Source organism: Elgaria multicarinata, chromosome 4, assembly GCF_023053635.1.
Source record: "Elgaria multicarinata webbii isolate HBS135686 ecotype San Diego chromosome 4, rElgMul1.1.pri, whole genome shotgun sequence".
Classification (NCBI taxonomy): domain Eukaryota; kingdom Metazoa; phylum Chordata; class Lepidosauria; order Squamata; family Anguidae; genus Elgaria; species Elgaria multicarinata.
In genome coordinates, this window is record NC_086174.1 from 147,921,513 (window position 1) to 148,209,870 (window position 288,358).

The following is a 288,358-nucleotide window of genomic DNA, read 5'->3' on the forward strand; positions in this document are numbered from 1 at the left end:
ATCTCCCACAGCAGCCTGCTCTGTGTTTCCCTCACTGTCTGAGGGTCAAGGAGGATTTTTTTTTTTTTTACTGCTGCTAACTGCCACATGGGGGTGTTTTCGTCGGAGGGCCCAGTTGGGGAGAGAAGAATTAAACCTCCCCACACACTGCAGTTCCAATCCAGTTTGCAGGGAGTGTGTTTACTCTGAAATAAATAAATAATAGAAGGGGGGAGCAGCACACTAGTTAGTTAATGTAACGTGTAGTTTAACCCTGAAGTATAGCGAGTACTAACATGGGACCCCATTTTTTCACAGCCTATCACATTGTTTTGGGTCAGTTAAAGCTCCCAGACATATTGTAAATGGGAGGTTTCATGCAGAGCTCATTTTAGTTATTTTACAAGTCAGGCATGTTAGTTATTTGATTTGCCAGGTCTGATTTAGAAAGAAAACCTCACAGCCATCTTGTCCAATAGAACAATATTCCTAACCAATGCATTTCTTCTTCTTCTTCTTCTTCTTCTTCTTCTTCTTCTTCTTCTTCTTCTTCTTCTTCTTCTTCTTCTTCTTCTTCTTCCACAGAACTTTTAGAGGAGGATTCCTCAAAAGCAGAAGAATGGAGGAGCAAACTGAAGAGGGTAAGGAAGGATCTCCACCTCTTGCATCTGGGTTGCTTTCGGCTGGGTTTAACGTTGACATCAGAGAACAAAGCATAGAATTGGGAACTTCGTGGTTCTCTCTACATGATGGTCGATTTAATAAATTATTCTGGAAGTTATGCCCAGGATGGGGCCCATTAATGGCAGGGAAGCCATATTGATGTTACACCCAGGGCAGATAAAATGTTTGCTTGTCTTATGAGGCAAAACACATGGCAGGTGAAACTTCTGCCTTGCAAAACTATCCATCTTCATCAGTGGCAGCTCTGCTTTGATGGACTCCTGCATCTCCACAGCACTGTTATCTGAGGGGTTCCCCCCTTTGTGCCAGCATGGCATGGCCAAGGACTGCTGATCAGAATGTGGAGCTCTGAACTAGGCTTGCTGGGTAACAAGACCTGAGATGATAGAGAAGTGTCCCTGTGTAACTCATGCCCTCCTGGAGGCCTACTCTGACTAGAACCTGTGAAGTAGACTGTGGCATAGCCAGAACCTGTCAGCCTAAGCATGGTGGTAGTCGGGAATGACTATTTCAGTGTCAGGGATACAATGGCCATCCTCAGAGCACCTTGACCTGAGATTGGAATCCAAAATAAAAGAGAGGAACAGAAGATGACAGGGCGCAATGGAAAGGAATGCTGGATCAAGCCTGTTCGGACAGTGGGAGGGCTAGACATCCATGAATGGTGAAAGGCTTGATTTCTTTTCCAACAGCTTGGCGCCAGATCCCTTCACTACCACCAGGAGAAGGAATTATCTGGAATCCTCCACCAAGTATTCAGGGAGGAGGGAAAGACCTCAAGGGATTCTGCCCTGCCAAAGGTCAGTGGAAGCTGTCTAAAGTTTATGGTGACCAAGCTCACCGTAAAGCAAGGTGGAATAGTCCAGTTTGGAGATGTATTTCTAGATGCAGAGCCAGTATCTGCTTCTGTATTTTCTTTTTGATAATGAGGTTTGGTCCAGAGTGGCAGGGAGGTGTCTCTCTTTTTGTCTTTTTCTCTTCACAAATGAACAGGGGTACAGACTAGTGCTAATACAGCATGTTTAGTTCCCACATCAAACTATGACTAAGTTTAAGTGTGTGACATTGACATGACACGGAAATCTTGCTCATTCATTCCTGCCTCCCCGTCCCTCCCCTCCCCTCCTTCTGTTATCTCCCCTATGTCAAAATAAAGATTGTATATTGACCAAAACCTGCACTTTGTAAACTACCATGAAGATGTAATGGTGGTACAATAATAGTAATATCCAACTTTCTTTAGGGCAAGATGAAATCATGAGATAATGGAGTCTATCTACATTTGCTGTCCCAATAAATGCAATCTTTGCCACTCCTTCTTGCAGCTCTTCCTGTACCAATATTACGGGGCCATTCTCCATGCCTCAGGAGATCATGCCCTCGTGGAGGAATCTCTGAACAACCTCCTGCAGTCATTGCTGACGAAACCATCAGATAAGGAGGTGAGAGGAATACAGCTGTCAGGCTTGGAACCGTGATATTTATTTTTAGCTCTATTTAGCATAATCATGATTATTAAAGTGTTACATTGATACATGCATTGATACATAACGTTGATACATGCATTGTATTAATATTTTACAACGTGAAACCATCCTGCACTTTTAGCTTCTTGCCTTCCATCCTGGTATGATTTGAAAAGGCCCTCAAAGTGTTGCTACAGTGACCCTCTCGGATTGTGACTGTGTTTGCAGCAAGCGGGAATTTACATCCTTTGAGATCCCTCCCCCTTCGGCATCCAGGCACCTGATAAGAGGGAACTTACTTCACTGCCAATTAAATACTCCTCCTGCTTCCCCATGTGTGCACATTAGCAGTCCGCCCCTTAATCAGACCTGGGTATTTAATGCACTTCCCTACCTGCGCTACAAAGGAATATGTCTCTGAGCAGATCATAGGCTGAACAGAGCTTGGAAAGGAAACCAACTTCCCTCATACTTTGGAAAAGAGAATTTCTTGTTAGAATATGGGGAAGCATAGCAGGGGAGATCCACAGGCTTCTAGAGTGTTCTGTTTTCTCAGCCTTTGTGGGATGCACGATGAAATTATGAATGTGCGATGTCTCGAAGATATCGCGCATTGAACAGGGATCTATGACCCCCATTCACAATGGAGCTATAAATGGAGCCCCGTGTCCCTTTTCATTCTGTATTTCTTGCCCTGGAGTTGGAGAGCAGAAAGGAAGCACACCCTGGCTTCCAAAATCCGCCAGGCGACTGAGGGACACTGGGAGGCTGCCTCTCCTGCTTCCCAGGAATAACACCATGCCAAGGGGGAGACCAACCTGACCCATCCTTCAGCCAGAGAAGGAGCGGTTGCAGGGAATTCTCTCCTCCCTCCTTGCCAGAAAGACCACTCAGCTCCTACTGCCTGTAGCTCTGCAACTACAGTATCAACAGAGAGAATGCTCTAGTCCCATCCATTGGCCAAATAGCCACCAAATAGTATTTGAGCAAGAACCCCAGGGAGAGAACACCCGCTTGGCCCAATGTCCATTTAAATGCCACTGCTATAGCTCAGTGCTTTGTTCGGGCCTTGAAAAACAATCTCCCTCCTCTTTATGTTTTTCCTCTACTCCTTGTCTCTATTGTCTCTTTACTTTGCAACCTAATGGCAAGAACTGTCTCTCTTTTGAATTGTTGTGAGCCACTTTGGGAGACAATAATTTGAAAATACATCAGATAAATAATTTTCAGACTCTCAAGGAAATAGGAATCAACTGAATAACCCCTGATTCTTCCTAGGGCATTCTTTCTGCCATCGGGCTTATTGCGGCTCGCCATATGGAGTCCGTATTGAAAGTCCTGAAGAATTACGCTTCAGAGGAGGTCCTTTCAGCAGAACCTCATCAGGTATCATGTCAGGAAGATAATGCATTTGGGAAGAACTGTGAGCCAGCACACTAAGCATGTGTGAGAAGTTATGGTCTCTCCTCACTCACTGAACTGGGGCTCTGTACATCAGGGGTGGCCAGAAGATAGATCTCCAGATGTTTTTGACTTCAGTGTTTCATGGAGATCCATGTTCTGCTCACCCACCCCCAGCATAAATCGGGAGCTTCCAGGACAAACCTGACGACCAATCATGTATTATGACGGCCTGCCTGATGCTTGTTTATGTGGTCATAGCCAGGCAGGCAAACCAGCCAGCCTTTGGAGGGCTGTTTAGCAGGATGACTTGAAGGAGCTTCAAAGTGTGCAGGCACTGGGAAGTTCATTTGTGAATTGATGGAACATAGGGATATCCTGTTCGTGGTATTTGATCCCTGATGGCTTCTTCATACTTGCACATAATTGTTGATTAACATCACTATACAATTTGATTAGCTAGGGAAGTTCTAAGTAAAAAGTCACTTTTACCAGTTAAGGCTGAAATCCTATACTAGGGATGTATGAGAACTTCCTTCACCTGTGAAAATGTGAGGAAAGCACCCTGAATGCAAACTTGTGCATTCTTGAGCTTGCCATCACATTTGGAAGGGTGTATCCGTTTTGAAAAATGCACACTCTAACATGAGCATTTTTCAAAAAAGGACACATTTTTACACCATGGTTAATGTGGTATGGGGGCATTTGCATTCTTGCTTGAATAAGTGTACATTTTCCCTGTTCGGAAATGTGCACACACTTACGTGAAAATAACTTCCCTGAGGCTTACTTCCGAGTAGTCATGCATATCTGCACCGTAAGCTTTTCACATCTTCACATTACAAAATTTTGACAAGTTTCTTAATAGCACTAGAGGGACTTAAAAGATATTCTCTGTCTATTCCACTTAGGATAACATCCAGAACATACTGGTGGAGTCTATTGAAAAGATTGTTTCAACAGTAAGTGTCAATTTGAAGGGATGGTTGCCTGTTTGACTCAGCTTTTACAGTACCGAACGTATTTCGATAATCCTTATATTTTAAAGTTTGGGATACCATGAATTGCCATTAAATGTAACTAGAGGTGATGGCTTCTTAAGAGGAAGCCAAGGACTGGGGAGTGATATGAACTGTACAATAAGCGGGCAGTGCTGTGAAGTCGTTTTTCAAAACAGGCTCTTGGATTTGCACACCAAAAATCATTCCGACTCATTTCTGTACTAATCTGCAGGATACAAATCCATGGCTTGTTTTGTGTGTGGATTATCCAAAGGTGCACATGCATGCATTTGCTCTCCCCATCAGATAAAGCGACAGTGCACGTATTTGCCCACATGACGTGCCTTTTGAAACATGCACAATTTGGGGACAGATTTTTTTTAATTGATGGAACTTTAGCCCAGCTGCCCAAGAAAGTGCAGATTTCCAGTTACAACTGCATTCTGGAATGCGTTTTGGTCTGAGGGGTGTGCCAACTGGATAGGTCTGCAGTAAAATGGAGACCCAATTAAATTCTCATCTAGCCCTAATGGCCAGTGCAGTTGAACCCAAATGAGAACTAATGCTTTTTCCTTCATAACTCTTTCTCCAGGAAAGATACGGAAGCCTTTTCCAAGTTCGGCCCTTTAAGAACATGACTGAAGAACACCAGTCTTGAAGAGGGATTGATGACCTGCAATTATTTAGGCTGTCAATTCAACTGGGGCTTCTCTCTCTCTCTCTCTCTCTCTCTCTCTCTCTCTCTCCTTTGCTAGACTTACCGTTAAATCTGCAACTGAGGAGGGGAAAGCCCATGATGCAACTATCCAGACATCACGTGTGGTGAGCTCAAGAAGAGAGCAGTCACGTCTACCATTTTTTTTGTTTTCATGCGCACAGGTATTGGTTTTTTAAAAAAAATTAATTGATTTTCCTGCTCCCCCCACCCTGCCCCCGATGGGTGCAGCACTCCTGGGGAGCGCTGCACCCCGTGTGCGGCTCCCAGCTACCTGCGAGTAACTGCGCGGGGCCGGGGTCAATCCACAGAAACGGGCCACACCTTCCGCGGTGCTGGGCTCAGCTTGGGACTGTGGAGAAATCGGGCCCACAGGCCTTTGCTAGACCAGGCTATATCCCTGGCGTATAACCGGGATCACCCCTGTGTGTCCAGATGATGCACAGGGGATCTCAGGCTCCGGCAAGGATCAACCCTGCCTGGCCTCGGGATATAGCGCTACACTTTGGGACTGCTTTTTCCACGGTGCCGGGCTGAGCCTGGGACCGCAGAAGGTGTGGCCCGTTTCCGTGGCTTGACCCCGGCTCCACGCGGTTACTCGTGCGAGGCTGGGAGCCGCACACAGGGCGCAACACTCTCCAGGAGTGCTGCGCCTATCGGGGGCAGGGTGGGGGAGTGGGAAAATCAATTTAATTTCTAAAAATAAATTACCTGTGTGCACGAGCGTTCGTGCGCATCATCCCTTTAAGAAAACAAAAAAATGGCGGATGTGACAGCTCTCTTCTTGAGCTCGTCACGCGTGACGTCTGGACTAGCGCAACAGCCCGCGATAGTTGCATCGTGGTCAATCCCCTCCTCCGTCGCAGATTTAACGGTAGGTCTAGCAAAGGCCTCTGTCTCTCTCTCTCTCTCTCTCTCTCTCTCTCTCTCTGACACACGCCTGACTCCAAGCAGTAGCACAGCCTGTTTTTTGAAGTAATGACACAATGTACTGCATGTATGAAAAAAAATATTAACATATTGTACATTAAAAAATATAAAGGTTTTATTGACTTCAGCTTCATTCTGTTTCATTATTACTGTTGGATCCTGGATTGGATCTGGTTTTTCTTTTTCCACTATTTTTCCAATTACCTGGAGACCTGAAGAAAATGAGGAGTCAGCAGAACATGCAATTCCCTCAAATGTCAAGGTGTCAGCTGGACAGTTATTGAATTGAACACCACAGGAGTTAACAGAGGCTGGATCAGAGTTAGAAACGCAGCCAGAACAGAAAGAGGAGGCGGCATTTATCCCCCCTCGCTCTCAGAGAGCAAATAAAGGAGTCCCGCCAAAGCGGTTTGCCTCTGAAGCCTTTAATATAAGCTTTGAGCCGAATTCTTATGCAGATGTACAAAGATTCGGTTCTTTAGAAAGGCAGAAATGGCTAGAAGCCATGGAAAGTGAGTTGAGAAGCCTAAAAGACAATGAAGTTTTTCAAGAAACAGTTTTGCCTCCAGGGCAGAAGTCTGTAATGTGTCGATGGGTTTTTAAGCGCAAACAGTTAGAGACAGGGGAAGAAAAATTCAAAGCCCGACTTGTCGCAAGGGGTTTTAATCAAGTTAAGGAGGTAGACTATACCTCAACTGTAAAAGCAGAAACTTTAAGATTATTTTTAACTATTGCAGCAAAAGAAAAGTTAAAAATTAGGCAATATGATTTCCAAACTGCATACCTGAACGCCCCAATTCAGGAAAAAATATACATGAGAAAACCTGAAGGTTTTGAGTCAGATGACAACAAAGTTTGGTTCCTGAAGAAAGCAATTTATGGCCTTAGACAGAGTGCCAGGTGTTGGAATTCTGTCTAAAACACCACTTTGGTAAGTGAGATGGGATTTGAAAGGAGCTGTGTCTGTACACAAAGGGGAGTGGTCAGAATTATAAAGCTCTCATCGTTTTTGTTGATGATGTTTTGATTGCTTGTCCTAGTGATGCAGAGGTCCAGAAAGTTGCAAATCAGCTTGGAAGCAGGTATAATTTGAAATCCTTAGGTCCAGTGAAGAATTACCTAGGAGTAGAAGTTAAACTAGCAGAAGACGGAGGTTTTTTGCTCAGTCAGAAGCAAAAAATTCTAAAGCTGCTAGAGGATTTTGGAATGCAGGATTGCAAAGGGGTCAAAAGCCCCATGGAATTGGATATCCAGAAAAACCTGCAAGGAGAAAGTTTCAGTGATCCAAGCCTGTATCACTCTGTGGTGGGTATGTTATTGTATTTGGTAAGCTGGTCAAGGCCAGATCTGTCTGCTGCGGTTGCTATCTTAAGCAGGGGGGGATCCGCACGTCACTCCCAGAGCGCTTCTATGGGACCCCAGTGCACCCCGAAAACGATAGTCTGACTTCCCCGTAAAAGAAACGAGGAAGAGCCGTCCATGCCGCCGCCGCAGAGAGCTCTCCGCCGGTGAGGAGAGCTCGGCAAAAGAGCTCTCCTCTCGGCAAAAGCTCGGTGAGGAGAGCCTGCCTTCTTTTGCCGAGCTCTCCTCGTCAGCGGAGAGCTCTCCTCCTCCTCCTCGTCTTCGGCGGCATGGACGGCTCTTCCTCGTTTCTTTTACAGGGAAGTCAGACTATCGTTTTCGGGGTGCACTGGGGTCCCATAGAAGCGCTCTGGGAGCGACGTGCGGATCCCCCCCTGGTTCATTGCCAAGCCAACAGTGCCTGCTTGGCATGCAACCAAGAGAGTGTTAAGTACCTCAAAGGCACCTTAAATTACAGTTTGAAGTTATCTGCTAAGCCAAATAAAAAGCTCTTGAGTTATGTGGATTCGGATTGGGCAGGCTGTATAGAAGACCGGAAGTCAACGTCTGGAATTGTGCTAATGTTGGGAAAAGGACTAATCTCTTAGAAGTCCAGAAAGCAGGCTTTTGTCTCCAGATCTTCCTGCGAAGCAGAGTATGGGGCACTGTCAGAGTTGTGTGGAGAAATCACTTGGCTAATGCAATTAATAAAGGATTTCAAAATCCAAATTGAAACGCCAATCACAGTGTTCTGTGACTCCCAGGCATGTATTGCGTTGGCAAACGCAGACATGTTCAAGTCAAAATCCAAACACATTGCTATTAAGTACCAAAATGTGAAAGAACACGTAAGTAGTGGAACTCTGAAGTTGTGTTATTGTGAGTCACAAGAAAACTTTGCTGACATATTCACAAAACCTTTAGGAGCTACAAAACACAGGGAGATTTGTGAAACACTAGGTTTCAGGCAGGATGAAATGTAAACGTCTGTACAAGTGTTGTGTTGTCAAAACTAGGGGTGTGATCCGCTCCGATTAGGAGCGTAGAAGCAGTAGCGGATTGGCCTGCTCCGCCTTACCCAGAGGCGGAGTAGGAGCGGACCGCGGACCCCCTAGAAGCAAGGCGAAGAGAAGCGGCCATTTTTCGGAGCTCCGAGTTCAGGCGGAGCGCTCTGGTCGCCATCTTGAAAACATTTCACCATAGGATTGCATTGCGGCAAATAATCGCGCATAACTAGGTTGTTTTTGAAGCTATCGTTCTAGAAATTCTTGTGCTCAGAGAGTCGTGGATGGGGGTCATTTTGAGACCACTCTCACCTCTCTGCGTTGTCCAGGTCGCGTGCTATATTTTTGTGAAAATCGGGTCAACCGCACGGCTCAAATGGCGTTTTCGGCTTTTCGCCCATAGGATTGCATTGAGGGAAAGAATCGGGGATAACTGGGGGGGGTTTAAGCTATCGTTCTGAAAATTCTTGTGCACAGAGAGTCGTGGATGGGGGTCATTTTGAGACTACTCTCAACTTTCTGCGTGCTGTGGTTCACGTGCAATATTTTGTTAAAAATCGGGGTTTGTGTTTTTTTTTATTATTATTATTTTTTGGAAGCGATGACAGGCACATTCAACTCCCAATCCTGATGAGAATTGATCTCCTGAGAAAGCATCCTCCTCCAATCCCAGCGTTGGAGGGGGGACTAAGGCAGACCCACCCTCAGAACTTTCTGTTTTGTGTCTCTTTGTGGGTTGTCGTTCGTGGAGGGAACACTTAGTTAGTTAGTGCTCCTGCTTTGGACTTTGGAGATAGATTAGGATAGGTTTAGTTTGGCGTGTGTGTGTGTTTGTTTGCTTCTTTCTGACTTATAGCTTAGTTTGCCCTGTGTTTTCCCCTTACTTTGATTTAATATAAACTTTATTTTTAAATTTTGGAGTGTGTGTTTGGGTTGGTTGGGTTGGTTGCCCCCCCCCTTCCCTGTATTAAAGCCTGACTGTTCTGCTTTTGTGAAAGCTTTCTTTTGAAAGCATACACACACTTTTTGTCCCATTTCCCTACATTTATATTCTTAAACATATTTTATTATATTCTTTTACATAGTATATATTCTCATACATATTATATTAGTAGTATTCATATTTTGTTCTTCTTATAGTAGTGGTTGGTTCTTTTCCCCCCTCCCCTCTCTTAAATCCTGATTGTGTTTCCTTCTATCTTCTATATACCAAAATATACCAAAAAAAATTGATTCTCTTTTTCTTCTCTGTGTAACTTGGACGGTGTGCTGCTTTTGTGAAGGTCAACAGGCAGCCACAGATTGAGCATTTTGGGGAAAGCATACACACACCATTTCCCTATTCTTAAACATATTATTATTATATTCTTTTACATAGTCTTAGTAGTCTATTAGTATATATTCTCATACATATTATTAGTAGTATTCATATTTTGTTCTTCTTATAGTAGTGGTTGGTTCTTTTCCCCCCTCCCCTCTCTTAAATCCTGATTGTGTTTCCTTCTATCTTCTATATACCAAAATATACCAAAAAAATTTGATTCTCTTTTTCTTCTCTGTGTAACTTGGACGGAGTGTGCTGCTTTTGTGCAGCCACAGATTGAGCATTTTGGGGAAAGCATACACACACCATTTCCCTATTCTTAAACAAATTATTATTATATTCTTTTACATAGTCTTAGTAGTCTATTAGTATATATTCTCATACATATTATTAGTAGTATTCATATTTTGTTCTTCTTATAGTAGTGGTTGGTTCTTTTCCCCCCTCCCCTCTCTTAAATCCTGATTGTGTTTCCTTCTATCTTCTATATACCAAAATATACCAAAAAAATTTGATTCTCTTTTTCTTCTCTGTGTAACTTGGACGGAGTGTGCTGCTTTTGTGCAGCCACAGACTGAGCATTTTGGGGAAAGCATACACACACTTCTTGTCCCATTTCCCTACATTTATTAGTAATATTCTTAAACATATTATTATATTCTTTTACATATTCTTAGTAGTATATATATATATTAGTATATTCTCATACATATTAGTAGTAGTATAATATTTTATTCTTCTTGTCCCATTTCCCTACATTTAAACATATTATATTCTTCTTATACATATTCTTAGTAGTACCTTATACATAGTATTAGTAGTATTAATATTTTATTAGTCATCATGAAAAGAGGAAGCAGGCGTGCTGAAAGCAGCAAGGCTCAGGCTGGCAGCAGTAAGCAGGCTGCCTCTCCTCCTGTGAAAATCAAACGGGCAACTCCTTGGCTGACTGCTCCAAAACAGAAACAGGACAAGCAGCAGGCAGAGCCACTCTCTTCTGCAACTTGTGCCCGGCGTTCTCTTTTTGAGGGTGGGAATGGGAAAAGTGCCCGTTTGCAAGAGGCACGTGGCAGCAGTGCCATTAGAGGAGGAGGAGTATCCCCAACTCCTTCATTCTCCTTTCAGCCCACGAGCCCGCTGATGGACCTAGACGAGGTCCTCAGCACAGTGGAGGGGGGGAGGAGGAGGAGGCGGTGGGCCTCCAGGATGTGGGGGCTGAGGAGGAGCAGCAGCAGGCCGAGGCTCTCTCCCCAGTCTCATCCCACACCCCTGTTTCTGTGGCAACACCAGAGAGCTCAGGCGGGCAATTGGTGGTGTCACCACGGAAACGAAAGACAAGCATCGTGTGGGACCACTTTGAGTTGGGAGCGGATCCCCGCTTTGCTGTCTGTCGCCACTGCAAACTCAGCCTAAGCAGGGGTTCATCGACAGGGCATTATGGAACCAGCAGCATGAAGATGCATCTTAAGAGGCAGCACCAGTCGGTCTTGATGGGGAAAGAGGCGGGCAAGGCGACTGGTTCCAGGGGAAAGCCGAAGGCAGCTGCTGCTGCTGCTGCTGCTGCTGCTGGCACTTCCAGTCTCAGCTCTCCATCTCCCATCCCCACAAGGGTTAGGCAGGCAACCCTGCCGGAAATGGGGTGGGGGAAGTATGGAACCACAAGATGGCGTTTTCCAACGCCCTCCCAGATCACCACGTCAATCGGTGAGATGGTGGCGTTGGATGACCAGCCATTCAGCCTCGTCGACAACGCAGGCTTCAAGAGGCTGATGGCGCTTGTGGTGCCATACTATAAGCTGCCGTGTCGTACCACCCTGAGCAGGCGGGTGGTGCCTTCCCTGTACCGTTCCTGCAGGGAGTTAGTGCTGGGTCGTCTGTGCCAGGCAGAGGCACGGATGGTGCACTTCACCTCGGACATTTGGTCCAGCGAGGGCGGAGTGCACGCTTACCTGTCCCTGACGGCACACTGGTGGGCAGCCGTGGGGCAGGAAGGATCCAGCACTACAGGGACTGGCAAGGAGGGCTACTGCTGGGCCCTCCTCCACACGCAAGTGATGGACCAGTCCCACACGGCAGCGGAGATTACGGAGGCCATGAACCGCATGGTGGATGGGTGGCTAGCTGGGCAGAAGGTCACCCGCGGTTACATGGTCACGGACGGGGGAGCCAACATGGTGAAGGCGGTGCGCGACGGCAGATTCGAGGGCGTCCGCTGCATCGCGCACGTCTTGAACCTGGTGGTGAGGGATGGCCTTGGGATGGGCAGCAGCAAGCCCAACCTCGGTCCCCTGTCCGGGATCCGTAACCTCCTGGAGAGCTGCAGAAAGGTGGCAGGCCATTTCCACCACAGCGTCAAGGGCAGTCGCTTGCTGCGGGAGAAGCAGGAGGAGTTGAATCTCCCGCAGCACAGGCTAGTGCAGGATGTGGTGACACGCTGGAACTCCACCTACCTGATGCTGGAGCGGATGGTGGAGCAACAGCGTGCCATTCACGACTTGTTCAGGGTCAGGGACATGGGCGTCCACCACATGGGCAAGCAGCAGTGGGACGCCATGTCCCAGCTGGTGGTGGTCCTCAAGCCGTTCCTGAACGCCACCGAGACCCTGAGCAAAAGCTCTGCCCTCCTCAGCCAGGTGATCCCTGTATGCAGGCATCTCCAGAAACAGATGGGCGACTTTCTGGAGTACAGGGATCCCGTCACCGGCAGGCGCTTCGAGCCCGAGGTCCGCGAAGCGGTGACTAGGCTGAGGGACGGCGTGACACGGAGGCTGGAGCCCATCCAAACCGACAGGGTCCACATGTTGGCAGCCATGTGCGACCCTCGTGTGAAGGATGGGCTTTGTGGGCCAAATAGCAGGCAGCACTGGGTGGAAATGCTGGTGGGCGAAGTGCGGGCGGCATGGGCCAAGAGGGTGGGGCAGAGTGAGGCAGAGGAGCAGGCCACCCCTCCCCGCAGCAGCACCAGCAGCACCAGCAGCAGCCTCACGTGCATCCCTCCCAGCAGCAGCACAGGCGAGGGGTATTGGGAAGAGGCTCTGCACACCGTGTTTGGGCAGAGACCCTCCCCAGCCACCAGCCAGGATGATGCTGCAACCACCGTGCAGCGTTACCTGTCAGAGCCCATCGAGGACTCCTCCATGGACCCCCTGGCCTACTGGTCATCCCGTTTTCAGATTTGGCCGGACCTGTCGCGGGTGGCCATGGATCGACTCAGCTGCCCACCCACCAGTGTTCCAAGCGAGAGGGTGTTCTCTATGGCAGGCGACATAGTGACCCCTCACCGCTCTCGCTTGGAGCCGGACTTGGTGGAGCAGCTGGTCTTTCTGAAGGGCAATCTACCCCTGCTGGGATACCCCACCCTCAAGCCCTCGTGGGAGTGACAGGCAGGCTCCCTTTAATTCCACCCCTCCTTGGGTTGGCAGGCACACTACAGTTCAGGCAGGCTGGTTTTTTCTCTGTAGGCACTAGGCAGAGTTTGTCACCGTGCGTGTGTGTGACTGACTGTGAGGGCAAAGCACCGCACTTGAGTTCATTTCATTTCTGTGGCGTCCGGTACAGCTTAGTCAACTCATCCGGATAGTTTTCCACCCAGTTCCAAAAGACTCCATTTATTTATTTATTTAATTACATTTATATACCGCCCCACAGCCGAAGCTCTCTGGGCGGTTTACAACCGTTTGTCCACGATTGACTGCACATGTTTAGGTGAGGTGCAAGCAGGGGGCAAGGCAATGCCTGGCACCACCACCACTAGCCAGGCTGCCTCTCTCCAGCAGTCTACGGGTCGCCCTTTGGAGTGCCCTGGCAGTGGAAGACGTACTCCCTGATCCAGAAGTATGGTTTTGAGAAGTAAGCTGTCACTTGAACTCATGAGCCTCTGTGCAAAAGCTGTCATTGTGTGTGTGGTTGTGAGTGTTACTGCAGCTGCCTGTCTCGCTGCGAAAATGAAACAGGCAAGTCCTCGCCTTTGAGAAGCAACCTTTCACTTGAACTCATGGAAGTCATTGACTTCAGCACAGCCACTACGTAGAGGCTGTGGTCCTCTGGGTGACCCGATCAGTGTGCTGATTTTGAGAAGCAACCTTTCACTGAAACTCATTCACTTCCCCAATTGCGGCTGGTACTCCAACAGTCCACCGAACTCCCATAGCACAGCCACTTAGTGCATAGGGACAGTTTAAGTTTCCTCCTGAGAAGTGAGCACTCACTTCAACTCATGACAGCCATTGACTTCACCACAGCCACTTTGTGTGGGATGTTGTGGTCCTCCAGGATGTGGGTGAGGATTAGTAGCAGAAGCTGGTCCAGCTTCTCTCCCCGGTCTCGTCCCACCCCTCTTCCGCTGTAACCCTGTCTTTGAGAAGCAAGCTGTCACTTCAACTCATGGACTTCCCCTATGTGCGGGTGGTACTCCAGGCGTCCACCGATCGCCCATAGCACAGCCACTTAGTGTGTACAGACAGTTTAATTTTTCTGAGAAGTGAGCACTCACTTCAACTCATGACAGCCATTGACTTCACCACAGCCACTTTGTGTGGGATGCTGTGGTCCTCCAGGATGTGGGTGAGGATTAGTAGCAGAAGCTGGTCCAGCTTCTCTCCCCGGTCTCGTCCCACCCCTCTTCCGCTGTAACCCTGTCTTTGAGAAGCAAGCTGTCACTTCAACTCATGGACTTCCCCTCAGAGAAAAAGCTAAGCTCCAGCAGTCCACCGATCTCCCGTAGCACAGCCACTACGTTTCCTGAGAAGTGAGCTCTCACTTCAACTCGTCTTGTAGTGCGCCCGCCGAGTTGAGCACAGCCACTACAGTGGAGGCGCCTGCCCGCCTGCCTGGGAGCCGTCCTTGTGAGGTAGCTGGATCTGCTGGGACTGACTCCCCCGCAGATCTATGGCTTACTTGTGCAAGGTACCAGCTTTTCTGGGCCCGCCAACCCATGCCTGCCTGCCTGTCTGCCCGCCTCCCCCGGGGTGCTGCTGTGGTGGGGCATCTGCCAGGACTGACTCCTCGCCTGCTCTGCCCGCCTGGTGCCTGGGAGATGGGCTTTGCGGTTCGTGCCCAGCACCCTCCGGCACGCTTGCTCCCAGTCATCCTCCTCTGTGCCCCTCAAGGCGTAACTGCTGGCTTAGAAAGAAACAACCAGCCATCTTTGCCTCACTTGCTCCTTGCGCCCGCTTACGGGTTGGTTTGCTATGCGTTAGTGCTCAAGCCATCCTTGCGGCACTAGAATGCATGCTGCCTGCCTGCCTGCCTGCCTGCTTTCCCTCCCTTCTCCCCTTCCCGCCTTGCAGGGATGGTGGATGTGTCTTGCTTTGACTCAGGGGAGAAGTCCTTCCTGCGCTCACTTAGACTTTATCAAGTTCAATAATCCCTTTTTCAAATGTGCCAGAAGATTTAGGGTTATCTCGTGGCATGTTGGGATTGCCTTGGAACTGGCCCCATTGAGCTGTCTGCAATTGCAACTTTAAATCCCTGACATACTGGAGTGTCCGAATTTCAAAAGTTCCCCTAACATCAGGGGATGATGGGATTGCCTTGAAACTTGGTGTCCATGGGGACACATGGGTAAGCTGTCATGGGACCAAAGGATAGGTTTCTAACGTGCAAATTGACGAAGTTGTAGAATGGGACTTGATTTGGGGAGAGTTAAAAAGTTTAAGCCGTGCCAAAAATCAGGGGATGATGGGATTGCCTTGAGTGTGGGCGTCCCTGTGGACACATGGATAAGCTATCATGGTGCCGAGTTTGAGGTTTCTAACATGCAAATTGACGGAGCTATCCCAAGGGGTGTGAATTGGGTGCCCGATTTTCATAAATTCCCCAAAAATCAGGGGATGATGGGATTGCCTTGAAACTTGGCGTCCATGTGGACACGTGGATAAGCTATCATGGTGCTGACTTTGAGGTTTCTAACATGCAAATTGACGTAGTTGTAGAATGGGACAATTTGGGGTGAGTTAAGCCATGCCAAAAATCAGGGGATGATGGGATTTGCTTGCAACTTGGCGTGCATGTGGACACATGGATAAGCTATCATGGTGGTGAGTTTGAGGTTTCTAACATGCAAATTGACGGAGCTATCCCAAGGGGTGTGAATGGGGTGCCCGATTTTCATAAATTCCCCCAAAATCAGGGGATGATGGGATTGCCTTGAAACTTGGCGTGCATGTGGACACGTGGATAAGCTATCATGGTGCTGAGTTTGAGGTTTCTAACGTGCAAATTGACGGAGCTATCTAAAGGGATGTGAATTAGGGTTATGGGTGGTGCGTTAGAGGGTAGAGCCGCGCCAAAAATCAGGGGATGATGGGACTGCCTTGAGTCTGGGCGTCCATGTGGACACATGGATAAGCTGCCCTGGTGCCGAGTTTGAGGTTTCTAACATGCAAATTGACGGAGCTATCCCAAGGGGTGTGAATGGGGTGCCCAATTTTCAAAAATTCGCCAAAAATCAGGGGATGATGGGATTGCCTTGAAACTTGGCGTGTGTGTGTATACGCCCATGAGGTGTCATGGTGCCAAACGTGAGGTTTCTAACTTCAACGGAAAAAAAGTTGTTTACTTTTTTAGCTTTCAATGCAACCCTATGGGGGGGAAAAAACGGAGCTCCGATCCGGATCCGGAGCTCCGAGCGGAGCGGAGCGGAAGTGGGCGGAGCGGGGGCGGAGCGGAGCGACCCGCTCCGGAAAATGGCGGATCTGCAAGTGAAGCAGAGCGGGGGGTCCGTGCACACCCCTAGTAAAGACTGTTGCGTAAAAATCAAAAGAACGGGTGTTGGATCTTGAAGAAAATGAAGAGTCAGCAGAACGCGCAATTCCCTTAAATGTCAAGGTCTCAGCTGGACAGTTATTGAATTATTGTATGGAAGCATTTTCATCAATTAATCAATTAGTGATTGCATGTTTTCATGTTTCTTATTCTTCATCTTACCCCATCTTGATGTATGCTGATGTGTATTGATCGTCTGTGAGTATTTGTATATATGCTGCCATAACTAAATTATTTCAACTGTCAGTAAAGGGTTTGCTTTTAACTTACAAAGAATCCTTTGCCTCATCGAGTCTTTGCTGCATCCTAAACTGAGAGCCGCTGCTACTTCTGCTCAACTCTGGTTCAGAGTGTGATTTCCCAACAATTACGTATATTGGTTTTGGTATTTTCTTGTTTTGGTTTGCTATGCCTATTGGTTTTATATTTTTTAGGAATTATTATTATTTTTGCTCTGAACCACCTTGACAACTAAAGAATGAATGAAGGGATGCATACATTATATTTGCCCAGGAATGAATTGAAACAGCAACTACAGTTGCTTTAATTTGCTTAACAGCCCACTTCACATGCATATGGAAGAGGGATCCTTCCCATTTAACATAAAAAATAATTTAATTATTGCAGCTGATTTTCCATTTTAATTCTGTGTTCTCCTAAACTCTTAAGTTACTTTGAAGCTGTTGCTTTTATTTCAGCTGGGCTGAATATCACACCCTTCCCTTCCACAGGACCATTTGTCCCCTGCAGAAGGGGGGAAATGCCCTTAACTTGTGAGGGCAGGAGGGAATTAAATCAAATAACTTTCTGCAGTGCTTCCCATATAACTTTAGACACCATACTATTTCATTATCAAAACACGTGTTGGTTTAAGACCAGGGTTAAGGCTACCTCATGTTGCTCGAGTTTTGCTAGAGAAATCCTGGAAGGTGACCTCTTCCTGTTTGTTACTTCCCTCAGTAGCTGCAGGATGGGTTACTACCTCTGTTCTAGTCTGGACTAGAGTGTTACCTGTACCTTTAAGATACAGGTAGATAAAGACTAAACTAACACACCTGTCTGCAGAACTGGCCACCATTGAATCTGTTCAATAGAGTTGCTTGGGATTGAGGGTTGAGCTCCTTAATTAACATTTGGCTGTTAATTTTATCATGTTTCTGAAACTTTGTATTTGTTTTGCAGCCAAACTTCCTGGGGTGGGGAATTAATAAGATTCTGGGACAGAAAGATTACTTAAGGTGTTTCAACTTTCCCTTACTCCCACCACATTGCTTGTGAATTGCAGTGAGTCCTAACAGAAAAGTCTCTGAGCCTTATCTGTTGCTATTTGCCAATAACTTTGTCTTATGTATGTTTTTTGGTTTTCACAGATTATGTTGCTTTTCTGAAGAAGCCAAAACATGGCAAAACAGGACTGAAATGGGTGCATGTTATACTTTGCCTATCTTGTAGAAAACCTGTGTTCAATGCACGCTCTCATGTTCTCTCCGTCGCCCAGCTGTTAAACCTCATTGCTTTTTGCACTTTATTTACGTCTTCATTTCATACTGAGTGTCTAGCATGTTTTGTGTAGACTCGTTCAATTTACTATTTTCTGTTTAATTGCATCATTCCTATGTTATGGTTTGTCACGCATTATAATATTGTTTGTAGAGTTGTGTGCTCTTTAGCATTTATTTTTAATTGCAAATTCAACTGGTGCCCCCCTTTTATTGGACTGATGATTGGTTCTCAAGCCAGAAACGGGTGGGGGAGGAGGACACTGGAAACTCTGTGCTCCCTCCTTGGCGTGAGGATTACCAAGCGCAACCCTGCAGGAGGAAAACTGCAGGCTTTAGGGGCAACATGGTGTCAATGTGGTGCCGTCAAAGCAGCCCTCTTTTCTAGGAAGGAACTTTATTAGTAGTCTCTCCCAGGCAAGCTTTTTCATGTTACTGGGGCGGGGTTGGAAATGACCATGTGGGAGAAGCTCCTCTGCTCTTCTGACTTAAGGCCAGAAGAACAGTTCTTAAAATCTCAATCCTATGAGCTCTTACCTGGGAGTAAGACCTAGTAGGACTTACCTGGGAGGAATAGGCGTAGGACTGCACTGTTAAGTCCACTTCCTGGACATGGATTCTGCTGGTCAAATCATAGCAATGACCACCAAACGTTCATGGAGAAAGCTATCTACGCCCAATGCTGCCCTGTGCTATCCTCAGAAAAGTGGTAAGATGCTATTTTTTTTATTTTTTTATTTTGGATCCGTCAGTGTTTCTTCCTGTGTGACCTCAGGCTTAGGGATGGGAGAATGAGCTTTGCCCAAAGAATGTGCTCATGTTCCCATTTGGGGGTGTGAGTGGGGCACATTCTGATGTTTAGCAAACTGAAATGAAATTCTCATACGTCCCTTCTGTTGCTTTAAGGGCAGAGTTCAGCAAAGCCAAACGCCTCCAAGATTTTCACTTCTTGTCGGATAACTCTCTGTCATCCTGCTTGGATGCCCTGTTCTTTTCTAAGAACAAATTCAGTAGGGTGATGTGTTTTAGAAGGCCATCATCGGTGACTGAAATGTAAGATTTAAAAATGAGTGAGCAGCAGCCCTTGGGTCAGTGGTAGGGCTAGAAGGGGATTTATTCTTGTTCCTTCAGTTTTTACATGAGGAGTTCATTGGGCACCCATGATTGATCACTTACATTAGTTTGTGTATCCTTTGCATGATGCTGTTGTCATCCTCCAGGACCTTTCCCGTGCTTTGCAACCATTATCAAGGAGGGTGGGGTGGGGTCCTAACAAGAAAGCCTGGTGTTATTTAGAAATATTGGAATGAGAGACTTGTGTAATTGTGCAATTCCGCTTTACCATAGTGGAATCTAGTGGTTGTATAATGAAATGTAGTAGAAAGGCAGAGGAAGAAACTACCTGGAAAAAATCATGTGTAAAGAAGCTGATCTTAGTATCACAAAGAAACAAGAATGCCCATTGTCTCTTGCAGTGACTTCTTTAATCACATACAAGACTTTGAACATGTAGCGGCTGGTTCCTAGGTTGCTGCTCAAATCGGACTGCGATACTAGAGAAACGTTAGGGTTACAAAGGGGACGGTGTAAAAGCCGGAACGGAACAGGCCGGAACAGCCCCATTATATTAAAAAACCATACCAAAAACAGTGGCATGTGTTAGCAACACTTGAGAACAATATTTTAGGACTAAAACCATACCAATATTATATCACTATTAACCCCAGAACTCCCAAAACGACATCCGGAACAGAATGGGATGGCCTGAACGGCCACTAGGGAACGAGCGATATCAACCAAACTCACCAGACATGCATAACTAAATGGCAGGGATGCAATAAGCCCCAAAAGTTGCCCCGAAACCACGTTCAGATACCCGTTCCGGGCAAAAACGCATATTGCGCAAAACCGGCCATAACGGCAGCTTCCCAATGAGGTAAGTGAACCAAACTCACCAGATGCACATGACAAGGTGGGATAAATATAGAAAGCTCCAAAAGTTGCCCCCAAACCACGTTCAGACACCCGTTCCAGGCAAAAACGCGTATTGTGCAAAACGGGCTGTAACAGCAGCTTCCCAACGAGGAAAGTAAACCAAACTCACCAGATGCACATAACTAGGTGGGACAAATATAGAAAGCTCCAAACGTTGCCCCGAAACCACGTTCAGATACCCATTCCGGGCAAAAACGTGTACTGCGCAATACTGGGCGTAACGGCAGCTTCCCAATGAGGTAAGTGAACCAAACTCACCAGATGCACATGACAAGGTGGGATAAATATAGAAAGCTCCAAACGTTGCCCCGAAACCACGTTCAGATACCCATTCCGGGCAAAAACGTGTACTGCGCAAAACTGGGCGTAACGGCAGCTTCCCAATGATATAAGTGAACCAAACTCACCAGATGCACATGACAAGGTGGGACAAATATAGAAAGCTCCAAAAGTTGCCCCAAAACCACATTCAGATACCCGTTCCAGGCAAAAACACGTATTGTGCAAAATGGGCCATCCGATTAGAGGACTGGAAGTGGGGGGGGGGGCAGGATGCAAAGCTGTTCTCTCCACTTCTGCCTTGGTGATGCAGACCTAGGAGTGCTCTGCCAGGCTACAATTCAATACACTCTTACCTGGGAGTAAGTCCAGTGGAATGCCATAGGGCTTACTTCTGAGTAGACATGCCTAGACTTACTTAATTTGGATTTTTTATATCATTTTCTAAATGACCCATCCAGGCCAGATCTACACACATATATAAAATGTCATTTTTTGAGTCATTAAACGTATTGTTTTATTACAATTTTATACGTCCCCGGGCACATGTATTTATTAAAACGTTTCTGTTGTCCGTAGATATGTGCTGATCTGGGCCACTCAATGTATTTTTAATAGTTTTTTCTTCAAATCCCCCCCCCTCTGCGGTTTGCTCCTCCTGCTTCCTGTTTTCTTCCATTGCCCCTCCTCCGAGAGGGAGGGACGGACAGAGGGAGCCTCCAGCAGGGTTAGGGGATTACTTTCAAGTAAATCCCATTGATTTCAACTGTTTACATCACATGCTGGCTTCCCTTTGAGAAAAGCCCATTGAACAGAGAGAGTCTTACTTCGGAGTAAACACATATTGAACAATGCCCATACACATGCAAGGAGCCTCCAGCAGGGTTAGGGGATTTACTATAAAGCAAATCCCATTGATTTCAACTGTTTACATCACATGCTGGCTTCCCTTTGAGAAAAGCCCATTGAACAGAGAGAGTCTTACTTCGGAGTAAACACATGTTGAACAATGTCCATATACATGCAGTGAGCCTCCAGCAGGGTTAGGGGATTTACTATAAAGCAAATCCCATTGATTTGAACTGTTTTCATCACATGCAGTTCATGGAAAGGGGAAGGGAAGTTGTGGCTGCAAAGAGGAACACAAGGCAAGAAAGAGTTAAAACGGCTGCTTCCTTGGGTGGGAAACGCGGGAAACACCCCTGAGGAAGGTGATTGGCTAAAGGAAAGCATTTGAAAATAATGGAATGTTTTTAACGACACAATCGGCCACATTACAGAAAATACAGCTACTTATACGGGTATGATCAGAAAATATAACGACAGGAACAGTAAGTGATAAAACGATAAAAACCAAGCGTCATGTGGCGGGATGAGATGGAAAACGCAATTAAAAACATTTATAAGAGGTTTATTCTCTTCTGTGTAGATCCACTCCTAGTCTCTAATTTGTTGGCAGGCTAAAGCAAGGGTGGGGAATATATGGCCCTCTAGATGTTGTTGGACTGCAACTCCTACTCAGCTTAGCCACCATAGCCAATGGCGAGGGATGATAGGAGCTTCAGTCCAACAACAACTGGAGGGTCACATGTTCCCTACTCCTGGGCTAAGGGTGTGATCAAAAGCCAACGTAAGTGCAGTTAAGAAAAGAACCCCTGGAGATTTATAGTGGGCCTGTTCAGACAGCACGCTAAGCCTTGGTTAGGCCACTAACCCTTTGCAGCAAGTCATTAGCGAGAGTGTTTAAACCTTGGTTATGTAGCCACCATGATTAGGAATGGTTCACATGACATGGCAAGCCATGTTTAGCTCAAAAATGTTTAATCATCATGGTTTAGTGTGTTGTCTGAACAGGGCCAGTGTGTAAATCCTATGTCCCAACTGTCAACGCCTGGTTCTTAGCAATCACCTTGGCCTGAGGAGAGAAGATGGGACAACAAGTAAAGAACAAACTGAACAAGATGTTAATCATGTGGATGAACCTCACATGTTGGGGGTGTGTGGTGGTTGTGGGGTGCAGGGGATTTAACCCTTTGCTTCTTCTGTCATGATGTCAGATTGCCAACTATTTCTTAAACTATGCGTTAGTCGAACCTGTTGACACCAATCCTGATCTGTCAAGTTCCTTTGTTCAAACTTATAAAATAATCCCAAAGAGGTATTAAAAAGGTCTTAGACCATCCATGGAGGCGCTAACCTATCAAGATTCTGAACACAAACTGTACTGGGGAATTCTAAGGGAATTAAAGAATGGTTATTAGGGCTAGCCCCTTGGCATCAATCGGTTAGATGCTCCAGCAATATTCAGTTGATTGAGGCAGGAAATCCTTGACATTTTGCTCCCAAGGTTAATTTGAAATGGTCCAAGAAGCACACACATAGGTTTTTAATGGCAAGGGAATGAAGAATCTGGGTCAGTCCCTTGCCATTAATCTATTCCAAGGTGAAAATACTATTATGATACAAAAATGATGGCTGGGAATAGGAAACAGCAAGTATACTTGTAAACCACTTTTATGTAGCTTTCCATAAATCCAAGCAGTCAACAAGAGGTTTTACAGTGCTAGGAATAAAAGCATGTTAATGGGCAGAGTTATTAACACATACAATGTGATTCCTGCCATCGGGCTCATGGAGTGACATCAGTTGCTAAAATCTTGGAGGTAGTTTCCTAGCTTCCAAAATCATAGAAGCAGCTACAAACTGCAGCCAATAACCATGCACGTCCATCTTATACATGACTTTGAAATACGTGAGCACGTATTTGAGGGTGGCAGAGGCAACTTGACTGAGCAAGAAACATGGCAGTCAGCCTTGGTGTAACTGTTTGCAAGCCATTAGCTTTGTTTGTTTATAGGAGGGGTGGGGAACTTATTTCAAACTAAGAGCCAAATTCAGTTTTCATAGAATCATAGAATAGCAGAGTTGGAAGGGGCCTACATGGCCATCGAGTCCAACCCCCTGCTCAATGCAGGAATCCACCCTAAAGCATCCCTGACAGATGGTTGTCCAGCTGCTTCTTGAAGGCCTCTAGAGAAGCATTGGAGAAGTTCTCAGAAGCTGCATTCCAATGTTGGGTGGGGCCAAAGAGAAAAGGGGCGGGGCAATATTTTGGCTTAAAGTTCTTACTACCAGTAGCTGAGCATTACTGGGCAAAAGCCAGGGAACCACCTAATCAGTGGCAGGGGAAAAGGGGGTGCGGCCATCTGAGGAATCCTGGAGGGCTAGAGTGGGACCTGAGGTACCCCCCACAGTCTATAGAGTTACACTTGGAAAATTGTGGGCTATGGAGGAAGTAAAGGTGTGTGTCCTATGTGTGGATGTAGGACTAAATATATATATATATATATATATATATATATATATATATATATATATATATTTTTAAGAACATGGTGGGAAATAAAGAATTTCCTGTTGTGGAATATGATGGTTTCATCTGAACATTAAAAGGGCTGATCATCCAGATAGGGAGAGAATTTTTTAGGAAATATAAGTGCTAAGATGTTAATGGTTAGGTCAATTATTTTTAACTAATTTTTCAAGGTTAAATGAAACCATGCAGGACTTAGACATAATCCTTTACAAATACTTAAAGCCATGTTAATCTCCTTCCAAGTAGTTGCTGATCTGCTTTCCCAAACTGTGACTGTCATTAGGGCACATTTAAAAATTAAACTTGTATTTCCTTCACTATTCCCAAACCAATTAAGTTATCAATCATTTTATGCATAAAATTACGTATATCTCATTCTCTGTCCAATAATCCCCAGTTATTTCAGAGCAAGCTTCCTCCTCAAATCCTTCACTTTACATTTCACGAGCAAGTTCATCTCTCACAATCTGACTTAGGCTTTATGCCATCGTCTTCGCATTTCACCCCCAAACTTCAACTTCCTAGCCTTAAATTGTAATCACTAATTGCATTCTGAGGTAAACATTTAATTGATTCCAGTTGATGATTAAACTAGACATGGTGTTAGTTCTGGTTGTTGTTTTTCCTTACTAAACAGCAGCTGCAAAGAGGGAAGCACCTGGATCAGGACTGTAGTTCAAAGGGCAGCGAGGCTAACCCAATGCTCCCACCGCAACCCTGATTCAGCTAACCACACCTTTGCTGTGGCCATTTGCCTTGTGAGGAAAGCTGCCATTGGCATCAATGGCAGCTTCCTTCCTAGGGGAAATAGCAGCTATAGGCTTTATTTATTTGTGAAGTAAAACACAGTCTTAGAACACATACTATGACCACACAGAGAAAAATGAAAGTTCAAATCAAAGTCCTGGAGGGGAGCTACAGTACACTAGTCAAGTTAGAATGTGTCTTACCGTTTTTAAGTGTGCATTTGGTAGTATTTCACCATATGACGTTCAGTTTGTGATGTTTTATTATTGTCTGTTCTCTGGTTTTTATTTTGAACTTCTCTGAAATAAGTAATTCTATTTGGTATGATGTGGCCGATTTCATCGTATTAAATGGGTTTCCTGTAGTTATTAATTAGCCAATCACATTCCTGGGGGGCATGTTTATGTAATTTCCGCACCCAAAGTTGGAGCCATTTTTTTTAAGCCGCTTTTTTGCAGCCTTTTTTTAGTTTCAGTTTTGAGAGGCTGCTTCCTGGTTTGTTTGCCGGTGGAGAGAAGAGGAAGTGGGAGGGTTTACTTGGTGCAAAAATGTTTACTTGGTGTGAAAGTTGCAAACATCCTGGACTCATAGACTACAGGAAGATTTCTTGGTTGGATACTAGCCACAAACGAAGAATATGGTTAGGCAGATCCTGGAACATATTTAGATTGCTAGCTAAAAGGGGTTGAAGTCCAGGATCTCCAAGATAGCATTTTTAGAAATGCTACTTGTATGTACAGGGGTAGGTGGACAGGCAGAGCAGCAGGGTTTCAATACATGGATGTGTTGGCGGTATTGGAAGGGTTGTTAAGCATTGGGAAATGTTTGGGGACAATTCAAGCCAGGACAAAATAGGTGGGCTCACCTTAAAATGAAACACACCCAAACTGCTGATGCTTAACAGCAAATGTTAAACTGACTCTCGGGGTGAGAAACCTCTCCACTGGGATGACTCACTCTTTGTAAATGATGTTGCAAATGGGTCAGGACCAGTCTATCTGAAAGAGGTTTTTCTCCTATATGTTTTTGGCAAATTGCCCAGAGAGCTTCAGCTATGGGGCAGTATAGAAATGTAATAAATAATAAAATAATATGTTCCTGTCTAATTGTTAAGATCGTCTTCAGAGAAGACATCTACACTAGTCAAGTTAGAACGTGTCTTACCGTTTTTAAGTGTGCATTTGGTAGTATTTTGCCACATGACGTTCAGTTTGTGATGTTTTATTGTTGTCTGTTCTCCGGTTTTTATTTTGAACTTCTCTGAAATAAGTCGTTCTATTTGGTATGATGGGGCCAATTTCATCGTATTAAATGGGTTTCCTGTAATTCTTAATTAGCCAATCGCATTCCTGGGGGCATGTTTATGTAATTTCCGCCCCCAAAGTTGGAGCCATTTTTTTTTAAGCCGCTTTTTTGCAGCCTTTTTTTAGTTTCAGTTTTGAGAGGCTGCTTCCTGGTTTGTTTGCCAGTGGAGAGAAGAGGAAGTGGGAGGGGAAATTGGCACATGGGGGGAAGAAGAACAAATGGATTTGTTTTGTTAGTGTGGCCAAAAGGAATGCATTCCCATGGAAAGAGAAAAGTAAGTAAACGTTTTAAAAACTGCTACGTTTTAAATCGTTCAAAAACAAAACGTTCAATGACTGTAAAAACAATGTTTCATGTACTAGTGTAGATCCCTTCAGAGGCTTTTCTCTGGGCACCTCCACCCACAATGCTGTGATGGGTGGCTACCAAGGAAAGATCCTTTTATGTACTGTCCCCCACATCTGTAGAATGCCCGTCCTAGGGAGATCCACTGGACATCTTCACTGTACAGACACCAGGTTAAGACCTTTGTGACATGGCTAATTAAGCAGATCTTTATCAGTAAATTAACTCCTAAAACAAAGAAGGCTTAAAATCTCATGGAATTTTGGGTGGAAAAGTTTTTTGCTAATTAACAGTCAGGCTGGTCAACAAAAAGGAAAGGAAAGTGGGTTGATTTTTCTTTTGTTAGCCTTTATTATCTCTATATTTCTTATTAAAAGGAATAATTAGAATAATAACAGAATAATTAACAACAGTAACGATGGATCAAAAAGTGAAAACCTCCTTTTTTCCAACATGCTCTATAAAAGTTTTATTGCTCTTAAAGTTTAGGGTCTAGAAGTCCATAAGTGCAAAAGTTTCATCTGAAGTGGCACACATGATTCTATTGAAAAAGGTTTTTCTTTAATTCTTCTCGATCATTTGTTAAATCTTAATTTCATCAAAAAAGTCATTAGGTTCCTGGATTGTTATAATAACAACACATTGTCTCTATGATCTCAGAGGTGTTGTATTATTATGGTTTTGTTGTTTGGGATTATATATATATATATATATATATATATATATATATATATATATATAGGCACCATGTTATTTTTTCCCAGGTGCCACACTTAAAAACAACACCAACTTGGCTTCACAAACAAGCATGTTTTGAGAAAAAAACAGGAGGAAGGAAAAATGATGTGATTCATGATTAATTATAGCATCCATTTAATTTCCACCAAAGCCATCTTCCACTGGGTGATATAAATTAGAAGGGTGTGATTATCAATTATATTAATCCATCAATGCGAGATGTAACATCTTCTTCCTCCAGCAGGCATTTAATCTTTAAATCTGTTGCTTTGATTATTAACTTAGTATATTCAGTGTCTTTAATATTCTATTATGTTATTTTCAGTATTATATTCATTGTGTTGGCTGAATTGGCTCAAAGTGGGAAGTAGGGCAGAATTTGGCAATAAGCATATAGAAACGAATGGCAGGTATTTAAAGAGGACAAAAAGTGATATGGGGAAAAAACTGTCCACAAAAAGGACAGTTGGAGAGGGACACAATATACAGGTGCTTGTAAGTGAACGCCAGGAGCCTTAAGTCCTGCCTGCACTTAATACTAGGGGTGTGCACGGACCCCCCCGCTCCGCTTCTCTTCCAGATCCGCAATTTGCGGATCGGGCTGCTTCGCTCTGCCCCCGCTCCGCCTATGTCCGCTCCGCTCCGCTGTGGAGCTCCGGATCCGCATCTGAGCTCCGTTTCCCCCCCCCCATAGGCTTGCATTAAGCTAAAAAAGTATACAACTTTTTTTCTGTGAAAGTTAGAAACCTCAAGTTTGGCACCATGACACCTCATGGATGTATACACATGCACGCCAAGACTCAAGGCAATCCCATTATCCCCTGATTTTTGGGGAATTTATGAAAATCGGGCACCCCATTCACACGCCTTTCGATTAGGCATGTGCTCCGCTCCGATTAGAAGCGCAGAAGCAGGAGCGAAATGGCCTGCTCCGCCTTGCCCAGAGGTGGAGTAGAAGCAGACCGTGGACCCCTAGAAGCAAGGCGAAGAGAAGCGGCCATTTTCGGAGCGCTCCGGTTTCCGTGTTCCGCTTCTATCGCCATCTTGAAACATTTCGCCCATAGGATTGCATTGCGGAAAAGAATCGCAGATAACTGTGTTGTTTTTGAAGCTATCTTTCTAAAAATTCTTGTGCTTGGAGAGTCGTGGATGGGGGTCATTTTGAGACTCTCAGCTCTCTGCATGGTGCGGGTCACGCGCTAGAATTTTTTTAAAAACCGGCGGGAAAAATATCTTTTCCGAAGGGCTGAGGGGCAGAGTCAACTCCCGGTCATGATCACATGATCCCAAAGTTGGAGAAGGGGGATAGGCAAAACGGGTAACTTGGGATTCTGGGAACTTCTCTTAGTCTGAACGGACTTTTCCCAGTGTTTTTTAAAACAGTAGCCCCACCAAATGCACAAACACAACCTGTGAAATCATATACTAAGCCAATAATAAGAGATAGAAACACAGCACTGCTACCCACCCTAACTTTGGGGAACAACTGAAAAGATGTGGTGCAAGGGGATGAGCTCCCCTAGGGCATCCCATGTGGACGTGCCCCCACTCTCTCCTGTACTTGGAAGGCCATGAGAGCCTTCCAAAGAGAGTAACCCGATGGAGCAATGCCTATCATGAGTTGAAGTGACAGTTCCACTTTTCTCTTGTGGTGAAGCAATGGCTTTCATGAGTTGAACTGACAGCCTTGCTTCTTAAAAGACTGGTTGACCACCAGTCAAATTGGCAGCTGCTGCTTCCCCCTCCCCTGGGCTCGTCCCCCTATTGCTGGTAAAAGACAGATATAGCCTTTTTAAAAAAGTTCTTCTTGTTGTTTATTCAGCAACACTGCTGCTTTTAATTCCACCCCTCCTTTGTTTATTTATTTTTTTATTCCATTTTATATGCATTACTGGCTTATCCTTGGCTCACTTCCTTATGCCCCCAGAAATGTCTGCTGCCTGCCTGCCTGCCTTCCCTCTCTCCTCCCCTGCCCGCCTTGCAGGGATGTTGTGTGTGTCTGGCTTTGACTCAGGGGAGAAGTCCTTCCTGCGCTCACTTGGAGTTTTGGAAGTTCCAAATCTATTTTTCAAGTGTGGAAGAAGATTCATATAGGTTTATCTCTACTCCACAATTCATGGCATGTTGGGATTTCCTTTGAAATAGCCCCATTGAGATGTCTGCAGGTTTAAGCCCCGCCAAAAAACAGGGGATGATGGGACTGCCTTGTGTCTGGGTGAGCATCTGTATCCCTGGATAAGCTATCATGGTGGTGAGTTTGAGATTTCTAACGTTCAAATCAACGGAGCTATGGAAAGGGGTGTGAATGGGGTGTTGGATTTTAATAAATTCCCCAAAAATCAGGGGATGATGGGACTGCCTTGAGTCTTGGCGTCCATGTGTATCCCTGGATAAGCTGTCATGGTTGCAAGTTTGAGGTTTCTAACGTGCAAATTGACGGATCTATGGAAAGGGGTGTGAATGGGGTGCCCGATTTTCATAAATTCCCCCAAAATCAGGGGATGATGGGACTGCCTTGAGTCTTGGCATGCATGTGTATCCCTGGATAAGCTGTTATGGTGGGGAGTTTGAGGTTTCTAACATGCAAATTGACGGAGCTATGGAAAGGGGTGTGAATGGGGTGCCCGATTTTCATAAATTCCCCAAAAATCAGGGGATGATGGGACTGCCTTGAGTCTTGGCATGCATGTGTATCCCTGGATAAGCTGTCATGGTGGTGAGTTTGAGGTTTCTAACATGCAAATTGACGGAGCTATCGAAAGGGGTGTGAATGGGGTGCCCGATTTTCATAAATTCACCAAAAATCAGGGGATGATGGGACTGCCTTGAGTCTGGGCGTGCATCTGTATCCCTGGATAAGCTATCATGGTTGCGAGTTTGAGGTTTCTAACGTGCAAATTGACGGATCTATGGAAAGGGGTGTGAATGGGGTGCCCGATTTTCATAAATTCCCCAAAAATCAGGGGATGATGGGACTGCCTTGAGTCTGGGTGTGCATCTGTATCCCTGGATAAGCTGTCATGGTGGTGAGTTTGAGGTTTCTAACATGCAAATTGACAGAGCTATGGAAAGGGATGTGAATGGGGTGTTGGATTTTCATAAATTCCCCAAAAACCAGGGGATGATGGGACTGCCTTGAGTCTGGGCGTGCATCTGTATCCCTGGATAAGCTGTCATGGTTGCGAGTTTGAGGTTTCTAACATGCAAATTGACGGATCTATAGAAAGGGGTGTGAATGGGGTGCCCTATTTTCATAAATTCTCCCAAAATCAGGGGATGATGGGACTGCCTTGAGTCTTGGTGTGCATCTGTATTCCTGGATAAGCTGTCATGGTGGTGAGTTTGAGGTTTCTAACATGCAAATTGACGGAGAAATGGAAAGGGGTGTGAATGGGGTGTTGGATTTTCATAAATTCCCCAAAAATCAGGAGATGATGGGACTGCCTTGAGTCTTGGCGTGTGTGTGTATCCCTGGATAAACTATCATGGTGGCAAGTTTGAGGTTTTTAACGTGCAAATTGACGGAGCTATGGAAAGGGGTGTGAATGGGGTGTTGGATTTTCCTAAATTCCCCCCAAATCAGGGGATGATGGGACTGCCTTGAGTCTTGGCGTGCATGTGTATCCCTGGATAAGCTGTCATGGTGGTGAGTTTGAGGTTTCTTACGTGCAAATTGATGGAGCTATCGAAAGGGGTGTGAATGGGTGCCCGATTTTCATAAATTCCCCAAAATTCAGGGGATGATGGGATTGCCTTGAGTCTTGGCGTGCATGTGTATACCTCCATGAGGTGTCATGGTGCCAAACGTGAGGTTTCTAACTTTCACAGAAAAAAAGTTGTAGACTTTTTTGGATTTCAATGCAAGCCTATGGGGGGGGGGGAAAGCGGAGCTCCAATCCGGATCTGGAGCTCCGCAGCGGAGCGGAGCGGACTATAGGCATAGCAGGGCGGAGCGAAGCGGCCCGATCTGCAAATTGCGGATCTGGAAGAGAAGCGGATCGGGGGGTCCGTGCACACCCCTAGTAAGTACCAGACTGATGTTTAGTAGAGGCTAAAGGTTTTGCAAGCCTATGGGGGGAAACGGAGGTCCGATCTGGATCCGGAGCTCCGAGCGGAGCGGAGCGGACATGGGTGGAACGAGGGCGGAGCGAAGCGGGCCGATCCGAAAATCGCGGATCTGGAAGTGAAGCGGAGCGGGGGGTCCGTGCACACCCCTACTTTCGATAGCTCCGTCAATTTGCACGTTAGAAACCTCAAACTTGCCACCATGATAGCTTATCCAGGGATACACATGCACGCCAAGACTCAAGGCAGTCCCATCATCCCCTGATTTTTGGGGAATTTATGAAAATCGGGCACCCCATTTGCAGACGTGGACTGTTCTCTGACATTTGGACAGATAAAAAAAAGGGAAGTGGGCACACTCACAGATGCCATCTAGACCCACAATCATGCCAAGGTGCAAGGCAATCCATCATCCCCTGATTTTTGGCAGCGCTTAAACCTGCAGACAGCTCAATGGGGCCATTTCAAAGGAAATCCCAAGATGTCATGAATTGGGGAGTAGAGATCAACCTAAATATGAATCTTCTTCCACACTTGAAAAATGGATTTGGAACTTCCAAAAGTCTAATTGAACGCAGGAAGGACTTCTCCCCTGAGTCAAAGCCAGACACAAACCATCCCTGCGAGGCGGGCAGGGGAGGAGAGAGGGAAGGCAGGCAGGCAGCAGACATTTCTGGGGGCATAAGGAAGTGAGCCAAGGATAAGCCAGTAATGCATATAAAATGGAATAAATAAATACATAAATAAATAAACAAAGGAGGGGTGGAATTAAAAGCAGCAGTGTTGCTGAATAAACAACAAGAACTTTTTTAAAAAGGCTATATCTGTCTTTTACCAGTAAGAGGGTGTGTGTGGACATGCCCAAAGGGGGAAGCATCTGCCAATTTGACTGGTCTTGTCTAGGTACAAGTCTTTAAGAAGCAAACGCTCACTTCAACTCATGATAGGCATTGCTTCACTGGGTTACTCTTTGGAGGGCTCTGATGGCCCTCCAAGTACAGGAGAGTGAGGGCACGTCCACGTGCCCTAGGGGAGCTCATCCCCTTGCACCACATGTATTCAGTTGTTCCCCAAAGTTAGGGTGGGTAGCACTGCTGTGTGTTTCCTATCTGTTAGTATGATTTCAGGTTGTGTTTGTGCATTTGGTGGAGCTACTGTTTTAAAAAAACACTGGGAAAAGTCCGTTCAGACTAAGAAAGAGAAGTTCCCAGAATCCCAAGTTACCCGTTTTGCTTATCCCCTCCTTCAACTTTGGGATCATGTGATCATGACCGGGAGTTGACTCTGCCCCTCAGCAATCGAAAAGGTAATCTTTTTCCCGCTTTTACCCTACTTTTAAAAAAATTCTAGCAAGCGAACTGCACCACGCAGAGAGCTGTGAGTAGGCTCAAAATGACCCCCAGCCATGACTCTCTAAGCACAAGAAGTTTCAGAAAGATAGCTTCAAAAACAACAGTTATCCCCTTTTCTTTTCAACAATGCAATCCTATGGGCGAAATGTTTCAAAATAGCGATCGGATCGGTCCGCGGAAAGAGGATCGCTCCGAAAATGGGCGCTTCTCTTCGCCTTGCTTCTAGGGGTCCCCGGTCCGCTTCTACTCCGCCTCTGGGCAAGGCAGAGCAGGCCAATTCGCTTCTGATTCTCCGATTCTAATCGGAGCGGAGCACATGCCTACTTAATACCGTGGAGGGTTCTGCCAGCCTTCAGTAGCAAAGATGTGCTTTCTAAAGAAGGGGGGAGGTGATAGGAATCAGGGAGCAGCCATCACAGTTATACAGGGCAGGGGGAGGTATGGAGGTGGGTGGGGCAGTTATGCCTTAATGAGAGAGGTTACAGCAATAGAGTGCCCCCAAATTGGCCCCCAACTCAAAGGACCTGAATGGCCCTAGCAACAGACCTTCTGGGCTGAAATTGCTGCTGGTGAATGCCAGGTTGGTGAATGGTAAAACACCTGCTATCGATTTGATCCTGGATGAGCATGAAGACCTGGCTTGTATCACAGAGACCTGGTCGGATGAAACTGGGGGGCAGGGGGTGGTGGTAATCTCAGCTTTGCCCACCAGGGTTCTCTGTCCAGCAGCAGGCAAGACCTAGGGGGCAGGAAGGTGGGGTGGCAGTAGTCTATTGGGATTCCATCCCCCTGACCAGGTGCCCTATCCCACTATCTGCTGGGTTTGAGTGTATGTATCTGAAGGTGGTTACCCGGGACAGAATAGGGATTCTGTTGGTGTACCGTCCACCCCGCTGCTCAACAGTCTCCCTTCCTGAGCTAGCAGGGGTAGTCTCAGGGTTGGTGTTGGTGTCCCTTCGGCTTCTTGTGGCTCAGGACTTCATGCCTGCCACGACAACCATGGGTTTGTTCCAAATAGTATCTGGCCCCACCCATGCTGCTGGGCACACTCTGGACCTTGTTTTCTGTGTTGGACAGGGTGATATTGATCTGATAGTGGACAGATCACTACCTGGTGGGTTTTAGACTAGCTGGGTGGAGGGCCAATTAAGATGGTCCGCCCCAGGAGGCTGATGGATCCAAATGGTTTCCTGATGGCTCTTGAGGATTTTCCTGTTGCCTCAGCAGGAGATTCTGTCAAAGCCTCGGTCAATCTCTAGAATGGAGAAATGACCAGGGTGGTGAACAGGATCACTCCTGAGCATCCTCTCCCACAAAGTGGAACTACTCCACCCTCCTGGTTTTCTAGGGAGTTGGCGGCAATGAAATGAGATGGTGACTAGAGTGATGTTGATGGAAAATTCAGAGTGAAACCAATTGAAAATGGACTATTTGAAGGCCGCAAAACAGATAGCACAAAACCCTATTCTTCTCTATCACTAGTGTGTCTGCAAAGAACCAGCCAGTGGAGCTGTTTCAGGCGGTCAGGGGCCTTTTACACACAAGCCCTCAAGTGGGAAAATCTGACCTTTCGACAGCTGGTTGTGAACAAAATCACTCAGATCTGCTCTAATTTGGATGCTATACAGACCCATTGGATGTAACTTTGACCCCTGCTTGTTCAGTGTTACCGGATTCTTTTCACTTTGTGCAGCCCAAGGATGTGGACAGGATCCTTGGAGAGGTGAGAGCCATCATGTGTGTATTAGATCCTTGCCCTTCCTGGCTCATAAAAGCAGCCAGGGGGGGACTGGCCAAGTGGGTAAGTGGAGTGGTCAGTGCCTCCCTTCTTTAAGGCAGGGTTCCAGCCTACCTAAAGGAGGGTGTTTTCAGACCTTTGTTGAAAACGCCCTTCTTGAAACCACCATATTGGACAATTACCGACCAGTGTCTGGTATTCCATTTCTGGGTAAGGTATTAGAGTGTATTGGGGACTACCAGCTCCAGGGACTCTGGATGAGATGGATTATCTAGATCCATTTCAATCTGGCTTCAAACTTGGTTATGGGACAGAAACAGCTTTGGTCACCTTGGTGGATGATCTACGAGGGAACTGGACAGGGGAAGTGTGCCCCTGTTGGTTCTGCTGCACCTCTCAGCAGCTTTTGATACCATCAGTCATGGTATCCTTCTGGGTCGCATTGCTGGGATGGGACTTGGAGGCACCGTTTTACAGTGGCTCCATTCCTTCCTGTTGGAGCGGATCCAGAAGGTGGTTCTGGGGGACTGCAGTTTGACTCCTTGGGCATTGGCCTGTGGAGCTCCTCAGGGTTCCATTTTGTATCCCATGCTATTTAAATATATACACTAAATGGTTGGGAAGGGTCGTTCAGCGTTTTGGAGTTCAATGCCACCAGTATGGTGATGACACCCAACTCTACTTCTTTTTTCCACCTAAATCCAAGGAAGCTGTTTTGGTGCTGAACCGCTGTCTGTCAGCAGTAGTGGACTGGATGAGGGCAAATAAATTGAAACCTAATCCAGACAAGACAGAGGTGCTCTTGGTCAGTTGAAAGGCAGATCAGGAAATAAGGATCCAGCTTGTGCTGGATGGGGTTACGTTCCCCCTGAAGACACAGGTCCGCAGCTTGGGTGTACTTCTGGACTCAGCCCTGAGCCTGGATGCCCAGGTTTCAGAGGTGGACAGGACAGGATGATGGTCTAAATGTGGGTGTTCCTAGAGATGTCTGATCTAGCTACAGTGATACATCCTGTTTGGATTACTGTAGCACGCTCTACATGGGGCTGCCTTTGAAGAATGTTTAGAAAGAGCTGCAGCCAGACTGTTGACTGGGGCTGGTTATAGGGAGCATACACTTACTTTGTTACAAGATCTTCACTGGTTTCTGGCCTGTTTCAGGACACAATTCAAAGTGCTGGTTATGGACTATAAAACCCTATATAGCTCAGCTCCAGGTTATCTGAAAGACCGGATTCTCCCTTGTGAACCTGCCCGTGCTTTGAAATCTTCAGGGTCCCACCCCCATCGCAGGTATGCCTGGTTGGAATGCAGGAAAGGGCCTTCTTGGTGGCTGCTCCAAGGCTCTGGAACTCCCTTCTCAGGGAGGCTAGACTGGCTCCCTCCTTGCTACACTTCCGGAGGCAGGCAAAAGCTTCCTTGTTCTGGCAGGCCTTTGGAAATAGTCTGTACCTTTGTTAATGTGCTGGATTTCTTCGATTTGTTTTTAATCTTTTTAATCTTTTAAATGTTTTAATACCATAGATGATTTAATCGTATTTTTAACTTTTGTATACTTCTTTTTATATATCTTAATGGTATATGTTTTAATTTTGCAAAGCAACCTTGAGTCCCAGTATTGGGAAAATAATAATAATAATAATAATAACAGCAACCACCACCACCACCAAGATGGAGAAAACCAAATATTTGATACTATAAAGAACAAAAATAGTATAGATTTCTCTCCAGGCTTTCTGTTCACTTGAGTGCCAGTCTGCAGTATTTATATCTGGTATTGGGCTCTTGGGATAGATTAGGGATTCTCAATCAATCAATTACTTATTATAGTTGCATACCAGCAAAATCAATATAAAACATACAAAGGATAGATAAAAAGTGACATAAAAACAAAATACAGCTTTGTGAAGTTCCTTCCCTCAGGAGGATTGCAACGTTATTTTTCTAATTTGCTTTGAGGTCATAAGAAACTTAGAGACCCTTTCAGTAATATGGGAGGACACATCCCTTAAACAAATTAATACCAAAGTTGTGGGGTTACATCCAGAAAAGGCTGTGAATAATGGAAAGATTAGCTTCTTTCTGTATCCCTCATACAGGTTACAATGCAAAATGACATGTTCGACAGTTTCTATTGCTCCAGTACCACAGGGACATATCAATTCATTAACCGGGATTTTACTAAATCATCCTTCTAGTAGTGCTGATGGCAACACATTGAAGCGAGCCAGGGTAAATGCTCTTCTATACTTTGGAATGGTTAACGCATACAGATATGAAGCTGCAGTGAGTCTGTAGTTATTGAAGTTATTATAGATCAACGGATGTGAGAGCGATCTGGCTGCGACATCTGTCACCCCATTGATCGCCAGAGTTGATTCAGCTGATTAGGGATTCTCCTAGAGTGCAATCCACATTGTTGCCCATCAGTCTTCCTACTTGAGCTGACTGAGGTGGTCTTGGATTTGCTGTTCAGGACTCTCAGAATGGTTGCTATGGGAGATTTAATGTCCATGATGGAGTAACCTTATTTATAGCCGCTTTCACAGCCATGATGGCAATGATGGGGTTGTTCCAACATGTCATCAACCCAACACATGTAGCAGGTCACACTCTAGAGTTGTATTTTTTGACAGGACAGGATGATGGTCTAAATGTGGGTGTTCGCAACTACTCCATTGTCAAACCACTGTCTGTAGTGTTTATTCCCCTCTATAGGCATGGGGGACTGATCAGTACAGTCCACCCTTGGAGGCTAATGGATTCTGGATTTTCAAGATTCTGTGGCTGTGGGTGGTTTTTCCAAATAGGTGCTCCTGTCAAAGCCTAGTCACTCTATGGAATATAGAGAATGGTACAGGTGGAGGACACCATCATTCCTAAGCATCCTTGTTATGGGACTGGGAGGGGAGGATGTATTTCCCCCCTGGAGGACCTCTTCCTTACAAGGGTTTCCCAGTAAAAAGACTTCTTATAGGCTTGCATCAATCATGATGAACCTCCTGACACACCTTAGTCTGCCCCAGCTGGTTGGAGAGTTTCTGACCCCTATTGCCATTCAGCCAACCCTATGAAAAAATAAAGAGAGGTGTTTTTCTTTCTTTCCTGAGAACACCGAAAGAAACCCTTTTTTAAAATCTCAAAAATGCAAGCAGTAGCTTTGTAACCATGCGGACTTTTGTGTGTGGGAGAGTTTAGTGAGAAATCCCTTTTAAAACAATGCAGCCAAAATGTCCAAATGTAAAAAAAGAAAGTATTTTAGCCTCAAGCGCATAGCCTTAATAGGAGATGGCAGAAAGCTAGAAACCTTCTGGCAGTGCGTAATATGAATTTGAAGTTTAATTTGCTTATTTTACTTCAAATATGTTCATATACTCCCCCCCCCAAAAAAAATTTATGCTTTAAGAAATAAGCCATTAATAAAGGGGAAGGGTTGAAAAGAAGCCAAAACTGTATTAAATAGGAATATGCCTGTAAAATATCCATTGTTGTGGTTATTTATTTATTGCTATTCATTTTTTAAATTAAATTTCTGTACTGCCCAACAGCCAAAGCAAAAGTAAGCCAGGATTTCGGGGTGTGTGTGTGTTTATAGTTGATGAGCAGCATGCTTTTGCACGTTTCTGGACAATACATGTGAAGCAGGAACCCTGGCATATCTCTGCCCTAAGTGACAAAGCCATAGTTTGTTGTTGGCTTATGACTCTGTCTTGCCAAGGGAGACAAGCCACTTTCCAGTTCACACAAAATGATAAATATACCGCAGGCAAAAGGTCTGTGATTCGTTTAGCCGCTCCTGCTTGCTGTGGGAGTGATCAGGCAGCATTGCTGAGCATGCTAGTAGTAAATAACAGGGGTGGATTAATGTGCTAAGGGTGTGCAATGTGCAAGCCACAGCACACCGTCTCAAGGGGGTGGAGAGGGCACCCACTAGTTCAGACCCCCAGCTTTCAAATTAATTTTAGAAAGAAAGTCTCCAGCCCTTGTAGAATTAGAGATATGAGACCAAATGTTTAAGCACACTTCTGTCGAATCATTTTGTGAGAAATTAGCCTGCTGACACCTTTCAGTGTTTTGCCAATGAGTGAAATCAACAGCTGTGACTGACATTTGGCTAGCATGCATGAAGTGTAGTGACCCCCTAGTCTGCAGAAGGGACTTCCAGATTAATGGCGAACCCATTTGGGGGTTCTGTCCTTGAGGAATAAGGATGACTGCCCGTAGAAAACAATGGAGAAATCCAGAACGTTCGTGTAGCTGTGTTTGGGCAGTAGTATTTCTAGTCCAAAACAATACTAGTATTCATGCTCTTTCAGGCTCAGAACTTATTTTATACTTTTTGTTTTTTTGTTGCACTTGTAACCATTTTTAAAAAACCACCCTGCCAATGCAAATAATGTCTGCCACGAGATGTCCATATTGTGTGTGTGTGTGTGTGTGTGTGTGTGTGTGTGTGATGGCACCGTCGCTGTGTATAGGTTCCTGCAAAATGGTCCATTGTTGTTATGCTAGGAGAGAGAAGTGTGTGACACCACTGCAGTGTAATGTGTGGAGTTATCTGGCCTGATGGTTAGGGAAATCCAGGTGTGTGTGTGTGTGTACGTGTGAAGTTAAGGGGTGGGAGACTGTTTGCACAAAGTTTAGTAACAGTGCAATCTTTTACATAACTACTCAGAGAAGTCCCATTCAGCTGCAATTCTATACACACTTATTGAACACAATAGGACCCTGCCCCCAAAAGAAGACGTATGTAGGATTGTGCTGTAAGTCTGCGATCCTATACACCTACCTGGGAGTAAATTCCACTGAACATAGAGGTAATTACTTCTGAGTAGAAATATATATATATATAGGGTTGTGCTGTTAGTAATATTTGAGATGATCAAGCAGAAGATGACAACAGATGGATGGGGCATATGAAAAAAGGTTATTTTTCAAATTTTGAATTGCAGTCTTCAGGCTCGCTCCACAGAGTCTTTATAAGATAAATTCTCAAGAGGATTACTGGATGCATCTTGCCTGTGGGGCACATGAATGCAGATTGTGTGCACACGTTAAGAAAGCATACAGTGCATGGTTGGCTGCATGCTAGGAAGGCGTATTTTGAACCATTAGTAGTATAATGTAAGTCAATCATGCTTTCTAGAATATAGTTAGGAATATTGGGAACTCTAGTCCAAAACATCTAGTGGGCACCAGATTGGGTAAGGCTGAGAGGTTGCGATGGGCCCAAGGTTATCACATGTATGTGGAGGCATTTTGGGTCCTTTGCAGGCAACAAAAAGAGAGCCCTGGTTCTATGTGTCTGTTGCTGTCCTGTCTGAAAGCAGCAGCAAGTTAATCTGTGTTTCTTGAATGTACACTTGTGAGAGAGTATCTACATGTGTTTATCTTTCCTGAATCTGTGTGCTGTATGCTTTAAAACAGAAAGCTTTGCATTTGAATCCTCTACCATGGGCAAGGCATTAGATTTTTGCTTCCAGATAATTGTAGAACTTTCCTACTAAAATATGGATGGGAAAATGTTCTTGCATTGTTGTACGTAAGATAACTTTCTTTGATTCTCTGTGTGAATGTACATGCGCATGCCCAACTGCCGGGTGTAGTTTCAGCGAGCAAAGAAGGGCACTCATGAATACTGCTAGCGCCTGGGCCCAGCATGGCCTTGATCCACCAGGGTTTCTCTGGACCTGATTGAAGCCCACAATCTGAAGTCCACAAAGGTATTGAGATCAGTGGTAGGAGAGATGTGGCTCTTCAGTTGTTGGATGGCAATTCCCATTACTCTTAAGATAGTCACGGGTAAAGTATGATGGAAGTTGCAGTCTACTTATTTATTTATTTATTTATTTATTATTTTATTTCATTTCTATACCGCCCAATAGCTGAAGCTCTCTGGGCGGCTTACAACAACATCTCGCGAGTCTCATGTTTTCCGTCCCTGATTTCGTATATTTACTTTGATCTCCCCCTTTTTCCTTTTCTTTTGTGGCTTCATCCTAACAGAAGATGTTCCGGAAACTGGCCTAGATAGCACAATTTTCAAAAAGTAGGTTTGTATCAAACCTCTCTGAACAAAACTCCAGCATTAATATAGGTATCAAATAAAGGTCTATGAAGATTTCACATGAAGACCAGAATTCCTCCCTCCCCCAAATCAATAAAAGCAAGATTAACTTCTCCCAAAATGTAAAGCCCAATAGCCTAGTTGGTATTGGCTAATACCAAAAATTCTTTAAGGCTCTGTTTTGATGAATAGGAAAATCCTTTTTGTACTCTATGAAACAGAGTTCACAAATGACATTAACAGTACCTTGAAGTTAGTTACGATCAGTGGTTTGTTTTTTAAATCTTTATTATGTACAGAATATGTACATGCCTCCATTGTAGGTCACAATATTTTTTCCATTTGTACTTCTACAAAATATATACTACTGCCTCTATACATGTGCAATTCTACATAAGCCCTGAGTAAATTTTAAAGCACATTAAAATAATTTTTATTTTTGCAACTAAGGCTCAGTTACACCTTTCTGGATTTTTGTTTTTTAAAAAATAAGATTCCATGCTGAATGTCTTTTAAGTGTAGCCACAAGTACTGCATGATGCATAATATACAGTAACAATCCATGTAATTAGAAAATGTAAAAACAACAACCTGATCTCACATTTTTCAATAGTGGTTGCTTCCTTTTCCTTGAAGTAAGTGGCAAATGATTCTTTACATCAGGGTAATCAGGTGTGGAAGACATCTGGGATTTTAATTCCTCTGCAGTATATATTTTTTAAACGTTCAAATTTACGGTAATATGCAGAATATGACAATGGCATGAACAAATCCATAAAGTGCAGTTCTTAGGATGCACATATAGCAACGGTGCATTAATTTAATATTTTAAAATTGTAACAGAACAAAAATAGGAAACTTACTTTAGAATAAGCTTGTTTGCCTGTTTAGAGCATAATCAAAGTACTTGGAAATAGTAATAGGAGGCTGTAACAAATTGCTGGAGAACATGGGCAAAGAAGAACTCCAGCTGTTAGGTGGATCCAAATAGCATGAGAAATTTGTATCTTCTCAAATCAACATGCAGTAGCAAACTGTTTCCATATTCTATACCAGAAAATGAACCAGGTTCTAGACAGAACTGTTAAAAGGCAGCTGTTTAAAAGCCAGTATTTCTGGTGAAAATTTTCCAGGGATGCAAAACAATCATTATTATTATTATTATTATTATTATTATTATTATTATTATTATTATCTAAGAGTGTAGAGCAGAAAGGAAGACAAGGCTGTGAGTTTATTCTTCCAATAAGTAGCGAGGTTTCCAATCGTTAACTGGTGCCATGGCTGCTGTAGTCAAATACACCTTTTTTGAAGAACGACGAGAATTCACAAATGTCATGTTTTGACAGGGTCAGGCCGTCTTTATTTACATGCAGTGGGGAAGACGGAGAGCTGAGCATGGCGCCAAAGAAGCTTTTGAGGTATTTCTGAGGAGGAAAACGAAGCCAGGACCACAACAGTTACATGGAGAACGGATGACTTTGTTTACAGAAGCATTTAAAGAAGGAGAAAACCACTAGAAAATTAGGAAATATACCAATGGAAATATAAACACTTTTTAACATGTGAAATGGATGCCAACTCTAAAGAAGCCAGGACCCAAAGAACTGTGCAAGTATTTCCATGAGGCTAAGGATTTTTTTTTCTTAAAAAGTGAGGGGCATTTGAAATGCAGTTCGTGACATGGGATGACGGTAAGCTGCACAATGAAAATAAGCCATACATTCTACTGGGCTAGCACAGACATCTTGTATAAGCCTAAACAGGTCTTTTGATACTTTTATTAGCTAGCACCTTTGCTTGATGGATAAGGGCCAAACTAGATATATCATGGAAGATCTGTGATTAGGACTCCCCACATTTTACAAGGGAGGGAATAGTTGTGAAGAGGCACAAATAATATTGGGACCCCGATAGCTGTATGTTTCCTACCATGAGGGAAAGAGAAGACTGAGTAAGGCTTTAAATCAAGAAAATGGTGGAGGGGAAAAAGGCTACTCCTGTGATCCCAGCATGGCAGTCCTAATCCCATTTGTTCTCACTGCATGATTTAACCACCCCGCCCAAACTTTTGTTACCCAAAGTACATATTATAATCTTTATTAAATAAGAAATAGCAAATAATAGATTATTTCTTGGGAAAAGGAATGTAACATATTATTACTTGAAATACTTAAAATAAAGTGAATATCATTAAATTCAAGCTTTCTGAAAGTCAGAACTTTGATAAGCCGTTAACTTAACGAACTTAATCATGTCCCAGACTGATTGTTTTCCAATGAATATGTTTTTCTGAATATGTTTTTTCTGGCCACTGTGCAAATATAGTAACTAAGTATAGATCTTTGCAAGACTACTCTAATTAAAAAAATTCAATTAACAAAAATTAAAATCCAAAGAGAGTTGAAATATATTCCCAGAGTGTAACTAGAATTATTTCCCAAATTTTCTTGCCACAAGAAATACAAGAAATGGCTTCTTTTTTTTTTTTGCTATGACAACACCAACTTTTTCAGAAGTTGTAACTTTTCCAAGGGAAAATGCCACCAAAAGGCCATTTTATATATATGTTTTAAAAATCTTGTAATCATGAAGACATTGAAAAATGCATTCTTTTGAAAATAGAAAAGACTGTTATCGACTTTTTATATCCTGATTTTATTTCAATGTATAAGATTTCTGAGTGTCTAAATCCACAACGATCCAATAAATCATAGAGATAGTTTTTTTCTTGATTGAAAATGCAATTTTCTCAAAATCAATATTGTATTGAATATATAGCAGTTTTGTTTTTGAATAAATATATAAACTGTCTCAGCTATTAATACTGATAGTTGGCTATTCACCTATGATCATTGGGATTTATTCTAAAGATAACGTATTGTCCATGCATAATGAGTTGTACTATTCTAACCTATATTTGTATTAGTTTTTCAAGTATCCATCTGCTCTAAAAGCCTTAACATAGCTTGAAAGTTTAAACAACTAATGCAATTGCCATTTTCTCTTTGAACTTATTCCAAATTTCTATTAATGTATTGATGATATAATAGTATACAAATATGCTCTTCTGCTTGATAAAACCACATATCTCAGTCCATAGAATCAAAGGAAATACTTGTTTTCTTCTTTAGAAAACTATTGTAATAATAAATTAAGGGCAGTATCCAATACAGCTACTCAGCCCCTGCCATTTCTGTTGCACTCACAGGACCCACCGCTTGGGACACTGGGGAATTTGCCATTCTATAAGTAACCCCAAGCAGAAATGCTTGTTTCTAAAACATGAGTGGTCAGCAGCTCTGCTGATCTGCTCATTTCAGGTTGCTTCAGGACCACTAGGTTCTCAATGAGCTAGCAATAGGACCTGCTACCGTGCAGGTAGTATTGGATACTGCTTTAAGTATATTAGCCCAACCACCTTTTTTCTTATGTTCATATGCAAAACTTTGATTTGATTTTCACTCCCCCACCCCCCAGAATAAAACTGGAAACAACATAACAGAAGACAGCTTTGTCTAGTACTTCTGGAAACAGTAACCTCTTCAGAAAATGTTGATGCTCAAAAGAGGCACTTGGGGTTGAGTTTTTTCAGTTTTGAAAATTAGGACCAAAATTAAATACCTGTATTATGTATGTATGTATTTTAAGACCATTCCAGTCTGTCAAATACTTTTTGACACAAGAAAATGATCAAGTATATTAACTTCCTTAATATACTTGATTATATACTAGATGTTAAAGAAATGACTGGGCACGAAACTTGATTGATCTAGATGTATGGTTTCTCAGTAACGATGTATGGTTTCTCAGTAATGTTACATAATCTTGCAATGAAGTTTTTATTATTGTAGTTAAGGAGGGATATAGATTTATAGGACTATACACAAGTTTTGCTATTAATATAACATCCCATTCCATTACTGGGAAATTTTCCAAGTCAAATTTCTTTTGTTTATTGCATCTTGTTCACAGCAAACAAATTTGCAAACTTCTTATAGCATTCAGAAATGAACCCATATATACCTTTGTGTCTTACTTTCAACTTTTTATTCAATTGTATAACCTAATCTCTACTAATCTTACTATCCACATTTCCTCTCATCTTCTGAGGCAAGCATGGTCAGTTTTAAAGATTGAAGAAAAGACTAATAGCCATCTAGTCTGGGTTTTGTATATAAAGACTTGTATTCAACAATTTGACATATACAAAGATTTGTATTATTTCTTTAGCAGAGTTAACATCCTATCTGATTTCTTTATTAGCGGAATACAATTTTTCTTGTCTTGATTCTATCGTCTGTCTTCCAAAATTATCACCCTATCCATATCACCATAAATATTTTTGTTGGGTGAATAATATACTTCTGCGGATTTTAGAGATTTCTGAAACTGTTAGTTTCTTTACGGCAAACCCACAACTGCTAGTAATTTAAAAACAACAACAACGTGACATCTAGTTTTGCCCTAAAACAATCTCCTATGTTATTCTCTAGGTGCTTCAATACTGCTTCGTTTGCCAGCGCTTTGGAAACTTCAGTGAGATGAAAAGTGATTATGGACTGCAGCAGGTACAATAACCAGATTTATTCTATCTGAATTGTACTAACTAAACTTACAAGAACTTCAGAAATCTTCTCCTCTGTGATGACAAAGACTTGCATTGTATACTCGTCGAAGCCTCCCACTTGTTCCCGTGATCCGATTCCCTCTTGCGGCTTTATTAATCTTATCCCCACTATCCTCCCGTCCTTGCTTCACATCATTAATTCTTCTCTGTCCTCTGGTTCATTTCCTTCTGCTTTCAAACATGCTACAGTCTCTCCCATTCTCAAAAAACCCACTCTTGATCGACTATCCCTGTCTAACTACCGACCTGTCTCTCTCTTGCCCTTTGTCTCAAAGATCCTGGAACGTCTGGTCTACTCTCGTAGTCTTGACTTTCTCTCTAATAACTCTGCTCTGGATCCCTTTCAATCTGGCTTCCGTCATTTGCATTCCTCTGAAACAGTCCTTACCAAGATCACCAATGATCTTCTTACTGCCAAGTCTAAAGGCCATTATTCCGTCCTTATTCTCCTTGATCTAACCGCAGCCTTTGACACGGTTGATCACGATCTTCTCTTAGATTCCCTCCATGACCTTGGACTCTGTGGCTCTGTCTATAACTGGTTCGCCTCCTATCTAGAGGGTCGCTCTTTCAGCGTGTCGGCTAACGGCAGCTCGTCCTCCTCTTTTCCCCTTTCAGTTGGGGTTCCGCAAGGCTCGGTGCTTGGCCCGTTGTTGTTCTCTCTATACATGCTGCCCTTGGGTAAGCTTATTCAATCTCACGGCCTCCAATATCACCTGTATGCCGATGATACACAATTATATCTCTCATCTCCGGAACTTTCTCCAGATGTTCACGATCGTATCTCGGCATGTCTTTCAGATATCTCAGCCTGGCTGCTTCATCGTCGTTTGAAACTTAACATGGCAAAGACTGAATTGCTTGTTTTTCCTCCTAAACCTTCTCCTCACCTCTCATTCTCTCTTACTGTCAACGATGTCACGCTTACTCCGGTCAAGGAAGCTCGTAGCCTTGGCTTTATATTTGACTCCTCGCTCTCCTTTACTCCTCACATCGAGGCAGTAGCTAAATCCTGTCGTTTCTTCCTGTATAATATTGCCAGGATTCGACCATTTTTGTCTGTCTCTTCTGCCAAGACTCTCGTTCACGCACTGGTTATCTCTCGGTTGGACTACTGCAACCTTCTTCTCTCTGGCCTTCCTTCGTCTCACATCAGTCCGCTGGTCTCTGTCCACCACTCTGCCGCTAAGATCATCTTCTTGGCCCGCCGCTATGACCATGTCACTCCACTTCTGAAATCTCTTCATTGGCTTCCAATTCACTCCAGAATCCACTATAAACTTCTCCTGCTGACCTTCAAAGCTCTTCACGGTCTAGCTCCTGCCTATCTCTCCTCTCTCATCTCACACTATCGCCCCGCTCGTGCTCTCCGCTCCTCTGATGCCATGCTTCTCGCCTGCCCAAGGACCTCCACTTCCCTTACTCGGCTTCGTCCTTTTTCTTCTGCTGCCCCTTACGCCTGGAACGCTCTTCCAGAACACTTGAGAACTACAAACTCATAAAACTCAGCTAAAAACTTTTCTTTTCCCTATAGCCTTCAAATATTGAGTTTGTTCTGACTCTATACTGTTAGCTTCACCCTACCCGGTGCCTGTTTACACTTCCCTCTGCCTGTTTGCATTCTCCTTCCCTCTTTATTGTTTACTACAACTTATTAGATTGTAAGCCTATGCGGCAGGGTCTTGCTATTTACTGTGTTATCTGTACAGCACCATGTACATTGATGGTGCTATATAAATAAATAATAATAATAATAAATAATAATACCTTCCTCTTTATCATCACTATGCTACAAGGTGATTTTCTGCATTTCAGAAAGCATGGAGGTTTTTATGCTTGTGTTTTAACATCTGAAGAAGGAACTTGCACATCTCCCCTCAAGATAGATACATAAACTCAGCTCATATGTCTTACTATGGGAAGATGTTTGATTCTACTATGTAAAGGGATGATTGTAAACAATAGATATACCATAGATATACAGAGTACAATGAGAAATTAGGATGTTTACTGTAGAAGATGTGTGCTGATGGGAGTAATTGCTGTATGGAGTTCGTCTAATTTTAATTTTTTATGTAATAATGTGTGATAATATGTGTTTGGCTAAAACCCATTTAGGGTAGCCATGAATAAAATTTGTATTTGTATTTTGTATAGGTTATATCAGATGTACAAATTAGCAAGGCCTTTGTATATCCTCTTCCTTGTAGTGTTTGAAGCTGCTCTTGGGAAAATTCAGTATAAACTAAGAGTAATAGAATGCAAAGAAATTCTCAGTTCTAAACTGGTAAAAATCAATGTATTTTGGGAAAGTATATTAATTTATAGAGATGTGAACCCCCCCCCCAAAAAAAACATTTTCCTCTGATTTCCCCCCCAAGGATCTTCCCCCCCCCCCCGAAAAATTGAAAAAATTGAACAGCTTTGGATTATGAAATATTTTCTTTTAGAATTTAAGGGAAAGTATTTATATATTGTTATGCAGCTTTTACCCTCACTGCAAATGATTTCTAAAAAATATGTAATAATAACACTTTTATAAAAAGACCAGAGATGTAAATTGTCTGGAAATAATAAAGCCATTGGGGAAAATGTTTTCTTTTAATCCTCTAGTATGTGTGTGTGTGTGTTTTAAAAAATCTAGCATAGTTATTTCTTTCATTCCTTATTAAAATTATTGATCTAAAGTATATTTTACTGTTAGAAATTTATGCATAATTTCTCGAGCAGAGACACCATTGTGCATTCTTGACAGTTTGGGTTTTGTTCTATAGAGTCCTGTGTTTCTGATGTTGTAGCAGTCATCTAATATAATTCTAATCTATTCAGACAATAATTGTAAATTTACTGAGCTTACTTTTAAAAGTTTTAAAATATAATGATCATTTTATGAGCAAACCAAGTTATACATCCAATAACTTTAGGAACAGAAAGGCTGACTTAGGTTTCTAATGCAGCCCCCCCCTCAACCTGGTGCCCTACTTATGTTTTGGCCCAGCATTCCTGACCATGGGCCATGCAGCCAGAGGCTTATGGGAGCTGAAGTCCAAAGTATTTGGAGGGCACCAGGTTGGAAAAGGCTGTTTTAAAGCCACAATGTGACTTTAGAGCTGTAAAGAGCACTAAAAATAACCAAGTATTGCTTATTTTACATTTTTCTCCAACATTTCTAGTTTTTTTCTGTAAAAAATTGGAACCCCCCCCCCCCCGGTCTCAAAATGTCCCCAAATTTTACATCTCTATTAGTTTACAAAAGTCAATGACATATAAATTGTAACTGACAAACTGTTATGTCACAAAGATAATTTATGCCAAACATACCAAACATTTGCTGAAAACATGATATCTCAGGGAGATAATGAAAACACATGAAGTGTCCAAATGTATTGTGGCAATAAAACATATGTGGGGAATAACATCTGATGGAGTCTAAATCAAAAGCAAAGATTTAATGTAAGCAACTGTAAGGGAAATCTTATGTACAGTAAAAGAATCAAGTCTTGCTTAGTTACAAACTGGATAATGATAACAGCCTCGCTGTATCGCCATGACATTGCACACTAATCATGGACTCAAGGGGGGAAATAATCTATTTAGTACAATATTCTTTGAAAAGTGTACAGTTCAGAGAGCGACATGGAGCATCTAATTTATTTTAAGAAGCATCTCCCCAATAAAATACAGCTCCCATTTTAGGAGTAGTGTCTTTATATAAACATAACTGTCTTCTCTAGTGTTCTCTAGCTAGTGTTCTCTAGCTTCTCTAGCTAATGTTCTGAGAAATTAATTATGCTAATACTTCGCAATGCATAGATTACAAAAAAAAGTTGGCACGTAAGCTTTTTTTTTTTTGGCATTTTATATTGATGTCGCCCCAATGGTTAGATTAACATTCATACCAACACTTAAAAAAAGAAGATGCAGGAAGAAGTTCCTTTAAAATGAATGCCAACAGACAAGGAGTAATTTAAATCAGGGAACAGATGTTGTGTCAGCTTTAGTCATAATTAGTTTACAAAGCAAGGTCTCTCTCTCTCTCTCTCTCTCTCTCTCTCACACACACACACACACCACTCTCAATAAGGGGACGAAAATTAATTTTGGATGCAGTGGACAAGTTGTGGGAATAGGACACTTTGTTGCCCCTACAAAAGTCACTCTAGCTGGTTTGGAAGTTCAGAACGCCTGCAGAATGTATAAAGATCCCAGAAGATGAAAAGAGTTCTTTACTACAGACTATGTACACATTATATTAAAGGCCATTTTGGAGAGGACAATGCTCGCACCAACCTTATGCGTACACTTTTTAAAAAAGCTAAGTAATTCTATTAAGAAGTAGCTTGTTCTCATATTCAAATCTGGGGCATGAACAATTCAGCTTAGCAACTGAACCTATACTTCTGGTTTATCTCTCCCCCGACAAATTAGAAGAAGAACCCATAATTGGTTCTAGGGTTGTTTCTTTGGCTTGTCAGAGAAGAGACATGCCAGAGGTCTGGGTTCAGACATAACGGTAATCAATCCAGGAACGGAGTGTTTCTGACTTGATCAGCTGTTCCCACTGCAAGCATAGTATACAAATTATTATAAATAAGAAGTAAACCCAACAGCCCAATCTTATATGTGCTGACTCAAAAATAAACCTGACTGAACATGTTTATAGGATTGCAGCCTAACTAGCAGGTTGCTCAACTTTGCATTATGTTGGTTTATTTGACTTTGGACTTCGTTCTAACTTCCCTAACCTGCAATACTATGTTTTAAAGTATATATTCATCCTTCTCATTCTCTGTCAGAGCTAGGATGAACAGATAAAAAGGAGAGAAATCTTCTATTTTAATAGAGGGCAACTACAGGAATACAAATATCGAAAGTAAAAGAACCCTTCCTCCGCTAAGCCTGGTCATTATCTCTCCGTTTTCTTTCTTTGTCCGCCCCACTCCTTTTCCTCATATTACAAAACATTAAAATACGGTAATGCTAATGGTATGACCCACCTACAGTCTGGGAGCAACTTATTGCCCAGCAGTTGAAGGCCAATTTCTTAGAAAATATGCACCAAGATTTTAAATTAGTTTCCGGGCGAAGTATAAAGTGTTGGTTATCACCTTTAAAGCCCTACATGGTTTGGGATCAGGCTACCTGCGGGATCGCCTTCTCCCGTACAATCCGCCCCGCACACTCAGGTCCTCTGGGAAGAATTTACTCCCACCAACAAAAACAAGGCTGACAACTATTACCCAGAGGACGTTTTTTTCTGCCTCACCCAGTTTGTGGAATGGCTTGCCGGGAGAAATTCGCCAACTTAACAGTCTTCTGGAATTTAAGAAAGCCATAAATACTGATCTCTTCCAGCAGGCCTCTTCCAGCAGGCTGAATTTTAAGATGCCTTTTTAAATAATGTGCTGCTTTTAATAACGTATTTGTTTTAAATGTTTTAATTAGTTATATGTATTTTATGGTGTTTTTATTTGTGTTGTACCCCACCTCGATCCAGAGGGAGAGGCGGGTAACAAATAAATAAATAAATAAATACATCATCATCATCATCATTATATTTTTATTATTTTATTTATTACATTTTTATACCGCCCAATAGCCGAAGCTCTCTTATATGATTATTATATACTGTCTTGTAAGATTACTCTTGATTATCTTTACATATAGGCTACTTCTTTTAAAAAAACTGTTTTGTAGTTATCTATGATGAAAAGACGTCACATTGGAATGTACACAGATCATCAGGTCTGTGAGAAAGTAATTGAATTAGTTATCAATAATTGGCTTTTCTTCAATACATTGGACATGCACCTTTAAGTTTTACTTGTTTTTACTTGTTTGCGTGGTGCTGCCCTTATGTTTTGCTTCAAACTCTCTTTCTCCGGGGGGGGGGGGGCACACAGCATCTTACTGGCACAAGACTGTGGACAGTTTTGCAAAAAGGTTTTTATTACTGAACATATAAGGAAATGGTGAAAGGAAGGGCTTCACTTCAAACTTCTTTCGAGGCTCTAAGCATGTTGCTACCGCACAGAACTCTGACCCAAGATTTGAAAAAGTGATGGCACTGCCCTTTCGGTTTGTCCTACATTGTTATGCCCTTTAGACAGGCTAAATGGATCTATACTGTGCAAGCTATGCTTAGTTCACCTTCAAAGCTTCAACTTTCCCATTCCAAACTTCAGAGAGGAAGAAGAAAAGTGTGAAGAAGCCTGCTAAAATTTAGATCTGCTTCCCAAAACTCGAGCAACTTTGCTCAAGTTTTAATTAGGGCAGGTGTGGAACTGTAGCCATTTAAATCTTATTAGAAATTATTTTAATAGGGACGTTTTCTATAACTGGCCTAGAGTTCATGCGGTATGCAATACATCAGCAGTGAAATGTCATGTTAATGTTTTCTGCACCATCTCCCAACGCAAGGTTTCAGGTTTTCATGCTACGCAACATAAATCTTAAGTTTAATTTAAAGTTATTAAAATTATTAAAATTTAATAGCTTTTGGCAATTCAAGAGGCACTATTATTGCTCTTCTGATTGTGACATATTAACAAGGAATGCAGTTCACTCACACTGTTCTCATCATCTATTGCAAGTGGTGACGAACTGTGAAGCGAACAGCAGAGCTTAACTAAAAAGTTTTCTTTTTTTGTCATTACTATTAATATGAACAATGTTTTAAAGCTTGTGCACTGCAAACTACTATGAAGAAAAGGAGTCTGCGTTTGCATCATTTTAGCTTACAAGAGCAAGTAAATCTGAGGCTCTATTAATTCTCCCCCCTACAGTTTACAGAAAGTTGCGAAATAAAATCCAACAATTCTTGGCTTCGATCCATCCCCTCCTTACTTTAACTATGTACGCACACTGAAGTCTGAATTTCAAAAGAATGTCAAAGGGCTTCATGAAATCATTTCTTCAATATCATGGGAAGGTAGCTAGGCTACCTTTCTTCCCAGAATGCGTCTGCGATGTGAGATGGCAGTGCCCAGAGCTTTGCTGCTGCAAAACCAGCACCTTTTACAAATAAAAATAATACACTCTTCTCACCCAAAATGACATGAAGTGATCTGTGCCACACCTCGTTTTCCCATTTTGGGATTTGCAGAATGAATTTGTAGAAATACCAGCCCTACCTGTATCTCAGCCTTCCCCAAACTGGAGCCCTCCAGATGTTTTGGACTACAACTCTCAGGATTCCTGACCATTGGCCATGCTGGCTGTGGCTGATGTGAGTTGAAGTCCAAAACTTCTAGGGGGCACCAGTTTGGGGGAACTGTAGGTGGTTATGATCTGGTGGTATGTAGTGTTGACAACATGAACTACATGATGGAAAGTCTTTGATTTAAATTTAAACTCCACCATAGTCTCTTGAAATCTTTGCCTGGTATGGGTGTCTTCCAATAAGACTGTGGATCAGAATGTAGATCAGAAACAAAGCTCTATGAGGAGAGATTGAAAGAACTGGGGATGTTTAGCCTGGAGAAGAGAAGAGAAGAGAAGATGATAACACTCTTCAAATACTTGAAAGGTTGTCACACAGAGGAGGGCCAAGGTCTCTTCTCAATCATCCCAGAGTGCAGGACACGGAATAATGCGCTCAAACTACAGGAAGCCAGATTCCAGCTGGACATCAGGAAAAACTTCCTGACTGTTAGAGCAGTATGTCAATGGAACCAATTACCTAAGGAGGTCGTGGGCTCTCCCACACTAGAGGCATTCAAGAGGCAGCTGGAAAACCATCTGTCTGGTATGCTTTAGGGTGGATTCCTGCATTGAGCAGGGGGTTGGACTTGATGGCCTTATAGGACTTATTGGACTTCTGTGATCCTATCAGAAGATTGCATTTTCAGCAAGTGTTATGTAAGGCAGAGATGATCAGATTTTTCTGGCTTGTGGGATCTACTTTGTAATTTACTAAAACCCCAAAGAACTACTAAGCAGAGCCATTTGCAAAAGGCATGCATTTAGAATTAAAGAATGGGGTTCCTCTGAACACTTTCTGAGCCTAGAAGTTGTTTTCAATACCTGAACTGAACTGAGTCTGAGCTCACAGTCCTTTCACACAAAAGTCAATTTCTGGTTACTCTAAATGTTCTTCTTTTCAGCAACCTAATTCAGCTGAGGAAACTCATTTTGTTGTTATTGTTCAAAAGTTTGGAATCTGACCGCCCCCCCTCCTGCTCCTCCACTGCAAATTACCCAGAGATTTACCAGTAGATCCTGTTCTGCCTTCTGACCTCCCCTGATGTAAGGGAAATTGCTTTGAACCGGGGTGAAGCCATTGTCTGCAATTTGCATAGCTAAGAGTTTGCTATTCTCACACTATGGGAATCAAAACATAACATTAACCTGCAGTGTCTATTGCAATGGTCTCCATTTATTAGAGGATTTTCCAGTGAAGCTCGATTGGCATGAACACATTTTATTGAATTACACTGAACCTCATCAATCAAATTAACTGTCCTAGCCAGTCAAGTTCAACCTGCAATAATTATCTGCAATAATGCATCCTACTGCACTTTAATAAATGAAATTCATTTAGAATCCATAGGACTTAATATTCCTTATAATGTCTACACATTAAAGCTTATGGTCTTTGCTGTCAATGGTGGAAAACACTGTTTAGACTGTCAGAGGCAAGAAAACCTATGATTTACAGTTTCTACAGCTCTGCGAATCTGCTTTTTGGACGTAGAAGACCATATTAAAAAGATCAAAATAGGCCTAGCTAGTGAAGGAAATCAATCTTTTCTTCTGAGCACTAGTTAAAACAAGTCCTGTCAAAATCTGTTCACAGAAAACAACAAAGGAATTGAATTTACTACGCAGCTTTGGGTCAGCAGTGACAGGATGTCATTTGCTGGAGCGGCCCTGGCAAACAGCTAGCCCAAGTGTGTGACATGCATCACCCTCAACTTCCCTTGGTGAAATCAAAAACTGAGGGGTGATTGATAAGGTTGCTCCGAAAAGGGACAAGACCGAAGTGCATCGTGCGTCCTTGCCTGAGCATTCCCTTTATTGATACACTTGAGCACTGAATGTTGTTGAGAACCCCTGTTTGAAAGCTTATACAGGTACTGTATAGCCAGCCAGTGAGCAGGCAAGCAGAAATGAAGAATTTGTCCTGATCTGACAGCGAAGGAGATTCGATTCGGTTAAAATGGAAAACATTTTTTTTAAAGGCACCAACATTAGTTATTTCTTCCTCCTTTCTGACTAAGATGAAAACTATCTTTGGCCATGTGGAAATGTTTGGTATATAAATTATAGTGTGTCACCTTTTAAAGGGTTAAAAATAAATGATTAAGATGCAAGATTAAATATAGCAATTTACGAACCTTCTAAAAATCAAACTGGAAGAGAAGAGAGAGAGAGAGAGATGCCAACACAGGCCTACACTCAAACTGGAAGAACCAAGATAATAATAAGTTGCCTTAAAGCAATTCTTGCAAAGCTGCAGCATCTGAATCCCAAACAATTTTCTTAATAATTCTTTTTGAACTGACATATAACTAGTAGCTTTGACAGCTCTCCCTAATTGAGCACAGTTGCATAAAATTCTACCAGAAAAATCTTAATGTTTCAGTTGCTACTATTTTTAGCAGCATTCCCCCCTCTCTATTTAAATAGATAGAAGGGCCAGCTCTATAGAATTCAAATAACTATGGGCAGTATTCAATGCTTGCGCAACAGAGATTTAGTACTTTTGGGGGAAAGCCCCCAAATGAGCAGAAATGCTTGTTTCTATAACAGGTCAAGTCCTTATGCAAGCCCTGCCAGCCTGCCGTATTCCAGAAATAAGCGTTTCAACCAAGAAACACTAAATCTCCATTGTGAAAGAAGCTTACTGTCATGTATAGCCCTACTGCTCCTGTGTTGGGAGCAGGTGATACAGGTAATCAATCAGAAACAGATTCAGACTCAGAAGACACAGAGCCAGACACCAGACAGTTAGAGCCAGTGGGGGAGGAGGTTCACACGGGAGAGGCTTCAGCTGGCAATCTGCCCCCTCCAGAGTCTATCTCTTCAAGGCCAAATTCTATGCTTTCAGCGGACAGGGAGTCAACTTCCGGGAGTGAGCATTCAGAAACCTTACTTAATGCTAAGAATTGCCGGAAACTAAAACGTTCAAGCAAGGTTAGCGGCAAAGAGACAGTCGGATAGATTGCATGAGAATTCCACGCATCAACCACCTTGAAGTGATAGACATTTGAAAAGCCTTTTCTTTTCTCTAAATGGACAATTGTCTTGCTTAGTTTGCATAGTTTTTGCTTAAGGAGGAGTTTCACAGAAGGTGCCCAGTTTGGATTACAGAAGTGTTTATTGCTTGCACTGAAAATTAATATAGGCCAATAAATAAATAAAACTTGTGAGCTTGAAAACCAACTTAAAAGCCCAAATCCAGAGAACAATAGTTGTATTTAATTGCCGCTGAAATCAATTGGATAGAATTGTCACAACTAATTTAAGTCCCATTGATTTCTTTCGGATTTAACACATGAATAATTTCCTTTAGACTAGGCCCTAAATCTCTAACATTTCTTCTCCTGTACAATCTGACCCGCACACTCAGGTCTTCTGGGGAGAACTTACTTCAGTCAGCCAAAACTAGGCTGACAACTGGTACCCAGAGGACATTTTCTTCTGTCGCCCCCAGACTGTGGAATGGCCTGCCGGAGGAGATTCGTAAACTTAACTCTTTCTCTGAATTCAAGACAGCTTTAAAGACTAGCCTTTTCCAGCAGGCTTACCCAGATGAATGTGAAATCAAGAATTTTTAAGATGTGTTGATTTGTTGTACTAATGTTGTTCTCCGCCTCTATCCAAAGGGAGAAGCGGGTAAGAAATAAAATTATCATAATCATATTAGAGATCATTCCTAGAATCTATGTTCCCATGTAAGAAGCCTATGGAGTTACCTGATATGTGTAAAACAATAAAACTGCCCTTTAAACAGGCCTTTATACATTTAATAAACAGCATATAGGATACTTGTGGTCCCAAGCCTTACACGGCTTGGGACAACAATACCTGACGGAACGCCTCTCCCGACGTGAATATACCCGGTCACTACGTTCAACATCTAAGGTCCTCCTCTGAGTGCCTATTATTATTATTATTTATTTATTTATTTATTTATTTATTTATTTATTTATATAGCACCATCAATGTACATGGTGCTGTACAGAGTAAAACAGTAAATAGCAAGACCCTGCCGCATAGGCTTACATTCTAATAAAATCATAATAAAACAATAAGGAGGGGAAGAGAATGCAAACAGGCACAGGGTAGGGTAAACAGGCACTGGGTAGGGTAAAACTAACAGTATAAAGTCAGAACAAAATCAAGTTTTAAAAGCTTTAGGAAAAAGAAAAGTTTTTAGCTGAGCAGAAAAGTTTTTAGCTGACCTACTCTGAGAGAGGCTCAGAGTGTGGCAATGAGAGACAGGGCCTTTTCGGTGGTGGCCCCCAGACTATGGAACGATCTCCCTGACGAGGCTCGCCTGGCGCCAACGCTGCTATTTTTCCGGTGCCAGGTTAAGACTTCCCTCTTTGCCCAGGCATATAGCGGCACATCTTAATTACCCACATGTTTAGTTTTTAACGGCTTTTAATGCTTTATGTGTGTATGTTCTGTGTTTTAGAATTTTAAATTTTGTATACTCGTTTTTATCTTAATCTTTTAGAATTTCTGTAAACCGCCGAGAGTGGCTATGGGGGTGGTATATAAGTGTAAAAAATAAATAAATAAATAAATAAATAAATAAATAAATAATAAGGTAGGGTGACCATATGAAAAGGAGGACAGGGCTCCTGTATCTTTAACAGTTGTATTGAAAAAGGAATTTCAGCAGGTGTCAATTGTATATATGGAGAACCTGGTGAAATTTCCTCTTCATCACAACAGTTAAAACTGCAGGTGCCCTGACCTCTTTTAAATCTGGTCACTCTAGTATAGCTCCTGCACCTTTAACTGTTGTGATGAGGGAATTTCACCAGGTTCTCCATATATACAAATGACACCTGCTGAAATTCCAACAACTGTTAAAGATACAGGAGCCCTGTCCTCCTTTTCATATGGTCAGCCTAAATAAGGTCAACACCTGACCTGACTCCTCACCATTTCTGCTGGTGTCAAACAGCATAGCTCAAAAAAGGTTGAAGAGGCATTACAACATGGACAGGACTGGAGGAGACTTAACTATGTACTATACCGAGACATTCTGATTAATAACTTGTGCAACATGTCGGCAAAATCCTGCATGTCTGATAAGGCATCAAATGTAGTGAGTTGCTTTAATAGCAGCATATGTAGATAGACGTGTTCCACTTGTCTCATACAGGATGCTGCAGCCATTGGGTGCAAGCTATGTAAACAACCAGCAGCCCTAACTTCCTGTATAACCATGGATGATTATTTTAAAAAGATTGATTCTTGATAAAAGGTTTGGGGTGACTGCTTAAACTGCTGATTTGTTAAAGCAAAGTGCATTCAGCTGTGACAAAATTTCACACAGATGAAGTAAATAAAACATCTTGATGCTTAGCAAGTAATTTTTTACTTTGCATGAGGAGTAATTTTAATATTAAATGTTGGCATCCTTTGCTTCCCCCCCCCCCCCCGCTTTAAATACACACACTCTGCCAGGGTTTTAAAAACAGACAAATAATGACAGCATTTCCCTATTTATAGTTATCAAATGGCATGAATGGATAAACAACATTATCTTCTATTCATTAACTTTAATCAACAAAATTCTTGGCTGTGTCAGTCAAGGCAGATTTAATCAAGCAAGCCTGGCTCTAAAGTTAAAATTGCAGTACTTAAACTGCTGAACAATTAATTTAGAGTTTTACTGTGCAACAGTAGACCAGTACATTGACAAAATAAACCAGAGAGTTAGGGTTAATTCACACTGAGGTGATAAACTTATGACTAGATGCTGTCACTTTAAACTGTAGGTGGGGGTTTGCATCTCAGACACTGATTTACCACCTCAGTGAGAACTAAGTTCAAAAGCCATGGGCTTTTAAACCTTCTGCTTCATGGTTTTGTCAAACTACTGTGAAGAGTAACAGTAGTGACTGTTTTCTGCCAGGAAACTTCTTAGTCATTGGGCATTCTTAACTGCTTTTGAGTTTCTAATTGGTAATATTTGGCCCACATGCTTATGGCTCAGAAGGTAATTTTTCAAAGCTGGATTGAGTGTGATGGAAAAGTTCATGCTGTGCTATGGAACTGGGAAAAGACTGTGTTTTCTTTGCCCTATAGCGTATGCACACTAAGGAAATTGGGACAAGCCAAGTTCGGGAGGGTGAGACAGTGCTTTCTGTTCCTGTTTAGAGCTCTACACAGTTCGAAGCTGGAGATGTTGCACGGACTATCTGATGTAAGAGACTTCACAGAATACTAAAATAAAAGAACTGTTAGAGGTAAGAAGCCTTGGTTTTATGGTGGTTGGTTTCTGAATACACATCTCCTCCAACCACAAGCCCACGAATTGGACAGGTTCATACCCATCAAAGATTCTCTCCAGGTGGTTGTTGAGGAAAGGTATTCGAACACAAGTTTCTGCGAAGAAGCTGCCATTTGGAAATCCTTTAGTTAGTTACACATGCATTCCATGACTGGAAGCAGTTTGTTCCCAATACAGAAGCAAACAGTGTCTCAGTATGGTAGCCTCCAAACTGGTTTCTAGACATGAATTACATTTGCTAGACTCACGTGCCTGTTTCTAAACTACCTGGAAGGTTTGTACCATACTGCTATGCACCACTGGAGTCAGTGATTATGTGAGAAGTTTCCTTGATCAAAGCAATAAACATTTAATGATAGATGTCATTTTCTTGCTTCCCAATTGAATGTGGATATTTAGTCCATGATAAAGCTGAACAGTAGATAATTTTAGTACCACAAGGAGCCTTGCTGCTTGACCACAAAACAGTGGTAAAATTTTACAGCCAGCCACCCGGTGCGAATGGCCTTTTGCCCTATCCCTCTAGGTGACATGCAGAGACAGTACCTCAGCTGGTGCCTGCTGATTCAACAAAGACGACTTGTATTGACCTCAGAGTGATGTGATAGTCTGGCTATGGAATAAAATTACTTTATACGTGAAATGAAGATACTGACTGGAATGCTAGATATAAACTTAGTTCATTTGCTTGACTTCAGAATGTAAAATGGAGAAGGCTACTTGGACTAGCTGGAGGTTTGGCGTAACATCTCCTTTCAAAAAGTTGTGGAGTATCTTGCTCAGAAACAGGCCTTAATAAAATAAGAATGGGTAACCGCATATCAGTACTGAGGACAGAATAATTACTTCAGAACCTTATCTAGATTTTTAAAGGCAACAATAGATCTAGTACTAATCAATAACTAATTAAACATTTCTCTCTCTCTCTCTGACACACAATGTTGATGTGCATCTTAACATTTGATTATCCACATTTAGTTGCTCACTCATAATAATAATAATCTTGCAAATACATTTTCTCCCCAGTCTACACAATGAACTATAGAGAGAAGGAACATTCATGTTGCTCTCATAGTGGGCTGCTCTCCTTGCCTAGGGAAGCATGCCAGTGTTTTCTCTGCAATCTCTAGAGGAGAGAAAAAAGAGGCTCCTCCCTCACTTCCCAGCTTCAACAAAATGAGCACACGCACACACAACACACAAATTCTCTTAACACAGAGACATGTTCCTATGCCATTCAGACGTTTGTGTATACATCCCAGTCTTTCCTACCACTTGGTACTCTACTTCTCATCAAGTGGTAAAGACCCAGATGATGAGTCCTGCCCAATTCCCCAGTCACATGGGATCAGACCACAGGGGAGCAGTTTCTATGCCACTGGATGTATGAGGAGCTACTGTGTCTGCTCCCAAACGGAGTACAGATGCTTTCTCTTTCTGTGGCAAAACACTGTATGTGACCTAGAGTATAGATGCAGTAGTTACAGCATTCTGTTATGGGATTTTGTCATATTGTCCAAAGGATTATTATTATTATTTTTGCTCACCAGAGTAACAAGGGAACCAGACAAATGCCTAATTTCAAGGCTGACAGAACATAATTGTGGAACTTTGTTACGCTTCTGATTTGCTATTCTTCCACTATTTTCTATCCAAAATGTCTACGAGTATTTGGAATATGCTTTCTATAGACCTTATTAGTATAAACAAATCTATTATCCCTCATAGAATGGAGTTCCTTTCACTAGCTCTCTCAATCACTTTACAGTCCTCCAAGAATGTCTGTTAAGATCTCTACATGCATAAGGAAGTTTGTATAACTTCCTTATATAGTTATCTTTATTTAACTGAAGACGTTAGTTCACCTTTTCACCATGGAACTACAGAAACGTAAGTAAAACTATAAACCACACAAAACCACACACCACACTAGAGCACACAAATATACTTTTACATAGCTCTTTGGAACACTTGATATTTCACTGAAGTGTTCAGTTTCTTACGTTGTCCAGGCCCTCTCAGGAAAAGTAAGGCCCAGAATGAAATAATATAGTTTACAGGTTTTACAAAACTGATCTATGAAGTCAGGCAGGTCAAAACTATGGCCCTGCAATGCCAGAACTTAACATCAGTTGATGCAATCATGATAGCATGTTCTCCCAGCAGCAACGTCAAAATTTCAAGAATACTATTTGTAACAAAAGCTAACATAGAAAAACTAATGACCACTCCCAACTCCACTGTCACATTAATGTGCACAGGCAATGCCCAAAAAACAGAATCATAAAATCATAGAATAGCAGAGTTGGAAGGGGCCTACAAGGCCATCGAGTCCAACCCCCTGCTCAATGCAGGAATCCACCCTAAAGCATCCCTAACAGATGGTTGTCCAGCTGCCTCTTGCATGCCTCTAGTGTGGGAGAGCCCACAACCTCCCTAGGTAACTGATTCCATTGTCGTACTGCTCTAACAGTCAGGAAGTTTTTCTTGATGTCCAGCTGGAATCTGGCTTCCTTTAACTTGAGACCGTTATTCCGTGTCCTGCACTCTGGGAGGATCGAGAAGAGATCCTGGCCCTCTTCTGTGTGACAACCTTTTAAGTATTTGAAGAGTGCATCAAAGGCAGTGGCAGTGCATCAAAGAGCCCATGCATCAAAGGCAGTGGCAGTACTCAGGGAAGAAGAACACTGAACCATTCAGATATTTCCCTTCCCCCAACCTGCCTGGTGCTCCAGGGAGACGATACAAACCCTTAAGCCTGTTGTAATTGCCACCAGAAAGGGCATCTCAGAACAAGCAGACACAACTTGGTGAGCTGCTGCCATCTAGTGGTGGCCCCTCCCTCTCCCAACTGCCACCAGGAAGATGTCTGAGGAAACATCTAACACTGAGGAAACAGGAGAAGAAACAAATTAAGGGTGAACTCAAAAGAAGAAGAGAAACTGCATAAGAAAAGAGGAACATGCCAGCAAAGAACAGGTTGGTCTAGAACAGCGGTTCTCAATCTGTGGGTCGGGACCCCTTTAGGGGTCGAATGACCCTTTCACAGGGGTCGCCTAAGACCATCAGAAAACACATATTTCCGATGGTCTTAGGAAACTATATTGACTGAACTATGTCATGTATCATCTTTTGTATTATTAAAGCTATTGTTATGTATTATTTTCATTAGCAAACCATCCCATGACAATGGATCGTGTAGAGAAGAATGAAAATAATTTTATGGTTGGGGGTCACCACAACATGAGGAACTGTATTAAAGGGTCACGGCATTAGGAAGGTTGAGAACCACTGGTCTAGAACAATAATAGATGGAGTGCAAACCCGATTACCACTGGTTCTGGGACATGTATATTCTTATCTTTCTGGGCTACTGAATCAATGATCACCACCATGTTTCATAGAATCATAGAATAGCAGAGTTGGAAGGGGCCTACAAGGCCATCGAGTCCAACCCTCTGCTCAATGCAGGAATCCACCCTTAAAGCATCCCTGACAGATGCTTGTCCAGCTGCCTCTTGAAGGCCTCTAGTGTGGGAGAGCCCACAACCTCCCTAGGTAACTGATTCCATTGTCGCACTGCTCTAACAGTCAGGAAGTTTTTCCTGATGTCCAGCTGGAATCTGGCTTCCTTTAACTTGAGTCCATTATTCCGTGTCCTGCACTCTGGGAGGATCGAGAAGAGATCCTGGCCCTCCTCTGTGTGACAACCTTTTAAGTATTTGAAGAGTGCTATCATGTCTCCCCTCAATCTTCTCTTCTCCAGGCTAAACATGCCCAGTTCTTTCAGTCTCTCTTCATAGGGCTTTGTTTCCAGACCCCTGATCATCCTGGTTGCCCTCCTCTGAATTTCTTCCCAATTCCTTTCCTGCATCTTGTGTCTTTTTAGTAGCCCTGTGCAAGCCTCTGATTCGGCTTCGGATCTCTGAAGACTCAGTGGCCATTTCATGATGAATCCTCCAACGTCCGTAGGACTCTGCTTTGTGGGAAGAGCCTACAATGCCCAGCCTGCCTGGGAGGGAGGGATTTACCTGGACCAGGAATGGCAGGCACTCGGGGCCTCACTGCTGTAATCTTCTGCACAATCGCCCACCTGGCCGTGTCATCCAGGATGCACAAGTCCCTGGAGGGGTCACCACATGTTCTGTGAGCGCCCCATAGTCACCTGCTTTCCTTGACAGCTGCCCATTTCTGATAAAGGCTTGAAAGCCTGCCGTTCCTGGGCCTGGTCCCTCCCTCCCAGGCAGTGCAGGCTAGACGTTGTAGGCTCTTTCCACAAGGCAGAGTCCTAGGACTGTGCACTAAAATTGAGGTTTCATCATGAAATGGCCGCCGAGGCTTCGGAGATTCAAAGCCGAATCTGTGGCTTGTACAGCCCTACTTTTCAGATTGTAAACCTGAGGGCAGGGACTGTTTAATTACTGATTTTTGTAAACTGCTCTGGGAGCCTTTTAACTGGCTTGGAACTCTTTAAATAAACAAATAAAGGGATACTGTGCTAGCGAATCCATTGTCATAGGTAATACGAAGTGTGTGTCATACCCGCCCACACACACCTTCACTGATATCAGCCTACTCAGTTTTTAAGAGCTTCAAGTGAGGCCCTTCATTCAACACTGCCATCTTCAGAGGCACGTTATTATTATTATTATTATTAATTTATTTATATAGCACCATCAATGTACATGGTGCTGTACAGAGTAAAACAGTAAATAGCAAGACCCTGCCGCATAGGCTTACATTCTAATAAAACAATAAGGAGGGGAAGAGAATGCGAACAGGCACAGGGTAGGGTAAACAGGCACTGGGTGAGCCTTCTTGGTGGGCCTTCTTGGTGGCTGCTCGCAGGCTGTGGAACTTCCTCCCAAGAGAGGCTCCTTTTATGCTGTCCTTGTGCCAGCAGGCGGAGATGTTTTTATTCAAGCAGGACTTTGACATGTATCTGTTAGGTTAGATGCTGTTTTTGTTCTGTTGTTTCTGTGTTTTTATTGTGTTTTAAGTCATTGCTTTATAATTGTGTAATCAAGTTTTATGTATGATTGTAACCACCTTCGATGCCATTTTTGGGGGTAGAAAGATGAGGTACAAATAAAATAATTAAATAATAGGGCTAAATTCCCTCCTATGGAATTTCCTGCTCTGGAGGTCAGGCAGGTTCCAAACTTGTACTCCTTTCGGCACCTCCTGAAAACATCTTTATTCCAGGAAGCCTTTCCTTAATATGCAGCCTTGAGTCTCTGTATTTGCTTTCTTTTAAAAATTGTTTTAAGTGTTTTATTCTGTTTTTATTTTCATTTTATCTTGTACACCACTCCGAAATTTTTCAATGGGGAGCGGTATATAAATATTCTAAATAAATAAATAAAAGAAAGAAATTGAAAGTCTTGTTTATTTTGAACATTTTCAATGGGATTAAGAAGAACAGCCCTCGTTCCGTAATATTTTTTGATGACTGCTTTGAATGGGTTCATCTAATTAGGAAGTATTCTCCTTAGTGGCCCTCAATGACATTGTCACATTAGCCCTCCTCTTTTGTTTGGATTCACACACAGAACATGGAAAAAGAGTGGAAATACACCAGCTTGCTCTATCTCTCACCCAAACAGCATCCAACCCAACAGATCAACGTATATGCCAAAGGCCTGACTGAATAAAAACACGAGTGGTCAAAGATGGGAATGAGACTTCCTGATCATATTCAACCATCTCTACATATACTCTCGTAGGTTATAAAAACTCAACTCTGGCCACCCAAGAGTGGCTATCAGGGGCAGAGCTAGCTGGCACAGTGTCATTCGTTCTACATGTAGAGCCAAATGTGAGAAGCTAGCTATAGCCAAAACCTATTTGGCTACATAGTGTCACAATGGCATCTAGTTCAATCCTCAATCAGGTAGAATTGTCCTTTTGACTCATTCAGGTATCAGAATGGTGTAGATGCCAGAAAACAGGGTTAAAAAGGTGAACACAATCACAATTAAGGTTTTATTTCTAGAAATATTTCTGCATCTTCCCAAAAGTCCTGCTTTTAATTGAAACAGTAGAATGTCTTGCGCAGCCCTAACTACTATGAATCTGACAGTCTCATCCTTTTTAGCTTCTCATATTCACTTATGAATGTGGGATCAAATCAAAGAGTTCCTAATCAAAATAAGTGACTTTCATAGAATCATAGAATAGCAGAGTTGGAAGGGGCCTACAAGGCCATCGAGTCCAACCCCCTGCTCAATGCAGGAATCCACCCTAAAGCATCCCTGACAGATGGTTGTCCAATGGTTTCATTGCCATATAGAACACAAGAATGAAAAAATATACTTCTTTGTGAAGATGACCTCTCTGGCTTCTTTGCTGCGTTAATTAGATGGCACTAAAACTAGCTCACTGAAAAAGGAAGGTGCACCAGTTCATGGCACAAAGCAAGCCCATTGTAGCTATTTGGTAGCTGACTGGAGAAAAGTATGGCATATATACTTTTATACATATAAGTTCAAGTCCGACCAGGGGAGATGTTGATATAACCTTCACAATGCAAAGCTTAATTCACTGGAAGAGTACATATTATGAATTCAGAAGGCATTTCCAGCTAGAAGAATTTTACAAATCAGAGCACCCTGCTGAGACCTTGGAAATTCACTGCTAGTCACAATAAACAATACTAGGTTAGATGGACCAATAGTGTGTCTTTATAAGGCAGCTTCATATAAGGTACTCCTAGTTAGGATGTTCCATTCCATTCCACTTCCCTCTTAGTTTTTCATTTCCCACTCCCAGTCAGATGGCCGCTGGATACGCTCATTTCTCTGTTCTAAATACTCATCTCATGTATAACCCCTCTTAGCCTTGTAATGAACATACTTCTATGAACTCCAAAGATGCTGCCTAACAAGACCAGAATTGTATTATCTATATGCCTCATTACTTTATGATCTACTGCTGCCATCTCCTGTGTTAAATGAATCAGCAGCATTTACCAATAGGTTATTTAATTTCTACCACATGGAAATGATTCCTATTGGTCAAGCAGACAGAAATGTATAAATATGCCTGCATAAAGCTGTTGTAAAAAATTCTATTACCTCTAAGTGATTCCGACGCTCTGCAATGACTCGTTCATCCTTGTTTCCAAAGAGCTTCTTGGGAGGAAATTCTAATATAGCCAGCTGCAAGAAACACCAGAAAATGAATCAGCTGACAGAGAGAAATTAATATTTATATAGTACTGTTTATTTGAAGGATTTCCATCCCGCTCTTCAGCTGAAAAAGGCTGGCAAAGCTGTGTACAAAGATCAAAAATAAGACAGTCCTGCCTTCAGGCTTACAATCTAAAAATCATGACACAAATGGAATGGGGTTGGGAGGGAGACAGTCTCTCTGTGTGTAGAAATCTCAAGCATTCGTTCTTAGTTACAATAATTAGTTCTTGTAAAGACCAGCTGGAATACATACAGTTCAAAGAGAGGAGAGCGTTTCCCTGCATGCACATGAAGTACTCTTACACCATTAGGATGCAATCCTGTTCACGTTGGACAGAAAAAAAGTACTACAATTCCCAGCATCCCTCCAGCCAGCCAAGCTGGCTGGGGCATGCTGTGAACTGTAGTACTTTTTTCTCTCTGAACATGCGCAAGATTGCACCCTTAATAACAAATGCATTAGGTCTCTTCCATTCATATTAATATTCAATAAACAAAAAACCTACAGTTTACAAAACAACGTTAAAGGCTCTACAGTTTTCAACCAAACTCCAAAAAGCAGGGAAATTGAGAGTTAAGGCTCACAGGCCTATAACGCCACATCCTCCCTAAGGAGGCAGAAAGTGCCAGTGAAATTCTCATTCTCCCAAAGCAGATATAAACCATGAGGACAGGATGGAGAATAGGATATGCAGAGGTGACTGTGGGGTTGTGGAAAACTGATGACGAACAACTTAGGGCCACCTACTTCTCTTTGTTTAGAGCAGCCCTTCCCCAACCTGGTGCCCTCCAAAGGTGTTGGACTACAACTCCCATCATTGCAAGTCAGTATGTCCCATGGTCAGGAAAGCTGGGACAGCAGGATAGGGAACGCTGTTCTATATCCTTACCAAATACAGGGGCTGCGCAATATTTTTTTCTCACACACATCTCGCATAGAGCAGCACGATTGATAACAGAAGGGGCACTATTTGTTGGAGATGTAGAACCAGAGCAAGAGCTGGCACTTTCAGCTTTTCGTAAATACCCTGCCCTTCAAAGAACCAATGTTTTTCCTTAAAATGTATTCATACAAAATATACTGTTCACTCCCCACAATCCCTCCGCAATACATCATCTCATCAGAGTGACAGAGGAACAGAAAAGGATTAGTTTGGGTGTCTTGAACTCCTTTCAGATAAGATTAGTTTGCAATCCTATGCCACTTGAGGGGAAGCCCTAGTAAACTAAGTGGCACTGGCTTCTGAGAAGACATGTATAGGATCCAAGTATAAACCATCCTTCTCCAGCCTGGTGCTCTCCAGATGTGCTGCTCTGCAACTCCCATGTTATGGTGAGGACAAAAATCATTTTCATCAATAGTTTTTAAAATAATCCTTCCTTACACATGAATCTATTAGGTGGTAGCTCTGCCTTTGATCTCACACTGCTGAACACTAAGAAAAATCCTCTGCGGTCACAGCATTCTTGATCACTGTCCATGCTGACAGAGACTTTTATGAATTGAATGCCAAAACATCTAGAGAGCTACATTTTGCCTGCCCTTGCTCTAGAACAACATTCCCCGATCAGTTTTCCAGAATCCCACAGTCACCTCTCCACGTTTGAGAGTACAAGTCGCAGCATTCCTGTCCATGGGACATACTGACTTGCAATGATGGGAGTTGCAGTCCAACACCTTTGGAGGGCACCAGGTTGGGGAAGGGCTGCTCTAAACCCCCCAGAGAGCTCTGGCTATTGGGCGGTATAGAAATGTAATAAATAAATAAATAAACAAACAAAAAAAGAGAAGTAGGTGGCCCTACGTTGTTCGTCATCAGTTTTCCACAACCCCACAGACACCTCTGCATATCCTATTCTCCATCCTGTCCTCATGGTTTATATCTGCTTTGGGAGAATGAGAATTTCACTGGCACTTTCTGCCTCCTTAGGGAGGATGTGGCGTTATAGGCCTGTGAGCCTTAACTCTCAATTTCCCTGCTTTTTGGAGTTTGGTTGAAAACTGTAGAGCCTTTAACGTTGTTTTGTAAACCGTAGGTTTTTTGTTTATGGAATTTCATGGCTTTGTGTAACGGATGACCACACAGGAAAGAAGCCATATAAATGTATGGGATGTGGGGAAAGTTTCACCTCTAGTGGGACCTTGAGTAGACATCAAAGAACCCACACAGGAGAGAAATTATAAAAATGTGTAGAGTGTGGAAAAGCTTTAAAATTATGTTCACACTTACTTTACATCAAAGAATTCACCGAGGTGAAAAACCATTTCTGTGTACTGAGTGTGGAAAAAGCTACAATCCCCTACACACTTACCAGGGAATAAGACCATTACATTCAATGGGACGTACTTCTGAGAAGACACTGACAATATTTGCTAGAGGAGGCAGCCGTTTTCTCTCAATGTTCCAATATAGCTGAGGCAGGAGGGAGGGGGAGGAGGCACTACTGAGCATGCTTACAAATCAAGATGGCCACCCTATATATTATATTCAATAAACAAAAAACCTATGGTTTACATAATAACATTGAGGCTCTAGGGCAAAACAATAATAATTAAAAATCAACCGAAGGGATTTTTTTTTTAAAAAGAAAAGTCATTCCACCAACTACAATGAAGGAGGAAGAAGACACCACCACTGGATTAATGAGTAAGGGGCTCATTCCATCAATTGTCATGGTTCACATGACACTCTAAGCCATAATGTTTAGCTCAGAATGCTTAACCACTGTGGTTTAGCATGCCTTTTGAACAGGGTTAGTATGTAATAAGCGACACACAGGAATAAAAGCCACACAAAACTACTCCTTTGGACCTGCATTCTCCCATTCCACAAAGAATAAAGTGACTTTGAGATGATGAGTGGGAGCAAAGAATCCACACAGCCAAAATAATGATAATAATTAAAATAAGTTGTAATAGTCCGAAAGTCACAACAAAAGCAGGCTTTGGAATACAGGAACAAGTTCCCACCGCTGTCCCAGCAATCCATACTGTAGAAATAAAATGGAATTTACATCTGCTTCCATGAACATGTTTACTTCCAGATAAGCATTTTCTTGTATGACCATAAAATAGATGGGTATATAAAGTCACATCTGAGCCTTGTGGAAAAGCAAATTGAGATTTTTTGGGGGGGGGAGTGGTTGTTTATTAAAATTACTTTCTGCATATAGTAACTACACCCGAACGCGAAAGGACAGGTTGCTTACCTGTAACTGTGGTTCTTCGAGTGGTCATCTGTGCAGTCACACATATGGGCTCTGCGCCTGCGCGAAGCTCCGCTTCGGGAATCTTCTATAGCTAAGAGGCATTTTGGGCGGGAACCCCTCCCCCTCTACTGCGCATATGCAGAGGGGTTCCCGCCCAGATTCCCTCAGTTCTTCTGAGACCAGTAGGCCTCGTCTGAGGAATTTGGATACCTTTAGGTATATCTGGAAAAACTAGTTGATAAAGCATTAGTAATACTTGATGGACACCAAGAGGGGAGTAAGGTGGGTGGGTTGTGTGACTGCACAGATGACCACTCGAAGAACCACAGTTATAGGTAAGCAACCTGTCCTTCTTCTTCGTGGTCTCTGTGCATCACACATATGGGCAATTAACAAGCTTTTACTCACCGGAGGAGGGTTGGTGTCCTTAGGTGAATACAGATGATAACACTGCTCTGCCAAAGGAGCAGTCAGCTCTCGACCTGACATCCAGTTTATAATGTGACACAAACGTCATTGGTCGGGCCCATGTCGCTGCCTTGCATATTTCTGGGATGGTGATGCCACGATGGAAGGCAGATGATGTAGAGACAGCTCTGGTGGAGTGCCCCTTGACCGATTTTGGGGGTTCCAATTTTTGCAGCTGATAGGCTAGGGTAATGCACTGGACCACCCAGGAGGAGAGTCTCTGAGATGATACAGGTTGGCCTCTTTTGCTTTCTCCATGACAAACGAATAAACGTTGTGACTTTCGAAATGGAGCAGTATAAAAAGCTAAAGCTCTCCTCACATCCAATGAGTGAAGAGTTCTCTCCAATGCAGTGGAAGGAGATGGAAAAAAGGCTAGTAGGACAATGTCCTGGTTGACATGGAAAGATGACACGACCTTAGGTAGAAATTGGATGTCAGGACGGAGTACCACCTTGTCAAGGTGAAAAACAAGATATGGTTCATCTATTCTCAGAGCACCGAGTTCACTTGCTCGCCTTGCAGATGCTATTGCTTCTAAGAATACAACCTTTAGTGTAAGAAGGTGTAAATCAGTGGTCGCTAATGGCTCAAAAGGTGTTCTTGACAACGCACGGAGTACCACTGAAAGGCTCCAGGAAGGAGAAAAAGTTCTTACTGGTGGGTTCAAGTTAGATACACCCCTTAAAAACTGTTTAACTGTTGGGTGTGAAAACACCTTAAAACCATCAATGCAATCATGGAAGAAAGAGATTGCTGCTAAGTATACTTTTAACGAAGAAACTTTCAGACCTTTGTCAACTAAAACCAATAAAAATGACAGGATCTGATTAACTGAACAGGTTTTAGGAAGAAAATCGTTTTCAGATGCAAAAGAATTGAATGCAGCCCACTTCCTGTTATAATTTAGTCTTGTGGAAGGTTTCAGTGCTGCATCTAAGACCGTTTGAATTCTGGTTAAGTCATTGTTCAATATTGAGGAATTAACCTCCACGCCGTCATGTGGAGTGTGTGTAGGTCCGGGTGATGTATCTGACCTTGGTGCCCTTTCTCGTGGGCAGCTCCCAGTGGAGACCTCGGGACCTGTTCAGCAATGTTGCGAACCAATTCTGCCTGGGCCCCCAGGGTGTCAGAATTATGCAATTCGCATTGTCTTGTACGATCTTGGCTAGTGTTCTCATTATGAGAGGAAATAGCGGAAACATGTATAGGAAGGAATGACTCCACTTGTAAAGAAACGCATCTCCTAGTGATCGTTTTCCTATTCCTGCTCTGCTGCAGAACAGGTCACAGACTGTGTTGTTTTCCGTCGCGAACAGGTCTATTTGTGGTTTCCCCCAGGTTTGAAAAATCTGGCCGATGATCGTGGGATGAATACTCCATTCGTGTACAAGTGACGCATGTCTGCTGAGGGTGTCTGCTAGCTGGTTGTCCACCCCTGCTATATGGACCACCGTCAGGTATATATGACGTCGAGTGCACCACTCCCAGATGTGTATAGTAAGTTTTATCAGTGATGGAGATTTGGTTCCCCCCCCCCCCCGTTTGTTGAGATAGAACACAGCTGTTGTGTTGTCTGAGGTTATTTGTATATGCTGGTTGGCTATCCTTGTCTTGAATGCCTTGAGGGCTTTTTGGACGGCTAGTAGTTCGAGATAGTTTATGTGTTTTTTCTTTTCCTTTGACGTCCACGATCCTTGTACTCTTTAGGAATTGAGATGGGCTCCCCAACCGTCGAGTGAGGCATCTGTTGTGATTGCTATGGTTGGAGTGGAGAGTTGGAATGGCACTCCCTTTGTTAGGTTGTGGTGGTTTTCCCACCATTTCAAAGATTTGACCACATTTGGTGGTAAGGTTAAGATGGTTCTCCTGGCATTTCGCAAAGGATTGAACTGTCTGTTGAACCACATTTGTAAAATTCTCATCTTGAGTCTTGCTAGGGCCATCACCATGGTGGTTGATGCCATCAGTCCTAACAGTCTTTGTACTGTGTGAGTGGTCACAATTCATTGTTTCCTTACTTGAATTGTCAGGGTTCTTATGGTAGTTGCTCTGTCTACAGGTAAGTATGCTCTGGTAGTTTAAGATTGCTCCTATGTATTTTATCGTTCTGGTTGGAGAGAGAACTGATTTTTCTGTGTTTATCAAGAGGACTAATTGGCTCAAGAGGTCTTGAACATAGAGGATATGTTGTTGAAGGGTTTGTTTCGATTCTGCTACCACCAGCCAGTCGTCTATATAAGGGTGTATTTGTATACTCTGCTTTCTGAGATGGGAGCAGACTACGGCAATACACTTCGTGAACACCCTCGGAGCTGTTGACAGGCCGAAGGGTAACACTTGGTATTGGAAAGCTCGATCGCTGATGATGAAGCGGAGAAATCGTTGGCTGTCGGGATGGATGGCTGTATGGAAGTAAGCATCCTTTAGATCGATGGAGGCGAACCAAGAATGCTTTGTGAGAAGTGGTAGTATATTGAGAAGGGAGACCATTCGAATTTTTTTTGGTGTGATGTAGTAATTTACGTCTCTTAGATCTAAAATGGGACAAATTCCTCCGTCGCTCTTTAGGACGGTGAAAATACCGAGAGTAGAACCCCCGGTGTAGTTGTTTCTTCGGCACTGGCCGTATTGCTCTCTTTTTTAGCAACGAATAAACTTCCTCTCGTAGAGGTGCTGATGGTGTTGTTCGTCTTAGATGGCCTGTTGGTGGTAGGGAATCGAATTCTATTTTGTATCCCCCTTCGACTATCGAGAGAATCCATTTGTCCGTTGTTATTTGGGACCAAGTCTCGATCGATGCTGATAAACGATTGCCGAAGGGGGTACTTCTGTTGCTGGACGGCGTCAAGTCAAAGACGTCGGTTTTGCTGGTAATCTTGCCTTCGACGCTGAAATTTAGGCTTCGACGCAGGGAATTGTCTCCTTCCCTGCTGTATTGCTGGTAGTTGTCTTTGTTGTTGTGTGTCAGTCTGGTATCGTGGTGCGTTGTTTCCAGGTCTGTACCACTTTCTTGGCTTGTAATATTGCCCCTGTTGTCCTGCTCCAATCCCCATCTTTCTGGCAGTTGTCCTTGCCTTTTGCACTGTGTCCATTGCCTCATCAGTCGTGGAGTTGAAGAGGCCTGATCCGTCAAATGGAAGGCTTTCTATATGCATTCTGGCCTCTTGGGAGAGACCCGCCGATCTCAACCGGGCATGCCTACGTAAAGCCACTGATCCCACCATGGCTTTTGCTCCACAATCGGACTGATGTTTTGCTGTTGCAATTTGCTGATGGGCCATGCGAGTGGCTTCAGCATGAAAAATTCACGCCAGCTCCCTCTGGTCATCTCCTAGGTTTTCACATAGAGACATCATCTTCTCCCAAAGGAAGAGCTGATATCTCGACATTGTAGCCTGGTAGTTGGCTAATTTTAGACTTAGGGCTGCCGTGGAGTAAAATCTTTGTCCCATGAGATCTAAACGCCTTCCCTCCTTGTCAACTGGTGCTGTATGCACCCTTTGAGAGCGCCCCTGTGCTGATTCGACAATTATTGAGTTTGGTTGGGGGTGCGAAAATAAAAATTCCGCATCTTTCTCAAACACTCTGTACATATTGTCGAGCCGCTTTGAAGAGGGCTGGAGTGCCACGGGATCCTTCCAGTGCTCTTTCACAGATTTTGACAGTGTAGGGAGGAAAGGGATGGCTACCGGTGTCGTGGCTTCTGTATAGATGGCTTCAAATACAGGGTCTGTCAGCTTTTCTAATGACTGCCTTGTCCCAATTCCTAAGGATTGCGCCATTCTCTGAACAATATCGGCAAAATGTCCAAGGCCCTCTGATGGAGAAACTGCCCCTTGAGCTTCGACTATGGAGTCGGGCGACGGTATTGATGGGGCCGGAGAGGCCACTGATGTTGAATCGGAGCAGTAATCCTCTACCGACTGATCGGAGGAGCGAACCTGTATTGTTTGAATTTCCATCTGTTGGCTTTCATGGGTTGCTGTTTCCATGGGCCGCAAAGGTCCTTGCACAACTCCCTCATGCCTAACTACTTGGTCTGTGCGCGAAGTAGCTGTTGGTTCGGGTGCTGATGCTGTTGCCGATGGCCGGCGCCAAGTTGGTGATCGTCGATATCGATCCTCTAGCTCTCGCCTGTTTGCATAGTGGTATGCATGTCTAGGAGGTAACGACCATTGAGACTCCCTTTCCCAATCTCTTATAGGAGATCGGGAGTGACGTCGTCCTCGGTGGTAGAGGTCGGATTCTCGATATCGAGAATCGAAAGATCGTACAGACTCTGGCGATCGATAGCGGCTGGATGCCCAGTCTCGATGCCCTGATCTGTGGTGTTCAGCAGCTGGTAAATCAATCTATAATGGAGGAATCACTTGCTGCGTCGGTAATATGGAGAGAGCCCTGCTACGGACAGAGGATGTGTCTCTTATTTCCCCCTCCGATAACGATGTTACAGTTATGGGGTCGATCGTCAAAGCCGACTGAGTAGGTATCTGTTGAACTGTCGGCGGTGGTGGTGGCACAGGCGTGTTTATCGATGTAGGTGGCCTTCTTTCGATATCATGTCTACCTTCGATATCGTGTCTATGAGTCTTAGACTTTTTCTTACTTTTTGTCTTGTCAGTAGGTTTTGGCGTTCTCGCCTTTTTAGACAAGTTTTTGGCTACGGAGGTAACTAGAGAGCGCCCTGGCGTAGCAGGAGCGTCTTGTCGGGGCTGGTCAGCTCGACTTGCTGTCGGCTGGACGGGAGCTGGCGGCACGAATGGTTCTTCTTGCGCCATGGCAGGCCTGTCTACTGCTCTGAGTGCCCTTTCCCACAGCTCATCCGCTCTGTGGCGTCTGGTCAGCTTGGAAAAAGCCTGGAAATGGGGACAAATGTCCACTTTGTGCCCCTCTCCTAAACAGATTACACAAAAGTTGTGTCCGTCGGACAGAGGTAGCTTTGTGCCGCAACGGCCACACTTTTTAAATGGGGCCTTGGGGCCCATGTGGGCGGATAGGAAAGAAGAGATTTTGAGGTAAAGTATGAGGGATAGCAATAATAATTTTTTTATATATAGGAAAAAGTAGAAGAAGGAGAATAAGTGAAGAATAAGAAGAATAAGAAACAAAGGTAAGTCTTAGCTATATTTGTTTTGTTTAGGAAAGCGTTCCCGAAGAGGCTGTCGTTGAGACGGTCGAAGAAGAACTGAGGGAATCTGGGCGGAACCCCTCTGCATATGCGCAGTAGAGGGGGAGGGGTTCCCGCCCAAAATGCCTTTTAGCTATAGAAGATTCCCGAAGCGGGGCTTCGCGCAGGCGCAGAGCCCATATGTGTGATGCACAGAGACCACGAAGAAGAATGCAACAAACTCAGCTTTTACACTAGCTAATACATTTGTTTTCTAACTAACTTACCACTAATACACTCATGAATCTAACACTAAAAAATATTATTTTTACTATATTGACATTAAAGAATCCACTTAAACCAAGTGCAGATCAGATTGTCTAGCATTTTTCATATAACTGCTTGATAAGCCACATATCACATAATTTCCAGATGAAAGATATCACCAAACGTTGCTTCCTTGGTCATATTTTCTTGCTATGTCAATAACTGGAGATCATTGTTAACAGCACATTTAAGTAGGAATCCAGCTTCTGAAGAGGTTCAATTAAATGGTCTGTGTAATGTAAATAGTGTAATGTTGCAGCATAAAAGGCTAATGCAGTTTTTGGAAGCATTACTTTCTAAATCTTTTAAAAATCAGATGTGCATATTACATATGACTTGGGTGTTCTTTGGGATAGCCTGCTGGAAAGAAGGGGACCATTTTTGATCAATTTCTCAATGTGAGCCAATAGTGTAATGTTGCAGCATAAAAGGCTAACGCAGTTTTTGGAAGCATTACTTTCTAAATCTTTTAAAAATCAAATGTGCATATTACATATGACTTGGGTGTGCTTTGGGATAGCCTGCAGGAAAGAAGGTAACCTTTTTGCTGGCAGTTAGAGTAGAAAACATATAATAGTGGAATAGGTGATGAAATCATCTAACCTGGCATAAGGCATCTATGGTACTTCTGTTCCTTCCCAGGAGCTCAGGGCAGAAATAACATCTCCTCTTCCTAGCCCCACCCCCTCCAACAACCCTGTGAGGTAGGCTAAGCCAAAATTGGGTGGAATAGCTAATACCCTGGAACACAGAATCAAAGTTAAAAGTGAACTTGATAGGCTGCAGCGCTGGGCTGAAAACAACAGCATGAAATTTAATAGGGATAAATGCCAAGTTCTACACCTAGGAAAAAGAAACCAAATGAACTGTTGCAAGATTGGGGGGGGGGATACTTGGCTCAGCAATACTAAAAATGAGAAGGATCTTGGAATTGTTGTAGATCACAAGCTGAATATGAGCCAACAATACAATATGGCTGCAAAAAAGGCAAATGCTATTTTGAGCTGCATTAATAAAAGTATAGTTTCCAAATCAAGTGAGGTGCTGGTTCCTCTCTATTCGGCCCTAGTTAGGCCTCATCTGGAGTATTGCGTCCAGTTCTGGGCACCACACTTCAAGAAGGACGCAGACAGAGGAGGCAACCAGGATGATCAGGGGTCTAGAAACAAAGCCCTATGAAGAGAGACTGAAAGAACTGGGCATATTTAGTGTGGAAAAGAGAAGATTGAGGGGAGACATGATAGCACACAGAGGAGGGCCAGGATCTCTTCTCGATCCTCCCAGAGTGCAGGACATGGAGTAACAGGCTCAAGTTACAGGAAGTCAGATTTCAGCTGGATATCAGGAAAAACTTCCTGACTGTTAGAGCAGTATGACAAAGGAACCAATTACCTAGGGAGGTTGTGGGCTCTCCCACACTAGAGGCATTCAAGAGGCAGCTGGACAACCATCTGTCAAGTATGCTGTAGGGTGGATTCCTGCATTGAGTAGGGGGTTGGACTCAATGGCCTTTTAGGCACCTTCCAATTCTACTATTCTATGATTCTAAGTGTGGTAGGCAACAGAGGGTAGAATCCCACATGAGTCCTATGTAGTGCAGACCCATTGACATGAATGAGACTTATGTAAGTTTTGACTAAGTTAAGTTCCATTCATTTCAATGGGTCTACTGTAAGTAGGATTTACCTTGGATTTTACCCTCAATATATATTTTGGACTACAACTCATTGGCTGTGTTGGTGAGGGCTTATGGGAATTGTAGTCCAAAACATGAGAAGCCAGGATCTAATTTGCAGTAGACCTAGAATCCAGTTTTAAAATCAGCAGGAAGCCTAAGCAGTCTCTCCACACACACACACACACATACACACCCGCTTTTAACAGGGCAATCCTGTGCAGGTCTGTATGAGGCTTTTTTCCAGAGAGGCATGCCCAGGATTGCAGCCCCAGGATTGCAGGAGGCGGCAGCAACAACAACAAGAAGCAGCAGCAGCAGGTTTGCTCGGCAAGGGAAAAAAGCCTTGCAACTCCCAGGGAGCTGCTAGACCAGTCTAAGGCTTGGAGATGCTGGGAGTTGTAGGACTTTTCCCTTCCGAACACGAGAAGGGCCAGGTGGTGAGCTGGATCCAGGCACTCACCGGAGAACTTTTTTTTTAAGTAAGCACCCTGGAGACCTTGTGGCGTGCCGATCTCTCTCCCTTGTGCTCCCTAGTGCCGAGGCCCTGCATGGGTGCCTGTTTCCCCGGGAGAGCAGCTGTGAGGGGGCGGGGCAGCCGCTCGTGTTGTTGTCGTTGGGTTGCTGCTGCTGCTCCGGCTGGTCATTGTTGGGTTGCTGCTGCTCTGGCTCTACCTCCGGTCCTGCTGCTCCACTTCTGCCCGGCTCCCCCTTCCACTCCCCAGCTGGCCGGGGCTTCTCCGGTGTTGCTAGGCTGCTGCTGCTGCAAGGCCTGCGCTGCCATCTTGGGGCAACTGCCGGGTCGCGCTGACAGGGAAGGAGGGGCAGCAGCAGCAGCAGCAGCCACATTTTGTGTGTGCTGGACTGGGCAGCGAGCCCCTGGGCTGGCTCCTACCCCCGATAGCCCTCAAGACAGGAGGGAGGGGGGAGAGCGCCGCTACTGCGCATGCGATGTGCTATAAGGCCTCCATTGACTTTAATGGGGCAATTTTTTTATTATTAAAACTCAACGGAAGCGAATTTTAAAAAAAGAAAGGCCATTCCATCAACAAGAAGGACTGGGGAACACGATCCCACCAATGGATTGGAGGGTAAGGGTCCCAATTCGGAGCTTTTCCTGCGCAAAAAAAAAGTTGCCAACCCTAGTTTTTAGTTTCACTTTTGAGTCAGAGAGGATTTTTTTACTTTCATCCTTTCAACTACCCCCCCCCCCCAATATTTCACCAATCTTCTTGAAATTGCCAGGGTATGTAAAACCAGCATTTCTTTCTGGCAGGTCGTATTTTCAGAAAAATTGGTGAAACATTTTCCATTTTATGAACGCTAGAATGACCCACCCCCCAATTTACAGGGTAACATGGTGGAATGCTCTTTTTACTGATCGCCTATAACACAGGGAACACGGCCGTGTTCCCTGTAATAACCTTGGTGGGTAGGGTGTTATCTTAGCCATAGTATCACAGAAACTTGTAAAGAAGGTATACCAAATAACAGCAAAGAAGTAATTGCAATCTGCTTATTCCATCATTTATGAGGCCTGACTTTTTTCAGTATACTTGCACAATCTTAAAATGTTGAGACTCTAATATGCTTAAGCTCTAATCTTTCTTCCGGAAATAATTTTGCAAACTTAATTTATATAAAAAATGCATAGGCCACCTCTCCCTAGATTCCAAGCAGCTTCCAAGCAAACAAAACAAGATTTAAGCCTTACATTTTAAGACAACAGAAAAAATACTACCAAACCCAAAAAGCAGCATTTCCTAACTTGAAACTTTGCTCAGCAAAATGTGTAAAACCTAGCCAGCTACAACTGAAATGGGTGTGCTTTGTAGCCTTTACTGATGGCAGATAAAGAATTCTTCACACCAAGCTTTGCTTCTAGCAACTGACATCTCCTGAACTTATAGAAGACGAAGTAGGGTATGATTTAAGGAACACAATTGTTGTGGTAGATAATACGTAACAGGTGGGTTCCTAAGATACATGGATTTCAGATCATAAAGGACTTTAAAGGTTAAAACCAGCACTTTGAAGTGGATCTGGAAGAACACTGACAGCCAGTGCAGATGATGCAATACAGGCTGAGTAAGTTCATGATTCCCAGTATTCATGTAGGTAGGCACATTTTGGACTAGCTGGAGTTTCCAGGTCATCTTGATGAGAAGCTGCCATAAAGTACATTATAACACTTACAATAGCGAGGATCAATATAGCAAGATCTTTTCTGTCTAAGAAGTAGCAGAGCCTACACATTTGGTAAAAAGTGGCCAGGAAACCACCATCAGCTGATTATCACAAAAGAGAAGGGTTCTTCATTTTCAATTTAGGACAAAGTCTATGTTTTAGTGCCCACAATATAGCTTTGAAAGAAAAAAAGTTTAAGGAAAAGCAAAGCAGATTATGAACAATTTCTAATCTTTCATCATTGGAGATTTGTGAATTACTTTCAATATCTATAGAGATAAAATATTTAAATAATATCATTTTAAACGTTATTTAAAGTTCCTTTACATTCACAGACCTAGATTTCAATTTTTCAAGGGGTGTACCTGACTTTTGGTCCTTTGTCCTAGTTTTCTATGTCTGATATGAGAAAAATCAGAAGTGGTCTCATTCTGTAGACAGTCAGAGGCTGTTTCACTTACCTTTGAGCTAATAATGAAAGAAAAAATGTGCCCTAGTTTCACGTTTTTGAAGCTTAAACAAGGTAACTCAAGCCTTATCTTCTAGAGAAGTCCTGAAACTCCTAGAGTAAAGGAAGTGGACAAAAAGCTGTTCTTAAGTTGGCAGTACCACTATATATTTGGGATTTGACAACTCTCTCATCTTTCTTGCCTTGGAAAATTTCTCCAGTAACTTATTTGAGGATAAAATACACTTTAACTATGTTTCAATATAGAGGCATGATACGAAAAGCAAAACTTTGTGAATGTTGGAAATGCTAGTTTTGCATCAAGTGGCTCTAAAACAAAACAACATAATATAAACAAGCATAGGCAAAGTAAGACCTCTTTCAAACTATATAAAGTGCATAGTACTTTATATAGGAGAAACAAAATGCATAGCCTCCTGTAAGGCCAATTCGTATTTCTGACACATGAAACTCAATCAAACAAGTGATTCCTCCTCCTCCCCTCAAATAAATGCTGTCCCTTGGCTCTATTTGATGAACAAAAATGGTTATGGCCCCAGTGCTTCTCACTCATGCACCTATATATTATGAAAATGTGGGTGTGTCTCCGTAATACACACAAATGTGACATACTAGGTTTGAGGATGGGCAGTGCATACCTCCATGCAATCATCCTTATAGTAAGTGTTCAGGGTTTAGGGCAGCGCTTGTAGGGGACAGAGATGGTTTGCTCTGCTTTGATCACGCACAGGATGCTCATTTTGCACTGAAAGTGTCCTACATTTTTGAAGCATTCCATCATGTTAATGGGAAGTCTATTTCCCCCCCCCCCCAAAAAAAAACAATCACCAACTTGCACACCTAGTTTTCAAGTGGGGAAACTCTTAACAGGCAAAATAATGTCCTCTAGGTCAGCCTTCTCCAAGCGGGTGCCCTCCAGACGTTTGGGACTACAACTCACATCATCCCTGATGACTGGCATTGCTGACTGGGGGGCTGATAGGAGTTGCAGTGCAAAATAACAGGAAAGCACCAGGTTGGGGAAGCCTGCTCTAAATTATGGTGTACATCTCAGTGAGGTGGTCTGAGAGGTTGGTGCTCAGATTACAGTATGTTCCTCCATATATTAATAATAATTAATATATTAATATAATTAATTGAGCATTGACAGGGGGAGTGTGTCCCTGCTGGTACTTTTGGACCTTTCAGCGGCTTTTGATACCATCGACCATGGTATCCTTCTGGAACGCCTGAGGGGTTTGGGAATCGGGGGCACTGTACCTCTCAGGTAGATTCCAGATGGTGATGCTTGGGGACAGTTGCTCCTCAAAAAAGGAGCTGTTGTATGGCGTACCACAAGGTGCCATCCTATCCCCAATGCTGTTTAACATCTACATGAAACCGCTGGGAGAGATCATCCGGAGGCATGGGGCGGGGTGCTATCAGTATGCTGATGACACCCAAATATATTTCTCTATGCCTTCAATAACAGCATCAGCTAAGGATAGTGTGTCTCCTCTGAATGAATGCTTGGAGGCAGTAATGGGCTGGATGAGGAAAAACAAACTGAAGCTGAATCCAGTCAAAACAGAGGTGCTTGCTGTCAAGGGCTCTGACCTAGGTTTGGAGGTGTGTCAGCCAGTTCTGGATGGGGCTACACTCCCCCTGAAAGACTGTGTTTGCAGTTTGGGGGTGCTCCTGGATCCGTCACTCCAAATGACAGCCCAGATAGATGCGACGGCCAGGAGTGCCTACCATCAGCTTCGGCTGATACGCCAGCTGCGCCCCTTCTTAGAGTCAGAAGACCTAAAGACAGTAGTGCACGCGCTGGTAACCTCAAGACTTGACTTCTGCAATGTGCTCTACATAGGGCTACCATTGTACCTAGTTCGGAAACTTCAACTAGTTCAAAATATGGCAGCCAGGTTGGTCACCGGTACACCTAGGGATGACCACATTACACCAACATTAAAATCACTCCACTGGCTGCCAATTAGTTTCTGGGCAAAGTCCAAAGTGTTGGTCATTACCTTTAAAGCCCTAAATGGTTTGGGTCCAGGTTACTTGCGGGATCGCCTTCTCCCATATAGTCCGCCCCGCACACTCAGGTCCTCTGGCGTGAACTTACTTCAGTCAGCTAAAACTAGGCTGACATCAGTTTCCCAGAGGACCTTTCCTTCTGTCGCCCCCAGATTGTGGAATGGCCTGCCGGAGGAGACTTGTAAAATTAACTCTATGTGTGATTTTAAGGCAGCTTTAAAGACTAGCCTTTTCCGGCAGGCCTATCCAGATCAATGTTAAATCATCCTGTTCTAATGTTGTTCCCCGCCTCGATCTAAAGGGAGAAGCGGGTAAGAAATAAATTATTATTATTATTATTAATAATAATAATAATAATAATAATAATAATTCTTGCACATAAAAAACTAGGTGTCAGGGAAAAGGTATCAGCTTAACCTTCTCCCTGATATCCTATTTCGGGATATGCATAGAGTTTTTGGAACAGAGGAGCATTCAGTCTAGTGAGTTCTTACCTGCAGCTGAAGTGGTACTATGGTTGTCCATCTCACAGAGAAGTAGTCTTTGTTGTCTTGGCTGTCCCCGCCCCCCCCCTTATGATTTCCTAACTTCCTTCTGAGCTCTATGCAGAAAAATTCCTTCAATATGTTATATTCTAATAACAGGGAGTGGGCAGAAGCACAAATAAGAGGACACTAGCATCATTAAATGACCCTATTCATAATCATCTCTAACTTCTATTAATACATGGCAGTCTTGATCCTAACCCTACTAGGGCATCTCATTGTTTCTTCTTTCTCAGCCCAGTCAATTTTCTCAAGTCAAAAAGGGTGAAGTTTGCTTTCAGTTGCCTTGAAGGCTACAATCGCCTAGCAACACTCCTATTACTTACTTTTCATTGACCTGACAGAATGGCTAGACTGAAAATAAAGCAGGCAGCTGTGCACCCAGAAAAAGAAGCACCAGACTTAAAACAATTTTTCTCTTAATAATGTGCAATATTTGCCTCACAGGCTATGTAAACTATGTATTAGTATAGCTAACTTTTGCGGCAGGAATTGACTGGAATCATACCCGGTTTCATATAGCCATTTACAGGTGGGGGTGGTGGGGGTCCACGCACCAGAGTTTATTACATTATTTTAATATCAGTCTCTTCAATGCTAATAAAGAAACAAATTAAATTCAGCAGAAAACGTTTATCTGGGTTAGGGGCATCTTTCATTTCCAAAAACTATTTTTGGACCTAGCTGGATATAGCAGTAAACACTGGTAGTATCAGGCATTACAGGTAACATAATATGATAAATTACTTCACCATTGTATTCATTATAAGTAGTGCGGTAGCATTCATATGGAGAATTCTAATAAAAAAGTGTGTGCACTGCAATTTAGAAGTTCACGCAAAACATTTATAGAGCTATAAACAATATATATTGTCTTAACTGGATTTTAGATTGCTTACCAAAAAGAAAAGAGAGACTAGTAAATCTACTGTATCTATATCATAAGCTATTACAGTTCTATACAGATTGGAATACAATCTGTACAATCTTACAGCTGGCCCTCCAAATCTAGATTGGACAACAGCAGCGAATAGCGGCTTGGGAGTTAAACGGCTCTTCTGCCATGCTGCAATCTGGACCCCACTGCCTGCCATCCCTAACAAGCTAAATTTAACCACTGCAGTGCTCTATAGCAGTTTATGGAGCATTTTGCCAGCAAATTTCAATGGCAAAACCGGCAATTTCGGCTTTTATTTTTCAGATGCCCTGCAGACTATGGCCCATGCTGGGGGTCTGGAGGATGAAAACAGCTCTGAAGTAGTATTCTGGAAAATATTGTAAGGCTAAGCTCACAGAATGTTCCTTTTCACTTGTTTTTTTTATCTAGCTTTTCCCCTAAATTAGTAACAACAACAATAACAATTTCACATACAGCATCACTGAGTTCTAATTAGTATGGTAATTTTGCATTCCATTAGCAATCCTGAAATTGATAGGGTATCTCACTTTGTGTTCTAGCTGAGACAAAAATCTCCATTAACAGTCCACACCAAAGATGATTTTCCAGCTGCACAGAAGCTCAGCTGAGTAACATCTGGCAGCATTTATGAAACATTCTCATCTTGTGAGACCAAACACTGTTGTAAATTTCAGCCACCCTTGCCTCTGAGAAATGCTAATAATGAAAACTCAAAGGATAGCAATAATTCTTAGTGTTGATGAGATGGATATGTTTCTGACTTCCAAGAATTAATAGCAGGTCCCAGGTCCTAAAATAACAGCTGTCACATAGAAATATACCTGCACACAAATAAGCAGCTCTCCTTTAGCTTTAATTTGTTGTGAGACAACAGCAGTAGCTCTTCAGGACAAGCCAGACACAAGAGTGAAGGGAGAGAAGTGGTTTTGCTTTATTCCAAGTATTTTAAAACATGTAGTATATCTAGACCTATTGAAATGTACAGATCAGCTGATTAACCAAATATTTAACAAGAGAAAGATCTGAAATGAAGATTTTTTTTCTGTATTGAGAACTTTGCAACACCGCCCCACCACTATAGGTGTGCTGTGCTTCCAAGGAGGGATTGATTTAAATATTACAGCATCAGGACTCTCCTTTTATATATACGTGAGCAATATCCCATGTAGGTTGGTGTTGGTGTGATTTGCCCAATTTGGGTATGCAAGCTCTTTGATCATAAGTGTATGGCTTGCAATGTCAAGGAGACAGGTGTTATCTTTTTATTCAAGGCTTGAATAAAAACTTTTTATTCAAGTTTTAATTCATTAAATTGATGCAACCAATCAACTATGCAACCAAGCTGCTAAAATCCCATTGAAGTCAACTGGATTTACATGATAAACAAGTATGATCAAAATATAATTATATTCATGATGTAAATGCTTATAAAGCCATATTTTTAAAATGTGTTTTCTAGATGGATGGAAGGACTTTGACCCAGGGAAAGTGAGGGGAAAACTCATGGCCACTTGTGCACATTGCGTGGAGATATAGCAATGATTCACAACTGATTTGATTAAAAATCACACAATAGCCTGGCAGAATTAAACTTGGTCAGAGCTTTTAAAGGCCAGGACCAGGCTGTGGGATTGCATGCTCCTTCCTCATCTCTTCTCATTTTGTTGGCAAATAACACCCTACCCTTGCCTCAAATTCAGCACTGTCACTGTTGCCAGCTCAGGTTAAAATGAAACCACTGATGTTGCTAAGGTTGATTGAATGCCTGATTTTAAGCAGTGCCCTGCAGTTCTGCAGCCTGCTCTTTAAACCATTAATCCCCTTCCCCTGTACCAAGCGCAACCCTCTGGAACAGATTTGGAAGTCATGGGGGGCTGCAGTGAGCAGAGAACAAGGAAGTCCTGTTTTGCTGGTGGAATCATGACACTGAATCCAACCCAGATATTCCAACTTTGAGTAAAGAGTATTCCAGATACAGCCCTACCAGTACTTAATAAGTAGGTGCTAGTATTTGCTATTGTGACTGGACATTCCAAATACAGCCAAGAAATTAATCTGTTCTATGTGCATTGGTACCACTGCAGAAAATAATTGCTAAAAGGATCTTAATAGAATTAGAAAGGTGCCCATAATTGAGAAGATACATTTGGGTTCTTCTTATTTACTCAAAATTCTTCAGACGGACCTTTTTGTTTATCTTCACAGATGACTTCAGAAGTCATCCGCAGTTACTCCCATTTCCACCTTCTGTTTTGACTTTCTTTATGCACTTTAATAGTTAAAGTGCCTCAAATATTCTCCACTGATCATTTCTATTCTAACTCCTCATCTTATCCTAACACATATTTATCTTTCATGAGTGCCCTGCCCTCATTTTTGAAAGCATAGTGTGGAGAGTTTCAAAGCCAGGAGGTGTTCGCTTAAGCTAACTACAGGCACATTAAAACAGGAATATTTGTTATTAACAATTATATTTTTAGTTCCTGACAGTGTATGGCATTTATATGGTATAGCACCTGTAATATCCACCATCACAAGGAGTCTTTTTCCATAGATAAACCTCAAGATACAGCTGCCACAGATAGTTCATTCAGTTAAAAGAATTACAATTTGGTTTACTTAAGAGTACATATCATATAGCAGCAACTATTCTGTCTTGCTCTTTTCTGTATATAAGTTGTACATTAATGGATACCACCTCTGCTTGTTAATGTTCAGAACTAACAGTGGTAAGTTTGTAGGTATTTCTTTGCTGAATAATTTGCTCAATAATTATTATTGAGAGAATAACTGGTACACATACTAGAAGGAAGTTTTTCTTTATATTTTTAAAAAGATGTGTTAAAATCACACACAAATTGCAAGATGCAACACAAACATGGAGGTAGGACAATTGGAGCAAATAATAATAATAATAATAATAATAATAATAATAATAATAATTTTATTTATTTATTACCCGCCTCTCCAACATTGAATACAAAAATACTATAAAATACATAAAACAGATTCAAAACTTATAAAACTAATACATTATTAAAATAACAGCCCAACCCAGCACTGCCATTTTTCCAGTTCAAACCCCACACCTGCCAGATTTGGAGGCTCTGCCTGAATGGGACTGAATCGCAGGGCAATGCTTTTACGTACCAGGAGGCCTGTTAATAGCAAGGTGTATTGCTATTAACTCTTGCAGCATTGTAGGACAACCTGGCCAGCATCTCTGGGACCCTCCATGGGACAGGGACTGGGTGGAAGATGCACTGTCACACCAATTACTTTATTATGTTGCAGACATGATGCAAGTTCCTGCATTATCATCCGACGAAGAAACTCATAGCAGTGTAGGCCTAACATACCAAAGAGAATGCTTTCTTTTACCATGACTTCCGAAGTCGACAAACAGCAGTCTGTTGCAATGTCATGGCATCACTTTTGGTGGCTGTGTAGTTCTGTCCATAGGAGGTAGAGGGGTGTTATATTTAACCAGTTTCATTCTTTTAAATTTGCTACTTATATATGCATAACAGGTTAGAAATTTAAATGCTTAAATTTGCCCACTACCACTGCAAATGAAAGCCTATTGATTACCTAAAAACACTATTAAAAACATTTTTAAAGAATGCTTCTATTTGAATTTGCTATCTTTATATGCATGAATACATTGCTAAAGGGCACTTTTGTAAACTTACTATGCAGTTTACTATCTACAAACACTTCACTTAATGCTACAAACATTTATATTCTAAATCCTGTGTTTGTATATTTAGAATTGGCTGAAAACGTTTACCCATGGACTGTGTGCCTGATTTCTGCCCTTAGGTGAATGAATATATACTTGTTCCTTTGGAAACTGGAGGGGAAAGGTCTCCCACCCAGTTACAAGGCAATGAAATAAAAACATAGTTCAGGGCAATGAAATAAAAACACTTTAACATGCTTGGCAATCTGCTTTTAAAACTATTAACTGAAAAGCATTTGAACCTTGGAAGGCTACAACTGGGTTTTCATAAAGTACAACTCAAACAACTGGGTTTTCATAAAGTACTGATTTCTAATATCATGCTGCCTAAAATTTACTCTTTGGTTAGAGAAGAAAGTAAACTGGATGAATTACCTAGGATTTATTTTAAAATGCATGCATCCTGGTTGTCTAGAGACCCATGACAGAGTGTTGGTGCAGACATAATACTAGCAGCTGCAAAAACTAGGTTCATTCAGAGTGCCACAGGGTTTCTATTAACGATGGTGTAATATTTACACTGCTCTTAATGTGTATGCTGATTTCCTACATCTTTTGCCTGTCTTTTGTTTCATTTAATCTCACTGTGAAACTGGTGAAGAAAATAACACACATTCTAAACAAAGAGGACTCACTGATCCACTGAATTCTATCAAACAATTACTCCTTTTATACTTCACAAGAACATAAGAAGAACCATGCTGCATCAGACCAAGGTCCATCCAGTCCAGCACTCTGTTCGCACAACAGCCAACCAGCTGTCGACCAGGGAACCACAAGTAGGACGTGCTGCAGCAGCAACCTCCCACCCATGTTCCCCAGCAACTAGTGTATACAGGCTTATTGCCTCTGATACTGGAGGTTTCACTTAGCCATCAGGACTAGCAGCCACTGACAGCCTTTTCCTCCAGGAACTTATCAACCCCCTTTTAAAGCCATCCAAATTGGTGGCCATCACCACATCTTGTAGTAGTAGTGAATTCCAGAGTTTAACTATGCGCTGGGTGAAGAAGTACTTCATTTTATCTGTCCTGACTCTCCTACCAATCAGCTTCATGGAATTACAGGAGAGAGAGAAAAATGTCTCCCTATCCACATTCCCCACACCATGCATAATTTCGTACACCTCTATCACCTCCTTTTTTTCCAAGCTGAACAATCCCAGCTGTTGTAACCTTCCCTCATAGGGGAGATGCACATTTAGCATATTTTCTCCTGGTTTCCAAGTGTTGAGAAAGATAAGAACCTTGGAAGTTCATTATTAAAAACATTAATGTTGTACTCTTCTTTTGCGCTATGGCTGCAAGAAAGGCAAATGTTATTTTGGGCTGCATCAATAGAAGTATAGCTTCCAAATTACTGGGATGCGGGGCTGGAGGACGCTGTTCTGCAGCCTCTCCATGGGGCTAAGGAGTAAAAAAGCAGCGTCTTTTTCGGAGAGGCGGCATCAGCTCCCGCCCTACCCTCCGTTCTCGGCACAATCGGGGATCGTGGGGGAGGGGGTGGGAGAGGTGGAATAGGGCCGCGCTTGGCGGGTGCTGGGATGCGGGGCTGGAGGACCCGTTCCCAGCCGCCAGCCTTCCCAGGGCCGCCCGGCGTGATGGCGCTGGCCCAGCATCGCTGGGGGGCGGGGGCTGGGAAGCCGGTTCTCGGAGAACGGGTCTCCCAGCTACTTCCCCCCAGCGCCGCCGCCCTTCTCCTCTGTGGGACCTCGATACTTGAGGGAGCACCTCTCCTTATTTCTTCGTAGCTCTGCTTGGCGACATCATTTGTTCCCACATGGATGAGAAGAAAGGGGTATGAGTCCGTGGATTTTATGAGCTTTGGTAACCCTTCAGTCACATCTCTAATCTGTGCTCCAGGGAGACAGCACACCTGGCGAGTCCATGGGTCTTCACGACATACTTGGGTTTCAATCCCATGCAGCAGGGAGTCTCCTACAATGACTACTCTTCTCTTCTTCTTGACCTACCTTCTGCCTCTTGTTCATTGTTGCACGGTGTCTGCTGTACTTCTTCCTCTGCAAACTGTCCTTCAGACTCATCCTCCAGAAGCTGAAAGCGGTTGCTTAACTCTAATGGTTCCACTGGTGCAGAATGCCTTCTAGTTATTCTGCTCCTAACTGTCACTCTTTTCCAGAGAGTTTCCTCTTCATTGGCTTTCCTCCCTTCAGCATACTCCACTTCTGCTTCAGCTGGCTGTTGCTCTTCAATCTCGTGTGCTTCTTGTTGCTGTTGCAGTTCCACTGTTCGGTCTAAGAACTCCTCCTCTACTCTTATTCTTTGGAGGGTGGACACTCGCCACTCAAGTCCTCTCACTTTTTCTTCCAAAAGTGCCACCAGCTTGCACTTGTTGCAAGTATACGCCATGTTGAGCTCAGGCAGAAACACGAACATTGCACACCCTTTGCAGGTCACCACGTCTAGGGACTCCTTTCCATCCATACTATCTATTTCTGCTTTGTTTGTTCCTTTCTGATTATAGTGGAATTGCCTTTGCTTTGTCCTGTCCTCTCTGAAGGTACACAACTATATGAGTATGTCTTAAGGGAAAATAAGATTTTTTGGTTGGGTTTTTTTTCATGCTATGTACAAAGCACAGGAAAAGATAAAGCAACGTCTCTAAATGTCAACAATAGCATTCATGGAGATGACACTCAAATAGAAACACCAAGACTATATGCAAATATGCACTTTCCAGTTTTGCTTTTTAAACTACTATCAACCTCTATAGCCATAAACCTATTATTCAGAAAATTGACAGTATCCAGGAACAAGACAACAGGAACATAGGAATTCTCAGCTTCTACAATGAAGCAAATACAGAAATTGAATTTAATTGCTGTTAGATTGGTACATTTTCCCCTAAGCCCTGCTGCTTCTTTTAACTAATACACCGACAAATACACATAAACACATCTCAGTAATGAAGTACTCTACTGACACTGATAGCTAGAGGGGGAACCTGATTTTGCAGTGAAGAAAGGACACTTTTTGTTTTGACTCTAAATTGTCCAGGGCAAAAAAGATGGCTGAACTCTAAAATGCAATTGATATCGCAAGGAAGCAAGAGCGCCAGGAAAGGGGGGCTAGGTGAAGATACCATTATATGCTGGTTCCTGGACAGACTGGGTGCTCAACTAGATGTACTGCAGGAGATTTGCAGTGAAGACTCCCTGCATTTAAGAAAGGAGTTAATTCCCACTAAGCGGGAGGGCAACTTCTATAAGGTCTGCAGCAATGAGGTAGATGTTATCTGGGGGTGGGTGGGTGGGGAGAGTGGAGGAATACAGTGGAGGAATATATCAGCCTGAAGTTTGCTATATAATGTTTAAGAAAAATCTGTCTTTGGTACAAACAAGCAATTTCCTTATCAAAGATGTATCAGGTGTGAAATCTTTTTCATAAGAAAATGACAACTGTTTCTAAAAATACAAATGCAAGCCTCATAAAAAAATTACAAGAGTCTCCAACAAAATACTGAGAAGTGTGGAAATGGCTCTGAAAAATATTGTTAAAATATAAACAAAATGCTGAGTTATGAGAACATATGAATACGACAAGTAAAATGAAATCCTTAAAAGAAAATTACTATGAATTGCTAGAGAAAGCACTAATTCTCAAATGCCCAAAAGATAACATCATTGTAATTATGAAGAAAATGTCAAAAAAAGGGCTAGGGAAACCTTCAAGCAACTATTCTCAGTCTTAATGAATAATACATCTATCCAAAAAGAGGATGTATTTTATTTATTTATTGGATTTATAGCCTGCTTTCCCACCAAAAATGGCACTCAAGGTGGCTAACATCAACAAAATCAACATTAAAACAAAAACATAACTAAAATATAACATAAAAACACAACAGTAAAAGAAAAACAGCAACCATCCCACTAAAATAGGGTGACCATATGAAAAGGAGGACGGGCTCCTGTATCTTTAACAGTTGTATTGAAAGGGGAATTTCAGCAGGTGTCATTTGTATATATGGGGAAGCTGGTGAGATTCCCTCTTCATCACCACAGTTAAAGCTGCAGGTGCCCTGCCCTCTTTTAAATCTGGTCACTCTAGTATAGCTCCTGCAGCTTTAACTGTGGTGATGAAGAGGGAATTTCACCAGGTGTGACATGCATACAAATGACACCTGCTGAAATTCCCTTTTCTATGCAACTGTTAAAGATACAGGAGCCCTGTCCTCCTTTTCATATGGTCACCCTACACTAAAACCATTTTCTGCAGCAGACCAACTCACAAAGGCCTGCCTCACTGTAATCCCACCCCCCGTTTGACTCTGTCAGTTGGGCATACAGTGGCTCAGTTTGGACGACACGTTTGTGAACGGTGGACTATTTAATCAACCACTGCTTCAATAGTCCACCGCCGACTATTGGGTTGACTGTTGGGCAAAACCATGCCAAGGTTGGTTATTTCCAAAAAATAACCAATGGAGATAGCCAATGGTTTGCAGAGTATTGCACTGATTCTCTCAACCACTCGGAGTAGTACGGAACCAACTGAAGCTGTTGACTACAGAAAATCACACAGGCATTGCATGAACAGCTGTGTTTTTATACCTACACTCCAAAGAAAATAGACAGAGGTTGTTTCCAAACCTTCATTTTATTTTTATGACAAGGTGGTGTAATAATGGATAGAGTGTTTTATCAAGACTGGGGAGATGCAGGTTAAACCCCCAGTCTGCTGTAAATCATCTATCTGCCCTGGATGACTTTGTGCTGGACTGTATCTCAGCCTAACCTACCACACATGGCTGTTGTGAGGATACAATGGGGAGAACTGTGTACAAGGCAAGATATAAATCTCTATTTCTCTCATTCACACTCTCACAAGTTCTTCCATAAAATTATTTATGGAGACTTTTATAATAAAGGACACCAAAAATGCAATAAAAATACAGTAAAAGGGTAACATCTTTTCTGGGCCTCAGAAAATCTTCTCTGAAGGGTTTAAGGTCCTCCAGAACAGTGTGGGAAGTGGAGCTGGGGGCTGGAGGAGAAGGGGAAAGTGAAAATTGCCTTCCCCTTTTCTGCCTGTGGGAGTATTCCATTAGCAGAGCAGAAGCCACTTCTGGATAAGAGTCACTTCTGTGAATGGAAGGAGTCCTTCCACTTGTGGAAAAGCAGGTCTGGGTCCAACTCATTATGTTCATGAATTGCTTCCAATTGAAAATCTCTGAAGGAACTCCCCCCAAAAAAATCCATTTTAAACTTTGGCAGTTTCAAAGTTATTATAAACAAACAAACAAAGCTTAGATAAAGAGCCAGGCATACTCTGTCTTGCAAAAGATAGCAAAACTGCCTCTTTAAAGCTTTCTCCCAGGTAAAGCAAAATCAATAAGTTTCTGAGAAACAAATGCAGACGCTCACCAATTCATGCTATCATCCTAGCCCCAGAAGCAAATTACAAATACAAATAATACACATATCAATGCCAATACAGGTACATAAAATAATTAGCTTCTTACCTCTGGGTATTTTAATTTTAATGTTTGATGCATTTCCCTAAAGCGACTGTACCGCCTGAATACTGTCCATGTCTCATCTAGGACTGAAATCTGTTAAGTAAGGGTAAAAAACAACAACCCAGCGTCATTAAGAATGAAGCATATAGATTTCAGATAAACACATTTATACGGCTCCCTACAATGGACAATTTTCTCCAATCAAACCATTACTGACAGATTTAATTGAAAGAAAGCATGATGGATTTTGAACTGCAAATTAGACTTGGAAAGAAAATGAGCTTGCATTGTCAGCACACTGAGAAAGTGTGGATTTAGATTCGCACACGTAGCTACGGTGACATGAAAGCCGTTTTCCCATGGGGTAATCCCACATGGCTATAGGTTGCATGTGAATGACTGAAACTTGTGAACAGGGCTGATTGCATGAGGCAGGGGGAGGAGGGGAGTAAACCTGAAGAAGGGTGCCAGCTGTCCACGTAAGAGGCTCTTATTCAGAGCCATGCAACCGGCTTCACCCGCATGGCTGAGTCATTCACATGCAGCTGTATTGGATCACACTACAGGGAGGTGTCACCCATAAAGAGAGCCAAACACAGCTCACTTTCCATCACTCAATGAAAATTAATAGGTGTATTTTGCCACCAACTCTGTTATGAATTTGACTTCACCTTGTATTTCTTCCTTTGTAGTGGACCGATTATACATTTCTAGTCCTGTATTTTTAGAATGGAGAATCCACACTGGTCTGGGTTGATGAAATGTACGGGAAGTAAATTTACTCACTGATATTGGATTTCCAATAGAACTAGACTCACACAACAGACTCAGTACCATCCAATGATAAAACCCTTGACTCCAAGGTTATGATCTCAGGAACTTGTCGAGCTTCCTGAGATCTTAACCTCCTATCATTATTAGATATGCTTCCTACTCTTAACTTGAAGGCTTCAATGGATAAACTCATTCAATTCTTAGACTCCTTGTATATCCATGCAGTTCACTACCTTTGCCCTGCAGAACAGGCAGCATAAGTGGGAAGGGAAGAACAGTGAAAGTTGGGTACCCTGATTTGTGGAAGTTTCCACTGAGACAAAGTCATCACTGGTTACAATCCAAAGTCATTTGCGCACCCCACTGCTGACAGTCCATGCCCCCGATAAAAAGCCCGGCCCAGTCTGAGGCCTTAGCTAGACCTAAGGATTATCCCAGGCAAATGGAGGGGTCATCCCTGCCTGCTCCGGGTATCCCCTGTGTGTCATCTGGATGTACAGGGATGATCCTGAGATATAGGCCTGGTCTAGCCATGGCCTGAGACCACAGCTTCAAGGAATGTGTATATGCAAGAGAGAAAGTACGCTACAACTATTTGTAACAGAAAGCTCCATTCTTCCTTTTTCAAGACAGGCCTTTCACTTTAAGAAGTAAGTTAGCAGTTAGCACACACGAACAAATCACAGATGCAAATGAAAATGGGAAAATAGCTTCCATCTTTTAAAAAGCTCAAACACCTTACCTTTATTTCATATTCATAGTGCTCATCCTTTCCCTGACCACAAAGGACGTAGCGCGGAATACTAATTTTAACTGGATTCTTTAGGTCATCTGGGTTGGTTTTAACAGAGCAACTGATCATTCGCTATCAAATGAATATCAAAGAGGAAAAACAAATTAAAACCTGTATCACTCCAGGAACAACACCCTATAAGGTCAAAATAGTTTATCTAACAGAAAAGTAAAATAAAACAAGTTAGTCATGACACTTAGAAAGTGAAGGATTTATGGAAAGATTTGTTATGAAAGCAAATAGTACTCCTCTTATGAATGATCAAGCATTTATTTCGGGTACAGAGGGGGAAATGGAAAACACGTATTGCTTACTTTTCTTGCAGCTTTATGCAGAATAGAAAAAATGTAATAAAAACTTTATTGTTTCATTTAAAGTGACGTAGCAAAACTGAGGCCTTAGCTAGACCTAAGGTTTATCCTGGGATCGTCCCGGGGTCATCCCTGCCTGCTCCTGGGATTCCCTGTGTGTCATTTACTTGAACAGGGATGACCCCGGGACAATCCCGGGATAAACCTTAGGTCCAGCTAAGGCCATAGTCTCAGGTGCAAAATTTGCATAGGCAGATCTCTGTTCATAGGATGTTCCCACTGGCAAAAGGGAGAGTCAATTTTTGCTTATTCCTCCTACAAATCCTCCAAAAATCTTCTCTGCAGGGGGAAGGAGGAATCAGAGAAAATAGTCTCCCCACCCCACTGAAGCCTCTGATTGGATTGTAGCTTCTTCCACAAATGAAAGGAGTCCTTCCATTCATGGAAAGTTTACTCAAGATTCAACTCATAACAACCCTTTATGATCAGAAATAAAATAATCTTTACTGTATAACAGACGCCACGTAAAACCTGAAGGAACCTGGCAATTATGAAAGGTGTTGCTACTTTAGAAAAGGGCAGTTTGTTATTTTGTGATCTCATTAAGATGTTGATAGCACTTCAACATATGTCGAAAGCAGCAATATATCGGATACAACAAAATTTGACTGGGAAGAAATTACTCTAAAAGTCACATTGGAAAAGCTGTTGGAGTTTTGCTTATCTTTATTGTTTGACATTAAAGATAAAGCTGTGTAGACACATGTATTAAAATCATTGAGGAACTTTTAGAATAAGACTTCATTTTTTGTCTTCTCTGCTTCTCAAGACCAGGATGTAATTAATTTCTGGGGTTTTGGTTGGGAGAGAGGAATAGGACATTGCACCATGGGGATACTCCAGCAAAGGAGACTGTTACCTTGTCGTGGTGCTGGAGCTTGAGCACCTCAAGGATGCCATGAGCTAAATCGTGAAGGGACACCCAAGACGGGAAGGTCATGGTAGAGAGGTCAGACTAAATACGATCCCTGGGGAAGGTAATGGCAACCCACCCCAGTATTCTTGCCGTGAAAACTAAATGGATCCGTACAACCAGAGATATGTCGGTATACCATCGGAAGATGGGACCCCCAGCTCAGAAGATGGTCAAAATGCTACTGGGGAGGAACAGAGAATAAGTTCAACTGGTCAGACTGCTCACTTGAGGGAATGGTATTAAAGGCAAAACTGAAGTACTTTGGCCACATAATGAGAAGACAGGATACCCTGGAGAAGAGGCTGATGCTAGGGAAAGTGGAAGGCAAAAGAAAGAGGGGCCGACCAAGGGCAAGATGGATGGATGATATTCTGGAGGTGATAGACTTGACCTTGGGGGATTTAGGGGTGGCGACAGCCGACAGTCTGTGGTGTGGGCTGGTCCATGAAGTCAGGAAGAGTCGGAAGCGACTGAACAAATAAACAACAACAACCATGGGGATAAACTCCTAACTGTATAGGAGTTCTGGCTTAGGATATAAAAGTTCCTTTTCAAGCCAAGAATTCCAGTATACACGTAGGAAAAATATTGTCCTGACTAAGCCTGCAATTAAGAGTTTATATCACTTTCCTATCAGATCACATCACTTTCCTCTGCTTTCTTGTGCATCTAACAACATACACACAATCTAATCTGAGCTATATGAGGAACCCACGAACTCTGCAGATAAGGGTCCATGTATTCCTAATTTTGGAGAGAAGTATCTGTAAGCAAGATTGTCATGATTCCAAGCCCTCCTGCCAAGATGAGAGACAATAAAGCACAGGGCTGTGCAAGCCTCGGCAAAATCCGAGGCTACAGTGGCCATTTTATTACAGAACCGCCATTTAAAGTACAGCCCTAGGACTCCATAATGGAGGAATAGCCTGCAACTCCTGGTATGCACTGCTTGGGAGGGCTACACATACTGGGGCCCAGGAATGCTGGGCACTCACCCACCCGTTGGCACGATCCAGGATATGCCAGACCATGGAGGGGTCACTGCACATTCTCAGAGGAAGCAGGCATCTGCGGGGCACTCACGGAACACGCGGCGACCCTCCATGGACTGGCACGTTCTGGATTGCTTGACGTGGGTTTTTTTAGCAGATAAGGTGATATATAAATATTATAAATAAATAAATGTTCATAGAGTCATAGAATAGCAGAGTTGGACGGGGCCTACAAGGCCATCGAGTCCAACCCCCTGCTCAATGCAGGAATCCACCCTAAAGCATCCCTGACAGATGGTTGTCCAGCTGCCTCTTGAATGCCTCTAGTGTGGGAGAGCCCACAACCTCCCTAGGTAACTGATTCCACCGTCGCACTGCTCTAACAGTTAGGAAGTTTTTCCTGATGTCCAGCCGGAATCTGGCTTCCTTTAACTTGAGCCCGTTATTCCGTGTCCTGCACTCTGGGAGGATCGAGAAGAGATCCTGGCCCTCCTCTTTGTGACAACCTTTTAAGTATTTGAAGAGTGCTATCATGTCTCCCCTCAATCTTCTCTTCTTCAGGCTAAACATGCCCAGTTCTTTCAGTCTCTCTTCATAGGGCTTTGTTTCTAGACCTCTGATCATCCTGGTTGCCCTCTTCTGAACACGCTCCAGCTTGTCTGCGTCCTTCTTGAATTGTGGAGCCCAGAACTGGACACAATACTCTAGATGAGGCCTAACCAGGGCCGAATAGAGAGGAACCAGTACCTCACGTGATTTGGAAGCTATACTTCTATTAATGCAGCCCAAAATAGCATTGGCCTTTCTTGCAGCCATATCGCACTGTTGGCTCATATTCAGCTTGTGATCTACAACAATTCCAAGATCTTTCTTGTTTGTAGTATTGCTGAGCCAAGTTTCCCCCATCTTGTAAGTGTGCATTTGGTTTTCTATTCCCTAAACGTAGAACTTGGCATTTATCCCTATTAAATTTCATTCTGTTGTTTTCAGCCCAGCACTCTAGCCTATCAAGATCACTTTGAAGTTTGTTTCTGTCTTCCAGGGTATTAGCTATCCCACCCAATTGTGTGTCATCTGCAAATTTTATCAGCGTTCCCTGCACCCCACTCGTTGCCTCTCCCCAGTTTGAGAAGGTTCCATTGATAAGTACTCTTTGAGTCCGATTCTGTAGCCAACTGTGGATCCACCTAATAGTTGTTCCATCTAGCCCACTTTTAGCTAGTTTGTTAATCAGAATGTCATGTGGTACTTTGTCAAAAGCTTTGCTGAAGTCAAGATATATGACATCCACAGCATTCCCACAGTCCACAAGGGAGGTTATCCTATCAAAAAATGAGATCAAATTAGTCTGACAGGATTTGTTCCTGACAAATCCATGTTGGCTTCTAGTAATCACTGCATTGATTTCAAGGTGTTTACAGATTGACTTCTTTATAATCTGCTCCAGAATTTTCCCAGGGATGGATGTCAGACTGACTGGTCTGTAGTTCCCAGGTTCCTCCTTTTTGAAGATAGGGACAACGTTAGCCCTCTTCCAGTCGTCCGGCACCTCACCCGTCTTCCATGATTTTGCAAAGATAATAGACAAAGGTTCTGAGAGTTCTTCCGCTAGCTCCTTCATTACTCTTGGATGCAGTTCATCGGGCCCTGGAGATTTAAACTCATTCAAGGAAATTAGGTGTTCTTTGACCATTTGTTTATCAATCTCAAACTGTAATCCTGCCCCCTAAACTTCTGCTTCACTTTTTCCAGGGGGGTCATAGACCCACTTTTGGGAGAAGACCGAGGCAAAGTAGGAATTGAGCACTTCAGCCTTTTCTTTGTCATCTGTTATCAATTTGCCATCCTTATTAAGCAGTTGAATCACCATTTCTTTCCTCTGTCTTTTACTACACACGTATCTGAAGAAAGCCTTTTTATTGCTTTTAGCATCCCTCGCTAATCTCAGCTCATTCTGAGCTTTAGCCTTCCTGACGCCATTTCGGCACTTCTGCGCCACTTGTCTGTACTCTTCTTTTGTAGCCTGGCCTTCCTTCCACTTCCTATATGTATCCCTTTTTGTTTTCAGGTCATCTCTAAGCTTTTTGTGGAGACACATTGGTTTCCTCTGTTGTCTTCTATCTTTTCTCCTTTTGGAATTGTTTGTAACTGTGCCTTTTGTGGGGTTTATTGTTGTTCCTGCTTACAAGGCTTTGCAATTGAAAGAATAAAAAAGGGGGAGATGTGGGGTTTATTGTTGTTCCTCTCTGGCACACATTCAGTATTGGCAGACCATACTGAGATGTGCTGAGGACAATGATAAGATAGGCCTTGCTAAGGAACTTCTTGGCACTGGCTAACCATGCCGAGAATGTGCTGACGCAAGAGCCATAGAGAAAACAATACAGTATTGAAGGCACCATGATCACGCATTTCCTTAACCCTTATATGGTATATTCATGCTGAACAAACACTAACAAGCACCTTCTGTGCACGAGGTAATCATGTATTCAACAACCAATCATAGCTTGTGAACAAGGAATGTAACCATTTAGCTCTTAATAAAATCAGGACGGGGCGACCTGTTTGGGATGCCTTATCTTCATGCAGTTGGACTCCTTGCCAGTTATTTACCACACCTTTAAAATTTCCTTTTTTAAATACTCCCACCCATCCTGCACTCCTTTTCTCATTAGGCTCCCTTGCCACAGGACCTTACTTATTATAGTTCTGAGTTTATTAAAATCAGCTTTCCTAAAATCCAGAGTACGTGTATGGCTATGCTCGACTTTTGTCTCCTTCATAATCAAGAATTCAAGTATGATGTGGTCACTTTCCCCCAGAGTTCCCGTAACTGCCACTTTATTCACTAAGTCATCCCTATTGGTCAATAACAAGTCAAGGATTGCCGATCCTCTAGTTCCTTCCACCACTTTCTGTAGGAGAAAGTTATCACCTATACAAGTCAGGAATTTCTTGGAAGGGCCGCTTTTGGCAGTAATGGTCTCCCAACAGATATCAGGGTAACTGAAGTCCCCCATCACTACTACATCACACTTCCTTGAAACACTGGCAATTTGTTTCTCAAAAGTTTCGTCCTCTTCTTCTCCTTGATTGGGTGGTCGATTATCATATTCTTTTTATTCCTAGCCCCATTTATTTTAATCCAGACGCTCTCGACGGGGCTCCCAGTCTCATCCGCCTGTATTTCTGTGCAGGGATAGGTATTTTTAACATATAGTGCAACTCCACCTCCCTTTCTCTTTCTTCTGTTCTTTTTGAACAAGTTATATCCTTCAATTGCTATATTCCAGTCATGGGAGTCATCCCACCAAGTTTCAGTTATACCTATCAAGTCATATTTGCCTTCATGTAATAAGAGTTCAAGTTCATTCTGTTTGTTTTCCATGCTCTGGGCATTAGTATATAGACATCTAAGATCATGTGTTTTATAGTCTGGCTTTGTTCCTACCTTGTTGCAGACACTATTTTGGGACACTGTTGGAGCTGTTCTCTGTACTGTGGTGCATTGGCCTTCATCCATTGTTGCCTCAAAATTTACGTCTCCCACCCCCGTAAGATTCAGTTTAAAGCCCTCCTGATGAAGTTCTTCATGCTGTGGCCAAACTCATTCTTTCCAGCCCTTGTGAGGTGCAACCCATCCCTTGCCAGCAGTCCATGTTCCAAGTAGCGTAGCCCGTGGTCCCAGAATCCAAAACTCTCACGACGGCACCACCTTCGAAGCCAGTCGTTCATCCGGAGTATTTTTCTTTCCCTTTCTAATCCTCTTCCAAGAACCGGGAGGATGGATGAGAAAACTACCTGGGCCCCAAAGTTCTTCAGTTTCCTTCCCAGAACTTCAAAGTCTGAAATGATTTCTTCGTAGCTCTGCTTGGCGACATCATTTGTTCCCACATGGATGAGAAGAAAGGGGTATGTGTCCGTGGGCTTTATGAGCTTCGGTAACCCTTCAGTCACATCTCTAATCTGTGCTCCAGGGAGACAGCACACCTGGCGAGTCCATGGGTCTTCACGACATACTTGGGTTTCAATCGCACGCAGCAGGGAGTCTCCCACAATGACTACTCTTCTCTTCTTCTTGGTTGACCTACCTTCTGCCTCTTGGTCACTGTTGCATGGTGTCTCCCGTACTTCCTCCTCTGCAAACTGTCCTTCAGTCTCATTCTCCAGAAGCTGAAAGCGGTTGCTTAACTCCAATGGCTCCACCGGTGCAGAACGCCCTCTAATTCCTCCTCTCCTAACTGTCACTCTTTTCCAGGGAGTTTCCTCTTCATTGGCTTTCCTCCCCTCAGCATACTCCACTTCTGCTTCAGCTGGCTGTTGTTCTTCAATCTCATGTGCTTCTTGTTGCTGTTGCAGTTCCACCGTTCGGTCTAAGAACTCCTCGACTTCTCTTATTCCTTGGAGGGTGGACACTCGCTGCTCAAGTCCTCTCACTTTTTCTTCCAAAAGTGCCACCAGCTTGCACTTGTTGCAGGTATACGCCATGTTGAGCTCAGGCAGAAACACGAACATTGCACACCCTTTGCAGGTCACCACCTCTAGGGACTCCTTTCCATCCATACTATCTATTTCTGCTTTGGTTTTTTTCCTTTTTGGTTATAGTGGAATTGCCTTTGCTTTGTTGTGTCCTCTCTGAAGATACACAACTATATGAGGATGTCTTAAGGGAAAGTAAGATCTTTTGTGGGGGGGTTTTGTTGTTTTTTTGGTGGTGGTTTTGTGGGGGGTTTTCTCTTTATGTTTTTCTTTGTTTTTCCCACCTCTTTTTTATTTATTTTTTATTTTATTCTATTTTATTTTATTTATTTATTTTTAGAGGCCTCCCCTGCCGAACTCCCCCTGTCAAACTCCTGTTTGCGCTTCCTGTTTGCTCGCTCCCTGGGAATCTGGCTTACTTTTCTAGCTCCTACTTGAGCTGGGCCAGCTGCTCTTCCCTGCTTCTGCTTAGCTCCAAGTCAGGAACCAGAATGAGGGCACTGAAAGGCCAACAACAATCAACAGCAATTAGGCACTGATTGCTGAGTCCAACTGACAATCAGGCCACTCCCCGTTGTCTAGATTAGCATCCAGTACTAACAGCTTGCCAAAATTAGATGTCACTGACATGTTTATAGCTCTCTAGAACAGGTTCACCAGATGTGTAACATAACGTAGTACAAGGATATAATTTATTGTCTTCATGTAAAGACAATCTTGAAACTGAGTCATCAGAGGGAGTATGATATTCCACTGTTCCATTACCTGTGACATCAGCAACAGCCCTAGCAAGTCTTTTAGTATTCAAGAAGCCATGTCAGTTGCAGTTCAATAAGCACTTTAGCACTACAGCTTTATTGAGTGATGTAATTTAAGTTATCAAGTCAATACCGGTTCTTCTAAGAGCTTATCATTGTAAACATGAGAATTCTGAAAGTTCTTGATATTCACGCATTGGCAACTTCCCTAGAAAGATATGGGATGGGTCACTTAGGCTTCAGGTAAATGTTGATCTGCAAGAGATTGATGATGGGAGTAATTATAGGCAACATAATTTCAGATGTTGTGATTTTGGATTACCCTAGCTGTTGTACAGAACAGACCTCATTCCTGATGAGGACTTCAAATCTAACAAATACAGGCTGGACAAAGTATGACAAAAAAAAATAACACGAATGCAGGCAAGGGAATGTTAACATAGCAAACAGGAAAAAAAATAGTGAGAAAACTCTCAGCAGACGTAGGCCCTTTCTACACCTAAGGATTATCCCAGGAAAATGGAGGGATCATCCCTGCCTGCTACCGGGATCCCCTGTGTGACGCTTCATGGATTCAAGGATCATAGAATCATAGAATAGTAGAGTTGGAAGGGGCCTACAAGGCCATCGAGTCCAACCCCCTGCTCAATGCAGGAATCCACGTAAAGAATCCCTGACAGATGGTTGTCCAGCTGCCTCTTGAATGCCTCTAGTGTGGGAGAGCCCACAACCTCTCTAGGTAACTGATTCCATTGTCGTACTGCTCTAACAGTCAGGAAGATTTTCCTGATGTCCAGCTGGAATCTGACTTCCTTTAACTTGAGCCTGTTATTCCGTGTCCTGCACTTTGGGAGGATCGAAAAGAGATCCTGGCCCTCCTCTGTGTGACAACCTTTTAAGTATTTGAAGAGTGCTATCATATCTTGTATACTACACATACAAGATTATATTAAGGCCTATGCAATGGGGCAGGGGAGTGGGGAGCAGGACAGTGCAGTTTCAGAAGGGCCTTATACATGCAGAAGTATACCAGAGATGCCAACTAGCCTTTGAGGCAGAGGGAGATTTACCACAATAATTTTACCACAGACGGAGATTTACCACAAATTCTACTTTTTCCCCTTGCAAATCAAGTACACTGAACCAACAAAAGAAATTTGACATAGCACCGAATGGGGGGTTGGAATGCATGGTAGGGTGAGCTTATTCGTGTATTGTTCTCTCTGGGTTTGAGACTGTTTGCTAGTAGTTTTCCCAATTTAAAATACTGTAGCCTTTGCTAAAACCAAAGAAATGTGTCTAAGTAATAAATGTATGCAGCCATGGGTAAAAGATCTTAAAAGCTGAAATTTTTGAGGAACTGAAATATATGCAATATTTTCTTATCAAGTTTAAATTTACTTGAACATTTTAAGAAAATAAGTTTTATGCATGATGTGCAGCATGAGCCTATGCATGCTTACTGAGAAGTAAATCAGCGTTTATTGGAATGTATTCTCTAGTAAGTGTGTCTTAAGAATACAGCCCTTAGTAGATAAAATTATATATGCCTTAATTATATATATATATATATATATATATATATATATATATATATATATGCCTTATATATATAGTTATATGCCTTAATTTTATTCAAAAACTGCAAATATATGAAATGGAGCTGCAATTCCCTTCTATACCTAAGTATATCTTAGTTTTAACTATTTGGGAAAATTGGGGGGGGGGGGAACCAAAAAACTGAAAACGAACCATTACGTTTGCAGCAGTCAAAAAGCTCTTAGAAACAATGGGGTTGTTCTGATGAACTGCCAAACCATGGTTTGGTCTTAAGAAAATGAGCTCTAAGGAGCCTTCAGCCTGTGTGCTCCGTCCTCACTCAATCCTCCCCTTCCTGCAAACCAATAACAGAATTTTCTAATTTCAACATGCAATCTAAAACTTGCTCTCGCAATGCCAAACTCTGTTTTTATGTTATGTCTAAACAGTCCCAGTGTTACCCTCCCCCTCTGATTAAACCTAATAAAAGGGCACAGAATTCCTGGACTTCATCACTGGGGTCCTTCATCATTTGGATGTGCCATTGCTTTGAATTCTGGAATGTCTTCCCTTAGAGGTGGGGGAGCTATGTGCAGTATTCTCCAGTGCCCTTTACGTGTGAGTTACTTCTTTGAGTACAATAGATCGATGGTACGGTTTTATTTTGTTTTTAAAGTGTCCTTTGCTTCCCAGTATTGCCTCTTTTAAATTTCCCTTTTTAAATAAGCTTTGACCTGACTCACACATAATGCTATTTGTTTGCCCTATTCTGCGTTTGTCTTACACATTATCAAACAAACAATGCTTGCCCCCCCCCCCCGCCCACTCAATTCCTCAATTGTTTGTTTCCCTCCTCCTTCATCTGCTCCCTCCCTGTTTCCCAAATGTTTCTTTAGTGCTGTAGTGCTGGCATGTAGAGCGGCTGGATTTTTTTTAACCACTCTTGCCCATTGTCTCTGTATCTGGTGAAAGCCACCCATGAACAACACATGGTTCTGGGTTCACATGCAATGACAACCCATGGTTTAAGCAACCCCGAGTGCACAACTCAACAACAAACCATAGGTTCTCTTTCTGTATTGTTCATGGTGAACAAACCATGGATTGTTAGTGTGGCTGAGTTTGCACATTACAACAATCCAGAATTCAACAACCCAGGTGGTAAAAGAGTGCATGGTTTCTTTCACTTGATGGAGAAGACAGAAGAATACAAGGCAAGTGAGAAGAGAAAAAAACACAGAGACTGTGTTGTAAAGAGACCTTTCCACAATGTTGCAGGAGTGATATGTTTGGCAGACTGCCAAACTGCTCTCTTAGACCAAATATTTTAAAAATGTGGAAACATTTAAAGTCTTAAGTGAGTTACTTCTGCAGGAAGGAAAATACAGAACCCCTACCCACAATTTCTCTATCCCCACTTGCCATACCTTCTCATGCCTAGTCCAAATTTTCTGATGTTACTTAGAAGTTATTCCAAAAGTATTTTGTGAAGTAATATGCTAATTGGATGGAGGCAGTGTTTGAGGAGGAAAGAAATGATGGTAAATAACCAGGAAGACAATGAGCAGCATTATCAGCTGATGTGATTTTTACAGAAACAAATTAAAGAGATATATGGATATCTACATTTGCAGTATGAGTTTTTAATTGTATTTAAGCAAATAAAAAGTTACAAAATGAAGATTTCATCTAATCATTTTGTGCTACCCTTTCCAGTAAAATGCTACCTTTCCCAGTAAAACTGAATGAATGCCTTCTTTCTTTAATGCCATTATTATGACTTCAATTTATTAAATTATTGTTTAATGACACATTTAATAGTATGAACATAGGGGTGTTTTTTGAGAACACAATACGGAAATTAATTAATTCATTTCATAAAACGTTTTCTCTTTACTATACATACATATATGTGAGTGTGCATTGTTTTCAGAGCAAACATAACTGCTTGTTCTAATAACTATCTCTTTCACGGCAGTTTCATTCTCAAGGTGGCTTTTGAGCTTACTAGCAACAGGTTCTAATACAAAACTACATAATAACTGAAAAGTAGATCACATGTGGTGGGGGGGTTGCCTCCAAATACACCTCAGGATTTACTATTCACACATTAAAGAAGCAAACTACGTATTTACAATTTCAAATAACTTGCGAAGCAACCCAAATAATATGGAAGAAAAGAATCCTAGCAATTACAATTCATGTACCAGTGAAGGGGAATGGAGCAAGTAGTACTAAGAAGTACTAACTGCAGCAAGAAGAGGACACCACTGCCTCGTAATTATACCTGCAGACAAGCTGCTGCTTTCAAATTAAGTCTTTCCTGGATAACGGTGGGAAGATAAATATCCATCTAGGTCTATGATTCACAGATTCATCTACCACTGATAGTTGTTACATCTCGAATCTAAAGCCATGCCTTCCCAATCATTGAAGTGCTCTGAATTAAAATTACCTAATGTACAAACACAAACAGTATTTCCCCCCTCTGAAATAGTTGCATCTCTGAGAAGTCTAGTAATTTTGTTCCAACCTTAAAGAACAAATACTTAAAACTGGTACTTTACACCAACATTTGGGAATAATTCTCAGATACATCTTGGATAAAGCAAAGATGAGTTGGAAATTTCAGGCATGACAATTTTCGTCTGAATGCAACCCTTTCTTTATGTGTCTCATCCAAAGGACATTTAGACAAACACACACACAGTTTATTTGCATAACTGCTTTCTGAGTGCTGGATTTTAAGATTATTTTGCTTGAACTTAAAAGTCTAAAAAGGACTCAGATTTACTGTCCTGTCAAATGCAACAGCAGCCTAATGGCATCTTCATTTGAACTGAAAGTCAATTTCCAGGTATATGATGGGGTGCTAGAGTAAACACAACAAAAGGATGAAACAGAACTCAGTTGGGTATTTATCTCTCTTTGAGAAGTGCAAGACAAACTACTGGCTGCATCACATCCAACCTTACTTGACTTAGAAAATACAAGCTCAACTTCTAGTAGATTCTCTTTTTCTGGGACAACAACACACTTGAGTTCACTTAAACAATGCAGCTGAATTCTGTCAAACTGCGACTGGTCAGCTAAAGAATGAAAATTTCTAGGTATTTGGCAGAAGGCACTATCTTCCCGCACAAAACCTATATGTGTATTAGTGAGGACTAGTGATCTGATTTCACTCTCTAGTTTCACTGTCGTATACAGCAATAACTGAATTTCTCCTAAAGGGTTTTTTGTTGATTTCCATGTTTTCATGGAGCAAGTAAAGCAGATCGGCTAAATTGGCCTCAAAACTGCATGACAGGTGCACACCACTTTCAAAAGCTAAGTCAGTGACTGCTGAAGTCCAATCAACTGAAAGTTTTAATAGATCTCCTTGCAAGAGTGGGTGATTTAAGCAAGTGTACTCGGATGATGAAATCACAATGCTAAGTAAGTCATGGCATATTCTTTGCGAGAAGTATTTGTTAAAGGTAAATAATTCCACTGCATTATCTTCATTGGAACACAATAGTCTGATGGTCCAGCATAACCAATTTGGATTTCTCTTAATGTAGTGATTGGAAGAACATGAAAAATTTCCAGAGAGTCCTCAATGCTTTCTAGTTGATTGGTTGATTGAATAAGAGCATATAAGACAGAACAGAGTAAAAGCAAACATCCAGGCTGTGGTCCAGGATTTTTATAGTTTCCTACAGCAATCCAGTATATTCCTTTTAGTTCATCTGTTTTGGCAGACATTTCTGGCAAGATAGAGGTCGCATATTGCAACAGTTCATCCCAAGGAAGTAGCTGCAATTTCAGAAGCCCATCTGAGAAATACACAAAATTTTGCCTAACCACGAGGCTAGTTTTTAGTTTTTCATTTCTGCAACAGTTACTAGATTCCTCAGCACAATCCACTGTACACATATCAACTGAAATTTTTGAGGGCAAAAAGTCCATGGTGTTTGCTTTTTCCAAAGTGCTTCCTGAGTTGATGTTAGCATTTATTTATTATTTATTTATTTATTACACTTATATACCGCTCCCATAGCCAGGGCTCTCTGGGTGGTTTACAGAAATACTAAAATTGAGATAAAAACAAGTATACAAAATTTAAAACTCTAAAACACAGAACATACACACAGAAAGCATTAAAAACCGTTAAAAAACATACACACATAAAGCATCAGGAGAGTCATTCACCTTCATACCTAAAAACAGATTTAACTGCATTTTTTTTAACAAATGGGAAGCTCTTAATACATGATACTGCTTGTGAATACTTCTCATTTTCGTCACAAAGACTGACTAGTTTAGAAAACCAGCTACTCTGAAACACATGACGACTGGTATCACTGTAAATACTGCAAAATTTGCTGAAGACATGTCCCAGGCCATAACTGTATTTTGTTCCCAAATGTGACTCTAGTGAATAACTTTGACTAGCATTTGTAGTACTTTCATCCAACTGCTGGTTTGGAATCTGCTCATAAATGTGGAGCATTTTGTTACAATATTTTCTGAGAGAGAGAAAAGTGTTGTAAGTACTAGAGGTGTGCTCCGGTCTGATTAGAATCGGAGAATCAGAAGCGAATTGGCCTGCTCCGCCTTGCCCAGAGGTGGAGTAGAAGCAGACCGGGGACCCATAGAAGCACGGCAAAGAGAAGCGCCCATAGGCGGAGCGCTCCGATCGCCATTTTGAAAAATTTCGCCCATAGGATTGCATTGCGGAAAAGAAAAGGGGACAACCGTGTTGTTTTTTAAGCTATCTTTCTGAAAATTCTTGTGCTTAGAGAGTCGTGGCTGGGGGTCATTTTGAGCCTACTCTCAGCTCTCTGCGTGCTGCAGTTCGCTTGCTAGAATTTTTTGAAAAAATATGTTAAAAAAACGCGAAAAGGTACCTTTTCGAAGTGCTGAGGGGCAGAGTCAACTCCCGGTCATGATCACATGATCCCAAAGTTGGAGGAGGGGATAGGCAAAATGGGTAACTTGGGATCCTGGGAAACTTCTCTTTCTTAGTCTGAATGGACTTTTCCCAGTGTTTTTTAAAACAGTAGCCCCACCAAATGCACAAACACAACCTGAAATCATATACTAAGCAAATAAATAACAGATAGGAAACACAGCACTGCTACCCACCATAACCTTGGGGAACAACTGAATAGATGTGGTGCAAAGGGATGAGGTCCCTTAGGGCATGTGGATGTGCCCTATGCTGAAGCTAATGCCTGTCATGAGTTGAAATAACAGGTAGCTTCTTGGCATAGAAGCAGCTGAGCTAATGCCTTTCATGAGTTGAAGTGAAAGGTTACTTCTTAATCCCCCTCCCCCTGGGCATGTCCACTTCCCTCTTACTGGTAAAAGACAGACATAGCCTTTAAAAAAAATTCTTCATGTTGTTTATTCAGCAGCACTTCTGCTTTTAATTCCACCCCTCCTTTATTTATTTATTTATTCCATTTTACACCCCATAGCCCAAGCTCTCCTGGCTTTTCCACTTCAGTGAAGTCAGGCAGGCTTTCATTGTGGTTCAACCCCTTATTGCTGTTGTTGTTATTATTATTGCTATTAATATTAATTAGTACTGCTATTATTAACATTATTATTTTGTTGTTTAGTAATGGCTGTGATCACAGTGCAGTCAATCAACTCTGACGCAAGGATCACAAAGCTTTACTCTTATCCTCCTAGCCTCCTAGAAGTTATTAGATGCAAAAAAAAAGGCATCTCTCTGTGCTGCTCCCACGTCACAGGGATGGTTTGCATTACTGGCTTTGAAATTATCCTTGGCTCACTTCCTTATGCCCCCAGAAATGTCTGCTGCCTGCCTGCCTTCCCTCCCTCCTCCCCTGCCCGCCTCGCAGGGATGGTTTGTGTCATGCTTTGACTCAGGGGAGAAGTCCTTCCTGCGCTCACTTAGACTTTTGGAAGTTCCAAATCAATTTTTCAAGTGTGGAAGAAGATTCATATAGGTTTATCTCTACTCCCCAATTCATGGCATGTTGGGATTTCCTTTGAAATGGCCCCATTGAGCTGTCTGCAGCTTTAAATCCCTGAGACACTGGGGTGTCCGATTTTCATAAATTCCCCCAAAATCAGGGGATGATGGGATTGGCTTGAGTCTCGGCATACATGTGTATCCATGGATAATCTATCATGGTGCCGAGTTTGAGGATTCTAACGTGAAAATTGACAGAGATATCGAAAGGGGTGTGAATTGGGGTTATGGGTGGTGCGTTAGAGGTTAGAGCCCCGCAAAAAATCAGGGGATGATGGGATTTGCTTGAGTCTTGCCATGAATGTGGATCTAGATGGCATCTGTGAGGGTGCCCGCTTCAATTTTTTTTATCTGTCAAAATGTGGGAGAACACTCTATGTCTGCAAATGGGGTGTCCGATTTTCATAAATTCCCCAAAAATCAGGGGATGATGGGATTGGCTTGAGGCTTGGCAAGCATGGATAATCATGGTGCCGAGTTTGAGGTTTTACTTTCTAACGTGAAAATTGATGGAGATATAGAAAAGGGGTGTTTAAATTGCGGGTAGGGGTGCTACGTTGGAGGTTAAAGCCCCCCCCCAAATCAGGGGATGATGGAATCTGCTTGAAACTTGCCATGAATGCGGATGTGCCTGCTTCCAAGTTTTTTTATGTGTCAAAATGTCGGAGAACAGTCCATGTCTGCAAATGGGGTGTCCGATTTTCATAAATTCCCCTAACATCAGGGGATGATGGGATTGGCTTGAGTCTTGGCATGCATGTGTATCCCTAGATAAGCTATCATGGTGCCAAGTTTGAGGTTTCTAACATGAAAATTGATGGAGATATCGAAAGGGGTGTGAATTGGGGTTATGGGGTATCATAAATCATAAATTCCCCCAAAATTAGGGGATGATGGGATTGGCTTGAGTCTTAGCATGGGTGTGTATACGTCCATGAGGTATCATGGTGCCAAACTTGAGGTTTCTAACTTTAACAGAAAAAAAGTTGTAGACTTTTTTGGATTTCAATGCAAGCCTATGGGGGGGGGGGGGAAGCGGAGCTCCAATCCGGATCTGGAGCTCCGCAGCGGAGCGGAGCGGACTATAGGCATAGCAGGGCGGAGCGAAGCGGCCCAATCCGCAAATTGCGGATCTGGAAGAGAAGCGGATCGGGGGGTCCGTGCACACCCCTAGTAAGTACTAGACTGATGTTTAGTAGAGGCTAAAGGTTTTGAAGCAGGCATATGGCAAGCATGAAAAGAACCAGAGTCTGTTTCCAAGCTTCTGTATTCCCAAGAAGGATCAGGTAGGCTTGTGTCACCAGAACGATGAAGCACTGCTGTTTTATCTGACAAATAAATCATTCCACGTCCATCAAGAGTTTGAGGAAGAGGATCTGTAGAATATTTAGAGCAAGTTCTCTTGCTCTTAATGACTTTGAACTGATTAGAGTCACATTCATTACTGCACATCCAGTTGATGGATTCCTGTTCGGTCTTCTTTTATTTGTAGCTTCTTGAGTCATGGATAGCTACAGAATTCTCTTCCAATAAGGATTAAATGTGGCTATGCTTCTGTCCTGCTTATTGATGACAGCTATTTTTGTATCTTCACCAATCAGGTTATAACATTGGCTGTCATCCTTAGATAGAGTGAAAACCCCGTAAAGGGGGAACCCAGGCTGTATTTTCTGAAGTCAAAAACACAAAAACAAGAAACACAAACAAGAGGTGCCTTTGTGCGCTTAACAGGAAAGCTGTTTTGATTCAATTTTTTAGATAAGAATTTAGTTGTGCTGTGCAACTTTGAATTAAATAGCATCCAAACCAAATTAAAGGAGATCAGACCCAAAAGGAAAAGCCACAGTTTTTCTTTGCCACCTTGCATATAGAACAATATCCATTTCACACAGTGATGATCAACCCACATTTCTAAGTCAATGCAGAAGTCCTATTGATTTTATAAATCAAGATCTATATCCCCAATTCCCCCAAAACAAGCATCTTTAAAATAATAATCAGAATTCACTGAAAAGCTTCTATTTAAACATTCTTCATTTGGAATACAACAATGAAAGAGTATTTGTAAAACACACACACACATATATACTATTATGACAATTAAAGACTCAGCAGTTTGCATGCACTATTTCCACATTGTGCTCTGAATATTTGGAAAGCTGAACCTTAGTTTATCTTACTGACTAGAAAAGCATGCCCTGTCATACCACTAACGGGACAGAATATCAGTATAGCTGGATTGTAACCAAGTGTTTCTAATCATAAACTTCATCTCTATCTTGCAGATATTTGAAAGGGATACTGTTGCAGCATCAAAATATTAATAAAACATTACCACTATCACATCCACCCAAATCTTTACCACAGCAGATTTAATTTTGTCTTTTCCCATTGGCCATTAATCTTGATCGAATACAGAATTATAATTATGCTGCGAAATGTTAAGAAATTTAATTAGAGAGCATGCCATAATTTAAGCTTAGCACTTTTTCAAGCTGACAAGCTATAACTTACCTCATACTTCAACTTACGCTGAACAGAACCATTATGAAATTTCTCGTTATCCTGGAAAGCAAAGCAAAGATATAGCTCAAAATGTTTGATTCTCTAAAAAGGGGAACAAAACTTTATAACAACAAATGACCTAATTCAGCTAGGTCCGTTTTAGACTTAAAGTGGTACAAAATGAGCTTAAATTCAAATAGAAGTGGCAAATAGAAAATAGCCACCAGTGGTTATTTCTGGTAACTAATAAAAGGACATCAAGATAGTTTTATTCTTTTATTACTGCCTTTCTGCAAAACAACAACACCAAGGTGGTATACAGCAAGTATGGTTTATTAAAAGATTCACTTTTAAATTTCCAACAGCTGTTCACACACATCTGCAAATTAGGTATTTTGATGCCACTAAAGGGCATTTTTTCATTATCTAAACAAAGGCAAAATCATGAACTTCCCTTTACCAGCCCTGGCATTCAGCATGTGTATGGCAGAGCATGGAAGCACCATGCACCGAAATGAGCCATCTCCAACCCTGCTGCCAGTCTGTGACTCTGACGCAGCGCTACTGACATCAACACCCTGTCACCTGATCAGCTGGCAGTTGGGCAGGAGAGGCTAGCTGAGAGATAAGGCAAGGAGTGCAGAAGGGATAAAGAGGAGAGTGTCAGGTGAGAAATTATATCTCTGCATCTTTTCCTCCACTGTCCTTTGCTCCATTGCTATCCTTTCCTTTCCTCCTCCAAGGGAAATAAGCAAAAGAGGATGGAGGAAGTCACAGAGATATAAAAGGTCTTTTTTTGGTGGTGGTGGGGGGATAGTTTCTTCCCTTGTTCAGACTAAGGAGATGTATTTAAATGTTCCCAGGGATGAAAGCAGGAGCTGCCTATAGAAATCAAATGAGAAATCCAAGAAGTTTATGAATCTGGGATTGGCTACCAGTATGTCCACCCTACATATCCCAAGTTAGCAAAGAAAGGCGTTTCTGCTCTAATTCATTTCGTTTTTAGTGTGAAATATATATATATATATATATATATATATATATATATATATATATATGTATATATATATGTATATATTATTGCAAATTTCAAAGCAAATGCAGTTCATTGCCCCCATATTGCAAATTGGAAGGGGCTGTGGCTGGGAGATATTGGGCAGTATCCAACTGTGTCATACCGTTAGCGCAATGATGCTGCGCTAGTGAAAACTAAGTTCTGAACTATGTGCAAGAGAAGAATCCAACTAAAGTTACATTTGCATAAGCATGACTGTGCAAGCAGCTGTGCATTATGCTTAGGTAACCCATTGCGTTAAACTTTTGCACAACCCATTTTGCAACCCGTATTATTATTATTATTATTATTATTATTATTATTATTATTATTATTATTATTTATTACATTTATATCCTGCCATTTTTCCTCCAAGGAACCCAAGGCGGCGTACATAATCCTCCTCCTCTCCATGTTATCCTCACAACAACCCTGTGAGGTAGGTTGGGCTGAGAGTCTGTGACTGGCCCAAAGTCACCGAATGGGTTTCCATGCCGAGTGGGGACTAGAACCTGGCTCCCAGTCCAACATCTTAGCCACTGGCACCACAATGGGTTGCACAAGAGTTATGTGAAATGGGTTCCACAGCAGGTTGCTCAAGCATAGTGCACAACTGCTTGGGGAACAGTGCTGGCACAAATGTAACTTTAGTTGTTGCACAACTGGTTTCACAAGCACATTGGTCAACCACTTGCACAATGGAAAAATTCAGTGGAGCTCTGCTAGTGCTATTTGAATTTGTGGACTGATACTGTTGGATACTACCCAATGGCTTGTGATGGCCTTGCCGTGTGGTTCACACTGAATACTGCAGGTCACGCTCTGAGTCGTTTACAACAACCTGCATTGTTGTCCAGATTGAACTGAAGCTGAGAAAATAGCTTACAACAACTCTTAAGTTCAATCCATTGCATTTATCCCACATTACAGGTTGGGCTGGTATCGAACAACCCTGCAGTATGGCTTGCTATTATACCCCTGCTGCAGGCTGGTCTCTGAGTGTGTGCTGTGACATAGTAGAATATAGCAATTCTGCAATGCAGTCCATTGTTAATACTGCAGGTCAGAGGTAAGGCTGAGGCTGATTTCGATTCTCAATCAACATCCCCACTCTCAAACCTCCTCTTAGGCCAAATCCAGGGCTCTACTGTATATATAAGCATCACCCTCTCTTGAGCTGCATGCATACTAGTTGCACTTTGGGAAGTATATATATTTTAACCCCTAAATTTTGCATAAGATGGGAGACCCAAGTTAGAACAAGGACTTCTGCCTTTGATGCTAGCTTTTGTTTTTTTCAGACCCTTCAGCCACAGGTCAGGCAACACATTCACCCAAGGGACAAATGGCAACAAGCATAAGATGCAGGAAGCTCATTCTTAGGCCTTGAGGGGAATAAGCTACCCTAGTCACATTCAAAGACAAATGTACTTCTGAATGTACAATGCGAGGAATTGGGACTTATCATGCCTGTTCTTTGTAAAGCGCCATATACTTAGATGATGCTATATTAACACAACAACAAGTAGTAATATTAGAAGTATTGGCTGGAACTCCTTTTAGAAAAGAAGAATAGCTCAGGCTCTTGCCCATCTTCCTACCGTTTCCCGCTAGAGCAATTGTGGGAGAATCATAGAATAGTAGAGTTGGAAGGGGCCTATAAGGCCATCAAGTCCAACCCCCGGCTCAGTGCAGGAATTCACCTTAAAGCATCCCTGACAGATGGTTGTCCAGCTGCCTCTTGAAGGCCTCTAGTGTGGGAGAGCCCACAACCTCCCTAGATAACTGGTTCCATTGTCGTACTGCTCTAACAGTCAGGACATTTTTCCTGATGTCCAGCCGGAATCTGGCTTCCTGTAACTTGAGCCCGTTATTCCGTGTCCAGTAAGTAAAGGCTAAAATTGCACTGAGTAATTTTTCTCTCTTGTTTAGAGTTGACAGCCATCAACTCTCACTTTGTATCACTTTGTGGAGACATTTCCCTGTCATAAATGGACATAAATGCAGGCTTGGGGCAAGGAAATTCTATTTTCTCACCTTTGTAAGATCCGTAGAATGTAACAAGCTATTATTGTTCTCTCCAGAACTATAATGAATATTTTGAAGGCGTCTTTGAACTTCTTCTTCAATGAAGGCATTTATTCTAGAAATGTTGAATAGAGCACATAAGAAGATAAAAGAATTATTCAGTTATGAAAGAGGCTATTAAGGCACTGACCCTTGGGTAATCTTGAACACAGGTATTAAGAATAACTACAAGATTTCCACTCAGAAACCAGATATTCATTTCAATGGCTTTTGGTGGTTAGAGATACGGCAGGATGACAGCAATAGTAATAACTAACAGATTTATAGCTTTAATATATCGTTACCTGTCATGAGCCATGGATGGGCTAAAATAATAATAATGAAGAACACTTTTGCTTAAACTACAGAAGAAAATGTTTGCTTTGCTCTCATGTTTTCTATTGTTACTAATTGCAGTAAACAGAAGAATTGGTGACATTCAATTCCCCCTTTAAGTTAAACATATGGCAGCAGCCCATTAGCTGCAATCGTCCATTAAAACATAATGGATGTTTTGCTATTGCCTTCAAAAGCAACAGGATTGCTACCATAGCTTGTAGCAGATAATTCTAGTTCCCACTGTGAAATTTGCTTATTTATAATAAGAGGCAGTATTATCTTATAGAAGCTAGAGAGCAGGATTTGGGTTAAAAGCAACAGAAGGAAGAGAGAAATTGTGTGTATAAGTTGATAATGTTTTAAAAAAACAACCCCAAGGGTGTCGGGATGGGGTCAGAGATTTGGCTCAGTATATGCTATTATTTAATATTCCCTTGTGTACATGGCATTAAACAGATTTCCCAAGCATTGTGGAAGTATGATCATAAAATCATATAAACCCCAGGGTCCCGATTTTAAGAACTCAAAGTCATAAGCTACTCCAAGTAGAATCAAAACAAGGTACAGATTCTTATTTGCAAAACATTTTAAGCCCTTGAAAACAAAGGAACTGTGCCATTCGACTCCTATTACAGTGAAAACATTATTTTAGCCATTTTATTAAAGGCATCCATCTAAAAATACTTCAGTAGAAAACTGGGTTATAGAATTTTTTTGGGAAAGTGTGCAATTTGGTAAAATAGCAATACATACCTGTCATCAACCAAGGGAATAAAATGGGATGGAGACTTTGGGATGTTAGAAGGAGAATTGCTATGAGACAGTCTCTCTTCTGCGGCTCCTAGGTAGCCTTTTTCAACTCCATCACCTTCATATATCTTCTGCTTTAACTGCTGTATTTGCAAGTCCAAACTGTCGGCAAATTTCAATACATATTTATTTAAGATGCATCAACATAGTAGGCTTTCTCAAGCTCTCATGTAGTAAGCTTCCCTAAGACAAGCCCCCTAAATTTATTTTGTCTCTACTCAGGGAAAGTATTTGGGACAGTTGAGTCTATCCATAAAAAGAGACAAAACAAATTTAGGGAGATTTCTGCTAACAGGGTATTTTGACCTTGAAGATAGGAGTATCAGTGCTGCAAAGCTCTTTACAGAAGGACTCGAAGGGTGCAATCCTATGCATGTTTAGACAGGATGCTGGGAGTTATAGGACTTATTTCTATCTAAAAAGAAAGAAAAATCCGAAAAGTAGAGTACTGATTTTTAGCCTTTGGCACTCAACATGTGATGGGATTGGCTGGAGGCACAGCTATGCATGCTAGGTTGGATTGTAGGAGGGCCTCCCAAAATAAATGCTCATGTTTCCTTATGTACTTACTACAGTCCTTTAAGAGCATATATATCCCATTGTATTTTGTTAGATACAAGACTACAGCCAAAATGGTTTGAAAAGAAATTAAATCAGGATATTATCCCATATGGGACACTTCCTTAGATACACGTAAACATTAACACAAATAACGTTACACCTGTTTAAACAGCATAGCACTCATTCGTCAACAAGGAACTACATTAGGATGTAAATATATTAGTTAAACAAATGAACACTAGTAATTGTCAGAGCAAATATCTTAATCAGCTCATTAAAGTTAGACTGATTCATGAGTCTTAGGCCATTAACAGCACTTGAGCATCCTTGCCTCGTTTTAGAGCTTCAACAATGATTTCAACTATTTGGCCTCTAGAGGAACTGGCACAAGTCAAAAGAGGTGATTAGATTCAAACCAATGAAGACAAACATATTTAAAACATCCCAATCATTTTTGGATGAATACAGACCTTTCAAATAGACCTGAAAGTCTATTATGTGTTGGCACCTCATACTAGAAAACTTAGTAACTTCTTTTGTTAATGTTGCATTATTTTTCTGTGTTCTGTTTGCACCCACTTTGGGATTATTTTATAAAGAAAAGTGGGTAAGAAATGTTTGTAATACATAACCTGTATGTTAAAATAAAAACTAAGGGAGACAAGTTGTTTTGGAGGACTCAGCGTCCATTGCTTTCAAATGCAAATAGACTCATATTTCCCGATAGTCTGAAACAAAACAACTTACACATATCACTCCAGATGGTGTTCACATATTAATGATCATCTAAAATTTGCACGGGAAAAGTATTAACGCATTTTAAGTAATAACATCTAAAGATAGCTTCTTCAGCTCCATCCTGCTGACATATGATCATTGCAAGTGTTTGCTTACTACAAGAGTAATTACATATTTACTGCTTTAAATATGAAATTTCAAACCTAGAAATAAAGAGACAATGCTGCTCATTCTTATCTCCAGAACTGCTGCAGGGTCATATGAACAGATTATTTATTTAAGCCTGGTCCACTCTGAAGCAACTACAAACAAATCAAAAATGGTTTCCCTTTCCTTACAACTAAAACCCTGTTCAGAATGAGAAGCATTCTACAGCTACCATTTGTTAAATGGCTACCTCTTCCTGCTGCACTGAAACTAGGTTAGATCAAAGGGCCATTATTTCTTTGAGATTTCTGCAATGGCTAAAATAATAAACATGAAACTCAAACTATACAGAAAACTGTGGGAGATAGAAGACTGGCACATTAGAACGATTTCTCCCTCTGTCCTCTCACTTCTTAAGTAATGAACTAATCATAGAGAAAAGTATATGATTTTCCCATTGGCCATTTAAAGAGTTTGGAAGGGCAATCTTAAGCCTTACCTCTATCATGTAAAATCATATAATGGCCCTCATTTGGGTGAAAGGGTTCCTAAGGTTTGACTGGAGGAAAGTTACCAGAAGAAAAGTGCAAAGTTACCAGAAGGAAAAGGCTGTAAAATTGGGGAAAAAACAGGTGGGTGTGGGTGGGTACGTGGGTGCACTCACGCACACAAAGCTGACTGTGGAATGTGAATAACAAAAATGAATTCAAGGTAAGCGCAAAACCTGAGCCAAGGGTTGTATGATTCAGAAATGGAGCTCTAGGTTTCTGAGGGACATCACCTTTCTTTTAAAACTGGAAAGAGGAATTTCGAGATCCGATACGCAGACAAAAGATGTGTTTTACACATTTTGCAAAGAGAGTATTTAAGATACACCAAAATTTTATTTTATTTATTTATTTATTGCATTTCTATACCACCCAATAGCCAATCACCAGAACTCTAAGAAAAACAAAGAAGCAGCTAGAATACCACTTGCTTCTGAGTATATGACCTGGGTTGGCTTTTGGGTTCTGCAGTTCCAACACTAGTATCCATCTGAGTGCATGTGGAAAATGTGAATTAATTGAAGTTTACTGCATTTTATCTAAATAGAGGTATTTTAGAAATTGCTTTTAGGTTTTGAGTCCGTACCCCACCCCATAATCACAGTAATTTATAACACCTCTCTCTCTGCCCTCAGAGAGGGTAGCTCCAATATATATTATGGTCCCCAGGACACCATCCCAGGAACCATAGGATTGCACTTTAGCCTTCTCAGAAATAGCACATCAATCCAGTCTGAAAGGAAGGACACATTTCATGCAGTTTAATGGCCAAATTAGACATGGCGTTAAAAGTGACCTTGCATGCAAAATGCTTGGTGTTGTTTTTTCACCCCTTTCCTTCCCCTGATGAATTCCTGACAAAATCGCTCCTATGAACACTACTATTTACACAGGAAGGAAAGCATACATCTGCTCAACATTTTCCCCACAAGTAAGAACACCTTGACCACAAGAAGGGCTCATCAAATTAGGTGACTACCTCTCTCTACTGTAGCACTGAAATGGGGTATTTTCTATGAAACTTCACTGAAAGCGTGTGCGTATTAATGACAACATTAATTCTTACTGTTCTCGGTCTTGTTCCAAGGCCTTTTGTTCTGCGTCTAGAGTAGCCTGCAGGTCTCCTTGTTCACTGTAACTACTGTTCAAAGTTGCAAGTTTCTGCTTCTGCTCCTCAATTTCTATGGTAGAATGACGCTGCAAAGCAGAGTGTCGCCTTTCCAATTTAGCCACGGCTTGCTCCAGTGCCTCTCGTTGCTGTCTTTGCCTTGATTCAAGAATTTCTTTTTCCTTTTTCCGAACTTTTTCTTCTTGACGAGCTACATTGGTAGTGAATTCAAACGTTTCTTGAAGCTGCTGCAGCTGGCTGGCACTGGCCCTATACTGTGAAAGCTGTTCCTCTTTTTCTTCCATTTCTTTCTCAACTTCATAAAGAGTATTGTCCAAGCTTTGTAGGCCTCGGTCAAGTACTTCAGAGGCTCTTTGCTTTTCTTCCGACAAAGCTGGTAAATGATTATTAATCAGATGCAGAAGCTGCCTCTCCTTATGCTGCAGCCTATATTCACTCGATTTTATTTTATTACATTCTTCAACAGCGAGTGAAGCATCCAGAATGTTTTCATCATTTCTCTCAAGATTTAAATGCTGTGTACGTGCATGTTTTAAACGGACCAGATTTTCGTGCTCATCAGCTACCTCTTTTTGTAGGTGATCCCTTTGTTGAACCAAGTCTCTCTCTAAACTAGTTAGCTGTTCTAGCTGCTTCTGCTTGAAATCCATGAAGTTGTGCTGTACCTTTTCTAACTCTTCACAGTCTTCATCTCCTTCAGATCTGGCTTCTTTGACTCGCAAGAGAGACTCTCTGATGTCTTCAAGGCCTTTCTTCTCTTCTTCAACCCTTTGCACATCTCCTCTTTTGAGCAGCTGTATCATGACTTGTTTGTCTCTAAGCTGCTCTTCTAAGTTTGCCACCAGCAGTAATTGATCTCTTTCCTGTTCCTCCAGCCTCTTTTTTTCCAATTCTAACTTGATATATTGTTCTTCTTTTTCCTTTTTAAGCTTTTCTAGTTCTCGGAAAATCTGCATTTTCTCTGCTTTTTCATTTTGATTGAGCTCTTGTAATCGCTGAAGTTCTTCTTTAACTCTGGCAAAAATTTCTTCTTCTTGTTTCTTTTTTTGAAACTCTATTTCTTGCTGTTCACGTAATCTCTCTTCTTCAAATTTTTCCTTTTCTGCCAGCAAGTCTTTCATCCTGCTTTCTATATGAACACTTTTCCTTTTAAGGTTCTCCTCTTGCTTTCGGATTTGCAACTGAACTATTTCCGTTTCTTTACGCTGTGACTCCACTTCTTGTTGCATTCTTTCTAGCTCAGCTTTGTTAGATTTTTGTTTTTCCTCCATTTCTTCTATCAACTTTCTAAAAGTTTTTTTAAAGAAAGAAAAAGAAAAAGAGAGAGAGTTTTTAGTTTTCCAAAGATCTGGGACCTACGAGATAGTAGACTTTATACAAAAGCTATCTGTGGTACAGTTCAGACAACACGTTAGTCAACAGTGTGAAAACTCTAGTCAACGGTTGAGTTTTTAGGAGGTACTCTGTACAAAACAGGTTCTAAATGATTTAAAGCAGTGGTTCCCAAACTTTTCCAGGTAACCGCCCTCTTGGTTCCACAAACTCATGCCCAGTGCCCCCTTCCCTACACTATAAAAATCATTATTCAGAATAGCAGTTTTCAACAACCCACTAAGGAAGATAATAACAATAAAATTCAAAACAGTAACAATTAACAGTAACAAAACAGTAACAATTATTTATTCAAAGTCCAATTACATTTTTTTAGTTTATTCAATTAAACATAATTGATGAACTTGATCCAGTGATATCATCTTTTCAAAGTCTGATAGTTATTTCGCAAGAATATTAGATATCACATTTAGTAACTAGGGTAGAGTACCTGTACAGCACCATGTACATTGATGGTGCTATATAAATAAATAATAATAATAATAATGTAAATTCTTAATGTGATGGATGCTTCTTAAACGGTATTAATACATGTGTGGATTCTTCCCCTATATGGCTTGGGACCAAACTACCTTCTCCCATACAACTGTCCCTGGGTTTTAAGACCTTCTTGAGAAGCCTTCTTTAAAGACCACCTCGAGTGCCCCCTTGCCTCTTAACACCCCCTATGCAATCCCACCGCCCCCAAGGGGGTGGTACCGCCCACTTTGGGAACCACTGATTTAAAGGATATTTTTACCATATATATGGAAATGCAAATAGAACACCAATAAATGACCCATGTCACCTCCTCTACTGTTCTGGAAGATCCCCAATCCCTCTGGAGTGGATTTTGGGAAACATAGGGGACTTCAGGGGGAAGGAGGAATCAAAAGCGTTCCGCTAACAGAGAAGCCCTTCTTCATAGTTTTAGTTTCTCCGTTATAGTTGATTTCTGTGGTAAAAGTTTAGAAGCAATGCTTTGTCAAAGAGTCATGTTATCTTCTGTCCTTGACAAGAGATAGAAATCTGTTCTTATGATCAATTGTAGGATCCAACTTATGTCAAATGGATTTTGAACATAAATGCAATGTCATGTTAGACTTGTCTAAAGGAAAGCTGCCTAAAGCTTGACAGCTAGTATTATTACAACAAAATATGTTGCTCAAATGGAATCTCTTTTGTTTTGTTTATTTGTCAATAAAATATTCCAAAGCAGATATTGTAATTACTTGTGTCTACCATTTACTCAACCACTTATCAGCATATGTCTTTACAGTCAGACATCCAATAATTACCTTTTACTTTCTAATTTTTCTAGTTCTTCTCGTTGCTGTCTCTCAAATTCTAATCTGTTTTATTAAAAAAGCAAAGGCAAAATGAAAAAGGAATTCTGATGAATTATTATACACTTTATAATTTAATGTACTCAACTTAAGAAAATGAATTTTATATTCAGTATAATTTATGACCACAATATAGCAACATTAATCAAGGCAGATAAATGATTAGCGCTGCTTTTACAAGTTAGGAACATGCAGGTACAGCAATCAATATAAAGAAATTTAGTTTCTCTACCTTAGACAGATTGGTCCTTTTACAGGGAAAAGACTGCCAGAGGAGTTAGAGAGAAATAAAGTTATCAGTTAAGCAAAGAGTTTATAGAAATAAGATTAAAAAGAAAAGCAGCAACAACCTAGCCACAGAATATAAACATGTATGAACACATACATACATAGGGTTGAAGAAAAAGGGACTCTAGCGTGAGTAGAAAGTGCTTCTAACACAAAGATTTTTTTCTGATTACTCCTTCCAGCTACAGTGTCTTGCATTACATCCCATGCTGTTCAGGGGTTTCCCAATCTTTGGAATCAGCTTTGCATGAGAGCATAGAGGAAAGAAACTCTACTTGCACATATTAGGATTCAACCTATATTTTATAAGACATTTAAAGCTCCATCCGAGGAGCGTTTTATTGCACGCTCGTTACTGGGCACTCACAGATTCCTCGAAGGTAGCTCACATGACGTCGTCTGCCTCTTGCACGCCTTCCACCCCTTCTGGTCTTCCTTGCACCGCAAGAAAAACCAGAAAAGCTCTGAAATATTTTTAAACCAAAGTTGCTGCTCTCTCCTGCTGTGATTTGGAGAAGCAGCATGGTCACAACGAGGGACTGAATGGCCCTTGTGCACCTTGTTTACTTCCTGTTTGAAAACAGGAAGTAACTGGGTGTCCACGGAGGAGTGACAGTAGCCAGTGTTAGCCAGCATTTCTTCCAAGGTGTGATGGAGCTTTCAGTCTATATAGAATGGATTTCCACTTTAAAAAGAATTCAAAACAGGACAAGTGCAGTTGCCCCATACTTCATCTACTTATAAGGCCAGTGTAGTAGGCTTGTATGTCTTCCCTTGGTGGGATATTCCCTCATCTAGAGTTTGTGCAGCTCATGCAGAGGAGTCCTCCTCCTTAGGCAAATTGTATTGTAACTGTGATGACAGGGTGCATCGTGTTCACACTTTGTGGGAGGTCACACAGACTTTAACAGTTACAGCATAAATCTAAAAGATGTTTTGTTTTGTTTCTAAAATCAAGAGATGTTTTGTTTCAGCATCCCATCTGCCCCTGGAGCCACAACTGCATGCACAAGGCATCTTTCTGACTCCACAACACTATGGAAATAGGTGCTTTTAAACCAGTCACCCATCATTTAAAAGGGGAAATGCCCTCTCTCAGTTATGGCTATTTGTACTTTTGAGATTTTATAAGGATTCTACAGGATTAAGAGGAGGAAAACAAATATAGTCTAGAGTCAATTTCTGTTGATTTTGTTCCAACACTAAAAGATTTGCTTTGACTGGGCTTTGACTTGCCAATCTGAAGTGCAATGCACATAGGAACCTAAGCACTTTAGCAGAAGAATAAAATGGCTACAGTGAAAATTGGAAAGACATGTTCTGAGGTTTCAAAGATGTGCCTGGATTGATCCTGTTTAGAAGGTTAGACAAATCTGTGGAGGGTGACTATTAGCCATGACATTCAAATGGAACTTCCATGATCGGAGACAGTATAGTTCTGACTATTAGTTATTGGGGACAAACAAATGCGAGAAGGCTATTGCTTGCACATCCTCAGAAACATCTGCTAGCCACTGTTGGAAATAGGATGCTAGACTAGACAGGCCTTTGGTTTGATCCAGCAGGACAATTCTTCTTGGTAGCAAACTACAAACAGCTTTTTTGTTTTTAAAAAATTAAATAGCAGGTTCCCACCCCTGCAAACTGTAACACTGTTGAGTGAATTTCAACAGCTTCCATTATGGAAGAACACATTTTCAAAAGTCTTAAAGAAGGCAAGAATATAAATCAGTTAGTCCAGAGATTTTTAAGGAAAGGAATAAGACCCCAGGGAGAGGACAGAGAGAAAAATTGGACATTTTACTGGCTGCCTTATTACCACCACCAAAACCCCAGAACAATTCATCATGAAGATATAAGAGCACTGGAGTGGGCACATATTTTACAACAGCCTTCCACAAGATGCCCTCAAGATGTTTTCGACTACAACTCCCAGAATTCCTGAGCATTGGTCATGGCTGCCTGGGACCAATGGGAAGGGCTGTAACTTAGGGAAGAGGCAGTAACTCAGTGCTAGAGAATATGCTTTGATGCAGAAGCTCCCAGCTCAATCCCCAGAATCTCTAGGTAAGGTTGGGAGGAAAAAACACTACCTGAAACCCTGGAGAACTACTGTCAGTCAGTGTCAACAATACTGAGCAAGAGGGTCCAATAATCTGACTCAGTACAAGGCAGCTTCCTATGTACACCTATAGGGCACCAGGTTGGAGAAGGTTGCTTTACACAATGGAGACCCAAAGCACACATTAAACAGAAGCAAATGACAGATATAGCTATGTTAGTCTGTCCTAGAGAAATACTCAAAAGTGGCACTTAAAAACTAAATAGTTTATTATGGCACAAGCTTCTTTAAGCAGCAGTTTGATCAGAGCCTTACTCTGTTGCTCTATGCAAGCATCTCCATCGATGAACAAGAGGTGTCAGCACTGACAGTGCTAATCACCCATTAAGAAGCAGAGGGAATGGGAATTGGGACTTTGCAGATACACTACATCTAGGATCACAACTAAGAAATACAATAAGCCTTATGCTTTAGGGCAACATAAATATTCGACCTACTACACACAAGTAATATAAAAAAAGCATCCTTCTAAAAAAAAAAAATCCCATTCCTTATATTTGTGCATCTTTTGAAATATTTCCGTTTCACTTGCCTTTCTTTTTTGTTCTGCTTTGTGTTAACCTTTGGGACCATTTCTTAGCATAACGCTAAAGTGTAATTCAGAAACATTCCTGCTGGGAGAACTACATTTATACTTCCTCAAAAGTCTTGAAAATAAAGGGTACATTTGTTTACATGTTTGGTCTAATCTATACCTAACACTTGTAGTAGTGAAACTAACTCTTGATAGTTGTGATCTCTCTCCTCAAACAACACTTCAACCTGGATTTTCATTTCTCCAAACTTCACTTACAAACTAACTTCAGTTAATACGTATGTTTGATCGTTGTAAGCATATACATGCAGTGAGTTAGGAAAACGGCTCTTTTCAAATACTGACATTCATACCCGCACACACACCATTGTTGATATCAGTAAGAATTGTATTTTAAATGTACTCACCCTGGATTATACAGCATGACTGCTGAGAGGTTTTCACAAGACTTTGAAAGGTCTGACATGGACAAACTGAAGGTAGAAAGCAGTCCACTCTAACAAGACAGCAGAAGGTTCAGCAATTATTTACTACTAATATTAAATATGTTTTGAATTCAAACTTTTCCTGCCAAAAATATGCCTTCATCTCAGAATGGAACTCATCTCTATGGAACTCCCTGCCATGAGGCACCAACATTGTTTTATTTTTGCACCTGCTAAAGACATGTGTATTTAAAAAAGCCTTCCCTGACCTACCAGCCATTCTTTAATTAGTACCATCTGATCTTATTTCAATGATAATGATAATTTTCTCTTCTCTTTTTATTGTGCGCTTCTTTATTGAATGTACAGCAATATATAAATCTTAAAAACATAACAAGAGGTATGCTGGATTAGACCGAGGGTCCACCTGGTAGCCACTGACAGCTTTATTATTCTTTATGAATTGGTCTAACACTCTTCTACTACATCTTGTGGTAGTGAGTTCCATAATTTAACTATCCGGTGTGTGAAGAAATATTTGTTTGTTTATTTATTTATTTTATTCTTGCATTTATATCCCACCATTTTTCCTCCAAGGAACCCAAGGCAGTATACATAATCCTCCTCCTCTCCATTTTATCCTCACAACAACAACCCTGTGAGGTGGGTTGGGCTGAGAGTATATGACTGGCCCAAAGTCACCCAGTGGGTTTCCATGTCCGAGTTGGGACTAGAACCCGGATCTCCCGACTCTCAGTCCAACACCACACTGGCTCTTTTTTATCTGTCCTGAACGTCCTACCAATCATCTTATGGGATGACCCCGGGTTCTAGCATTGTAAAAGAGGGAGAAAAATGTCTCTATCCACTTTCTCCATACCATGCATAATTCTGTACACCAATATCATGTCTCTCTTATTTGCCTTTTTTCTAAAGCTAAACAATCCCAGATGTTGTACCCTTTTCTCACAGGTGAGTTGCTCCAGTCCCTTGATCATTTTAGATACCCTTTTCCCAACTCTACAATATCCATTTTAGGTGCAGTGCCCAGAACTGAACACAGTATTCTAAGTGAAGTCACATCATAGATTTGTATTGGGGGTGGAGGGTATGATCCTGGCAGTTTTATTTTCAGTGCCTTTCCTAATTATGCCTAGCATGGAATTTGCCTTTTACACAACAGCCACACACTGGGTCAACATTTTCACTGAACATCGCAGCCCCAAGATCTCTTTCTTGGTCAGTCACTGCTAGCTCAGATTGCATTACCTCATACATGAAGTTGGCATTTTTTGCCCCAACATGCATCAGTTTGCACTTGCTTACATTGTTCTTCCAGTTTTTGAGAGATCCTTTTGGAGCTCCTTGCAATCGCTTTTTGTTTTAACCACCCTAAATAATTTGGTGCCATTGGAAAACTTGCCCACTGCTCACTCCGAATTCCAAATCATTTATGAACAAGTTGAAAAACATTGCTCCCAATGCAGATTCTGGTGGGACCCTGCTATTTACATCCCTCCATTGAGAGAACTTACTCTCTGCTTTCTGTTCTTTAAGCAGTTACTGATCCATAAGAGGACCTCCCCCCTTATTCTCCTCTTATTCCATAACAGCTATGTTTTCTCAGGATCCTTTGGTGAAGGACTTTATCAAAAGCCCTTTGGAAATCCAAGTAAACAATGTCTACTGGATCACCCCTGTATTCATGTTTATTGACACGTTCAAAGACCTCCAAAAGGTTAGTGAGATAGGACTTACCTTTGCAGAAGCCATGTTGATTCTTTTTCAGCAGGGCTTGTACTACTATATGCTTTCTAATTTGATCTTTAATAATGCTTTCAATCAATTTACTCGGAACAGATGTTAAGCTAACCGGTCCATAATTCCCTAGATCCCTTTCTAAAAATTGGTGTTACATTCACCATTTCCCAGTCTTCTGGTACACAGGATGATCACAGGGACATTTACATATTTTGGTTAGAGGATCAGCAATTTCACATTTTAGTTCTTTAAGCATTCTAGGATGGATACCATCTGAGCCTGGTGATTTATTATCTTTCCCTCAGACTCCCTTCCTGAAAACATCAGTTCAGGCACAGGTATCTGCCCTTTATCTTCCATTTTGGTTCAAGGGAAGCCCATCCCTCTTGTACAGGCCCGGCATGTCCCAAAATGTTCCCCAGTGCCTAACAAATCTGAATCTTGCAACTAATTAAATAATTCAAATTAGGGCAAAAGTTTCAACTGCCTAGATATATTAATTACATTGTGCTTTTTCCAGCACCAGGTGAAGACCTTATTTTCCCAGGCATTTCAGTCGTTCAGTTTCTGTTGTTTTAAATCCATTACTGTACTTTAAATCTTTGCACTGCTGCTAGGTTTTATTTTTTATATTATTATTATTATTATTATTATTATTATTATTATTATTATTATTATATTTATTTGTATCCCGCCTTTTTGCCCAATGCTGGGCCTCAAGGCGGCCTTACAAAGTTTAAAATATACATGCGGGCGGGGGGAGGGTAACAAAACCATAAACAATTAGAAAATACACAACAAAATTATAAGACATTAACGTAGATAGAGGGCTGGATTATTCTCCAAAGGCCTGCTTGAACAAAAAAGTTTTAGCCTGCTTCCGAAAGCCCATCAAGGAGGGAGCCAGCCTAGCTTCCCCGGGGAAGAGAGTTCCAGAGCACCGGAGCAGCCACCGAGAAGGCCCTCTCCCATGTTCCCACCAAGCGTGCTTGTAAAGAAGGTGGGACTGAAAGAAGGGCCTCTCCAGAAGATCTCAAAGCACAGGCAGACTCATAAGGGAGAATACGTTCTTTCAAATAACCTGGACCCGAACCATATAGAGCTTTATAGCTCATAACCAGCACTTTGAATTGTGCCCGGAAACAGACTGGAAGCCAGTGGAGCTGTTTTAACAGGGGAGTTGTATGCTCCCTGTCAACAATCTGGCTGCAGCTCTTTGAACCAGCTGGAGTTTCCGAACACTCTTCAAAGGCAGCCCCACGTAGAGCGCGTTACAGTAATCCAATCGGGATGTAACTAAGGCATGTGTCACCGTGGCCAGGTCCGACATCTCTAGGAACGGGCGCAGCTGGCGCACTAGCTTTAACTGTGCAAATGAACTCCTGGCCACCGCTGAAACCTGGGCATCCAGGCTCAGGGCTGAATCCAGAAGTACACCCAAGCTGTGGACCTGCGTCTTCAGGGGGAGTGTAACCCCATCCAACACAAGCTGAATCCCTATTCCCTGATCTGCCTTTCGACTGACCAGGAACACCTCTGTCTTATCTGGATTAAGCTTCAATTTGTTCACCCTCATCCAATCCATTACTGCCAACAAACACCGGTTTAGAACAGAAACTGCTTCCTTGGAATTGGGTGGAAAGGAGTAGTAGAGTTGGGTGTCATCAACGTACTGGTGGCACCGCACCCCACAACTCCAGATAACCTCTCCCAATGGTTTCATGTATATGTTAAATAGCATGGGGGACAAAACAGAGCCCTGAGGGACTCCACAGGCCAATGGCCAAGGAGTCGAACAGGAATCCCCCAGTACCACCTTCTGGGTCCGTCCATCCAGGAAGGAATGGAGCCACTGTAAAACAGTGCCTCCAAGACCCATCCCAGCAAGGCGGCCCAGAAGGATACCATGGTCGATGGTATCGAACGCCGCTGAGAGGTCCAGCAGAACCAGCAGGGACACACTCCCCCTGTCCAGTTCCCGGCGAAGATCATCCACCAAGGCGAACAAAGCTGTTTCTGTCCCATAACCAGGCCTGAAGCCAGATTGAAATGGATCTAGATAATCCGTTTCATCCAGGAATCCCTGGAGTTGGGAGGCCACCACACGCTCCAATACCTTGCCCAAAAATGGGATGTTGGAGACTGGCCGGTAGTTATCCAATACAGTGGGGGCCAAGGAGGGCTTTTTCAGTGTGGGTCTTACCACTGCCTCCTTCAAACAGGCTGGGACCCTTCCTTGGCGAAGGGAGGCATTGACCACTCCGCTGTGGTTTATGCTGTAGTTTTAAACTTTTAAACATTTATATTGCATTTTATTATGTTGTATTTTATGGTTTTAACTGTTGTGATCTGCCTAGAGAGTTTCAGCTACTGGGCGGTATAGAAAAGTAATAAATAAATAAATACATAACACAAGTAATGTTGGCTTCCCAAGTAGTTAGTTAATCTCACCTTTCTTTTTTCCCGCAATTTAGCTGCTTCTTTGGGATGATTGAAACGAAACATATTTGTTCTCCCCAGTAATATAACAGCACCTGACAAGAAAAATGCATAGTATTATTCTCTCATTTCTCCAGACTTCACTTACCAACTAACATTAGTTAACATAACCACACTGAAAGTGCTCATTATTTGTCACTTCTGTCCAAAACACAATTAGCTTTACTTCCTCATGGAAAAACAAACACAGAAGTGAAGATCTGCCACTTTTAAATATACTACAGTTAACATTTTCCTTCGCGACTACTTTAAAATAAAAAATGGATAAAACATCTTGCCTGGATGTTTAAGAACAAATGAAAGCAACTAATTGGCATTACAAATTCTTCCACAATATTTTCCTTACATACTTCTACTGTTACTTTCTACTGTTAGTTTTTCCCTACCCTGTGCCTGCTTACCCTACCCTGTACCTGTTTGCATTCTCTTCCCCTCCTTATTGTTTTACTATGATTTTATTAGATTGTAAGCCTATGCGGCAGGGTCTTGCTATTTACTGTTTTACTCTGTACAGCACCATGTACATTGATGGTGCTATATAAATAAATAATAATAATAATAATAATAATAATAATAATAATAATAATACATCCTCTCAAGGCCGCTTGAAGTGATCCAAGACATGGTGGTTTATTTTTCTGAATAAGCCCTGATGGTTTAGTGTGTCATCAGTTAGCGGTTTTCCTCAACCATGATGGTTTAGCTAAAATAAACCACTCTGATAAGTAACGGTCTGCAGTGAAGTTTATTTAAAACAACATGGCTTACCATGCTGTCTGGCACACCACAGTTGCCCCATTCAGAAGACACCTTAAACCATGGCTTTAACCATGGTGGTTAAGCCAGAAAGCCAGGCTGTGTTCAGAAGACACCTTAAACCACGACTTTAACCACAGTGAATAATGCAAAAAGCCTTATTCACCATGGTTAAAGCTGTGGTTTAAGGTGTCTTCTGAACACGGTCTGGCTTTCTGGCTTAACCACCATGGTTTATGGTGTCTTCTGAATGGGTCCAATGGCTTAAAAAGTGGTTTAAGGATCGGCTACAGAATCACTTGGCAAGAGTTGTCAAAACCGCTGCTGCAGCTCTGCTCCAGTCGATATATCTCTGTTTCTGAGATCTGCTTAGCAACAGATTGCGCTCACTGCCTGCCTCCACCCCAACCCTTCTCTTGGCAGGGCGCTTGAGAAACTCTCCAGGTATCAAATACCTTCTAGGTTGTGTGGTAGCAGCCAGAAAGTTTTTCCCCCCATGAGGGGATACTGTGTATGAAGTTGTCCTGCTCCTGCAAACTTCCAAAGCCTTAGAACTGCCACCCCCTTTTTGGTGAAAAGCTGTTTTTCCTCATGTATCTTTGTAACCACGCAGTTTTTGTTGTGCATTGGGTGCCTCCCTACTAGGGAAAGCTCTGGATGAGACCTTTTTTTTGTATGTGGGGAGGGAGAAATCACAAAACTGCCAACTGCTTAACAGAAAAACAGCCTGGCCTGGTTTTATGCATCAAAGAGCAGCATGGCATGAACTCCCTAATCAGATGCTGAGAGAAAATTCTAGTTCTACACATGGCTGCACTTCAGAGCGCTGTGGCTGTATGAAGAGAGGCAGGAAAGAAAGCAGGCAAGGCTTTGAAAACCAGTCGTGAAGTGGCAGCGGTGGTAGGAGGAGGGCGCTGGAACAGGAAGGAATGCCTTGAGAATTGAGGAGTTGCTGGTTGGGTGGGACAGGGAGAGCAGAAAGTTGGCTAACACTTGACAACGAGCTGATAATGGTGAGGATCCCAGAGATAAGAGAAAGAAGAATCCACCGCTGGCGTGAGACAGGCGAATCGGAGAAATGCAGGTGAAGGACCAGCAGTGCAGGGGACAACAGGATTTGGTTTCCAACACAAAGGAAACTGGGATACCATCCCAGCCGAGAGGGAGGACTGTACAGGGAGGAGAGGAGAGGTTAGGGATAATAAGCTAAGCATAGTAGCTTATTTGTCTGATTGTATGGGGGTTAACAGTAACTTATTTTCAAAATAAGCTACTGTGAGTAGTTTATAAACCATCATGGCTTAGCAAGATGCAAACCCGTCCTGTGTTTCAGTTAGTACATTTTTTTAAATCTTTTCTGAAAGCTGATCATTATTTCCAACAAACTGAAACGCACAGACACATTTTGAGAGGAAAATGAATGGAGTGTGTGTGTGTGTGTGTGTGTGTGCAGTTAGACAGTGTTTCAGTGTTCTGTATTTGCTTCTATTGGCACTAACTTTTTAAACTTTTTTTGAAAATTCTTCAGAAATATATGAGATTTGGAGAATTGCAGTCTTTTAAAGATGCAATACTATATACACTTACCTAGCAGTACGTTTCACTGAACTCAGTATGTCTTACTTCTGAGTAAACATGCATAGGATTGTGTGGTCAAAGTAGCACATAATCTACCAGATCACTTTATTTTCTACATATTGGACTACAGAGAATCCCAAAAAGGCCAATAAAGTATGATTTCTCCCAGCATTATTAAGCCATGCTAATTTTTCCTCAGCAAGAATGCTTGTTCTATGTTTTAATAATTCTATATTAAACCATAATTCTATGTTTTAATAATTTAATAATTCTACCCTTAATTATGCTTTATTTATTATTTATTTATTATTTATTTATTATTTATTATTTTCTGCCAAGCTAGGATGGTAACAGACTAGACATTGTTCAGGAAGAAGCACCTATCTAATCTAGCACCTGTATGTTCTAACTGGTACCACAAAGACCTCTGGCAGTGGTCCCCATTAGGCCTTCTATTCAAGATTCCTTTAAACGGTGACACCAAGAATTAAATATGGGCACTGGCAATACATAAAGCATGTGAGGAATTTTTATATTCCTCCCTGAGAGAGGGGATGGTACTAGCCTCTTTAAAGGAAGTGATAATTACGTCAATCATGAAGAAACATATCATGGACCTGGAAGATCTAAACAACTATTGGCCAGCTGCCAAAATGCCCAACTACTATAGGCCGGCTGCCAAAGTGCCCATCCTGGACAAGTTGCCAGCCAAGTCCAGGCACTCTTGGATGAAACTAATTTGCTAGATCCATTTCAATTGGGCTTCAGTCCTGATTTTGGACAGAAAACATCTACGTTGCTCTGTGGAATTACCTTTGTCATGAGAAGAACAGGGGAAGGGCGACTCTCTTGAATTTAGAAATCAGAAGATATTGATACCATCAAACTTGAAAGCTGTCTGGGTTGGGTATTGGAGGTTCTCCCACTGGACTCAAGTATCCACTGGACTCAAGTATCCACTGGACTCAAGTATCACCAATTTGTGGAAGACACCCAGTTCTCTCTTTTCTTTTCGTGAAATTCAGGTAAGGAACTGCTTGGGTGTGATAATGTATTGGATGATGGCCAGTAAACAAACTCAGTCGAGATAAGGTGAAAGTTCGGTGAGAGGTTTGTCTGTCCATTTGAGAGATGTTCAACTTATTTTGGAGGGGGCTGTATCTCAATTAGAGAAGGTCTTCCACACAGAGGTTTACTAAGCACCTCTGTTAGGATCTTTTCAGCACTAAGTGAATATCTTTTTAAAAAACAAAACAAAAAACCCAAGCCTTTTAAATTATGCTTCAGTGTACTTTAGATCTTTGTGCTAATTGTTCCTTCTCCCACTAATTTTACATTGAGCCTATTCAGACAACGTGCTAAGTCGTGGTTAGGCCGCTAACCATTTTGCAGCAAATGGTTAGTGAGCGTGTTTAAACTATGGTTATATGGCCACCATGGTTAGGAATGGTTACACAACATTCTAAATCATGGTGACATGACACGTTAAGCCATAATGTTTAGCTGAAAATGCTTAACCACCATGACTAAACAGGATCACTGAATTTATTCTGCACTGCCTTGGTTTTATGCTGATTACTGTGTTGGTTTGATATAACATGGATTTTTTTTAGTTTGATTGTAGGGTTTATTTTGTTGATTTTAAAGTTTTCTGAACTGCCTTTTGGACTTGATTAATTGAGCAGTATGGAAATGTCATAAGATAATTAAATAGATGATCTAACACTGAACTATGATCACTCTCAAACACCAAGCATAGATGTTCTAAGAGACTAGGCAAGTTTCAGGAGATAATACGTTTCTCTAATTACCGATTAATCTATATATCTGGAGTTAGCGACAATGGCAATTAGCAATTAGATGAGCAAATAGCTAATTTCTGAGCATCCACTGTCAGGGAAGGGTAGTTTGAAAGGCATTCTTCTGATAACTGTACACTTACCTTGCCTTAAAAATTCTAAAGATATAGTGCCAAAGCCATCCACTTGGAAAGCAGAACATTATTTCAACTGACTAGATTATTGACATCAAATATTTCTGTCATAGCCCCTCAACTGCATTCAATTAGGAACATATTGTAAAAGAACAATTTCTAGAGTACTTTCATAATTAAAATGCAGAGTTAAACCACATTCCATCATTGGCAGACTCATGCTTACTTGAAAGCAACCGTTGAGACAGAAAACCTTGCCATTCCTTCATCCACAAAATGACATAAGGAACTCATTTGATGGGGGAAGACGAAGAAAAGCATTGGGGCAAAGAGGACACAAGTGTTTCCATTCAGAAGGGTGGGAAGAGTGTGGCGTAGGCATATGTGAGCCTAAGACTCAGTCCCTCACATACAAGGATCAGAAAGCCCTGTCTACATAGCCACTTACACACACATTGGATAGCGCCACACTGCTCTTTGTACCTAGGAAAACAAGCAGCACAGTACTCTGGCTGCAAAAGACAGAATGCGGCTATTTTGGTTTTCCTGTGGGATTTACTTTAAAAGGCTTACAAAAATTCAACAGTTATTCAATGGTTCCTTGCTTTTCATAATGGAGACCTGCTTTTTCATCCCCCAACACCAGTATTTATTTTTTTAAATCACTACATTTAAATTTCAGTGTGATCTACTAGTCATCATAACCACCCCATGAAGTAGATGTTTCCAAGTTTAGAGATGAGGAAACTCTCTGACAAAGCCAGATCTCCTGGTTGTCAAGTGAGTAGATAGGCAGTGGTCACAGTATGCATTCTGACCTTAACCAAAATACATGTGCAAAATCAATACCCTAGGTGCAAAAGGTTGCAATACAAGCTGTGTGGTCTGATACTCTCAGTCTCCATTCAAAGTTCTGAGGTTTTTCTCTTTCACAAACAAAGTGTGGCTAGTTTTTCCTAAACAAACCACTTCCACTATGATTGCCCAGAGGCAATCAAGTAAGCAACGTAATGTTTTATCAAGGACAAATGTTTCTAGATTGAGAAATCTGTAGGGGAAACATTCCAAAATTAGAAACAAGAATCAAGACAATTCTGGGGGATCATATGGCAGTTTAGGCATAGGATTTCTGCTTCTTTCATTTCAATTTTGTAAACCGCCCAGAGAGCTTTGGCTATTGGGCGGTATAGAAATGCAATAAATAAATAAATACTGTGTCAAAGTGTAGGCCAGTCCAGATCTTGAATTTGATCTGACTGCTCCAAACAAAAGCAGATGATTCCAAGTAAGTGAACTTCCTATGTTCTGCCTTAATTACTCTCGGAAAGGCTCAAACCGTTTTCTTGACTTGGCAAGATAAAGCAATGCTCTGGAGGTTCCAGTTACCAACTAGTCCCTCTTCTGTAAATATCATGAAATGTCATATGCTCTGGAAAGACTGCAATCTAAACAATTCATTAGGGGAAGTGCGGCTGATAAAAGGAGGCATTATTCATCTTTTTAAAGATGAAGAGTAAAAAACTCTTTGCAAGTGGGCTGGAGGAAGACTTCCTACATGATGTCAAACAAAGTCGATCTTGAATCCTCACAACCAATTAAGTTTTTTCAGTACAGAATCTTTCGTTAATATGATCAACCCACTTGTATTTCCAGAAATTATGGACACTTTATGCATAGCATTTTTTAGAGGAATGCTAAGCAACAACTATGATTTCAATGCAATATAGCTTAGAACATTCTTAAAAACCTTTCCAACTCAGGCCTCTTTTTTTTAATAGTTTGTCCAATTCACTATGGAAATTAAAATGTAATATAAGTTATAAGACGAATATACTTTGCAGACTGTGCCAAATCGCCCCGTGGAAATGCAGAATCTAGTGTTTTCTTTCCATTCAAAATTATGCTAACACTGCCTATTGCACTTTATCGCAGTCTAATCTTAAAGAAGATTTACTGTTCATAAAACTTTATGCTGCAAAGCTATTTCAATACTATCACTGTAATTTATGAGATGCGCCAGGTTGGCCTTCCTTTCAATTGGTATACTTTTTATGAAACTATAGTGAAGGGGTCCCAGCTGGTTAGAATTTTGCCAGCTAACAGTGTAAAACAGTTTCCTTTTTAACTCTTTCATATGCGCTTTTCTTTCCAAAACCTTTCTCTCCTTTTCATCCGTTGTGCCACCCTGAAAGTTAAATTTACTGTTTTCTTTTTAAAAGCTCAGAGAGTATTTTTCATACACTCACTCAAACTGTTTGGAAGCAATGGCAAAGAGCCTTTTAAAATGGCACATTTATATTCCAGCCTTATAAAGATATACACACATGCTTCCCCAAGTGCACAGGGAGTCTCAGACTTCAGAGTTACTTTGTCTCCGCAAGAATAAGACTTGGTTGTAGTAGTTACTTATACAAACAAGGACATTTTGGAGAGACATAACAGCTTGAGAGAAAAGACATTACCAATATAGATGTTAACTTCAAGAATGAATTTAACATGCACTTAAAAAAAATGTCAATAGCAGCCAAGGGGAAGGCTGAGCAGCCTCGGGACTGGGGTTGATTGGGTGGGGGAGAATTAAACTCTCTCTGTCAAGGTCTAGACACAAATAAACTCTCCAAAGCTGCTACTTGCATCAAGAGGGAAGCCTCTATTGGTTCCACTGGAGGTTTCCCTTGAAATGCAGGTAGCTTCAGGGACGAGATTTCATAGAATCAAAGAATAGCAGAGTTGGAAGGGGCCTACAAGGCCATCGAGTTCAACCCCTTGCTCAATGCAGGAATCCACCCTAAAGCATCCCTGACAGATGATTGTCCAGCTGCCTCTTAAAGGCCTCTAGTGTGGGAGAGCCCACAACCTCCCTAGGTAACTGATTCCATTGTCGTACTGCTCTAACAGTCAGGAAGTTTTTCCTGATGTCCAGCTGGAATCTGGCTTCCCTTGAGCCCGTTATTCCGTGTCCTGCACTCTGGGAGGATCGAGAAGAGATCCTGGCCCTCCTCTGTGTGACAACCTTTTAAGTATTTGAAGAGTGCTACCATGTCTCCCCTCAATCTTCTCTTCTCCAGGCTAAACATGCCCAGTTCTTTCAGTCTCTCTTCATAGGGCTTTGTTTCCAGACCCCTGATCATCCTGGTTGCCCTCCTCTGAACACACTCCAGCTTGTCTGCATCCTTCTTGAATTGTGGACCCTTTCTCTGTAGGGTCTTCCCCTTGGCTGCTGTTTACATAGCACAAACAATGCAGATTAATTGTATTCAGACAAGTAACGTCATTTCTAGTTTGGCCATGAGAATAAAAAGAAAAAGGTAAGCATTGCTAATTTTTGGCTTATGTGGCAAACACAGTGGCCTTTTGCAGAAATAAGGGTCAATTCAGACGTAACAGTTTGGCGCAACATGAAGAAGCTGTGTGCTCATGCGAAAATGTCTATGAATGACAGGGAGAGAGGAGCAGATATGCAGAGGCTTGTTCTACTTACTTCTGAGTAGGCTTACTGCTTATGCTTACTTCTGAGAAGACTGGCAGAGGGTTGGTGTTTGGGAAACTTTTTGAAAATGCTGCTGAGTGATTCTTTCCTGATTACTTCTGATGCGCACGCTTACTTCAGAGTAAACATGCTTCCTATCATAAATTGGTAACAATAGCATTTTGGGGGGGATCATCACTTTTGTCCACCAGCTTTGGAAGTATCAGCCTTTGAGAGGGTGGTGAAATATTGCGGTCCCCAGCCCCATCCTGACCAAAGCCAAAACTCATGTCCAAAGCCTGATCAACACCAAGGTAGCCTGCACCCATTATGAGTTTCCCAGAAACCATTACCAACCAGGAAGTGATGTCGACTGTGCTCCTTTTCCTCTGAAATAAATGAAATGTACTTGCTCTGACTTCATTTCTCTTTTGCTCTGATCTGGCTCTAAATCTATGCATTCTGCTCCTAAATCTATGTTATACCATTGAAACTCTTCCCATTGCACGTATCATAGAATCATAGAATAGTAGAGTTGGAAGGGGACTATAAGGCCATCAAGTCCAACCCCCCGCTCAGTGAAGGGATCCACGTAGGCCTCCCAAAGCCCACCTAGCCATTTCCCTTGTGCCCTTTCCTGGTGCCCACTGCTGGGTGGTGATGTATTAATCAATATTTTTCCTTCTGTAATTATATATGGTAAAATAAAACTTCTGTACTTCAATTGTCAACATCCTTCAGTTAATTTTCCCACATCTGTCAAAGTTTCATGTACAATTTACTGTGTGCATAATACCTCTGCAAAAGATCCCAACACTTCCAGGTTTGTTGGGTGCCTGAGTACATATGTGAGTGTGCACTCAGCAACAGTTGATAATGCTAAAAACACAGTAAGGTCAAAATCTTGCATACAGTTATGCTGAATTAAAAGACACTCATAAATATGGACACATTGGCCTAGTTCAGACATCATGCTAAACCATGCTGCTTAACCCCAAAATGGTTAACGGAGTGCATTGACCTCATTCTATTAACAATTTTGTGGTTAAGCAGCATGGTTTAGCGTGTTGTCTGAACCAGGCCAGTACGTTTGGTCAAAGAAGTGGTAGTTATTTGCAAGGCGTATATCCCACACCTTTCCTGTAGAGTCTTAAATTATTAACACATCCAAATGAATGCTAATTTAAAATGAACGGAAATAGTTAACAAAAAGGAGCTAATCAGAAATACCTGAAGCAGGTATTTTAAGGTCTTGTTATTGTATACTGCAAAAATAAGCACTATTTCACAAACAGTGCTAAAGCATGCATATTAAAAGCTAGCATTAAGACATTTCAGTTTGCAAACTGTGATGTGGTGCACATATAGTTCCATCTGTCTATGTTTATGTTGATGGTGTAGGTCAACCCCAACTCGGTTTTCCTCTAAAACACGGGACCTCAAATTTAAGCTCATGAAGTCCTGGAGAAAAACCATTTTTGAGCCTACCTAAATTAATAAATACAAAATAAAATCTGGTTGATTGGTTAACAGGACACATTCTTATCCCAGGCCTGTAGACAGCCTTAAAAGAAAAGGAAAGAAAAATAGAACAGGTTAATAACAACCTGGAGTGTGGTTTCAGAAGCTGGAGGGAAACGCATTAAAAATAGATTAGTGTCCTGCTAGGTGTCAGCACCCCTTCCCCGACTCTTCTTGAATCTTAAAAACTGGGTTGGTGGGGAATTTCATAAAAGGTCTCGCATTTCCCAGAGAAACTGCTTGTGCATACTACATAAAGCTTCATAAAAACAACATCTAGCAAGCTTCCGTCTCATCCCCTCATCATAATGTTCAAAATTTACAAGTGAGGCTTTGTACTGAAAAAAGGATGGCAAAGGAAAAGTGAAATGTAATTCCTTCACCTTTAACAGAATAGTGAAAATGAAATTTAATGTCTGAGTTCCATTGTAGTGACAGCTTTGGAACAAGTATCCAGTCCAATTAAATGGCCTTGCCCAGCCTCAATCCAGGCCACCAGCCATTGTTCCCTCCTACTGTTAGGCCCCTCTTCTTCAGGACATCTAGGATACACCATTAACTACTCCTCATGCTCCTCCTAGGTTGGCCTTGACCCAAAAGTGTGTGGATGGGATATCTTTTTAAACCAAGGATTTATTTACTTTTTGGAATGGCCCACTGGTCACACCTGAATTGCCTGGAGATCACAGGCCAATTTGGCCACTTCTGATATAACTATACACACACACACATACACACACACACACACACACACACACACACACACACAATAAATGCAAGACATACTACTCATTATTGCATTATCTGTGTAGTTGAAGTAAAATAAAATACACACAGAGGAGAGAAAGAACAGAATGGGGAAGTTATGTCTCTCAATACAACACAATACAATACAATGCTTTTTCCTGTGTATTTGTAAATGGGTGTGGGGAAGAAATACATAATTCTTGTCAAATACCTTGGTTGAGTTGTGTGGCCTCTGTGATCTGAATTCCATTTACAGAGCATTGTGCTCCACTGAGTGGTATTAAATTAACTGTTCCATTGAAATGTTCAAAGATGCAATGTTCACTTTCCAAATCAAGGCCACGGAGGACTACAAGACACACAAAAAAATTTCTTTTTAGTAACCAATAAGATTCTCATCTCAATCACTCCAAAATGGTCTCCTACACTTCATAACATTTTGCACTGTTTTTGCACTGTTTCCTGACTGTTAGAGCAGTACGACAATGGAATCAGTTACCTAGGGCTCTCCCACACTAGAGGCATTCAAGAGGCAGATGGACAACCATCTATCAGGGATGCTTTAGAGTGGATTCCTGCATTGAGCAGGGGGTTGGACTCAATGGCCTTGTAGGCCCCTTCCAACTCTGCTATTCTAGGATTCTCTGTGTAAATATGGGTATCTGCAATAATCCCAAATTGTATTGCCTAAGCAATAATACATGCATGAATTATAGAAAAATTACATGAACTTCACAACCTCTTCTGTAATCTTGTGCCTTATGCATTCTCCTGAGAAATAATTGCTTTAAAGTTATTCTAGGACCAATGCAGCCATAACTATCATTAAGGGATTGGAAGTGGTCACACATAGCTTAAACCCTGGTTTTGAATTTTAGTAAGGAACAAGCCCTGGTTACTATTAATCATAGTTAAGGTAAGTGTAGACATTATGATTAAGCATGGTTAAGGGAAGCAGAGAAACCTCAAAACAGAGAAGGGATGAGAGGACAGAGTATGCAATGTCATGGCCTCCCACAGTATCTTAACGATCATCAAAAGAATTGCAGTGTTACATCCACACAATCAGATGTTAAAACCTGCAGGTTACTTAAGACAACTGGAGCTATTTGATCTGCAAGCATTCTGCAGTGGGCCTTCTAAATGCCTGAGGCACACTGTGCTTTGCATCATGACCCTGTGTCACTGGAGGGGGATTGAATTTATAAACCTGGGATTAACAAGAGCAGATAATAGAAGCAGCATGAGGAATATCCCTCAGTTTTTGGAAGAGCTCCCAGTCAGCTTCTTAAGGTGACTTAATTGCTTTCCCATTCTTCTTACCAATATCCTGTTCTGTTGCAGCATCTTCTCTGCCCACATGAGTTTGACCCTCCTACAGAGGAAAAGTGAAAGATTTATTAGTGTTCAAAATGCTACAACTGTAGTATTTGTTACGATAAGACAACAGTTAAATGAAACGGGTTTTTAAAAAGATAATTATTTAAACAATTTATCAAAGATTATTGTACATGATTATTGTTACTCCCCTTTAGTTCTATACTTATTAGACAAAAGTTTCCAAGCAACATCAACTCATGCCTACAGCAAACTGAATGAAAAACCAATATGCTCAACAAGAATGCCATTCATTTATCATTGACCCTTGGGACAGATATAGGCAGTATCTGACTGATAACTCTAATTTGTTTAATATAAAAGTATCTAACAGTTGATGTTACATTACTGCAGAGAAGTAATGAATGCTTTGCTTAGTCAGACAGCAAATTAACACTACAATTAAAATTGTCCATTTAGGAATTGGAAGGCAGATAAATATTGAATTACCTTCAAGTGATACAAGATGATACCTGTACTCAGAAGATCATCATCAATGCCTATTAGGTGAGGCAGTTCAGAATCTAAAACAACACCAATTCCTTCTTTCCTAAGCGCTAAAGTTTGCTCCTGTAAAAAGAAACAGGACAAAACTCACAGGATTTATTTCTGTGTGTGAACCTAATAATTACTTTTTCAAGAGACAAATTTGTTAATAATGGAAAAATGAAGGGGGGAAAGTTTCTAATTTTCATCAACAGAAAATGAGAACTACTGTAAAGGAACACACTGATAATCCATCCAGTACAAAACCTTATGATTGATTCTAGCTATTCCTTTATTCAAAAAGAAACAATTCCAGCAATTCCTAAGTAAACAAATGAAATAACTGGGTTTTGACATTTAGATATTTAGGAACAAGGAGAATGATCTATTCTACCATAGTAAATGATGCACCCATCTTTCTCCAATAATTCTTTAACTGACCTATGGCAATGAATTGCATAGGCTGGGTGTCAAATAAAATGGGGAGTATTGCATTCTAGTAGTTAATACCTGCTGCCTATATATTTCAATGACAAAAAACAAATACTACAACTACAGCCTCAAGAGCTGCAAAAACAACAACAGCAGCAGCAGTAACAACAACTTTTCTTACTGAAAACCAGTTAAGAAAATGGTTTGTCATTTTTTTAAAAAGTGGGAAGGGTAACAAAGGTCTCCAAACGCAGCTTGGTGCCTGTGAATACCGTATTCCCTACCCCTTGATTAGTGTCTTACAGGTAGCAACCAGCAGCTTAAGTTGTGACCAAAAACATACTAGTAACCAGTGTGTATGAAAGAAAATCAGAGTTGTAGGCTCTGTAAAATGGGCCCCAGAAATAACTATGGCAGCCACATTTTGTTCCAGTTGAAATTTCTAAACACTTCTCAATGGTAGGGACACATAGGCCCTTTCTACACCTAAGGGTTAGCATCCCTCCCTGCTCCCGGGATCTCCTGTATGGCATTTGGATGCACAGGAACGATCCAGAGACGATCCTGGAGAAAAAGGCAGGTGTAGAAATGGCCATAGTCACATAGGATGGAATATTGCAGTATGGTCTAAGCCATGGCCCAAATATGACTGAGTTAGAGAGAGAAATTAGCTGAGCACATATGAATGTTGTTACAAGACACTTAAGAATGGTTACTGTCATAACTAGCATTTTATATTTAAACAAATTCTAGAGATTTCAAGTGACAAGAAGTAGATACAATACAAAAAATAACAAATGTTAGCAGTATAACTGAACATAGCAGGGCCATTGCTAGACGAGGAGTTAGCCCGGTGTGAGGCCCAGCCTCCCTCCTGTGCATCCAGATAACGCACAGGGGATCCCGGGATCAGGCCGGGTTAAGTCCTCGCTTGAACTGGGATAAGCGGATCCGCTTATGGCCTGGCTTTTCCGCAGCCCCGGCCTGAGGCCAGGGCTGCGGAAGGTCTAGCAGGGTCCGTGGCTTTTCCCGGCTGCTCGCTTACTCGCAAGTAGCCGGGAGAAGCCATGGACTGGGCACAGCATTCCATAGGAAAAGAGTTGGGGGGAGGGGAGGGGGAGAAGGGAGGAGGGCAGGGGTTAGAGTAAGGGGATTGGGGGTTGTAGTATGGAGTTTGTGTTTTTATGTGTGTAAATTTGAGTTTCAGAGCACAAGGGATCGAAAGAGACTCCAAAAGGGTGAATATGGATAAAAAGATAAAAGTATCAACACTTAATGTTAAAGGTTTGGGGGCAGTCGTGAAAAGGAGGAGAATAGAACAAATTTTTAATAAAGAAGGATCTGATATCATAATGTTGCAAGAAACACATCAAGGCTTCAAGAATGTGAATATGATAAAATTAAAATGGCTAGCTTATTATGAAAAGTCGTTAGGGACTTCAAAAAAAAATGGAGTGGCCACTTTGATTTCGAAAAAAAGTGGATTCATATTAGAAGATATAAAAAAGGATGATAGTGGTAGATATCTTATGATAAAAGGTAAAATTGAAGGAAAGGTATATACGTTAATGTGTATGCCCCAAATGAGAGACATAGAGAGTTTTTTATAAAATTATTTAAAGAAATAGAAGAATTTAAGGAGGGGTATGTTATTTTAGCTGGGGATTTTAACATGGTTATGGATAATAGATGGGACAGGTCGAACCCCACTAAGGTTGAAAAGAGGAATAATATAACTATCTTGAATAAATTAGTAAAAGAAAATGATTATTTAGATTCTTGGCGTTTACTCAACGGGGTTAAGCCTGGGTTTTCATATTTTTCCCCAGTTCATCATACATACTCCAGGATAGATTATATTTTTGTTTCAAAAGATTTTGCAACGAAGATTTGTAAAATGGAAATGGGGGTAATAAAGGTAACTGATCACGCTTTGTTAAGTCTAGAATTTGCAGTTAAGAAGAACTATAAAGAGGCGTATAGATGGAAATTGAATACAAAAATATTGAAATATAATAAAGTGGTAGAAAAAATTCAAAAGGAATTGTCGGAGTCATGGGAAATTAATGAAAAGGGAGGAACAGTTGGGTCAGTCGTTTGGGACACCATGAAGGTTGTAGTAAGAGGAATTTGTATTAGAGAAATGTGCAGTTTAAAAAGACAACAACATGCTGAGCAGGAAAAGCTAGAGACAGAAATCAGAAGTTTGGAGGAAGAATATTGGCAAGGTAAAAATAAATATAAATTAGTAGAAATACAAGCTAAGAAGAAACAATTAGAAAATTTAAATTTAGAGGAGGTTCAAAAAATTTAATATATATGAAAAGGGAATATTTTGAAAATAGCAATAGGAATTCTAGATTGCTTGCCAGACTCACACAAAAAGAAAAAGGGAGAAATGGGATAGAAGCATTGAAGGATAATCGAGGGAATTATTGTCATACAATGAAAGATAAAATAAAAAATTTTCAGAAATTTTATCAGGAATTATATAAGGGTAAAGAAATTCAACAAGAGAAGGTGGAGGAATATATTGGAAGGTTTATAAGGAAGAGAATAAAAACAGTACATAAAGAGCAAATGGAGAAGGTAATAACTCAAAGAGAAGTTGAAGACGTAATTGATAATTTGAAAGTTGGTAAATCACTGGGAGCAGATGGTTTAGGATCAGAATATTATAAAGCTTTTAAAGAATTTTTAGTCCCGAAATTAGTGAAACTTTATAATGCTATATTATTAGGAGAGAAGATACCTGATTCATGGGAACATTCATTGATAATATTAATTCCAAAACCAGATAAAGATTTGACTAGTCCTGATTCTTATAGACCTATATCACTAATAAATCAGGATGCCAAAAAATTTTCATCTATTATGGCTAAACGGTTAAATAAATTTATATCAGAATATATAGGAGAGGATCAATGCGGATTTGTGGCAGGAAGGCAGATGCATAGTTTAGTGGGAAGCGTTTTAAATGCAATAAATGTAATAAAAAAGTCAAATACCAAGGCAGGAATTTTGGCATTGGATATTTTTAAGGCTTTTGATTGTGTGAGCTGGCAGGCATTAAAGATTATTGTAGATAAAATGGGATTTGGAAATAAATTTAAAAATATAATAGAACAGCTATATTCCCAAAATACAGCTGTAGTGGTGGTAAACGATGGACTCACTGAAAAGATACGACTAGCCAGAGGTACAAGACAAGGATGTCCGCTGTCGCCGGTCCTGTTTGTAATGGTTATGGAAGTATTGGCGAATGCATTAAGGGATGATGAAGAGATAGAAGGAATTGGAGAGGTAAGGGAAATAAAGTTGAATATGTTTGTGGATGACACCTTATTGACTATTAAGAACCCAATAAGAAAAATAGAAAGAATTAAATATCAATTGAGGGAATTTGAAGAAGTTACAGGGTTAAGAATAAATTAGTCTAAATCAGAGATGATGTTGTTTAACTATACTAAGAAAGAAGAAAAGGAATGGGAACATAAAGGAATAGAAATGAGAGGAGGAGATTAAATATTTGGGAATTAAACTTACAAAAAACCTAGAGAATTTAGAAAAGGAGAATTTAATGAGGTTAAAGAAAGAGGTATTAGAAAAATTGGAAAAATATAAAAGATTAAATTTATCTTGGTTTGGAAGAATAGCATTAATAAAAATGAAGATTTTAGCTAAAATTAATTTTGTGTTTAGGATGTTACCAATAAAAATCTCAGAAACTGAGATAAAAAGTTGGCAAAATATTATTAATAAATATTGTAATGGAGAAAAGAAAGCGAGGGTAAATAAGAATAATTGGTATCTAAGCCAAAAAAAGGGTGGATTGGGTCTCCCAAATATAAAATTATACTATGTAGCAAATAGACTAAGACACATTGTAGAAGCAATTATAGGAGTAGGAGATTTATATTGGATGGAGGAAAAAACTACAAGTAATGTAGAGATGAGTTTGGAAAATGTCTTTTTTAAGGAAGGAGGGAGAAAGTGGGTTGGAAGTATAGATAATCCACTCCTGAGGACTCATTGGGAAATTTGGAGTAAATTTTAAGGGAAGCTGCTTCCGAGCAACTCTCCCTTAGCACCGGTAATAATGTTAAAGAATTTCCCAGAGGATCTGAAGGGTAGATTATGTAAAATATTAAAAGAGAAAAATAAAATGAAATTAAAGGATTGGTTAAGAGATATAAAAACAAGAGAAGATATGGAAAATTTGTTAAAGGAGAAAAAATTATCTTGGTTAGAGTATGGGCAATTAGAACAATGGAATAAAAAGTGGATTAAAGACAACAGAGTTTGCAGAGGGATGACGAAGTTTGAAGAGTTAATAGTAAATAAGGAAAAAGGTAAAGGAGGTAGTATAGTTTTAAAAGGGTTAATGAGCGAAATATATAAAATATTGTTAGAAAAGGAGTTAAGGGATAGCTCAGGGAAAATGGTATGGGAGACAGATTTGAAGGTACAAATAGGGCGACAGAGATGGGAGGGACTATGGAAACAAAGAGTGTTGAGAAATATGTCAGTGAAAATAAAGGAGAATTATTTTAAAATTTTGTGGAGGTGGTACCTAACCCTGATAAGATTGAATAAGATAAATGATCAGCATTCAGCAAATTGTTGGAGAGGATGTGCGTAAAAAGGAACGTATTTACATATGTGGTGGGAATGCAGATATGTACAAAAATTATGGAAGATGGTGTTTTTAGAAATTGAAGAAATAGTGGGAATGAAAATAGAACAAACTCATGGCCAAGTCCGGTCGACCACCTGTGTGCTTGACCCTTGCCCCTCGTGGCTCATTACATCAAATAAGGAGGGGATCGCCGGCTGGGTCCAGGAGGTTGTAAATGCCTCCTTGAGAGAGGGAGTGGTGCCGGCCTCTTTAAAAGAGGCGGTAATTAGACCACTCCTGAAGAAGCCTAATCTGGACCCGGAAGATGTAAACAACTACAGGCCGGTGGCTAATATCCCTTTCCTGGGCAAGGTGCTTGAGCGGGTGGTTGCAGGACAACTCCAGGCACTCTTGAATGAAACGGATTATCTAGATCCATTTCAATCGGGTTTCAGGCCTGGTTTTGGAACAGAAACTGCCTTGGTCGCCCTGTGGGATGACCTCTGTCGGGAGAGAGACAGGGGGAGTGCGACCCTGTTGGTTCTCCTGGACCTCTCAGCGGCCTTCGATACCATCGACCATGGTATCCTTCTGGATAGGTTGTCTGAACTGGGAGTTGGAGGTACTGCGTTGCAGTGGTTCCGCTCCTACTTGGATGGCCGATTCCAGAAGGTGGTGCTGGGGGATTATTGCTCTGTGCCGTGGCTCCTAAGCCATGGGGTTCCGCAGGGCTCTATTTTATCCCCTATGCTGTTTAACATATACATGAAGCCGCTGGGGGAGGTTATCCGGAGATGTGGACTGAGGTGTCATCAATATGCGGATGACACCCAGCTCTACCTTTCCTTTTCATCAAACCCAGGTGAGGCAGTGACTGTTCTGAACCAGTGCCTGGGCACGGTAATGGACTGGATGAGGGCTAACAAACTGAGACTCAATCCAGACAAGACGGAGGTACTGTTAGCGGGTGGTTCATTTGTCCGGCGAGGTGATGTTTGCCCTGTCCTGGACGGGGTTGCACTCTCCCTAAAGGATCGGGTCCGTAGTTTGGGGGTGCTCTTCGATCCAGAACTGTCACTTGAGGCACAGGTGAACTCAGTGGCAAAGAGCACCTTTTATCAGCTTAGGCTGATATACCAACTGCGCCCTTATCTGGACAGTGATAGCCTAGCTACAGTTATCCATGCTCTGATAACCTCTCGTTTGGATTACTGCAATGCGTTATACGTGGGGCTGCCTTTGAAAACGGTCCGGAAGCTTCAGCTGGTACAAAACAGGGCAGCCCGTTTACTAACAGGGACTGGCTGGCGAGATCACATTACGCCAGTCCTTTTACAACTTCATTGGCTGCCAGTCCAGGTCCGGGCCCGATTCAAAGTGCTGGTATTGACATTTAAAGCCCTAAACGGTTTGGGGCCAGGTTATTTGAAGGAACGCCTCCTCCCATATGTACCTACCCGGACCTTAAGATCATCTACAGGGGCCCTTCTCCGTGAGCCCCTGCCAAAGGAAGTGAGGCAGGTGGCTACTAGGAGGAGGGCTTTCTCCGCTGTGGCACCCCGGTTGTGGAATGAGCTCCCCAGAGAGGTCCGCCTGGCGCCTACACTGTACTCCATTCGTCGCCAGCTGAAGACCTTTTTATTCACTCAGTATTTTAACACTTAATTTTAACTTAAATTTAAATTATACTGTTTTAAGCTCTGTATTTTAACCTTATATCAATTTTGCTGCATGGTTTTATCCTGGTTGTGCTTTTTATATTGTATTTTGTATTTGTATTTTTAACTTGTTGGTTGTTTTATGATGATTTTAATTTTTGTGAACCGCCCAGAGAGCTTCGGCTATTGGGCGGTATAAAAATGTAATAAATAAATAAATAAATAAATAAATAAAACAAACACCAAAGATTGCATTACTGTCACTATTTGAAGATTTAAAATGTGGAAAAGAAACTAAAGAGTTGATATCGAGTTTGCTGACTGCAGCACGATTGATGGTAGCTAGGAACTGGAAGATTCAAGGGGAATATTTTATTGAAGAATGGTATAAAGAAGTATGGGATATAGCTATTAATGATAAACTGACTTGTAATATTAAGTGGAGAAAAGGCATAACTAAAATAAATGAGTTTGAAGGAATCTGGAAACAGTTCCTAATATTTGTGTTTACTAAGGGAAGTGGGAAACCACCAGTAGAAGAAACGATAAGATTTTGGAAGCAGGAATAGATCCCGAGGTGGGGGGTGCACTTTTGTGTTAAGAATGATTATGTTGTAGTATGATAATTTATAGGTAATAATTATTCAACATATATGTACTCAACGTTTATTCAATATGTATGTAGCAGATGTTTGATGTTTTTTTTTATTTTTTAATACTGTAATGTAAAAAAAGAATTAAAACTCTTCCTGAAATGAAAAAAAAAAAAAAGGAGCGCTGTGCCGATCGGGTGGGGGGGAATCACCGGGGGGGGGGGGAGATGGGGCCGGGGGAAAGAACGGACCCGGCAGGAGAGATGGGGGGGAGAAGAACGGGGACAGGCATGGTGGACGGGGACAGGGGAAGAACGGAGACGGGGGACAGGCATGGCGGACGGGATGGGGGAAGAAGAACGGGGGGACAGGCATGGAGGATGGAGACAGGGCCTGGCAGACGGGGGGGAAGAAGGATGGGGACAGCCATGGCGGACGGGGACAGGGCCTGGCGGACGGGGGGAGGACAAGCGAGCGAGCGGGCGGGGGGGCATCAGACATTGTGGGGGGGAAATCAGGGGCAGGGGGAGCGGGGAACCATTTATTTTTTTAAAAAAAGTCCTTACTTTTACGTTGGTGCGCTCCTGCGCACATGGCCCTTTAAGTTGGAAAAAACCGGAGCACGCGACGGGACTTTCCCTAGCCCCGTAGTGTGTTTATGTCTAGCAAGGGGCGACAGCGCGCGTTAGCTGCAGCGCGGCGTCGCCCCTACTCCCGACCGGATTATCTGGTAGGTCTAGCAAGGCCCCAGGACTGAATTAAGTTTATGCCATGTACATGCACACACAAAATACCAATGGGCAGATGCAAAGTGATGTCTTTGTTCTGATAGATATTAATCACTTGTGGAATTGATTAATATCTATTAATAAGGGCTATTCAGCACACAGTTAAATTCTACTGATTTCAAGTGGGCTTAATACCATAATCCTAAAAGTTTACTGGAGAGCCAGTGTGGTGTAGTGCTAAGATGTTGGACTGGGAGTTGGGAGAACCGGGTTTTAGTCCCCACTCAGACATGGAAACCCACTGGGTGACTTTGGGCCAGTCATATTCTCTCAGCCCACCCCACCCCACAGGGTTGTTGTTGTGAGGATAAAAATGGAGAGGAGGAGGATTATGTATGCCGCCTTGGGTTCCTTGGAGGAAAAAAGGCGGGTTATAAATGTCATAAATAAATAATAAATAAATCCCAGCATGCAGGACATGGAATAATGTGCTCAAGTTACAGGAAGCCAGATTCCGGCTGGACATCAGGAAAAACTTCCTGACTGTTACAGCAGTACAACAATGGAACCAGTGACCTAGGGAGGTTGTGGGCTCTCCCACACTAGAGGCATTCAAGAGGCAGCTGGACAGCCATCTGTCAGGGATGCTTTAGGGTGGATTCCTGCATTGAGCAGGGGGTTGGACTCGATGGCCCTTCCAACTCTACTATTCTAGGATTCTAAGGTGGGGCACCAACTCTTCATCAATCCATCGTACCCTGCCCCCCTGACACCCACCCTAAGGGATATGGCATGAAGGGGGGTTGGGAACAGGTGAGGCAGAAAAATCAGATGGGCATAAGTGCTTACAAGCACAAAACCACCATTGGATACAAAGTTTTGTGTAGGGGCCAGAATTTATAACACATTTTCTAGTAGCTGATGAAGCCATAATCACCTAACATTTTCTCCTAGAAATTAATCTGTTCATTTTCATCAGATCATATTTCAGTGACATTATGTTTAAATTGTGAGTTATTGAAAGCTTTAAACAAAAATTAGAATGACCATCAAAAGGTCAAAACACAGCAAAAAGAAAAGTGCGCTCAAGTAAAAAGATCAAGTGTTTTCACAACGACAGATGAAATGGCCTTTAAAAAACTATCAGTTTGATTTTGGTGTTCTTGCTCTCGCAAATGTCAAAGGTAATTGGCTGTGGTCAGATAGATATGGATTTTGCAGCTGTTTTATGTACTTCTTCAAGTATGCAAATTCTGCTTTGCATTTCAGAACAGTTGTCTTAATACGCAATCACCTTCTCCAAACTTTACACTCTAATACTGATGCAATATAAATAAGTTGCAAAATAACCTCTTGACTTTATGGGTTTTACTGGGGAAATGTACATAATATAGAACATGATGCAGGGGAAAAAAGTTGTCTGATGTTTAAGGCCATCTTTCTGTGCTCTAGAAGGGTATACATTTACCAAATTTTCTCACTCTCATGATTAAAGCATTTGCATCACCAGGAGCAAATTAGCAAGTACCTATGAAAGCAACTAAAAGACAGTTAGCGTCCCGAAAAACAGAAAAAATAGCACCCAAGAAACAACTGCAAACAGAACCAAAGGAAAGTTCAAATACATTCTGTTTAGGTAATTAAAATTCAAGTCTGAAAATGGACGTGTGTGTGTGTGTGTGTGTGTGTGTGTGTGTGTGTTTCCTTGATTGCATTCCAAGATCCACCAAGCTTTGCATTGGTTCCATCCTCTGCCCCACCCAGAGGACTTACTTTTCAGAAGTATGCAACCCTAAAGGAGACTCTTGAATCTCAGGAGACACTGAAATCAATAGCAGTTCACATCCTGAAACAGGTGTGCTGTAGTTCCTTGAGGGTGCAATTTTAAAGACACATACCCCTGCCACTGGGAACTAAGGTTGTTTCACACATTACACACCGTATGTGCATTTCATAAAAGTACTTTCCTTTGCAAGGATGTATTTGTTACATCCACACTTTATATTTAAAGCATCTTAGGGGATTACCTGAAAAATGCAACGCATGCAGTATCCTTTGATCCTTCGTATCATAGGTTTGCCACCAGGATGCCAAAATGACATCAACTCAACATTTTACTATTCTTTGAGTTAAAGGCTAAAATTATAATGATGTCTGACATCAATTAAGAAATGAGAACAGCTAATAAAAGTTCTGTGCCTGACAAGAAAAGAAATTGTCAGACACATTAAGAGGCTTCATGAAATCTAAACATGAAATTAATAGTGTCTAAAACTACAACTGTTGCCAAGAGGCTCAGCCTTTCATTGAGCACCATTTTTGGTGGAAAGGAAGGATATAAATTGAATGAGTTTATTCATTTAATGTGTAACCCATTTGTCGACCAAAAAAATGGCAACCAAGGTGGCTCAATAGTAAACGTTTACTATCGCCTAGCACCTTAGCTCCTAGAATCTCTATTTTGTCTGGGGAAAGTATACAAAGCAAAAGATTTAGGCAAACAGAGGGCAACAAAGCAGGTGTACATCAGCTGTCCTCCTTCAGCATGTACAACAGGAAGAGTTCCCGCATTATAGGAAACAGGTATAGGAACTTCAGGAAATATGCAAACGCCTTACTCTCTACCAGATTCATAATGTAATCAACTCATACAACGTGCACCCATTCAATTGGACTTCCTGAAGCCCTGGTAAGGAAAGCACTATGCCACTGGTAAATGCATTAACACCCATTAGAATTCCTTAAGGTACATCCAAGGTATAAACACAAACTTCCATTTGCACACTGCACACCTTTGCACTTATCAGCCATGGCATGAAAGCTCAGGATCAATTAACACTCTAGTTACCCTTCCCCTCTTTTGATCTTAGAGAAAATCTCCTTTCCCAACCTAATCTCTTAAAAATATTTCACAATTAAATGTTTCAGTTTGCATTCAGCCTTCAACAGATGGCTAGCTTTGCTCCCCCGTCCTCAACCCATATCTCCTTCTCCACCTCGAGCTTTATTGTTTTGTGTTAAAGATACCAGGAACACACAGCCTCATGTTTCCTCCACAAACCTCTGTCTAAGAAAATATCATGTCATGTAAGGGCTGAGAGATCAGTGGGGCTTTCTTTATCCCAGCTCCCATCACAAACAACCAAAGCAGCCTCAGTGGCTTGGCGACAAAGACAGATTCCTGATCGACAAGCATATCCCTGAAGATGACCCCCTTTTCCCTCCTCACTATGGGGTAGGTAGTATTTGTGCTCTGAATTCCTTCATAGGATTGAATTCCCTTTTTATTTTTTAGCTTTGCACGCCAGTTAGTCATGCTGCCTCTTGCAAAGCCTTGTTCATATCCTGATTCTTTTCTCTCACTCATATAGGATCTAGATGTGCCTATATGGGATCTTACTGGCCTCCCCTCTCCTTACATAGCATTGTGGTGCTCCTTCCTTAATATTCCTTCTAGAGAACCAACCCCAGTGCCACTGGTCCCATTTCAATACTGCTCATGTATATTCTTTTCTACTTTCGTAATATAATTGTTTGAATGTTCTAAGCTCTGGCCTGTTGTATTCTTAATCATTCCCCACTTAGACACCCCAGTTCCTGCTGCTGCACGATGTGACTGTCACCGCCCCCTTGGTTCCACAAACTCATGCCCAGTGCCCCCGACCCTACACTATAAAAATCATTATTCAGAATAGTGGTTTTCAACGACCCACTAAGGAAAATAATAACAATAAAATTATTATTATTATTATTATTATTATTATTATTATTATTATTAATTTATATAGCACCATCAATGTACATGGTGCTGTACAGAGTAAAACAGTAAATACCGTGCCGCATAGGCTTACATTCTAATAAAATCATAATAAAACAATAAGGAGGGGAAGAGAATGCACCAAACAGGCACAGGGTAGGGTAAAACTAACAGTATAAAGTCAGAGCAAATTCAAGTTTTAAAAGCTTTAGGAAAAAGAAAGGTTTTTAGCTGAGCTTTAAAAGCTGCGATTGAACTTGTAGTTCTCAAATGTTCTGGAAGAACGTTCCAGGCGTAAGGGGCAGCGGAAGAAAATGGACGAAGCCGAGCAAGGGAAGTAGAGACCCTTGGGCAGGTGAGAAACATGGCATCAGAGGAGCGAACAACACGAGCGGGGCAATAGTGTGAGATGAGAGAGGAGATATAGGAAGGAGCTAGACCGTGAAAAGCTTTGTAGGTCAACAGGAGAAGTTTATATTGGATTCTGACGTGAATTGGAAGCCAATGAAGAGATTTCAGAAGTGGAGTAACACGGTCAGAGCGGCGAGCCAAGAAGATGATCTTAGCAGCAGAGTGGTGAACAGAAACCAACGGACTGATGTGAGAAGAAGGAAGGCCAGTGAGAAGAAGGTTGCAGTAGACCAACCGAGAAATAACCAATGCATGAACAAGAGTCTTGGCAGAAGAGACAGACAAATATGGTCGAATCCTGGCAATATTATACAGGAAAAAACGACAGGATTTAGCTACTGTCTCAATATGAGGAATAAAGGAGAGCGAGGAATCAAATATAAAGCCAAGACTACGAGCTTCCTTGACTGGAGTAAGCGTAACATTATTGACAGTAAGAGAGAATGGGAGATGAGGAGAAGGTTTAGGAGGAAAAACAAGCAATTCAGTCTTTGCCATATTAAGTTTCAAACGACGATGAAGCAACCAAGCTGAGATATCTGAAAGACATGCTGAGATACGATCGTGAACATCAGGAGAAATCTGGAGATGAAAGATATAATTGTGTATCATCGGCATACAGATGATATTGGAGGCCATGAGATTGAATAAGCTTGCCCAAGGGCAACATGTATAAGGAAAACAACAACGGGCCAAGCACTGAGCCTTGCAGAACCCCTACTGAAAGGGGAAAGGAGGAAGACGAGCTGCCATTAGCCAACACGCTGAAAGAGCGACCCGCTAGATAGGAGGCAAACCAGTTATAGACAGAGCCACAAAATCCAAGGTCATGAAGGGAATCTAAAAGAAGATCGTGATCAACCGTGTCAAAGGCTGCAGTTAGATCAAGGAGAATAAGAACGGAATAAAGGCCTTTAGACTTGGCAGTAAGAAGATCATTGGTAATCTTAGTAAGGGCTGTTTCAGTGGAATGCAAAGGACGGAATCCAGATTGAAAAGGATCCAGAGCAGAGTTACTAGAAAGAAAATCAAGACAACGAGCACACGCTCCAGGATCTTTGAAACAAAAGGCAACAAAGAGACAGGTCGGTAGTTAGACAGAGATTCAAAATTCAAAACGACCCACTAAGGAAAATAATAACAATAAAATTCAGAGAGCTTCGGCTATTGGGCGGTATAGAAATGTAATAAATAAATAATAAATAAAGAAATAAAGAAATAAAACAGTAACAATTAATTGAATATTTATTCAAAATCCGAAGCACCCACCACAGGCTTGCCGAGGGAGGGAGGGAAAAGAGAGTGAACGCCTCAGCCGTCGTGGTGGGGCACACCAAGCAGGGTATGTCTCTTCATTAGCGTTTTGGTGCTTTTGAAACATTTCAATTCACCGTTAAAGGGACTCTTCTTAAACGGTATTAATACATGTGTGGATTCTTCCTCTATATGGCTTGGGACCAAACAACCTTCTCCCATAAAAATGTCCCTGGGTTTTAAGACCTTCTGGAGAGGCGCTTCTTAGAAAAGGCCACCTCGAGCACCCCCCTGCTACCCCCTTGCCTCTTAACGCCCCCCCAATGCAATCCCACCGCCCCCAAGGGGGCAGTACCACCCACTTTGGGAACCACTGCTCTAGGCTAAAGACCCAAACTTGGGTCAGGTGGTACACGTGTACATAAAGACACATGGTAACAATAATCAAGTATTTGTAATTGTGTAAACTGAGCCCTAAAATGATCAGAAAGTTTTCTTGCTCTTTATTTACAGATATTAGGGAATCAGCACTATAGGTATGAACACCAGATTGCAATATATTATTGTCACAAAAAAGAAAACGAAAGTATAGGAGAAGAGCAACAGGCATGGTAACACTTTCAGTCCTGGTGGAATAGTACAGAACAATCGGCCTTCCAGTTGAAGGAAGGTGGATTCTACCTTCCCATGCCATCCCAAAACTGTTCTGGAAGATTCCCTCCAGAGCAAATTTTCAGGGAGCACAGGGGAAATGAGGAATCATTAAAAAAAAAAACTTCTCCCTGACTTCCTCCATCATAAGTACCCCATGGTCCAAATTCTATCCACAAGAATCTAGCCCACATAGGTTATTACTGAAGTTTGCCTGAGAATTGATGTAGTTCTCTATGTCTTCAATCAGGCTATTTAAGACAAAATATTGAAAACTGAAGAAAAAAATTCAATAGCATCTGGGCATAACTGACAAGACAATTAATGCCAAAACCTGTTGTGAGAAAGTTATTTTGACATATTTCAAATTCTTGTTGAAGTTAAAGGACACTGACTAATTTAGGAAAAAACTTATTCAGTGGGCTTTGTCAGCACAAGACCGGTATCTGGTTCCTGACTTGGAGCTAAGCAGAAGCAGGGAAGAGCAGCTGGCCCAGCTCAAGTAGGAGATATAAAAGTAAGCCAGATTCCCAGGGAGCGAGCGAACAGGAGTTTGACGGGGTGTGTAGGGGAAGAGGAGACCAAGGAAAGGGGAAGAAGAGAATATTATTATTATTATTATTTATTTATATAGCACCATCGATGTACATGGTGCTGTACAGATAACACAGTAAATAGCATGACCCTGCCGCATAGGCTTACAATCTAATAAAGTTGTAGTAAACAATAAGGAGGGAAAGAGAATGCAAACAGGCACAGGGAAGTGTAAACAGGCACCGGGAAGGGTGAAGCTAACGAAACCCAGGAGGCTGCCAATTCAAAGAGGCTGTGTGCTTGCCATGTGCTCCTGAGTGCTGAGTGAGAGGTCGGTGTTTACAGTTGCTGCAGGAGCTGAAGGGGGAGTGGCCTGATTGTCAGTTGGACTCAGCAATCAGTGCCTAATTGCTGTTGATTGTTGTTGGCATTTCAGTGACCTCATTCTGGTTCCTGACTTGGAGCTAAGCAGAAGCAGGGAAGAGCAGTTGGCCCAGCTCAAGTAGGAGCTATAAAAGTAAGCCAGATTCTCAGGGAGCGAGCGAACAGGAAGCGCAAACAGGAGTTTGACAGGGGGAGTTCGGCAGGGGAGGTCAAGGGGGAGGCCTCTTAAAAAATAAATAAAATAATAATAATAATAATAATAATAAAAAAAAAAAGAGGAGGGGAAAAAAAAGAAAAACATAAAGACAAAACCCCCCCACAAAACCACCACCAAACAAAAGCAAAAAACCCCCAAAAGATTACTTTCCCTTAAGACATACTCATATAGTTGTGTACCTTCAGAGAGGACACAACAAAGCAAAGGCAATTCTACTATAATCAGAAAGGAAAAAACAAAGCAGAAATAGACAGTATGGATGGAAAGGAGCCCCTAGAGGTGGTGACCTGCAAAGGGTGTGCAATGTTCGTGTTTCTGCCTGAGCTCAACATGGCGTATACCTGCAACAAGTGCAAGCTGGTGGCACTTTTGGAAGAAAAAGTGAGAGGACTTGAGCAGCAAGTGTCCACCCTCCAAGGAATAAGAGAAGTCGAGGAGTTCTTAGACCGAACGGTGGAACTGCAACAGCAACAAGAAGCACATGAGATTGAAGAGAAACAGCCAGCTGAAGCAGAAGTGGAGTATGCTGAGGGGAGGAAAGCCAATGAAGAGGAAACTCCCTGGAAAAGAGTGACAGTTAGGAGAGGAGGAATTAGAGGGCGTTCTGCACCGGTGGAGCCATTGGAGTTAAGCAACCGCTTTCAGCTTCTGGAGAATGAGACTGAAGGACAGTTTGCAGAGGAGGAAGTACAGGAGACACCATGCAACAGTGACCAAGAGACAGAAGGTAGGTCAACCAAGAAGAAGAGAAGAGTAGTCGTTGTGGGAGACTCCCTGCTGCGTGCGATTGAAACCCAAGTATGTCGTGAAGACCCATGGACTCGCCAGGTGTGCTGTCTCCCTGGAGCACAGATTAGAGATGTGACTGAAGGGTTACCGAAGCTCATAAAGCCCACGGACACATACCCCTTTCTTCTCATCCATGTGGGAACAAATGATGTCGCCAAGTAGAGCTACGAAGAAATCATTTCAGACTTTGAAGTTCTGGGAAGGAAACTGAAGAACTTTGGGGCCCAGGTAGTTTTCTCATCCATCCTCCCGGTTCTTGGAAGAGGATTAGAAAGGGAAAGAAAAATACTCCGGATGAACGACTGGCTTCGAAGGTGGTGCCGTCGTGAGAGTTTTGGATTCTGGGACCACGGGCTACACTACTTGGAACATGGACTGCTGGCAAGGGATGGATTGCACCTCACAAGGGCTGGAAAGAATGAGTTCGGCCACAGCATGAAGAACTTCATCAGGAGGGCTTTAAACTGAATCTTACGGGGGTGGGAGACGTAAATTTTGAGGCAACAATGGATGAAGGCCAATGCACCACAGTACAGAGAACAGCTCCAACAGTGTCCCAAAATAGTGTCTGCAACAAGGTAGGAACAAAGCCAGACTATAAAACACATGGTCTTCAATGTCTATATACTAATGCCCAGAGCATGGGAAACAAACAGAATGAACTTGAACTCTTATTACATGAAGGCAAATACGACTTGATAGGTATAACTGAAACTTGGTGGGATGACTCCCATGACTGGAATATAGCAATTGAAGGATATAACTTGTTCAAAAAGAACAGAAGAAAGAGAAAGGGAGGTGGAGTTGCACTATATGTTAAAAATACCTATCCCTGCACAGAAATACAGGCGGATGAGATTGGGAGCCCTGTCGAGAGTGTCTGGATTAAAATAAATGGGGCTAGGAATAAAAAGAATATGATAATCGGAGTCTACTACCGACCACCCAATCAAGGAGAAGACGAGGACGAAACTTTTGAGAAACAAATTACCAGTGTTTCAAGGAAGTGTGATGTAGTAGTGATGGGGGACTTCAATTACCCTGATATCTGTTGGGAGACCATTACTGCCAAAAGAGGCCCTTCCAAGAAATTCCTGACATATGTGGGTGATAACTTTCTCCTACAGAAAGTGGTGGAAGGAACTAGAGGATCGGCAATCCTTGACTTGTTATTGACCAATAGGGATGACTTAGTGGATAAAGTGGCAGTTACGGGAACTCTGGGGGAAAGTGACCACGTCATACTTGAATTCTTGATTATGAAGGAGACAAAAGTCGAGCGTAGCCATACACGTACTCTGGATTTTAGGAAACCTGATTTTAATAAACTCAGAACTATAATAAGTAAGGTCCCGTGGCAAGGGAGCCTAAAGAGAAAAGGAGTGCAGGATGGGTGGGAGTATCTAAAAAATGAAATTTTAAAGGCACAGTTACAAACAATTCCAACAAGGAGAAAAGATAGAAGACAACAGAGGAAACCATGTGGCTCCACAAAAAGCTTATTGATGAACTGAAAACAAAAAGGGATACATATAGGAAGTGGAAGGAAGGCCAGGCTACAAAAGAAGAGTACAGACAAGTGGCACAGAAGTGCCGAAATGGTGTCAGGAAGGCTAAAGCTCAGAATGAGCTGAGATTAGCGAGGGATGCTAAAAGCAATAAAAAGGCTTTCTTCAGATACGTGAGTAGTAAAAGACAGAGGAAAGAAATGGTGGTTCACTGCTTAATGAGGATGGCAAATTGATAACGGACGACAAAGAAAAGGCTGAAGTGCTCAATTCCTACTTTGCCTCGGTCTTCTCCCAAAAGCGGGTCTATGAACCCCCTGGAAAAAGTGAAGCAGAAGTTGAGGGGGCAGGATTGCAGTTTGAGATTGATAAACAAATGGTCAAAGAACACCTAATTTCCTTGAATGAGTTCAAATCTCCAGGGCCCGATGAACTGCATCCAAGAGTAATGAAAGAGCTAGCGGAAGAACTCTCAGAACCTTTGTCTATTATCTTTGCAAAATCATGGAAGACGGGTGAGGTGCCGGACGACTGGAGGAGGGCTAACGTTGTCCCTATCTTCAAAAAGGAGGAACCTGGGAACTACAGACCAGTCAGTCTGACATCCATCCCTGGGAAAATTCTGGAGCAGATTATAAAGAAGTCAATCTGTAAACACCTTGAAATCAATGCAGTGATTACTAGAAGCCAACATGGATTTGTCAGGAACAAATCCTGTCAGACTAATTTGATCTCATTTTTTGATAGGATAACCTCCCTTGGGGACTGTGGGAATGCTGTGGATGTCATATATCTTGACTTCAGCAAAGCTTTTGACAAAGTACCACATGACATTCTGATTAACAAACTAGCTAAAAGTGGGCTAGATGGAACAACTATTAGGTGGATCCACAGTTGGCTACAGAATCGGACTCAAAGAGTACTTATCAATGGAACCTTCTCAAACTGGGGAGAGGCAACGAGTGGGGTGCAGGGAACGCTGATAAAATTTGCAGATGACACACAATTGGGTGGGATAGCTAATACCCTGGAAGACAGAAACAAACTTCAAAGTGATCTTGATAGGCTGGAGTGCTGGGCTGAAAACAACAGAATGAAATTTAATAGGGATAAATGCCAAGTTCTACATTTAGGGAATAGAAACCAAATGCACAGTTACAAGATGGGGGACACTTGGCTCAGCAATACTACAAACGAGAAAGATCTTGGAATTGTTGTAGATCGCAAGCTGAATATGAGCCAACAGTGCGATATGGCTGCAAGAAAGGCAAATGCTATTTTGGGCTGCATTAATAGAAGTATAGCTTCCAAATCACGTGAGGTACTGGTTCCTCTCTATTCGGCCCTGGTTAGGCCTCATCTAGAGTATTGCGTCCAGTTCTGGGCTCCACAATTCAAGAAGGACGCAGACAAGCTGGAGCGTGTTCAGAAGAGGGCAACCAGGATGATCAGAGGTCTAGAAACAAAGCCCTATGAAGAGAGACTGAAAGAACTGGGCATGTTTAGCCCGGAGAAGAGAAGATTGAGGGGAGACATGATAGCACTCTTCAAATACTTAAAAGGTTGTCACACAGAGGAGGGCCAGGATCTCTTCTCGATCCTCCCAGAGTGCAGGACACGGAATAACGGGCTCAAGTTAAGGAAGCCAGATTCCAGCTGGACATCAGGAAAAACTTCCTGACTGTTAGAGCAGTGCGACGGTGGAATCAGCTACCTAGGGAGGTTGTGGGCTCTCCCACACTAGAGGCCTTCAAGAGGCAGCTGGACAAGCATCTGTCTGGGATGCTTTAGGGTGGATTCCTGCATTGAGCAGGGGGTTGGACTCGATGGCCTTGTAGGCCCCTTCCAACTCTGCTATTCTATGATCTTTTTACATAGTTTTGTTAAGTTATCTGGGTAATACATAGCCAGTGTGGTGCTCTGGTAAGAGTGTTAGACTGGGATCTGGAATACCTGGGTTCCAGTCCCCACTTGGCCATGAAGCTTACTGGATGACTTTGGGCCAGTCACTGACTCTTAGCTTAACCCATTTCACAGGGTTTTTGTGAGGATAAAACAGAGAGGAAGAAGATCATGTACACTGCCTTGGGTTCCATGTGAGAGCAAAAAAATGTGGGTTATAAATGTAATAATAAAACTCTAGACTACATAAATGCCACTCTGTTTGAAAACCTCAGTGCATCACAAGTTATATTGCAGGCAAGACGCTGGATCTAGATTTAGGCACATGCAACAGGCCAGTGGGTAGCAGACATCCCCGCCCCCTCATGCCCACAGCAGTCCCTCCAGCCCCCTGAAAAGCTAGAAAGAGGGATAGGGGACCCTGTTGAATGAGGTAAGCTGTGGTGAAAGAAGAATCCCTGAAAATCAGGCAGCGGCATCTCTGCCCAATTTACGGGGATCTCCCCTTTCTTCTGTATCCCATTCAGCAAGCTCTCATGTCCCTTTATCCACCATTTTCAAAAGGGTGGGGTGGGAGCTGCTGTGTGTGTGTGGGGGGGGGGGCTGCCATCCTCAGTCCTGTAGCATACAACTAAATCTGGATCCAATCCAATATCCCAAAACTCTCCAGAAACAAGCTCTGTTTTGACACTTTTCTCTGCCCCAATTGTAAAGGGCAGAAAATTTTATTTATTTATTTATTGCATTTCTATCCCACCTTTTTTCCTCCAATGAACCCAAACTGGTGTACACAGTCCCCCTTCTCTCCATTTTATCTTCACAACAACAACAACCCTGTGAGGTAGGTTGGACTGAGAGTCTGTGACTGGCTCAAAGTCACCCAGTGGGTTTCCATGGATGAGTGGGGACTAGAACCCGGATCTCCTGACTCCCAGTCCAACACTTTAGCCACTTCACCACACTGTTATATAAAAAGCTTTGGTAATCTTCTATGCTGCTTAATAAACTATGTCAAAGATACAACAGCAACAACAACAGCACAACACACACACACACACTGCTATGGTGAGATTTCTTAGATCTGCTTTTCCCTCTCAGTACTTTAGGTCATACTATCTTCATCAATCAAGAAAATCCATTGAAGTATGTGCAGAAAACTAAATAAGGGGGAGGGGGGACACTATATTATGTATACATAGCACTGTTGTGAATAGCTTACTGAGAAAATACAGGTGGTGCCAAAGCAGTCCAGACATCAATAGACCTCCAAAATGAATGTCAATTAAAATAGACAGATGTAGCATGCAGCTCTGTCCAAATGAGAAACTACTGGCGTAGCGAAGTTGAAATGATGTGCAATTAATGATGCCATTCATTTCAGAGTAGTGAGGGGAAGGGAATTACATACCCATTATAGATCTTATAAAGGCAGTTTGCTCTTTTCATTATTTATTACTTTTTTCTCCCATAAATTGTTTGAGAACTTAGCCATACAAATATTGATGTTTGTTAACACATAGAAATTATTATTGCCACACTGACGAATACTAGCATTATTAAATGTTCTACTAGCATTTTTCATTATAAAAACCTCAACAGTTACAAATAACGTTGCAGAAAACGTGGCCTTAATTTTTAGTGATGTGTACTAAATTAACAAATGGCTTTTTAAATACAAACTGTATTTGCACAGGCAAATCTCTGATTAATTTCAGTAACGATTTTCCTCTTGCATAAATGCAACAGAATATCCACAAGAAGAAATTTTCCAAGAGGGAAAGAGTCAAAGCAAGGAATTTTATGGAAGAGCAGCGGAGCTGGAAGGCATCCTGTCTCCCTAATGCATACTATTTCAGTGTGTGTGTGTGTGTGTAATGCTTTGCCAAAGTGTAGCCATCTGCACTGCAAGAGAGGCTTTCAATGCTAATAACTTGAATAATAGAATAACCTATAATCTAAGAAATCAGAACAACAGCAAGGGGTGAAGAAAAATATGCACCTTTAATTTGTTTTAATGGGGGAAAGGAGAGTGAAAGCAGATTAAATTAAATTTGCTCTGCCTGCGAGAATGAGACCTGTAAACATTAAATCTTGTTTCTGAAATAAATTCTTCCTTTTCACCAAACCAGTAGAAAGCTCTCTTTCAATGTGTGCTGCTACTTAGCTATTTACAAATCCTAGGGAAGCAGGCATTGTGTTCCCCTGCCCCTCCCTGATGTCAACAAGAGTATCATATGACCAGAGTTTCCAAGCCATAGTACTTTTTTCTTCCAAAGGAGGATTATGTTATGGTCAGTGGGACCAGCCATCATTCTGCAAAACAAAGGGCAGTATCCAACCGTGTCTTACATAATTTTTCCATTATGCAAGGGGTTGTGTCTTACATTTGCCCAAGCTTGATGCGCAATCAGTTGCACAAGTGTAATGTGTGACTGCACTTGTGCAATTGTTTGTGCAAGCGTAATACACAACTGTGATTCCACAAATGTAACTTTAGCTGGATTCTCCTCTTGCACGTACTTTAGAACCTAGTTTCCACTAGCGCAATGTCATTTGCACTAGTGGAATGACATAGTTGGATATTGCCCCAAAGAAAAGAATATCCCTGAATTGGCCAGACTCCACAAGCAGCTGTACTTTAACATGCATTTTTTTAAAAATGCAAATAGCATCAATGGGTCTCTCTGTGTGATAATTATAGGGAGCACAGACAGGGGGAGTTTAACCCTTTCCTCCTGTTTTGGTCCTCATGAAAATCACTCCTTAGAAGCTGCTATTTGCACTGGGTGGAAAACTTCCATGGAGGGAAGGGTTTTCCTTTCTATGAATATAGCAGCTTCGGAAATGAGAAATAGGTTTCCTGATAATAACACTATTGCAAAATCTACCAATAGAATTTGGAATGAGTTTCTTTTTTAAAAAAAATATATATTTAAATTTTTAACATTATATAACAAACACCAATTTAAACTACTACATAAACACAATATAATGGTAATACATAATATTGGTAATAAAGTAATAATAAGTAATTCCTATATAAAATAGTCCCACCCCAGGGACTACTATTATTATTATTATTATTATTATTATTATTATTATTATTATTATTATTATTTTGTATCCCGCCTTTTGCCCAAAATTATTCTACTTTCCAAAATTGTAATGACTCTTGAGGTTTACACCCATTCCCCTTTATTAATATAAACTCTACAAATAATCTCCATATCTCTTTAAAATCATTGATTCAATAATCCTCTTTTAACTTTAATACAACAAGTTAGCTTATCGTTAATAGCAATATCCCAAACTTCCATATACCATTCTTCTATTTGATAATCACCTTGCTTCTTCCATTTCTGAGATATCATTAGTCTCACTGCTGTCAGTAAATTTGTTATTAAATCTTTAATAGCTTGTGTGCAGTTAACTTTCTCATAAATTGACAGTAATGCAATACTTGGACATACCTCTAAGTTCATCCCAATTATTTCATTTATCTCCTTAAACACCATTTGCCAAAATTTCTGTATATATTCACAATTCCACCACATATGAACGTAGGTGCCAGTTTCCTGGCATCCCCTCCAGCATAACATGGAATATTTCTTATCTATTTGATTTAATCTTGCTAGTGTTAAATACCACCTCCAAACCAATTTATAATAATTTTCCTTTATCGTTTTCAAAATACACAGATCCCATATCTTTCCCCAGCTCTGATCGCTTATCTGCCTTGTTAAATCCTGATCCCATATCAATTTAAAATAATCTTGTTGATCTTCAATTCCCAGCAATATTTTATATAGGAATGAGTTTCAATGAAAGTAATTTCATCTGTTTGTGAAAGCATATGTGTGTTGCAACAAAAAACAATAGTGGTTTGCATGTTTTTCAGCCGGAATTACATTATCTTGTTATAATCTGCACCCATAGCAGTGTTTCGCAATTCTTCAAACAGCTATCGTGATGGAACATGAAGTCAAATTATTCCAATCCATTTCCCCTTTGATATAGCCAAAGCTCTGCATACAAAAAAAAAAAAAAAAAAAAAAAGGGGGGGGGGAAGGGGGGAAGCCAAATACCTGTATCTGCAGTGACATCTAGTGCTGAGAAAAATAAAGCGCAGACAAGTTTTGGGAAATTAGAAGCTATATTTTCCTCATAGCTGAACAGTACAACAAAACCACATACAAACACAACCTTGATGTGTGTTTTTCAGAAGTTACGCGCTCTCCCGCAGAGCTTTTAAGGGCTGAAAATGAGGTACAAAGAGAAAATAGAGAATATAATAAAATAACTGTAAATAACAAGAAAAGTTCTCTATCTGTGGAGGGTGTGCCCCTGGTTTTCACGTAGGGCTAAATAGCCAGAACTTGAAAGTGGGCAGGGAAAGTAAGTTTGGAGATGTAGACAAATACAAGCCAGAATAATTTCGTGGGATTTGCAAATCTGAAATCAATCTTATTTATTTATTGCACTTATATCCCGCCTTTTCTCCTCCAAGGAACCCAGGGCTGTGTACATAATCCACCTCCTCTCCATGTTATCCTCACAACAACAACCCTGTGAGGGGTTATTACATTATCTATCTCACACTTAAGAAATAGTGCATATGGGGTTGGATGCAAGTATTCCCTTCCTTTGACAGAAGGCCTTCTGGAGGGCTCTCTCCATCAGAAGAAAGCTTAATTCTTATTGAGGAGGCTTATGGGCCAAGAAAATTTTATAGATCATAAAGAGAAAACACCTGCTGGGATGCAGAAATGTTCATGTTTAGGAATGCATTTATTAATGCCCACAGGAAGAAGTTTCTGTACAAAAACAATATATATTTGCATGTGTGTCCACACATATCTGCATGTGATCCTTTGCATCTCTGTATCTTTTCAGAGATCCTGTTCCTAGATTAAGAACTTATGAATACCTTCAATTATGTTAAATATCAAACACATACGTAAGATTGGTCTTGAAGAAAAAATGTCACTTGTACTTATTATATGTCCACATTACATTATATAACACACACACGGTTCACATGGTCACAGAAAGGAAATAAGCCATGATGGCTTAATTTCACCACTATGTGTGCTGGGTGGGGTGGGGGGATTGGTATCATTACCTTTGGCAGTGCAGCTTGTCATATCATGTGAACCTGGCCAGGATGGCCTATTGCCATAGGTAATAAGCCATCCAGAACTCTACAAGAGGCCATGGGTTCTGCAAATTTGACCAGAGAGAAGAGTAGAAATTATAGAACTTGAAAGTGAAATGCTGTGCTTCAACAGACTATCATTAGCTAAGCTCAGCATTAGTATGCAAATAGCAGTGGACCATTCAAGTACTCGTTGTTGCCAATAACATGACAGCCTCAAATCATTTATTAACATTTAGAAGAAAAGTCTTCACTACCATCAACAAGATATGATCTGCAATTACAAGCAACATACAGGGCTATGCTTTTAACAAACTTTCAAACACACTGGGATCAATTTACACAGCAATTCCGCAGGTTTATAATAGGGGCTGCTGTTTACTGAATAGATTCTGAAGCAGGTATCTTATAGCTTAGCTCACCACATCCTTTCCCAATCTATTTTTGCAAAGACTGAGAGGCCATGGCAACCTGCATTTTGTGCTTGTGGTAATTTAGCCAGTTTCATGGGCACAGTAACCAACTTTACAACATGCAAGAATGGCTACTTGTTTTGCCCTCAGTTTTAACAGAAAGAGACATTTGTGCTTATTCATCTGGAGAGGCAGCCATCCTTTCAGAGATCTGACTGTTTGGCAAAGAAGAAAGCTAGAACACCCTGCCTTGCATTGAACAGTTGACCTAATGACAATAAAGCCCTATAAATGCCCTTCCCACAAACATAACATATTTGTGGGAAGGGCATGTTTTGATTGGAGAACATCTAGACAAAAGTTTGGAGAAGACGAAGAGGAAGGCTTTAAAGCTTTAAATCCCAGCTTTATATTCCATCTTGTTGGCATTGTCATCAGAGTTATCACTACTATTGTTGAGCAACAAAGGGAGGCTGCATGCTGGTGGGAGGACAAGCAAGCATGCAGGACTTCCTAAGGTGAAGACAGGAGGTGGGGAGCCAGGACATGGATGATTGGGCATTCCAAATCAGCAGAAGAAAAGAGCGAGGATAAGAAGAGGAAATTAGATAAACTGGGGTGGGGTGGAGAAGAGAGAATTGGAGAAGGTAACCAACAGAGTGAGAAAAGAGATTAGGTGGAAGGTGGGGAGGAGAAACTGAATATTGAAACAATTATGATCAAATTCAGAAAGTTCAGCATAACTAGATAATCAGACCTACTGCTTAAGTACAATTGTAATATGACAGGGCAATTAAAATTTGAAAGAAAAAAATATACTCATATTAAAAAGCTTAAGCACATGAGAACAGGTAAAACAAGAAACAGGAATCTTGATCACAAAGAAAGAGAAGAGAAGAGAAAAAAATGCTCCTTTTAAGAAAAACTCTTCCTTTGCTCTTAAAGATCTGGATTCTCTCCTAAACGATTCCATGCATCTTTTGGTTTCTTGCTATTGTTTTCTTCATAATTTGCAAAATAAAGAACTTTTAAGAAATAGACCTGGGAGAATAAAATAAGCTGCATTTTTTTAAAAATTGGTTGATTCCCTATTTCTGAGGCCTAAAATCTGAGGCACCATCAAAAATTCTTCCCCACCGAATCCTGTTATTCAAGGAACGCTAATTCAGTTCATAGTGCTTGAGGTAAACTACTTCTTTCCTGTGAGATCAGATGTGAAGTATCCATAATTGCTCTAAGATTAAAATGTTCAGTTCTGTTACCTGCATATTAAGGCATAGGATACTCATCTCTGATTGGCTGGTTGTGTGTATTAATAATTAATTAATTATTAAAACACTAAAATAATGTCAGAAATATGAAGCAGTACTAGTGAGGCCTCTGAGATGTCCAGTCATTTAAGCACTGGGCGGATTCTTCATTGTTGGGAGACTGACATATCTAGTATGTCTCTGTGTTTTGTGCAGGTGGGTGGGAATGAGTAGTGACATCATAGGGGAATCCAGTCCCTCATGTTGAAGAATGTGGCCATCCCTGATTCAACCTATCAAGATGCATAAGAGGGAAAAATACAAGTTTGAGTGGTCTAGAAACGTAAAGGACAGGATATAAGTGTTTGGGACAGTTGGGAATACCCACTACCAACATTTAGTTCAGTGCTCACAAACATTTAGATCAATGGTGCAATGAAATGTTTTATTTCTCAGATATGCTAAAACGTTGAGCGATTTGGAACAGAAAATTTACACCTCAAATTTACACCTCCTTTCATTGGAACCAAAGCATTACAACATTAAGCCTGAGCTATTAAACTAGTGATAATAATTAATTAATTAATTAATTAATTATTAAAACACTAAAATAATAGTGTAATAGCTCAGGCTTAATGTTGTAATGCTTTACAACATTAAGCCTGAGCTATTAAACTAGTGATAATAAACAAAACCATAAAATGTTACCTTTTCTTTGTCTTGGGAACCATTATGAAGCAGTTAATACTCTAGGACCTAAGAAACTATGACTTAAAGCATCCCCTTGTAAACAGACAGCCAAGGAAGCATTCTGCACAAGTCAAAACTCAGACCAATTTAAAAGTAGTCTTATTTGTCACAGTAAGTTTCATACAGACTTCACACAGCATGTCCACCTGGTAAATAAGCTTATGAACAGGAAGATACCCTCGACTCTTAACAGGCAATGCTGGTTCTAGCGGATAGTCTAATTATTTGATACTTCTATATTCTCACATGGTGAATACACTCAGAGCAAGACTTAAACAGTTTAATGAAAAGTTTTAGACCCAGTTACCCAAGTCCCAGAACATGAAAATCAAAAATCTACTTGCTTTGCTCCCCAAAAGGTAATCTCACTGCAGTAAGTCAAGTTTGCTGAGCAGTTTTAATAAGACACCTGTAAACACAAACACATTTTCCCCCAGATGCACAGTTTATGGTGTGTATATTTTGTATTGACAAAGCTGGTGACATTTGGGAAGGCAGTACACAGCAGATGGGGGTCAAAGCAGTCAACATCTTACTTGGATTTTAAAGCTAGGCAGCTTTTCACACAATCCTAAACAAACACATGCACAACTTACGGAGATATATAAGCAGGAAGATGAACTTACAAAGGTATATTTAATACTAAACCATCATGGTCAGCTGTAATAATAAAGATCTGTAATTCTACAAAATAAAAGGGACTACAAAAAAAAAGCTCTTTCTAGTTAGAAAATTGGAAGATGGTTTTTCTTTTGACAAAATTTGGTCAAAATTTTATCTAGCCGAGACATCCTATTCTCATGCACATAAAACAGAAAATGAATGCAAGAGAGTAGATTCTGGCTCCAAAATATAAATTAAGCTTCTTGTCAAAATGAAGACATATTTAACTTGATTATGGGTATGTTTCTCCACACTTTTAAAAAAATATTATGAGGGCCAGGATCTCTTCTCGATCCTCCCAGAGTGCAGGACACAGAATAACGGGCTCAAGTTAAAGGAAGCCAGATTCCAGTTGGACATCAGGAAAAACTTCCTGACTGTTAGAGCAGTACGACAATGGAACCAGTGACCTAGGGAGGTTGTGGGTTCTCCCACACTAGAGGTATTCAAGAGGCAGCTGGACAACCATCTGTCAGGGATGCTTTAGGGTAGATTCCTGCATTGAGCAGGGGGTTGGACTCAATGGCCTTGTAGGCCCCTTCCAACTCTGCTATTCTATGATTCTATGTACAAAGCAGCATTAATGACACTACGTTGATCAAAACATGCATCACTTAAAACTTATGTATCTTCCCAATTTCAACAAACATTGTTATTACAGTGGAAGAGCAACTTCAACAATGTTTTCATGGGCCTTGCAGTGGTATCTCTATTTACATAGGGAGCAGGTAATTGTTCTTAAATTGGAGTCCAGATACTCCAAAATGCTCACTGTGGTCAACTGGAAGCAACACCCTGCAACTAACAGAAAACATGGGTGCCTGAAATTGCAACTTATATCCTGCTCTCACACTGCAGTTATTTCAAAATGTTGAAAATTTCTTGCCTTTCATATCAGAAAAAAAAATCTAAACCAAGAACTGCTTCAAATATATGATAAACTATGGTTTATTGTGATGGGAAAAGCCACAGTGAGTTTCAGACCCCTCCCCTGTTCTGCTTGGCCACGAGGGAATCAAAAGCTTTTGCTTTCATTTTTGTTAAAACCTGACAAACTGTGGTTAACCTTAACAATGATTTGTTAAAACAAGTTGTCTTCGTAATCCATGCTTGGACTTTTCCCATTTCAAGTCAGGTGGTGATGGGGTCAGTTTAGAAATAAACAGGTTAAGGGTGTACACTGCCACGTCAGAAGTAGACAGATGTGTCCATTTCACCCAGTTATCCATTTCAAGATAGGTATGCACTGGAAAGCAAATGGATAGCAAGAGAAAGCAGAGTTGTATCTACAAGTACATGAGGAGCCAATATAAGTTTTGGAAAGCCAGCGTTTCCAGCTGTTTTATGTTCCAGCTGTTGCAGAAGCAGTGTGTTTTATAGCATACACATAAAGTTTGCTTCGTCCAAAGGCAGAATTTAAGCATGCAGTAGTAAAGCAGAACAGATAAATTAGCTGTAGTTTCCATTTCCCCTGAAGCAAGCATGTTGTGCAGATGCAAGTTAAAATCAAAATGGTCGGGGGCAGGACAAACCCACAAAACAAGCTGATAAAAAAGAGAATATACTATGGTATATATGGCACAATTTGAAGTAGATGAATATTTTAATTTCCAATTTGATTTCTAGGCAGAAACTAAACAAATCAGTTCATTCTGCCATGCCATCTGCCAGGTAGTTTTCAGTTCATCACTGCATTCCAGACTGTGTGTACTTTGAAGTATGAAGTCATTATGTTATTGGCAAGTCAGGTAACACCACAAATACTAACACTGAACTGCTTACCTTTTATTAAATCCCACTACGGTAGAGTTGTGAATGGGGAGGGGGGAGGGAAGGAAGCAGCACTATCAGTATGTTCCAAAGATGAATAGGGACCACAATTCAGTGAGGACCTTTAGGCAAGTGTAACACCACAACAATCCCAGCAGCTACTGGGACAACACTCCCTAACGCAGCCTAGCATTGCCATTTGTGGAGAAGAGAAATAAATTCCTTCTGAGCTATTTAATATAGCAGCTTGGATTTCTGGGCTGCAATTAGGGTGGGAGGGTGAAAAGAGAGAGTGTTACCTCTCCAAACATCCTTCTTTCCTTTGTTTTACTTATTGAGGATATAGCATATACAACAAGGTACTCATGCTGTGCAGGACAGTTTTTGCAAGGGAATTCACTGGGCCTCTGCTAATTTGACACACTTATAGAAAAATGCACCCCTCCTGCTAAGACTGACATAAAAAGAACCAAAAACAATGCAAGCATATGTTACGAATGATGGTGTATTTTGCTACTATAATTACAATGCATATGTTTGGCTTTATGCCATTTTGGGCATATTTTTCTTTATTTCTGCTCTTTGCCTTACAAAAGACCTGATAATTTCGATCATTGCTAAAGACAGATCTAAATACTTCTGGCTTTTATCTTTTCTAAGACACAGGAGCCAAGCTTCTCTGTAGCTTTCTGGTACAACCTTTAGTAGCAAGTGTGGTTTAACTTAAGCTTGCTTATCATCTCCTTCATTCCATCTTCAAACTGTAGTACAAACTATATTACAAATTCTCATCAAGCCCAGCAATATCTATTTCTCTCCCATGGCTTTTTTTTTTTTTTTTTTTTGCACTTAACATCCAAACTGATGAAGAATGTTGATGAACTCAAAAGCTTGCCCACTTCTTTGGAACTTTTAAGTTGACCATCATAGTTTCTTCCTTATACTGAAGAACATATTACTCAAGTTATTTCTTAAACCATTAACAAGTTTAACATAAAGAAAGTTTAAATAATGGACTTGTTAAATATAACATGAGAAAAGTCTATAAACACAAATACAGGAACCCACTCCTTATAGAACTGAATGTTGACAAAGAAGAATTTAATGGACTCTTACTTTTAGAATGTTTTGGGTTTCATTCCACTTGTTAGTCCACTCTTTGGTTAGCTCTTGCACCTACAAAATAAACCAGCATATTACTCACAAACAGAATTCCATGTTTAAAATAATCTGTTATTGTTATTTTCATTTCTATGCTGCCTAATAGCCCAAGTGCTCAAGGCTGTTCACAACAATTCACAAGATAATAAAATGTAACATATTTTTTTCGATATACAAAATTTAAAACAATTTAAACAGCTAAAAACAATTTCAATAAAATATTAGGCCTATTAAGATAGCTGACAGACATGCCCCATCATATGCCATTCAATGCCTGGGAGTAGAGGACAGTCTTAACTTGATGCTGAAAAGATAGCGTTGGTGCCAGGTGGGCTTCAATGGGGAGTCCATTCCATAAGTGAGGGTCACCACTGAAAAGACCCTCTCCCTTGTTGCCACCTTCTGAACCTCCTTTGGAGGAAGGCCTCAGATGTTGATTGTAGTGTCCAGGTAGGTTCCAGTCAGCAGAGGCGCTCCATCAGGTATTGTGGTCCTGAGCTATGTAAGGCTTTATAGGTTAAAACCAGCACTTTGAACCGGGCTTGGAAACATACAGGCAAACTCAGACTTGGCCCAAGCTGCCACATTTTCTACAAGCTATAGAGTCTGAACAGTCTTCAAGGGCAGCCCCATGTAGAGTGCATCACAGTAATCTAACCTGGAGGTTACCAGAGGATAGATTACTGAAACTAGGTTATCCCTGTCCAGATAGGAATGTAGTTGGGCTACCAGCTGAAGCTGGTAGAAGGCACTCCATAACAATGAGGCCACGTGAGCCTCAAGTGACAGAGATGACTCCAGGAGGACCCCCAAGCTACAAACTTTCTTCTCGCCTGGCACCAACGCTGCTATCTTTTGGGCGCCAGGTTAAGACTTTCCTCTTTGCCCAGGCATATGGCGGCACATCCTAATTACCCACATGTTTAGTTTTTAATTGGTTTTTAATGCTTTATGTGTGTATGTTCTGTGTTTTAGAGTTTTAAATTTTGTATACTTGTTTTTACCTCAATTTTAGAATTTCTGTAAAACGCCCAGAGAGCCCTGGCTATGGGAGCGGTATATAAATGTAATAAATAAATAAATAAATAAATAAATTCTTCACAGAGAGTGCAACCCCAACCAAAACAGGGAGAGTGAAACCCTAACCACCCACTAACAGTATCTCAGCATTGTCTGGACTGAGCTTCAGTATATTAACCCCTAAGCCATGGGGTTCCACAGGGCTCTATTTTATCCCCTATGCTGTTTAACATAAACATGAAGCCGCTGGGGGAGGTTATCCGGAAATGTGGACTGAGGTGTCATCAATATGCGGATGATACCCAGCTCTACCTTTCCTTTTCATCAAACCCAGGTGAGGCAGTGCCTGGGCACGGTAATGGACTGGATGAGGGCTAACAAACTGAGACTCAATCCAGACAAGACGGAGGTACTGTTAGCGGGTGGTTCATCTGTCCGGCGAGGTGATGTTTGCCCTGTCCTGGACGGGGTTGCACTCTCCCTAAAGGATCGGGTCCGTAGTTTGGGGGTGCTCTTGGATCCAGAACTGTCACTTGAGGCACAGGTGAACTCAGTGGCAAAGAGCACCTTTTATCAGCTTAGGTTGATATACCAACTACGCCCTTATCTGGACAGAGATAGCCTAGCTACAGTTATCCACGCTCTGATAACCTCTCGTTTGGATTACTGCAATGCGTTATATGTGGGGCTGCCTTTGAAAATGGTCCGGAAGCTTCAGCTGGTACAAAACAGGGCAGTCCGTTTACTAACAGGGACTGGCTGGCGAGATCACATTACGCCAGTCCTTTTACAACTTCATTGGCTGCCAGTCCAGGTCCGGGCCCAATTCAAAGTGCTGGTATTGACATTTAAAGCCCTAAACGGTTTGGGGCCAGGTTATTTGAAGGAACGCCTCCTCCCATATGTACCTACCCGGACCTTAAGATCATCTACCGGGGCCCTTCTCCGTGAGCCCCTGCCAAAGGAAGTGAGGCAGGTGGCTACTAGGAGGAGGGCTTTCTCCGCTGTGGCACCCCAGTTGTGGAATGAGCTCCCCAGAGAGGTCCGCCTGGCGCCTACACTGTACTCCTTTCGTCGCCAGCTGAAGACCTTTTTATTCACTCAGTATTTTAACACTTAATTTTATCTTAAATTTAAATTTTACTGTTTTAACTCTGTATTTTAATCTTATATCAATTTTGCTGCGTGGTTTTATTCTAGTTGTGCTTTTTATACTGTATTTTGTATTTGTGCTTTTAACCTGTTGGTTGTTTTATTATGGTTTTAATTTTTGTGAACCGCCCAGAGAGCTTCGGCTATTGGGTGGTATAAAAATGTAATAAATAAATAAATAAATAAATAATATTAGCCCTCATCCAGTCCATTGTCTCATCCAAGCATTGATTCAGCACATCCACGGCCTCACCTGATTATGAAAAGGAGTTGCATGTCATCAGCATACTGATAACAATGCACTCCAAAACTCCGGATGACTCCACTCAGTGGTTTCATGTAGATGTTGAATAGCACAGAGCAGAAAACTGATCTCTGAAGAAGCCCATACTGGAGAATCCACAGGGCCGACCAATATTCCCCAAGTACTACCTTCTGGAGCCTGCCATCCAAATAGGAGCAGAACCACTGCAATGCATTACCCCCCCCCCCAATCCCATCTCAGACAGTCACCCCAGAAGGATATCCATGGTCGATGGTATTGAAAGCCGCTGAGAAATCCTGGAGTATCAACATGGTCACATTCCCCCTATCTCTCTCCCAACATACCTAGGTCACATACACAGCAACCAAGGCTGCTTCTGCGCCCAAACCTAGCCTGAACCCTTACTGAAATAGATCCAGCTATTCAGTCTCAGCACTACCCCACCACAACATTCAAGGATCTTGCCTTGCTGCCGCCTCTTTCAGACTGCAAGGGACTATTCCATCTTGTAAGGCGGCATTAATCACTTCCCTGGCCAGGCAGCTGTTCCCTCCCTGTTTGATTTTATAAGCCAAAAGGGGCCAGGCATCCAGTATGGAAATGGTTGCATGAACACGCCCAAGCACCTTCTCAATGTCCTCGAGTTGTACCAAATGACTGTGCTCTGGATACCTCAACCTGATTTACCTGCTGAATCACTGGAGGCTAAGCCCTGGTGGATGCAAGAGATTTTATCCTCGAAGTGCCTAGCAAATGTGTTATAGCAGGCCTCAGATGGATCTACAGCATCCTTAGGACCAGCATGTAATAGGCACCGTCCGAACATGAAAAGCTCTGCTGGGCAGCAAAGAGAAGCAGTGAGATATTGTTTCTTTGCTGCCCTCACTGCCCCTGAATATACTTTACCATAGGTACATACTGGTGTTCAATTGCCTCTACTAGGAGTTTTTCCTCCATCTGCACTTAAGCTGTCTCCTATTTTGTTTACCATGGAGCCATACAAGTATTACAGAGAGGGTGCTCAGGAGCAATTGTCTCAACTTACCTGGTTATTTCTGCATTCCACAGATCAACCAGGTTTTCAAAAGGAGCACCAGCCGTATTAGCTAGAAACACCCCTTGAGCCCTCTGGAAACCACCTGAATCCATTAACTTTTAGGGGCAGACGATCTTAATAGGACCCCCACCCTTGCAAGAGGGAAAAGCCTCTGTCCGTCTAAAACTCAGCAGGAAGTGATCTGACCATGACAAAGGGAGTGATTCAAAGACACACACACACAAACACACACCTTCAGATCCCCATCCCCACGATCAGTGGAATAAAACTAATCTGGAGTGTGACCTGCTGCGTGCGTTGGGCAGGTGACATTCTAAAAGTCCCATGGTTATCATGGAGTCCGTCAGCATGAATGCTGATGTCCCCCAAAACCAGCAACACAGGGGATCAAAGCATCACATCTGAGATCACCTCTGTCAGCTCAGGTAGGGAGACTGCTGGGTAGGCAGGAATCCTCAATGTGTCCCGCTGGCCCAACACAAAAATGCAAACATTAGCATTCAGACAGACAGGGAACCTGTACAGAGAGATAGAATTCTTATAGACCATGTCAACACCCACTCCCCGGCATTCACATCTACCCATATGCTGAACCAAATACCTAGGTGGACACAACTGAGAGATACTAATTCCTTCCTGTTTGCCCACTCAGGTCTCACTTATGCATGCCAATTGTTTTATGTCTATTCTCTAAGGAATTCAGGGTAGTCTACCAATGGTTCATCTTTATCTATTTACACCTGTATCTGTGTTCCTAGTAATCACATTAATAATCCTGTGGTTCTGACCCTATACTAATTATTTTTAGAGAATGGTATTAAATAAAAAAATGTATTCAATTAAAAGAAAATTCCTCTTTTCGGTTAAACATGTCTCCATAAAGGGTTTAGTCTACAAAACCAATTAATTACTACATTAACCTGAAGAGCTTCGCCTATTGGGCGGTATAGAAATGAAATAAATAAAATAAATAAAATAAATAATAATAAAATAAGACTATTATAAATTACAGATAGAATTTCCTGTAGTTACGCTAGTTGCAATTAGCAAGGATCTATCATGCAACATACTAATGAGAGGTTAACACAAGATAATAAAAACAATACCCGGTATTCTTCTTATGCAGAAGTACATTTCTGAACAGGGCAAGGAATGATTACTACTAGATCATGAATAATATATTCCAATCAGCACCTTTTTGAAGTGTTTATACTAAACAGTGTCCACCACAGTTATTAGCCAATACAATCTGATCTTACATCGGAAGAAATGCAAAACTACATTTGAGGTGTTTTAAAGAAAATACAAGTTAATGAACTTGCATTCTTTGAGATGACACCTATTCACTGCTCTATTTTTTGATGTCTGTCAATGCTGCACATCTGAGTTTGGGTGCAAACATACGTACAATTTTGGAGGGGCTTAATGCTTGAGTAAAAGATGGTAGATATGAGAATGATGTTAAGTTTTTTCTTATGAGTTCTCGTCTCTCTCTATGCCATTTCACACATTACGCAGAGGTAAACATGGGTTTGCTACTGAATCTTCATTCAGTAGAGCTGTGCCCAGTCATAGCTTTGTGACAAGTATTTGCGTAGAAGACCTGTTTGCAAACATATTTGTCACATTCACAATTTATTTTATGTCTAGCAACATAATATATAAGTGACCTATAGACGTGAAGTTAAGAGTGCAGGTCATGCACACGAAATAGGCCAAGACCTATTGTTATTTGTTTTTAAATATGTAACGGACATAGGAACATAAGAAGAGCCATGATGGATCAGATCAAGGGTCCATCAAGTCCAACATTCTGCTCATGCAGTGGCCATCCAGCTGTCGACCAGGAACCAACAAGCAGGACACAAGTGCAACAGCACCCTCCTACCCATGTTCCCCAGCAATTGGTGTACATAGGCGTATTGCCTCTGATACTGGAGGTAGCATATAGCCATCATGACTAGTAACTATGGAGAGAAAGACTGAATTCCTATGCACCCTGATGAGGGAGTAACTCGCACTGAATTCAATGGGATTTACTTCTAAGTAGACATGCATAAGACTGTGCTGAAAGCATTGGGGGTTTTAAGTCATGTGTCAAAGTAAAACTTACTCTTGCTTCATTCTGCTGAAGCTTTTCTTCCATACTTAACGCTGTTGGTGAATCCAGAAGTGCGATCTAGATAAAGAAACACTATTATACTGCAAGCTATACGCTACCCTGTACCACATTTTTATACCACTGTCCTGAAACTAGTCTCATACCAATAAGTTCTACTGGTTTAGCTAATGTTACTAACTTAAAATCATCCAGACATGCTGAAACTTCAAGGGAGGGAGAGAGATCCCAATGGAGTATTAAAAGAATGGCGAACACTTTGTTTTTATGTGAAAAACAGGGTCATTGATTGCAGTTTGCGCCATAACTCTCAGACGGCATCTCGCAGAAGACAAGTGCCTTTATGCAAGTGCAAAAGTTGCCAGCTTTCCCTTTCCTTTAGGAAACAGGCATACATATGAAGAAGGTTTAAAAAATGTACATAATAGGTACAAACAAATTCGGCAGCATCTTGCTAGACATTTCCTAGCTCCTGTTCAAAGTGCAGAACGGAACATTGGTACTTACCGAGAAGGTTCCTTCTGGGTTGGTGTGCGGAAGGCATCCCACAATGGGTTAACTCCCCCTATCGCCCAGGAAAAGCAGGGACTCACATGACTGAGTTTTAAGCCCTCTATTGGTCTGAAGCTCCTCCTAGCCAGTTCCGTCCATGGCTAAAGCTCAAAAATTGAGAAAGGAAGCATCTCTTTGTATCATAGGTAAGGAAGAGAACAGATAACTTATTAGTAAGTACTTAGAAATCAATCTGAGAGTACAAACTTTGAGGATCCTTAGGAAAAGGTCTGGCCGGCTAAATGCAGAGACAAGTGGCCTGATAGGCTCGGTGGTGTTTCAGGGTGTGGTTGGGATGCCTTCCGCACACCAACCCAGAAGGAACCTTCTCGGTAAGTACCAATGTTCCGTTCTCCAGGTTGGTGTGAGGAAGGCATCCCACAATGGGATATGCAAAAGCTAAAACCCCTTATCTGGGTGGGAAAATCTTAAGCCGAGTCTATTGTAGTCCTACAATCTGCTGGAGGACTCTCCTGCCAAAGGAGGCATCCGCTGAGGCATATGTGTCTATTTTGTAATGTCTTATGAAGGAATTAGGACTTGTCCAGGTGGCCGCCTTGCAGATTTCTGCCAGAGGGGCATTAGTACTTAAGGCGGCTGATGTGGCTGCTGCTCTAGTGGAGTGAGCTGTGACTCCTAATGGCTTGGGGAGGCATGAGGCCTCATAGGCCGAAAAAATACATGCTTTTAACCACCTAGCTAGGGTAGATCTGGTAACCTTCTTGCCCATAGCCACAGGGTGAAAAGAAACAAACAGTGAATCAGATTTTCGAAAGGACTCCGTCCTTTTTAAGTAAACTTTAATGGCTCTGCGGACATCCAGCTTGTGCCAGGCCTTCTCCTGTGGATGAGAAGGGTTAGGACAAAAAGATGGCAGAATAAGCTCCTGTGACCTATGGAATAGCGTGTTGACCTTAGGGATAAAGGTCGGGTCTGTTCGAAGGACGACAGAATCCTTATGGAAGGTGATGAGGCCTTTTCTGATTGAGATGGCAGATAACTCTGAGATTCTGCGAGCAGATGTTATGGCCACAAGGAAAAGAACTTTTTGTGACAAAATGCGTAGTGGAATAGAGGCAATTGGTTCGAAGGGAGGTTTAGTCAATGAAGAAAGTACAACATGTAGGCTCCAGGAAGGAAACCTATGGACAATGGGAGGACTCTTGAGTGCTGCTCCACGGAGGAATCTTTTGATGTGAGGGTGTGAACTTAGTGGCTGCCTACCAGGCCTGGAAAGGACTGATGACAGGGCTGACGTTTGCCTGCGCAGGGTACCCGGTTTTAAACCCATCTGAAGGCCTTGTTGGAGAAAGGCTAGGAGTTCCTTGACACCTGTTGCACGTGGAATAAGCTTCTCCCTTTCACTCCACCTGCAGAAGGACTTCCAGGTTGTTTCGTAAATTCTGGTGGTGGAGTCCTTGCGGGATGCCAGCAGGGTGGATATGACATCCTCAGAATAACCCAGAGTTAAGTAGATGGACCTCTCAGCAGCCAGGCGGCTAGTTGGAGCCAATTTGGGTCTGGGTGCAGTACTGGTCCCTGAGACAAGAGATCTGAGATCTGGGGCAGGAACCATGGACCTTGCACTGCTAGGGCTAGAAACTCGGAGAACCAGGGGCGTCGGGGCCAGAAGGGGGCTACTAGGACTACAGTGGCTTGTTCCTTTCTGAATTTTTGTAGAACTCTGGCTAAGAGGGGGATTGGAGGGAATGCGTAGAGCCTCTCTTTCGGCCAGTTGATATATAGTGCATCTATCCCTTCGGCTCCGTAAGACTGGAATCTGGAGAGAAATCTTGGCAGCTTGTGGTTGTGCCTGGATGCAAACCAGCGTTAGTGGGCCGAAATGGTGTATGATTCTCTGGAAGACTGCTGGATGTAGGCTCCATTCCCCTGGGTCTATTTGTTGCCGACTCAGATAGTCTGCTGTATGGTTCAGGGTCCCTTTGATGTGTTGGGCTGATATAGAGGCTAAGTTCTGTTCGGCCCATAATAGCATGCTCTGGGCCTCCAGGTGTAGGGAGAGGGATTTGGAACCCCCTTGACGTGTTATGTGGGCTCGTGTTGTTGTGTTGTCCGTTCTGACTAGGACATGAGAATGTTGCAGATGGCGTGAGAATGCTTTTAGACCCAGGTGTACTGCCCTGAGCTCCAGCCAGTTGATGCTGTGGCATTTTTCCTCTGCATTCCATTTTCCTTGGGCCAGGAGAGAGTTGCAGTGGGCTCCCCACCCTTCGAGGCTGGCATCTGTTGTCAGCAAGATCCTCTGAGGCTCCTGGAAGGGGCTGCCCACCTGCAGATTTTGGAGGTCTTGCCACCACATGAGGGAGTCTCTGACGTGCAGAGGGAGAAGTATTGGGAGGCGATCCCTCCTTGCTATTTGAGCTTGGAAGGGTAATAGGAACCACTGAAGGGGGCGAGAATGCAGCCTGGCCCATGGGAAAATGCCGAGGCATGAGATCATTAAACCCAGAAGATGCGCAGCATCCATTAAGTTGGTTATTCTTTGCCGATGAATTGCCCTTGCGCGGTCCTGAAGCTTGACTATTCTCTCTGGGGAGAGGAATATTAAACCCTTGGAGGTGTCGATGAGTGCTCCTAGATGAGGGAGGACCTGGGTGGGTGTGAGATGGCTCTTTTTTCTGTTTATGACAAAGCTGTGTCTTTCTAGGCCCTCGACAGTTGTCTGTAGATCCTGCGAGGCTTTCTGACTGGAAACAGAACGGATAAGAAGGTCGTCCAAATATGGATAAATATGCACGCCCTTTAGCCGGAGATGAGCTATTAGTGTCACCATGATCTTGGTGAAGATGCGGGGTGCCGAGGATAGGCCAAATGGAAGTGCTTTGTACTGGTAATGATAGTTCTGGTACATGAAGCGTAGGAATTTTCTGTGAGGTAGTGAGATGGGAATATGCAGATATGCCTCTGTGAGGTCTATGGAAGTCAAATATTCTGCTTTGTGAAGGGCTTCTTTGATGGTTTGCAATGTCTCTATACGGAATTTTCGATATTTGACAAACCTGTTCAGATGCTTGAGGTCCAGAATTGGTCTCCAGCCTTTGCCCTTTTTGGCTACTAGAAATAAGATGGAATAAATACCTTCGTATTTTTCTATGGATGGTACTGGTTCTATCGCTCCTATTTGAAGTAGATGCTGTATGGCGGTAGATATGATGTGATTCTTGGTGGTGGATTGTGATGTGGGGGATGGGATGAACCGAGAGAGAGGTTGTTTCCAAAACTCTATGAGATAACCATGGGAGATGGTGTCCAGGACCCAGCGATCGTCTGTGGATTGTTCCCATGCTGGGAGGAAATGTTGAAGTCTCCCCCCGATGAAGGTTTCCCTGGCGTCAGAACTGCTGTCGTCCAGACTTTGAGGTCTGGAAAGTAGAAGGGGGTTTGGCAGAAGCGCTAGAGGAGTTGGCGCTTCTGGGCTGAAAGCGGGATCTGGACCATGCTGGTTTAGGAAACCTGTAGCTTTTGGATTGAAAGGAAGATTGGTTAGTGGTCCGGAATGGGCGAAAGGATGTATAAGACCGGATGAGTTTTTTATCTTCTCGCCGGAAGGATGAAGGCATAACTTTTTTCTTATGCTTAGTCTCTATGAGGACATCTTTTAAGGCCTCTTCTCCAAAAAGGTGTGCACCTGTGAAAGGTACAGTCGCAAGATTTCCCCTTGAGGGAAGGATCAACATTCCAGTGCTTAAGCCAAATGGAACGTCTGGCCACATTAGCAGCTGTTATGGAGCGGGCTGAAAACTGAAGAGCATCTTGTGTAGCATCAGCCAGGAAGGCAAAAGATTTAGAGTTTGAGCAGTCCTCTGTATAAAGTAGGCTGATCTAATTCCTTATTGTTTATTATGTCTTCCACCCATAAGATGGAAGCTCTAGCGAAAAAAGATGATACTGCTGAGGCCCTTAAAGCTAATGCTGAAGCTTCATGCGCCTTTTTTAAAGCTGTATCTGATCTTCTTTCCCCGTGGTCTTTTAGGGGAAAGTCACCATCTTTTGGCAATACAGCACCTGAGAGCAAGGCCGCCACAGGGGCATCTACTAATGGGATTTTTAATTCTTCCATCACATTGTGAGGAAGAGTATAAAACCTCTGCGCTGTACTGACTCCCTTTTTTCCCTGGAGGGGAGATTTCCACTCCTCCTTCATTAATTTATTAAAGGAATTGGGAAAAGGTACCTCTCTGGTGGTTGGCTTGGGTTCTGGAAACATCGCTGCCCCTCTAGATAAAGATTGCTGTTTGTCGGGTTGTACTGGCTCACTAGCTAGAGAGACAATTGCTTTGGACAATAAAGGTAAAAAATCCTCTTTGTTAAAGAATCGATCAGCCGAGATATGGTCTGTAATTTCTATGTCTGACCATCCACCCTCCTCTCCTTCTGAAAAGAACTCCTGCAGTGACATTATGGAGGAATCACTGTCATGGTGGGGCTCAGCCAAGGGGGTCTTGGATTTGTTAGAGCGACCTTTGGCTATGGAGTGTGGGTCTGGAGAGTCGTCCCCAGAGCCTGCTGATGAGTGCAGACTATGGGAAGAATTGGGCTGTTTTGACCTGAAAGCCTTCTTTTTGTTTTTTGTTTTATCATTGTTTTTATTTTTGTTTTCTAATTGTGGAGGAGGAGAGGAGGAAGACTCAGAAGTGTGCAAGCTTCTGGTGCGTTTTGCAGAACGGCTTGATCTCAAGGTTTGCTTGTCTAACAAATGGTCAGACAGATTATCCAGTACTGCCTTAGTGATCTGTGCTAAAACAGATTTATCTATTTGAGCCATGCTTAGGATAGGCGTTGGGGCTATCTCATTATTCTGTGTCTGAGCAATGGAGGAGGTGGAAGGAGGAGGGGCTTCCCTTTGCAAGTTGGAATCGAAACTGCAACTCAAAATGGCCGCCCGCTTTGTTTGGCGGGAAACATCCACGTGGGGGAGAAAGAATGGATTTGATCTCACCCTTGATGCTGTTGGAGCATCTAGCTGCTCCGTTGCTTCCTCCTCTTGTTCTGAGTGGAGAGGGTGGCGTGCTGAGCCCCCGACTCCCTCAGTCTCAGCCGCATCTTTTGAGGCTGGGATCACACCATTCCTGGTGTGTAAGAGACTCAGCGAGGGGCCTTGGCCTCCGGGCTGGTGATCTCTTTGATCCTCCGTGGCTGGGAGACTCAGTAGGCAGCCTAAGCCGGCAAACTGGTTGTCTCCTTGACCTTTCTGGCAGGTCATCCTTTTGTCTGCTGATGGCTTCCTAACGACTCTCACATGAGTCGTTGTTTTCTTTTTCTTTTGAGGCTTCGAAATGGTTTTCTTTTCTTTGCCGGAGGGGTCATGGAGAATGATAGGCAAGCGGCAGAGAAAAAGAAGCAGAAAAGGTTTTGTTGTTGTTGTTGTTGTTTTGTTTTTTGGTAAGAGAGGATGAAAAAATAAAGCCTGGTTATAAGAAAGAAAGTCAAAGAGGTAAGAAGTTTAAAAGGTGTTAGAAATAGAGATAAGTATAGGCTTGAGATAGGAGGAGATGAGAAGTAGCTCTGTCCTGGGCGAAAAGCAGGGACGAACTGGCTAGGAGGAGCTTCAGACCAATAGAGGGCTTAAAACTCAGTCATGTGAGTCCCTGCTTTTCCTGGGCGATAGGGGGAGTTAACCCATTGTGGGATGCTTTCCTCACACCAACCTGGAGAACAGGCGGTGCAGGTCTGTTGGGTATCCATGTCTAGCTTGCCACTTTCCCCACATTACCCAGTCCCACACTTTGTTTTCTGCTCCCCCATACCACTTGGTCCAATTTTCTTCTCTCCAACCCACCTTCTCTTTCTACTGACCAATTCTCTTGTTCTTTTCTTTTACCCACAACCCCCACGCTATTTACACATCCTTTGACCTCTGCATGTCACTAATTCAACTCTTAATCTCTGCTTGCTCCTTTGAAATCCTTTTGTTGCCACCCCAACCTATTCCTCACTGTGAGGCCCAACCCTTATGCAAAGGATATATAGTGCTTCCTAGTGGAAGATTTAGTGGAAATGCTTGGTTCTGGAAGGAGGCAGGTCACCGGAGTTCCTTTATACGAACTCCACTGACCTAACTCCTTCCAGAAACAAGTATTTCCACTCATTTGGGGTTAAACTTGGAAGCACTAAATCTCCCTTGTGTAAGCAGTGGGTGTCACTTGCAGAAGGGAATCTGCAGGGCAGAGAAGTATCAGCAGGCGGGTAAGCACCCAGATGAATACAGCCTTCTGTACTATAGCATATGTACTGGAGTGTACAGACTATAGGGTATATACAGAAGAGCAGAGAACTGGACTCTTTAATAAGCAAAATTACAAAATGTTTACTTTTAATGTGTTTGTGTCAGTTAATCCTCAAAAAGTTACAATAAAAAAAGAAATAATATGAAGACATTGCCTTAGATTATTCACTAACCAAAGGCAAACAGTGTTAAGAAAATATCTGACCTAGACTGATTTATACACACCAGTGTAATTTAGAAAGAGCATCTTCCTTAATTTATAGAAACAGATGGTGTCACGCAAAGAAACCACTCATGTCTCAAGTGCCAGCTAACCTGATTCCCCTGAGCAAGAAGAGTTTTCAGTCGGGCTATTTCAGCTCGAAGCTCACGAATTAGCTTGACGTTTGGATCCTCATTAATAGTAGGCTTGTTGATTATGTTTTTAGCTCGGTTTGCATAGCGAAGGGTGCTTAAAGTTTCTCCATAATTGACATCAGCAGGTGAAATAGCTGAGGAGAATGAAGTCATAATTATGTTATATGAATACAAGGTTCCATTTAGAAGTCCTAAAAGCCCCTTGTGAGTGGAGAGAAAGCAAATGATGTATTTCACAATGATTAGGATGACATTTCAGAAAATTTGTATTAATTTGCTTGATATTTGTATACATGGCTTTAATAGCAAGCATATGCTTCACCATGAACCATTTCAACCTTCTATGAGAAGGAAGGTGTAGTATCCCTATAAATGTATAATGGCCTAATTTGGTCTTATCTAGATCAAAGAGTTTTATGACACCTTAAAGACCAATAAATTTATTGTGACATAAATTTGAGGAGTCCTAATATTGACACAAATATTTTGTTTTCTGCCTTGCTTCAACTAATGAAACAGGTTCACTTTCTAGTATCTTGTATAATAATGCCTAGATCAAGCAACAGGCAGGCTTCAAGGCACTCTCATGCAGCTCTCAACTGAAGAGCGTTATTGATGAAAACAAGGCACCTTGTGCTTTCTGAGTGTTGCGCTTTGTGCTGTGGTGTGGTGTGGCAGTGGGTGGGAGGAAGCATAGCCTAAGTGAGGGTCGTAGCTCAATGGTAGAGCACATGCTTTTCATGCAGAAGGTCCCAGGTTCAATCTAAAGTATTCCAGATAGGGCAGGAAAAACTCCTGCCTGAAACCTGGGGAGCCGTTGCCAATCAGTACTGACAATACTGGGCTACATGACTCAGTATGAGATAGCTTCCTATGTTCTTCTGAGCAGTGCAGTAGTCTATGTGCTGCAGCAAGAGCAGGAGCAGGCCAGCCACTTCACTCACTTGTCCCTCTCCTAGACAGACACTACAATGAGTTGTAGCCCAGACCTGCCTCTCTGCCTCTTGCTTATGAATTCAAAGTAATGTCTCATGGCCAATATCGGTCTGCAAAAGCTTATGAGCTGCACTTCCTCCAGTGACACTTTCGCAAAGACAAAAGGGAGGGAGTTGGCGATCACGCGGAAGAGGAGGCCGGCGATTGTGTGGAGGAGGAGGCAATGGCGACAGCTACTTCCGTAATTCCTGCTGCTGTATGTACAGCCCTCCCCGGCACTGGATGCTGGGAGGTGTAGGCTGTATGGGGGGGGGCCTAGGGCTGTGCAATAAAATGGCGGATCCGTCCTAAAATGGAGGATCCATCCTAAGACGGCCTCTGTGATTCTGATTTCCAAATCTGAGTCCTGCAGCTTGCACAGCACTAGTTTAAAGATACCTTTTTAAATCCACTTTCATGTTTTAGCTGCTTTGATACTTACCTCTCTTTTCAAAAGTTATTTTAAATTATTGTTGCTGCTTAATGTGTTATCAATGGTTTTATTGTGTTTGTTTTACAATGCATGTTGCCCTTGGCTATAGGATGACTCATAAATTGAGTCAGTAGGGTATTTTGAAAGTTTTCCTGTAAAGACAGCAGTATTAAACAATAAATAGCACCACTGCTTAATACAGGGGTCCCCAACGTTTTTGGACCTGTGAGCACATTTGGGAATTGAGAAACTGTTGTGGGTGCCACCACAAAGTAGCTCCTATTGAGGATACGGCTAGTCACATAATGGCTGCCGTGGGGACCTGGCTGATCAAAAGAGGTGTGTTTGTGTGAAGAACTGGCAAGGCTAGAGGGAAGGGGAAATAGCAAGGCAAAAGGGTAGAGGTCAGAGAAAGAGCAAGGAGAGGAGGGGGGGACAGCAAGGTAAAGAGGTGGGAGGTTGCCCACTTTCACCGGTTTTATTTGTATTGGTTATAGAACTATTGGTGAACGTGATAAGAGAAGATGACGCGATTGAGGAAATAGGATGGAAGGAGGAAATTAAAATAAATATGTTTGCAGATGATACGGTATTAACAATTAAGAATCCATTGAAGAAAATGGATAGAACAAAACATCATCTGAGGGAATTTGAGGAGGTGACGGGATTAAAAATAAATTGGACAAAGTCAGAGATGATGTTGTTCAATTATAGTAAAAAAGAAGAGAGTCAGAGAGTAAAGAGAAAAATATGAAAGTTAAAGAAATAATAAAATATCTAGGAATCAGGTTCACTAGGAATTTAGAGGATTTGGAAAAGGAAAACTTAAACAGTTTGAAACAGGAAGTTATGAGTAAATTAGAAAAATATAAAAAGTTAAATTTATCTTGGTTTGGAAGAATAGCCCTTATAAAAATGAGGATTTTACCAAAAGTATTTTTTTTATTTAGAATGATGCCAATAAAGATATCAGAAAAAGAATGAAAAAGTTGGCAAAGTGTAGTAAATAATTTTTGTAATGGAGATAGAAAGGCGAGACTTAATAAAAAAAGTTGGTATGTAACGCAGAAAAAAGGAGGGCTAGGGCTCCCAAACCTAAAGTTATATTCCGTAGCCAATATGTTGAGACATGTGGTAGAAAGTATGATAGGAATAGGAGATTTACGTTGGTTGGAAGATGGAAAGGGAGATGATATAGAATGGAAATTAGAAAATATATTTTTTAGAGATTATGCAAAAAAATGGGGGGAAGAAATAGAGAACCCTCTTTTAAAAAATCACTGGGAAATACGGTGAATATATAAAAAGGACTTAGCTCCGAGTATTTCCCCAATATCACCAGTGATAATAATGAGGAACTTTCCGGAAAATTTAAAAAAAGAGTTGGGAAAAAGTCTAAAAGAAGGAAAGGTAATGAAGTTAAAAGACTGGTTAGAAAGGATGAAAACTAGGGAAGAAATAAAGGAGAGGTTAAAAGAAGGAAATATATCGTGGTTAAATTATATTCAATTAGAACAGTGGACGAAGAAATGGTTAAAAGATAATGGAGAGTGTAGAGGAATTACCAAGTTTGAGGAGTTGATTTTAAAAAAAGAAAATGAGAAAAGAGAAAATAAATCAATAAAAAGTCTAACGAGCGAAATATATAGACTATTATTAGTGGAAAAGGGAGAGACGGAAAGTATAGGCAAGATGGTATGGTAAACTGATTTGAAGGAACAAATAGGGCAACAGAGTTGGAAAGGGATATGGAAACGAGTGTTGAGAAACATGTCCGTGAGGATAAAAGAAAATTATTACAAGCTTGTCTGGAGGTGGTACCTAACCCCTGTGAAATTAAATATGATAAATAAATCGAATTCAGCATTATGTTGGAGAGGTTGTCAAGAGAAAGGATCGTATTTACATATATGGTGGGAATGTGAATTTGTACAAAAATTATGGAAAATGGTGTTTAATGAGATAAAATAAATTATAGGAATGGAGATAGAAGGGACACCTACTGTGGCATTGTTATCAGTTTATGGAGGATTGAATTGTAATCAAGAGAAAAAAGAATTGATAACAAATTTGTTAACAGCAGCAAGATTAATGATATCCAGGAACTGGAAGGTTCAAGGGGATTATCATATAGAAGATTGGTATAAAGAAAAATGGGATATTGCTATTAACGATAAATTAACATGTAACATGAGAGTCAGAAGAGGAATAATAAAAACGAATGATTTTGAAGAAATATGGAAACAGTTTTTAGATTTTGTACTATTAAAGGGGAGAGGGAAAACACCTCCAGAGGAAGTAATGAGATTTTGGAAATATGAATAAGATCCCGTGGTTGGGGGGAGCACATTAATGTTAATCATAGACTATATGAATTGGAATCAAGTTAAAATATGTTTATTAAATTGTTTATTTTATAATATTGTGTATTATGGGGTAGTGTTTTATATTGTATTGTTTGTATTGTTTGGAAGTTTAGAAAAATAAAAAATTATTATAAAAAAAAAGAGGAGGGGGGAAGAGAAGTAGCTAAGCTAGAGGCTGGGAGTGGAGAGACAGAGAACGAGCAAGGGGGGAAGTTTGTGCAGTGCAGCCAGGAAGCAACTCTTTCCTTCTTTTCTTGTCTGCTCAACCTGCTGATTAGCAGCAGGTTCAGGAAGGAAAAGCTAGCACCCTGAAAGAAGCAGGGGTGGGTTTTTTTTATTTTTAAAAATAAATTTGAGCGGGGAGTGGAGAGCTTCACAGGTGTTGTTGGACGTCCACACAGGTGCTGCGTTGGGGAACCCTGGATTAATGAATAATTTATAATGCGAATCAGCTGGATTTGCAAAAAGCCTTTTGTCAAAGCTAAAGCACTGAGAATTCACGTAATCTGAAAGTCACTCACTTGCAATCATTATTGTTTTAGAGTTTCCTCCTAGGCTATCTTTCAAAAGCCATGTCAAAACAGAATCCCTGTAAGGCACAAATACTTGCTTCTTCTTTGTAAGAGGGTTTGAGGCGTCCTGAGATAGATCAGCTGTGAAGGAGGAAAACAGTAAGGCAGCATTTACATTGGAGATGGCTAGATAACAAGCTCAGTCCTCACTTTAGCATGCAACAAATTCGAACAAAAACAAAGAGACATACCTAAGGCAGAAATTACGTTTCCCAGAGTAACTAGGGATTTGTTAATATTTCCTCCTTCTTTTAATCTAACACCTGTAGCACCAGTGGCATCAGCTCTCTCACTTCCAGCAAGGTCTACCAGATGTATTTTGCTTACCGTCTCGCATGGCATTTCAGCATCAAACTTAGCCTACAGAAAACAACAAGAACATGTTTCCCTATGAAACTATGAAGTGTTTAAAAATGGGAGGGATGGGGAAAACTTGTTTTATTTCTCAGAAATGCAGGTGTACTAGGAGTATAACATCCTTGGAACAGTTCTATTCCAAACGCTCAAGTAACACACTAGATCAAATAAACGCTTCTTCCTTTTCCAAAACACACATGTGCCAGCAAAACAGAAATACCTTGAAATCCAATAAATCCACATTTTCAACATATATATTTCTCTTTGCAGCTCTTTGGGTGGGAGGGGAATTATTTTAGTTTAGATTTAGAAACTACATGTATAAAGCTGCATTACCATTCTGCCAAGATGAGAAAGTGCCCCACACGTGTTCTACTTATATTTTCAAATAGCAGTATTAAAATGCAGAGTTTGTTTTCCTATCAACTGGTGATTGTGGCTGATCAAGTTATTTAGCCATACCTCCTTCCACCCTTGCCTAGAGGAATGCAATCCTGCAAACTTCATCCCCCACCTGCTCCACCCCAAACCTATGAAGCTCACAAGCACAAGATAGCAACTTAATATTCTGGCTTGAACCACAGCTCCTAATACAAATGGGTCATGAGAGTGTTAACTAATCTTCTCTCTAGAGTAGTCAGAGTTTAATCCTTCATTTATGAAAAAGGGATCTGTGAACACTTAGTAAATAATATTGCAGGAAAACAGGAGATGAAAGAATAGAAATACAGCCATCTTTCCCTTTGGGCTCTAAATCTACCTTATTTGTGTTTGCCAAAGAGTGCACATACTCATCTGAGTTTAGAAGAACATAAGGACTGGAGAAAGACTATCAAACAAGGTAAGACCACCAAACAATTCAAGGAATTTCATAGGTCACTAATAACTGTATATTTTTGCTGGAGTCAAGTTGAGCCACTCTTTGCTCTCTGTTCAGTACATTGACAAAGAGTTAGGTTTAGTTTCCCTTTGTTTGTTTGTTTGTTTGATTATATTTACGAAGGTAGTGCCCTCTCCTTTATTAACTTAATTCTCAATCTCTGCTCCCAGTGCTTAATCACAGGGCCAAAATAAATATTAGACTGTGATCAGATCTCCCAACAACTTTCACTCTAAAGGAGGTTTTCAGGCCTCCAAATGTGATCAGATTAGCAACACTGGAAGAGGGATCAACTGTGCAGTTCTCCTAACTTAAATACCTTCCCCAAAGGTGCTCTTAGCCCCATAACTAGAAAATCGAGGCTAAAAGTAGCTGGGGGGGGGGGAGTAGACCGGGGAAAAGGCAAGGAGAGAAGTGTTAAATTCCCCTCCCAGAGTGCCACTCTCCAATGAAGCATGGAGCCCCGAGCCCAATTTAAAGGTACATTAAAAAAAGAAGAAAAAGAAACCTCTGCCAAAGCTGATCCTACAAAATCATTGTCCTGGCAGAGTTTTGTGCTTGAACAGATGAAGATGAGAGTGCCTCCTCCCCAATGTAAAAGAACCAGAACACCTGTATTTTGGATTGGAAATAACATCTAGAGATTAACAGTGCAATCCTATGCATGTTTAGACAGAAAACAAGTCCTAGAACTGTCAGCATTCCCCTGCCAGCATGGCTGGGTGGGGAATGCTGGAAGTTCTAGGACTTTTTTCTGTCTAAACAGCATAGAATTATGCCTCAGGAGATTTACATCTGAAAAGGCTTCAGCCAAAGCACCCCTCTTTTCTGAAACACTGCATTAATTATATGTGTCTTCTTCCCAAACTGGAGTGAAATGTGCTGCCATTTAATTCATTAGGCAGGGGAAGGCCATTTTTCAAGTCCCTTCTCATTCTCAATGGGACCTGAATCTGAGTTGCAACTTGATAACGCTATTCAAGGAATTTCATAGTCCACTAATAACTACTTCTTTTACCTGAGTAAAGTTGATTGTGAAAATGGCATGAGATCTGCTGCTAACATCATTCATTCCAGTTGCAGCAGTGGTCCGATTTATGTTTCCTGCTTCCATAAGCTCTTCTACATCGCTATAATTTTGAACTAAATGCTTAGACAAATCTAATAAAAACACAAGAAGGATGAATACTTAGGCTGCAAGCTTTAACCGATTAAATATGTTACACACATATGTTATATCTGTGCGTATGTTATAAACAGATGTTATATCTGAACTAGAAAGGTCAAAGAAATCCGCAATGGAGCAAAATGAGTTTGGATTTTTATTACTTCAAGACACAGATTCTACAACAGATCGGTTTTATCCCATCTGGATGTATTCTGTAGAACTGTGGGCCATTTTCTACAATTTTCCAAAATTTTGAACAAATTTAGTAATAGAAAATATGCAAAATAAAAAATGACTGAAAATGCGCATTTGCTAAAGCGTGAAAATGTGCATGGAGGGGGAGGATGTGCATTTTCACAAGCAGAAATATGCACAAGTGCAAATTTGCACAAAGCAAATTTGGAAACTAAACAAAAAAATCCAATGATGGAATGAAAGGTGTCTGAAACACAAACAGAACAGGTTTTGCACATCCCATACTCCTTTAATCTAAACATCGCTTAGAAATGTCTTTAATATGAACAATTCTTAAATATTGTTAAATAAATAAATAAATAAATAAAAGACTACAAGGGCAGCTGCAATTAATTAGGCAACGGATATATTTTTAAACTGCTGCTTTTAATAAGTTTTTAAAAATACTGCAGATGGCAGACATAATCGTAGAAGAAACAGTCCCACACAGAAGGCAATCCCTCTTCTAAGATGGCACCTGATGCAAAATATGCATTCACCATCTAAAACTAAAATATATTTATTCGTCAAAACTATGGCTTAGTCTATGTAACTGATTTAAATTCATTTGATTAATTAAGATTGCTTGAATTGGCAGTTTGCGCTAATGACTACCAAGTTAAATAAAACTTAAGAACGTATTTGAGAGTGGGGGGAAACACCCTAAGCTCATTTTTATAATGCACAATAGAGCAGAAACCAGATCACAAGTATAAGATTACCATAATTCTTTTAGCAGCAGAAAGACTGCTAGGCATCTTAAAAGTACGGAAGGGCAGCCTGAAGAGAAATCTGCAGTCTTCCTCAACATTTTGTACCCTCAAGACACTATGGCATAAATTGGAAGGGGATGGATTAAGCCAATTAAATTCTAATATGTGCTCTTCCATCACAAGTTCCTTTGATTTATAAGTCAGACCCATCATTAGTCTCAAATTAGTTAGTAGGACATCACACACCAGAAGAAATCTTTAAAATTTACATAGTGACTGGGGACAAACTACACACAAATTAGCAGACCCAAATAGGGATCATAGAGTTTTATAACTTCATTTATACTGGCCTTCAGTTTATAACCAAGACAAATTTATTCAATTAATCATATGACTGGATACCAAAGCATATTAGGCTGTTTAAATCCCACCTTCAACATAAGGGCCTTCTTTTGGATGCTCACGAATTCTTAAATTATTTGTTTTTGAAGATTTGCGCCTCAGTAAATCTCTAACATGTTCATTGTAAATTTCCAGGTAACTGAAAAATGAAAAGAAAAAAAAAGTACTTTAAATTAGAAGGTCAATAAACACAAATCTTCTACCTGAATCATATACAAACTTCATACAAATATATATGGACTTCAGTCACAAACCTAAATGAGTTGTAATCAACTTTCAGTTGTACAGGTGAGGTGGTCTTAAAGACTTTACTGTTAAGTATTTGAGAGCCAGGGTAGCCTAATGCATAGAAATTTGAACTCAATTCTGAGTTCGTCCCAAATGTCATCAGGTGATCTGTCCAATTCACTATCCTTCAGCAATCCCAGCACCACCTCAGGAGGATCCTAACTGTTTGGGACAGCTTTCCAATGGGCTGCAGGGGGAGAGGAGAACAGCAAAATCTGTCTCTCCCCATTCCTCTAGCAGGAGAGTCTTGTGGAAGACATGGGTAATTTAGAACCAACCCTATGACACATTTTAAAGGAGAAGGGGCCAACTTGTGGCCCTCCAGATGTTTCAGCTTTTAACCACTGATGCTATGGAAAAAATATCTCTTCTGAACCTATTCCCCTAAAAAAATATTTTGTGCCAACTTTACAATGTGGATTTTCTAGAAAAGTTCGAACTGGAAAATGCTTATATGGAATTTAAGGTAATTTGCATTAGTAATTTTCTGATGCCCTAGAGAATGGTTGGATTTAGCATGTTTATTTTATTTGTATTTAGTAAAAAAATAACATGCATATACCCCATGTTAATGTTTTGTCCCAATTTGAAGAGCAGCTGCAATTAAGCTCAGCAGAGAAGCTGCAATTAAGCTCAGCAGAGAAGCTGTTGAGCAACATTGATTGGTCTGTTTGAATTTGAGCATCTGCTCCGCCTCTTTTAGGTTTTCCAGCCTCCAGTTTGCTGGAGGCGCGAGCCTTTGGCGCGAGCACAAGGGCTCTCGGCCTGAGGCTCTCTGCCGTGGGCGCGAAGCCGGTCAAGCGGAACTTCTACTCCGGAGGAAAAACCCCAGCCGCGGTCCGGTCGCTGCTACTTTCTGATTCAGGACACAATCTTCTCATTTTCTCCTCTCAAGTCTTTTCTCCTCATATCTGTTCCTTATGGCTCGTTCCAATTTCGTCTCTCCTAACTTAGTTCCTATTCGGTGTCTCCCCTCTTCTCAGCTGCCTTTTTCGTGTTCCTTATGGAACTGTCGATCTGTTGCTTCCAAGGCCCCTGTCATTCAGGCCTTGTTTGTCTCTAGGTCTCTTCACCTCCTTGCTCTTACTGAAACCTGGCTTCCTGCCCATGATACCGCCATCTCTGCTGCCCTCTCTCTTGGAGGACTCTCTTTCTCTCACACTAGTCGCCCAGAGGGTCGGGGTGGTGGCGTGGGTCTTTTATTATCTAGTTTGTGCCAGTTCCAGCCTCTTTCCATTCCACCGTCACATTGTTTTTCCTCCTTTGAGGTACATGTGGTGAGGCTTTTCGCTCCATTGCGACTGCGGATTGCAGTTCTGTATCGCCCCCCCAGGCTCATCCTCTAAATTTATCTCTGATTTTGATTCGTGGCTGTCCTTTTTCCTCTCTGATAACTGTCCTACTCTTATTTTGGGTGATTTCAATATTCATGTGAATGACCCTCAAGACGCTGCAGCTCTACGATTTCACTCTATCTTCCTCTTATGATCTTAAGCTTTGGTCTGATGTACCCACACATTCCCTTGGACACTGTCTGGATCTTGTTCTCACTTGGAATTGCTCTGTTTTGGACTTTTCTACTGCTCACTTTCCGTTGTCAGATCATCACCTAGTTTCTTTCAATATTACTCATAATCCTCCTCCTTCACATCCCACTTCTCGCTCTTGTCGTGACTTGCAATCTATCAATTATGAGGCTTTTTCTCAATCTCTAGCCTCCTCTCTTCATTCTGTCTTTTCGGCTGTCTCCTTGGACTCAGCTGTCTCCTTCTTTAATTCCTCCTTATCTTCAACTCTTGATAATCTTGCTCCATCTACAACTCGGATAGTTCGCCCTTCTCAACCCCAACCATGGCTCACCTCTTTCCTACGCTACCTTCGCTCTTGTTCCCGGGCAGCTGAACGCCTTTGGTGCAGGACCAGGGACTGGGCGGACTTTGTCCATTATTATTATTATTATTATTATTATTATTATTATTATTATTTATTTATATAGCACCATCAATGTACATGGTGCTGTACAGAGCACCATGTACAAATTTGTACATGTACAAATGTGCTGTACAAATTTGTACTCTCCTCTTTCTCTTCTGCCATTTCATTGGCCAAACAGCAGTATTACTCAACGCTGATCCAGTCAAATGCTAGACATCCTCAGCGGCTCTTTGCGTCCTTCAATTCTCTTCTGAAGCCTAATCCACCATCTCTCCCCGCCTCTCTGTCTGCTAATAACTTTGCCTCTTTTTTCAATGCTAAAATCCAAACTATTCGCTCTGAGCTGGCTAGCTCTGCTCCTCTTCCAGTTCCTGTTCCTCATCTGTCAGTTCCTCCTGCAAATTTCTCTGCGTTTCCTTCGGTCTCAGCTGATGAACTGTCTACAATACTGCGCTCTTCGAAGCCTTCCACTTGTTCTCGTGATCCGATTCCTTCTCGCGTCTTTATTAATCTGATCCCTGCTATCCTCCCTTCCTTGCTTCATATTATTAATTTTTCTCTGTCCTCTGGTTCATTTCCTTCTGCTTTTAAACATGCTACAGTCTCTCCTATTCTCAAGAAACCTACTCTTGATAGGCTATCTCTGTCTAACTACCAACCTGTCTCTTTGTTGCTGTTTGTTTCAAAGATCCTGGAGCGTGTGGTCTACTGTCGTTGTCTTGATTTTCTTTCTAGTAACTCTGCTCTGGATCCTTTTCAATCTGGATTCCGTCCTTTGCATTCCACTGAAACAGCCCTTACTAAGATTACCAATGATGTTCTTACTGCCAAGTCTAAAGGCCATTATTCCGTTCTTATTCTCCTTGATCTAACTGCAGCCTTTGACACGGTTGATCATGATCTTCTTTTAGATTCCCTTCATGACCTTGGATTTTGTGGCTCTGTCTATAACTGGTTTGCCTCCTATCTAGCGGGTCGCTCTTTCAGCGTGTTGGCTAATGGCAGCTCGTCTTCTTCTTTTCCCCTTTCAGTAGGGGTTCCCCAAGGCTCGGTGCTTGGTCTGTTGTTGTTTTCTTTATACATGTTGCCCTTGGGTAATCTTATTCAATCTCATGGCCTCCAATATCATCTGTATGCCGTTGATACACAATTATATCTTTCATCTCCAGATCTTTCTCCAGATGTTCACGATCGTATCTCGGCATGTCTTTCAGATATCTCAGCTTGGTTGCTTCATCGTCGTTTGAAACTTAATATGGCAAAGACTGAATTGCTTGTTTTTCCTCCTAAACCTTCTCCTCATCTATCATTCTCTCTTACTGTCAATGATGTTACGCTTACTCCAGTCAAGGAAGCTCGTAGTCTTGGCTTTATATTTGATTCCTCGCTCTCCTTTATTCCTCATATTGAGGCAGTAGCTAAATCCTGTCATTTTTTCCTGTATAATATTGCCAAGATTCAATCATTTTTGTCTGTCTCTTCTGCCAAAACTCTTGTTCATGCATTGGTTATTTCTCGGTTGGACTACTGCAACCTTCTTCTCACTGGCCTTCCTTCTTCTCACATCAGTCCGTTGGTTTCTGTTCACCACTCTGCTGCTAAGATCATCTTCTTGGCTCGCTGCTCTGACCATGTAACTCCACTTCTGAAATCTCTTCATTGGCTTCCAATTCACTCCAGAATCCAATATAAACTTCTCCAGTTGACCTACAAAGCTTTTCACTATCTAGCTCCTTCCTATCTCTCCTCTCTCATCTCACACTATTGCCCCGCTCGTGCTCTTCGCTCCTCTGATGCCATGTTTCTCGCCTGCCCAAGGGTCTCTACTTCCCTTGTTCGGCTTCGTCCATTTTCTTCTGCTGCCCCTTATGCCTGGAACGCTCTTCCAGAACATTTGAGAACTACAAACTCAATCACAGCTTTTAAAACTCAGCTAAAAACTTTTCTTTTCCCTATAGCTTTTAAATATTGAGTTTGTTCTGACTCTATACTGTTAGCTTCACCCTACCCGGTGCCTGTTTACCCTACCCTGTGCCTGTTTGCATTCTCTTTCCCTCCTTATTGTTTACTACAACTTTATTAGATTGTAAGCCTATGCGGCAGGGTCTTGCTATTTACTGTTTTACTCTGTACAGCACCATGTACATTGATGGTGCTATATAAATAAATAATAATAATAATAATAAATACACTAGTGACATAGATTTTGGGTGGAGTTGAGGGTTGAATTAAATCACATGTGATTCAAATGTTAAATCATGTAGAGATTTGTATTGAAATACCTGTAAAAATGTAAAGACAACAGCACGTATTATTATTTATTACAATTTTATACCGTCCCATAGCCGAAGCTCTCTGGGTGGTTTACAAAGGTTTGCCCGAGGGAGGCATGCAAGATTTCCTGGCAGACTAGAATGAGTAACTGCACTACATGAATTTTACAGATTATGTAGATTGAGTGGAACAATTCTTACGGGTAGTACCTAATAGAAGTGCACTTAGTGAAGCCTTTTGGGGGGCTGGACAAGAAATTAATGTTTAAAAATCACTTTTAGTTTCTAAAAGGAAGAAATAAAACAAACAGTTCAATCAAATTGTCATATAATTATAAAAGTTAATGAAACTCAGACTGAAGTGCTCTATTTAATCCCTGTTCTGGTACAGTCGTTAATTCTTTCGTCCTCCTGAGTAAATAATATGCCCCATGAACGTCTAGACTGACCTAACATTCTAATAAGCTGAGGCAAAAACAGAAAAGAAAAAAGGGAAGGAAATAGCAGACAACTTTAGCTGTATATAGCATTGCATGTGCTACACAAACATACCTGACCTCTGTCCGAAAAGAGGCTTCATTCCATCTTGTTTTCTCATTTATTCGGTTGAATAATCCTTCACAAATCCGCGGTATTAAACCAGCATCCCCCTACAACAATAAGAACCTTTGTTATACTGCTACATGCTCAGTACAGTAACTACAATCTGAAAAATCACTGACAGAGATAATATTCGAAGTCAACAAAATGGAGTTGGACTCATAAAATGAGGTACTCTCTGATCTCATCTTCCATTTCACCCTGCATTCACTTGCACCCTCCTAAAATCTGTTCTGGAAGGCTGGGGGACATTCTGGAACAGTATGAGAAGCAGGGTAGAGGGAATCGGCAGAAATCATCCTCCTCCTTGCTCTTTACAGGAGAGTCACATTCAGACCCAACTCACAGAGTTTGGGGACTGTATCTCAGACAGAAATACCTTTAAAAATTAATTCACCAAATATGACTTCCAATAGTCTATTAGGGATGCTTCATATGCTACTGTTTCCAACTTTGAGATTAGACTTTATACCAGAGCGTGGCAGAGCTTTTGTCCCTAGGTACATAATCTGGGCAGGCCACCATGTTCACATATGCATTAGGCATATCCAGTTCTAACCAAAGAAATGTAAATAGGCCAACCAAGTCAATTTTGTACATTCTTGTCTTCATCTGGGCTAAAGCAAAATTAGAAATGGCTAAATGTAAAAGCCCCCTGAAATTACTCTGTTCAATATAAGATTTCTAGAAAATCCAAAGACTCCTAGTAATAATTTAGAATATACGTTGGCTGTCTTGTATACACTGCAGAAAAACAGCACACTAGAAACTGCCAAGTAAAGTAATATTCTGAAAAGTATGACATACAGTATTCCCCATCATTGTATAAGATTTTCCAGATCCAGTCTGTCCATATGCAAAAATACAAGCATTGTAACCTTCAAAAGCTGATTTGAGGACATCAGTGCCAAGGTTCTTAAAGACCTGGAGAAACAAGATCATCAGCATTAACAACAACTACAACAACAACAACAACAACAGAAAACTTTGACAATGTTTCATAATATCATTTCATTTGTTCTCTTCAGTAAAATACCATGACTGCTGAAGTAGAACATTCTACAGGAATTGCTACCTTACAGAAGTGTTTCCAAAGTATAATCAGCTCAAGTGTTTATAAAAAATAACAATTCAGCAGTTCCTCAAAACAGACTACACAAGTGCACACTAAGCTAGTGGTTTTACTTTTTGTGAACTGCCCAGACAGCTTCGGCTATTGAGCGGTATAAAAATGTAATAAATAAATAAGCTATCTATGGTACTGCACAACACCTGCTAGAAGTTCTTCCTAATCGTCAGGTTCAGTTATTACCTTTTATATTTACTGGAAAGCCTGCTTGTATTACAGAAAGAGATATTTCCTTTCTGAACTGGCATAAATACATGGAGGTATTGTAAACAAACTATGCTTAAACTTGGCTTCAACAACTTATCACCCAACAATCTGAATTGAGCATACCGATTGTGTATGGTGTCCCACCAGTATGCTCTAAGATAGTAACGCAGTCAGCAGCAGATAGACTGAAGTTTGCTCTATTGGACAGAAGGGAGTGACATTGGCTACCCAATTCAGGGCTTTTCTATTAAGTCAGCCCGTACAAGTACATTTTACAGGAGCTCTGTGAAGCCTGGGGTCACTGAAGAAGACACCCCCAGTGTCGAAACGCATTTGACCTGTTTTTTAATTTCTCTTTTGGTATTCTTGTATAACATTAATGCAATAAGATGTATACAGTAGATGCCAGTGCACTTTAATTGTTTAATACAGTTGTTGAATTGTATTTATGTGATAAAATCTTGTTAAAATTGTCTTTTTCCTTAACCCTTTGAATCTGGATAGTTGTACATTTTGTTAAGGACAACACCCTTTCTTTTTACACAATATTTGGGCATATCCCATGAAATTTTTCATTCCCCCCCCCTTTTGAACAGCAGATCCTGTTCTGCATCACAAACTGCTTTTGAACCTGACACACCCCATTTCAAGAGCCATCCGTCACTTGGCCTAGAATGCTGCTGTTTAAGGGAGGGATAGGAAACAAGGAACCCTCCAGATGTTGTTCGACTGCAGCTCCCCCCAACCACCATTGCCTAGGCTGTCTGGAGCTGATGGGAGTTATGGTTCAACAACATCTGGAGGGCCATGGGGGTGGTGGTATTGGACTGTGTGCTAGGTTTAGTTAGATAGATCCCAAGAGATCACAAAAAGTATTCAGTTATAAGACTGCAACCTTACTTTCACCTAACAAATAAAAAGAGGGTGGTTGCCAAAAAAGAAGAAACTATTCTAACTACAGAATTAATAATGTAATAAAAACAAATATTTCCTGATTAGCCTAAGAGTCCAAGTATTGCAGAAAATATTGCCGGATCTGACCATGCATGGCTCCCCACTTTCCCCCTTCTAAGTTCAACACATGAGCACCTCTCTATTCTATGAAAGCAGCACTAGTCTCAATGTCATTCTATATTATCCAGTGTGAAGGTTTGTCTTAGAAATCACTTGCGTCTTAGCATGCCAGAAAAGGGATACTTCTTGTTCTATGGATACAAATTATAAAGTATGGGCAATGCATAAAATGGTTAACAGCTCTGTGTGTGTGTGTGACATTAGTAATACTATTTACTCACTTTCTTTTATCTGTGACGTGATATACCTTGATACCTTCTACTTTCTGCTAATGGTTAACAATAGCCTATATCACTTATTAGGTATTGGAGGATCCTGTTTCTCTGCACTGGACTAGATATCCTTTGGAGGGCAAAGCATGGCCCATTCATAGTTCTGCCACTGAAAACGCTGTGAGTACCAAAGTACATCTGTTCTGTGTTCATTACAGTTCAATCATTATAGTAAGGGGTACACAATTGGTTGTAGCAAGCAAACCATTTGATATCTCCCCTACTAGGCTGAAGAATACATGCTTAATGACTACACACTCCTATATTCAGATTTATTTATTTTTTTGTATAAATAATTCTGAAGGCCACTGGGCAGTGACAAGTAAGGAGGGTTAACTAAAATAGAGGTAGAAATGAAAATATTATAAGAATCTAGGATTAGGTAAATTTCCCAAATGTTTATTTATTTATTACATTTTTATACCATGCAATAGCCGAAGCTCTCTGGGCGGTTCACAAAAATTAAAATCATGAAGAGCATAAAAACAACCAACAATCTAAAAACACAAATACAAAATACAATATACAATATAAAAGATATTTCTGCTAAGGTATAGAAAGAAAGATACGCTACATAGCTTCTTCCCTGACGCAAAGTGTATAATTATTAATTAAACCTGTCTCTAAGGCATATGCATAGCCTAAACCTATGTAGTAGTAAACATTTATGGCCTTCCTTCCCAAGTTAACTGTGGATAGAATTAAAAAGCAGATCCAAACAGGCATATGGCGTGCATCTTAATCACCCACATGTTTAGTTTTTTAAAGGTTGTTAATGCTTTATGTGTGTATGTTCTGTGCTTTTGAATTTTAAATTTTGTATACTTGTTTTTATCTCAATTTCAGAATTTCTGTAAACCGCCCAGAGAGCCCTGGCTATGGGAGCGGTATACAAGTGTAATAAATAAATAAATAAATAAATAAATGTGTTTCATTTCCATCAAATAGACCAGGGAGAAGAGATTCTAGCTTAGAAATGAAAGAAACATCACATTGTTTATAATTAGATTCCCAAGTGCTCAAGAGATGTTTTGAAAGACTTGGCAGTTTAAATATAAGGTTCAGGTTTATTTGAATTATTTGATATCATTGGCTACCCAACCAATTAGAGGATAAGGGGCCAATCCAGACATAGCTAGCTACTTTGATATGTGCCTTGATATGTGCATGTATACACACACACACACACACTACAGATAGATGTAAATATAAAATAGAAATCAAATCAACCAGGTGGGTTAATCCCACCACCTGCTGATTCAGAGGTTTTGGTTAAACACAGGTTATTTGATTTTTGTCCTCGAAAGTGCATGGTCAATATGCACTAAAACCAGCTAATTTATAACTATTTTATAAATGTTTGTTGCAGTTTAAGGATTTAAAATCCTCTCTCAAACATCTCTGTCAGTCCCAGTATGCAGCCAGATTAGTAATGAAGAACTAATTGTGGCATTATGTTTTCATTCTGAAAGAGAATCACAGGCATCTAGCTGCTTACCATTTCTTGAGATGTATAGTTTGGACTTTTAGTATCAGCCGAAAAGTAAGAGAAATCATATGTAAATGTTTTTGTCCGTTCTCTTCCAATGTCTCCGGTTCCTCCCTCTGGAATCTAAAGAAGAACAAGCAAATTATTACTGTATTCCATGCTAAGATAATAACTATGTGCATTTCCAGCACCTTCTCTGGAGAACACAAGATACTAACAGTAACTTAAACTAGTCTATCTCCTTTATTAGTCCAACAAAGCTGATATTTAAGAATAAAACATAAAGGCTGCTTGAGTACGGAATACTCAGGTATTGAGTTAGGAATTAAACATTTCTCTCTCTATATATATTCCATAAACAAAAAACCTACGGTTTACAAAACAACATTAAAGGCTCTACAGTTTTCAACCAAACTCCAAAAAGCAGGGAAATTGAGAGTTAAGGCTCACAGGCCTATAACGCCACATCCTCCCTAAGGAGGCAGAAAGTGCCAGTGAAATTCTCATTCTCCCAAAGCAGATATAAACCATGAGGACAGGATGGACAATAGGATATACAGAGGTGACTGTGGGGTTGTGGAAAACTGATGACAAACAACTTAGGGCCAACTACTTCTCTTTTTTTTGTTTATTTATTTATTTATTTATTACATTTCTATACCGCCCAATAGCTGGAGCTCTCTGGGTGGTTTAGAGCAGCCCTTCCCCAACCTGGTGCCCTCCAAAGGTGTTGGATTACAACTCCCATCATTGCAAGTCAGTATGTCCCATGGACAGGAATGCTGCGACTTGTACTCTCAAACATGTGGAGAGGTGACTGTGGGATTCTGGAAAACTGATCGGGGAATGTTATTATTATTATTATTATTATTATTATTATTATTTATTTATTTATATAGCACCATCAGTGTACATGGTGCTGTACAGAGTAAAACAGTAAATAGCAGGACCCTGCCGCATAGGCTTACAATCTAATAAAATCATAGTAAAACAATAAGGAGGGGAAGAGAATGCAAACAGGTACAGGGTAGGGTAAGCAGGCACAGGGTAGGGTAAAACTAACAGTAGAAAGTAACAGTAGAAGTCTGCACAACATCAAGTTTTAAAAGCTTTAGGAAAAAGAGAAGTTTTTAGTTGAGCTTTAAAAGCTGCGGTTGAACTTGTAGTTCTCAAATGTTCTGGAAGAGCGTTCCAGGCGTAAGGGGCAGCAGAAGAAAATGGACGAAGCCGACGAAGCCTGTTCTAGAGCAAGGGCAGGCAAAATGTAGCTCTCTAGATGTTTTGGCATTCAATTCATAAAAGTCTCTGTCAGCATGGACAGTGATCAAGAATGCTGTGACCGCAGAGGATTTTTCTTAGTGTTCAGCAGTGTGAGATCAAAGGCAGAGCTACCACCTAATAGATTCATGTGTAAGGAAGGATTATTTTAAAAACTATTGATGAAAATGATTTTTGTCCTCACCATAACATGGGAGTTGCAGCGCAGCACATCTGGACAGCACCAGGCTGGAGAAGGATGGTTTATACTTGGATCCTATACATGTCTTCTCAGAAGCCAGTGCCACTTAGTTTACTAGGGCTTCCCCTCAAGTGGCATAGGATTGCAAACTAATCTCATCTGAAAGGAGTTCAAGACACCCAAACTAATCCTTTTCTGTTCCTCTGTCACTCTGATGAGATGATGTATTGTGGAGGGATTGTGGGGAGTGAACAGTATATTTTGTATGAATACATTTTAAGGAAAAACATTGGTTCTTTGAAGAGCAGGGTACTTACGAAAAGCTGAAAGTGCCAGCTCTTGCTCTGGTTCTACATCTCCAACAAATAGTGCCCCTTCTGTTATCAATCGTGCTGCTCTATGCGAGATGTGTGTGAGAAAAAAATATTGCGCAGCCCCTGTATTTGGTAAGGATATAGAACAGCGTTCCCTATCCTGCTGTCCTAGCTTTCCTGACCATGGGACATACTGACTTGCAATGATGGGAGTTGTAGTCCAACACCCTTGGAGGGCACCAGGTTGGGGAAAGGCTGCTCTAAACAAAGAGAAGTAGGTGGCCCTAAGTTGTTCGTCATCAGTTTTCCACAACCCCACAGACACCTCTGCATATCCTATTCTCCATCCTGTCCTCATGGTTTATATCTGCTTTGGAAGAATGAGAATTTCACTGGCACTTTCTGCCTCCTTAGGGAGGATGTGGCGTTATAGGCCTGTGAGCCTTAACTCTCAATTTCCCTGCTTTTTGGAGTTTGGTTGAAAACTGTAGAGCCTTTAACGTTGTTTTGTAAACCGTAGGTTTTTTGTTTATGGAATTTCATGGCTTTGTGTAACGGATGACCACACAGGAAAGAAGCCATATAAATGTATGGGATGTGGGGAAAGTTTCACCTCTTGTGGGACCTTGAGTAGACATCAAAGAACCCACACAGGAGAGAAATTATAAAAATGTGTAGAGTGTGGAAAAGCTTTAAAATTATGTTCACACTTACTTTACATCAAAGAATTCACCGAGGTGAAAAAACATTTCTGTGTACTGAGTGTGGAAAAAGCTACAATCCCCTACACACTTACCAGGGAATAAGACCATTACATTCAATGGGACGTACTTCTGAGAAGACACTGACAATATTTGCTAGAGGAGGCAGCCATTTTCTCTCAATGTTCCAATATAGCTGAGGCAGGAGGGAGGGGGAGGAGGCACTACTGAGCATGCTTACAAATCAAGATGGCCACCCTATATATTATATTCAATAAACAAAAAACCTATGGTTTACATAATAACATTGAGGCCCTAGGGCAAAACAATAATAATTAAAAATCAACCAAAGGGATTTTTTTAAAAAAAGAAAAGTCATTCCACCAACTACAATGAAGGAGGAAGAAGACACCACCACTGGATGAATGAGTAAGGGGCTCATTCCATCAATTGTCATGGTTCACATGACACTCTAAGCCATAATGTTTAGCTCAAAATGCTTAACCACTGTGGTTTAGCATGCCTTTTGAACAGGGTTAGTATGTAATAAGCGACACACAGGAATAAAAGCCACACAAAACTACTCCTTTGGACCTGCATTCTCCCATTCCACAAAGAATAAAGTGACTTTGAGATGATGAGTGGGAGCAAAGAATCCACACAGCCAAAATAATGATAATAATTAAAATAAGTTGTAATAGTCCGAAAGTCACAACAAAAGCAGGCTTTGGAATACAGGAACAAGTTCCCACCGCTGTCCCAGCAATCCATACTGTAGAAATAAAATGGAATTTACATCTGCTTCCATGAACATGTTTACTTCCAGATAAGCATTTTCTTGTATGACCATAAAATAGATGGGTATATAAAGTCACATCTGAGCCTTGTGGAAAAGCAAATTGAAATTTGTCCCCTGTAATCAGTTAATGTTTTATCGTACTAGGGTTTATAGCTTACACTACTCTGGCTGTTGCTAGACGAGGCCTTAGTGTCTAGCCTTAGTGAGGCCCGGTTTCCCTCCTGTGCATCCAGATGATGCACAGGGGAATCCGGGGTCAGGCCACACTAAAACCTCCCTTTAACCCGGCATAAGCGAATTCGCTTATGGCCCGGTTTTTCCGCAGCCCCGGCCTGAGCTGTGGAATGTCTAGCAGGGTCCGTGGCTTTTTGCAGCTGCTCGCTTACTCGCAAGTAGCTGGGGAAAGCCACGGAGTGGGCAGGGTCCGTGGCTTTTTGCAGCGGCTCGCTTACTCACGAGTAGCTGGGGAAAGCCACGGACTGGGCACAGCGCTTATACGAGCGCTGTGCCCATCGGGCCGGGGGGGATCCCCAGGGGGGGAGAGAGGGGCCGGGGGAAGGCCGGACCCGGCAGGAGAGGGTGGGGAGAAGGCCAGGCATCGGGGATGGCAAGGCGGCGAGGGAAGGAGAGCGGGCATCGGAGATGGCAAGGCAGCGAGGGAAGGAGAGCAGGCATCGGGGATGGCAAGGTGGCGAGGGAAGGAGAGCGGGCATCGGGGATGGCAAGGCGGCGAGGGAAGGAGAGCGGGCATCGGGGATGGCAAGGCGGCAAGGGAAGGAGAGCAAGGGACACGGCATTGGGCATGGGGGGAGGACAGCCGAACGGGCGGGGGAGCATCAGGAATTGTGGGGGGGGGTCAGGGGCAGAGGGAGCGGGTGGGGCTTAATTTTTTTTAAAAAAAAACCCACTTACCTTGTCCGGCGGCTCTCCAGCGCACATGGCCCCTTTAAACCAAAAAAAAATATGGCCGACGCTACGGGGCTTCCCGTTGCCCCGTCACGTCGTAGGTCTAGAAGCCAGCGACGGCGCGCTACCTCTAGCGCGCCGTCGCCCCTCCTCCCTGCCGGCTTATCCGGCAGGTCTAGCAATGCCCTGTGATAGGAAAGTGTATTCAAGAATTCCAAAACCTCCGGAATGTTTAGTTTGCCTTGCATTTTATTTTACAATAATAATTCCCATACATGTTGTAATATGTATCTTCTGTTTAACACCAAAATACAAAGCAGAAAGATAGAGATTGCTTCATAAAATTAATTAATATAATACTGAACAGATACCAGTCAAATTCGATAGCTTTAACATTATACTTAACTTTCTTTTCAGCTGCTTAACCCTAGGAAATATGTATGCATTTATAATATCTATAAATGTGCAGCTCATTTTCAGTGTTTTTGCCCTCTTAAAATTTAAGAATTGTAAGACATTAGCATATCTCAAAATATTTACAAGTATTCCGATAAAAAATAATTTCAAATAAAGTCTTGAATTTGTCTGAATATAATATTTGAATCATATAATATGATTTAATGTTGTAAACCGCCCAGAGAGCTTCGGGCTGTGGGGCGGTATATAAATGTAATAAAATAAATAAATAAATAAATAAATAAATAATATACATGTTATTTAACGTTCTTCCTAGTCAGATATTACAGTTAAATGCTTTTTCATTTCTTGAGGGGGGGAAAAGGGGCGATATTTATACAGCACGTAAAATTAACATGGCATACTTTTCTAGTTCTTTACAAGTCAAACATGCTAAATATTTATTTATTTATTTATTTATTACATTTTTATACCGCCCAATAGCCGAAGCTCTCTGGGCGGTTCACAAAAAGCTCTCTGGGCGCTTCACACAAAAAAAATCAGATTCCAATTGATTTAGGGCCTCATTCAAAACTTCTGAACATTGTTCTAATTCAGTATTTTTCAGCAAAGCCATAATACTGCTCTAGATCCATCTTGACCCACTAGTCTTAAATTCTGGCACTGTCCTGTCCTAACAATTTGCCATGAAGTGAATGAAAGAGACAAAGTCAAGCAAGAAAAAATATTTCCATAGAGGTTGAACACACTCACCTTCATATTTGTAATTGTTGTTATATTTTTTTCCATTGATATAATAAACTTAGCATCCAGATCCTTCTCCCTGTAAAAAATTATATAGTATAGTAGGTTAAAATACTACATAAAATAATTGTAGGTATCAATATGTATTTTTATTAATACAAATATTTTCATAGATACTAGTTTTATTTTTCATTGAGCCCTCTGTGATGTCCCTAGGACCTTTCCCAATGTGGTGATCTCCAGATGTTTTGGAGTACAACTCCCATCAGTTTGAGCCAGCATAGTCAGATAATCGGAGTTGTTGTCCAAAACATCTGGAGGACACAACACTGGGGGAGGCTGTTTTAGAGTAGAGATTGGCAGAAAGTAGGTCTGGAAGACGCTGAATGGGGTGAGGGGTAACTTTCATATTGACTTCTGTGGCTAACCGATAGGAATAGCCACAGTGGTGTTCTCGCTCTGGAGGGTACCAGGTTGGAGAAGGCTGGAGTGTGGATTTTTTTAAAAAAAATCCTAAAAAATCAAGGCATAAACTGATTTAATTCAAAGTTGGTGGAGCTAAATCCCTCCTTAAGAGCTATCACTTTGCCATGTTTCATCTCTTTATCTATAAAAATTATACAGATGTAAACATTTTGTTAATTTACATTTAAAAATTCCTTAAAAAATCAAAGCATGAACCGATGTGATTCAAATTTGGTGGGGCTAAAGCTCTCATTATGCGCTATCACTGTGCCAAATTTTATCTCTTTATCTTTAAAAATGAGGGAGCTGTAAGCATTTCCGTTAATATCAGTTATCGGAATACTGAATGGTTCTTCAAGGGTAATTCAACAAGGCGGAGAGAGGGCAGGGGCTCTGAAATCGATACAGAGAATCACCTCTACGGAGCTCCAGATCAGATTTTGAGGCAGAGAAGACCCACTTTGCACACCCCTACTAACAAGGCCATGTTGCAATCGGTTATGAATGGATGGACAGGCAGAAGCAGGTTGCTTCTTCAAGGGTGTGCACGTATGCAAGTTTAGACCACCAACAACAAGAACAAGCTGTAAAATTCCTACATGCTGGCTAGAGATGCTGAGAATTATAAGACTTTTTTCTGTTTAAGCATGCATAGGATTACCCTCTAAGTTCTATAACTGAAAAACCAAAGTGGGAGGAGGGAATGGGGAAGAGGTTTAAGAAAGAGTTCATCCCACAATATATTAAACAAACACAAGTAAAACACAGTAAGATATAATTAAAATAACGCAGAATTCACCTCCAAAAATGTATATATCAAACACGTGCAGGGTGGATAAAAATCAATGATTTTTTTAAAAAATAAAAAAATCGGATTTTTTTAATTAAATTGGATTTTTTAAATTTAAATTAGTTTTTTTATTTAAATTGGATTTTTTTAATAAAAAAAATTCTATTTAAGATACATTATAGTTCAAAGGTTATTCATCATGAAATAAGGATTAGTTTTTAATTACATAGCATTAGGCTGTTTACATGTTTTGGTAAATCAATTCCATTAATCCATTCACAATGTCATGCTCTTCCAGAGGTTTCTGTAAGATTAATTTTTTCCTTCCAATAAAATACAGCAGAAAAGTTGTCCAAATATGAATGATTAACCTATTAAACTGAAGATAGATAATTATGAAATTGTTGCAAGGTGACAACAATTCGAGCAGCTACTAAACCTAAATGTGATGGGAGAAATCATGCCTCTTTTTGTCCCGAACAATCCCTTCCACATCTGGTTCAATATTTCCTACTTTTAATCTCAAACCTGGATCAACATCGAGCCGATTTCTCTGCTTGTTCTTCATATAACAAAATGTCGAAAATGTTTGCTCACAAAGGTATGTGGAACAAAGGGAACTAGATGTTTCAAAGCTTTTTCGCCTAACTTCTTATAATCAGGAAAAACCTTCACCCAGAATTGGTTCAGTCTATATTCTTTGAAAAATGATTTCAATGAACCATCACAAGTCACATCAACAAGTGCATCTTGCTCTTCCGCAGATAGAGTTGTTAGTTGTGCATCACCACATTCAAAAGGATGCCTTATCCATGAGTTTTCAAGATTAGGTGCAGGGAAGTAATCTCTGAAGCTAATCGCTAAATCATGCAGGTACTTTCGCGCATGACGTCATCGTCGAAGAAAACGGAGCACGGGAGACAGCGTTGTTGGTTTTTTATTAAAATGCGGACCTTTCAGAACTAATAAGTGAATGGTGCCACGGGAGAAGCATTAACCACTGACCTATGATGTGTTTCTAAGAGTATAACCAAATCAATATTTTTTTGATATAACTGTAAAACCAATCTGAAAAATTACTATTCTAAAAATGAAACCATCAACTGGTTGCAAATATTAAGATTATACCAGCAAGAATTAGTCTTTGGTAACTCTGAGTTGGGGGGGCGGAGCTTGACGGCAATGAAAGGTTAAGACTTCTTGGGAGGCTCCCAGACGGGACATTCGAGAATCTAATTATCTCGTTTAAAAAGGCATGGGTTTCTAATGAATATTAATGGAAATGCTTATGACTTCTAACTGATGGTGAAGATGTTTTTTTTCAAAGCAAAATAAGGAGTGAGGAAATTAGCCCGGTCTCCGGGCTTGTAAATCAGTTTGGTGGAGTGAAGAGACTGAAATCGAAAGTGAAGATTTGTTATTGTTGGAGCTCTTCCATCGCCTGCTGAGTTAAACTACTGTGAAATATCACTCCTTATCTGGGAAGAACGAGTAATTGGCAATAAATTCACCCATCAGAAAGCATTGAAAGAGGAAAGTTGTTTATATGCATGGAAAGAGAGACGGTGTTGGTTGTTATTCGGGACATTAAGCAATAGATATAAGCTCTATGCCGAACGTTAGAAAATTAAAAAAAAAGTTGAAAAACTTATCTGGCAGCTTCAAAAACGCCCCTCAAATCATAATCTTGCCCGTCTTGAAAAGGTGCCCACAGAAGAAGTTACACAAAGCAGTGAGAGTGGGAACGGGAGTGACAAGATGGCCGGGAAAGCTGGCAAGACGCCAACTTCTATGGACGAACTTAAGAGCTTGATATTAGGAAGCAACACAACTCTCATTAAAAAGATGGATGAATATTCAAAGAAGGCAGATAAGAGACTGGATGTGTTAACTGACAGGATTGTCCAGAATGACAGAGCTATAAAGACATTAGAAGTTGGAGTAAAATCACTGGAGAAAAGGCAAGATGTCTTTGAAAAAAGCTGTAATGTAAAATTCCAGGACCAAGAGTTAAAGCTGATCCAATTACAAGATCAAGATCGAAGATCTACACTACGAATTAAGAATTTAATTGAAGAACCAGGAGAGGACTTGAGAAAAATAATTTTGAAGTGGTTTAAAGACATGATGCCTGATCTGGAAATAAAAGACTGTGAGCTGGATAGGATTCATAGAGTGGGAGGAGTAAACTACAGAGGAGCAATTAAAGATATCCTATTGAAATTTGGCAGCTATTACAAAAAAGAGCAAGTTATGAAGAAACTGAGGTCTATGGCTCTGATAAAATACAAAGGCAGAGCAGTGCAAATCTACAACGATCTTTGTCAGCAAACACACCAATGGAGACGCTGCGTTAAGCAAATAACTGAAACATTAACGAAGAATGAAATAAAGTATGCCTGGGGTTACCCTGTTTTCTTAAGATTTTCACATGGTGGGAGGCAGCACAGAGTAACCTCTTTGGATCAGGGCAAGGAGTTGCTGAAGAGTTTGGGTTTGTTTAATGATGCAAGTCTGGAAGCTGCAGTCTGGGATGCAATAAATTTGATAAGTTGACTATGAGATAATAATACATAAAAGTTGTTAAAATATAGAGGTCTTGCCGGTCAGGCAGAGCACTGCCTTTCCCCCCCCCCTCCCTTAAAGGTAGATAACGGCCGGAGTGGTAGACTTCCGGGGATTTGGGGGTGGGAAGAGGTGGGGGGTGGGATGGGAAGGTGGGGGGTGGGATGGGAAGGTGGGGGGGTCTGATTGGGTGGCAGGGAGGGATTTGAAGGGGGTTTATGGTTTTTGTGTTTTTATGTATGTGATTATGAGTTGCAGAACACACGGGGTCGGAAAGAGTACCAAAAGGTTAAATATGGATAAGAAAATTAAAGTATCAACGCTTAATGATAAAGGTCTGGGGGCAGTCGTGAAAAGGAGGAGAATTGAACAAATGTTAAATAGAGAAGGATCTGATATTATCCTGCTGCAAGAAACACATCAGGGGTTTAATGGAGTAAATGAAATACGCACAAAATGGTCAGTTTATTATGAAAAGTCACTGGGGACATTAAAAAAAAATGGAGTGGCTATTTTGATTGCAAGAAAAAGCGGTTTTATATTAGAAACTATAAAAAAGGATGATAATGGTAAATATCTTATGATAAAGGGACAAATTGAAGGCAAAGCATATACATTAGTTAATGTTTATGCCCCCAATGAGAGACATAGAGAGTTTTATATGGAATTATTTAAAGAAATAGAAGAGTTTAAGGAGGGGTATGTTATTTTAGCTGGGGATTTTAATATGGTAATGGATAATAGATTGGACAGGTCAAACCCCACTAATGCGGAAAAGAGAAATAATATTACTATATTGAATAAATTAGTAAAAGAAAAAGATTATGTGGATTGTTGGCGTTTACTTAGTGGGGCGAATCCTGGCTTTTCTTATTACTCGCCAGTTTATCATACATACTCTAGGATAGATTATATTTTTGTTTCAAAAGAGTTTGCAACTAAGGTTTGTAAAATGGAAACGGGGTAATAAAGGTAACAGATCATGCATTGCTAACTTTAGAGTTTACAGTTAGAAAAAATTATAAAGAAGCGTTTAGGTGGAAATTAAATACAAAAATTTTGAAGTATAATAAAGTGGTAGAAAAAATGCAGAGGGAACTGTCAGAGACTTGGGAAATTAATGAGAAGGGAGGAACGACAAGGGCAGTTGTTTGGGATACCATGAAGGCAGTAGGAAGAGGGATTTGTATTAGAGAAATGTGTAATTTAAGGAGGCAACAGTTTGCAGCGCAGGAAAAGTTGGAGGTAGAGATTAAGAAGTTGGAGAAAGACTATTGGCAATTTAAAAATAAACATAAATTAATAGAAATACAAGCAAAGAAAAGAGAATTAGAAAATATAAACCTGGAGGAAGTTCAGAAAAATTTAATTTATATGAAAAGGGAGTATTTTGAAAATAGCAATAAAAATTCTAGACTGCTAGCCAGACTCACTTCTAGCAAAGGAGATCGTTACCTTGTCGCGGTGCTGGAGCTTGAGCACCTCAAGGATGCCATGAGCTAAACTGTGAAGGGACACCCAAGACGGGAAGGTCATGGTAGAGAGGTCAGACTAAATACGATCCCTGGGGAAGGTAATGGCAACCCACCCCAGTACTCTTGCCATGAAAACTAAATGGATCAGTACAACCAGAGATATGTCAGTATACCATCGGAAGATGGGACCCCCAGGTCGGAAGATGGTCAAAATGCTACTGGGGAGGAACAGAGGATAAGTTCAACTAGCCCCAGACATGATGACGCAGCTAGCTCAAAGCCGAAAGGACGGCTAGCGGCCGACGGTGCTGGTGGTGAACGACGATTCCGATGTTCTAAAGGTCAACACACCATAGGAACCTGGAATGTAAGATCTATGAGCCAGGGCAAATTGGACATGGTTATTGGCGAGATGTCAAGATTAAATATAGATATATTGGGTGTCAGCGAACTGAAATGGACCGGAATGGGCCACTTCACATCAGATCAGCACCAGATCTACTACTGTGGACAAGAGGATCACAGAAGAAACGGAGTAGCCTTCATAATTAATAATAAAGTGGCTAAAGCAGTGCTTAGATACAATCCAAAAAACGATAGAATGATCTCAATTCGAATTCAGGGTAAGCCATTTAACATCACAGTGATCCAAATATATGCCCCAACCACAGATGCTGAAGAAGCAGAAGTAGATCAGTTCTATGAGGATCTGCAGCACCTACTGGATAATACACCAAAAAGATGTTATTTTCGTTACAGGAGACTGGAACGCTAAGGTGGGCAGTCAAATGACATCTGGAATTACAGGTAAGCATGGTCTAGGAGAACAAAATGAAGCGGGACATAGGCTGATAGAATTCTGCCAGGACAACTCACTGTGCATAACAAACACTCTCTTCCAACAACCAAAAAGACGGCTTTATACATGGACTTCACCAGATGGCCGACACCGAAATCAGTTTGACTACATCCTTTGCAGCCAAAGGTGGCGGACATCTATACAGACAGTAAAAACAAGACCTGGAGCTGACTGTAGTTCAGATCACGAACTTCTTATTGCACAATTTAGAATAAAACTAAAGAGAATAGGGAAGGCCCACAGATCAGTTAGATACGAGCTCACTAATATTCCTAATGAATATGCAGTGGAAGTGAAGAACAGATTTAAGGGACTAGATTTAGTAGATAGGGTCCCGGAAGAACTATGGACAGAAGTTCGCAACATTGTCCAAGAGGTGGCAACAAAAAACGTCCCAAAGAAAAAGAAAACCAAGAAGGCAAGATGGCTGTCTGCTGAGACACTGGAAGTAGCCCAAGAAAGAAGGAAAGCAAAAGGCAACAGTGATAGGGGGAGATATGCCCAATTAAATGCAAAATTCCAGAGGTTAGCCAGAAGAGATAAGGAATTATTTTTAAACAAGCAATGTGCAGAAGTGGAAGAAGACAATAGAATAGGAAGGACAAGAGACCTCTTCCAGAAAATTAGAAACATCGGAGGTAAATTCCAGGCAAAAATGGGTATGATCAAAAACAAAGATGGCAAGGACCTAACAGAAACAGAAGAGATCAAGAAAAGGTGGCAAGAATATACAGAAGATCTGTATAGGAAGGATAATAATATCGGGGATAGCTCAGATGGTGTGGTCAGTGAGTTAGAGCCAGACATCCTGAAGAGTGAGGTCGAATGGGCCTTAAGAAGCATTGCTAATAACAAGGCAGCAGGAGACGACGGTATCCCAGCTGAACTGTTTAAAATATTGCAAGATGATGCTGTCAAGGTGATGCATGCCATATGCCAGCAAAAAAATCAACTTATATCCCCATACCAAAAAAGGGAAACACTAAAGAATGTTCCAACTATCAGACAGTGGCACTTATTTCACATGCCAGCAAGGTAATGCTCAAGATCCTGCAAGGTAGACTCCAGCAATTCATGGAGCGAGAATTGCCAGATGTACAAGCTGGGTTTAGAAAAGGCAGAGGAACTAGAGACCAAATTGCCAATATCCGCTGGATAATGGAGAAAGCCAGGGAGTTCCAGAAAAACATCTATTTCTGTTTTATCGACTATTCTAAAGCCTTTGACTGTGTGGATCATAACAAACTGTGGCAAGTTCTTGGTGGTATGGGGATACCAAGTCATCTTGTCTGCCTCCTGAGGAATCTGTATAATGAACAAGTAGCAACGGTAAGAACAGACCACGGAACAACAGACTGGTTTAAGATTGGGAAAGGAGTACGGCAGGGTTGTATACTCTCACCTTATCTATTTAACTTGTATGCAGAACACATCATGCAACGTGCTGGGCTTGACGAATCCAAGGCTGGAGTTAAAATTGCAGGAAGAAACATTAACAACCTCAGATATGCAGATGACACCACTTTGATGGCTGAAAGTGAGGAGGAACTGAGGAGCCTTATGATGAAGGTGAAAGAAGAAAGTGCAAAAGTTGGGTTGCAGTTAAACCTCAAAAAAACCAAGATTATGGCAACTAGCTTGATTGATAACTGGCAAATAGAGGGAGAAAACGTGGAGGCAGTGACAGACTTTGTATTTCTGGGCGCAAAGATTACTGCAGACGCTGACTGCAGCCAGGAAATCAGAAGACGTTTACTTCTTGGGAGGAGAGCAATGACAAATCTTGATAAAATAGTTAAGAGCAGAGACACCACACTGACAACAAAGGTCCGCATAGTTAAAGCAATGGTATTCCCCGTAGTAACCTATGGCTGCGAGAGCTGGACCATAAGGAAGGCTGAGCGAAGGAAGATAGATGCTTTTGAACTGTGGTGTTGGAGGAAAATTCTGAGAGTGCCGTGGACTGCAAGAATAATAAAGATCAAACCAGTCCATACTCCAGGAAATAAAGCCAGACTGCTCACTTGAGGGAATGGTATTAAAGGCAAAACTGAAGTAGTTTGGCCACATAATGAGAAGACAGGATACCCTGGAGAAGAGGCTGATGCTAGGGAAAGTGGAAGGCAAAAGGAAGAGGGGCCGACCAAGGGCAAGATGGATGGATGATATTCTGGAGGTGACAGACTTGACCTTGGGGAAGATGGGGGTGGCGACAGCCGACAGAAAGCTCTGGCGTGGGATGGTCCATGAAGTCACGAAGAGTCGGAAACGACTGAACGAATAAACAACAACAAAGCCAGACTCACACAAAAGGAAAAAGCTAGGAATGGGATAGGAATAGTGAAAGATAAACAAGGGAATTATTGTCATATAATGAAGGGCAAAATAAAAAAAATTCAAGAATTTTATCAAGAATTATATAAGGGAAAGGATATCCAAAAAAAGAAGTTGGAAGCTTATATAGAAAAGTATATAAAGAAGGGAATAAAAATAGAACATAAAGAGTTAATGGAGAAGGTAATAACTCAAAGAGAAATTGAGAATTTGAAAGTGGGTAAATCACCTGGGGTAGATGGTTTAGGACCGGAATATTATAAGGTTTTTAAAACCTTCTTAGTACCCAAATTATTGAAGCTGTACAACTCCATATTGGAAGGAGAGAGGACACCAGAATCATGGGAACATTCATTAATAATTTTAATTCCAAAACCAGATAAAGATTTGACTGTCCCTGATTCATATAGACCTATTTCATTAATAAATCAAGATGCTAAACATTTTTCAACTATTTTAGCAAAGCGGTTGAATAAATTTATAGCTGAATGTATAGGGGAAGAACAATGTGGATTTGTAGCAGGAAGACAAATGCATAATTTAGTGGGAAGAGTCTTAAATGTAATACAGGTGATAAAAAAAGTCTAAAATTAAAGCAGGAATCTTGGCATTGGATATTTTCAAGGCTTTTGATTGTGTGAGCTGGCAAGCTTTAAAGATTGTTTTAAATAAAATGGGATTTGGAAATAAATTTAAAGCTATAATAGAACAGTTGTACTCTCAAAATACAGCCGTAGTAGTAGTGAATGACGGAGTTACGGACAAGGTACGACTAGCCAGAGGGACAAGACAAGGATGTCCACTCTCGCCGGTCCTGTTTGTAATGGTTATGGAATTATTGGCGAATGCAATAAGAGATGATGGGGAGATAGAAGGAATAGGTGGTATTAAAAGAATAAAACTGAATATGTTTGCAGATGATACTTTGTTAACTATTAAAAATCCAATAGGAAATATGGGAAGAATTAAACAGCAATTGAGAGAATTTGAGGAAATTACTGGGTTAAGAAAAAAATGGTCCAAATCAGAGATGATGCTATTTAATTATACTAAAAAGGAAGAGAAGGACTGGGAAGAAAAGGGAAGAGAAATGAGAGTTAAGGAACAGATTAGATATTTGGGAATTAAAATTACACAAAATTTAGAGAGTTTAGAAAAAGAGAATTTAAATAGTTTAAAAAAAGAGATTTTAGTAAAATTGGAAAAATATAAAAGATTAAATTTATCCTGGTTTGGAAGAATAGCATTAATAAAAATGAAGATTTTAGCAAAGATTAATTTTATGTTTAGGATGTTACCAATAAAAATTTCAGAATCAGAGATAAAAAGTTGGCAAAATATCATAATTATTGTAATGGAGATAAGAAAGCGAAGGTAAATAAGAATAAATGGTATTTAAGTCAAAAAAAGGGAGGATTGGGTCTCCCAAATATTAACCTATATTACGTAGCTAATAGGCTAAGACATATTGTGGAGGAATAGAAGAATTAGATTGGATGGATGATAAAACTACAAGTAATATAGAGATTAATTTGGAAAATGTATTTTTTAGGGAAGGGAAAAAAATGGGTTGAAAGTATAGGTAATACACTCTTGAGGTTTCACTGGGAAATTTGGAGTAAATACAAAGGCGAGTTGCTCCCGAGCAACTCACCTTTATCACCGGTAATAAGAATTTCCCGGAGGAATTAAAGAGTAGATTAAGTAAAGTTTTAATAGAAAAAATAAAATGAAACTAAGGGAATGGTTAAGAGAAATGAATACAAGAGAGGATATGGAAGAGGCTTTAAAAGATATAAAATTAACTTGGTTAAATTATTGGCAATTAGAACAGTGGACCAAAAAGTGAGTAAGAGAAAATGGAGATGGTAGAGAACTGACGAAGTTTGAGGAATTAATAGTTAAGAAAGAAAATGATAAGGGAAAAAGAACAGTGTCAAAAGGGTTAATGAGTGAAATATATAGAATACTGTTGGAGAAAGGGTCGATGGATAGTTCAGGTAAAATGGTTTGGGAGACAGACTTGAATGTACAAATAGGACAACAGTGCTGGGAGGGACTATGGAAACAAAGAGTGTTGAGAAACACGTCAGTAAGAATAAAAGAGAATTACTTTAAAATTATATGGAGGTGGTACCTAACCCCGGTTAGATTAAATAAGATAAATAATCAGCACTCAGCAAATTGTTGGAGAGGATGTGGGGGGAAAGGAACGTATTTACATATGTGGTGGGAATGCAAATATGTTCAAAAATTGTGGAAGATGGTGTTTTTGGAGATTGAAGAAATTGTGGGAATGAAGATAGAATGAACACCAAAAGTTGCATTACTGTCACTATTTGAAGATTTAAAATGTAAAAAAGAAATTAAGGAATTGATATCGAATTTGCTGACTGCAGCAAGATTGATTGTAGCTAGGAACTGGAAGATTCAAGGGGAATATTATATTGAAGAATGGTACAAAGAAGTATGGGATATAGCTATTAATGATAAATTGACTTGTAATATTAAATGGAGAAGAGGTATAGCTAAAACAAATGATTTTGAAGGAATTTGGAAACAGTTCCTAATATTTGTGTTTTCAAAGGGAAGTGGGAAACCACCAGCAGAAGAAAGTATGAGATTTTGGAATCAGGAATGAGATCCCGAGGTGGGGGGTGCACTTATATGTTAAGTTTGATTATGTTATATAGATATGATATCGATGTTATTCAACAGTTATGTAGTATGTTGTTTTTGTTTTAATTGTAATGGTGTATGTTAAGTATTGTAGAAAATAAAAAATCTTTAAAAAAAACAACCTCTGAGTTGTGTAAAATACAGCGAGGAAGAGTGCACTTTTGTGTGGGGGGGGAGTCACACGATTAAATCAAGTCTTTCTGAGTAGTGATTTAAATCGTGATTTAAATCAAAGTGATTTAAATCAAATCCACCCTGAACAAGTGATTGTTTAATTATTTAGCATTTTACAGAACAGAAAAGCTACAGAAGTGGTGTGAGCAAGTAATCCTCTAGCACATGTTCCAGAAGAGTCACTGAGATGCTGAAGGGAGGAACCCCAGAAAGTGCACTGGTGGTTGGGAACTTTAAAGGAGGGCAAAGAGAAGAGATTTTGCCCCCATATAAACCCATATGACAAAACTTACGAACTATCACAAAAAACAACAAACTCCTCAACAATCGGTGGGTATATAGCCATCAGCAGCACTCTCAACTTTGAACAAAATCTTTATCTCTCTCACACACACAAAACAGTTTGGCTAATTAGTAGTTACCCTAATGAAATTTCAGCTTGAAGAAGCAGTTTAGCCTGGCTACTCTTTGTAATATTGTTCCGTATTCTTTGAGAAAGGGAGGAGCAGCAGAAACGGAGCATGATATGGGATCTGTCTAACCAGTTTAGCCAGTTTCCTTTATTTCCATTTCTTGATGTGGGAAGGTATTTTACCATGGTTCATTAAATTACTGACGCTGCCTTGTATCCATCTCTTTAGGATTATCTTTTGTTGAAGCAGTAAGTTGAACCTGATGGGCTCAACAGATCTGTCACAGTGATTCAAGCCCGAATGTTTCTTAGGGACAGTACCACAGATTATGGTGCCTCTCAGACATTACTTAAATTAATACATGAAGACCACTGCAGGAGAGCAAAAATGTAATCCTACGAGCAGTGATGTGAGTTAATCTGAATTAGGTTAATTTGCGTAGGGTCTATTGCATAAGAACATTTTCAGTATGGACTGGGAAATTTTGGAATCCAAATTAGGTTAATTTGCATAAGGTTGTTTTTTACAGGAAACTTTGCAGTTTGCATCAGAATATTTCTGATATTTCCCTAGAGCAAGGATGGACAACTTGTGGTTCTTCCAATGTTTTAGCCTACAATTCTCATCATCCCTCACCATTGGCTATGCTGGCCAGAGGTAATGGGATCTATAGGTCAAAATATCTGGAGTGCAACATGTTACCTACCTCTGCCCTAGAGCGATCTAATTTATCATGTTTATTTTCCTTGTATTTAATAAACAGCAAATCTAAAAGAAAAGTACCCTATTTAAAAAAAATTGTCCCAAAATGTCTCAAATATTTGATCTGAAATAGTTGAGGAAAAAGATTAAAGCACACTTAAATGTGATTTAAATGTTATATTATATAGATTATTTTATTGGAATACATGTAAAAACATAAAGACAAGAGCATGTACTTCCCTTACATTGTTTAAATATAAGAAAAAATGTAGGTACTAAAACTGTTTGCACACTAATTCATTTTAGCAACCCAAAGTACTGGGTTGATATGCTGACAACCAAATATTGAGTTTGTTCTGACTTTACACTGTTGGTTTTGCCCTACCCTGTGCCTGTTTACACTTCCCTGTGCCTGTTTGCATTCTCCTTCCCTCTTTATTGTTTACTACAACTTATTAGATTGTAAGCCTATGCGGCAGGGTCTTGTTATTTACTGTGTTATCTGTACAGCACCATGTACATTGATGGTGCTATATAAATAAATAATAAAAATAAAAATAATAATAATAATAATAATAATAATAATAATAATAATAATAACAACTATTTCAACAGTGTTCAACCCTCTTCCACTAAGGTTGTTGGGGCACCTTTTTTTGCTGTCACTATTTATTAGTTCCATTTCACTCTGAGATATATATATGTGTGTGTGTGTGTGTGTGTGTGTGTGTGTGTGTGTGTGTGTGTATCTCAATGACATATCCTCTCACCTACAATCCGCCCCGCAAACTCAGGTCCTCTGGGAAGAATTTACTTCAGCCAGCCAAAACTAGATTGACAACTGTTACCCAGAGGACCTTCTCTTCTGCTGCTCCCAGACTGTGGAATGGCCTGCCGGAGGAGACACCTCAACTTAATAGTCTATTAGCATTTAAGAAAGCAATTAAGACTGATCTCTTCCGGCAGGCCTATCCGGTGGAATTTTAGGATGTTTTTAGAATGTTTTAAAAATGTATGTTATGTTTTAATTCAGTTTTATGTATTTTATATTTGCTGCTGTTCCCCGCCTTGATCAGAATGGAGAGGTGGGTAAGAAATAAATTTATTATTATTATTATTATTATTATTATTATTAGGTAGGGATTTTAAATCTATATTAATCTTTGCACTGCTGCTCAGTTTTATCCTGGTTGTGCTTTTATATTGTACTTGTATACTGTGTTTTTATACTGTTGTTTGTTTTATACTTTGAATTGTTTTCATGGTTTTAATTTTTGTGAACCGTCCAGACAGCTTCGGCTATTGGACGGTATAGAAATGCAGTAAAATTAATTAATTGATTGATTGATTAATAAAGGAGGCAAGAGTCCTGACACACGTTTCTGGCTGCTAAACAATTATTTGGTGAGTTGGGAAATGTACATCCAAATTGAAGTAATTTGAACACTCTAAGGTGCTATATAATACTATATAAAAGTATTACTATTACTATTATTATTATTATTATTATTATTATGACCTACATTATCCAAAAGGATGTATTGCATAACAAATAACATCTTGTTTTTGGCAGGTAAGATTTCTGTAGAAAGCAGGGCAGCACTCTAATGTATGCATTCTGCAGATAATTTCAGTGCTTCAGGTAACCTCAACCTGACTCTTTTTCTTCCCATTTTCCATAATTTTTGAACAAGGGAGATGTGAATTACGGGACTGATGGCTCCATGCTTCTGCCAAATTAGATTTATGCTCGTACTTCACTTTTATCCTACTGTTCCTTCAAGGGGCTGATGATTAACTCCTTGAGTTCCCAAAAATTTCTTATTAGAGAACCAAACCTGCTTATCTGTATTTTGAATCTTTGTATTGCTGCTCAGTTTTATTCTGGTTGTACTTTTATATTGTGTTTTTACATTGTGGTTTAAGTTTTATACTTTAAATTGTACTCACGGTTTTGATATTTGTGAGCCGCACAGAGACCTTCTGCTATTGGGCAGCATAGGAATGCAATAAATAAATAAACAGCTCCAGTAACATCATGAGCATCATGTGCCTTCCATTTGCAGAAAGTTCAGCAATACAGGATTAGTCATGCTTCCTTCCAAAGGAAGACAGAGATCACTGAGCATAAAGATTTCAGAATGGAGGATGGAATGATTTAAATCAGCACAGTAAAATGTTGATTTAAATCAAGTTTCCCATTTCAACATTTCCTGAATAATGGTCCAAATACGACCACTAAACCATGCTAATTCACAATTAAACAGAGCAGTATATACACTGTTTCATTCTTACAAGCAGGCTTTGCATCTCACTGCATCTATTTTGCATACTGAACTTTTTATGTACAGAGGGAATGTTTTTAAAACATTTCTATGCAAGGTCTTCTTATAAGAAGCACCAATGACAGTTTGAGGTTATATGTACGGAAATATAGAGTAAAGTCCTACTTAGAACAGACCCACTGAAATGAATGGGACTGGAGTTAGTCTTGGCTAACAAGCCCCATTCATTTCAATGGATCTACTCTTAGGGCTTTAGTTGGATTCTACACAAAGTAACACAGCAGCAGTAATTGTAGTAATAGTTTTATTGTTTAGCTACAACCCAAAACAAATACAGAAGGAATATTCACAGGCAAGCAACAAATTCAGCTCTTAATTTCTTGGTTGCCAGTGCAAATACTTCAAGGACCATCTCTGCCAGTATGAACCTACCCAGTCCCTGAAGTTGGCTTCAGAGGCCCTTCTCTATATACCCTCTCCAAGAGAAGTGGGCAGGGGGGCAATTCAGGAATGGCCCAGGTGTTTATAGAACACTCTCCCCAAGGAAGCTCATCTAGTGCCAGCAATATCATCTTTTCAGTGTCAGACAAACACATACTTATTTCTGATTTTTTTTAAAAAAAACACAACCCACTGCTTTATTGTCTGTCTTAACTCTCCACTAGAGGCATTCAAGATGCAGCTGGACAGCCATCTGTCAGGGATGCTTTAAGGTGGATTCCTGCATTGAGCAGGGGGTTGGACTCGATGGCCTTATCGGCCCCTTTCAACTCAACTCTTCTGTGATTCTACCTTGCTTGGCCCAGCTCCACCACTACATAACCACAAAAAAACAATCCTCTCTAGCCTCTGTCTTTGCACATATAACTTTTGTCAAAGAAAAAGAAACTGAAAGCTCAGAAGAAGCAAGAGCAGGTACTTAGGCTGGCCATTCTCATGAGATGAAAACTGAAATGAATACCCATGTTTGATTGGTAGGTAATTCAATATGTGTGAGTGTGGCAGAGCCATTAAGAACACAATCCTATTGAATCTGTTGTTGATACTTGTAAGAATTCAGAAGCTTACAAGCATCCATTCCAGAGCAAGAGGAGCTATGGAGGCGATCTTCACCTCCGCACTACCCCCACTCTGCAATTTAGCTAGACAGGCATTTTCACCCATCTAGTTGAGGCATCAGGGAAGGGGAAGAAAGGAGTCTGGGGCCATGGCTAGACCAGGCCTATATCCTGGGATTGTCCCAGGATCATCCCTGTGCATCCAAATGACACACACGGGATTCCAGGAGCAGGCAGGGATGATCCCTCCATTTGCCTGGGATAATCATAGAATCAAAGAATAGCAGAGTTGGAAGGGGCCTACAAGGCCATCGAGTCCAACCCCCTGCTCAATGCAGGAATCCACCCTAAAGCATCCCTGACAGATGCTTGTCCAGCTGCCTCTTGAATGCCTCTAGTGTGGGAGAGCCCACAACCTCCCTAGGTAACTGATTCTATTGTCGTACTGCTGTAACAGTCAGGAAGTTTTTCCTGATGTCCAGCTGGAATCTGGATTCCTTTATCTTGAGCCCGTTATTCCGTGTCCTGCACTCTGGGAGGATCAAGAAGAGATCCTGGCCCCCCTCTGTGTGACAACCTTTTAAGTATTTGAAGAGTGCTATCATGTCTCCCCTCAATCTTCTCTTCTCCAGGCTAAACAGGCCCAGTTCTTTCAGTCTCTCTTCATAGGGCTTTGTTTCCAGACCCCTGATCATCCTGGTTGCCCTCCTCTGAACACGCTCCAGCTTGTCTGCGTCCTTCTTGAATTGTTTTAGCCCAGAACTGGACACAATACTCTAGATGAGGCCTAACCAGGGCTGAATAGAGAGGAACCAGTACCTCACTATTCGGCCCTGCAATCCTTAGGTCCAGCTAAGGCCTGGGAAGACCTCTGGATTTAGCCTAACCTAGCTTCCCCTATCCCCTCCCCTCCCACCAACATACCCCTTTCCTTTCCCTTCAAGGTCACTTTTGCGACATCAGAGAGGCAGGCAGCGCAATTCTCTTTGCACTGGCTGTGAGGGGGAGGAAACACGGAGCTCAGACTCCTGGGTCCAAGGTCAGAGCTCTTTCTCTGAATTTGGATCCAGAAATCCGAAATGTCCTATGGCCCACCAGATTCTGTCTAGGGCCCATAGGATTGCTCCCTAATTCCTTTTTATGAGGCTGTTAAGTGTAGATTTAGCATGTTTATGTGAGATTTAATTGTAGCTGTATTATTATTATTGTCTTAAATATGAGAGAAATATAGTATTAAATTTATGGTTTTAAAAAGTTAAATTTTAAAAATCTAATTTAAATTTTGAAATCTGGCGGTTTTGTTTCATGAAACAGCAACACTGATTTGCTCCGAACCCTGGTTCTGGATGGAGCATGCATGTCTTTTTCTCGGCGCATGTAGGAAGGGAAGAGAACGTTCCACCCATCACATTCAGAGCTGAGTCTCTGTCTTAAACAGGTCTCTGTGCCTTGGTTCACTTGTCACGGCAGCAGCTAAGAAACAAATCAGAATTACTGGGTTTGCACCTCACAAACAAGCAGAAATGGCTCACGGACTCCACTCATCCCCTCAATTCCTAGGTTAAGCAACCAGGAATTGCCGCCATGGTATGAAAACAGAGTCTTGAGTTGTATCCAACGTTAATCCTACTTACAAGCAGTCCCACTGAAATGAATGGGACGTAAGTTAGACTTTGGATATGCAACTCATTTAAGGAGACTGCCTGTCAGGCTATTTGTTTCCCCCATTTCTGCAAATGGAAGAGTGAAGGCCTTCAATAGCAGACTGCAGAGGAGCCGTGTTTGGTTGCCTGGATGCATTTTTTGCTCACCACAAAAATGAGCAATAACTGCCATTTCTCTTGTGACAAGTACAAGTTAACAACACATAAATTTTAGGGCTGCCCAGTGAAGGTCACTTCTAAACTCACCATGGGAGGAAAACTATGTGGGGAGAAGCTCACCTGTAGTATCTATCCACACAGTGAGGTTAATTTTAAGACACCTCTGGGACCCACTGATAATACCTTGTTATTAAAACTCGCCTCTCTACGTATCTCAATCCTGCTGACATGGTTCTCCCCAATGCTGACATCACATTTTAATGATATAACCAGCCACCAGGGAGCAAACATTCAGTCACCAGTATCAGTTTATATGACAGTGCAAGCTGAGGAAGAACTAAAAAGTCGTAAAACTTGCCTGGGTGGAATTTTACAGGTGGCATGATACTCAAGTTTTTCTTTAAAACAAACAAACAAACAAACAAACAAAAACACTACATGTGGGCATGTCTTTTATAGTAGTTTCTTTTGAACAGAAAATATACATTTACATTTGAATACTAGAGATATGTTTAGTAGTGTCTTCTTGTACAAGAAGAACTCTCAAATATTATAGTTTTTAAGATGTAATAGGTTATGATTCTATGAAAAACAGGCCCAAACCTTCTGTGCCTTTATCAGTTAGTTCTACATAAAACATGTGAAGATTTGGCAGGTGCACCTTTACCGTAAAGGGATACGAAAAACACACCTGATTAAGCACCCCTTCCCAACCAAGTCTTATTAGGCAAAGGAGCCTCCTTTGCCTCCCGCAGGCTCAACAGAAGCGGGAGTCGTTCGGCCATCTCGACGTCCCTCTGGGACTCCGCCAGCCGAAGCAGCGAAGTTGATCGGGCGCTCCAAGCAGCAGGCACACCCAGGTGTGGTATTGTACGCCAGCTTTCCCCAACCTGGTGCCCTCCAGATGTTTTGGACTTCCGGCTCTCAGCATTGCTGACCATAGGCCATGCTGGCTGGGTGCTGATGGGAGTTGGGAGTCCAAAACATCCGGAGGGCACCAGACTGGGGAAGGCTGATACACGGCACGAGGGAACAGGTTCAGCACCTGTGTGGGCGTGGGGACGGGCGAGGGCGACTGGGGAGGGGAGGGGAAGGGTGACTGGTGAGAGGAAGGAGGGGAGGGGCGAGGGCGACTGGGGAGGGGAGGGACACAAGCGCCCCTTCCTCGCTTTCGGGTTCTGGCTCACCTGCGGTCTATGGGCCTGACTCTGACGGCCACCTTCACCGAGGCCATGGCGCATCCCGTCCGCGAGCGACGAGCCCCCCTCGCCTGCCCCCCTCAGGGGCGCCCGCTTCCTCCGGCAGGCAGGCAGGCAGGCAGGCAGGCAGGCAGGCAGGCAGGCAGGCGCTTCCTCTGGGCTGAGCGGCTCACATCACCAGGCACGGGCCGCCTCCGCCTCCTAGGCGCTACTCCATGCTCTGGGACCGCGCCAGGATCGTCCTCCTGGCGGCCGCAGCAGCGGCGACGCCCCGCCCCTCCCCGAGCTCCGGCACCACAACACCGCCGCTACCGCACACGCACACGCACGCAGAGCCCTCGTAAGGGTGCTGCCGAGGGACAAACGGCTGTGGAACGCGTTGGCCCAACGAGAATGATATATGTGGAGACTGGGTGTTTAATTTCATAGTCCACTCCAGTTATTTTTTAAGCAGCTGCTTCTCATCCTTATGGTTAAGTTTTTCCAGTGTACAAGGCCATCGAGTCCAACCCCCTGCTTAATGCAGGAATCCACCCTAAAGCAGCCCTGACAGATGGTTGTCCAGCTGCCTCTTGAGCCCACAACCTCCCTAGGTAACTTCCATTGTCGTACTGCGTACTTTGTTAGAAGATGTTTCTTTTCCCCAAAATTGCATAAAAGTGGAGCACCTGGCCTATTGTTTCTGATATTACTCAGATGTATTATTTGTTTCTTAAGGGGTCTGATGGTTTTTCCCATGTAAAATTTTGGACACTTACATTGGATGGCATAAATTATATCAACACTGTTGCAAGTTGAAAAATGTCTTAGGGTATATGTTATATACCATTGGATGGATTTTTTAATGTAGTTCTAGATGTGTATTTGCAATAGTTGTTTTTAAATGGATATTGTCTGTTTTTGTTTGTTTTTTATGCTTTTTATGGTTTTAAATTTTGTATATTTCTTTTTAATGTTCACTGTTTTTAACTTTTGTAAACCACCTGGAGAGCTTCGGCTATGGGGCGGTATATAAATGTTAATTTATATAACATTAATTTATGGGAATTTATGGGAACATTAATTTATATTAACATTTATATAAATGTTAATTTATATAAATGTTAATTTATATATGTTCGTGGCCTGTTACACTCTGGGCCAGGGCGTGAGATAGTTGAACCCTCGGTAGCACGCTGTGACGAGTTTGCACGGCACTTTGAAGATAAAGTCGCTCAGATTCGTCATGAATTGGACACCACACTTAATGCAGCACCACTAGTAGAGGCGTTCAGAGCGCCGTCCGGCTCAGTTTTATTGGATGAGTTTCAGTTATTGAGGCCCGAGGATGTAGACAAGGTGCTTGGCCAAGTCCGGTCGACCACCTGTGTGCTTGACCCTTGCCCCTCGTGGCTCATTACATTAAATAAGGAGGGGATCGCCGGCTGGGTCCAGGAGGTTGTAAATGCCTCCTTGAGAGAGGGAGTGGTGCCGGCCTCTTTAAAAGAGGCGGTAATTAGACCACTCCTGAAGAAGCCTAATCTGGACCCAGAAGATGTTAACAACTACAGGCCGGTGGCAAATATCCCTTTCCTGGGCAAGGTGCTTGAGCGGGTGGTTGCAGGACAACTCCAGGCACTCTTGAATGAAACGGATTATCTAGATCCATTTCAATCGGGTTTCAGGCCTGGTTTTGGAACGGAAACTGCCTTGGTCGCCCTGTGGGATGACCTCTGTCGGGAGAGAGACAGGGGGAGTGCAACCCTGTTGGTTCTCCTGGACCTCTCAGCGGCCTTCGATACCATCGACCATGGTATCCTTCTGGATAGGTTGTCTGAGCTGGGAGTTGGAGGTACTGTGTTGCAGTGGTTCCGCTCCTACTTGGATGGCCGATTCCAGAAGGTGGTGCTGGGGGATTATTGCTCTGTGCCGTGGCTCCTAAGCCATGGGGTTCCGCAGGGCTCTATTTTATCCCCTATGCTGTTTAACATATACATGAAGCCGCTGGGGGAGGTTATCCGGAGATGTGGACTGAGGTGTCATCAATATGCGGATGACACCCAGCTCTACCTTTCCTTTTCATCAAACCCAGGTGAGGCAGTGACTGTTCTGAACCAGTGCCTGGGCACGGTAATGGACTGGATGAGGGCTAACAAACTGAGACTCAATCCAGACAAGACGGAGGTACTGTTAGCGGGTGGTTCATTTGTCCGGCAAGGTGATGTTTGCCCTGTCCTGGACGGGGTTGCACTCTCCCTAAAGGATCGGGTCCGTAGTTTGGGGGTGCTCTTCGATCCAGAACTGTCACTTGAGGCACAGGTGAACTCAGTGGCAAAGAGCACCTTTTATCAGCTTAGGCTGATATACCAACTGCGGCCTTATCTGGACAGTGATAGCCTAGCTACAGTTATCCATGCTCTGATAACCTCTCGTTTGGATTACTGCAATGCGTTATACGTGGGGCTGCCTTTGAAAACGGTCCGGAAGCTTCAGCTGGTACAAAACAGGGCAGCCCGTTTACTAACAGGGACTGGCTGGCGAGATCACATTACGCCAGTCCTTTTACAACTTCATTGGCTGCCAGTCCAGGTCCGGGCCCGATTCAAAGTGCTGGTATTGACATTTAAAGCCCTAAACGGTTTGGGGCCAGGTTATTTGAAGGAACGCCTCCTCCCATATGTACCTACTCGGACCTTAAGATCATCTACAGGGGCCCTTCTCCGTGAGCCCCTGCCAAACGAAGTGAGGCAGGTGGCTACTAGGAGGAGGGCTTTCTCCGCTGTGGCACCCCGGTTGTGGAATGAGCTCCCCAGAGAGGTCCGCCTGGCGCCTACACTGTACTCCTTTCGTCGCCAGCTGAAGACCTTTTTATTCACTCAGTATTTTAACACTTAATTTTAACTTAAATTTAAATTATACTGTTTTAACTCTGTATTCTAACCTTATATCAATTTTGCTGCGTGGTTTTATCCTGGTTGTGCTTTTTATATTGTATTTTGTATTTGTATTTTTAACTTGTTGGTTGTTTTATGATGGTTTTAATTTTTGTGAACCGCCCAGAGAGCTTCGGCTATTGGGCGGTATAAAAATGTAATAAATAAATAAATAAATAAAATTAATAATAATAATAATAATAATAATAATAATAATAATAATAGCTACAAAGTCCACATGGGTGATGGCCCCTAGGCGTGGTTGCACCTGTTAAAATGTTAGATTGGGCATTCCCTGTGCTCATTGAAATCACTCCTGACCAGCATATCTCTGATATTCCTTCTGAAAGAAACTAAAGGCCTGTCCTGACAACCAGGAATATGTTGTAAGATATGGCAGTGTTTTCTTATGCTTCCTTACAGGTGATTTGTGACATAATTATATGTCAAACTGAAGTTGGTCCATTTTGAGAGTGTTTTTTTCTGTTCTCTCAAAAGATCAGCTCATGGTTTTTTATCTGCCCTGTTGAAATTTTGGTAAATCACTCTTGCTGGGTAGCTCCCACCTCTCAGTTGTTTGAACAATGTGCAAGATTTCTGACTGAACTCTGTATCATTGGAGCAGTTACGCCTGAGCCTTGAAAACTGCCCACATGGGAAATTTTCCCTAAGCGAATTGGTGTGGCAACTATCGAATTTCAAATATGCTGTGACATCCGTAGGCTTTTTATAAACCGAGGTCTTGAGCTGTGGTCCCTCCTTTCTCACTTTTAAATCTAAAAAGAGGATTTTCAGGCTCTTTTAATGGATGTCAAATTTGATGTTTACATCTTTTGAGTTGACCCATGTGGTAAAAGCATACAAACCTTTATTCCCAAGTAAATTGTACTGCCACTTTGAGAATAAAGGGTGCTGCTTTTATGCATGTGCAGAGTGCACATGCATAAAAGTGCACATGCATTTAGTTTCTCTTCACTAAATCCCCATGATGCCCCAAGGAAGAGACCTGTCTTTTTGCTGCTATTATGTGAAACACTGCACACACAGACAGTGTTATATTAATTTAAGATATAAATTAAAATTATATTTACAAATGTTATATGCATGTAATTCTATAAATACAAATGTAACTAGGGTTAAAGAATAGAAATTTCAGATTCACTACATCAGAGTAGATTCCCACACACTGCTGCCCATTCCGAGAACACTGTTAAGTAAAGGAGAATTACACCTTTAGTTGACACAGATCAGAGTGTAGGGATGTGTCCGGTATAGGGAGTGAAGGATGGATGCTTTAATTTGTATATATCCCGTAAAGCTATGGCAAGCAAAGAATGACAAACCCAGGGATTAACTTCTGTGGAGCACATTACAGTGCTTTGTGCCTCAACGATTCCAGAGATTCTGCTACACAGCAAATCCACGATGTTTATAATACGAACTAAGCAACAGAGGATGAAATGTACAAAGCAGTTAAGTCAATTGTACTTGGATTTTTATATTGTACTTTTTATATTGTATTGTGTATTTGTGCTTTTAACCTGTTGATTGTTTTACTATGATTTTAATTTTTGTGAACCACCCAGAGAGCTTCGGCTATTGGGTGGTATAGAAATGTAATAAATAAATAAATAAAAAATAAATAAATAAATTATAGTTTGGTCTTGCTCAGTAGAATGGCCTAGTATGACATACAAAACTGGGTCCAGCTCCAGCTGGGAGCCCCCTCCCTCCTGCCACCAACTGTCTGCAGAGGCCACCAGTGAGGGAGGAAGCAGCAGCCAGGCACCTCTCCACCGTGCCTGGGTCCAGCTCCAGCTGAGAGCCCCCTCCCTCCTGCCACCAACTGTCTGCAGAGGCCACCAGTGAGGGAGGAAGCAGCAGCCAGGCACCTCTCCACCGTGCCTGGGTCCAGCTCCAGCTGGGAGCCCCCTCCCTCCTGCCACCAACTGTCTGCAGAGGCCACCAGTGAGGGAGGAAGCAGCAGCCAGGCACCTCTCCACCGTGCCTGGGTCCAGCTCCAGCTCAGAGCCCCCTCCCTCCTACCACCAACTGTCTGCAGAGGCCACCAGTGAGGGAGGAAGCAGCAGCCAGGCACCTCTCCACCGTGCCTGGGTCCAGCTCCAGCTGGGAGCCCCCTCCCTCCTACCACCAACTGTCTGCAGAGGCCACCAGTGAGGGAGGAAGCAGCAGCCAGGCACCTCTCCACCGTGCCTGGGTCCAGCTCCAGCTGGGAGCCCCCTCCCTCCTGCCACCAACTGTCTGCAGAGGCCACCAGTGAGGGAGGAAGCAGCAGCCAGGCACCTCTCCACCGTGCCTGGGTCCAGCTCCAGCTGAGAGCCCCCTCCCTCCTGCTGTCACCTGTAACTGCTGAACTTTCCAACTAAGATTGTAGTGCCTGAATTTGCTTTCCTTTCCCCCCTCCTCCTCCTCCCTCCCATTCCCCTTTCCTTTTGTGTCATGTCTTTTAGATTGTAAGCCTGTGGGCAGGGACTGTCAAGAAATACTTTTGTAAGCCGCCATGAGAGCCTTTTTTGGCTGAATGGCGGCATAAAAATCCTTAAATAAATAAATAAATAAATAAAATAAAACTACTAGCACAAGCTTCTGTATGCAAGTGCTCCTGTCTTGGTCAGAACATGCCGCAATTACATTTTAACTTTAATGTAATGCACCCACTGGAGCTATCAATGGATTAAAAACATTTTACTTAAATATTACTCATGTAATTTATAATTGCATTTAAATACATTTGCATATTACCAAAACCTCATTTTAGACATTAAGAAAATATTAAATGGTTTCATATTGTCTTTCATGAAAATATAAAAGACATATTCATATTTCATTAATAGCTGTAATTTCTCAACAGGTGGCACATTTGCTGCAAGACGATGTGTACTTCAGAAACCTATGCTCATGAGTCTGGAGATATCTCCAGACAGATATAGGAATGTGGAGAATTTTGATGGTTAGCAAGGCTATGCCCACCGGACATCACATTCCCACCACCTCTGCCCCCCACAGACCACACATTGGAGAAAAACGTCTGCAAATGGGAATCCACATTATGGCAGGAGCCCTACACATGTCCACCAAGATCTCTTCTATGGATGTTTCCCCCAGATATCGGGGGGAGGGGAGCAAGTGTGGCCCTGCTCTCCCCTCCACATGAATAGGACTGAAATACGGCTCTTGTGTATAATAGATAGATGGGGGAGAGGAGTTCTTGTAACATGTCCAAAGAATTCCATTCAGAAAAATGAAAGAATGGCAGGAAAGTGGGTGGGGGTGGGGGGTTCTCATGATACACTGGGAAGACAGAGGAAAGAAGACATTGTTACTGATTTCACTAGGTTAGGAGTGAGCAGCTTGTGGCACTCCAAATGTTGTGGGACTGCAACTCCCATCTGCCCTAGCCTGTTAGGGTAAAAAACCCAACCAGAAGGGAGGGAACAGGAAAACCAGACAAGTCCAGATTCAGTGACCATTTTTATTGAACTACATGTGTAGGAGGAAACTCACCCTCGACGGATTGAAGACGAGCTTCTCTACCCATCATCCACAACCAACATCTTTTATAAAATTCCATGCCCCTCCTGATGAGCTCATGGCTCATTCCCTCCTCCCATACCTTATAGATTGCAGAGTTATACATTTTCCATAAAGGAAACTATTTCTAACAGCTAAGCAATACATAATATTGTGCCAACTATGCCCTGTTTATGTAACTTACTGTGCCAGATAAGCCCCCCATGCAAGCGCGGGCGAAGCTAACTTTGCTGACCATTGGAGCAAGAGTGCCAGAGTGTCTAGAAATATGGAAGCTCAAATCCTGTGACCCAAGGCCCTGGTAGCTGCGGTTTAGGAAGTTTTTACCCTTGACCAGGCAGAATAGGGACTTGCTCTTAGAAAGTGCAGAGCAACCTTCAGCAACTTGCCAACTGCATTTCCGTCTTTATTAAATGGAAAGGGGGAAGGGAGGGGTTTGGTTGCCCGGCTTTGAGTGCTTGGTATACTTTTTCCCAGAAAAGGGGTCTTTTGAGTGGGGGTCCTTTTGGCCCATCCTAACAAGCCAACGGTGAGGGATTATGGGAATTGCAGGCCAACAACTGCTGGAAGGCCACAAGTGGCCCACCCTTGCAGTAGGTGGACAGGAAAGGTTGTGAAAAGAGGAGAGAAAAGGACTTATATGAATATTAAGATATAGGGGATAGAGGTTTTACACTTGGTGTCTGAAGGTTTAGAAAATCCCTGACAATGCAATCGCTTGAAAATCGAGTAAGTGCTGAGAGGCCATCCTTTTCTTAGATTAATGGTTTGCTAATAGTCCAGGAAGATCAGTTAATGTTTCATCCATGGGAGCTAATGACAGAAGCTCTCTACACTGCTGAGAATCTATCTCCATCTTATGGAATGTTGATACTCTCCAGCTAATGACAATGGAGAGAGAAACAATTTGGAGCAAGTTTGGAGTTCACTTTTGGAGAGAAGAAGAGTTGTGAGCTGGGTGAAGTTGAAGCACCTTTTCAATGCATTTAAAAGAAAGAAACAAAGATAATCTAAAGTTTCTCAACTCAGCCTTTATCCAATAATTGAAACTTAGATTTTCTGTATCAGGTTGATTTTGAGACCTTTTCTCCTGCCCTATTTTGTCATTTACCTCTGAGGTAAAGGACTAAGTGGGAATGAACATGAGGAACAGCCTGTGAACAGAATGTTTACACTGGGTGAATAAAGCCATGTCAAAATCAATTCTCCAACATGTCTAGTTGCCATAATCCAGGCCTTCCTGCAGTTGTCATAGATCACAGAAAGCACCATTCTGAGCAAGTGAATTGAGGATGTACTTCCTAATTTGCTCCAAAGAGCATAACAGCCATCTTTCTAAAAGAGAAAAGAAAAGATTGATCTCTAGTTCATGAAAAACCAGCAAGGCTTTGAAGGCAATGTCATCTCATCACAATTGCAGATCCGTTGGTCTCCAAAGCTATCCTTCTCTTTCATCCCCCTGAACTCTTTTGGGGAAGGGAACTGCAAATCAACTCTGTCTCTCAGTATTACGTTCTGAAAGTTGTATGTGACTCTTTTAAACTCCTTTGATAAATAGCATTGGGGTGTCGATATCCTTCATTTCTTGCTGCTGTTGTATCTTACTAATAAGCTTTTAATATTATTATTATTATGCTCTATGTTTACAATTTGGTTTTCTTCATTATGTCTCATGGTCAATAGACTATGGGAGGGGGCATAGCACAGTGGTAGAGCACATACTTTGGATGCAGAAGGTCCCAGGTTCAATCCCCAGCATCTCCAGGTAGGGCAAGAAAAACTCATGCGTAAAACTCCGGAGAGCTAATACTGGCCAGTGTCAACAGTACTTGGGCTAGATGGACCAATGATCTGACTCAGGATAAGGCTGCTTCTTATGTTCCTGTGAGTATTAAGAGTCAACCTTTTTTCAGACAGCTTCCCAGTGGAGGTGACATTAATTCCAAAGGAACCTGGTATTGAGGTGCTCATTTGAACCACCAGTAGAGCTCATATGTGCAGTAGGATGCCTCACAAATAATTATCCATAAGTGGATTAGCTTCATGCTGCAATGAGTCTCTGTTCTTGTAAACGTCTAGGTAACATGGCACATGGTGCAATCAGCTATTTCCAATGGATTGCTATAAGAGTTCTAGGTATTGTGCAGGATCCAAAGGTAACCACCTGCACATGGCCAGCCCTACCAATTCTGTTCTGTGAGTGGCACCCACTGCATGTGGAATGGAGATTTAGCACTTCCAGGGGCAATCCAAAACATGCATAAATGCTCGTTTCTGGAACGGGGCAGACTGGCGGAGCGTGCACAGCCTCGATAGCCATAGCTCCTGCTGCCCCCAAGATGCAGCAGAGGTGAACAAAGAGCCTGGAAAGGCAAAATAGCTCTGAAATCCTATGAGCAGCGCTAAAATTCTGCACACGTGGCCATGAAGACAATATCCAATTCTCGTACAGTTGCAGCAATACATGTTGGCGTGTGTCTCAGAAGGACTTTATCAACACTGAATATACTGTGTGGCTTTCATTTAACGTGTGCCCATGGTGAAGTGATTGTGCTGTCAAAAATACTGGCACAAGGCTGCCTCTGAAACCAAGGGGCCTGCAGTGTAGACTACCAAAGGCTGATGTTACTGTAGAATGTCCAGAGATTGGGGGCCAGAGCCTGACAGTTCCATGGAGCGGTAAGCTTTTTTCTCTGCTCCTGATAAGGAAGCCTAGAAGCGCATTTATCTCCATTTAATTGGCATAAAATGTGAGTACTATTTATGAAAAAGATTTGTGAAATCTTTCTGCATTTGGAAGAGGTTGAAACGTCTCTCAGAGAGCTGTAAAAGGAGCTATAATCTTTAGTTTCGCTTTTGGATAACAACGCAGCTTCTCAGCTCCAAACGCAGCTCCAAAGGGGGAGTTTCTTAAGTTGAAAATCAGCTTTAATGGAATGCAGAGACAGTAAACTAATCATTACCTAAGTGAAATAAATTAGTCGCGTTAAAATAATTTACTGGGCGAAGGAAGGGTCGTAAAAGTTGTAGATTGTTGGATTGATTGACTTCCGCCCAGTAATTAGTAGAGCGACGGGAGACTTCATGCCAAAGAAGAAAAATAATAAAAACAAAAAACCTATTTGGACAAGAGAAAAGTCACACCCCTCAGATAATTCAGCAGCAAGATTAACAAAGCTAGAGAGCGGTCAGGATGGAACGGATTTAAACGGTGTGGAGGCTCAGCACGGAGACGAAATGGCGGCAAAAGCTGGCAAGGAGCCAAAACCAGCACTTGATGAATTGCAGGCCAATTTGAAAGAGTTTATTAAAGGTAATGATGAAGCAATGCTCCAAGAAATGAAATCGATCAAAGAAGAAGTTATTAAAAAATGCAAATGCTTCAAACCTCAGTAGTAAAAGTTGAGAAGGATGTGGCAGAGATTAAAACAGAAATTAATCAAATATCAAAGCAAGTGGATTTGAACAAACAACAAATAACCCAGCACAATATGAAATTTGACCAGCATGAGTTGAGGTTGATTCATTTGGAAGACTAATCAAGACGAGCAAATCTTCGAATTAAAAATTTCCCAGAAATGCAAGGAGAAAATTTGAGAATAAGTGTTTAAGGATGGTTCAAAGTAGGGATGTGCTCCGCTCCGATTAGGAGCGTAGAAGCAGTAGCGGATTGGCCTGCTCCGCCTTACCCAGAGGCGGAGTAGGAGCGGACCGCGGACCCCCTAGAAGCAAGGCGAAGAGAAGCGACCATTTTTCGGAGCTCCGAGTTCAGGCGGAGCGCTCCGGTCGCCATCTTGAAAACATTTCGCCATAGGATTGCATTGCGGGAAATAATCGCGCATAACTACGTTGTTTTTGAAGCTATCATTCTGGAAATTCTTGTGCACAGAGAGTCGTGGATGGGGGTCATTTTGAGACCACTCTCAACTTTCTGCGTGCTGTGGTTCACGTGCAATATTTTTTTAAAAATTGGGTCAACCGCGCGGCTCAAACTGCGTTTCGGCTTTTCGCCCATAGGATTGCATTGAGGGAAAGAATCGGGGATAACTGGGGGGGGGTTTAAGCTATCGTTCTGAAAATTCTTGTGCACAGAGAGTCGTGGATGGGAGTCATTTTGAGACCACTCTCAACTTTCTGCGTGCTGTGGTTCACGTGCAATATTTTTTAAAAAATCGGGTCAACCGCGTGGCTCAAACTGCATTTTGGCTTTTCGCCCATAGGATTGCATTGAGGGAAAGAATCGGGGATAACTGGGGGGGGTTTAAGCTATCGTTCTGAAAATTCTTGTGCACAGAGAGTCGTGGATGGGGGTCATTTTGAGACCACTCTCAACTTTCTGCGTGCTGTGGTTCACGTGCAATATTTTTTTAAAAATCGGGGTTTGGGTTTTTTTTATTTATTTTTTTATTTTTTTGGAAGCGATGACAGGCACATTCAACTCCCAATCCTGATGAGAATTGATCTCCTCAGAAAGCATCCTCCTCCAATCCCAGCGTTGGAGGGGGGACTAAGGCAGACCCACCCTGAGAACTTTCTGTTTTGTGTCTCTTTGTGGGTTGGCGTTCGTGGAGGGAACACTTAGTTAGTTAGTGCTCCTGCTTTGGACTTTGGAGATAGATTAGGATAGGTTTAGTTTGGCGCGTGTGTGTGTTTGTTTGCTTCTTTCTGACTTGTAGCTTAGTTTGCCCTGTGTTTTCCCCTTACTTTGATTTAATATAAACTTTATCTTTGAATTTTGGAGTGTGTGGTTGGGTTGGTTGCCCCCCCCTTCCCTGTATTAAAGCCTGACTGTTCTGCTTTTGTGAAAGCTTTCTTTTGAAAGCATACACACACTTTTTGTCCCATTTCCCTACATTTATATTCTTAAACATATTTTATTATATTCTTTCACATAGTCCATTAGTATATATTCTCATACATATTATATTAGTATTCATATTTTGTTCTTCTTATAGTAGTGGTTGGTTCTTTTTCCCCCTCCCCTCTCTTAAATCCTGATTGTTTCCTTCTATCTTCTATATACCAAATATACCAAAAAAATTGGATTCTCTTTTTCTTCTCTGTGTAACTTGGACAGAGTGGGCTGCTTTTGTCAAGTTCAACAGGCAGCCACAGATTGAGCATTTTGGGGAAAGCATACGCACACCATTTCCCTATTCTTAAACATATTATATTATATTCTTTTACATAGTCTTAGTAGTCTATTAGTATACATTCTCATACATATTAGTAGTAGTATTCATATTTTGTTCTTGTTATAGTAGTGGTTGTCCCATTTCTTGTCCCATTTCCCTACATTTATTAGTAATATTCTTAAACATATTATTATATTCTTGTAGATATTCTTAGTAGTATATATATATATATATATATATATATTAGTATATTCTCATACATATTAGTAGTAGTATATTTTATTGTTCTTGTCCCATTTCCCTACATTTAAACATATTATATTCTTCTTATACATATTCTTAGTAGTACCTTATACATAGTATTAGTAGTATTAATATTTTGTTAGTCATCATGAAAAGAGGAAGCAGGCGTGCTGAAAGCAGCAAGGCTCAGTCTGCCAGCAGTAAGCAGGCTTCCTCTCCTCCTGTGAAACTCAAACGGGCAACTCCTTGGCTGACTGCTCCAAAACAGAAGCAGGACAAGCAGCAGGCAGAGCCACTCTCTTCTGCAACTTGTGCCCGGCGTTCTCTTTTTGAGGGTGGGAATGGGAAAAGTGCCCGTTTGCAAGAGGCACGTGGCAGCAGTGCCATTAGAGGAGGAGGAGTATCCCCAACTTCTTCATTCTCCTTTCAGCCCACGAGCCCGATGATGGACCTAGACGAGGTCCTCAGCACAGTGGAGGGGGGGGAGGAGGAGGAGGCGGTGGGCCTCCAGGATGTGGGGGCTGAGGAGGAGCAGCAGCAGGCCGAGGCTCTCTCCCCAGTCTCATCCCACACCCCTGTTTCTGTGGCAACACCAGAGAGCTCAGGCGGGCAATTGGTGGTGTCACCACGGAAACGAAAGACAAGCATCGTGTGGGACCACTTTGAGTTGGGAGCGGATCCCCGCTTTGCTGTCTGTCGCCACTGCAAACTCAGCCTAAGCAGGGGTTCATCGACAGGGCATTATGGAACCAGCAGCATGAAGATGCATCTTCATAGGCAGCACCAGGCGATCTTGCTGGGGAAAGAGGCGGGCAAGGCGACTGGTTCCAAGGGAAAGCCGAAGGCTGCTGCTGGCACTGCCACTCTAAGCTCTCCATCTCCCATCCCCACAAGGGTTAGGCAGGCAACCCTGCAGGACATGGGGTGGGGGAAGTATTGACCCACAAGATGGCGTTTTCCAATGCCCACCCAGGGTGCTACTGTGTTGGGGCATCTGCCGGGACTGACTCCTCCCCAATACTAGATCTATGACATGTCACTCTGCCTGCCCCTCTGCTAGCCTGTCCTCCTCGGTGACCGACTCGCTGGGATGGTTTGCGTTTGCAATGCGTGACTAACTGCAGTGCTGGCTTAGAAACCAGCCATCACTTCCTTGTGCCCCCAGAAATGCCCGCAGCCTGCCTGCCTGCCTGCCCGCCTGCCCGCCTCCCCCGGGGTGCTGCTGTGGTGGGGCATCTGCCAGGACTGACTCCTCGCCTACTCTGCCTGCCTCTCTGCCCGCCTGGTGCCTGGTTTGCTCCCAATCGTCCTCCTCTGTGCCCCTCAAGGCGTAACTGCTGGCTTAGAAAGAAATAACCAGCCATCTTTGCCTCACTTTGCGCCCACTTATGGGTTGGTTTGCTATGTGTTAGTGCTCAAGCCATCCTTGCGGCACTACAATGCATGCTGCCTGCCTGCTTTCCCTCCCTTCTCCCCTTCCCGCCTTGCAGCGATGGTGTATGTGTCTTGCTTTGACTAAGGGGAGAAGTCCTTCCTGTTTGGTTATTGTGCCAGAACTTTTCTCTCTCTGGAACTCTGTTTGTGCTCAGAAACAAACACACATCACGCAGGTCTTACACAGCAGAGCTGGTTTATTTCCTTCAGGCTTCTGTGCAGTTCAATTCAGATCAGTTCAGATCAGCACACTGAGGCATACACAGAGAGCAGTGATCATAGAGCAGTGATCAGAGAGCAGTGATCAGTTCCATTTTACACAAGTGAGAAACTATATACAGATCTACACAATTCTTATCTACATTACATACAGCTGTGATGAGGCTAACTTAGAATCTTGGCAAGGTTCCCAGAACAGCCTCTATCTCAAGGTAATTGCCCACAGATAGACTTTCTCTGTTTAACCCTGAGATAGCCATACACACACAATTTTAATGACTAAGCAAGTATTTCTTTTCATATACTTAACAGTCCTCCTCTTGCGCATGTTGTTTAAATTGTGTTACAATCTGAGACCCAGCTTTAAAAGCATCTCTTTGTGTTTTACCATTGATACTGGTTTTGTGAATAAATCAGCCAACATCATTTCAGATGGACAATATTCAAGCTTAATCCAGCCCTTCTGAATTATATCTTTCACATGAGAATAACGAACATCCACATGTTTAGTTCTTGGTTTACACTTTTCAGATGTAGCCATACTAACACATGCCTGATTATCCTCAAATATGGTTACTGGTGTCTCAATTTCCAACCTTAGATCAGCAAATAATTGTTTATACCACTCAATCTCATTACAAGCCAGAGATAAGCTGATATATTCTGCTTCTGCACTAGAGGTTGCTACACAATTTTGTTTTCTTGTATACCAATCAATCAAGGATTGATTGTAAAAGAATGCTGCTCCACTGGTAGACTTTCTATCAATTGCGTTAGCCCAGTCAGCATCTGCATAAACACAGAAATTTCCATCTTTGTGTGTAGATATTTCCAATTTGTAATTGATTGTACCTTTTAGATATCTCAATACACGTTTTACAGCTGTCCAATCAGTTACAGAAGGTTTTGTCATTTTTCTGCTTAAAAGATTTACAGCAAATGTAATATCTGGTCTACTTAGGTTTGCTAGATAAAGTAAACTTCCAATCACACTCTGATATTTCTGTATGTCTTCCATTTCAGTACTGTCTGTCTGATTTTGAAAATCAGTGACCATAGGAGTGGCAACAATTTTACAATTCTCCATGCTGTGTTCTTCCAGCAATTTTTTAATTTTGCCACTTTGTTCAATCAGAAATGACCCTGTGTTAGAATCTTTTGAAATTTGCATTCCCAAATAACTTTTCACTGAACCAAGGTCTTTTAACTCAAAATGTCTTTGCAGCTGGTTTACAAATGTGTTTTTCTGTTCTTCTTCATTAAAAACCAGTAACAAATCATCTACATAAATCAGCAAATACACTACATTTGAACCATCCTGTTTTGTGTACAAACAATGATCAGCTTTGCTTTGTTTAAAACCCATTTTGATCAATACATTGTCCAGTTTCTTATTCCAACACCTTGCTGCTTGCCTCAAACCATATATGGATTTTTTCAATTTACAAACTAACCCTGGATTTTTAACAAAACCTTTTGGTTGAGTCATGTAAATTTCCTCAGTTAAATCTCCATATAAGAAAGCTGTTTTGATGTCAAAATGAAATACATTCAATTGTTTTTCTGCTGCAATTTTTAACAAAAGTTTTACACTTGAGTATTTTGTTGTAGGTGCATAAACTTCTTCAAAATCTATTAGATATTTTTGAGCAAATCCTCTTGCTACCAATCTTGCTCTGTAACGTTCCACCTGTCCTTTCTCATTTTGTTTTACTTTGAATACCCATTTACAGGTAATGGCTTTACGACCTTCAGGTAAAGGTACTAGCTCCCACGTTTCATTTTTTTCCATTGCTCTGATTTCCTCTGACATTGCTTCATGCCAGCCCTGAGCTTCTGTAGGTTCCATTTCCTGAATTTCCTCAAATGAAGTAGGTTCATAGGCTATTAGTAAAGCTCTATGAGAAACCTGTTTGCTTTGGTATTCATCTGAATAACGAATTGGAGCTTTGCGTTCCCTTTCTGGTCGCTTTGGCATAGTTACAGGCATAGTTTCCTCCTTTACAGTTTCTTCCCCCTCCATCTCTTGCTGAGATTGTTCAGGAATTTCTTCTGTTTCTACAGCTTTCTGTTCTACAGGCAAACTTACATACTGTTTTGTTTCCTGCATTTGTTCATGAAAAACTACATCTCTGCTCACAATTACACTTTTGTGATATGGAGACCACAAACGATAGCCTTTTGTTTGTGTATCATATCCCAACAGTTTACATTCCAAACCTCTTTGAGCTAGTTTTCCTGGTCTGTTTTCTTTCTGAATATAAGCAAAACATTTACTTCCAAAAACCCTTATATGTGACACTCTAGGTTTTCTTTTGTAAAACATTTCATATGGAGTTTTTTCATGTACAGAGTGGTAAAGCCTGTTTAACAAATAATTTGAGGTGGACAAAGCTTCTGCCCAGAACAGGTTAGACAATCCTGACTCTTTCAATAGAGCTCTTAACATGTTCTGCAAGGTTCTGTTTTTCCTTTCTGCAACTCCATTTTGAAATGGTGAATATGGAGCAGTAAGGTCATGTTGTATACCCTCATCACTGAGGAATTTTTTAAATTGGTTGCTAAGAAATTCACCTCCCCGGTCCGTTCTTAGATTAGCTATAGGTTCTTTAAATCTATTTTTACTCCACTTAACAAAGGCTTTGAACTTTCCAAAAGTTTCACTCTTCTGTTTTAACACATACACAAATCCAAATCTACTGTAATCATCAACAATAGACAAGAAAAATCTGTTTCCTCCTTGACTTGTCTCAAAAGGACCTGCAAGATCTGCATGAATTAATTCAAAAATTCTTTTTGTTGTTCTCTCACTATGTTTTGGAATGTTTGACTTATGACACTTGGTTTCACTGCATACATTACATTCTACATAGTTAGAACATGGTTTGATTTTCACCCCTTCACACAATTCTGGGATCTTAGAAATTGTTTTATAGTTAGCATGACCAAACCTTTTATGAGTTAAATGGATACACTCTTGGTGTGGTTTGCAATTGGCTATTGTTTTTGTTGTGACTTTGCTGGCTACAACTTCATTTTCTGTACAAGTATTAATCACATACAAAGATTCTTTCATTATTCCCTGCACACACACCTTGTTTCCCTGTTTTATAGTACAATTTTCTTCAGTAAAACAAACCTCATACCCCATTTCTGTTAACTGAAACACACTTAGAAGGTTTGTTTCCAATTCTGGTACATATAAAACACTTTGTAGTTCAACTCCCAGACAATCAAAATATACATTACCCACACCACAAATCTGGATTTTTGTTCCATTTGCAAGGGTAACACACTTTTGCTCTGAAGTAGAAGTTTCCAAGGTTACAAATGAAAGTTTGTCTTTTGCCATACTTATTGAAGCCCCAGAGTCCAAAAACCAAGGATTCATTGTCTCTTTGACTCTTGCTAGAAGACACTTCTTTGTTGATTCAGCTTCATTCATGTTGTTTTCTTCTCTCCACTTTGCTGTTGACTGCTTTTTCTTCTTGTTGTTGCAATCCCGCCTTAAGTGTCCTGTGGAACCACAGTTAAAGCATTTCCTTGCCTTTAATGCAGCCACCACGTCAAAAGTTTTATGGCTTTGTTGAAATTCAGCCACAGGATGTTTAAGGCTCTGTTGTTTTGAAGCTTGTCTTCTTTCATAGGTTTCCAGTAGTTTTCCAGCTACATACTCGAGGGTTAAATTTTTCTCCTCTTGACTTTCCATCATGGTGACAACCGCGTCGTACGATGAATCAAGACTTGACAAAATCACATAGACTTGGTGTATAGTTGTAAACTCCATCCCTCGTGCCCTGAGTTGATTGAAGATTTCTCTCATGCTTTTCAAATGGTTTGACATAGACTCCCCTGGTTTCAGCTTCATTCCATACAGTTTCCGGGTTAGAATTACTTTACTGCCCGCTGTTTCTCTTTGATATACAGCTTGTAGCGCATTCCAGCACTCTTTTGATGTATTCAAAAACCGAATGAAGGAAATTTGAGAGTCTTCCACAGCTAATGCAATAATTGCCATTGCTTTTGCATCGTCCTTAAACCATTTAGCATTCTGTGGATCTGCTCTATCTGGTGGATCCTCTGTGACTACATACCACAGTTCAGCCTGAATCAGATACATTTGCATTTTGTAAGACCATAATGCATAGTTAGAGTCATTCAGCTTTTCCAACAATTGATGCAAACCAGACATATTAGCTCCTGCCATTCCCTCTGCTTTAGGAATTGGTATCTCACCGTCCTCCTGCTCAGAGTCCTCCTCAGAGTCAGCCGACTGAGATTCTTCCTCACTTTGCAGCACTGGCTTTAGCTTGATGTCTTCCTTCATCAACAGTTTTCTGTTTTAGCAGACTCCTGGTTCTGATACTGCACCGTTCCCATCAAGTTCTGGTTCTTCTGCCTGGGTTAGGCTGGCGTAGGCTTCCTGGACTGGACTGGGCTGGGCCCATAACCTTTGTTGGGTTATTGTGCCAGAACTTTTCTCTCTCTGGAACTCTGTTTGTGCTCAGAAACAAACACACATCACGCAGGTCTTACACAGCAGAGCTGGTTTATTTCCTTCAGGCTTCTGTGCAGTTCAATTCAGATCAGTTCAGATCAGCACACTGAGGCATACACAGAGAGCAGTGATCAGAGAGCAGTGATCAGAGAGCAGTGATCAGTTCCATTTTACACAAGTGAGAAACTATATACAGATCTACACAATTCTTATCTACATTACATACAGCTGTGATGAGGCTAACTTAGAATCTTGGCAAGGTTCCCAGAACAGCCTCTATCTCAAGGTAATTGCCCACAGATAGACTTTCTCTGTTTAACCCTGAGATAGCCATACACACACAATTTTAATGACTAAGCAAGTATTTCTTTTCATATACTTAACACTTCCTGCGCTCACTTAGACTTTATTAAATTCAATAATCCCTTTTTCAAATGTGCAAGAAGATTTAGGGTTATCTCGTGGCATGTTGGGATTGCCTTGGAACTGGCCCCATTGAGCTGTCTGCAATTGCAACTTTAAATCCCTGACATACTGGAGTGTTCAAATTTCAAAAGTTCCCCTAACATCAGGGGATGATGGGATTGCCTTGAAACTTGGTGTCCATGGGGACACATGCGTAAGCTGTCATGGGACCAAAGGATAGGTTTCTAACGTGCAAATTGACGTAGTTGTAGAATGGGACTTGATTTGGGGTGAGTTAAAAAGTTTAAGCCGCGCCAAAAATCAGGGGATGATGGGATTTGCTTGCAACTTGGCGTGCATGTGGACACATGGATAAGCTCTCATGGTGCCGAGTTTGAGGTTTCTAACATGCAAATTGACGGAGCTATCCCAAGGGGTGTGAATGGGGTGCCCGATTTTCATAAATTCCCCAAAAATCAGGGGATGATGGGATTGCCTTGAAACTTGGCGTCCATGTGGACACGTGGATAAGCTATCATGGTGCCGACTTTGGGGTTTCAAACATGCAAATTGACGTAGTTGTAGAATGGGACAATTTGGGGTGAGTTAAGCCATGCCAAAAATCAGGGGATGATGGGATTTGCTTGCAACTTGGCGTGCATGTGGACACATGGATAAGCTCTCATGGTGCCGAGTTTGAGGTTTCTAACATGCAAATTGACGGAGCTATCCCAAGGGGTGTGAATGGGGTGCCTGATTTTCATAAATTCCCCAAAAATCAGGGGATGATGGGATTGCCTTGAAACTTGGCGTGCATGTGGACACGTGGATAAGCTATCATGGTGCTGAGTTTGAGGTTTCTAACTTGCAAATTGACGGAGCTATCTAAAGGGGTGTGAATTAGGGTTATGGGTGGTGCGTTAGAGGGTAGAGCCGCGCCAAAAATCAGGGGATGATGGGATTTGCTTGCAACTTGGCGTGCATGTGGACACATGGATAAGCTGCCCTGGTGCCGAGTTTGAGGTTTCTAACATGCAAATTGACGGAGCTATCCCAAGGGGTGTGAATGGGGTGCCCGATTTTCAAAAATTCGCCAAAAATCAGGGGATGATGGGATTGCCTTGAAACTTGGCGTGTGTGTGTATACGCCCATGAGGTGTCATGGTGCCAAACGTGAGGTTTCTAACTTCAACGGAAAAAAAGTTGTTTACTTTTTTAGCTTTCAATGCAACCCTATGGGGGGGAAAAACGGAGCTCCGGATCCGGATCCGGAGCTCCGAGCGGAGCGGAGCGGAAGTGGGCGGAGCGGGGGCGGAGCGGAGCGACCCGCTCCGGAAAATGGCGGATCTGCAAGTGAAGCGGAGCGGGGGGTCCGTGCACACCCCTAGTTCAAAGAGCTGGCTACAGACATGGATTTAACACAGCAGGACATTGAAAGAGTACACAGAGTAGCTGGAAATAGATCAAGAGCTATGCCCAGAGACATTCTGGTAAGATTTGGGAATTTTTATAAGACGGAGCAATTCATGAAGAAATTAAGGTCAATAACTACGTTGAAGTTTCAAGAAACGCTAGTTCAAATTTTCAACGATCTCTGTTAGCAAACTATTGTTTGGAGAAGAAGTGTAAGACCGATCATAGCGAAGCTTAAGCGGGTGGGAATTGCTTATTCATGGGGCTACCCTGTGTTTCTGAGATTTGTGCAAGATGGAAAACAACACAGAGTAACATCGCTGGAACAGGGAATGGAGCTGCTGAGAAGTCTGGGGATGGATGGTGAACTGTTAACTCAGCAGGCCCAAGTGGGATTTAATGGTTCAAAAGAAAAAAGAAAAAGAAAAAAAGTGGGATAAATAAAAAATAAATAAAATAAATAAATAATGAGTAAAGGGCTTGCCTTATGGGAACTGTGGGCTTCATCTCCCCCCCTTTAAGGTTGAATGCCATGACCAGGGTGTTTCACCAACAGAGTAACAAAGGGGGGAAAAATAGGGGGAGAGGGGAGGAGAGGGAGGGGGATTAAGGGGAAGCAGGGGAGGGGAGGGAATTAAAAAAGTGTTTAAGTTGTAAGTTAAAAATTATGTTTTTGTTAATAACGAGGGTATGCACAAGGGATCTACAAGACATTAAACAAAAAGATTATGGATAAGAAGATACGAATATCAACACTCAACATTAAAGGTTTGGGGGCAGTTGTTAAAAGGAAAAGAATTGAGCAATTATTAAATAAAGAAGGGGGCGACTTTATCTTTCTGCAGGAAACACATCAAGCTAAGGAAGGTGTGAATGAACTACATTTAAAATGGTCAGCATGGTATGAAAAGTCCCTGGGAACTTTAAAAAAAATGGGGTGGCTATAATTATTTCGAAGAAAAGCGGATTTAATATAGAAAAGAGCAAAAAGGATGGGAAAGGGAGATACATTATGATACAAGGTCAATTGGAAGGTAATTATTATACTTTAATTAATATATGCCCCAAATGAGAGACAAAAAGAATTCTATAAATAATTATTTAGGGAAATAGAGGGATTTAAAAGAGGATATGTTATTTTAGCTGGAGATTTTAATATGGTTATGGATAACAGGGTTGACAGGTCTAACCCAATGGGTTTTGAAATAAATAATATTACAATTTAAATAAAAGGATAAAAGAAAAGGATTATATTGATGGATGGCGATTAATTAGAATGGGGAGCCGGGTTACACTTATTATTCTCCAATTCATAAAACCTTTTCCAGGATAGATTATATTTTTGTCTCAAAGGATTTAGCGACAAAGGTATGTAGTATAAGATTAGGGGTAATCAAAGTAACTGACCATGTATTGGTAAGTTTAGATTTTAAAGTAAAAAGAGATTATAGGGAAGTGAATAGATGGAAGTTAAATACCAGGATCTTAAAATATGATAAGGTGGTAGAAAAAATGCAGAAAGAATTGTCGGAAATATGGGAGATTAATGAAAATGGGGGATGCTCGCCATCAGTTTTGTGGGACACAATGAAGGCTGTGGTAAGAGGGATTTGTGTCAGAGAAACGTGTAATTTAAGGAGGCAACAAGAGGAAATACAGAGAAATTTAGAGGAAGGAATTAAGAAGCTGGAAAAAGAGTATCTGCAAAGTAGAAATAAACAAACCCTGATAGTATTACAAGCAAAAAAGAAAGAATTAGAAAATAAGAATTTAGAAGAAGTACAGAAGAATTTGATATATGAAAAGAGAGTTTTTTGAAAATAGTAATAAAAACTCAAAGGTGCTAGAGAGACTCACGGAAAAGGAAAAGAATATGATAGGGACAGTTAAAGATAAATTAGGAGAATCATGTAGTGTTGTGAAAGGGAAAATAAAGATATTTCAGGAATTTTATCAAGAACTATATAAAGAAAAGGACACACTGAAGGTGAAGATGGAGAGATATATAGATAAATATATAGAGAAGGGTCTAACAAGAGAGGATAAAGATTTAAGGGAAAGAGCTGTATCTCAAAGGGAAATATTTGGGAATTAAAATTGCAAAAAAATTAGAGGATTTAGAAAAGGAGAATTTAAATAACTAAAAAAAAGAAGTTATAGACAAATTAGAAAAATATAAAGGATTAAATTTATCTTGGGTTGGAAGAATAGCTTTAGTAAAAATGAGGATATTACCAAAGGTAAATTTTGTATTTAGAATGTTACCAATAAGAATATCGGAAAAAGAGTTAAAAAGTTGACAAAATATTATAAACAGGTTTTGTAATGGGGATAGGAAAGCGAGAATAAATAAAAAGGTATATAATGCAAAAAAAAAAGGTGGGTTAGGACTCTCAAACATAAAATTTTATTACGTAGCTAATAAGCTAAGACATATGGTAGAAAGTATGATAGGAGTAGGAGATTTAAGTTGGCTGGAGGATAGAAAAGGAATGGATAAAGAATGGAAACTGGAAAATATATTTTTTAGAGAATATAATAAAAAAATGGGGGGAAGAAATAGAGAACCCCCTTTTTAAAAAATCATTGGGAAATATGGAGAGTATATAAAAAGGATTTACTTCCAAGCATTTCCCCAATAACTCCAGTGATAATGTTACGAAATTTTCCAGGAAATTTAAAAGATAAGTTGGTTAAAATTTTAATAGAGAGGAAAGTAATGAAGTTAAAAGATTGGCTAGAAAAGATGAACACTCGAGAAGAATTAGAAGAGGTATTTAAGGAGAAGAATTTATTGTGGTTAAATTATTGTCAATTAGAACAATGGACGAAGAAGTGGTTAAAGGATAATGGAGAGTGTAGAAAAATGATGGAATTTGAGGAGTTGATCTTAAATAGAGAAATTGAGAAAGGAGAAAATAAAATGATAAAAGGACTAACTAGTGAAATATATAGATTATTGGTTGGGAAGGGGGAGACTGAAAATACGGGTAAGATGGTGTGGGAAACTGATTTGAAGGTACAAATAGGACAACAGAGTTGGGAAGGAATATGGAGACAAAAGAAATTGTTGGAATGGAGATTGAAGAGACACCTACAGTGGCATTGCTATCATTATATGGGGAATTAAATAGTAATAAAGAAACAAAAGAATTGATAACGAATTTGCTGATAGCAAGGTTAATCATATCTAGGAACTGGACGATTCGAGATTATCATGTTGAAGATTGGTACAAAGAGATATGGGATATTGCTATTAATGATAAATTAACATGTAATATAAAAGTAAGAAGAGGGATAACAAAAACGAATGATTTTGAGGGAATTTGGGAACAGTTCCTAGAATATGTTTTATCTAAGGGGAGTGGGAAACCACCTGCAGAAGAAACAATGAGATTTTGGAAACAGGAATAGATCCCGGGGTGGGGGGGTGCACTTTATGTTATATGATTATGTTAAAATATTAAATTAGAAAATGTTATAAGGTTAATTCAAATTTATGTATTATGTTTTTTTAAAAAAATTATTTTATTTATTTATTTATTTATTTATTTATTACATTTTTATACCGCCCAATAGCCGAAGCTCTCTTACAATTATTGTATTGATGTATGTTTAAGTTTGAAATAAATAAATAAATAAATAAAAAGAATGTCCAGATATTGTATTAAGGGGCCCAAGTACCCATTCACCCCAAACCCCTAGCTTAGAACTGGGCCCTTTGTGTGGATTTATGGTACATTTTACCAGCAGACTGAAAGTACAGTGATCTAAAGTAGAGGTGTGCTCCGCTCCGATTAGAATCAGAGAATCAGAAGCGAATTGGCCTGCTCCGCCTTGCCCAGAGGCGGAGTAGAAGCAGACCACGGACCCTTAGAAGCATGGCGAAGAGAAGCGCCCATAGGCGGAGCGCTTCTCTTTTCGCGGCGCGATCCGATAGCCATTTTGGAAAATTTCGCCCATAGGATTGCATTGCGGAAAAGAATAGGGGATAATTGTGTTGTTTTTTAAGCTATCTTTCTGAAACTTCTTGTCATGGCTGGGGGTCATTTTGAGCCAACTCTCAGCTCTCTGCGTGGTGCGGTTCGCTTGCTATATTTTTTTTTAAAATCGGGTAAAAAAAGCAGGAGAGGTACCCTTTTGAAGTGCTGAGAGGCAGATCACATGATCCCAAAGTTGGAGGACGGGATAGGCAAAACGGGTAACTTGGGATCCTGGGAAACTTCTCTTTCTTAGTCAGAACGGAATTTTCCCAGTGTTTTTTTTAAACAGTAGCACAACCAAACTCACAAACGCAACCTGAAATCATATACTAAGCAAATAAATAACAGATAGGAAACACAGCACTGCTACCCCCCCCTAACCTTGGTGAACAACTGAATAGATGTGGTGCAAGGGGATGAGGTCCCCTAGGGCATGTGGACGTGCCCAGTGCACACACACACTGTGTGCGACCTGGAGGGTCATCAGAGCCCTCCAAAGGTTAACCAGTGGAGACTAATGCCTATCATGAGTTGAAGTGGCAGGTCGCTTCTTAAAGACTGGTCCCTAGACAAGGCCAGTCAAAATTGGCACAGTTCCCCCTCCCCCTGGGCACGTCCACTTCCCTCTTACTGGTAAAAGACAGATATAGCCTTTTTAAAAAAATTCTTCTTGTTGTTTATTCAGCAACACTGCTGCTTTTAATTCCACCCCTCCTTTGTTTATTTATTTATTTATTTATTTATTTATTTATTTATTCCATTTTATATTTACACCCCATAGCCCAAGCTCTCCTGGCTGTTCCTCTTCAGTGAAGTCAGGCAGGCTTTCATTATGGTTCAACTCCTTATTGTTGTTGTTGTTGTTGTTATTGTTGCTATTAATATTAATTACTACTGCTATTAACATTATTATTTTGTTGTTTAGTAATGGCTGTGATCACAGTGCAGTCAATCAACTCTGAAGCAAGGATCACAAAGCTTTACTCTTATCCTCCTAGCCTCCTAGTTATGGGATTCAAAAGAAAAGGCATCTCTCTGTGCTGCTTCCACCTCACAGGGATGGTTTGCATTACTGGCTTTGAAACTATCCTTGGCTCACTTCCTTATGCCCCCAGAAATGTCTGCTGCCTGCCTGCCTTCCCTCCCTCCTCCCCTGCCCGCCTCGCAGGGATGGTTTGTGTGTGTCTTGCTTTGACTCAGGGGATAAGTCCTTCCTGCGCTCACTTAGACTTTTGGAAGTTCCAAATCAATTTTCCAAGTGTGGAAGAAGATTCATAAAGGCTTATCTCTACTCCCCAATTCATGGCATGTTGGGATTTCCTTTGAAATGGCCCCATTGAGCTGTCTGCAGCTTTAAATCCCTGAGATACTGGGGTGTCCAATTTTCATAAATTCCCCAAAAATCAGAGGATGATGGGATTGGCTTGAGTCTTGGCATGCATGTGTATCCATGGATAAGCTATCATGGTGCCGAGTCTGAGGTTTCTAATATGAAAATTGACGAAGTTCTAGCATGGGACTTGATTTGGGGTGAGTTAAAAGGTTTAAGCCCCGCCAAAAATCAGGAGATGATGGGATTTGCTTGAAACTTGGCATGAATGTGGATCTAGATGGCATCTGTGTGGGTGCCCACTTCATTTTTTTTATCTGTCCAAATGTCGGAGAACAGTCCATGTCTGAAAATGGGGTGTCTGATTTTCATAAATTCCCCAAAAATCAGGGGATGATGGGATTGGCTTGAGTCTTGGCATGCATGTGTATCCATGGATAATCTATCATGGTGCCAAGTTTGAGGTTTTTTAACATGGAAATTGACGGAGATATCGAAAGGGGTGTGAATTGGGGTTATGGGTGGTGCGTTAGAGGTTTAAGCCCCGCCAAAAATCAGGGGATGATGGGATTTGCTTGAAACTTGGCATGATTGTGAATCTAGATGGCATCTGTGAGGGTGCCCACTTCAATTTTTTTTTTTATCTGTCAAATTGTCGGAGAACAGTCCATGTCTGAAAATGGGGTGTCCAATTTTCAAAAATTCCCCCAAAATCAGGGGATGCTTGTATTGGCTTGAGTCTTGGCATGCCTGTGTATACGTCCATGAGGTGTCATGGTGCCAAACTTGAGGTTTCTAACTTTAACAGAAAAAAAGTTGTATACTTTTTTGGATTTCAATGCAAGCCTATGGGGGGAAAAGCAGAGCTCCGATCCAGATCCGGAGCTCCGCAGCGGAGCGGAGCAAACTATAGGCGGAGCGGGGTGGAGCGAAGTGGCCCGATCCACAAATTGCAGATCTGGAAGAGAAGCGGATTGGGGGGTCCGTGCACACCCCTAATCTAAAGCTTCTCAGCCACTTTGTAGGTGCTGTTGTGAGTGTAGTGCAATGCCAACAGGTACATGACAGTTTCAACAATTCTGCTGCAGCATGGAATCACATATGGATGAATACCTACATCAATGTCTATATATCTCCATCGATATATCTAAGTTAGAGATGTGGTATCCCTTTAGCAGAAAAAGATGATCAGAATAGAGGTGTGCAGCTGTGCTTTTAAATGGCTTCTAGGTACAACTTTTCAGTAACTTAGTCTGACCAATGCTTCAATATTGGCAATTTTGATGGGACTGTGGGACTCTTGATACAGTCAGAAAAAGTAGGTCCTAGGATTTCCCCCTCCCACACCTGCTGCAATCTGTCTATCCGCCCTACTCCTGTGGCCTTCTATAATGCAGAGAACAAGAGATTTGTATGCTGTATCAATGAAATTAAGGAAAAGTTACTGTGAAACGCAAATCTGAGGGTGGAGACAGGGACTTTGGGTGGACAGATGCCTCCTCCTCCCCCCCCCACCTCCGAAACTTAAGGACTGAATAGGATGGTCCTCTAGGAAGTAGAATTGTTAAGAATTATTGTGAGTATTTTCATGGATGAGGCTTAAAGGACCCCCTTCCTCATTTCTTTATAATGTGACTGTAAATACAACGTTGGCCAAAATACTTGCATTAAAAATGCCTCTTCTCTGCATTCTTGCCCACATTAACAACTGTCAGATGATCCATACCTGGATAGCATAAAATACACAAATCAATGTTTAAATAGTAGGTGTGTGCACGGACCCCCCGCTCCGCTTCACTTCCAGATCCGCATTTTGCGGATTGGGCCGCTTTGCTCCGCCCCTGCTCCGCCTATGTCTGCTCTGCTCCGCTGCGGAGCTCCGGATCCGGATCGGAGCTCTGTTTTTCCCCATAGACTTGCATTGAAAGCTAAAAAAGTATACAACTTTTTTTCTGTTAAAGTTAGAAACCTCAAGTTTGGCACCATGACACCTCATGGAAGTATACACACGCACACCAAGTTTCAAGCCAATCCCACAATCCCCTGATTTTTAGGGAATTTTTGAAAATCGGGCACCCCATTCACACCCCTTTCCATAGCTCCGTCAATTTGCATGTTAGAAAACTCAAACTCAGCACCATGAAAGCTTATCCATGTATCCACATGGACGCCAAGACTCAAGGCAATCCCATCATCCCCTGATTTTTGGCGGGGCTTAACTCACCCCAAATCGTCCCATTCTACAACTATGTCAATTTGCACATTAGAAACCTCAAACTCGGCACCATGATAGCTTATCCATGTGTCCACATGGACGCCAAGTTTCAAGGCAATCCCATCATCCCCTGATTTTTGGGGAATTTATGAAAATTGGGCACCCCATTCACACCCCTTTCGATAGCTCCGTCAATTTGCACGTTAGAAACCTCAAAATCGGCACCATGATAGCTTATCCAGGGATACACATGCACGCCAAGTCTCAAGGCAATCCCATCATCCCCTGATTTTTGGCGGGGCTCTAACCTTTTAACTCACCCCAAATCAAGTCCCATTTTAGAACTACGTCAATTTGCACGTCAGAAACCTCACCTTCGGTACCATGACAGCTAATCCATGTGTCCACATGGACGCCAAGTTTCAAGCCAATCCCCTTATCCCCTGATGTTAGGGGAAGTTTTGAAAATCGGACACTCCAGTATCTCAGGGATTTAAAGTTGCAATGCAGACAGGTCAATGGGGCCAGTTCAAAGGAAATCCCAACATGCCACGAGATAACCCTAAATCTTCTTCCACACTTGAAAAATGGATTTTTGAACTTGATAAAGTCTAAGTGAGCACAGGAAGGACTTCTCCCCTGAGTCAAAGGAAGACACCATCCCTGTGAGGCGGGAAGGGGAGAAGGGAGGGGAGAAGGGAGGGAAGGGAGGCAGCCAGGCAGGCAGCATGCATTGTAGTGCCGCAAGGATGGCTTGAGCACTAACGCATAGCAAACCAACCTGTAAGTGGGCGCAAAGAGGAAGTGAGGCAAAGATGGCTGGTTGTTTCTTTCTAAGCCAGCAGTTAGGCATTGAGGGGCACAGAGGAGGACGACTGGGAGCAAGCGTGCCGGAGGATGCTGGGCACAAACCGCAAAGCCCATCTCCCAGGCACCAGGCGGGCAGAGAGGCAGGCAGAGCAGGCGAGGAGTCAGTCCTGGCAGATGCCCCACCACAGCAGCACCCCGGGGGAGGCAGGCAGGCAGGCAGGCAGGCAGGCAGTGGGCATTTCTGGGGGCACAAGGAAGTGAGGCAAGGATGGCTGATTTCTAAGCCAGCACTGCAGTTAGTCACGCATTGCAAACGCAAACAATCCCAGCGAGTCAGTCACCGAGGAGGAGGACAGGCTAGCAGAGGGGCAGGCAGAGACATGTCATAGATCTAGTATTGGGGAGGAGTCAGTCCCGGCAGATGCCCCACCACAGTAGCACCCTGGGTGGGGGAAAGCAGGCAGGCAGGCAGGCGGGCATGGGTTGGCGGGCCCAGAAAAGCTGGTACCTTGCACAAGTAAGCCATAGATCTGCAGGGGAGTCAGTTCCAGCAGATCCAGCTACCTCACAAGGACAGCTCCCAGGCAGGCGGGCATGGGCAGGCAGGTTATAGCTTATTGACTTTGAGTGTGGCAGATGATGCAGGCAATCAACCACACTTTGGCTTGGAGCACTAATGCTGCTGGATGATCCACCTCTAAGTGTGAAGGTGTTGGATGACCTGGAGAAATCCATCCTCAGCCAGCACCCTCCAAAGGGCAACCAGTGGAGTGCTGGAGTTTTCCGCCTCTTCTCGGTGGCTGTGGCGGTTCTCTGTCCAACCATGGCGTGCAGACAGAGCCTGTGCCCAATACCCCTGGACTGTGCTCCTCCTGGGATGGAGCTCACTACTCAGAAAACTTAAACTGTTCCTATGCACTTCACCCTAAACTTGATAGGTCGACCGGTTGACTGCTGGAGCTTAGCTCTCTCAACAGGGGAAGCCAGTGAGTTGAAGTGACATGTTGCTTCTCAAAGAGGGGTTACAGCGGAAGAGGGGTGGGACGAGACTGGGGAGAGAGGCTCGACCAGCTTCTACTACTAATCCTCACCCACATCCTGGAGGAACACAGCATCCACCGCGAAGTGGCTGTGGTGAAGTCAATGACTGTCATGAGTTGAAGTGAGAGCTCACTTCTCAGAAAACTTAAACTGTCCGTACACAGTAAGTGGCTGTGCTACGGGAGACCGGTGGATTGCTGGAGTCTCGCGCACATTGGGGAAGTCAATGAGTTGAAGTGAGAGGTTGCTTCTCAAAGAGGGGTTACAGCGGAAGAGGGGTGGGACGAGACTGGGGAGAGAGAAGAGAGCATCCACCGTAGTGGCTGTGCATGACTTCACTTCAGGGAAAGGACAACATGAGGAACAGTTAGCTCTTACAATGGAAGACATTGGAAAGGAAGTATCAGAAAAGGAATCCATAGCATCCGAAGAGGATTTCTCATGCAGTCCTGATGGGAAAGAAGCAGAAACAGAAAAAATACATTGTAGGGAAGAGATTGGTTTGGCCTCTGAAAGTTCAAAATCTTGTGCAAGCAAAAGGAAAAGTATAAAGACAAATGCAACAGTAAAACCATGTTATGTACTTTTGGAAAACATCAGCCATGAGAGAAAAGGAAAACAAGAATATTGTTTAATACCTCCAAATACAAAGAAATTGCTACACAAAACCTAAAACAAGAAGACTGCTGTTTTAAAAAAACTGCAAGTTGCCCTAGGACTAGCCCGTTTGATTTTCACAGCCGGAGAGGCTGCCAGCTTGCCAAGCCTCAAGCCAAGCCAAGCCAAGCCAAGCCAAGCCAATCCAGGCTAATCCAAGCCAAATCCCCTGATTTTGGGGGAATTTATGAAAATCGGGCACCCCATTCACACCCCTTTCGATAGCTCCGTCAATTTGCACGTTAGAAACCTCAAACTCGGCACCATGATAGCTTATCCAGGGATACACATGCACGCCAAGACTCAAGGCAATCCCATCATCCCCTGATTTTTGGCGGGGCTCTAACCTTTTAACTCACACCAAATCAAGTCCCATTTTAGAACTACGTCAATTAGCACGTCAGAAACCTCACCTTCGGTACCATGACAGCTAATCCATGTGTCCACATGGATGCCACGTTTCAAGCCAATCCCATCATCCCCTGATTTTTGGGGAATTTTTGAAAACCAGACACCACAGTATCTCAGGGATTTAAAGCTGCAGACAGGGGCCAGTTCAAGGGAAATCCCAACATGCCATGAGATAACCCTAATTCTTCTTCCACACTTGAAAAATGGATTTTGAACTTGATAAAGTCTAATTGAGCGCAGGAAGGCCTTCTCTCCTGGGGAGTGAGTCCCAGCAGATCCAGCTACCTCACAAGGACGGCTCCTAGGGAGGCGAGCATGGGCAGGCAGGCGGGCAGGCGGGCAGGCAGGCGTGGGCCGGTGGGCACAAAGGAGCTGGTACCTTGCACAAGTATGCCATAGATCTCTGGGGGAGTGAATCCCAGCAGATCCAGCTACCTCACAAGGACGGCTCCTAGGCAGGCGGGCATGGGCAGGCAGGCAGGCGGGCAGGCAGGCGGGCAGGCAGGCAGGCGCGCAGGCATCGGCTGGTGGGCACAAAGGAGCTGGTACCTTGTACAAGTATGCCATAGATCTCTGGGGGAGTGAGTCCCAGAAGATCCAGCTACCTCACAAGGACGGCTCCTGGGCAGGCGGTCATGGGCGGGCAGGCAGGCGGGCAGGCAGGCAGGCGGACAGGCGGGCAGGGAGGCAGGTGGGCAGGCAGCTGGGCAGGCATGGGCCAGTGGGCACAAAGGAGCTGCTACCTTGCACAAGTATGCCATAGATCTCTGGGGGAGTGAGTCCCAGCAGAACCAGCTACCTCACAAGGACGGCTCCTAGGCAGGCGGGCATGGGCGGGCAGGCAGGCAGGCGGGCAGGCAGGTGGGCAGGCGGGCAAGCATGGGCCGGTGGGCACAAAGGAGCTGGTACCTTTCACAAGTATGCCATTGATCTCTGGGGGAGTAAGTCCCAGCAGATCCAGCTACCCCACAAGGAAGGCTCCTAGGCAGGCGGGTATGGGCAGGCAGGCAGGCAGGCAGGCAGGCGGGCGGTGTTAGGCCCTCTGAGGAGTTGCTGGGGATGGACTCAGAGGAGGAGGAAACAGAACCTGTGCAGGCAGAGGCTAGTGTCACGGCTGCTGAACTGGTGCCAGCTGGCAGTGGGGCCAACTCAGAGAATGAAGGGGAAGCAGAGCCAAGTACCAGTGTGCCGGTGATTAAACCAGCAGGGAGCTTGGCCAATTCAGAAGACACAGAGGGAGAAACAACAAACTTACCTGCACAGTTGTTTAGACATCATAGGGCGGAAAAGGAGGCCCAGCGCAGATCTCTGCGTATTTATACTAGACGCCAACTCAATAGGGAACACCTGTAGCTGCCAGGGAGGGGTATTTAGAGAGCTGGGAAGCAACAAGAACTTGCCAGAGATTAACTGAGCATCCTGGCGAAAGCTCTTGCTTCCTGTTTCGGCTTGTGTTGACCTTGTATCCTGATTGAACTTTGGACCGGCTTGGAATTCGTGACCTGCTCCTATCCCTGGACCTCTGGATTGCTTTTTGGACTCTCTCTACCTCTCGTAAGCCCTTGACTTTTGGAACTGAACTGGACTTTGCTTATGTTTAAAACGTTTTATATTAAAGAGTGAACTGTGTTATTTCATAGCACAGATAAAGACAAATTGCAGCGTGTGTTGCTGAGTTTGTGGCTGAATTCTTGGAGTTTGTCTGGGCACGCTGCCCACGTCTGTATCTCCGTTCAATTAGCTGGTCTATTGGCAGCTTTCCCGGACAGGCGGGCGGGCAGGCGGACGGACAGGCAGGCAGGCAGGCAGGCAGGCGGGCAGGCATGGGCCGGTGGGCACAAAGGAGCTGGTACCTTGCACAAGTATGCCATAGATCTCTGGGGGAGTGAGTCCCAGCAGATCCAGCTACCTCACAAGGATGGCTCCTAGGTAGGCGGAAATGGGCAGGCAGGCAGGCGGGCAGGCAGGCGGGCGGGCAGGCAGGCAGGCAGGCATGGGCCAGTGGGCACAAAGGAGCTGGTACATTGTACAAGTATGCCATAGATCTCTGGTGAAGTGAGTCCCAGCAGATCCAGCTACCTCACAAGGACAGCTCCCAGGCAGCCGGGCATGGGCAGGCAGGCAGGTAGCCGGGCAAAAAGGAGCTAGTAGTTACTGAAGCAGTCTGTATCTCCGTTCAATTAGCTGGTCTATTGGCAGCTTTCCCGGACAGGCGGGCGGGCAGGCGGACGGACAGGCAGGCAGGCAGGCAGGCAGGCAGGCAGGCATGGGCCAGTGGGCACAAAGGAGCTGGTACATTGTACAAGTATGCCATAGATCTCTGGTGAAGTGAGTCCCAGCAGATCCAGCTACCTCACAAGGACAGCTCCCAGGCAGCCGGGCATGGGCAGGCAGGCAGGTAGCCGGGCAAAAAGGAGCTAGTAGTTACTGAAGCAGTTACTTTGAGTGTGGAAGATTTGTGTGCAGGCTTGGAGCATTAACGTTGCTGCTGGATGCAAAGTGGAAGTGTTGGATGACATGGAAAAACCAAGCCTCAGCCAGAACCTTCCAAAGGGCAATAGATCTCTGGGGGAGTGAGTCCCAGCAGATCCAGCTACCTCACAAGGATGGCTCCTAGGTAGGCGGAAATGGGCAGGCAGGCAGGTGGGCAGGCAGGCGGGCGGGCAGGCAGGCAGGCAGGCATGGGCCAGTGGGCACAAAGGAGCTGGTACCTTGTACAAGTATGCCATAGATCTCTGGGGGAGTGAGTCCCAGCAGATCCAGCTACCTCACAAGGACGGCTCCTAGGCAGGCGGGCATGGGCAGGCAGGCGGGCAGGGCAGGCGGGCAGGCAGGCAGGTAGGCATGGGCTGGTGGGCACAAAGGAGCTGATACCTTGCACAAGTATGCCATAGATCTCTGGGGGAGTGAGTCCCAGCAGATCCAGCTATCTCACAAGGACGGCTCCAGGGCAGGCGGACATGGGCAGGCAGGCAGGCAGGCGGGCAAAAAGGAGCTAGTAGTTATTGAAGCAGTTACTTTGAGTGTGGAAGATTTGTGTGCAGGCTTGGAGCATTAACGTTGCTGCTGGATGCAAAGTGGAAGTGTTGGATGACATGGAAAAACCAATCCTCAGCCAGAACCTTCCAAAGGGCAACCCGTGGACTGCTGGAGTTTTCCTCCTGTTCCCGGTGGCTGGGACGGGTCTCAGCTTCTCAAAGCCATGGCACTGGTGCATATGCACTGCAGCTTCTCCTACGAGAGCTGTCCCACGGACGACCGGTGCATTACTGGAGCTTAGCTTTTTCTCAGAGGGGAAGTCAATGAGTTGAAGTGACAGCTTGATTCTCATAGAGGGGTTACTGTGGAAGAGGAAGAGGGGTGAGATGAGACTGAGGAGAGAGAAGAGAGCATCCACCGTAGTGGCTGTGCTAGTGGCTGTGCTACGGGCGATCGGTGGATTGCTGGAGTTTACCTCCCGCACATAGGGGAAGTCAATGAGTTGAAGTGACAGCTTGCTTCTCAAAATCAGCAGACTGGTCGAGTAGTCCATTTGATCCCTGAGATATCAAAAGGGTGACCCGTGGACTGCTGGATTTTACCTCCCTCAATTGGGGAAGTGAATGAGTTCAAGCGTCAGATTGCTTCAAAGCCATGAACGTTACCGAGGAAGAGGGGTTGGATGAGACTGCAGAGAGAGCCTTGGCCAGCTGCTCCTCCTCATCACCCACATCCTGGAGGACCACCGCCTCCACAGTAGTGGCTGTGCTGAAGTCAATGACTTCCATGAGTTGCAGTGTGAGTTAGCTTCTCAAAGGCGAGGACTCTCCTGTTTCATTTTCGCAGCGAGACAGGCAGCCACAGTCACACACACAACCACACACACAATGACAACTTTTGCACAGAGGCTCATGAGTTGAAGTGACAGGTTGCTTCTCAAAACCATACTTCTGGATCAGGGAGTACCTCTTCCACTCCCAGGGCACTCCAAAGGGTGACCCGTGGACTGCTGGAGTTTACCTCCCTCAATTGTGGAAGTGAATGAATTGAAGTGTCAGCTTGCTTCTCAAAGCCATGAACGTTACCGAGGAAGAGGGCTTGGATGAGACTTCCATGAGTTGCAGTGTCAGTTCGCTTCTCAAAGCCAACACTAACTCATTGTTAGTGCTTTTGCACTAACAGCTTTTGCACACCTACAGCTTTTGCACAGAGGCTCATGATGCCCACCAGGCAGGAAGTATTCTCCTTTAGGGGAAGATTCAGCCTGGCAGTGCCTGCTACGTCTACTGTGGTAGTAAGGAAGAGATAGCCTGAATTTGACTTAGTGAACTGAATTGTAGAAGGACTACAGCCTGCCTGCCTGTATGTAAGACGAAGAAGGCATGACCTTACTGAGAGAGACGAATTGAATGATTCAGAGTTGATGTTGTGAACTGAAACGCAGCCACTAAATAATGAAATAATAATAATAATAATAATAATAATAATAATAATAATAATAAGAAAAAGCCTGACTGCCTGAACTGTAGTCTGCCTGCCAACCGAAGGAGGGGTGGAATTAAAGGGAGGGGAGCCTGCCTGTCATTCTCACGAGGGCTTGAGGGTGGGGTATCCCAGCAGGGGCAGATTGCCCTTCAGAAAGACCAGCTGCTCCACCAAGTCCAGCTCCAAGCGAGAGCGGTGAGGGGTCACTATGTCGTCCGCAATAGAGAAGACCCTCTCACTTGGAACACTGGTGTGTGGGCAGCTGAGTCGATCGCTGGCCACCCGCGCCAGGTCCGGTCAAATCTGGCAGCGGGATGACCAGTAGGCCAGGGGATCCGTGGAGCACTCCTCCATGGGCTCTGCCAGGTAACGCTGCACGGCGGTTGCAGCATCATCCTGACCCTGAACAAGTCGTGGATGGCACACTGTTGCTCCACCATACGCTCCAGCATGAGGTAGGTGGAGTTCCAGCATGTCACCACGTCTTGCACTAGCCTGTGCTGCGGGAGATTCAACTCCTCCTGCTTCTCCTGCAGCAATCGACTGCCCTTGACGCTGTGATGGAAATGCCCTGCCACCTTTCTGCAGCTCTCCAGGAGGTTACGGATACCGGACAGGGGACCGAGGTTGGCCCTGCTGCCCATCCCAAGGCCATCCCTCACCACCAGGTTCAAGACGTGCACGATGCAGCGGATGCCCTCGAATCCGCCGTCGCACACCACCTTCACCATGTTGGCTCCCCCATCCGTGACCATGTAACCGTGGGTGAGCTTCTGCCCAGCTAGCCACCCATCCACCATGCGGTTCATGGCCTCCGTAATCTCTCCTGCCGTGTGGGACTGGTCCATCACTTGCGTATGGAGGAGGGCCCAGCAGTAGCCCTCCTTGCCAGTCCCTCTAGTGCTGGATGCTTCCTGCCCCACGGCTGCCCACCAGTGAGCCGTCAGGGACAGGTAAGCGTGCACTCCGCCCTTGCTGGACCAAATGTCCGAGGTGAAGTGCACCATCCGTGCCTCTGCCTGGCACAGACGACCCAGCACTAACTCCCTGCAGGAACGGTACAGGGAAGGCACCACCCACCTGCTAAGGGTGGGGCGACACGGCAGCTTATAGTATGGCACCACAAGCGCCATCAGCCTCTTGAAGCCTGCGTTGTCGATGAGGCTGAATGGCTGGTCATCCAACACCACCATCTCACCGATGCAGGTGGTGATCTGGGTGGGAGACTGGGGAGAGAGCCTCGGCCTGCTGCTGCTCCTCCTCAGCACCCACATCCTGGAGGACCACCGCCTCCTCCTCCCCCTCCACTGTGCTGAGGCCCTCGTCTAGGAGGTCTGGAGACAGTCTGGAGACAGATCCATCAGTGGGCTCGTGGGCTCAAACGATAATGAAGGAGTTGGGGATACTCCTCCTCCTCCTCTAATGGCACTGCTGCCACCTGCCTCTTGCAAAGGGGCACTTTTCCCATTCCCACCCTCAAAAAGAGAACGCTGGGCACAAGTTGCAGAAGAGAGTGTGTCTTCTGCAACTCAATGGTGATCTGGGATTTTGAACTGTAACAGTGTAACAATGAGTTAAAAATGTTTGTGATTGTGAATGGATGTCTTTTTATGTTAGATTGCCCCTTGTGGATTTTTTTTGAACTTGATCCAAAGTTAATTTCAGCTGTGTCATTGGAATCAATTTGCAAACATAGAAATGTAATTGAGTAAATGTACCTCTCAAAGGATCGCCCTTTAGTGTTGGAATGTGAATTACAGAAAAGTTGGTGTTGTGTTAAAGTGAAAGGAAAAAAAATTGTCAGTTTGTGTTTTCCACCCGGCCCAAGTGAAAGAAATTTGAAGTTTTTGTTTTCCTTCTCCTCCCTAGTGTTTTTTTGCTTCTCCTATGCTTAGCAGCTAGAGATAAGCAGTTTTGTTCAGTGAAAGTTTTTGTTTTAGATTTTGAAGACTTTGTGTATTTTGTCTTTCACAAACCTCAGATAATTAGAAAATGTAGAACCCCATTTTCACGGAAGAAATGTCTTCCATAGCTTTGAAGATTCACTGCCTGAGTTGAAAAGCTCAAGTCCTTGTTGCCAACAGTTTTGCCAAGATGGGAGAAAGAAAAGTATGTTGCTGAAAGTGGGGAGAGAGAGAGAGAGAGAGAGAGAGAGAGAGAGAGAGAGAGAGAGAAGGCTGTGCAGAAGAGATAGTTTGAAAGACTTTTAAAAAGGTTGTTTTGGTTGTTTTGAAAAGAAGTTGATTTGAAGTGAAATTGATTTGAAGAAGAGTAAAGTATGTGAATAGCAGAGGTGAAGAAGATGAGAAGTTGAAACGTAGTGAAAAAGGAAAGTGTTTGAAGGTTAGTGTACGTGGCATGGTTTTTGACCAGAAGGAAAAGGGGGGTGAAGAAGCCCTGCCTTGAAAAAGTTAGTGAATGGACAATCTTGCATCCTCTGCTGATGAAGATTGGAAATACTGAATTGCTATATTTTTGTGTGTGTTTTGAACGTTGTGTTCTGAAAATTGCCCAGTGGCTCCTTTTTTGGGGGGCAGAGATATTCTAACTTTGGCCTAATAGAACTTTTGAAATGCTTTGAGCCCTGAGCCTGAGCCCTAAATGCAACTACAATTGAAGTCTAAAAGCACCCCTGTGTTCTTGCATCAGTATCCTTTGAAATTAGAAGCCAGAAGAAGAATACAGCTATTGCTTTTTAAAAATGGACTTGTGAAATGATTAAAGCAATTAAAAACTCCAGCTTGCATTACTGTGTTTGCCCTACCAGTCTCAAGTGTGCTGTGCTAAAAACGTGGCACAGACCAGTGGAGTACAGTGGAAGAAGCTAACACCTGAACCCTGCCTGCCAGTCCAGATATGAGATCAACCTCCTCGTGGACCCAAGGCTTGCCTCATTGAATCCTGCCACGTTGATACCTGAACTACAAAGAAAAGAAGTTCCAGAGCATGAATGCCTTGAAGTCTTGCAACTTGGCACCAAACCTCGCCCAGACCTATATGATGACCTCGAGTTGTTTACTGATGGATCCAGCTACAATTGTACAACAAGCAGCTGAACTCGTAGTATGCACAGAAGCCCTGATGCTTGTTTCAGGCAAAAGACTATATTTACTGATTCAAAATATCACATGGACAGATTTGGAAAGAAAGAAGATTTGTGACTGCCCATGGAGCAGTGACCCATGGAGAATTAACAGTTGATCTGTTAAAAGCCCTGATGTTGCCAAAAGAATTGGCTAATTTGTCTACAAACAGCTGCCATAATTGGAGCTAGCCCATTTCTCAATATTTGAATCCACCTTATGAAAAAGGAGACTTGGAATTAGCACAATAACTCAAAGTTTTCAAGAACCCAGAAAGATGGGATTTGTTACCCCTGATGTACCAAGAATCATCATGACCTCCCTGTTTAAAGATCAGGTGTTTAATGACTGAAAGACTTTTTGAGAACCATGATCAATAAATGCTCAGTGAATTGTTTTTACTGGCTTCATTTGTAAATGCATCAAAAGAAAAGCCCCTGCAGACATGGACTTGTTATCTTTTTTTAAGAATCCAGATTGACTTTGTTGAAATGTAAAAGTTTTTTTGAACACCTACTTGTTTTTGTTCAGGTTTTCTTGCCTGAAACCATAGAATCAGATCTAGAAAGCTATTTTACTTCTTAGGTAGTGTAGAACATGGCACTTTTGTCCTAAAAATAGGCTGGCATCTCATGAAGATTCCAGTCTGGTAGGCAGATAGAGTTAATAGGACCCTGAAAAGAGACCCTAGCAAAAATTAAATTAGAAATTTCCTTGAAATGGGTGGATGTATTTCCAATTGCATTATTAAAGTCAGAAAAAGGTCTTAAATTGTTTCATTTTGAGCTAATGTTTGGCTTTTCCTCTCAGTTTTTAGTGGGGGAACAAGAAATAAATAAATAGGAATTGGGGAATGTTTTATTCCAAGAATATGTAATTGCCCTGCAGTTTTCTCTTTTCCAGCTCCATCGTTACCTGCACCTTTCCAGAGATTGTCGTTAGAAGAACCCTGCTTGTTCCAGCCTACCTGCTTAAAAGTAGGACCCCAGGATTGAGAAAGCCCTTGCTGCTTTGTACTTGTAAGTGAAATTATTATAGACACATAAATAGACACATTGTTCTAGAATAAAACATTTTCATCAACCTCTGCCTCCTCTGAGTAGCCGGAGCTCAAAGGACACAGGCAAAGCAAAGTTCATCTGCCTTCTGGTGCACCGGAAGCCACCAGCAACATAGGCGAAGAAACCAGCACGGAGCAACCTAGGTACTCAACCCAACATTTAAAAGACACTAAAGTTATCTTACATGTGTGTGAAGATTATGTAGCTGTAATTTTGATAATTGTTACTTTAGTAGTTCTAAGTGTTTCTTTAATTGCCATAGCAAATGTTTTTAAGAAAAGATTTGTGCCTTTTACCACTCATAAGTGACTTGGCTTCGTTCCACAATTGCCAAATGTTCTTTGCAAAAGCTTATCTTCCTTGCAAAAGCTTGTGATCACCACACAAGCCAAAATATAAGATAATTAAAAGTTCAGAATTGTGTACACATATTATGATTCTACCCAAGGACTTTTAGAGCCCTACGTTAGTTGTAAAAGAAAGTTAACAAAGAATCATAGAATAGCAGAGTTGGAAGGGGCCTACAAGACCATCAAGTCCAACCCCCTGCTCAGTGCAGGAATCCACCCTAAAGCATCCCTGAAAGTTAGTTGTCCAGCTGCCTCTTGAATGCCTCTAGTGTAGGAGAGCCCACAACCTCCCTAGGTAACTGATTCCACTGTTGCACTGCTCTAACAGTTAGGAAGTTTTTCCTGATGTCCAGCCGGAATCTGGCTTCTTTTAACTTGAGCCCGTTATTCCGTGTCTTGCATTCTGAGAAGAGATCCTGGCCCTCCTCTGTGTGACAACCTTTTAAGTATTTGAAGAGTGCTATCATGTCTCCCCTCAATCTTCTCTTCTCCAGGCTAAACATGCCCAGTTCTTTCAGTCTCTCTTCATAGGGCTTTGTTTCTAGACCTCTGATCATCCTGGTTGCCCTTTTCTGAACACGCTCCAGCTTGTTTGCGTCCTTCTTGAATTGTGGAGCCCAGAACTGGACGCAGTACTCTAGGTGAGGCCTAACCAGGGCCAAATAGAGAGGAACCAGTACCTCACGTGATTTGGAAGCTATACTTCTCTTAATGCAGCCCAAAATAGCATTTGCCTTTCTTGCAACCATATTGCGCTATTGGCTCATATTCAGCTTGTGATCTACAACAATTCTCGTTTGTAGTATTGCTGAGCCAAGTGTCCCCCATCTTGTAACTGTGCATTTAGTTTCTATTCCCTAAATGTAGAACTTGGCATTTATTCCTATTAAGTTTCATTCTGTTGTTTTCAGCCCAGCACTCCAGCCTCTCAAGATCACTTTGAAGTTTGTTTCTGTCTTCCAGAGTATTAGCTATCCTACCCAATTTTGTGTCATCTGCAAATTTGATCAGCGTTCCCTACACCTCCTGACAAATCCATGTTGGCTTCTAGTAATCACTGCATTGATTTCAAGGTGTTTACAGATTGACTTCTTTATAATCTGCTCCAGAATTTTCCCAGACTGACTGGTCTGTAGTTCCCATGTTCCCAGGTTCCTTTTTGTTTTTTTGAAGATAAGGACAACGTTAGCCCTCCTCCAGTCGTCCGGCACCTCACCCATCTTCCATGATTTTGCAAAGATAATAGACAAGGGTTCTGAGAGTTCTTCTGCTAGCTCCTTCATTACTCTTAGATACAGTTCATCGGGCCCTAGAGATTTAAACTCATTCAGGGAAATTAGGTGTTCTTTGACCATTTCTTTATCAATCTCAAACTGCAATCCTGCCTTCTCAACTTCTGCTTCACTTTTTCCAGGAAGGAGTCATAGACCCGCTTTTAAGAGAAGACCGAGGCAAAGTAGGAATTAAGCACTTCAGCCTTTCCTTTGTTGTCTGTTATCAATTTGCCTTCCTCATTAAGCAGTTGAACCACCCACTGATGAGCTATTTAGATGGCTCACCAGTTATCCAATATGGAGTAGTTAAAAGAGGGATTTCTTGCATTGTATTTTGTTCCATTGTAATGATTTTTGTTTATCCTTGCTTTTTGCCTTCCCTGTATTTTGTCTTTTGTGAAAAGTCTTGCAAAGTCTGTAATCCACCAGCAAATGTATTTGTATTGTGAAGCCTTAGCCACAGATGATCTAAAAGAAGCTAGCAAGCTTAAGTTTTGAATTGCTTTAAAGGGGGGAAATTGTTAGCAGAACCACCTCCATTTTTAACAGGAAACTGTAAAATCTCCATTGCACACCAAGCAAAATGTCATAATGCCCTGTATGAGAATGTCTCCTTGTGTGCGTCCTTGCATCCTTGATTACTAATATAAACAAGAGTCCTGGCTCCAGCTGTCTGTGTCGAAGTTAACTCTCTGTAACTTACTGTCAGGCCAAAGGTATTGTTTACAGGACTGTTTAGCATAATTAGCTATGCCTCAGTGTTATGTTCTGATTGGTTAATGCTGCTACTGGGCCCTGCCCCTTGAAAGCTTTAATACTGTACCATATTCCCTATGTTTTTTGTCTGATTGCTCCCTTTGAAGAGACCAGGCCTTGATTACTAATCAATAAAGCGCTTTTGAACCCTCTGTCGCTGGAATGGTGGAGTCGTGCTTAAGGGCTGTTTGGATCTCGTCCTTGGGTGAAAAGAACATTGATCTAACAAATGGTGCCTGACTCGGATCTACCCCAAGACGGATTCATGCCTGCCAGTGGAGCCTAGATTGAGAAGCGATCGCCAAGAGAGATTTCTCTTGCCTCAAGTAGGTTAACATGCACTGTGCAGACATGGAGACCGAATTGACGGGACCATTCGAGCCAAGGTTACAAAATCGACTCCACCCGACAGATGGAAGGGAACAGGCAACAACAATTTGCAATCAGACGTGATTAGAAAGGGCGAAGACGGGAGACGGCTATTTGGTGAGTGAAACCTTTAATCCCATGGACCCTGACGGGAAATGGAGGGAGTGGGTGTTCACAATTGACCTCAGAAATGGGAAGCTTATAGTTCGTATTGGAAAAGAGTCCCCGAGCCCTTTGGTTAAAGTTGTTGTCTTTGGAAAAGCTGGTTCTGCTAACATCTCCACTGTGCTGAGGCCCTCGTCTAGGAGGTCTGGAGACAGATCCATCAGTGGGCTCGTGGGCTCAAACGATAATGAAGGAGTTGGGGATACTCCTCCTCCTCCTCTAATGGCACTGCTGCCACCTGCCTCTTGCAAAGGGGCACTTTTCCCATTCCCACCCTCAAAAAGAGAACGCTGGGCACAAGTTGCAGAAGAGAGTGATGTGTCTGCCTGCTGCTTCTCCTGCTTCTGTTGCGGAGCAGCCAGCAAAGGAGTTGCCCGATTGATTTTCACAGCAGGAGAGGCAGCCTGCTTACTGGTGCCAGCCTGAGCCTTGCCTTGACCACTGCTTTCAGCACGCCCCGCCACAGACATGCGCCTGCTCCCTCTTCTCATGATGATATTATACTTATACTAATAATAATATGTATAAGAATATACTACTACTAATAATATGTATAAGAATATAATATTAATACTAATAATAATATTTATAAGAATATACTAATACTAATAATAATATGTATAAGAACATAATAATATGTATAAGAATATTACTATATGTAGGGAAATGGGACAAGAAGTGTGTGTATGCTTTGCCCAAACAGGATTTGAAATGCTCAATCTGTGGCTGTTGCACTTCACAAACAGTGCACACAGCACACTCACACAATAACACAGTCACACACACAGTCCAAGTAACAGAGAGAAGAAATAGAGAATATTTTTTTTGGGGTTTTTTGTATTTTTTTGTATATAGAAGGAAGAAGGAAGATGAAACACAGTCAGGCTTTAAAGAGAGGGAAGGGGGGGGGAACAACCAACCAACCAACTAAACAAACACTCCAAAATTTAAAAATAAATTTTATATTAAATCAAAGTAAGGGAAAAACACAGAGCAAACAAAGCTAAAAGTCAAAAAGTAGCAAACACACACACACACACACGCCAAGCTAAATCCTAAATCTATCTCCAAACACAGCAGCAGCACCTAACTAGCTCCTCTCCCCACGAACGCCAAAACCCACAAGACGCTAAGAGCTCAAAGCTCTGAGGGTGCCTCTGCCTTTGTCCCCCCTCGAACGCTGGGATTGGAGGATGCTTCATGAGGTGATCAATTCTCATCAGGATTGGGAGTTGAATGTGCCTGTCATTGCTTCAAAAAACAAAAAACACCAGTTTACCCGCTGTCCCTGTTTGTTTACCCGATTTTAAAAAAAAATTATAGCAAGCGAACTGCAACACGCAGAGAGCTGAGAGTAGGCTCAAAATGACCCCCATCCACGACTCTCTAAGCACAAGAATTTTCAGAAAAATAGCTTCAAAAACAACACAGTTATCCCCTATTCTTTTCCGCAATGCAATCCTATGGGCGAAATTATTATTATTATTATTATTATTATTATTATTATTATTATTAATAATAATTTATTTATATAGCACCATCAATGTACATGGTGCTGTACAGAGTAACACAGTAAATAGCAAGACCCTGCCGCATAGGCTTACATTCTAATATGTTTCAAAATGGCGATCGGAGCGCTCCGCGGAAAGAGGATCACTCCGAAAATGGTTGCTTCTCTTCGCCTTGCTCCTAGGGGTCCGCGGTCCACTTCTACTCCACCTCTGGGCAATGCGGAGCAGGCCAATTCGCTTCTGATTCTCCGCTTCTAATCGGAGCGGAGCACATGCCTATTAAATAGCCCATAAGCATATCAAGAATCTTAAAGTCATGAGTATACAGGGATGGGAGAATCAGTGATTTTTCAAGCTTGCCCAAATTCTCTGAAAAACACGTTGAAGCTCAGAAAACATGGGAAAGTGGACATTTCTGTGCATATGTTTTAAAAGTGCACCCCCCATTGACTAAGTGTGAATTTAAAACAACACTTTTTTTCCTAACACAGTTGCAAATATGGGAATTTGTAAAGATTGAGTGCTCCTGTTTGCATGAATAGGACATGTTCACATGACTTGCGAAGAGAAGCAAAATTCTAGTACATCCCTATGAGTATATATTTCAAAATAAAAGAAGCAACTTTTTCTCCCTCTAGTGGCCTATTTGGTGCACATGCTGTTTTAAGTATATGATTGCCCTGGCGAATCTCAAGAACTAGCAAAATCAATGAAATTTAATAGTACAGTAATAGAGCATTCTTCTCCAATCAACACTAATACATAAAATACACAAGATGGGTGGGTAAAAATGTGTGGAATTTTTTTAAAAAAAATATCTGCCCAGCAAAGAAGTTGTGTGAGTGCATGGGAACTGATAGAGATGATTTTGAAGATAATGTAAATCCTCATCGAAGACACGGGCATTTTTTGTTTCCTACCATCCTTTTGGGTGTTTAGCTCTAGACAGGAATTGGTTTAGTGTAGATGATGATTGTAATTAGAAGAAATCCCAATTTTACTTAAATTCCATAATAGAAGCCTGGGGCTTTTCACATATAAGCACAGGCTGTGGCTATAATTCTGAATTTGTTAATGACTCCTTTTCTGCCATTTTTTCTTTAAAAAGCAGACCCATTGAAGCTTTCCATTGTTAATGTGCCACTAAAGCTTATAAAGTGTGCAAAATTTTGCACCTTAGGCATTTCTTTAGAAATGAGCATATTATTCTGATTTAATGACTCTGAGTGAATTAATTGGATGGATTAATTGTGCAGACTAGAGTGAAAGACTGAAGACATGTAATTAATCTATTTTAAAACAAGGGGCAACAGTAGCATTGTTACTATTTCTCCCTTGTTCATTTTACCACGCAAAACTACGGAACCCCATAAATGCGTAGAATCAAGCACCCCAAATCAGAACCTTCCATCGCTTTTCAAAGGGAGCAAGTAAATCTTCAAATCTGTATCATTTTAATAGAATGCACATATAGATTGCACATCCTTCATTAAGAAGAACAAGGCAAGCCACTGACGGCTGGGGTGCTTCCAGATTGGGTATATATTGTACAATTGCACTGCCTCATTCCCTTAGTTTTGAGTCAGAATAATTCCTACAGCAATCCAATAATTCAGCTTATATTTATTTATTTATATCTCACCTTTTGCCCAATGCTGGGCCGCAAGACAGCATTAATCCAATAATTCCATTTTCTACCATTTACACTAGGGGTGTGCACGGACCCCCCCGATCCGCTTCTCTTCCAGATCTGCAATTTGCGGATCGGGCCGCTTCAATTGCCCCGCTTCACCTATAGTTCGCTTTGCTCCGCTGCGGAGCTCCGGATCTGGATCGGAGCTCTGCTTTTCCCCCCATAGGCTTGCATTGAAATCCAAAAAAGTATACAACTTTTTTTCTGTTAAAGTTAGAAACCTCAAGCTTGGCACCATGACACCTCATGCATGTATACACACGCATGCCAAGACTCAATCCAATCCAAGCATCCCCTGATTTTTGAGGAATTTTTGAAAATTGGACACCCCATTTTCAGACATGGACTGTTCTCCGACAATTTGACAGATAAAAAAAATTGAAGTGGGCACCCTCACAGATGCCATCTACATCCACAATCATGCCAAGTTTCAAGCAAATCACATCATCCCCTGATTTTTGGCGGGGCTTTAACCTCTAACGCACCACCCATAACCCCAATTCACACCCCTTTCGATATCTCTGTCAATTTTCACGTTAGAAACCTCAAACTTGGCACCATGATAGATTATCCATGGATACACATGCATGCCAAGACTCAAGCCAATCCCATCACCCCCTGATTTTTGGGGAACTTATGAAAATCGGACATCCCATTTTCAGACATGGACTGTTCTCTGACATTTTGACAGATAAAAAAAATGGAAGTGGGCACCCTCACAGATGCCATCTAGATCCACATTCATGCCAAGTTTCAAGCAAATCCCACCATCACCTGATTTTTGGCGGGGCTTAAACCTTTTAACTCACCCCAAATCAAGTCCCATGCTAGAACTACATCAATTTTCATGTTAGAAACCTCAAGTTCGGCACCATGACACCTCATGGACGTATATACACGCATGCCAAGACTCAAGCCAATCCAAGCCTCTCCTGATTTTTGGGGAATTTTTGAAAATCGGACACCCCAGTATCTCAGGGATTTAAAGCTGCAGACAGGGGCCATTCAAAGGAAATCCCAACATGCCATGAATTGGGGAGTAGATAAACCTATATGAATCTTCTTCCACACTTGAAAAATTGATTTGGAGCTTCCAAAAGTCTAAATGAGCGCAGGAAGGACTTCTCCCCTGAGTCAAAGCAAGACACACACAAACCATCCCTGCGAGGTGGGCAGGGGAGGAGGGAGGGAAGGCAGGCAGGCAGCAGACACTTCTAGGGGCACAAGGAAGTGAGCCAAGGATAGTTTCAAAGCCAGTAGTGCAAACCATCCCTGTGAGGTGGGAGCAGCACAGAGAGATGCCTTTTCTTTTGCATCCCATAACTACTAGGAGGCTAGGAGGATAAGAGTAAAGCTTTGTGATCCTTGCTTCAGAGTTGATTGACTTCACTGTGATCACAGCCATTATTAAACAACAACAACAACAATCGTAACGTTAATAATAGCAGTACTAATTAATATTAATAGCAACAATAATAACAACAACAACAATAAGGAGTTGAACCACAATGAAAGCCTTCCTGACTTCACTGAAGAGGAAAAGCCAGGAGAGCTTGGGCTATGGGGTGTAAATATAAAATGGAATAAATAAATAAATAAACAAAGGAGGGGTGGAATTAAAAGCAGCAGTGTTGCTGAATAAACAACAAGAAGATTTTTTTTAAAAAGGCTATATCTGTCTTTTACCAGTAAGAGGGAAGTGGACGTGCCCAGGGGGAGGGGGAATTATTTATGCCAGTTTGACTGGCCCTGTCTAGGGACCAGTCTTTAAGAAGCGACCTGCCACTTCAACTCATGACAGGCATTAGTTTCAGTCTCTTTTCACTGGGTTACACTTTGGAGGGCTCTGTTGACCCTCCAAGGACAGGAGTGTGTGCACTGGGCACGTCCACATGCCCTAGGGGACCTCATCCCCTTGCACCACATCTATTCAGTTGTTCACCAAGGTTAGGGGGGGTAGCAGTGCTGTGTTTCCTATCTGTTATTTATTTGCTTAGTATATGATTTCAGGTTGTGTTTGTGCATTTGGTGGGGCTACTGTTTTAAAAAACACTGGGAAAAGTCCGTTCACAGACTAAGAAAGAGAAGTTTCCCAGGATCCCAAGTCCCATTTTGCCTATCCCCTCCTCCAACTTTGGGATCATGTGATCATGAATCTGCCTCTCAGCACTTCAAAAAGGTACCTCTCCCACTTTTTTTTACCCGATTTTTCCAAAAATTATAGCAAGTGAACAGCACCACGCAGAGAGCTGAGAGTAGGCTCAAAATGACCCCAGCCACGACTCTCTAAGCACAAGAAGTTTCAGAAAGATAGCTTAAAAAACAACAGTTATCCCCTTTTCTTTTCCGCAATGCAATCCTATAGGCGAAATTTTTCAAAATGGCGATCGGAGCGCTCGACGAAAATAGAAGCGCTTCTCCTATGGGCACTTCTCTTCGCCTTGCTTCTAAGGGTCTGCGGTCCACTTCTACTCCGCCTCTGGGCAAGGCAGAGCAGGCCAATTCGCTTCTGATTCTCTGATTCTAATCGGAGCGGAGCACACCTCTAATTTACACATATTATATTTTCATGAAGAAACTACTCTTTTGTAAGACTCTGAATAGCCTGCATTTAAAAGTGCCAGATGACGCACAGGGGATCCCAGGGTCAGCCCGGGCTAAACCCTCCCTTGTCCCATGATAACCGGCACCGGTTGTAGCCCGGTATTTCTGCAGCACTGGGCTGAGCCCGGGGCTGCAGAAGGTCTAACCAGTTCAGCGGCTTTTCCCGACTACGCAGCTTAATCACAAGTAGCCGGGAGAAACTGCACACTGGAGCGCTGTGCCCATCAGGCCAGGTGGGGTGGGGTTGGGAAATAACAGAGGGGGGAGAGATGGGGGCCAGGCGGGGGGAAATCGCAGGCGGGGGGGGGAGAGATGTACACACTCCCCTGGCTGTTGTATTTTCAGTGCACAGTTATACTTCAGACCCAGCCTTTTCTTCTTACTTTTAACCAATTGGCCATTTCAAGTCAAACAATTCTATTAAGAAGAATTCTAGTACTATTAAATGGGTAGTGCACAAAAAGCTTGTCAAGAAGTAAGTAAGTGTGTGTGGTTAACTGGTGGTCCAATAGAGAACTTCAACTATCTGTTCAGGAATGTGGGAAAGAAAGGCTAGTTATAGGGTTAAAGGCCAAAGATTTATTTGTTTTATATTCTTATTTATATTGGGTGGTTTTGTGTAATTTTAACTTTTTTGTATGCTGCTTTGAGGGCCTTTACCCCCAAAGCGGCATTTAAATAAAACAGTAAGAAGTCATGGTGGTAAAGGTTGCCTGGTTTTTTGTTTGTTTGTCTGTGAGCTGGTGCTCTAAGAAATTTGGTCAAAGTCTTACCTCACACTCCTTTACTGAAATTAGACAAGTCAAAACTTACTGTGCTTGCCCAGGGGGCGGGTGGGGTGGGGGCACCTGATAAGAATGGGTAAAGAAATGCATTATGAATGGTGTTTAAATGAGTGTTTACTTCCGTAAGACTCAGAGACACCCAGCAGATGTTTGTGTGGATATATACAGGCTGGCAATTTGGCAGCAGGCCATGGAAAATCATTGTGAGCAGAAGCTGTAAGATTTATGGAAGAGCTAATAAATATCAAGCATCTGTGAAGAGTCAAACAGACCTTCTTGAGGATCCATAAGGTTGAGTCAAGAGACTTTATACTGTTAGTTTTACCCTACCCTGTGCCTGTTTGCCTTCTCTTCCCCTCCTTATTTACTACAACTTTATTAGATTGTAAGCCTATGCGGCAGAGTCTTGCTATTTACTGTTTTACTCTGTACAGCACCATGTACATTGATGGTGCTATATAAATAAATAAATAAATAAATAAATAATTATAATAATAATTCCCTTTTTCTTTTCGGATTTCCTTCAGGAGTTGACCATGTTCTTAATAAAGTGAATCAAGAGTCCCCCAACCTTTTTTTGGGCTTGATGGGTACATTTGGCATTTTGAGAGACTGTCATGGGTATAAAATGCCTCCCTGCAACAAAGGGAGTAGCTCTTATCCCCTACCCCACCATGCCAAAGATATTTTTCCTGTGTTTGTGAGGAATCAGTAATCAGATAGGGATTCCTTTACCACACCAATGGGCAAGCAAGCTGTACTCTGAAAACAAAAAATAATACATATAGGAAGTGAAAGGAAGGCCAGGCTACAAAAGAAGAGTACAGACAGGTGGCACAGAAATGCTGAAATGGCATCAGGAAGGCTAAAGTTGAGAATGAGCTGAGGTTAGTGAGGGATGCTAAAAGAAATAAAATATATTAATTGATATTAATATTCAATTATTATTATTATTTTTAAAAAAGCAGCTGCCAGTTTAAGACCAGAGTGAAGGTAGTTTCGTGGTGACAAAACCAACCAGCACTTTCAGTGATTTTTGTTTTGTTTTTTTTAGATTTTTTAAAATATTTTTATTTTTCCAACACTTAAACATATAACATTGCAATTAAAACAACAACAACAACAACATTACTACATAAATGTTGAGTACATTAATATTATATTTTCACTTTAACTAATTAACATAATCATACCTAACATAAAAGTGCACCCCCCTGTTTCTTACTCCTGTTTCCAAAATCTCATACTTTCTTCTGTTGGTGGTTTCCCACTTCCCTTAGAAAACACAAATATTAGGAACTGTTTCCAAATTCCTTCAAAATCATTCGTTTTTGCTATACCTCTTCTCACATTGATATTACATGTCAGTTTATCATTAATAGCTATATCCCATACTTCTTTATACCATTCTTCAATACAATAATCACCTTGTATTTTCCAGTTCCTAGCTACAATCAACCTTGCCAAAGTCAGCAAATTCATTATCATTTCCTTAGTTTCTTTTTTACATTTTAAATCTTCAAATAGTGACAGTAACGCAAGTCTTGGTGTTCATTCTATCTTCATTCCCACAATTTCTTCAATCTCCAGAAACACCATCTTCCACAATTTTTGTACATATTTGCATTCCCACCACATATGTAAATACGTTCCTTTTCCCCCACATCCTCTCCAACAATTTGCTGAGTGCTGATTATTTATCTTATTTAATCTAACCGGGGTTAGGTACCACCTCCATATAATTTTGTAATAATTCTCTTTTATTCTCACTGACATATTTCTCAACGCTCTTTGTCTCCATATTCCTTCCCAACTCTGTTGTCCTATTTGTACATTCAAATCCGTCTCCCAAACCATTTTCCCTGAACTATCTACCATCCCTTTCTCCAACAATATTTTATATATTTCACTCATTAACCCTTTTGTCACTATTCTTTTTCCCTTGTCCTTTTCTTTTTTTACTATTAATTCCTCAAACTTCGACAATTCTCTACAATCTCCATTTTCTCTTACCCAACTTTTAGTCCACTGTTCTAATTGCCAATAATTTAACCAAGTTAATTTTATATCTTTTAGAACCTCTTCCAACTTCTCTCTTGTGTTCATCCCTCTTAACCAATCCCTTAGTTTCATTTTATTTTTCACTATTAAAACTTTACTTAATCTACTTTTTAAATCCTCCGGGAAATTCTTTAACATTATTACCGGTGATAAAGGGGAGCTGCTAAAAAGCAACTCCTTTTTATATTTTCTCCAAATTTCCCAATGGAATTTCTAAAGCGGATTACCTATATTTTCAGCCCATTTTTTACCTCCTTCCCTAAAAAATACATTTTCCAAATTCATCTCTATGTTGCTTGTAAGTTTATCTTCCATCCAATCTAAATCTCCTACTCCTATAATTGCTTCTACAATATGTCTTAACCTATTGGCTACATAATACAAGTTAATATTTGGGAGACCCAATCCTCCCTTTTTTTGGCTCAAATACCATTTATTCTTATTTATCCTCGCTTTCTTATCCCCATTACAATAATTATTTATAATATTCTGCCAACTTTTTAGCTCTGAGATTTTTATTGGTAGCATCCTAAAAACAAAATTAATCTTTGCTAAAATCTTCATTTTTACTAATGCTATTTTTCCAAACCACGATAAATTCAATCTTTTATATTTTTCTATTTTTACTAAAATCTCTTTTTTCAAACTATTTAGATTCTCCTTCTCTAAATTCTCTAAATTTTTTGTAATTCTAATTCCTAAATATTTAATCTGTTCTTTAACTCTCATTTCTGTTCCTTTTCCTTCCCAGTCCTTCTCTTCCTTTTTTGTATAATTAAACAACATAATCTCTGATTTTGACCAATTTATTCTTAACCCAGTAATTTCCTCAAACTCTCTCAATTGCTTTTTAACTCTTTCCATCTTTCTTATTGGATTTTTGAAAGTTAACAGAGTATCATCCACAAACATATTAAATTTTATTTTTTTAATACTACCTATCCCTTCTATCTCCCCATCATCTCTTATAGCATTTGCCAATAATTCCATAACCATTACAAACAGGACAAGCAAGAGTGGGCATCCTTGTCTTGTCCCTCTGGTCAGTCGTATCTTCTCCGTAACTCCATCATTCACTACCACTATGGCTGTATTTTGAGAGTTTAGCTGTTCTATTATAGCTTTAAATTTATTTCCAAATCCCATTTTGTTTAAAACCATCTTTAAAGCTTGCCAGCTCACACAATCGAAAGCCTTAAAAATATCTAGCGCCAAAGTTCCCGCTTTAGTCTTTGACTTTTTTATCACCTGCATCACATTCAAAACTCTTCCAACTAAGTTATGCATTTGTCTGCCTACTACAAATCCACATTGATCTTCTCCTATGTATTTAGCTATGAATTTATTTAGTCGTTTTGCCAAAATAGTTGAAATTTTTTTAGCATCCTGATTTATTAATGAAATAGGTCTATATGAATCTGGGACAGTCAAATCCTTATCTGGCTTTGGAATTAAAATTATCAACGAATGTTCCCATGATTCTGGGATTCTCTCTCCCTCCAGTATAGCATTATATAACTTTACTAATTTTGGTACTAAAAACGCTTTAAAAACTTTGTAATATTCTGATCCTAAACCATCTACCCCTGGTGATTTACCCACTTTCAAGTTTTCTATAACCTCTTCAATTTCACTTTGAGCTATAGTCTTTTCCATTAACTCTTTATGATCTATTTCCAATTCCCTCTTTATATACTTTCCTATATACTAGGCATGTGCTCCGCTCTGATTAGAAGCACAGAAGCAGGAGCGAATTGGCCTGCTCCGCCTTGCCCAGAGGCGGAGTAGAAGCGGACTGCAGACCCCTAGAAGCAAGGCGAAGAGAAGCGACCATTTTCGGAGCGCTCCGGTTTCCGCGGTCCGCTTCTATCGCCATCTTGAAACATTTCGCCCATAGGATTGCATTGCGGAAAAGAATCGCGGACAACTGGGCTGTTTTTGATGCTATCTTTCTGAAAATTCTTGTGCTTAGAGACTCGTGGATTGGGGTCATTTTCAGACTACTCTGAGCTCTCTGCGTGGTGCGGTTCACGTGCTATATTTTTTTAAAAATCGGGTCAACAAACAGGGACAGCGCGGTAAACCGGCGGTTTGGGGTTTTTTTTTTGTTTTGTTTTTTGAAGCGATGACAGGCACATTCAACTCCCAATCCTGATGAGAATTGATCACCTCATGAAGCATCCTCCAATCCCAGCATTGGAGGGAGGACTAAGGCAGAGCCACCCTGAGACCTTTCTGCTTTGTGTCTCTTTGTGGGTTGGCGTTCGTGGAGAGAGGAGTTAGTTATAGGTACTGCTGCTGTGTTTGGACTTTGGAGATAGATTAGGATTTAGTTTGGCGCATGTGTGTGTGTTTGTTTGCTTCTTTCTGACTTTTAGCTTAGTTTGCTCTGTGTTTTTCCCTTACTTTGATTTAATATCAAAGCTTCAGCTGACTGTGTTTGTTTGCCCCACCCATCTGTGCAGGTATTTTAGACTGGAGAGCTCTGGAGGCGCGAGCCTGCGGCACGAGCCGAAGTGCGAGAGCAAAAGGGCTCTCGGCCTGAGCCTCTCCGCCGTGGGCGGGAAGCTAGTCATCTTGCTTTGGGAGAAGAATTGGAGAGTGTTATGCCCACCCTCTCCACTGAAAGACCCAAGGCAGCCTGCAGCCCAGCTGGGCACAATGTGAAGAAGGGAACATCTGCACCTTCTGGGGAGAGGAGAGCTGCCTGCCTGCCTGCCTGCCTGCCTGTTGTTGTTGTTGCTCTTTTCTGGGGTTTCTGAAAATATGTGCCTGGGAGGGAGGATACAGAGCTTGGAGGGGGGATCAGAGGGGCCCCCAATTAGTGTAGTGACGGGTAGGGGGAGATATGGTGTTGTGAGGAGGATGTGCCAGGTAAGGGGAACGCGGCCCAGACAATTAATGGCTGTGCCATGTTCCGGTCCTCCTTGCACCCGCAGGTCTGTTGGTTGCTCTATCAGCCAGCCCTCGGGCCTCCAGATGCTGCTTTTAAATGCCAGATCGGTGCATAATAAGATCTCCCTCATCCACGACTTAATTGTGGATGAGGCAGCCGATCTGGCATGTATAACCGAGACCTGGGTGGGTGAGCAGGGAGGAGTCCGTCTCTCCCAGTTATGCCCACCGGGGTACCTGGTTCAGCATCAGGGTAGACCTGAGGGCCGGGGAGGGGGGGTTGCTGTGGTCTATAGGAATTCTATCTCCCTCTGCAGGCTCCCTGTCCATGTGACTACTGGTCTGGAGTGTTTGCACCTTGTGTTGGGTCAGCGGGACAGATTAGGGATTCTGTTGGTGTACCGCCCACCCTGCTGCTCAACGGACTCCCTAGGTGAGCTGACGGAGGTGGTCTCGGCTGCAATGCTGAGATCCCCCAGACTGTTGGTTCTGGGGGATGTCAACATTCATGCCGAGGGTGCCTTATCCGGGGCGGCTCAGGATTTCATGGTCTCCATGACAACCATGGGACTGTCCCAACATGTCATCGGCCCAAGACATGTAGCGGGGCACACTCTTGACCTGGTTTTCACAACTGGACATGGAGATGGTGATCTGGAAGTGGGGGACCTTACATCCCTCCCTTTGTCATGGTCGGATCACTGCTTGCTGAGGTTTAGACTTACAGCAGCTTTTCCCCTCTGCAATGGTGGGGGACCTATTAAGATGGTCCGCCCCCGGAGACTAATGGATCCGGATGGTTTCCAAAGGGCTTTGGGGAGTTTTCCGGCTGATAGGGCTGGCTCTCCTGTCGAAACCCCGGTTGATCTGTGGAATGCAGAAATGACCCGGGCAGTTGACAGGATTGCTCCCGAGCGCCCTCTCCTGAGTAGAGCTCGTACGGCTCCGTGGTATACCCCAGAGCTGAGAGCGATGAAACAAAATAGGAGAAGGCTTGAGGGCAGGTGGAGACGAACTCCTAGTGGATGCAATCAAATATTGGTAAGTGCCTATAGTAAGGCATATTCAGGGGCACTGAGGGCAGCAAAAAAACAATACTTTGCTGCCACTATTAAATCTTCAATTTGCCGCCCAGCGGAGCTTTTTAGAGTTGTCCGGGGGCTATTACGTGCTGGCCCCAAGGACATGGTAGAATCATCTGAGGCCCGCTGTAATGAATTTGCTAGGCACTTCCAGAATAAAATCTTTTGCATCCGCCAGGACTTAGACTCCAGTGTTATAGCAGGTGAATCTAGTGAGGTGTCCAGAGTACAGTCTTGTCCTGTAATCTTGGATGAGTTTCAGTTGGTACAGCTCGAGGATGTGGACAAGGTGCTTGGACAGGTCTGCGCAACCACCTCTGTACTGGATCCTTGCCCCTCTTGGCTAATAAAAGCTAGTAGGGATGGAACAGCCGGCTGGGCCAAGGAGGTGATTAATGCCTCTCTACGAGAGGGAGTGGTCCCAGACCGTCTGAAAGAGGCGGTAGTGAGACCACTCCTGAAGAAAACTTCCTTGGACCCGGAAAATCTTAGTAACTACAGGCCGGTAGCAAATGTTCCATTCCTGGGCAAGGTCCTTGAGCGGGTGGTGGCGGGCCAGCTCCAGACACTCTTGGATGAGACTGATTATCTGGATCCATTTCAGTCGGGTTTCAGGCCCGGCTTTGGCACGGAAACAGCCTTGGTCGCCCTGTATGATGACCTATGTCGGGAGAAGGACAGGGGGAGTGTGACTTTGTTGATTCTCCTTGATCTCTCAGCGGCTTTCGATACCATCGACCATGGTATCCTTCTGGAACGTCTGGCTGAGTTGGGAGTGGGGGGCACTGCATTGCAGTGGTTCCACTCCTACTTAGCAGGACGGCTCCAGAAGGTGGTGCTTAGGGGACATTGCTCGGCCCCGTGGACTCTTCAGTATGGAGTTCCGCAGGGATCGGTCTTGTCCCCCATGCTGTTTAACATGTACATGAAACCGTTGGGTGCGGTCATCCGGAGTTTTGGAGTGCGCTGTCATCAGTACGCTGACGACACGCAGCTCTACTGCTCCTTTTCATCCTCATCAGGTGTGGCTGTGGATGTGCTGAACCGGTGCTTGGCTGCGACAATGGACTGGATGAGGGTTAATAAACTGAAGCTCAATCCAGACAAGACTGAGATGCTGCTGGTGGGTGGTTCCTCTGATCGGATGGGGGGTGTTCAACCGGTTCTGGATGGGGTTGCACTCCCCCTGAAGGAGCAGGTTCGTAGCTTGGGGGTTCTCCTAGAACCATCTTTGTCACTTGAGGCTCAGGTGGCCTCGGTGGCACGGAGTGCTTTCTACCAACTTCGGTTGGTGGCCCAGCTACGCCCCTATCTGGACAGGGATAACCTAGCTTCAGTTGTCCATACTCTGGTAACTTCCAAATTAGATTACTGCAATGCCCTCTACATGGGGCAGCCTTTGAAGACGGTCCGGAAGCTGCAGCTTGTGCAAAATGCGGCGGCCAGATTGATAGCAGGAACAGGGAGGTTTGAGCATGTAACACCGATTCTGGCCCGCTTGCATTGGCTGCCTATATGTTTCCGAGCCCAATTCAAGGTGCTGGTCTTAACCTATAAAGCCCTACATGGCTTGGGACCACAATACCTGATGGAACGCCTCTCCCGACATGAACCTACCCATACACTGCGCTCAACATCTAAGGTCCTCCTCTGAGTGCCTACTCCAAGGGAAGCTCGGAGGATGGCAACAAGGGAGAGGGCCTTTTCAGTGGTGGCCCCCCGACTATGGAATGATCTCCCCGATGAGGCTCGCCTGGCGCCAACATTGTTATCTTTTCGGCGCCAGGTCAAGACCTTTCTCTTCTCCCAGGCATTTTTAACAGCATTTTAACAGCATTTAACAACGTTAAGTTTGTTTTTAATGGACCCCACAATTGTTGTTTTTAAATGGATACTGTTGTTTTTATACTGTTTTTTATGTGTGTGTGTGTGTGTGTGTGTGTTTTAAATTGTATACTTTTAATGTTTACTATTTAAATAAATAAATAAATATAAACTTTATTTTTAAACTTTGGAGTGTGTGTTTGTTTGTTTGTTTGGTTGTCCCCCCCTCCCCTCTCTTAAAGCCTGACTGTGTTTCATCTTCCTTCCTTCTACATACCAAAAAAATACCAAAAAAAAAAAATACCAAAAAAAATATATATATATATATATTCTCTATTTCTTCTCTCTGTTACTTGGACTCTGTGTGTGACTGTGTTATTGTGTGAGCGTGCTGTGTGTGCAGTGCACTGTTTATGAAGTGCAACAGCCACTGACTGAGCATTTCAAATCCTGTTTGGGCAAAGCATACACACACTTCTTGTCCATTTCCCTACATACAGTAATTTTCTTATATATATTATTATATTCTTATACATATATTCTTATACATACTATTATTAGTATTAATATTTTATTCTTATACATATTAGTAGTAGTATATATTCTTATACATATTATTAGTAGTATTAATATTTTATTCTTATACATATTAGTAGTAGTATATTAGTATATTCTTATAGATATTATTATTAGTAATATCATCATGAGAAGAGGGAGCAGGCGCATGTCTGTGGCGGGGCGTGCTGAAAGCAGTGGTCAAGGCAAGGGTCAGGCTGGCACCAGTAAGCAGGCTGCCTCTCCTGCTGTGAAAATCAAACGGGCAACTCCTTGGCTGGCTGCTCCGCAACAGAAGCAGGACAAGCAGCAGGCAGAGCCACTCTCTTCTGCAACTTGTGCCCGGCATTCTCTTTTTGAGGGTGGGAGCAGCAGTGCCATTAGAGGAGGAGGAGGAGTATCCCCAACTCCTTCATTATCCTTTGAGCCCACGAGCCCACTGATGGACCTGTCTCCAGACCTCCTAGACGAGGTCCTCAGCACAGTGGAGGGGGAGGAGGAGGCGGTGGTCCTCCAGGATGTGGGTGCTGAGGAGGAGCAGCAGCAGGCCGAGGCTCTCTCCCCAGTCTCATCCCACACCTCTTCCACTGCAACCCCTGTTTCTGTGGCAACACCAGAGAGCTCAGGCGGGCAATTGGTGGTATCACCACGGAAGCGAAAGACAAGCATAGTGTGGGACCACTTTGAGTTGGGAGCGGATCCCCGCTTTGCTGTCTGTCGCCACTGCAAACTCACCCTAAGCAGGGGTTCATCTACAGGGCATTATGGAACCAGCAGCATGAAGATGCATCTTCAGAGGCAGCACCAGTTGATCTTGCTGGGGAAAGAGGTGGGCAAGGCGACTGGTTCCAGGGGAAAGCCGAAGGCTGCTGCTGGCACTGCCACTCTAAGCTCTCCATCTCCCATCCCCACAAAGGTTAGGCAGGCAACCCTGCCGGAAATGGAGTGGGGGAAGTATGGACCCACAAGATGGCTTTTCTTTTTCCTAAAGCTTTTAAAACTTGATGTTGTGCAGACTTTATACTGTTAGTTTTACCCTACCCTGTGCCTGCTTACCCTACCCTGTGCCTGTTGGCATTCTCTTCCCCTCCTTATTGTTTTACTATGATTTTATTAGATTGTTAGCCTATGCGGCAGGGCCTTGCTATTTACTGTTTTACTCTGTACAGCACCATGTACATTGATGGTGCTATATAAATAAATAAATAATAATAATAATAATAATAATAATAATAATAATAATAATAATAATGGCGTTTTCCAATGCCCACCCAGATCACCACCTGCATCGGTGCGATGGTGGCGTTGGACGACCAGCCATTCAATACAGGTGCCTTCCCTGTATTGTTCCTGCTGGGTCGTTTGTGTCAGGCAGAGGCACGGATGGTGCACTTCACCTCAGACATTTGGTCCAGAGAGGGCGGAGTGCACGCTTACCTGTCCCTGACGGCTCATTGGTGGGCAGCCATGGGGCAGGAAGCATCATCCAGCACTAGAGGGACTGGCAAGGAGGGCTACTGCTGGGCCCTCCTCCACACGCAAGTGATGGACCAGTCCCACACGGCAGCGGAGATTACGGAGGCCATGAACCACATGGTGGATGGGTGGCTAGCTGGGCAGAAGGTCACCCGCGGTTACATGGTCATGAACGGGGGAGCCAACATGGTGAAGGCGGTGCGTGACGGCGGATTCGAGGGCGTCCACTGCATCGCGCACGTCTTGAACCTGGTGGTGAGGGATGGCCTTGGGATGGGCAGCAGGGCCAACCTCGGTCCCCTGTCCGGTATCCGTAACCTCCTGGAGAGCTGCAGAAAGGTGGCAGGGCATTTCCACCACAGCGTCAAGGGCAGTCGCTTGCTGCTGGAGAAGCAGGAGGAGTTGAATCTCCCACAGCACAGGCTAGTGCAAGACGTGGTGACACGCTGGAACTCCACCTACCTGATGCTGGAGCGTATGGTGGACAACAGCGTGCCATCCACGACTTGTTCAGGGTCAGGGACATGGGCGTACACCCAGCCCTGGGCAAGCAGCAGTAGGATGCCATGTCCCAGCTGGTGGCGGTCCTCAAGCCGTTCCTTAAGGCCTCAGCTAGGTGATCCCTGTATGCAGGCATCTCCAGAAACAGATGGGCGAGTTTCTGGAGTACAAGGATCCCGTCACCGGCAGGTGCTTCGAGCCCGAGGTACGTGAAGCGGTGACTAGGCTGATGGACGGCCTGACGCGGAGGCTGGAGCCCATCCAAACAGACAAGGTCCACATGTTGGCAGCCATGTGCGACCCTCGTGTGAAGGATGGGCTTTGTGGGCCAAATAGCAGGCAGCACTGGGTGGAAATGCTGGTGGGCGAAGTGCGGGCGGCACGGGCCAAGAGGGTGGGGCAGAGTGAGGCAGAGGAGCAGGCCACCACTCCCCGCAGCAGCAGCAGCAGCAGCAGCAGCAGCAGCAGCCTCACCTGCATCCCTCCCAGCAGCAGCACAGGCCAGGGGTATTGGGCAGAGGCTCTGCACGCCGTGGTTGGGCAGAGACCCTCCCCAGCCACCGGCCAGGATGACGCTGCAACCGCCGTGCAGCGTTACCTGGCAGAGCCCATGGAGGAGTGCACCATGGACCCCCTGGCCTACTGGTCATCCCGCTGCCAGATTTGGCCGGATCTGGCGCGGGTGGCCATGGATCGACTCAGCTGCCCACCCACCAGTGTTCCAAGGGAGAGGGTGTTCTCAATGCGGGTAACATAGTGACCCCTCACCGCTCTCGCTTGGAGCCGGACTTGGTGGAGCAGCTGCTCTTTCTGAAGAGCAATCTGCCCCTGCTGGGATACCCCACCCTCAAGCCCTCGTGGGAGTGACAGGCAGGCTCCCCTCCCTTTAATTCCACCCCTCCTTCGGTTGGCAGGCAGACTACAGTTCAGGCAGGCAGGCAGGCAGGCAGGCTTTTTCTTTTTATTATTATTTATTATTATTATTATTATTATTATTATTATTATTATTATTATTATTATTATTATTATATAGGTATGTGCTCCGCTCCGATTAGGAGCGGAGAAGCAGTAGCGAATTGGCCTGCTCTGCCTTACCCAGAGGTGGAGTAGAAGTGGACAGCGGATCCCTAGAAGCAAGGCGAAGAGAAGCGGACATTTTTCGGAGCTCCTATTTCAGGCGGAGCGCTCCGATCGCCATCTTGAAAACATTTCGCCCATAGGTTGCATTGCGGGAAATAATCGTGGATAACTGCGTTGTTTTTGAAGCTATCGTTCTGAAAATTCGTGTGCTCAGAGAGTCTTGGATGGGGGTCATTTTGAGACTACTCTCAGCTCTCTGCATTATGCGGGTTGCGTGCTAGAATTTTGTAAAAATCGTGTAAACAAATGGACAGCGCGGGTCAAACGGCGGTTTTCGCCCATAGGATTGCATTGAGGAAAAGAATTGGGGATAACTGGGTTGTTTTTTAAGCTATCGTTCCGAAAATTCTTGTGCTCAGAGAGTTGTGGATGGGGGTCATTTTGAGACTACTCTCAACTTTCTGCGTCCTGTGGTTCATGTGCAATATTTTTTAAAAAAATCGGGTACATTTACATACAAACGATAGGGTAAAACGGCTGTGGCGCGGCGGGGTTTATTGAAGTGATGACAGGCACATTCAACTCCCAATCCTGATGAGAATTGATCACCTCATGAAGCATCATCCTCCAATCCCAGCGTTTGAGGCGGAGACTAAGCCAGAGTCACCCTCACAGTCAGAGAGCTCTCAGCCTCTTGTGGGTTTAGCGTTCGTTGGGAGAGGGTCTACTTAGTGAGCTGCTGCTGTGTACTTTGGAGATAGATTAGGATTTTAGCTTGGCATGTGTGTTTGTTTGCTTCTTTCTGACTTTTAGCTTAGTTTGCTCTGTGTTTTCCCTTACTTTGATTTAATATAAACTTTATTTTTAAATTTTGGAGTGTGTGTTTGGTGGGTTGGGTTGGTTGCCCCCCCTTCCATCTCTTAAAGCCTGACTTTCATCTTCCTTCTGCTTTTGTGAAGGAAAAAGCAGAATGTGTTTCATCTTCCTTCTGCTTTTGTGAAAGCTTTGTTTTGAAAGCATACACACACTTCTTGTCCCACTTCCCTACATTTATTAGTAATTAAACATATTATTATATTTATTATTATATTATTATATTATTATATAATTATTATATTCTTTTACATATTCTTAGTAGTATATATATTAGTATATTCTCATACATATTATTATTAGTATTAATATTTTATTCTTCTTATACATATTAGTAGTAGTGTTTGGTTGGTTCTTTCCCCCCCTCCCCTCTCTTAAATCCTGATTGTGTTTCCTTCTATCTATATACAAAAAAATACCAAAAAAATATTATTCTCTTTTTCTTCTCTGTGTAACTTGGACTGTGAGTGTGCTGTGTGTGCACTGCTTTTGTGAAGTGCAACAGCCACAGATTGAGCATTTTGGGGAAAGCATACACAAACTTCTTGTCCCATTTCCCTACATTTAAACATATTATTATATTCTTATACATATTCTTAGTAGTATATAGTATATTCTTATACATATTATTAGTAGTATTAATATTTTCTTCTTCTTATACATATTAGTAGTAGTATTAATATTTTATTAGTCATCATGAGAAGAGGGAGCAGGCGTGCTGAAAGCAGCAAGGCTCAGGCTGGTACCAGTAAGCAGGCTGCCTCTCCTGCTGTGAAAATCAAACGGGCAACTCCTTGGCTGGCTGCTCCGCAACAGAAGCAGGACAAGCAGCAGGCAGAGCCACTCTCTTCTGCAACTTGTGCCCGGCGTTCTCTTTTTGAGGCTGGGAATGGGAAAAGTGCCCCTTTGCAAGAGGCACGTGGCAGCAGTGCTATTAGAGGAGGAGGAGGAGTATCCCCAACTCCTTCATTATCCTTTGAACCCACGAGCCCGCTGATGGACCTAGACGAGGTCCTCAGCACAGTGGAGGGGGAGGAGGAGGAGGCGGTGGTCCTCCAGGATGTGGGGGCTGAGGAGGAGCAGCAGCAGGCTGAGGCTCTCTCCCCAGTCTCATCCCACACCTTTTCCGCTGCAACCCCTGTTTCTGTGGCAACACCAGAGAGCTCAGGCGGGCAATTGGTGGTGTCACCACGGAAGCGAAAGACAAGCATAGTGTGGGACCACTTTGAGTTGGGAGCGGATCCCCGCTTTGCTGTCTGTCGCCACTGCAAACTCACCCTAAGCAGGGGTTCATCTACAGGGCATTATGGAACTAGCAGCATGAAGATGCATCTTCAGAGGCAGCACCAGTCGGTCTTGCTGGGGAAAGAGTCGGGCAAGGGGACTGGTTCCAGGGGAAAGCCGAAGGCTGCTGCTGGCACTGCCACTCTCAGCTCTCCATCTCCCATCCCAACAAGGGTTAGGCTGGCAACCCTGCCGGAAATGGGCTGGGGGAAGTATGGACCCACAAGATGGCATTTTCCAAAGCCAACCCAGGGTGCTACTGTGGTGGGGCATCTGCCAGGACTGACTCCTCCCCAATACTAGATCTATGACATGTCACTCTGCCTGCCCCTCTGCTAGCCTGTCCTCCTCGGTGACCGACTCGCTGGGATGGTTTGCGTTTGCAATGCATGACTAACTGCAGTGCTGGCTTAGAAACCAGCCATCCTTGCCTCACTTCCTTGTGCCCCCAGAAATGCCCGCAGCCTGCCTGCCTGCCTGCCTGCCCGCCTCCCCCGGGGTGCTGCTGTGGTGGGGCATCTGCCAGGACTGGCTCCTCGCCTGCTCTGCCTGCCTCTTTGCCCACCTGGTGCCTGGGAGATGGGCTTTGCGGTTCGTGCCCAGCACCCTCTGGCACGCTTGCTCCCAGTCATACTCCTCTGTGCCCCTCAATGTGTAACTGCTGGCTTAGAAAGAAACAACCAGCCATCTTTGCCTCACTTGCTCCTTGCGCCCGCTTACGGGTTGGTTTGCTATGTGTTAGTACTGCCTGCCTGCCTGCCTTCCCTCCCTTCTCGCCTTCCCTCCCTTCTCCCTCACCATCGCAGGGATGGTGTATGTGTCTTGCTTTGACTCAGGGGAGAAGTCCTTCCTGCGCTCACTTAGACTTTATCAAGTTCAATAATCCATTTTTCAAATGTGGAAGAAGATTTAGGGTTATCTCGTGGCATGTTGGGATTTCCTTTGAACTGGCCCCATTGAGCTGTCTGCATTGCAACTTTAAATCCCTGACATACTGGAGTGCCCGATTTTCAAAACTTCCCCTAACATCAGGGGATGATGGGATTGCCTTGAAACTTGGTGTCCATGGGGACACATGGGGAAGCTGTCATGGGACCAAAGGATAGGTTTCTAACGTGCAAATTGACGTAGTTGTAGAATGGGACTTGATTTGGGGTGAGTTAAAAAG

General features: G+C 42.1%; 2 protein-coding genes across 6 annotated transcripts; both read right to left on the reverse strand.

The window, feature by feature from the left end:
- Positions 1–41,301: 41,301 nt before the first annotated feature.
- On the reverse strand, positions 41,302–225,277 carry KIF16B (kinesin family member 16B). 5 transcript variants are annotated; one of them, XM_063125352.1, is made up of 27 exons: positions 225,175–225,276; positions 206,375–206,444; positions 201,035–201,148; positions 197,662–197,778; positions 196,807–196,904; positions 191,788–191,897; positions 190,260–190,402; positions 188,196–188,364; positions 187,954–188,085; positions 183,617–183,792; positions 176,497–176,562; positions 170,845–170,904; positions 140,256–140,375; positions 139,752–139,803; positions 138,640–138,777; positions 128,377–128,459; positions 124,147–124,235; positions 121,027–121,059; positions 120,747–120,800; positions 118,015–119,364; positions 114,898–115,056; positions 113,776–113,881; positions 110,694–110,744; positions 93,085–93,207; positions 91,572–91,661; positions 65,300–65,383; positions 41,302–41,543 (listed from the first exon to the last, which is right to left on the reverse strand). In XM_063125352.1, the coding sequence occupies exons 1-27, from the start codon at positions 225,219–225,221 to the stop codon at positions 41,385–41,387; spliced, it is 3,993 nt and encodes a 1,330-aa protein (XP_062981422.1). In that variant the 5' UTR covers positions 225,222–225,276; the 3' UTR covers positions 41,302–41,384. The 5 variants fall into 5 exon arrangements, with proteins under 5 accessions (XP_062981422.1, XP_062981423.1, XP_062981424.1 ...); XM_063125353.1 differs by lacking the exon at positions 121,027–121,059; XM_063125354.1 differs by lacking the exon at positions 65,300–65,383.
- Positions 106,362–109,631, reverse strand: LOC134398114 (uncharacterized). Its single transcript, XM_063125358.1, has 2 exons — positions 109,376–109,631; positions 106,362–106,744 (listed from the first exon to the last, which is right to left on the reverse strand). Exons 1-2 carry the CDS (start codon positions 109,629–109,631, stop codon positions 106,377–106,379), a joined length of 624 nt encoding a protein of 207 aa, XP_062981428.1. The 3' UTR covers positions 106,362–106,376.
- Positions 225,278–288,358: the final 63,081 nt, after the last annotated feature.

What these genes read in the sequence shown, in the direction of transcription:
- LOC134398114 (XM_063125358.1), bottom strand. Translation starts at nt 109,631, where the DNA reads ATGTGCAGTAATGAATGTGACTCTAATCAGTTCAAAGTCATTAAGAGC. An exon ending in TTCAAAACCTTTAGCCTCTA is followed by an intron (nt 106,745 to 109,375) that starts CTAAACATCAGT and finishes TTCTAATCAGAC; the next exon opens with CGGAGCACACCTCTAGTACT.
- KIF16B (XM_063125352.1), bottom strand. Translation starts at nt 225,221, where the DNA reads ATGGCCTCGGTGAAGGTGGCCGTCAGAGTCAGGCCCATAGACCGCAG. An exon ending in AAAGGACCAATCTGTCTAAG is followed by an intron (nt 120,801 to 121,026) that starts GTAGAGAAACTA and finishes TTAATAAAACAG; the next exon opens with ATTAGAATTTGAGAGACAGC. An exon ending in TTGGAACAAGACCGAGAACA is followed by an intron (nt 115,057 to 118,014) that starts GTAAGAATTAAT and finishes ATTTGCCGACAG; the next exon opens with TTTGGACTTGCAAATACAGC.